The sequence below is a fragment of the Saccopteryx leptura genome, chromosome 1 (assembly GCF_036850995.1).
Source record: "Saccopteryx leptura isolate mSacLep1 chromosome 1, mSacLep1_pri_phased_curated, whole genome shotgun sequence".
NCBI lineage: Eukaryota > Metazoa > Chordata > Mammalia > Chiroptera > Emballonuridae > Saccopteryx > Saccopteryx leptura.
This window is the reverse complement of record NC_089503.1, coordinates 242,768,004-243,011,796: the sequence shown is the minus strand read 5'-3', so window position 1 is coordinate 243,011,796 and position 243,793 is coordinate 242,768,004. Positions and strand designations below refer to the sequence as shown.

The 243,793-nt window shown below is 45.3% G+C and overlaps 4 protein-coding genes and 2 pseudogenes across 4 annotated transcripts; 4 read left to right on the top strand and 2 right to left on the bottom strand.

The window, feature by feature from the left end:
* Nucleotides 1–841: 841 nt before the first annotated feature.
* Nucleotides 842–80,593, top strand: EPHX2 (epoxide hydrolase 2). The gene is made up of 19 exons (XM_066341691.1): nucleotides 842–1,036; nucleotides 21,882–21,966; nucleotides 27,158–27,317; nucleotides 28,502–28,692; nucleotides 31,283–31,405; nucleotides 33,878–33,952; nucleotides 37,703–37,798; nucleotides 38,753–38,831; nucleotides 41,852–41,886; nucleotides 43,552–43,578; nucleotides 44,529–44,614; nucleotides 46,607–46,718; nucleotides 68,859–68,930; nucleotides 71,662–71,695; nucleotides 73,493–73,595; nucleotides 75,423–75,492; nucleotides 78,294–78,374; nucleotides 79,931–79,989; nucleotides 80,132–80,593. The coding sequence occupies exons 1-19, from the start codon at nucleotides 936–938 to the stop codon at nucleotides 80,208–80,210; spliced, it is 1,668 nt and encodes a 555-aa protein (XP_066197788.1). The 5' UTR covers nucleotides 842–935; the 3' UTR covers nucleotides 80,211–80,593.
* Nucleotides 80,594–90,540: 9,947 nt separating this feature from the next.
* LOC136388243 (L-gulonolactone oxidase-like) lies at nucleotides 90,541–108,039 on the top strand. The gene is given in 10 exon segments (XM_066360190.1): nucleotides 90,541–90,799; nucleotides 92,717–92,802; nucleotides 94,844–94,969; nucleotides 96,468–96,562; nucleotides 100,049–100,080; nucleotides 101,167–101,228; nucleotides 104,534–104,574; nucleotides 104,576–104,697; nucleotides 104,791–104,810; nucleotides 107,971–108,039. Coding segments are annotated over 10 exon segments (912 nt in total).
* A 15,051-nt stretch (nucleotides 108,040–123,090) lies between these two features.
* CLU (clusterin) lies at nucleotides 123,091–137,930 on the bottom strand. The gene is made up of 9 exons (XM_066388595.1): nucleotides 137,786–137,930; nucleotides 134,060–134,188; nucleotides 132,683–132,831; nucleotides 130,367–130,537; nucleotides 128,461–128,872; nucleotides 127,325–127,429; nucleotides 124,470–124,699; nucleotides 123,585–123,757; nucleotides 123,091–123,342 (listed from the first exon to the last, which is right to left on the bottom strand). Exons 2-9 carry the CDS (start codon nucleotides 134,151–134,153, stop codon nucleotides 123,333–123,335), a joined length of 1,344 nt encoding a protein of 447 aa, XP_066244692.1. The 5' UTR covers nucleotides 134,154–134,188; nucleotides 137,786–137,930; the 3' UTR covers nucleotides 123,091–123,332.
* A 1-nt stretch (nucleotide 137,931) lies between these two features.
* LOC136388242 (MKI67 FHA domain-interacting nucleolar phosphoprotein-like) lies at nucleotides 137,932–149,076 on the top strand (annotated as a pseudogene).
* Nucleotides 149,077–165,172: 16,096 nt separating this feature from the next.
* On the top strand, nucleotides 165,173–203,765 carry SCARA3 (scavenger receptor class A member 3). Its single transcript, XM_066388583.1, has 6 exons — nucleotides 165,173–165,621; nucleotides 181,357–181,452; nucleotides 182,692–182,811; nucleotides 185,892–185,990; nucleotides 186,968–188,011; nucleotides 201,971–203,765. Exons 1-6 carry the CDS (start codon nucleotides 165,615–165,617, stop codon nucleotides 202,420–202,422), a joined length of 1,818 nt encoding a protein of 605 aa, XP_066244680.1. The 5' UTR covers nucleotides 165,173–165,614; the 3' UTR covers nucleotides 202,423–203,765.
* On the bottom strand, nucleotides 189,213–192,871 carry LOC136389753 (uncharacterized; annotated as a pseudogene).
* Nucleotides 203,766–243,793: the final 40,028 nt, after the last annotated feature.

The following is a 243,793-nucleotide window of genomic DNA, read 5'->3' as shown; positions in this document are numbered from 1 at the left end:
GGGGCCCTGGCTCTTCTTCAAGCCTCCTTTTTCTCTAGACCTGCCCAGATTGGTGAAACTCTGGCAAGTTCGCATTAATTGGTCAGGATGTTCTGCAGCCTGCTACTGCCTCTTTAAGGAGCTACTGTGGGAGCATGGGGGTATTCTAGACTTTAATTTTGGGCGACAAAAGGGGTTTCGGCCCTGGCCGGTTGGCTCAGTGGTAGAGCGTTGGCCTGGCGTGCAGGAGTCCCGGGTTCGATTCCCAGCCAGGGCACAAAGGAGAAGCGCCCATCTGCTTCTCCACCCCTCCCCCTCACCTTCCTCTCTGTCTCTCTCTTCCCCTTCCGCAGCCAGGGCTCCATTGGAGCAAAGTTGGCCCAGGCACTGAGGATGGCTCTGTGGCCTCTGCCTCAGGTGCTAGAATGGCTCTGGTTGCAACAGAGCGACGCCCCAGATGGGCAGAGCATCGTCCCCTGGTGGGCATGCCGGGTGGATCCCGGTGGGGCGCATGCGGGAGTCTGTCTGACTGCCTCCCCGTTTCCAACTTCAGAAAAATACAAAAAAAAAAAAAGGAGTTTCAGCCACAGGTGCGATTCTAGCCCCGGGTCAGTTCAGATGCCAGGAAGCGGTGGAAATGGAGTCCTTGTGGGTGCGGGTACACCAAAGGACCCAGGAGAGATCATAACAGCGAAGTGGGGCAAGGGTAGCCAGGTGTCGAGGAGGAGACTGAGGAGGCCGGACTAAGTCAGGAGAGGGGGCGGGGCTCACACGAAGGCCAAGGAGGCGTGACCAATCCCAGGGCAGGGAGCAGGGCGCAGAGGACGCCGGGGCGGGGCGGGGCGGGGCGGGGTCAGGGACCGGCCGTGCTGGATCAGGGAGCACCCGGTGGCCCGCAGCTCCAGTCCAGCCTCGGAGCGCTCGCTACTCCTTGAGAGACGAATGCTCAGGCCGCCATGGCGCTGGGTGCGGTCGTGTTTGACCTGGACGGGGTCCTGGCGGTGCCATCGATCGCCGGCATCTTCGGCCACACGGAGAAGGAGTTGGCACTGCCGAGGTAAGGGACCAGGCGCGGGTGGGTCGGTGCCGTAGACGGGATTCCTGCCTAGAAGTTGCCTTTCGCGACTTCCAGTCCTGTTTTCAGATCGCTGTAGTTTGAGAGCCCTGAGAAAGGTTAAAGCAATCAATAACCGGGCCCTAAGACACCAGTGTGTGTAAGTAGATACAGTATCTTTCTAAATGTTCAGTAATTAAACCTCTCCAAGAACTACAAAGTTGCCTTATCTATATAAGGAAAGCTTTTCCTCAAGTGAGAGGAATTATTCCCGAGCTAGCTGCTACCCACCTCGCTCTGTGTGATAGAATGAATCTTAAGGACGGCTCTGAGATTTCGAAAGAGAAAAGTTCTGTGCTTTGCAGATTTGCTCACTAAAACAGCCGACAAGACAAATAGCTTCAAAACCTAATCATTGGGAAATGATAAACCAACACATACCGCCACTAAACATGACTTTCAGGATAAGATTTCAGGGACTTCCAAAAACTGTGTTATATACAGTGTGTCCATAAAGTCATGGTGCACTTTTGACTGGTCACAGGAAAGCAACAAAAGACGATAAAAAAGTGAAATCTGCACCAAATAAAAGGAAAACTCTCCCAGTTTCATACCTATTCAGTGCAGTTTGATGTGGGCTCATGCACAGATTTTTTAGGGCTCCTTAGGTAGCTATCCCGTACAGCCTCTACAGACTTGTCACTGACTGATGGCCTACCAGATCGGGGTTTCTCCACCAAACTGCCGGTTTCCTTCAACTGCTTATCCCACCGAGTAAAGTTATTCCTATGTGGTGGTGCTTCGTTATAAACGCGCCGGTATTCACGTTGCACTTTGGTCACGGATTCGAATTTAGCGAGCCACAGAACACACTGAACTTTCCTCTGTACCATCCACATCTCAACTGGCATGGCCGTGGGCTGTTCCACTGTATACACGGTGTTACGTCATCATCTGCGCGTGCGCACATGCTGCCACATCATCCTACAGAAACTGGGAGGGTTTTCCTTTTATTTGGTGCAGATTTCACATTTCTGTCGTCTTTTGTTGCTTTCCTGTGACCGGTCAAAAGTGCACCGTGACTTTATGAACACACTGTATAATATGTGGAAAGAATAGACCCACCAGAATGTAAAACTATTTATACAATGTGGTTTCAACCATGGAGAAACATGTCTGGAAAAATATCCCCAAATATCCCTGGGATTTTAATCCCAGGTGGGATTATGAATGATTTCCTTCATTTTTCTACTTTTTTGTATTTCCCAGTTTTTCTACTTATGAATATATATTATGCCTACATCAGAAGGAAGGAAAGCATATTTATTTTAAAAGTTAAAAAATAAAGTAAGAAGGAAAGAAAGACCATTTTGGCAACATCCAAAGAAGAGCAAATTCTAAACTGCTGGCAAGAATAAGAAGCAGGGCAGAAACTTTGAGAGTTTGCCCCATCTCTGGAATTGTAGAATTCTTGAGATTCCAAAAGCCAATAGAGCTTTTTGACCTGCTATACCTATAAAGATTTATAAAAGGCTGGTGTCTGCAAGCACACCAAGCCAAAAGGGAACTGAAATTCTAGAACAACCTTCACTTTAACAGATGTGGAAACAGGCTTAGCGTGGGGGTGAAGTGGATTACACAATAGCCATGGGCTACAGAACCAATTTTTATGCCTCCCAGTTGAGGATTCTTTCCTCTCTGATCATTGTGACTTACCATATCCCTTGGCCATTCTGGGAAAAACGTTAATCTCTTGAAGGTGATTAAATGCACCAACAAAGAATATATCAATGGTAAATTCATTTCAATATATCAACATCAATAGTAAACATATTAATAGTTCTTTGTTGTCTAAACAAAAGTAAGATGACTATAAAGTCCAAATCAGAATAATTACATCCCAGGTGATTACCACTTGAGAGAAGTATTGAGAATGGAAAGCTACCCCTGATCTAGTCTTGTCTATTCGGGTCATTTGCCCAAGAGAGAAACTGAAGAAGAACTAGTTAGCTTATTTCCTGAAGCCATAGTGTTTTAACGAGAGTGTTGTTTTATTTCTTTTTTGACTCATAAGTTTAATTTTTAAAAAAGACATAAAAAGAGAGTAAGCATTGAGGCATATTTGTTCCTGTGACCTTATTGATATGCAGTGAACATGATTTGTGAAGATATAAGTCACAAGTATACAATTTACAAAGGTGTGGAATTTAAAAGAGAACTAGTCTCTAAATCAGACCCAGATTAAAAATCTCAGTTCTGATACCTACCATTGGGTGACTTTGCTTACCCTGTGTTAGTCTTGGTCAACTCATCTAAGACCCTAGTCTTCACATTAAAATAAGAAAATTCCTTTCCCCTAGACATTTTTGTGAGGGTTAAGTTAGATAACATGCAAGGTGGATGGGCAGCTGTGTTCCTGATACATTTCTTTATTTACAAAAGTCTCATCCGTATGCAAAGTAGTGGTTGGAGATCTTCTATTTATCTAGTGTGGCACTGACTCACTGCTTCTGGTCATGGTTAGGATTGTTTTCAGCAGCCAACACACACACACACACACACACACACCAGGTCATAGCAAAACTAGCTGACTCTAGGAGATCAAAACCTGTGACCTTGACTTTCTTGGCGTATGGAATCTGTGAAGTAACCAGGAGGGCATTAAGTCAGAAGATGAGTCAAGAGGACCTATTTCAACATGCTTGGCAACTGATATGAAAGCCCAGACATCCATAGATAGCCCAAGTTCAAGATGAAGACAGTGCCATAAGAGGCACAAAGTTCTTAGTTGCTTCAAGGAAGGGAGAGATCAGGTCTCATCAGGAGAAACAAGAAAGCCTTAATGGAAGCAGACCCTGAGAAGATTGATGGGAGAGTGATAGGGTAGAGATGTGAAGGGAGAACTTTCTAAGTGAAAGAACAGCATGAGCAAAGGCTGGAGGTGACAATCATGGAATGTGCTAGTCTGGCTGGAGGAGGGGAGTCATGAGAGAGAAGTAAGGAAGTTGGCTGGGCCTGCATTGAAATGTAACCTGAAAGTCAGGCTAAGCATGTAGCCTAACTTTGATAGTCAGTGCTGAGGGGTTTTGAGATGAGGTAGAAAGGGAGTAAAATAATTGGTGTTCAAGGTCAAGTGAGGTGATTGTTGGGGTAATTGATGGGTCAAGTGCATTGGTAAGAAGAAAGAAGCTGCCATTCACAGTAAGATCTGAGAGTTTGACAGCTTGGAGGTGGAGTAGTGTAGACTGATGAGGAGGCCTGATGGAGGTTGGAATTAAGGCAAACAAGACCTTGAACTAGGAGTTTTCAAGGTCATTGGCATAGAAGACAAAGAACCTAGACTGGAGGCCCAGAGGAGGACAAAGGAAGACTGTGAGCCTGGTCCTAAAGCCATGAAGGGAGGAGGAGATGAAGGTTCCGGACATCTGTGAATACCTGCCTTTCAAGGTGATGGGACATTTCAGATCAGAAGGGGTTGGCATGAAATATTCAAAGTGATGAATAGCAAGGACCTACAACCAAGACTACTTGACCTATCAAGGCTATCATTTAAAATTGGAGAAACAAAGAGCTTCCCAAACAAGAAAAAGCTAAAGGAGTTCATTATCACAAAGCCAGCATTACAAGAAATGTTAAAGTGCTTTCTCTAAGAAAAAGAAGGGGGAATAATAATAATAAAAAAAACACTGGAGGAACACAGTTAAAAGAAAAAAATGGCAATAAATACATATCTATCAATAATTACTTGAAATGTAAATGGTTTAAGTGCTCCAATCAAAAGACATAGGGTAGCTGAATGGATAGAAAGTAAGACCTATATATATGCTGTCTATAAAAGACCCACCTCAGAATGAAAGAGACACAGACTAAAAAGTAAAGGGGTGGAAAAAGATATTTCATGCAAATGGAAATAAAAACAAAAGCTGAGGGAGCAATACTTACATCTGACAAAATAGACTTACAAAGGCTATAGTAAGAGACAAGAATACTACATAATGGTAAAGGGAGCAATCCAACAACAGAAGATAGCCCTGGTAAACATTTAAGCACCCAATGTAGGAGCACCTAAATATGTAAAGCAAATTTTGATGGACATAAAGGGAGATATTGATAGCAATACAGTCATAGTAGGGGATTTTAACACCCCATTATCAGTGGTAGTCAACCTGGTCCCTACCGCCCACTAGTGGGCGTACCAGCTTTCATAATGGGCGATAGCAGAGCAACCAAAGTATAAATAAAAAGATAGACTTAACTATAGTAAGTTGTTTTATAAAGATTTATTCTGCCAAACTTAGTGAAAATCCAACATAAAGTACTTGGTAAGTAATTATTATTATATGCTCTAACTTGCTATAACTGCTTTATATATTTTATAAAGTAAAGTTATTTCCCTACTTTATAAATCACCTTTACTGTGGAACTGGTGGGCGGTTAGAAAATTTTACTACTAACAGAGATACAAAAGTGGGCGGTAGGTATAGAAAGGTTGACTACCCCTGAATTTTCTAGACAGAAAATCAATAAGGAAACGGCATTCTTAAATGACAGATCAGATCATCTGGATTTAATTAATATCTTTAGAACATTTCACCCCCAAACAGCAGCATATACATTTTTTTCAAGTGCACAAGGAATATTTTCTAGGATAGGCCACATATTAATTCATAAAAAAAACAAGTCTCAATAAATTTAAGAAGATTGAAATTATATCAAGCATCTTCTCTGACCATAATGGTATAAAATTAGAAATCAATCACAAGAAGAAAAATAAAACACTTAAAGACATGGAGGCTAAACAACATGTTACTCAACAGTGAAGGGGTTCACAATGAGATCAAGGAACAAATCAAAAGATACCTTGAAATAAATGAAAATGAAACATAACAACCTCAAATTTATGGGACACAGCGAAAACAGTCCTAAGAGAGAAATTTATAGCATTACAGGCCTACCTTTCTTTATTTTATTTTATTTATTAGTTTTATTCCCAGAGTAAAGTCTTTTTTAATAATTTTTATTAATTTTAATTTATTGTGTTTACTTGGATTCAAGTGTCTCACTGAATATAACTCCCTCCCCCCTCCTCTGTGTCCCTTTTTATACCCCTTTTGCCCCCTTTCTCTAACTCCCTCCTTCCTCAGTCTAGGATTTCCTGTCCTGTTATCTATATCTCTGTGTTATGTATGTATAATTTCACTAATCCCTTTACCTTCTCTGATCCCATCCCCTCATCCCTCTTCCCTCTGACTGCTGTCCCTGTGATTCTTGTGACCCAGCCTCTGCTTCTATTCCGTTCCTCAGTTCACTTTGTTCATTAGATTCCACATATAAGTGAGACCATATGATATTTGTCTTTCTCTGCCTGGTTTATTTCACTTAGCATAATAATCCCAGATCCATCCATGCTGTCGCAAAAGGTAAGATTTCCTTCTTTTTCATGGCCACATAGTATTCCATTGTGTATATGTACCACAGCTTTTTAATCCGCCCGTCCACTGATGGACACTTGGGCTGTTTCCAGATCTTGTAACAATGCTTCCATAAACATGGGGGTGCATTTCTTCTTTTCAAATAGTGCTATGGTGTTCTTGGGGTATATTCCTAAAAGTGGGATAGCTGGGTCAAAAGGCAGTTTCATTTTTAATATTTTGAGGAAACCCCAGTTCTTTACAGTGGCTGCACAAGTCTGCATTCCCACCAGCAGTGCAGGAGGGTTCCCTTTTCTCCACACCCTGGCCAGCACTTATTGTGTGTTGTTTTGTTAATGAGCGCCATTCTGACAGGTGTGAGGTGGTATCTCATTGTGGTTTGAATTTGCATTTCTCTGATGATTAGTGACGTTGAACATTTTTTCATATTCCTATTGGCCATCTGTATGTCCTCTTTGGAAAAGTGTCTCTTCAGTTCTTTTGCCCATTTTTTTTTTCATTTTTTTTCTGAAGTTGGAAACAGGGAGAGACAGTCAGACAGACTCCTGCATGCGCCCGACTGGGATCCACCCGGCACGCCCACCATGGGGCGACTCTCTGCCCACCAGGGGGCGATGGTCTGCCCATCCTGGGCGTCGCCATGTTGCGACCAGAGCCACTCTAGCGCCTGAGGCAGAGGCCACAGAGCCATCCCCAGTGCCCGGGCCATCTTTGCTCCAATGGAGCCTTGGCTGCGGGAGGGGAAGAGAGAGACAGAGAGGAAAGCGCAGCGGAGGGGTGGAGAAGCAAATGAGCGCTTCTCCTGTGTGCCCTGGCAGGGAATCGAACCCGGGTCCTCCGCACGCTAGGCCGATGCTCTACCGCTGAGCCAACCGGCCAGGGCTCTTTGCCCATTTTTAAATTGTTTACCTTCCTGGTGTTGAGTTTAGAAGTTCTGTATAAATTTTGGTTATTAACCTCTTATCAGACGTATTGTCAAATATGTTCTCTCATTGAGTGGGTTGTCTTTTTATTTTGTTCATGATGTCTTTTGTTGTGCAAAAGCTTTTTAGTTTGATTTAGTCCCATTTGTTCATCCTGTCCTTTATTTCACTTGCTTGTGGAGATAAATCAGCAAAAATATTGCTATGAGAGATATCGGAGAGTTTACTGCCTATATTTTCTTCCAAGATGTTTATGGTTTTGCAACTTACATTTAAGTCTTATATCCATTTTGAGTTTATTAATGTGAATGTTGTAAGTTTTGTAGTCTAGTTTCATTCTTTTGCATGTACCTGTCCAATTTTCTCAACACCATTTATTAAAAAGACTGTCTTTACTTCATTGTATACTCTTACCTTCTTGTCAAATATCAATTGTCCATAAAGGTGTGGGTTTATTTTTGGGTTCTCTGTTCTGTTCCACTGATCTGTATGCCTGTTCTTATGCCAGTACTAAGTTGTTTTGAGTACAATGGCCTTGTAGTATAACTTGATACCAGGAAGTGTGATTCCTCCCACTTTATTCTTCCTTTTCAAGATTGCTGAGGCTATTTGTGTTCTTTTTTGGTTCCATATAAATTTTTGGAATATTTGTTTTATATCTCTGAAGTATGCCATTGGTATTTTAATAGGAATTGCATTGAATTTATAGATTGCTTTGGGTAATATAGACATTTTAATGATATTTATCCTTCCTATCCATGAACACGGTATATGCTTCCACTTGTTTGTATCTTCCTTGATTTCTTTTATCAATGTTTTATAATTTTCTGAGTACAAGTCTTTCACCTTCTTGGTTAAATTTACTCCTAGGTACTTTATTTTTTGAGGTTGCCATAGTGCAGAGAATTATTTCTTTAATTTCTCTTTCAGACAGTTTATTGTTGGTGTATAAAAATGCCACTGATTTCTGAATATTAATTTTATATCCTGCCACCTTGTCGAATTCATTTATTAGGTCTAGTAGTTTTGTTTTGTTTTTTTACTGAGACTTTAGGGTTTTCTATGTACAGTATCATATCATCTGCAAATAATGATAGTTTTACTTCTTCTTTTCCAATTTGGTTGCCTTTTATTTCCTCTTCTTCTCTGATTACTGTGGCTAGGACTTCAAGAACTATTTTGAATACGAGTGGTGAAAGGGGGCACCCCTGCCTTGTTCCTGATCTTAAGGGGATTGCTTTTAACTTTTGCCCATTGAGTATGATGTTGTCTGTGGGTTTGTCACAGATGGCCTTTATTATGTTGAGGTATGTTCCCTGTATTCCCACTTTGCTGAAAGTTTTGATCATAAATGGGTGCTGGATTTTATCAAATGCTTTTTCTGCATCTATTGATGTTATCATGTGATTTTTATCCTTCCCTTTGTTTATGTAATGAATCACATTGATTGATTTACGAATATTGTATCATCCTTGCATCCCCAGAATAAATCCCATTTGATCATGGTGTATGATTTTTTTCATGTATTGTGAGATCCAGTTTGCTAATGTTTTGTTGCAAATTTTAGCATCTAAATTCATCAGGGATATTGGCCTATAGTTTTCTTTCTTTGTAGTGTCTTTTCCTGGTTTTGGAATGAGGATAATACTCGCCTCATAAAAGGAGCTTGGAAGTTTTCTTTCCTCTTGAATTTTTTGAAGTAGTTTGAGCAGGGGTCCCCAAACATTTTATACAGGGGGCCAGTTCACTGTCTCTCAGACCATTGGAGGGCCAGACTATAAAAAAAAAAAAAGAGAAAATCCCTATGCATACTGCACATATCATATTTTAAAGTAAAAAAAACAAAATGAGAACAAATACAATATTTAAAATAAAGAACAAGTAAATTTAAATCAACAAACTGACCAGTATTTCAATGTGAACTATGGGCCTGCTTTTGGCTAATGAGATGGTCAATGTCCGGTTCCATATTTGTCACTGCTAGCCGTAACAAGTGATATGACGTGCTTCCGAAGCCATGATGCATGCATCCCGCGTCACTGGAAGTAGTACTGTACGTGAGTGATGCCGCGCTTTGCGGCGCCGCCACATACAGTACTCCAGAGCACAGGATGCATCCTGTGCTTCTCTCACTGACCACCAATGAAAGAGGTGCCCCTTCCGGAAGTGTGGCGGAGGCCAGATAAACGGCCTCAGGGGACTGCATGCAGCCCGCGGGCCATAGTTTGGGGACCCCTGAGCTTGAGGATGGGTGTTAGTTCTTCTTTGAATATTTGGTAAAATTCGCCTGTAAAGCCATCTGGTCCAAGACTTATTTGCTGGGAGTTTTTTGTTAACTGTTTCAAATTCACTTGTTATAATCGGTCTGTTTAGGTTTTCTGATTCTTCCAGATTGATTTTTAAAAGATTATATGTTTCTAGGAATTTATCCATTTCACCCAGATGGTCCAATTTTTTGGCATACAGATGTTCATAGTATTTTCTTACAATCCTTTGTATTTCTGCAGTATCAGTTGTTACTTCTCCACTTTCATTTCTAATTTTATTTATTTGAGTCTCTCTCTTTTTCTTAATGAGTCTGGTTAAAGGTTCATCAATCTTGTTTACCTTTTTAAAGAACCAGCTCTTGGTTTTATTAATCTTCTGTATTGTTTTTTAGCCTCTATGTCAGGGGTAGTCAACCTTTTTATACCTACTGCCGACTTTTGTATCTCTGTTAGTAGTAAAATTTTCTAACTGCCCACCAGTTCCACAGTAATGGTGATTTATAAAGTAGGGAAGTAACTTTACTTTATAAAATTTATAAAGCAGAGTTACAGCAAATTAAAGCATATAATAATAATTACTTACCAAGTATTTTATGTTGGATTTTTGCTAAGTTTGGCAGAATAAATCTTTATAAAACAACTTGCTATAGTTAAATCTATCTTTTTATTTATACTTTGGTTGCTCCGCTACCACCCACCATGAAAACTGGAACACCTACTAGTGGGCGGTAGGGACCAGGTTGACTACCACTGCTCTATGTCATTTATTTTTGCTCTGATCTTTATTATTTCCTTACTTCTACTTCCTCTGGGTTTTATTTGTTGTTCTTTTCTAGTTCTTTTGGATGCAGGGTTAAGTTGTTTATTTGAGCTTTTTCTTGCTTCATAAGGTATGCCTTTAATGCTATAAACTTCCCTCTCAGGACTGCATTTGCTGTGTCTCATAAATTTTGAGTTGTTGTATGTTCACTTTCATTTGTTTCAAGGAAAATTTTTATTTCTTCCTTGATCTCATTGTTAACCCATTTGTTATTTAATAACATGCTATTTAGCCTCCAAGTGGTTGACCATTTTTCAGTTTTTCAATTGTAGTTGATTTCTAGTTTAATGCCATCATGATCAGAGAAGATGCTTGATATGATTTCAATTTATTGAGACTCGTTTTGTGTCCTAACATGTGGTCTATCCTTGAGAATGTACCATGAGCATTGAAAAGAATGTATATTCTTCTGCTTTGGGCTGAAAGGTTCTTAAGATATCTATTAAATGCAGATGATCTAGTATAGGGGTTTCCAAACTTTTTACACAGGGGGCCAGTTCACTGTCCCTCAGAGCATTGGAGGGCCACCACATACAGTGCTCCTCTCACTGACCACCGATGAAAGAGGTGCCCCTTCCAGAAATGCAGCGGGGGCCAGATAAATGGCCTCAGGGGGCCGCATGTGCCCCGTGGGCTGTAGTTTGGGGATGCCTGATCTAGTGTGTCCTTTAACTCTGCTGTTTCTTTGTTAATTTTCTGTCTGGAGGATTTATCCATTGATGTTAGTGGGTTATTAAAATCCCCTACTATTATAGTATTGCTGTTGATCTCGGCCTTTATGTCCATCAAAATCTGCTTTATATATTTATGTGCTCCTATATTAGGTGCATAGATATTTACAATGGTTATATCCTCCTGTTGGATTGCTCCCTTTATCATAATGTAGTGTCCTTCTTTATCCCTTACTATAGCCTTTGTTTTAAAATCTATTTTGTCAGATATAAGTACTGCTACCCCAGCTTTTTTTTTCATTTCCATTTGTGTGAAATACTTTTTTCCATTCCTTCACTTTCAGTCTATGTGTATTTTTTGTTCTGAAGTGGGTCTCTTATAGACAGCATATGTATGGGTCCTGTTTTCTTATCCACACAGCTACCCTATGTCTTTTGATTGCAGCATTTAATCCATTTACATTTAAGGTTATTATTGATATGTAGTTGTTTATTGCCATTTTATTCTTTAAGTCTACAATCTTCTTTTTCTCAATTTTCTTTTCTTTTTCCTTTGCTCTTTTTACAGCAGGCATCTTAACACTTCTTGCAATGCTGGTTTGGTTGTAATGAATCCCTTGAGGTTTTTTTTTTTGTCTGGGAAGCTTTTTATTTCTCCTTCAATTTTAAATGATAGCCTTGCTGGATAAAAGAGTCTTGGTTGTAGGTTCTTGCTTTGCATCACTTTGAATATTTCTTGCCATTCCCTTCTGGCCTCAAGTGTTTCTGTTCAGAAGTTGGATGTCATCCTCTGTAGGTAATTAACTGCTTTTCTCTTGCAGCTTTTAGTATTTTTTCTTTGTCTCTTAACTTTGGTACTTTATGATGTGTCTTGGTGTAGATCTCTTTGGGTTCTTCTTTAATGGGATTCTCTGTGCTTCTTGAACTTGTGTGAGTTTTTCCTTCATCAGTTTAGGGAAGTTTTCAGCTATGATTTCTTCAAACAGGTTCTCTATTTCTTATTCATTCTTTTCTCCTTCAGGAACCCCTATGATGTGATGTTGTGTCTCTTCATGTTGTCACAGAGCTCTCTTAGAGTTTCCTCAGACTTTTTGAGCCTCTTTTCTTTTTGCTGCTCTGCTTCCATGATTTTTTTTATCTTGTCCTCTAAATTGCTGATTTGATCCTCTGCTTCATCTAGCCTGCTGTTAATTCCTTCTAGTGCAGCCTTCATTTCTGATATTGTATTTGTCATTTCTGACTGATTCTTTTTTATGATTTTAATGTCCTTTTTGATGCTTGTTATCTCTTTATTTATGTGCTTATTGTGTCCATCCATTGTTGCTCTAAGATCCTTGAGCATCCTAAAAATCATTACTTTAAACTCTGCATTTGGTAGTTTGGTTACTTCCATCTCATTCAGATCTTTTTCTGGGGATTTCTCTTGTTGATTCATTTGAGTTGCATTTCTCTGTCTGCCCATTTTGTCTGTGTATTAGGTAGCACTGTCTAACTTTGAAGTTTTTGTGTGGTTTTTATGAATAAGATGGGCTAGTGTCCTCCAGGCCACTTGTTTTCCCTTTTCTAGGAATGCTTGTTGAGGGTACTATTTTCCCTCTTGTTGATTGTGAGTATTAGATGCAGTTGGTCCTTTCATGGGTACGGTTATCCCTTCAGGCTGGCTGGCTATAAGGATCAACCTTGATCATGTGTATTACACACTGTGCAATGTCTGTCCTGTTGGGCGTATTTATTCTCCACAGTGTCTGGTGCCTGCTAGACTCCACCTTTGGGTGTGCTTCTTGTGTAGGTAGTTGAGTCTAGGGTTGGTGCTGTCTGCTACCCACTACCAGTAGTGTTGGCTCTAGTTCTTCTTGGGTTGGTGTCAGCTGTTGTTTGTAACCCACTGTGGGCTACCAGTCTGCAGCTACTATACTTTTCACAGTTTGTGTCTGTGTTTTCTGTGCCTGGGTACTGTGGGAGGGGCCATCCTGTGTATAAGGATCAACTTCCTCCTGCTTAGAGATGACAGCAGCTCCATAAAAGCCCCAAGCTCTATAAGATTTGTCTCCACTTTTCAGCTCTCCTCCTCCTCTTGCAGCTGCCTGGTCTTCCCACAGAGTCTTCTGTAGTAAGACTGTAGTGTGGGCTCAGACAGGCCTCACCCAACCAACCCATCTACAGGTTGCAAGCTTGGTGGGTTAGGAAGCTGAGGTTGTGAATACTTCAGGAGTCTCTTGGTCAGGAGCTTAGTATGGGGAATGTGGCTTCTACTCCAGAGCTTGATCCCTCAGCCACTGCTGGTTACTCAAATTTTATTTCTCCCCAACAAGATGAGCAGCAGGTTCAGACCGAGTGTGGCTGACAGTTCCTTCTGCAGAAGTTCTTTCAGCTGGTGAGACCCTGGTCTCAGAGAGGAAGACTGAGAGAGTACTCTCCTGGGGCTGACCGTGCCTCTCTTGAAGGTGGCTAAGCCCCTTGACCAGATCCAACAATAGACTCACAGGGACCACGCTTTAAATGTCCATGCTCCAGACCTCTCTCCCTCCCCCCTGTGGAATCTGGCCTAGAAAGACAGAATATCCAGCACCCAGGCCAGCTGACTGTGAAGCTCCGCCCTGTCTAATGCACATGATCCACTATGCCGGTGCCGATCACAGGGAGTGTAACTTGCCTTAGCTGGGCCAGGTGTGAGGCGCTTATTTTTAGGATACCACTCTAGCACGGGTTGTTAGGTCCTGAACCGATGCTTTCTGCAGCTGGCCCCTGGATGTGCCAGCCCTGGGCCTCCCTAGCAGGAATCCAGCACAGACCAGTGGGAGACACTGCCCGTGACTGGCTCTCAGCAACCTTCTTGGAGCTACAAGCAATTCAGAGTTTGTGGATGCCTCTGCCGGGCCCAAGTATAAATGGAAATACCAAGCTGCACTCCTAGGCTGGCTTTTACCCACACTGGACCTGGGGGACGGTGTTCTCAAACAGCCAAGTTTCCCTGAGTCCCTCCCCTGCAGCCTCTGTTTTCTGGCTGAATGTGGGGCTCAGCTGCTGAAAAAAAACCCTGTTAAGTCTAGAGCCTGCGACAATTCAGGGATTAGAAAGGGTGGTGAGTGTGGCTCTGCCCTGCAGCCCCAGGTGTCAGTCTATCCTGGCTTTTTTCACAGATCTCAGTAGGGTGTGGCCCCAGGAGTCCAGTGGGTGTGGCCTCAGACCCAGAGGTGTGGTCTACCTGCTCTCGGGACAGTTTCAACTCTGTCTCCCCTGAGATGGAAGCACCAGTCATAGACTTGGGAGAGTGTGATGGGGAGCTGTGGGCTCAACACCAGAAAACAGAGTCACTGACGTGTTCCCGTCCCCCCCTTCCTGGCCTCTCAAAACGACGTGTTGCCATGACTGGGGTAGGAGAGGCTCCCGAGGGTGGAACAGCTGCTTTTCCCCAGGCTGATGCCACTCAGAGGAGATTGCTCCACCCAAGGAAGATGGTGACTGCAGTACTGGAGAATGATTCAGCACAGGGGTTCTGGTGGCCATCCCCCGCAGTGTCTCACCCTGGGCCTCCAACTTGACTCTCCCCTCACGCAACTCCAGTCCTCTCAGCTCTTCCCTGCTAGAGCCCTGGGGAAGTGGCTGTGAATGAGGTTTTCTGCGTGGGCCCTTTAAGATGGAGTCCGCGTCTAAGAGCTCTGTCTCTTTCTCGCAGACAGAAACCCGGCTCTTTTCACAGCCAAATGCTGTCTGGGTGCCTCTTCTAGGCTCTGGGGCTCTAGGCTGGGGCTCTGGGCCTGGGGCTGAGCACCCACACCTCTCAGGGCGATCCTCCCCTCAGTGCGAGTCCCTCCAGACCCTCAGCTACCACTCGCTCCTGGGAGTAGAGCCGCTCTTTCTGCGTCTCGGTGTGGCTTCTTCAGTGATCCTTGGTTATAGACTCCTCTTAGTTTAGTCCAAAGTTGTTGTTTTTTTAAAAGATGATTGTTCTTAAATTAAGTTATAATCCAATTTGGTCCTGGGAGGTGTCAGCTGGAATGTCTGCCTGCTCTGTAGCTATCTTTGTTTTTCCAGGCCTACCTTTAGAAACAAGAAAAATCTCAAATAAACAATCTAAACTTACACTTAGCGAAACTTTAAAAGATAAACAAAGCCTGAAGTGAGTAGAAGGAAGGAAATAATAAAAAGCGAGCAGAAATAAACAAAATAGAGAATAAAAAATGCAAAAGGTCAATGAAACCAAGAGCTGGTTCTTTGAAAAGATAAACAAGATTGACAAACCTTTAACCAAATTAGTCAAGAAAAAAAAAGAATAAATAAATCTGTGAATAAATAAAATAGAAATGAAAGAAAAGAAGTAACATCAGACACCAAAGAAATACAAAGGACTGTTAGAAAACATTACAAACAACTGTATATCAGCAAATTAGACAATCTGGATGAAGTAGATACATTCCTAGAAACATACAATCTTCCAAAATGTATTAGGAAGAATCAGAGAATCTGAGTAGACAATTTACAGCCAGTAATTGAAACAGTAATCCAAAACTCCCAACAAACAAAAGTCTTGGATAGCTTCACTAGTGAATTTTACCAAACATTCAAAGAAGTAACACCTATCTTTCTCAAACTGTTCCAAAAAATTCAGTAGGAAGGAAGACTCCCAAGCTCATTTTATAAGATCAGCATTATCTTATTCCAAAACCAGATAAGGACACTACACAGAAAGAAAATAATAGGCCAGTATCCCTGATGAACATAGAGGCTAAAATCCTTAACAATATTAGCAAACTAAATCCAGCAATACATTACAAAGCAATACATACACCATGATCAAGTAGGATTAATTCCGGAGGTGCAAGATTGGTACATCTGCAAATCAATAAACGTGATACACCACATAAACAAAATGAAGGATAAGAATCACATGATCATATAAAAATCCAGCACCTATTTATGTTAAAAAATCTCAGCTAAGGAATTGGGGGTACATACCTCAGTGTAATAAAGGCCATATATGAGAAACCCACAGAAGAGGAGATTGCTGATTACCCAGAACGGACCAGAGAGATGCATCGTCTTCCAGTGTCATAGAGTAGAAGGTGGGAAAGGGTAATCTCAATGTGGTCGTGCAGAGTGAGAGTTAGGTTGCTAGAGAGGGTGGTTACCTCAGCAACTGCGGCTGACATGATTTGGAGAAGCCAGGATAGTTACTGGAGATCCAGATTTGATATGTGTGCTTCATTTAATACTACTTCCTCACCCAGCTTCATTGTGGAGGGTGTGCCCGCTGACACGAGACTGAACAGGAGGGATGGTGAAAGTGTCAATTTCTTAAGTCTCTCAGAGAAAGACAAACACCAGATGATTTCACTTAGATGTGGAATCTAAAGAACAATATAATGGACAAAACAAAATTGAAACAGACTTATAGATACAGAAAACAGACTGATGGTTGCCAGAGGGGAGGGTGGTTGGGGGACTGGGCGAAAAAGGTGAAGGGTTTAAGAAGTACCAATTGGTGGTTACAAAATAGTTACAAAGATGCAAAGTATAGCACAGGGCATATAGTCAATAATATTGTAATAACTCTGTATGGTGCCATGTGGGTACTGGAAATATCGGGGTGGGGAGTACTTTGTGAAGTGTATGATTGTTTGTTCAATGTGCTGTACACTTGAAACTAATACAAAATAATAGTGATTGGAAACAGTAATCGAAAAAATTTTGAGCCCTGGCTGGATGGTTCGGTTGGTTAGAACATCTTCTTGCAGGTTTGATACAGGAACAGCTTGATGTTCTTCTCTCTCTCTCTCCCGTCCTCTCTCACTGAAATAAAAAAATTAAAAAAAATGTTTTGAAAAACATGTCAATTTCTTTCAAGGCTGTATACTTTAGAATCTGAGGTGCTTTCTATATGCAAAGCTTAGTAATTTTTTTTTTTTTATGAGTAGAAGAAGCACATAATCAGCCAATACATAAAGAGTATTTGAGAACTAGAACTTCTTGTTTGCATCCTGGGAACTACAGTGTGTCCATAAAGTCATGGTGCACTTTTGACCAGTCACAAGAAAGCAACAAAAGACGATAGAAATGTGAAATCTGCACCAAATAAAAGGAAAGCCCTCCCAGTTTCGGTAGGATGTGTGGCAGCATGTGCGCATGTGCAGATGATGATGTAACACCGTGTATACAGCGGAGCAGCCCACGGCCATGCCAGTCGAGATGTGGACGGTACAGAGGAAAGTTCAGTGTGTTCTGTGGCTCGCTAAATTCGAATCCGTGACGAAACTGCAACGTGAATATCGGCGCATTTATAACAAAGCGCCACCACATAGGAATAACATTACTCGGTGGGATAAGCAGTTGAAGGAAACTGGCAGTTTGGTGGAGAAACCCCGTTCTGGTAGGCCATCAGTCAGTGACGAGTCTGTAGAGGCTATAAGGGATAGCTACCTAAGGAGCCCTAAAAAATCTGTGCATGAGCCCATATTGAACCGCACTGAATAGGTATGAAACTGGGAGAGTTTTCCTTTTATTTGGTGCAGATTTCACATTTCTGTCGTCTTTTGTTGCTTTCCTGTGACTGGTCAAAAGTGCACCATGACTTTACGGACACACTGTATTTCAGGAAATATGTGTTGAATGCTTCCAAGAGCTTCTGGGAAGTTTCTGGACTTGCAGTTGCTTTTTTGCACTTCTGGGCTTTTCTGTACATTTTGAAACATCTTTCCTTTTTTTTTTTTTTATTTTGCATATGGGTTTTAATTACACAACTAAGACACAAATGTATTTTTACTATGAAAATACTCAAATGAACAGAATTATGTAAAGAAGAAAATATAAGTTCCTCTTAACTTCTCCCTGATCCTCTCTCATCCCACTCATAATCCTGTTTGCTATGTATTTTATTTATCCAAACAATGTTTATTTGGTTTTTTTTCATAATTTCATGGCAGCAAAACCTGGCCTGACTTCATTTGTCCATAAAATCTGATCTGATCTCATTTGGTAGCGAATCTGATTTGAGCACACATGAGGCCATTTATCACCATTGTGTGTCCTGCTACTAAAAATAGTCACTCATTTCACTATAGAAACATTGATGAGTTTGATGATGAGGGCTGCCCCAGACCTTTCCAGAGTTAATATATGGTATATCCCCCAATTTACCTTTATAATCTGAAAAATTCTGACTTTTGAAAACTCATCTGGTTCTGAGGTGTTAGATAGGAGATTGTCAACCTGCCACTTGCTTATATAAATTTGCCAACACCTTTCTGCATAGATTGGTGGATGATCAATAAATTTATTTGTTTTTAGTTTAGAGAGTAAGGTGGGGGGGAGGAGAAACATTGATTTGTTCTTCCACCTACTATGCATTCCTTGGCGGATTCTCGTGTGTGCCCTGACCGGGGGCTGAGGAAGGGGAACAGCGTGTCATCATCTCTGGGGAAGCCAGTGACTGCTTCTGTGAATCAGATCCAAGAAATAAGTCTGGTAATTGTGTGGTGATTTTTCTCAAAAACATCCCATTCCTACTGTGCAATGGCAAAAAAGCCTTTTCCATGGTGTACAAGTTAACTCCAAAGTGGCGGAACTGGACAGGTTTGAATAGGGAAGCCAGTTTCAAGATGAGCTGTACCAAATGGCCGATGAAAGAAGCAAGTCAAGAATATTTGTCAGTGGAACTTTTATTGGAGGTGCAGCTGCCACTCATAGGCTTCAGCATGAAGGGAAATAGCTTTCATTCATTCATCAGTGTTATTTTCTAAAAAAGCAACAAGAACTTTAGTGATAGTAAAATGTCAGTTATTAATGCCTTTTGAATGTTTGAGGATGTTTAAATATGTGTATTATCTTCCTGAAAAAGTTGTAAAAATAATTAACAATAAATCACTCTAGATACCTCAAAAAAAGGACAATAGGATCATTGTACATGTATTGTTATAGATCTTAATTTTTATTTTTTTCACTTAACTTACTTGATTTTAATTATTTTACCTCACTTTTATTTCAACATCTGTCAGACTATTCTATGTGTTCATATATACCTACCTTTCATTTTTTAACCATTCCATAGTATTCTACAACACGGAAGTACCATAATTTATTTAAACATTTTCCCTGTGAGTGGACATTTAGTTATTTCTAAGCTCTCACTGTTATAAACAGCATCACTCCAATATTTCTGTTGGGTAGTTTTCTGAAAATAGAGGTGACAGTTTAAAGTGTTTTTACATTTAAAATATTGATAGATACTGCCAGACTACTCCAAAAAAGCTGTACTTGTCCTGACCATGCATGGGAAGGCCAGTCCTGGATCACCCCTGCAGTGGAGATGACCCTTTTAGACTTTGCCATTTAAATCGGTGAAACATGTCTTTTTTTCTTTTTCTTTCTTTCATATATATATATATATATATATATATATATATATATATATATGGTTGTTGTTGTTTTTACAGAGACAGAGAGTCAGAGAGAGGGACAGATAGGGTCAGACAGACAGGAAGGGAGAGAAATGAGAAGCATCAACTCTTTGTTGTTCATTGATTGCTTTCTCATATGTGCCTTGACCAGGGCGGGGGCTACAGCAGAGCGAGTGACCCCTTGCTCAAACCAATGACCTTGAGCTCAAGCCAGCGACCATGAGGTCATGTCTGTGATCCCACGCTCAAGCCGGCAGCCCCACGATGAAGCTGGTGAACCCGCACTCAAGCCAGATGAGCCTGTGCTCAAACCAGCAACCTTGAGGTTTCAAATTTGGATCCTCGGTGTCCCAGGTGATAACTTGGGAAAGATTAAAGAACAACAAAACCATTTGGTTAGTAAGAGCAATAAGGTAGCTGACCAAAGGTATCTGGCATTGAGAGTAAAGGTTTTAACCAGCGTGAATTACAAACACAGACGGGATGCAGTGGCCTGATGGATTATTTCTATCCTTTGTTCCACCACTTCTGAAGTCTTAGAAGAGATTTTATGTATTTGGCTATGCAGGACATCAGTATCTTGACAATAAAATATATTGAACAAATTAGAATGACAGTAAACAACACAGCTTGGAATCCAGACCTGGAAACAGTTCTGAGCTCAGTTGGGAGCTAACTGAAAATGTCAGAAAATTTAAATCCTAACTAGGAAGTGGCACTGGAAGAAAATTGAAATGCCCCTTGAGGTATTGGGCAAGAAGTTTGGTTGCCAGACAACTTGGGAACAGGCATTTATTTATTCAGGTGTGCAGGAAGTGTTGCCTGTGGCACAGATTCCCCCTTGGGCTGCAAGACAATCAAGCAATCCTCTTGTCAAGGACTGCTAAGGAATCTAGAGATCTTTACTGAGCTCTGGTGGCTCTAGTGGCAGAAGGGGCCATTCTGTTAACTGTCGTAGTTGATTTCACATCATTACGTCTAATTCAGCAGTGCCAAGGCCAGCCCATGACTACAGTTCTACAGAAGTCGTTCCCGTATTAGTCTCAAAATTTTATTTACCACCATTGTGGAATGACCAAACTTGAGCTACATCTGAGAAGCGTTCAAAGGAATGGGACTGAAGGAAGTCAGGAGCTATAACTGAAAACCTTATGTGCTTTCTACTAAGGGCATTTAAAAATTATACAATTGGGTTCTTTTTGCTACACGTAACAGTGTTAGAGAAAAACCATTTACTTCTACATAAGTATCAGAATCATTTGCAGATTGACAGAGACATAATAATTGGTTTGCCTTGTAACTAGCCATTTGTGAAATTGTAATGGTTAACAGAACAAAATCTTTATGATCATAGTACAATTGTGTAGCAAATTATACCAATTAAATAAACAGCTTAAATTTATAAGGGTAAATGTCCACTTCCCCCAAGTTTTTCAGCTCAGTTTTAACTAGATTTCACCTAAATGTTACTCCATTAGAAGAGAAACTTTACATATCCCTACCATTCTAATACATCATCATACTTTCAGGCATAGCAGGAAGTGTTGGCAGGGCACAAATTCTCCCTTGGATGGTAAGCACATCAAGCAATCCTCTTGTCAATACTGTACTGTCAGAGGTGGAGAGAGAATAGTTCAATTTCTCTATCATTTTTACCCATTGTCTTGAATCTGATAGTTTCATTGCTGTGTTTAGGCTAAGGTAGGTGCTCTAAAGGATCCAGTGAGTTGAATATCTAGGTTCCAGAATATTGCTGGTATTGTTTAATAAACCTCTTTGCTAGAAAGCCATGTCTCTGGTTGAAACATTTCCTGGTTCAACAATTGAGAAGTTAAGACCAGCTACTGAAGTCAGATTGTTCCCAGATAAGTTTGACCTTTTCTATCAAATTAAAATTTCTTAGTGAGTAGGAACAGGTGTCATTTCTTGCCTGTATCCTCAAACACCCACTGAAGAACTGTGGGCATGAGTACCATTTGGTGGATGGTATCTGGAAAGATTTTCTTCCTACCTCAAAGGAAACTCCAGTCCATTACATGGCGTACTTTGACTCCAATAACACAATTTATAGAATCATTAACCTTTAAAATTACATTAAATGGTAACCATGCTAATAGATATTTAAAACAGCCTTATTTTCTCTGACATCACTTAAAATTTTTAAACATTGGCATGAAGTGGAAGGAACTTACAAAAGGAAGTAATCTTCCAAGATACCGAATTCTGTTCTGTCCATGGCAGAATGCCTTCTAATAGCAGTCTGTCCACAGATATAAATAGTATCTGTCCCCATAGCCACTGTGATGAAGTCGTTGGAACGTTCATGGCATTGTGTCTTCCAGAGGCTTTCTGAATGAAGCTTTGATAAAAGGAGACCCAGTTGGTTCCATGGTTCGTCTCATGAAGGGAGAGATCACATTTTCCCAGGTAAGGGGACACCATATACATTCTGTGCCTACACACCCATCTCCCACACTGACCATAGCTCTCTGAGGGCAGAGCCATGTCTGCTTTACCCATGTACCCCTTGTGGCATTTAACTCACAGGATGGCTGGAGGCCTGGAGACACATAGAGAGAGACATGGTATGTTGTCTTTTGGGGCCAAGCAGAGGGACATACCCCAATGACTAGGAAATTTCCAAACCTTTGAAGATCTATGCCAGGGAGTTACAATAGCCAGAGTAGCTTTTTTTTTTTTTAATTTAAATTATAAAATACACATACCATAAAATTTACCAACTTGAGAAAAAAAAATTACCAACTTGATTATTTCTAAGTATACAATTTAGAATTTAGTGGTGTTAAGTACCTTCATAATGCACACCATCAATCTCGAGAACCCTTTTCATCTTGTAAAACTGAAATTTATGCCTGTTAAATAACTTCCTGTTCACCTGCCCCTACCCCGTAACCACTGTTGAACTTTCTGTCTCTATGTATTTAGCTGCTCTAGGTGCCTTATGTAAGTAGAATCATACAATAGTTGTCTTTGCATAACCCGCTTATTTCATTTAGTGTAATGTCTTCAGAGTTCATCTATGGTGTAGCATGTGACAGGATGTCTTTCCTTGGAAGAGAGAAATGATACTATGATAGAGGCTACTTGGGTTCCATTGTCTTTTAATATATACACCACATTTGGTATATTCATTCATCTGTGATGGACACTTGGGCTGCTTCCACCTTTTGGTTATTGTGAATAAAGCTGCTATGAGCATGGGTGTAAACATCTGTTTGACACCTTGCTTTCAATTCTTCTGTGTGTATATACTGAGATGAAGCTGCTGGATCAAATGGCAGTTCTATTTTTAGTTTTTTGAGGAGCCACTATACTTTTTATATTCCCCCCTGCAGTGCATAAGGGTTCTAATTTTTTTTATCTCTTTGCCCACTTACGTTATTTTCTGTTTGTTTCTTATAGTAGTCATCATTGGAATAGCTGTTCTCAGACAGGGCCACTGGAGAGGGGTGTTAATTAATAATTATACAATGCGTGGACTTTGGGATCAGAGATCAGGATTTGAACCATAGTTCTCACTAACAGACTGTGTGACCTCAGCAACTTGCTTAACTTCTCAAAGTTTTGGTTTTGCCATCTATAAAATAAGAGTGCTAATACTATTCATTTTGTAGGTTGTTACAAAGATTGAAAAGTGCTTAGCACAGTGCCTGACGCATAGTAAGTGCTGAAAAATTATTACTGTTGTTACTGCAACCTCAATTATTTTTTAACAGAGTAATCAGGATTGAAAATCATTTGAATTCTTTTAAACTAGCACCTCAAGGAAAAAAAGGCTACTGAGAATCTACTCTATAATACACAGATAAAACCATCTATATTTTAAAAAGTTTCTTTGTAAATTACAGCCACCTATAGGTCAGCCAGAGAACTTGGGGTCTACCCTAATAGGAAGCAAGAGCTTACCGTTTCTGAGCAGGCAAGTGTGGTCTTAGTGTGGGGAGTATAATGAATCACAGTCACTTTAACCCCCCTCCCCCCCACACACACATTGTGGCAACTGGTGAATGAAAACTGGAATGATATTGTTAAGAATAAATGCTACTAAACGTGACTCAGTAAAAAAGCTGCAGTAATATTGTTGGAAGGTAAGGAAAGAAGGAAGTACTGTACATTTTCAACGAACATAGGAATTAGTAGAGGGAATTCCTAGTAATTGCTATGGAAATCCTATACCCATTCAGACTTCTTTAGCCTCTATGAAACTTGAATGAGTTAGAGGGAGAGGTCTGAAAGACCAAACTATACTGTGATAAAGGTTACTTAGGTTCCATTGGGCTTTTAAAAAGTGATACCTCAGTAATTAATTCACCTTTTAACTTTTATGTATATGGTACAAATAAAAAGTACACACAGGCCCTGGCCGGTTGGCTCAGCGGTAGAGCGTCGGCCTAGCGTGCGGAGGACCCGGGTTCGATTCCCGGCCAGGGCACACAGGAGAAGCGCCCATTTGCTTCTCCACCCCTCCGCCGCGCTTTCCTCTCTGTCTCTCTCTTCCCCTCCCGCAGCCAAGGCTCCATTGGAGCAAGGATGGCCCGGGCGCTGGGGATGGCTCCTCGGCCTCTGCCCCAGGCGCTAGAGTGGCTCTGGTCGCAATATGGCGACGCCCAGGATGGGCAGAGCATCGCCCCCTGGTGGGCAGAGCGCCGCCCCATGGTGGGCGTGCCGGGTGGATCCCGGTCGGGCGCATGCGGGAGTCTGTCTGACTGTCTCTCCCTGTTTCCAGCTTCAGAAAAATGAAAAAAAAAAAAAAAAAAAAAAAAAAAAAAAGTACACACAGTGTATAGCTTGATGAATTTTCACAAGCTGAATACACCCATGTCACCAGCACCCTGATCAAGAAATAAAGTGTTATCAGTACTATAGGCCCCCCACTTAGGCCTCCTCTGCACACTAGCCCTCCCAGACTCTAACCTTATAGATCACTCTGCCTATTTTGTACTCCATATAAATGGAATCACGCAGATACACTCTTTTGTAGCTGGCTTCTCTCCCCCTCCCCATTAGATTCATGAGAATCTTAGATGTTATTATGTAAAGTTATAGGTCATTTTATTCTTTTTGCTGTAGAATATTTCACTATATGCATATACTTCAATCTCTTTATCCATTCTGCTTTTTTTGTTCACCTTAAATGAGATGAAAAAGTATTGGAAGATTTTGAGTAGCAAAGTGATGTTATATGATATATATATATATATATATATATATATATGGTCTACCGGAAAGTTCTGTCCGTTTTTGGAATAAAACAAAACACAAATTTTTCTTACCGTCAATAAACTTTATTAAATAATATAATTGCCATTATTATTAATGATTTCTTGCCAGTGTGAGGGCAATTTGTATATCCCATTTTTGAAAAATGTTTTATCTTTTGATGCGAAAAATTGAATCAGTGCTTGTTTGATATCTTCTTCATTTTTGAATTTTTTGCCCTTCAAAAAATTTTGTAAGGACAAAAACAAGTGATAGCTGGTATTATTCCTTCACCAAACACTTTCAATAAATTTCTACATGCTTCTGTAGCATTTCTTCCTTGTTGAAATTCATAAAAATTACAGTGGCGTAAATGAACTTTATCAGTAGCCATGAGTAGTACACTATCGCTTCACACATAAGACTAACGTGAATCAACTTTGTTTTAGTTAATTTGCTACATCAGTATGTATACATTAAGTGATAAAAATAGAGAGGCACACATGCGCCAAATAAACGTGCTTATGTGTCGAAACTTGTGATAGAAACGGACAGAACTTTCCAGTAGACCATATATATATATATGAAGAGAGAGAGAGAGGAAAGGAGAAAGAGAGAAGCATCAACTCATTGTTCCACTTAGTTGTGCCATTGATTGCTTCTCATATTTGCCCTGAGCTGGGCTCAAACCGACAACCTTAGGATTGAGTTGGCAACCTCAGGATCAAGCCAGCGACCTCAGCACTCTGGGACAGTGCTCTATCCACTGCACCACTTAACCAAGGCCTGACTTATATTTTTAAACCTCACTCTGGTTGCTCTGTGAATAGACCAAGAGGGCAAGGATCATTGTACAGAGAATTCTTAAGAAAGCTTTTGGAGAATCCAGGAGAGAGATGATGCCAGCTTGAACTAAAGTAATATTGGTAGAAGAGGTAAAAAGTGATCCAATTCTGAGAGTATTTTGATGGTAGATCCAATAGGTTTTTCTGATGAACTGAGTGAGCAGCATGAGAGGGAAGTTAAGGATGACTCAGGTTTTTGACCAGAGCATACTGGCAGCATGGGTTACTCTTAAATGGGAGAGGGATGGTGGCTGTGGGGGTTGGGAGATCAGGCACTTGATCTGGATATGTTAGTCTGAAATATTTATTGATATTTAAATAGAGTGTGGAATAGACAGCTGGATGTACAAACCCAGAGTTCAAGGAAGAGGTCCGGGTTAAATAAATATATATATTTTTGACAGCAGGTAGATGGTATTTTTAACACCATTTGACTCAATATGCACATGGAGAAAGGGAGTGTGAATGGAGGAGAGAAGGGGCTGGAGTCCTGGGTACTCTGATGTTAAAGGTCAGATTGGTGAGGAAGACCAGCAATCAGAGATAAAGAATGCATCTCCATTGTAGGAGGAAAGTCAGGAGGGTCCCGAAAGCCAAGAGGTCACCCAGTTTTAGATGAAGGGTGTGTGATCAACCGCCAAATGCAGCTGGTAGGTAAAGTAAAATGAATACTGGCAGTGCTTGCTAGATGCAGCAACACAACGAGGAGATCAATGGTAACCTTGACGAGAGAAATCTCTGGAATGTGAAGGTGAAAGCTAGATTAGAGTATGTTCAAGAAAGAATGGGAGGAAAGGGTTTGGAAACTCTATATAGTATAGCTCTGGAGGCTAGTAGCCCAAGGTCAGGGTGTCCCCAGGGCCGGTTTCTCCTGAGGCCTCCCTCCTTGGCTTGTAGGCCGTCTTCTCCCCCACGTCCCCACAGTCCTTCTGTGTGTGTCTGTTTCCTAATCTCCTTTTTTTTTTTTTAAGATTTTTTAAAAATTTATTCATTATAGAGAGGGGAGAGAGAGTGAGAGAGAGAGAGAGAGAAGGGGGGAGGAGCAGGAAGCATCAACTCCCATATGTGCCTTGACCAGGCAAGCCCAGGGTTTTGAACCGGCAACCTCAGCGTTTCCAGGTTGACGCTTTATCCACTGCGCCACCACAGGTCAGGCCTAATCTCCTATTTTTTAAGGACACCAGTCAAATTAGGGCCAAACTATGACCTCATTTTACCCTAATCCCCTCTTTAAAGAACCTATCTCCAGTGACAGTCACATTCTGAGGTCCTGGGGGTTAGGACTTCAAGAAGAGTTGGGGCAGGGGGCACAATTCAGCCCATAAGAGGAGCATTTGAATATTTTCTAGTGTGGAATTGTCAGGCATAGTGCTGTTATGAACGTTTTTGTATTTGTTTTAGTGAACATATGTAGACATTTCCACTGGGTGTCTGTCTGGGAGTCAAATTGCTGGATCACAGGGAATGCATGTATTCGGATATAGTAAATGCTGCCAAAAGCTTTTCCAAGTGGTTGCATCGATTGACAGTCCCTCAACAATTTACTTTCCCAGTGGGTGCTGCTTGCAGAAGAAGACTGCAGGAAACACTCCAAGGACACTGGAATCCCTCTCCCTGAGGATTTTTCTGTAAATCAAATCTTTGGCAAGGCGTTAACAGCAAGGAAGATCAACCACCCCATGTTTCAGGCAGCTCTCGCTCTCAGAAAGAAGGGTAAGGACCCAATACTGACCATTTCCCAACTCAACCACATGAGAAACCCTGGCAGGATCAGGTCAGAATACATCTAAATGTGTTTTGAGATCACAAATATTCAGGGCCTTGATGCAAGCTGTTCTTAAAACATAGCCTCAAAGTAAGTTATACCAAATGGCAGAAAGCTGCACTATCAGAATGGCTGGGACAATGAAAGAATTTTATTTCATAAAGCGATTTATGCCAGCGATTTACGCCAGTGAGCAAAATTCTCTCCAGTTGACCCAACTTCTTGTTACAGTGATTTCAAAATAAAGCATTTTAAGCAACTGTGATTTTCTCAACCTCTGGTTGTCACAGTGATGAGCTATGAGTTGGCTGACCTAAATTTAGATGGTACCAAGTGGTGTCATGTCTATGACACAAGATCACATATCATGTTAGTTCACTAGTCATTTATTTAGTGTCAGAGCTCGGCTCTTCCTCGCAAGTGTGTTTGAAATCATTGCACCCACTTATCAGTAGACTTACCTGACTATGGCTAAGCCATCTCATGTCCATATTTCTAACTCATATCATGTGGAGAGTGTCATACCATTGACTCAGCTGTGTCTCGTTCCCAGTATCTCCTGGTTCTTGCCCTCTCTGGTTAGAGAGAGAAAGCCCGAGGGTACTGCTGTCTCTAGTTACATTTCTCCAGTTTTGAAGTGGGAATGCAGCTTCTGGAGGCCAGAGCAGGTGTTTTGAAATGCATCTGCGGTAACACAGAGTGGAAGGGGTGCTGGAGTGGCAGTCCGGAGACAGGGGTCTGGGCCCTGCTTGGCTCTGCTCGTCATTTGTCTGAGCTTCTGGATTGCTCATTGGTAAAAGTGGGATGGTAAGCTCTGACCTGCCCAGCCCAAATGTGGTGAGGATCAAACGAGCTGACAACTATCACAACCTCATGCTCTATGATTGAAAGAAATGAAGGGATGTAGCATCTCCAACTGGGCTTCTGAAAGCCTTGAATGCACACAGTTGGCTCACTCAGGTCTCTGTGTCAGGAGGTGCTTAAGAGTGAAAATGATTCCTTTCCAGCTTGTCAATTTAGGTAGTCAAACATCAGGAGGTTGAAGTACATGAACAGACCCCCATGAGGCCCTCCCAGAGCTCCTCAGGGCAAAGCTCTGTAGCTGGTCATTCACTGGTGACTTCTTGCTCAGGATTTACGACCTGCATCCTCACCAACAACTGGCTGGATGACAGCACCCAGAGAAGCAGCCTGGCCCAGCTGATGTGTGAACTGAGGCCGTGCTTTGACTTCCTGATAGAGTCATGTCAGATCGGAATGAGCAAGCCCGATCCTCAGATCTACAAGTATCTGCTGGACACCGTGAAGGCCAGCCCCAATGAGGTACATAGTAGATGCTTCCTTTCAGTGGAGCAGAATGTTCTAGAGATAGTGCCATCAAGCAGAATTGAGGAGGAGTGAGCAGGTGGGAGATATCTGGGGCCTGGCAGGACAGTTCTAGGTCCAGTGGCAGGTTCTACTTCTCTCAGGCCAGGACTTCTAAAGGACTTTACCGATCTGTAAAGCCAGATGCCACTGCTGTGGCCATGTAGGTTCTCATTGGATTTGAGCAGCCAGTAAAGGAACTGTGGAGCCAGAAATGGCGGGCCATTCCATTTATTAAAGTCTTGTAATGGTGGAGGAGCAAACAGGCAGGGAAGACTGCTTCCCTTTCTCCCAGGGCTCCCAAGCTCCTCAGCACAGGACCCCACCAGCCTCAGCACTCCCCAGCCAAACAGGCCAGGCCGAAATCAGGACTCCCCAGCTCCTCAGCTCTCTCTCTCTCTCTGCACACCTCAGCAAAACAGGTTGGGGGCAAAAACTCCTTCTCCAGCAAACAATCGCCTCTCCCAAGCAGGAAGGCAATCAGCAATTTGCAATCTGCAACCCTGAGGGCAAGCACCCCAGCCTTCCATAGACTATGCACACATGGCGTGCTGCCCCAGTACAAGCGAGCAAACCTAAAAAACACTTATTACAAACTTGTTTGCCTAACACCATCCTCTCTAGAAAGTTCTACCAGAAGTGGGCATCTGACCCCTCTCTGTGGCTCTATAGACCTGGATCTAAATAGGTATTGTTGAAAGCTTATAGACCAGCTGCCTTAGTTTACCTGTAAAAACACATCAACCTGAGAGATTTTTTTCCAGGACCACAAGGCTAGTCAGGGTCATCCCACCAAAGGGTGAGCACGAATGGGCTCCAATATTGCAGCAGTCCACTAAATACCCCTGTGCCCCTAAGTCCTGTCTTCATGCTATCTCTAGATGACTCATTGTGTTACCCTACTCTAATCTTCAAATAGACAGTTGGGCCAGGCTTAAATTCCTTTCCCTGATGTTTCTTGATGGCCCTACCTCTCCCACACCTGATCAAGGGAAATCCTGAGCTCACCGCTGGGGATCCTCACCAGGCTCAGTGACACTAGGACCAGTGGTGGGATTCAGCCAGTTCGCACCAGTTCAGCAGAACTGATACCTAATTTTTTGTTGAGTCCAGTGAACCGGTTGTTAAAACGGCACCTGTAATCTGAGTTCTCTCTCAGGTGGGCATCTGGGCAGCCACCCAATGTGGAAATCACAAATTTGTATTCCTTACTCTTTTTTTAACGTTCATCTGCACAACAGCATATTTTAAGCACCCATAGTAATAATGTTCATTCCGTCCATCAGTAAAAAAAGTTGCAAGTGAGGACACCAATCAAGAAACAATATGGGAATATCTTAAATAACAGTTTTATTGTTTTTTGTCAGGTATTATTTAATATTTTTCATTAATATTTTAAAACTTTCTTATAACATAATCTAGTTTTGTGTACCCTTTTTATTCTTATGTAAGTATTAAATGCATGAAATAATAAACTATCTTTTGATATATTGTTTTTTTCTATTTAACACAGTCATTTGGGCAGAGAACCAGTTGTTAAATTATTTGAATCCCACCACTGGAGAGGACCCGACCTTTCTCCTCTAAACTTTGCTCCTGCTCTCCTCAGTCCCTGGGTTAAGCATTATATCAGCACTCTACATGTTAGTTTGCATATAAATGTCTTTTCATTTAGGGCTTTTGAGTTGAATGAGCTGCTTTAGAAGTCTAGGCCTGCCCTAATCCAAGATTATACATAAATGCACCCGTGCTTTCTTCTATAACTCTAAGCACTGTTTTCCCCTTTATTATTATTATTTTTTTCTTTTTCCAAATGAGAGAAGGAGAAATAGAGAGACAAACTCCCGCGTGTGCCCAGACCAGGATCCACCTGGCAAACCCTGTCTGGGGCTGATGCTCTGCCCATTACAGGCCATGCTCACAACCAAGCTATTTTTAACACATGAAGCAGAGGCTTCATGGAGCCATTCTCAGTGCCCTGGGCTGATGTGCTTGAACCAATCAAGCCATGGCTGCAGGAGGGGAAGAGAGAGAGAGAGAAAGAGAAGCAAGAGGGAGAGGGGTGAAGAAGCAGATGGGCACTTCTCCTCTGTGCCCTGACCGGGAATCAAACTCAGGATATCCACATGCCAGGCTGACACTCTACCACTGAACCAACCAGCCAAGGCCTGTGTTTTCTTATCTGCTTTTATTACAGTTCTTTTCTAGACATATATTTTGCCGATTCATATGTGTTGGATTTTCTAAATGAGTTAATAATATCATCCTGATAATTTCCATTCTTTAATCTCACAGTTTCAGAATTCAGGCTGAAACCAGGAGGTGTATGTGGGAACACGTATATCTGTGTGTTTACATGATGCTTATGTAATTAAATGTTTTTAATTTTAAGAGTAAACAGTTACATGGAGAGAAAAATTATCCTTAATCTCATCATCATAAAATAGCCACTATTCACATTTTAATGTGTTTCTTTCTGGCATTGACCCTCTTGCATGAGGTTTGTTTTGATTGAAGTGATGCTAGTGTTGGTGCCATTTGGCTTCAGGTTGTTTTCTTGGATGACATGGGGGTTAATCTGAAGCCAGCTCGTGAGTTAGGAATGGTCACTATCCTCGTTCGCGACAACGACACGGCCCTGCAAGAACTGGAGAAAGTAACCAGGACACAGGTAACTGCCCATCTGTGCTGGGTTGGGTATCCTGATGCTCACCTGTGTTTCCATGCTCAAATCAAAACAAATAAGAGGAGAACCCGGTGTTCAGTCAGTTCATTGCTCCAGGTGTGCTTCCCAGGCAGAGACCTCGTGGGTGGGAGTTCATTGCCCATGGCCATCATCGTGATGCCCTTGAAGAACATCTTGTTTCTTTCTCTGCAGTCAGTGCACAGAGAACTGATGCTCTCTCTGAGACTAAGAACCTACAGTAGTCAGGAGAACCAAGCCAAGAGTGGGGATTTCAGAGCCACCCAGTTTCGCTGTTTGGAGTGAATAGAGAATTTAATTGTCAGGTCTGGCTCTGTGCAGGTAGGGAGCACGGCTGCACCTTGTGTGCCTGGTCATGCCACTGGCACTCAGGTGTTCGGTTCCTCCTGGTTCATACCTTTATGCCAGTCTGAAGGAAGGCTTTTAAGTAAAACCTGTCCCTCACATTAAGGATGCAATGTCCTTAAGGATCCTCCTGGTAGCTGCCTAGGAGTTAACCTGCTCTGCCAAAGCTGAGGCACCTTTTGTTCAGCTTACCTGAGATCAGCAATCTCTCACTAAGTCCAGGAGTGACAGTTACACAAACCTCCTGCATAATGCTGTGCTTTGCTTAGGGTTATCACTGTAATGGGAGAGGAGGGAGGAGGGAGCCCATACACTTGATTGAGCTAGATGGACTTCAAGGGCATCACAACAATTTTCTCAGAAAGAATTGTATCATTTCCTAGGGTTGCCATAAAGTAACACAGACTAGGTGTCTGAGACAACAGCCTCGCTAGGAGGCTAAAAGTCCAAGATTTAGGTGTTGGCAGGGTTGTTTTTTTCTGAGGCATTTTCCCTGGGCTTGTGGATGGCTACCCTCTTGCTATGTCTTCACACGGTCTTCCCCTGTATGTGTCCTACTCTCCTCTACTTACAAAGCCCTCCCTCTGTGTCCTCATCTGAGGACACCAATGCAGACTCTTAAAAGGAGGTGGATTCCACAGTGTGTGTCCCCCATTTTAGAGGTCAGAGTCCTGGCTGGCTGTGGAGAACTAGTCTTCCTTGAGTTGCACCTTTGGGACTAAAAATGAGAAGTTCAGCGATAGGAGTCACTAACATGAATATGTTCGCTTATGCGTGCTCAGCATCCTGTCCTTTGTCCTCTCTGTCTCAAGAAAACTGACACCAATAAGTTACAGAAGCCCTTGAAGCATGCTTTATTCAGGAATTTTCCCATTTTCTTCGATGTTGTAAAAAAATATGTTCTCTGAGCCCCTGGGACTCGAGAATAGATGGCAGCCTGCAGGCAGGAGACCTGAATTGTATCCTCTCCCCCAAAATCCATTTGCTAAAACTCGAACCCCCAAGACCTCAGAATGTGACTGTGTTTGTAGATGGTACCTTTAGAGAGGTAAAATGAGGTCATTTGGGTGAGCCCTAACTCAGTATGACTGTTGTCCTTATAAGGAGAGGAAATTAGGACACAGACATGGGAAGTCCATGTGAGGACAGAGCAAGCAGGTAGCTATCTAAAAGCCAAGGAGAGAGGCCTCAAGGGGAATCACCCTGCCAACACCTTGGTCTAGGATTTCCAGCTTTCAGAATAATGAGAAAATAAATTTCTGTTGATTCAGAAATTCAGTTTATGGCACATTGTTGTGGCAGCTCTCGCAGACCAGCGAAGACACGGAGACTTTGATTTGGTCCAACCACGCCATGGCAGCATGTGGCTCGCTGCCGGGGGAGCCCTGTGTTCCTGGCGGTGTTCAACAAGAGCCTGGGTGTGGACACTGTAGGAGCTGCCGTAGAGAAGAATTATATTAACCGAAGTCTGGAATCTCAGTGTTTTAGAGCAAGTGGTGTTTGTTTCTTGCTTACGTGAAGCAGTTAGTGGCAGCCAGGGGCTTTGCTTTGCACAGCCATTCAAGGGCTCAGTTGATGGAGGACCCACTATCTTCCACCTCTGGTTCCTGAGGTCACACCAGGCACTCGGCTAGAAATAGGGAGAAGAGACTGTGGAAGAGCAGGTTGGGATTTTCATGGGTCAGGCTGACAGGCCGTGCTCTTCGGTCTGCATTTCACTGGTCGGAGCCTCCGTAGAACTGAAAGGAAGGCAAAGAAATGAAGCCCAGCAGTGTTCTAATCAAATAGAACCAGTCTGTATTCTCTTGCTTTGGTGTTTGCTAAATTGGCCAATCGTGGTGCATTTCTCATCACTCTGAATCTCAGTGTTCAGAGCTATATAGTGAGATGGTGCTACCGCAGGAGAGGATGATGAGTTGGTCAGCCGCTGATAGGACTCGGGAAGCCACACAGAGGTGATTTGTGAGCTTGCTTCTGGGGCCAGCACTTCGCAGGTTTAGAAACTCACTCTGAGAACTTCTCATGGAAGGAAGCTGCAGGTGCCTCTGTCACTGCGTATCAGTGTCTCTCTCACTGTGTATCTTCTATTTGCAGCTTCTCCAAATGTCAGACCCTCTCCCAACCCCATGCCATCCAAGTGATGTGAGCCATGGGTACGTGCCAATAAAGGTAAGTGAGCACGCTCTCTCGGTCAGCTGAGTACTATCTCACCAGGTCACCTAAAATGACTCACAGAGACATTTGTTAACTGTCAAGGGTAGTTGAATAGCCACTGCTTATAGGCCTGTTATACTTCCCACAAGTATCATTTCTCAGAAATCAACAAGATGTACGGGAGGGGTGTGGTTGGGGGAAGGGTATAAAGAGGGACAAATATAAGGTGACAGAAAATGATTTGCCATTAGGTGATGGAGATACAACGTAATTGACTGGAGTCAAATGATGGAGTGATGTTTGCCTGAAATCTACACTTATTGATCAATATCACCCTTTTAAAATTAATTTTCTAAATTAAAAAAAATCAACAGAAGACATGGATCATGCGTTGGATATGCAAAACAGTGTGATGGGAATTGTCATATTCCCAGGAAACAAAATGCTACATGAGGTCTTGAGTAGCCCAAGGGTACCAGCCTGCATTCGTGTCTGGCCTGTGTTCTAGGGAGAGTGTTTGTTCATCTAACTAGTATTTATCAAGCACTTCCTCTATGTCAGTGTAGTGAACTGTAAGACAGCCATGCCCTCAGGCTGTGTCAAAGATAAAGAGGGAAATGGTCATTAAAATGCCCAGTGGTTGAGGCTATGGCAGGGCCAAGGCTGTGTGCAAAGGGGCCCCGGCTCCTGACCTGGTCAGGACATAGAGCAGGACTTCAGAATATTTTCACAGATTCACTTTGGAATCTTTTTCCATTTGTCATTCACCCCATTTAAATGGGAAGGGAGCTCAAGCTAGGTCAGCTTACCAGCAAGGCAAGGCCCAATAGTCACTTTGAAGCCAGATAGAATCAGATAAAATCAGTCTGAATCCTAGCTCTGTCACTTACTAAATTTGCCAATTTACATACATTTCTTTTCATTCTGAATCCCAGTGTTGACAGCTTTATAACAAGATGATGACAATATAGTTGACCCTTGAACAACACTAATGTTGGGGCGCCAATCCTTGCACAATAGAAAATCCACATACAGGGGATCCTCGGGCTACGACACAGTTCTGTTCCTATGACAGTGACATAACCTGAATTTGGGTGTAAGTCGAAACACACCCTACCCTAACACACATGAAACACTTGAGCTTTTAACAGCCCACAATGGCGTAGGTAAGCGTACTGGGGGACGCCTACTCCCTCACTCATATGCCACGTTACTGCATATCCTTCCGCCATGCTCAACCAAACTAGCCTGCTCACGTAGTCCGTAAGTATGATGCTAACAGTGTAAGACAAAACACTCACGTCTCAATTTTTTTATGATTTTATGGGAGTAAGCATCGTATATCAAGACTGTCGTAACCTGAGGACCCCCCTTTATAACTTTTGACCCCGCCAAAACTTGACTACAGCTGGCCCTTTGCATCTACAGATTCCTAGTTGCAGATGGAAAAAGCTGACCCTTGAACTGTACAGGTTTGTACTTCGCTTATATGCACATTTCAGATCTGTGTGGTGCAAAGGTCTTCAGTGTCCTTATAAGAATTCATTGAAATACGGCATGTAGACCACACAGACTTAGTAGCTGACAGTTCCATGCTCCGTAAACAGTAGCCGACGAAGAGGAGAGCTGGCCTGACCTGTGAGGTCTGGAGACCCTGGGGAGACCTGCTGCCCTGGAAGATAACCCTGCAGATACCTATTGAGCATTTGTTCTTAGCTGGGCACAGAGAGAAATATGGAGATGAATGGAAGGTCTTTTAAGATCTGAGGGATTTTATGGTCTTCTGAGAAACATTCAAAGCCCTTGTGGTTACATCAAAGGATGAGATCCATGTCAGAGAGCAGTGCCCCCGAGCACTCTGAACAGGCTCTGAGGGTGAGGGTGCAGGCAGCAACCGTCAGTGCCGGTGGTGGGGCTCAGCTGATGTAAAGTGGGCATCAAAGAATGAGTGGGCATTGGAGCATAAAACAGTGGAACTGGAAGCTATGGGTCAGCGTAAGTGCAGCCCCTCCTATAACCATGGGTAGTCCTAAAGGGGGTGAGCATTTCGTAAGGTCCCTTCAGACCTCATCTCTATACTGATGAAGAGTGAGGAGCTCTGCCTGGGGCTGACGTCTAGGCTGTAACCCATAGGCAGGGTTGTTCTTGTCATCCTCTTGATGCCTGCATATCCAGACAGTTTCAATAGCTTCCTCATTTGATCTTGAAGGGGGGTGGTCAGAACTGCTTTACCACCACCACCCCCCCCGCCTCCACCTCAAATTCAGGAGCTGGGGCAGTGACCTCTGGGGAACCCCAGTTGAGCCCAGGCTTGGGACGTGCTGTTGTATTCATCTCCACTGGATGCTCAGGCAACCCAAACAGGGTGTAAGGGATCTTTTCCATTTTCTGGCCTTAATGGCAATTTTATTAATATATCATTTAAAGGATGGGAAAGCACAAGCATTTGCTGAGCTACTCACCTGAGTCAAATATGAAGCAGCAGGATGAGCCTTAGTTAGGGTCCATTTAGAACAGAGGTGATAAGGATCATCTGATTGGACATCAGCACTATATAACATTTTTTCAGTATAAGGAGTATGGAATTAAAAGTTAAATTCCCTCCCTTTACCAAGTGCTAAGGGGAAGACTGTGGAACATATTCTGATAAAAAGATTGTAGTCCATGAAAGGGTTCATGAAAGGTCAGCCTAATGTTTTCTTGGACAAAATGGCTTGTTGGGAATCATGATCCAAACTTCTAGTCTGGGACACCAGCTTGGAGAGGTCTGAGATGCAGCTAATCAGAATTGTCCATGTTAATTTCTATAATGTGAAGCTTATTTTTCTCATTCGTTTTCATTAGAAAGCTGGATATATGTATGTTTGGGGAATAGACTATATTTTGACTACATATTGCTTTGTTGGTTTGCTTAGCCCCCACCATAATAGTCAGAGGAGGCTTAGGGCTGTCACAAATAACCCCCGTTTTCACTGGTTCAATGCCAAGTCTGTTTCTTGTACAACACAGTCCAGTGTGGGTGAGAAGTGGGCTCTATCCACGTAGTCATTAAAGCAGACAGTCTCCTTCTTTCTACTGGTTCCACCTTCCTCAAGGCCCAATCCATTCAGGTGCAATCAGGAAAAGAGAGGGAGGACCAAGCCGCCATGCCCAGATGCTGCATGCGTTTCTTCTGCTCATATGCCATTGACCAGGACTTGGTCACTGGCCACGCCCACTGCAAAGAAGTCGGGGGAGATCTGGTAAATGCCACCATGTATCAGGGAGAGGAACACAGATACTGAGCCCTACTAGCCTCTGCTATACCCGTTAGCCCGGAAAGTACTAGAAGTGTAGTAAACTTGAAAAAATTTTAAATTCAAGAGATAGCCAGTTTTTAATCATGGTATTCTGCATGTTAACATGAATATTATGTTCTGAACAACACCACTCCCAAGTTTTAAATATTGAAAATATGACAGATCCTACCAGAAACTAAGGGTCCTTTAAGGCGGAGGTAAAGTTATTTTGTTTTTGTTTTTCCCCAACATTATAATCTTTTCAAGTTTCTTATACAAATTATAGTGAAAGCCACTTGTTCTTATTGAACAGTTTAGCCAGTTGTCTCTTTTCAGACATCTTCTAGCATTGGGGTCTTAGGCTGAAAAATCTGGGTCATAAAGGATCTGAAAATTACACTAAAATAGCCCGGACAGTCTGCAGAGGGGGCCTGGCTCCGCCCAGCCTGGTGCGTGGCCACGCTCTGCTCACCTCTCTCTTCTACAGCCGGGGGTGCGTCTGCATTTTGTGGAGCTGGGATCCGGCCCAGCCGTGTGCCTCTGCCATGGATTTCCTGAGAGCTGGTTCTCTTGGAGGTACCAGGTAAGGAAAACTGATGGAGGTACGCCCCAGTCCAGGTGAGGCAAGGAGAAAGTCTAGATGATGTGCCCCAGCCTGAATGTCACCGAGAAGCGGAAACTTTAGTGGACCATCGTCTCCAAAGTATGGCCATGATACCTCGTAAATGTTGGGGCTGGAGATTACTCTAGGCCTTAGAGCTGTGCTAGCCCATGTGCCACCTTTGCAGATTAAAAAAAAAGAAAAGCAGACTTCTTTAAAACACTCTGCCACTTGCTGGAAGTTTTTGTAACGATTATAGAAATCTGCAAGGTCTTTGTTGGGAAAGGTGCTCTTTTTTTTCTTTTTTTTTTTGTATTTTTCCGAAGCTGGAAACGGGGAGAGACAGTCAGACAGACTCCCGCATGCGCCCGACCGGGATCCACCTGGCACGCCCACCAGGGGGCGACGCTCTGCCCACCAGGGGCCGATGCTCTGCCCCTCCGGGGCGTCGCTCTGCCGCGACCAGAGCCACTCTAGCGCCTGGGGCAGAGGCCAAGGAGCCATCCCCAGCGCCCGGGCCATCTTTGCTCCAATGGAGCCTTGGCTGCGGGAGGGGAAGAGAGAGACAGAGAGGAAAGCGCGGCAGAGGGGTGGAGAAGCAGATGGGCTTTCTCCTGTGTGCCCTGGCCGGGAATCGAACCCGGGACCCCTTGCACGCCAGGCCGACGCTCTACCACTGAGCCAACCGGCCAGGGCCTTGGGAAAGGTGCTCTTTTAGATGCGGTATTAGATGCAGTGCACAAACCCTACCACTGTCCATGGTTGTCCTATCCAGGTGGGCTCGTTCCAGCCCTATGGGGAAGGTACCAGGTCATGTCATGTGGTACTTAGGATTGAGCCATTTATAAAAATGGGGGATAGAGGAAGCAAAGAGGGAGTGTCAGCCAAACATTTATAAGACCACATTGGAGTGTACCTGAATTGTTTGTTTTCTAGATCCCAGCTCTGGCCCAGGCGGGCTTCCGGGTACTAGCTTTGGATATGAAAGGCTATGGAGACTCATCCGCTCCTCCTGGTGGGTTAGCTGGCTTATAGCTGTCCTCTGTTAGTCATGCCTTCTGATTGAGCTCTCCCACTGCACTGTCTTCCCCTGGAGCCAGGTCAGAGCAAGCAGTTCTTCAAGGGGGTCTGACATTGCACCTCCACTTTCCTGCAATGTCCTCTGCACAGTTTGGGTCTCAGATGTCTGCTTATACTCTGAATGAATACAGGAAGTCCAATGAATGGACTGTGCCCTGAGGATGTCTCCTGGTGATTGGTGGGGATGTAGAGTGTAGGATGTACGATTCAGCTCAGAACATTTTTTAACCTGCAGAACTGAAACTCTGTACCCAGTAAGCAATAACTTTTCATTCCTCCTTCCCCAGCCCCTTGCAACCACCTTTCTGCTTTCTGTCTCCATGAATTTGACTACACTAGGGACCTCACATAAGTGGATCAAACAGTATTTATCCTTTTGTGACTGGCTTATTTCACTTAGCATAATGTCTTCAAAGTTCATTCATGTTGCACCATTATTGCCTTATTTTTAAAGACTAAGTAATATTCCATTGAATGGATATACCATATTTGTTTATCTGATCATCCATCAATGGACACTTGGGTTACCAGCACCTGTTGAGTATTTTGACTAATGCTACTAGCAACATGAATATCAGTTTGAGTCTCTCTTTTCAGTTTTTTGGGTTATATATACCCAGAAGTCAAGTTGCTAGATTATATGGTAGTTTATAGGGCAGATTCTTTACCCAGCATCTATGGATCCCAGTGGGAGTCTTTCTAAGGATGGGTATCAGGGGGCCTGTGCACCTCTGAGAACACATGTGGATTTATGAGCATTTTTTATTGTTTTGATCAGTTTCTGAAGGGTCCTCATCCCAAAACTTTAGAATCTCAGGTATGGAGTCAGAAACGTGAAGCAGCCACCCGGTATGCAGCAGAACTCCTGGTCCTCCCCAGTGTCAGCGACGTTGTTGGCAGTGTTGGCTTAGCGAACCAACTCAGATGCCCAGTGAGCCAGCCCAGCTGCTCAGCACCCCTTTTCAGAGTTGCTTCCCCTATAGTCATTCACAGAAAACCTGTTGTGTTGAGTTTAAAGCCAGCTGTCATAGACTGAGGTTCTTTCTTGGTCACTCAGGTGGCTACCAGCCAGGCCTCTCAGCTTGTCAAAGCAGGGGAGTGCCGCTATAATTAGTCCCTAAATGTTACAGTGTTGTTTCAACAGCTGCTTACAATGCTGAATGTTGCAGAAACATTTTAGACAAAAGGACAGCCTTCAACCCACATATCCAGGAAAGGCATCTAAGGTTTTAAAATTTTTATTAAAATGTCTGTTTTTAGTCATCTATAGCGCAATCTTCCCTGAATCCATGAGGCATAACTTAGTAATATAATTTATCATTCTAACTAGAACACTATTAAAAGTCAAAACAGACACCATTAATAATAGTGGACATAAACTGAAACTGGGACTTATAGTCATACCCTGATTATAACTCTTTTTATTAAAAACATCCTCATAATTTACGTATTACCTATTGTTGGAGATTTTGTATAATATGAATTCTAAAGCCAAGCATAATGATTTTGAATACATACACATCCAGTTCAGATCATTTGTGTATACATTTCACATCATTTGTTAATAAATTTTAAGTAACAGTTTTTTCCCTAAAATTGTAAAGCCCTTGTCCCATTGTTTTCTAGTTTCCCTCATTGCTTCGGAGACATCCCATGCATTCTCATCCGTAAGCCTTTCTATATGACCATTTGTTTTTGCTTCTTTGCCCTTGACACTTTAGAAACTCTTTTTCATCTATTATATTCTAAAATTTTATGAATTGTGCTATTATATACATCTTTTTTCATCTACTTTACTGGATACATTATCTTTCCATTCTTGGAAAATTTTCTTGAATTTTTCTTCAGGTCCCCCTCCCCCTTTTTTCTTTCTGGAATTGCTATTATTGTTAAAATATTCATACTACTCAAAACGATCTACAGATTCAATGCAATCTCTATCAGAATCCCAGTAGCTTTTTTTTTTTTTTTACAGAAAAGGGAAACACAATTCTACAATGCATATGGATCCACAAAAGACCAATAGTCAAATTAATTTTGAGAAAGAACAAAGCTGGAGGACTCATACATCCTGGTTTCAAAATATATTACAAAGCTACATTAATCATAACTATGGTACTGGCATAAAGACAGATATACTGACCAATGAAACAGAATATAGAGCCCAGAAATAAATCTGCATATAAGTCAGCTGATATTCAACAAGGGTGCCAAAAACACACAATAGGGAAAGGATAGTCTCACCAACAATAGTGTTGGGAAAGCTAGATACACACATACAAAAGAATGAAATTGGACCTTTATCTTACAAAAAAAATCAACTCAAAACAGATCAAAGACTTAAATGTAAGACTTGAAACTGTAACTCCTAGAAGAAAATATAGGGGAAAAGATTCATGACGTTGTTCTTGGTAATGATTTCACAGACATGACACCAAAAGCACAGGCAGCAAAAACAAGTGGACTACATCAATCCAAGAGTTTAATAAGTTTTTTTTTTTGACAAAAGACTTCTTTTAGTTTGCTGATAATTTTTAATCATGCAAATTAAATACATTTTATTTTTTTATTTTTATTTTTTTAATTATTTAGTTTTGTATTTTTCTGAAGCTGGAAACGGGGAGGCAGTCAGACAGACTCCCGTATGCGCCCAACCGGGATCCACCCGGCACGCCCACCAGGGGGCGATGCTCTGCCCATCTGGGGCATTGCTCTGTTGCATCCAGAGCCATTCTAGTGCCTGAGGCAGAGGCCATGGAGCCATCCCCAGCGCCCGGGCCATCTTTGCTCCAATGAAGCCTTGGTTGCGGGAGGGGAAGAGAGAGACAGAGAGGAAGGAGAGGAGGAGGGGTGGAGAAGCAGATGGGCGCTTCTCCTGTGTGCCCTGGCCGGGAATCGAACCCAAGACTTCCGCACGCAAGGCCGACACTAAATACATTTTATTTTTAATTGCAGAAATAGAAGAATATTCCTCTGAAGTGTTATGTAAGGTAAGAAGACTCCTTGGGTAACATCTGTTACATCTTTTCCATCTTGGTATTTTACTGATATAAGACAAAAGTGTGGGTGTTCATTTAAAGCGTAGGAAAGCATCATTTTACAGCATTTAGGTATAAATTCTTACTGGAAGTTGAGATGACATTTCAAATGATAGGCAACATTTGGTGGAAGAGGCAACCGGAGTCATGGGGAAGTAAAGTAATTGCCTAAGCTCAACAGGTAGTAGAGCCAGGTCTGAACCCTACAATAGCTTCCACATCTCTGCTCTTATCCACTCCACCATATTGTCTTTCCATCCTGGGAATTTTAAAAAATTACTATCTTTTGGTAGAGTTGCTGGTGGCCAGACCCAAGGCTTTGTGTATGGATTGGTGACTATAATGGCATTCTTATTCTAAGATAGGCATAAGCACCATCAGGGAGGGTGGCCTTATGTCAGAGCTTGCACGGGGAGGATGGGGCAATGGTGAGGATAGCCTGTGACCCAAACCTCCTAAGAACAAAAGCAAAGGCTGGAGGGGCCAAGGGGAAGAAACAGAAAACTTGCTAATTACACTAAAATTACAAAAAGCTACTATCTCAGTCACAGCTCTATCTGGAGCTTCCCCCCACCCCACCCCAATCCAGCCCCATACGCAGCCGTTGCATCTCATAAGGGGAGTGTAGGCAAAAGCTTGGTTTCCAGTTAGGGTTGTTTTTTCTTCTCAGTTTCCAAGTCTTTGCCTCTTCCACTCTGAGAGGGTGCTGGAAAGGGAAGGAAGGTAACTGAAAAGCTGGTGAAATGATCAAGCGCTGTGTCAGTCTGCTTGGGCTGCCATAACAAAGTACCATCCTGAATGGCTAAGGCAACAGAAATTTATTCTCTTGCTACTCTGGAGGATAGAAACCTGAGATCAAGGTATCAGCATGGTTTTATCTGAGGCTTCTAGACGAAGCTTAAAGACAGCCTTCTCACCACATCTTCACGTGGTTTTTCCTCTGTATGTGTCTGTATCCAAATCTCTTCTCGTAAGGACACCAGTCATATTGGATTAGGGTCCACCTTGATGGCCTCATTTTAACTTTATCACCTCTTTAATGACCCTATCTTCAAATATAGTCACATTTGGAGGTACTGAGGGTTAGGGTTTCAACTTACGAATTTTAGGGAGACAAAATTTAGTTCATAACAAAGGTAGACACAGTAGTTCTAATGTTGGATACAATTTCTGGATTTTTTTGTTTGTTTGTTTGTTTTGTATTTTTCTGAAGCTGGAAACGGGGAGAGACAGTCAGACAGACTCCCGCATGCGCCCGACCGGGATCCACCCGGCACGCCCACCAGGGGCGACGCTCTGCCCACCAGGGTGTGATGCTCTGCCCCTCCGGGGCGTCGCTCTGCCACGACCAGAGCCACTCTAGCTCCTGGGGCAGAGGCCAAGGAGCCATCCCCAGCACGCGGACCATCTTTGCTCCAATGGAGCCTTGGCTGCGGGAGGGGAAGAGAGAGACAGAGAGGAAGGAGGGGAGGGGGGAGGAGAAGCAAATGGGCGCTTCTCCTATGTGCCCTGGCCGGGAATCGAACCCGGGTCCCCCGCACACCAGGCCGACGCTCTACCACTGAGCCAACCGGCCAGGGCCAATTTCTGATTTTTTATGTGTGTTTTCTTTCTTAGGACATGGTAACATTCCTGGATAAGTTGGTAAGTAATAATTTGGAACTGATCTCTTTGGAGAATTCTGTTTGGGTCCGGGCAATTAAAGACAAGAGGTAAGGCTTTCAAGGTGTCAGCTGTTGGAGCCTCCAGGCAGCAGCAAGGACAGGGAAAGGCACACTTTGGGACAATGGGAGGCAGGGTGGTTGACCAGAAGGAATTACAAAGACAGAGATGGCAAAGAGTTTGGAGGACAGGGTAGAGAAGAGCTTGTTTTGTTTTTGTTTCATGAAGAGCATCTTCCAGGGAATACAATACCTTCTGTTGGCTTCAGTCAGGAAGTTTGGGAAACTATCGTATAGGCTAATATTTTACAACTATTTGAAACGTACATTTCAAAAAGTTTTTAAAACACCTAAAATTGAATGCCTTCATTTGACATTATTTGAAATGTCCAACTCAAAACCAACCAACAGCGGTGATGTGTGAACGTGCTTTTGCAGAGCCCACGTACTATTCCTGTGATTACCACTCAGTGACACCTCGCCCCCACCCTCAGTTAGGACCCGGTGCAGAGTGAAGACGCTGTCAGTGGAGGGGTAGCTGAGGGAGCGCCTCAAAGCAGTGGACTTACCACTTGTTAAGTGGATGTGAGAGTCAAGGGGAGAATCTGATAGAAGGAGTTTCAGTACAACAGCTAAGCACAGTGCCAGGCACTAGTAAATGAGGCAAAAATGCCATGGTCCCTGACCTGTGCAGATACTCAGTCCCATAGAGTTGGCAATGAAACTTTTGAGTATTCCGGGGACATCTAAGAGAACATAGCTCAGTGTGGTCACCCCAGTCCTGATGCTATAATGACCTTATACTGCATGGTCAGCGGAGTCTCTAGGAAGTGAATGAAGGGTTGGGCCTATGGAGAGCACAAGGCACTAGGCTCTCAGCACCTCACCCCAGAAACCTGCCTACATTCATCTCCCATCTTTATCCTTTGCTAGGGCATCCCTCAAGCGGTGTTCATTGGCCACGACTGGGGAGGCATGCTGGTGTGGAACATGGCTCTCTTCTACCCTGAGAGAGTGAGGTAATTAGGCAGCAAGCAATAAGGATTTGGGTACAACTGAGACTGAACTCCTATTAGAACCCTTCTTTTTGGTCTTGAACCCCAGAAAACTTCTGAAAACAAATAGGTTACCTGGGAAGATACCACCTTAGCTCCTTAGTGCCCATTGACACATTATCAAGGAGGGCTAATGTCTTAGGAAGTGGGGCCTGTCCCAGTTACTGGCAGTAGTAGGACAAAAACTTCAGGGACAGAGTATTCAGTGGACATGCAGGAAAATGCTGGTAGACTTTGAAGGGAGTGGAGAAGGCAGGCAGTAGGCTGTTAAAATGATAGAATTAAGCACCAGGAGAGATTTTAGTCCTGGTTAGGGAGTGAGAAAATGTGGCTTCCAGTTTTCCCTGAACTGGCTGTGTGACAAATCATTCCACTCATTAGACCTTGGTTTCATCAAGCACAAAGTGGTAATGGTAATTCCTACCTGACTATACAACCGGCAGGATGCTGTGCAGATGTCCTGTTGGAATGATCTTTAGTGACCATCCTTAAGTCATTCATAATTACTCTTAGAATGGCATTTCTGGGCACCGGCAGGAGCTTTCCGGTGATGGGTGTTAAACATGGAGAGTCAGGTGTTCTTCTGCAGCCACACTCCATTGGAGCTGGCAACCAGAGTGAAAACTTGTCTGACCTTCCATTTCAGCCTAGGGTCTTAGCAAATTAAATAACCATTATCTTTAGCAGCCATCTGTACTTCCCTATCCAAGCCAGTTACTCTTTATACGGTTAAGTTTCTAAGAATGGAAACATTGGAGACGTTGGTTCAGTGCAGCCCCACCTCAAATGGTAGAATGGTATCAAAGACTAAGAAGAATCAAACATTTTATAAAATATTATTACAATGTGTTCCACACTCTTGTTTTTTCTGACCTCTTTAGCTTCTCTCTCTGTCCTCTCTCTCATTCAAAGACAAAATAAAAGCTCAGTTCTTAATAATTGGATTCACCAAAATGTTACTCCACCTCCTGGATTAGATGCCAAGCTCAGATTTCTGTCAGGTCTTCCATAATGCCCAAATCCAGAACACTTTTATCCCCCCGAATGCCCCTGGTATTCTGTGCTATTCTTATGGCTTCTATCACAGTCTGTCTCACAATAAAGTCATGGTGTTATTTGTCCAGCCTTTATTATTAAATTATAAAAAGCTCCTTGAGTATAGATTTTATATTTTCTCTCCCCTAGTATATAACATGGAATTAAACTCAACACAGAAAAGACACAGTGAGTGGGGGGAGGGAAAAAATGAATGCTAATAAAAACTAGGCAGAAGTTGTGATGTCCACGTATTCTGATTAAGGTTAATATATGGCATATAGTGTGTGTGTGGTCTCTGTCTTCATCTAAGGCAAGTGAGTAATATGGCAGTTTAATGGGGGGAGGGGGAGACAGTGGGCCGGAAGTCAAGAAATCTGAGTGCTAATCCCTTTCTCACACACACTGCTAGTGTGAGAGCTTGTGTGTATCACTTTCCTGCTTGAGCTTTGGTTTGACATGTAAGACCCTTTCTTGTTCTTTTTTTTTTTTTGTATTTTTCTGAAGCTGGAAACGGGGAGAGACAGTCAGACAGACTCCCGCATGCGCCCGACCGGGATCCACCCAGCACGCCCACCAGGGGCGATGCTATGCCCCTCCGGGGCGTCGCTCTGCCGCTCTGCCGAGACCAGAGCCACTCTAGCGCCTGGGGCAGAGGCCAAGGAGCCATCCCCAGCGCCCAGGCCATCTTTGCTCCAATGGAGCCTTGGCTGCGGGAGGGGAAGAGAGAGACAGAGAGAAAGGGGGGGGGGGTGGAGAAGCAAATGGGTGCTTCTCCTATGTGCCCTGGCCAGGAATTGAACCCGGGTCCCCCGCACGCCAGGCCAACACTCTACCGCTGAGCCAACCAGCCAGGGCCCCTTTCTTGTTCTTACAGACTGTCTTATGGGGTCTATGTCTCACTGCCTCTTCTTTTGATAGGGCAGTGGCAAGTTTGAACACTCCCTTCATGCCGGCAAACCCCAATGTGCCCCTGATGGAGATAATCAAAGCCAATCCTGTTTGGGATTACCAGCTCTATTTCCAAGAACCGGTAAGTCTGGGGCACTGAGAGCAATGATCCTAGCAAGGTATTGTTCTTCTTTCTCCTTTGTTTCTACTTTTCCCCATTGGCTTGATGTATCTTTGTCTCCTTTAATTTTCTGTAGCATTGGTTAGAAGTGATTTTAAAAATGGGCTTAGGCGAAACTGACTCTGGAGCTCAGCTGGTCCTTCCCAGGTGATGACGCATTTCTGCATGTGTGTACTTGGGGTAGGGAGGGGAACGGGAGTGGGGGAAACGGCCGCCAGCTTCTCCTGATTCTTCAAAACTGTAGAATTGGGGGCTGAGTGCTAGTTTGGAACTGTCCTCTCTTAGTTCTCTGACTGAGAGGGTGGTAGAACCCACCTCTTGTTGGCGACAGCTCCTGCCTCTTGCCAGGGACCTGGTATCACGACTTCTTGAGGAGTAAGTTTGTGATTACAGGGAGCAGCAGAGCTGAAAGCCCTGCACTGGTCCATACTGTGCTTGGGAGATGTGGGCGAGGGCATTTCTAGGTGTCACCCCATGTGTCACACATCCCAAGATGCCCCTTTGAGCTCGGGTGACATGTGTGATGGAGTGTGACTGCCCTGTTTCACTGGGATTCCCTGAGAGCACCATCGTGAGTCAGCATCCTCTGGCCTGCCCCCCACCCTGCAGCTGACCTCATCTATTTGTGGGCTACTGCTCAGTCATTTGTGGACACTGGACTCCAGTGTCCAGCTACACCTGAGTAATTCCAGAAAGGATCAAAGAAGTTTCCTTAAAACTGTAAAGAGAGAAGAGGGTGTCGGTTAATAAACAGAGAGCACAGGAGTGTGTCCTCACATCCCTCCCACGGCTCTTGCCCTTCCGATGCTCGAAGTTGGCCTATTTCCAGTGAGGGTCACAGCCACCCCAGTTTTAATTTGACAAGTAACTTTTTTCTAAGAACGACTTTAATTGATAAGATGGAGCCTTGAAAGAGGAAGTTTTTCATTTGAGCCATAACCTGACTCTTTCAAAAAGACGCCAGAAGCCTCCATTGATATCATGAAAAGATGCTTGACATATCACATCCTCTGTTGAAGCCAGGGCCCTTCCGAACCACAGCCCAAAGTGTGGGAAGAGCAAGCTTCCTTTGGCTTGAATTGAATCAAAATGCCTTTAATTCATTTGAAGTAGTCTTGATCTTGAAGGATGGCTATGATTAGATGGTGTATTAGTCAGATGGCCCCCTTCTTGTTGGGTTCTCATGTGGTATATCCTCTGTGTGTGTGTGTGTCTGTGTCCAGATTTTCTCTTCTTATAAGGACACCTGTCATAGTGGATTCGGGTCTACCCAAAAGGCTTCATTTTAATTACCTCTTTAAAGATCTTATCTCCTAATACCATTACACCCTGAGCTACTAGGGGTTAGGACTTCACAGGAATTTCGAAGAGACAGAATTCATCCCATAACAGATGGGTAAATTAGGCAAAAAAGGACAGTGTCCCTTGTGAAAGAAACAGGAGGATAACAGGAGGGTGACAGGGAGGGTGAAGGGTGAGGAGTGTGAGAAACTGATGTGTTTGGAGTGAGATCTGGGTGAGTGGGGCTGGAAGGAGGTGGGTACCCTTGTGCAGAGCCTGGAAAGTAGGCCCCACTTTGTGGTCGATGCCAGCAGTGGTGGAGATGCACAGTAGGTTCACCACCCCATCGTAGGTGGCCCCAAGAGAATTCCGTCAGCTGGACTAGAAATCGGAAGCCCAGTCTGAGATGAGGTGTTCCGCTGTCACCCTTCCCAGCTGTGTGCTTCAGCCAGGCACAGCTCACAGCAGAGAAGTGTCTGGTGAGGGGGAGAGAGATGAAGTGGTGGTTCTCGGTTCCTGAGTGATGGCTCAGTGGGCTTTGGGAATTGAGAAAGGCACAGTCCCAGACTAAATTAGGAAACTGGTGTCTGGGTCCCTCTCACCTCTGATCTAACCCATTTTCAACTTCTGGTTCTGTTTGGCCTTCACAATCCCACTGTTCAACCCCCTCCCACTGTTCTCTGTGTGCCCAGAGCTCGCTTCCCAGAGGACTCAGCCCAGGGGTCAGGAACCTATGGCTTGTGAGCCATATGTGGCTCTTTTGATGGCTGTATCTGGCTCGCAGACAAATATTTAATTTAAAAAAATGTTAAAAATATAAAACATTCTCATGTATTACAATCCATTCATTTCCTACCACTCATGTTCATGGTTGCGGTTGGCTGGAGCCAATCACAGCTGTCCTCCAGGACAATACCGAATTTTTATTGGATAATGCATATGTACACCAGTTGTTGTATGGCTCTCATGGAATTACATTTTAAAATATATGGCTTTCATGGCTCTCTCAGCCAAAGATGTTCCTGACCCCTGACCCAGCCCCACAGGTTTCTTCCATCACCTTGAATGCCTCCTTCATCTCAGTCACTTCTCACCCTCCTGACTTCTTCCCCAACCAGCCCCCATGCCCTGTGCATAGGGTTCAACAGACCATCGACACTCAGGCCCCAACTGTTGGGTGCCCCGTGTGGAGAATCCAAAGAGAGAGGTAGGGTGTGGGTTCTGTGCCCACTGCTTTCTCTACAATCTCGTTTCCTTTTTCTCTTTTAAATCCTTTTGAATTGAATATTCACAGAAAGACTCCTATCTGCTGTAAAACAAAGATGCCTTGTACTGTTTGTGAGGGATTGGGCATTACAGATATTTTTAAGTGTCAGAAATGTTTTGACTGGTGTTACTTGTGAAGAATTAATATTCATTATTTCATCTAACAAATATACTGATCACAAAAATTAGGGAATATTTTGCCTGACCAGGTGATGGCTCAGTGCATAGAGCATCGGACTGGGATGTGGAGGACCCAGGTTCGAGACCCCAAGGTCGCCAGCTTGAGCGTGGGCTCATCTGGTTTGAGCAAGGTTCACCAGCTTGAGCCCAAGGTTGCTGACTCGAGCAAGGGGTCACTCGGTCTGTTGTAGCCCCCCGGTCAAGGCACATATGAGAAATCAATCAATGAACAACTAAGGAGCCGCAACGAAGAATTGATGTTTCTCATCTCTCTCCCTTCCTGCCTGTCTGTCCCTATCTGTCCCTCTCTCTGACTCTCTCTGTCTCTGTTACACACACACATACACACACACACACATACACACACACACACAAAATTAGGGAATATTTCAAAATGAATATGAAGCAATTAAAAAAGGAAGCATTTTTTTATTAAACAAGAACATCAGAAAAGCAAACGACAAGTCAAAGAACGTTGTTTGATTATGCAAATGAGATGCAAATCCAACTTTTATTTCATTGGTGAAAATGCACTATACAAAAGGCTGAAAGTACTGGAGTATCTGCATGCTCCCTGATCCCCTACTTTTGTGAGCAGAGGTGTACAGCTTCTATTATGCGCCAGTTTCAGGAGGGATCTAGAGATGAGTAACAACCTCTGAGGGTTTACGCAGTCCCCGGGAGGACAGGCAGTAACGAATACCTGGAGAACGAGGCAGCATAAAGGACAAATGGAGGCGCAGCCTACTCTGGGAGCCCATAATAAAACACAGTTAATTTTTTACCAAAAGAGAGCATTTGCACTGGACCCGAGAAGAGGAGTAAGATTTGGATGGGTGGATATGAGAGAGGACATTCCAGCCTGAGGGACGAAGGGCTGAAGTTGCATACAGAACTCCTGTAACCATGGATACACATCACGGGAGATGGGAGAGAGTTTCTAACAAAATTGTCAGAGATCCTTAAGGTGATTTTGGAAAGTCTGGAACATCTTGAAATCACCCACAGAAATTAATATATGCATAACTTTTTCCAGGGAAAGAGTCCCTAACTTTCATCAGAACCTTACTAACTCAGTAAAGGCTAAGAGCTGCTGGACGGGATGGGCCTGGTGCTTCAGGTGAGGGGCGCGGAGCGGCAGCCCCGACATCACCGGGGAGCTTGCAGGAAATCCCTGTGATCTACCCACAAGAGCCTGCACTTGAACGACATGCTCATTAACTGCTTGAGGAAGTCCTCCCAGCGTTGACAGCTTGTGTTCTGTAACTCGCAGTCTGTTCTCCAGTCCAGTGATCCTCACACGTCATCAGAATGCAGGGCTAGTTAAAACCCAGATTGCTAGACCCCAGCCCCAGAGTCCTGATACAGTAGTTTAGTTGGGGCCAAAGGATTCACATTTCCAACAAGCCCGTGGGTGATGCTGACTCCTCTGGTCCTGGAACCACATCTCTAGAACCATTACTGTAGCCCCAAGAGAGGGGCTAATCTAGCCCTTTTCCAGGCGGTGGTGTGCTGATGGCCCCATCCTCCTCAGTACATGAGAGACCTCTGGGCTGGTTCAGTGAAGGATTGCTGGAGTGGATCACAGGGCCCTTGGCTGTCTCGCTCATGTAGGGACCCTTGATTGCAGTGATTCCCAGACCTTCTGGTCCAGGCTCCCCCTATACTCTTAAAAAGTATTAAGGACTTTGAAGAGTTTTAGTAAATGTGGATTATATCTCTATCTGTTGCTATTTACCCTACTAATTATACATTTAAAATAATAATTCATTTTAAAAATAACATGTCCATATTAATGTAAACATTTTTATTTTTAAACAAAATTTTGTTATCCTTAAAAAATTTAGTGAAGGCCCTGGCCGGTTGGCTCAGTGGTAGAGCGTCGGCCTGGCGTGCAGGGTCCCGGGTTCGACTCCCGGCCAGGGCACACAGGAGAAGCGCCCATCTGCTTCTCCACCCCTCCCCCTCTCCTTCCTCTCTGTCTCTCTCTTCCCCTCCCACAGTGAGGCTCCATTGGAGCAAAGATGGCCCGGGCGCTGAGGATGGCTCCTTGGCCTCTGCCCCGGGCGCTAGAGTGGCTCTGGTAGCAACAGAGCGAGGCCCCGGAGGGGCAGAGCATTGCCCCCTGGTGGGCAGAGCGTCACCCCCTGATGGGCGTGCTGGGTGGATCCCGGTCGGGTGCATGCGGGAGTCTGTCTGACTGTGTCTCCCCGTTTCCAGCTTCAGAAAAATACCAAAAAAAAAATAAAAAAATTAGTGAATAAGTAGCATTGTTCTACATTTCTCAAATTCCTTTTATGTCTGGCTGAATAGCAACTGCTGGTTCTCTTAGCTGCCTCTGCATTCAGTCTGTGGATGGCACAGGTGGAACCTCTGGGAAATTACACGGGTGCTTATGAGAGCGTGCGAGTGAAAAGGAGCCATGACATGTTAGTATTACCATGGAATGATCTCTCGTGGGTCCCCCAAAAGGACCGCAGGGCTCCCTACGCTTTTTCCAGACTACACTTTGAGAAATATTGCTTTTTTAAAGTTGTATTAATGTAATTACAGGAAATAGAAAAATGGAAGTAGTAGCTTCATATTATGTTTTGATCAAACTTCATTTCGAGTATCAATGAGATTTAACTCATTAAAATTCTTCTTCTTTGGCCCTGGCCGGTTGGCTCAGTGGTAAAGCATCAGCCTGGTGTGCAGGAGTCCCGGGTTCGATTCCCGGCCAGGGCACACAGGAGAAGCGCCCATCTGCTTCTCTACCCCTCCCCCTCTCCTTCCTCTCTCTCTCTTCCCCTCCTGCAGCCAAGGCTCCATTGGAGCAAAGTTGGCCCGGGCACTGAGGATGGCTCTATGGCCTCTGCCTCAGGTGCTAGAATGGCTCTGGATGCAACAGAGTGATGCCCCAGATGGGCAGAACATCGCCCCCTGGTGGGCATGCCGGGTGGATCCCGGTCGAGCGCATGCGGGAGTCTGTCTGACTGCCTCCCCATTTCCAACTTCAGAAAAATACCCCCCCCCAAAATATTCTTCTTTATTATTTTTAAATTTTTAAAATATCCATAACAAAAATTTACCATTTGAACCATTTTAAGTGCATAGTTCAGTGGCATTTAGCACAGCCACATTGCTGTGTAACCACCACCTCCATCCGTCCCCAGAAGTCTTTTCATCTAGAAGAACTAAAATGCTGTCACTCCCCCCCCCCCCAGGTCCTGGCAACCCCCATTCTGTTTCTTGTCCCAATGAATTTGACTTCTCTGAGTGAAATCATACAGTATATTTCCTTTTGTGTCTGGCCTATTTCACTTAGCATCATGACCTCAGGGTTCACGCATGTTGCAGCACATGTCAGAATTTCCTTCCTCTTTAAGACTAAATTACGACCTACTCTATGTGCAGATGATGTTTTGTTTCTTCATTCACCCATCGATGGACAATTGGGTTGCAACTACTGCTTTTGTTGAGTGCCACATGCCAATTAGTTCTGCTCACAACAGCACTGTGGCATGTCTCCCGTCTTCCAGCTGAGCAAGCAGAGACTTTGACAGGCTCACTAACTGGCCTGATACTAGGGACACGACTGGGTCAGCATCTTGGCCTTGTCTTCTTTGATTTCAAAGCCCACGTGCCTTCCTTTGTGCCATGCTGGGAGGGAGCTTGACTTTATTGTGTCTTATACAATACATCCTAGCAGGGAGGGGAGGAGCAGCCCTAGCGAGACAAAATTTTTGGTTTCAAAGGTTAATACAGTCATTGTGAAAAAATCAATGCCTCTATTGTTCTATTATTGCAGCTGAATTTAAAATCTGCAAGAAGAGTTTAGTGGTGGTTTTGTTCCTAAGAACAGAGCCTCTTGGCAGGGAAATCTTAGAAATTCAAATTAGTGATCTGGCCGCTGAAAAAAACCCAGGAGCCCTGCCGGGGTGGTCAGGATAGGTACAGAGCTGGGTCTTAAGGAGAGACCATTCACCTGGGTTCTGCCAGCATGTCTGTTGCCTACTCAGTAACAAGGCAAGTCCCTTCCTCTCTCTGGCCCTCGGTTTCCTTGTCTAAAAAAAGGATGGTCTTATTGGGTGGTTTTCAAACAGGTTATAGCTGCAAATGTAAGCCGAATTCAGACCAATAAGTAAAACATAACATGTTCAGCAACTCTTTGCTTCAGGGATGGGAGTTGGTAGCCAGCCCTTCCTTCCTGACTCTCTCCTCCCAACCAAGTCCCCACTGCTCTCCATCCTGGGAGAGCCATATGTGAGGGTTCAAGGTCATTTGGGACTCATTTGGCCTAAGGAAGGCTCCAGTCTGTGGAGGTGCATCCCTCCCTCCCACCTCTTGGTCCTGTTTGCTGAGCACTGCAAGATGTGCTTAAACCAGCTCCAACTTTAAATCCAGCTCCCCCCTTGCCCTGGCCATTTGGCTCAGTGGTAGAGCATCGGCCTGGCGTGAAGGAGTCTTAGGTTCGATTCCCGGCCAGGGCACACAGGAGAAGCGCCCATCTGCTTCTCCACCCCTCCTCCTCTCCTTCCTCTCTGTCTCTCTCTTCCCCTCCTGCAGCCAAGGCTCCATTGGAGCAAAGTTGTCCTGGGCGCTGAGGATGGCTCTGTGGCCTCTGCCTCAGGCACTAGAATGGCTCTGGTTGCAACAGAGCAATGCCCCGGATGGGCAGAGCATCGCCCTCTGGTGGGCATGCCAGGTGGATCCTGGTCGGGCACAAGCGGGAGTCTGTCTGACTGCCTACTTGTTTCCAACTTCAGAAAAATACAAAAAAAAAAAAAAAAATCCAGCTCCCCCCTCCCCCAGCTCTTTGAACTTTTAGCCCATGTGTTCACTGTCTTGTCCTGAGAATCTGCCAAGTCTGGTGGAAACTGATATTAAAAGGTGTGTTTTGTTTTGTTTTTTTGCTTCTCGGAGAAGGGATAATAAGATAGCGTATGTATTAGTAAGAAAGGGAAGACGAGGAGGCAGCTCTAGGCAGCAAAGACAATCAGCTGCGTAATTTCAGCAGGACCTGTTCCATTTTTTAAATCTTAATGATTCTTCATGTTTCGCTTAGCCTGAGGATATGGCATAGCCCCCTTGCCTTTGTCTAGTATGTCCTGTTAACCCTGCCCTCTTCCACCTCTCAACACCGTTTTACCTTTACTTCTTCTTAGCAATATGTATGTATTGTTATTTACAGGGTAGGGAGTGGTACACTCCTGTGTGTGTGTGTGTGTGTGTGTGTGTGTGTGTGTGTGTGTGTATGCACCCATGCGTCTGGAGCCATATAACAAGATACAGGCAGATTTCAAGCACCAAAACCAACTTTTAAGTATTTAACCAGCTCAGAAACTAGAGAATGGAGAGAAAACATAGGGAAAGGCAATTTTATTTATTTATTTATTTATTTATTTATTTATTTTTAAATAACACTTTATTCTTTTATTTCATATATTTTGTTATGCATTGGTAAAGTATACATACATGTGTTTTTCTTAATTAAAAACATGTCCTTTTTTATAATTAGAATGGTTTGGGGATATTTCACCGGGCTAAAATGGATTAAATCTATTAATATTTCAGTTATTTTAAATGGGAGAAATTTGTTTGTTTGTTTTTTTAATCATTTTATTTTTAATGGGGCGACATCAATAAATCAGGATACATATATTCAAAGATAACAACTCCAGGTTATCTTGTCGTTCACTTATGTTGCATATCCATCACCCAAAGTCAGATTGTCCTCTGTCACCTTCTATCTAGTTTTCTTTGTGTTCCTCCCCCTTTCCATCTCCCTCTCCCCCCTCCCCCCGTAACCACCACACTCTTATCAATGTCTCTTAGTTTCACTTTTATGTCCCACCTACATATGGAATAATGCAGTTCCTGGTTTTTTCTGATTTACTTATTTCACTTTGTATAATGTTATCAAGATCCCACCATTTTGCTGTAAATGATCCGATGTCATCATTTCTTATGTCTGAGTAGTATTCCATAGTGTATATGTGCCACATCTTCTTTATCCAGTCATCTATTGATGGGCTTTTTGGTTGTTTCCATGTCCTGGCCACTGTGAACAATGCTGCAATGAACATGGGGCTGCATGTGTCTTTATGTATCAATGTTTCTGAGTTTTGGGGTATATACCCAGTAAAGGGATTGCTGGGTCATAAGGTAATTCTATTTTCAGTTTTTTGAGGAACCACCATACTTTCTTCCATAATGGTTGTACTACTTTACATTCCCACCAACAATGTATGAGGGTTCCTTTTTCTCCACAGCCTCTCCAACATTTGCTATTACCTGTCTTGTTAATAATAGCTAATCTAACAGGTATGAGGTGGTATCTCATTGCAGTTTTGATTTGCATTTCTCTAATAACTAAAGAAGATGAGCATCTTTTCATATATCTGTTGGCTATTTGTATTTCTTCCTGGGAGAAGTATCTATTCATGTCCTCTTCCCATTTTTTTATTGGATTGTTTATTTGTTTGTTGTTGAGTTTTACGAGTTCTTTGTATATTTTGGATATTAGGCCCTTATCTGAGCTGTTGTTTGAAAATATCATTTCCCATTTAGTTGGCTGTCTGTTTATTTTGTTATCAGTTTCTCTTGCTGAGCAAAAACTTCTTAGTCTGATGTAGTCCCATTCACTTCTCTTGCCTTTGGAGTCAAATTCATAAAATGCTCTTTAAAACCCAGGTCCATGAGTTGAGTACCTATGTCTTCTTCTATGTACTTAATTGTTTCAGGTCTTATGTTTAGATCTTTGATCCATTTTGAGTTAATTTTAGTACAGGGGGACAGACTGTAGTCCAGTTTCATTCTTTTGCATGTGGCTTTCCAGTTTTCCCAGCACCATTTATTGAAGAGGCTTTCTTTTCTCCATTGTGTGTTGTTGGCCCCTTTATCAAAAATTATTTGACTATATATATGTGGTTTTATCTCTGGGTTTTCTATTCTGTTCCATTGGTCTGAGTGTCTATTTTTCTGCCAATACCATGCTGTTTTGATTGTCGTGGCCCTATAATATAGTTTGAAGTCAGGTGTTGTAATGCCCCCAGCTTCATTCTTTTTCTTTAGGATTGCTTTGGCTATTCGGGGTTTTTTATAGTTCCATATAAATCTGATGATTTTTTGCTCCATTTCTTTAAAAAATGTCATTGGAATTTTGATGGGAATTGCATTAAATTTGTATATTGCTTTGGGTAATATGGCCATCTTGATTATATTTATTCTTTCTAACCAAGAACAAGGTATATTCTTCCATCTCATTATATCTTTTTCAATTTCCCTTAACAATGGTTTATAGTTTTCATTATATAAGTCCTTTACATTCTTTGTTATGTTTATTCCTAAGTATTTTATTTTTTTTGTTGCAATCGTGAAGGGGATTATTCTTTTGAGTTCGTTCTCAAATGTTTCATTGTTGGCATATAGAAACGCTATTGACTTCTGTATGTTAATTTTGTATCCTGCGACCTTACTGTATTGGCTTATTGTTTCTAGTAGGCTTTTTGTGGATTCTTTGGGGTTTTTGATGTATAAGATCATATCTTCTGCAAAAAGTGATACCTTTACTTCTTCTTTTCCGATATGGATGCCTTTTATTTCTTTGTCTTGTCTGATTGCTCTGGCTAGAACCTCTAGTACCACATTAAATAAGAGTGGAGAGAGTGGACAACCCTGTCTTGTTCCTGATTTAAGGGGGAAAGCCTTCAGTTTAGTGCCATTTAATATGATGCTGGCTGATGGTTTATCATATATGGCCTTTATCATGTTGAGATATTTTCCTTCTATACCCATTTTGTTGAGAGTCTTAAACATAAAATTGTGTTGTATTTTATCGAAAGCCTTTTCTGCGTCTATTGATAAGATCATGTGGTTTTTGTTCTTTGTTTTGTTGATATGGTGTATTACGTTAACTGTTTTACGTATGTTGAACCATCCTTGAGATTCTGGGATGAATCCCACTTGATCATGATGTATTATCTTTTTAATATGTTGTTATATTCAATTTGCTAGTATTTTGTTTAGTATTTTAGCATATGTATTCATTAGAGATATTGGTCTGTAGCAGGGGTCGTCAAACTTTTTATAAAAACCACCCACTTTTGCAGTGCTGGTAGACCTGGTCCCTACTGCCCACTAGTGGACGTTCCCGCTTTCATGATGGGCCAATCACGGCGCTGTTTGGTTGCACGGTAGGGACCAGGTTGACCAGCACTGCAAAAGTGGGCGGTTTTTATAAAAAGTTTGACAACCCCTGGCTGTAGTTTTCTTTTTTTGTGCCATCCTTGCCTGGTTTTGGTATGAGGGTTATGTTGGCCTCATAAAATGTGTTTGGAAGTATTGCTTCTTCTTCAATTTTTTGGAAGACTTTCAGTAGAATAGGAACCAAGTCTTCTTTGAATGTTTGATAAAATTCGCTGGTATAGCCGTCAGGGCCTGGACTTTTATTTTTGGGGAGGTTTTTAATGGTTTTTTCTATTTCTTCTCTACTAATAGGTCTGTTTAGGCTTTCTGCTTCTTCTTGACTCAGTCTAGGAAGGTTGTATTGTTCTAGGTATTTATCCATGGGAAAGGCAATTTTAAATAGTAGTGGAGAGAGAAGGTTTCACCTGGCTGAAGGGCACCTGGATGTCCACAAGTGATCTTTCTTCCTCACAGTGTTGATTTCCAATTCCTCTGACACCCTATCCCTTAGGCAGCAGGGATAGCTGGTGACTTGTTACAGCCTTTATTTTGTAGGTAATTTACGCTTGCTACCTAAAAAAAAGTACTAAGTTGTGTAAACTAAAATGTCACCTGCCCCCTTCATTCATTGAGAGCTAGCTACTAGGAATAGTTTGGTATTTCCCATTTTTAAAGAATATGCTTTTAAGTAAGTGTGTGTACATGAGTGTATAAATAATTTTTTTAAACACTTTTAAAAAATGTTTTATTTATTGATTTTTGAGAGGAGGAGAGAGAGCAAGGTGGTGGTCAGAGGGGGGCTGGGAGGAACAGGAAGCATCAACTCGTAGTTGCTTGTGGTGCCTGGGCAAACCTGGGGCCTCAAACTGTGACCTCAGCATTTCAGATCAACACCATATCCATTGTGCTACCACAGGTCAGGCTTAAAAGTTTTATTTATTAATTTTTTTTTTTTTTTTTTTTTAGAGAGAGAGGAAAAGAGAAGCATCAAATTTTGTTGTTTCATTTATCTATTCATTGATTGATTCCTGTATAGGCTCTGACCAGAGAATTGAACCTACAACCTTGGTATATTGGGATGATGATGCTCTACCCCAGGGGCAGTCAACCTTTTTATACCTACCGCCCACTTTTGTATCTCTGTTAGTAGTAAAATTTTCTAACTGCCCACCGGTTCCACAGTAATGGTGATTTATAAAGTAGGGAAGTAACTTTACTTTATAAAATTTATAAAGCAGAGTTACAGCAAGTTAAAGCATATAATAATAATTACTTACCAAGTACTTTATGTCGGATTTTCGCTAAGTTTGGCAGAATAAATCTTTATAAAACAATTTACTATAGTTAAATCTATCTTTTTATTTATACTTTGGTTGCTCCGCTACCACCCACCATGAAAGCTGGAACGCCCACTAGTGAGCGGTAGGGACCAGGTTGACTACCACTGCTCTAACCAATTGAGCTACCTGGTCAGGGCTATCATGCATTTTTATTTTTAAGTGAGAGGAGGAGAGATAGTGAGACAGACTCCCACATGTGCCCTGACTGGGATTCACTTGGCAACCCCTGTTTGGGGCCAATGCTCAAATCAAATGAGCTATCCTCAGAACTTGAAGCTGATGCTTGGAGCAACCGAGCTGTCTTCAGTGGACAGAGGCACCTGACATCTAGGCAGAAAGAGAAAACTATTTACTACTCTCGGCAGCTGGGCCAGGCAGGCAGGAGAGAGATGAGGCCTCAGTGCCTGGGCCAAGGTTTGAACCCATGGAGCTACTGGCAGTGGGAAAGGAAAAGGGAGAGAAGGGGGGAAGGGGAGGGGGAGAAGCAGATGGTTGCTTCTCATGTGTACCCTGACCGGGAATCGAACCCAGGACATTCATATGCTAGGTCAATGCTCTACCCATTGAGCAAACCAGCCAGGGTTCATAAATTTCAATATAAATTGAACATTCTACTTTTTTATTTAAAAGATCTTAGTTTTTCCTGTCAGCACATATAGATTTACCTCATTTCTTTTAGTGATGCTTGATGCTTCATAACAAAGATAGCTCATGATTTATTTAACCAGTCCTCATTGAGGGACATGATTTTGATGGTTTTTCACAGCTGAATAATAGATTTGAAGAGCAAGCACCACCACGAGCTACCTTACACACCAGTCTTTATCATGGTTTTTGTTTTTGTGTCATCCCTGGAAGAAACCCTTGGCATTTCATTTTTGTTTTCTTAAATGGGTAGTGTTATGTTATAGTGAAAAGAACCAGCTACCATGGGATTTAAAGTCTGGGGTTCTCATTTCCAATCTGGCCACTTATAATCCATCTTCAAACAAGGTCACATTTCAACCTGAGTGTCTTCACCCTCAACATGGCCTTCCCAACTCAGGGCCATTGTGACTCACGGAAGAGTCCGCACGGGGACCGGTGTCAGTGCTGCAGGTCTTCACGTGGCCCCGCCGAGCCTGGCCTCCTCTCTCTCCTGCCTGCCTGGCCCCGCTGCCGAGAGCAGTAAATAGTTTTCTCTTTCTGCCTAGATGTCAGGTGCCTCTGTCCACCGGCATCCTCAACTCCAGGGGCAACCACCCCAGCTGTATGTCCTGGCTTGTTTTGAGATAACTGCCCCAGAGTTTCAGAGGAATTCAAGTAATTGTCAAGGTATCCACAACGTGAGGCAGAGCTGCTGGCCGCAACCCCTGATTAGGGGGATGCGCCCAGTGGTGGGATTCAAATAATTTAACAACCAGTTCTCTGCCCTAATGACCATTTTAAGTATAAAAAAAGATATACTGAAAGGTAGTTTATTATTTTATGTATTTAATACTTAAATAAGAACAGTAAAAGAGGTGCACAACACTAGATTATAAGAATGAGTTTTAAAATATTAATGAAAAAACATTAAATAATACCTGACAAAAGGAGATGTTTTCTCTGAACATATGTACCCTGATTTATCAATGTTACCCCATCAAAATTAATTTAAAAAAAAACCTGACAAAAAAAAATACAACTTGTCACCCCCTGGTTGTTTGGCACTTTTTCTGTTTATGTTATATGTTTGTTTACTGAAGTAACAAGCACAAAGGAATTAAAATGTAGTATTTCATCAAAGGCATAGTGAGTTTTATGAAATGAATAAATAAATATTACAAGCATAATTCCATCAAATTTTTTTCACCTATGGATGGAATGAATATTACCAAGGGTGCTTAGAATATGCTGTTGCACAGATGAACATTAAAAAAGAGTAAGGAATGTAAATTTGTGATTTCCACATTGGGCAGCTGCCCACGTGCCTGGACTACCTTAGAGAGAACCCTGATTACAAATGCCATTTTAATAACCGGTTCACTGAACTCAACAAAAAATTATATATTGGTTGTGCCAAACCAGTGCAAACCTGCTTAATCCCACCACTGGACACGCCCATCTTCCCTCTGAGCCAGTGTCTGTGGTCTTAGCTGTAGAGGCATGAAAGTGGCCTGAGCTCACGCTTTGTGGGAGCTGCCATTTGATTTAAGCGGCTGTCTCCACTGGCTTAGCCATGGAACAATAGACTCAATTAAGGGCATCTTCATCTTGGAAAGAACAAAGGGGAGATTAAAGAGAAGGTCCACTGGGGTGGTGAAGAGGGAGGATGTCTCTGAGGATGTCTGAGTTGGAAATGGCGGCCAGCTATGGCCTCGCAGCTGTCGGAACCTCCCAGGCAAATGAGACGGTTGAGACCGCCACCCCTGCCAGCACTCAGGTAGAAAGTCTAAACAAACGTGGTCTTTATTGTACCTACTTTTCTGGGGCTCCACTGACAGTGACTTGGAAATGTGATGGGGAGTAAAATGAGGGGAGGCGTAAAGAGATGTCTGAGTGTTTGGATCCTGGGATCCTGGGAGCCTCTCCCGCCCAGCCCACCCATGGGTCAGCACACATATCGTCCTGCTGCTCTGTGGGCCCCATGAAACCCAGAGGTTAACCGTTTTGTTTTTCTTACCTACCCCTCAAATCAAGAAACTTTTTTTTTGTTTTTTGTGTTTTTTTTTTTGTATTTTTCTGAAGCTAGAAATGGGGAGAGACAGTCAGACAGACTCCCGCATGCGCCTGACCGGGATCCACCCGGCACGCCCACCAGGGGGCGATGCTCTGCCCCTCCGGGGCGTCGCTCTGCCGCGACCAGAGCCACTCCAGCGCCTGGGGCAGAGGCCAAGGAGCCATCCCAAGCACCGGGGCCATCTTTGCTCCAATGGAGCCTCGGCTGTGGGAAGGGAAGAGAGAGACAGAGAGGAAGGAGAGGGGGAGGGGTGGAGAAGCAAATGGGCGCTTCTCCTGTGTGCCCTGGCCGGGAATCGAACCCGGGACTTCTGCACGCCAGGCCGACGCTCTACCACTGAGCCAACCGGCCAGGGCAAGAAACTTTTTGAGGTAGTGGAGTAGTTTCCTAAGGCTGCCGTAACAAATGACCATAAACTTGGTAGCTTAAAACAACAGAAGTTTATTCTCTCACAGTTCTGGAGGCCAGCAATCCAAAACCAAGTGTTAGCAGGCTGGTTCCTTCTGGGGGCGCTGAGGGAGAATTTGTTCCATGCCTCTCTCCTAGCTTCTGTTGGTTTCCGAAAACCCTTGGTATTCCTTGACTTGGAGGTCCATTCCTCATCTTGAGATCCTGATTTAATTATATCCACCAATACCCTATTTTCAAATAAGGTTACATTCATAGGTACTGGGCATTTGTTCTTGGAATCACTATTCAAACCACTAGGGCAGTGGTTCTCAAAGTGTGTGCCAGGGTGCACTGGTGCGTCCTAGAAGATTTCCAGGTATGCCCTATGGTATTCCAGAGAAATATGTGCCTGTTGGGGACCAAAAAACCCCCAGGGTTTTTGGAGTTTAGATTTGGGGGGGAATAGAGGTGTGGGGAATTGGCTGTAAGCTGACAGTCTGCCCAACCCCTCACCTCACTTGCCTGATTAGGTTGCAAAAGGCTGTTAAGCTGTGGTGCTGGATTGTTTACACTACCCCCATGGGTCCCTGGAAAGACTGGAGGCAAGTTTCTTCTATCCTTTGTTTGGTGTAAAGTTAAGATGATATGTATGGTGGGAGTTTTCTGTACTCAACACAATTAAGAGTAAAAAGAGAGGAATTCTTCAATGTATTGACAAGGAAATGAGAGTTTGCCTTTCAAATATATGCCCAAACACTGAAGAAATCGCTAGGATACATCAAGCTTATGTTTCTCATAAACACAAGAATGAAAAAACTTAACATATTTGTGCCGGATCTGCCAAATTTACTAAATCTTACTAAGAATGTATCTATATATATAAAAAGATAACTTTTTAGTTTTTTTTATTTTTTGATCCTTTTTTTTACAAATTCTAAAAAGCATAACTCAAAAAATGTAACATAAAAATGTTTTTTAATGTCAGAATAAATTTAATTTTGTCATATTTATTTCATTTAATTACCATAAAAGCACACTTGGACTTTATATATTTTCTTTAATATTTGACTTAATTATTATAACATATTTCTCAGAAATTTGTATATAGTGCGCCTATAGTTATTTGTAGGATTTTAAATGTGCCCCACTTCAAAAAATTTGAGAACCACTGCACCAGGGTGAGGTATGATGATGCTGAGGTATGCATAAAAAATGTATTTCATCAAACACTACATTTTAATATTATTTATTTATTTATTCATTTTAGAGAGGAGAGAGAGAGAGAGAGAGAAAGGAGGAGCAGGAAGCATCAACTCCCACATGTGCCTTGACCAGGCAAGCCCAGGGTTTTGAATTGGCGACCTCAGTATTTCCAGGTCAACACTTTATCCACTGCGCCACCACAGGTCAGGCAAACACTACATTTTATTTATTGGTTTAAATTTTTTTTTTAATTTTAGAGAGAGAAAAAGAGAGAGGAAACATTGATTTGTTGTCCCACTTATTCATGCATTTATTGGTTGATTCTTGTATGTGCCCTGACCAGGGATCGAACCTGCAACCTTGGTGTATTGGGATGATACTAACTGACTGAGCTACCTGGCCAGGGCCTTGTTTATTGGTTTTAAAGTTAATTGTAATGATCAAACTGAGGAGTGTGACATGATATCCAGATGGATATGTGTATCAGATAGTGGAAAGATGTCTCAGGAGTAAGGGCAAACCTAGAGATACTGATCTATAAGCCATGGAAACCAAGGAGGAAAGAATTAGAACAGGGGTAGTCAACCTTTTTATACCTACCGCCCACTTTTGTATCTCTGCTAGTAGTAAAATTTTCTAACTGCCCACCAGTTCCACAGTAATGGTGATTTATAAAGTAGGGAAGTAACTTTACTTTATAAAATTTATAAAGCAGAGTTACAGCAAGTTAAAGCATATAATAATAATTACTTACCAAGTACTTTATGTCGGATTTTCACTAAGTTTGGCAGAATAAATCTTTATAAAACAACTTACTATAGTTAAATCTATCTTTTTATTTATACTTTGGTTGTTCCGCTACTGCCCACCATGAAAACTGGAACGCCCACTAGTGGACGGTAGGGACCAGGTTGACTACCACTAAATTAGAAGTTCCCTTCTTACTTTGAGTGTCTGTGAATTTAAGTTTAAAATAAAGAAGAGGGGGAGAGAAATAGGTCTGGTTAGTAAGAAAGGCCGAGAGATTCTGGTGAATTTTCCTAAACTTGGTTTCTTTTTTATTTATTTTTTTATTTTTCTGAAGTGAGAAGCAGGGAGGCAGAGAGACAGACTCCTGCATACACCCAACTGGGATCCACCCAGCATGCCACCAGGGGGCGATACCCTGCCCATCTGGGGTGTTGCTCTGCTGCAACTGGAGCCATTTTAGCCCCTGAGGCCGAGGCCATGGAGCCATCCTCAGCGCCCGGGCCAACTTTGCTCCAATGGAGCCTTGGCTGTGGAAGGGGAAGAGAGAGATAGAGAGAAAGGAGAGGGGAAGGGTGGAGAAACAGATGGACACTTCTCCTGTGTGCCCTGGCTGGGAATCAAACCCGAGACTTCCACAGGCCAGGCTGATGCTCTACCACTTAGCCAACCGGCCAGGGCCCATTCTTGGTTTTTTATTCTTTAAGTCATGCACACCATTTCTAAGTAGACTATTAGGAAATCTTTATTCTCAAACAACCTCACAGTACTCTGAGACAAAACTCCAGGATTCATAAAATTCCAAAGACTTTTTTTCTAGGAATTTCTTTTAGAATCTAGAACTTGCTTCAGTTTGCCTGCCCCAGGTGATAGCTTTTGGGTAATAGTAGATCAGATGCTTTCATTTGACTTTGTTCTGTAGATTAGTGCAAGGTTTTTCAGCTGCTGTTCTGTGGACCAATCTGCCACAAATTCATGTGGGCCCCACATCCTGATGTTGTATGAAGGTTATAGACCCAATGATCTTAGTTGAATTGGCTTATGCTCAGGGTGATTTCTGCCTTAGCAGTCCCTGAAATAATTCTATTTTCACACAGTCCCCAAGTGTAAAAGGTTGGAAACTCCTGGGTTAGTGCTTGGCTCTGCCTCAAGCTGGAGGTTAGTTACCTTGTTTGGTGGATATGAGCTTACAGTAGAGGGCAGGACTAGAAAAGCCACAACTCATGTGGCCATTTAGAAGATACTCCCTCCTAAGTCTTTATCTCATATTCCTTCCCCTTTTTCCTCTTTTGTTCTCTCTCTCCTCCCCATCCTTCTAGCCTTTGTTTGGGCACCTACAATTACCATGCTATGGCAATGGGAATAAAAATATGAAGAAAATATAGTGAGATATCCCTAAGAAATTCACAGGCTGGTGAGGGGGCCAGAATCCAAAGTAGGCAATTCTGACACAATTCGATAACTTTAAAGATCGAGATAATAATTCTGATGATGATAACGATAACCATTTACTGGCACCCCTCCTATATGTCAGGAATTGTAAGAAAATAAAACTCCCCATTTCATAGATGAGGAAACTGAGGCTCTGGAAGATTAAATTGCCCAGTTAATAACTTAGTACTGGGGCTTGAAACCGTGTTTGTTGGATTCCCAAGTCCATTGTTTAAGTCTGATGATTGGGAGCGCAAAGGGAGGAGCTCCAACCAGGTGGGCAGACAGGAACCTTTACATTGATCTGTAGGACTTAAACATAGGGCAGCACCTCGTATAAATTATGGCTGTCAGATGGCATTAGCAGGGCACACAACTAGAATACAAACATTATTAGAGCCTCCCCTGTCTGGCCCTGACCAGTGTTCTCATTTTCCCTGACGCCCTGATGTACTTCCATGTGGGTGCACAGACTTACAGTATTTCCCTTTTAGCTCCCATTGATTTTCTATTGACCCATTTGGTCTCTGTTTGCTCTTTTAAGGACCATTTGAGGGCCAAAGCCCTGTCCAGACCTCTGGGCCTGCGCAGATGCCTCCACACTCTGAGATACATCCTTGAGCTCATGAACAGCAGTGGTTTCTGGGTTGGGGGCAGCTCTCAAAAAATAAGAGCGATGACATGCTGGGCAGATCAGCGGTGGGGTGAGGGGTTGGCTTACATTGATCACTGTCCTCCCAGAGCTATTTCTTGCCTCAGCATTCATCACGCAGCAGAGGGCCATGATCGATTCTCCATCATAATTGAATCTTACAGTTGTGAGGGGATTGTAATTAATGCACCAACATTACTTTCCTCAGAAAATCTTGAACTGTGGTTCCAGCACTGTCTGATGACAGATGTTTCCTTTGCTGTGGTGCTGGCATCTCGTAGATCCAGAGCTCTTGTGATTTGCAGTGTGCAGAACAAATAAGATGCGGTGGAGAAGGGCTTCTTCCAGGGTGTGGGATGGAGGGCCACTGGTCACTAGAACGCTTTCTCTGCCTGGCTTCTAGGACCCTCCTCTCTGGGAACATTGCCAGGAGGAGAGGAACAAACATTTGGTCTACCTCTAGTCTGCCCGGGATCAGTCACAGAGAATCCTGGGAATAAGATGAGTGGATGCTTCCCTGCTGTCTGGGTGCTCCAAGGAGGGCACAGTAAAGGCTCTGTGGGAGCCAAGAGTAGTATTTTATTGTGCTGGGGGATGGCAGAACTTCATGGAGAAGGCAGTGTTTGGGGAAGGTGTTGAAGGTTTCTTGAAGCCAAACTGAGGGATATAGGTCCTCTTGGTGGAAGTTACAGTATATTAAATCAGGGAGGTGGGAGAGCAGGGGTCCCCTTCAGAAAACACTGTGCAGTTCAATTCAGTTGTTACCTGGGTGAGCAGTTGGAAAAGAAGAGGAAAGAATAGATTGGCACTTTGCTATAGACTGAATGTTTCTGCCACTGCCCCCACCCTGCAAATTCGTATCTTAAAATCCTAACCTCTGATGTGATGTTAATAGGAAGTAGGCCCTTTGGAAGATGATTGGCTCTTGAGGGTGGAGCCCTCATAAATGGATGTAGTGCCCTTATAAGAAAGACTCCAGATAGCCCCCTGCCCCTTCCACCATGTGAGGACACATTGTGAGGACACATGAGAAGATGCCGTCTATGGACCAGGAAGCGGGCTCTCACCATGAATCTGCTGGTGCCCTGACCTCGCACATCCCAGCCTCCAGACTGGGAGAAACAAATGTCTGTGTTGATAAGCCACACGATTTGTGGTTCTGTAATAGCAGCTGGAGTGGTCTAAGGCAATGGTCCCCAACCTTTTTTGGGCCATGGACTGGTTTAATGTCAGAAAATATTTTCACGGACAGGCCTTTAGGGTGGGACGGATAAATGTATCACGTGACCGAGACAAGTATCAAGAGTGAGTCTTAGACGGATGTAACAGGGAATCTGGTCATTTTTTAAAAATAAAACATTGTTCAGACTTAAATATAAATAAAACGGAAATAATGTAAGTTATTTATTCTTTCTCTGCGGACCGGTACCAAATGGCTCACGGACCGGTACTGGTCTGTGGCCCGGGGATTGGGGACCACTGGTCTAAGACACACTGTCACACTCTTACTCAGTTTCTTTCCATAACACTGGTCCCCTCAGGCACTGTGCTGAGGAAACCTCTTTATTTCTGAGCAGTTGCCCCTGGTGAACCCATGCCTCAGGGACAGCTGACTTTCTTGATACTGATTCTATAACAGCTTTCTGCTCCAAGGGTTTTCAATTCCTAGAAAAGATAGATTGGATTAAAATTTCCCTTTTATGTCCTAAAAATCATGGAACCAGGAGTCCTGAGCACCAGTAGATTAGAATCCCCTGATGGAGCCCAAAGCCTCTTGCCACCTGCCTCCCTGTTCTTGTGTCTGGAAATGCTCCAGGATGGGGAATTTAGGAAGGGAAGAGGGTGGGAGATGAATCCAGACCCTTCGTTTCCAGTGAGAATCTCTTTCCCAGCCCCCGGAGTGTACGTCCCAGTGCCTCGGATGATCTGCTGCAGTCCACATCCAGCCACCGCCCCCACCCTCAGGACCTCTGTTTTGTATGTTAGCATCTCTTAGACCAGTTTTCCTGGAAGTTGCCAGAGAACCATGTGTAGATGAGGCACTTAAATGTAATGAGGCTCCCGTGAGGCAAAAGTCCTGGGAATTTACTAGCACAAGGGATGTGTGTCTCATAAAAATTGCTTCTCATATGTGCCTTGACTGGGCAAGCCCAGGGTTTTGATATGGTGACCTTAGCATTCCAGGTTGACACTTTATCCACTGCACCACCACAGGTCAGGGGGATGTGTGTCTCTTTAACAAGGAAACCTTGCTGCCTTGTCCTTGGGAGACAATCCATGGGCAATGTGATGGTCTGTAATAATTTAGGTGCCAATCGAAGGAGATGGTTTTGAAGTTTCCACAGCAAAATGAGATGCCAAGGCTCCATTGGAGCAAAGTTGGCCCAGACACTGAGGACGGCTCCATGGCCTCTGCCTCAAGTGCTAGAATGGCTCCAGTTGTAATGGAACAACACCCCAGATGGGCAGAAACATTGCCCCCTAGTGGGCTTGCCGGTGGATCCTGGTGGGGCACATGCGGGAGTCTGTCTCTCTGCCTCCCTGCTTCACACTTCAGAAAAATACACACACACAAAAAATGTGTTTCAGTATGAAAATGACCACGCCACGAATACACTTTTAATGAAATTTGGGTCAGATGGGACAGCAGTTGGGGGCTTCTTGCTCTCAGTCAGATCGGGGAGGAGATGGCGTCCAAGATTTTGGCAGAGTCTGTCATTTTGTTCTCTCTGTTGTTTCAGGGAGTGGCCGAGGCTGAACTGGAAGAGAACCTGAATCGGACTTTCAAAAGCTTTTTCAAAGCAAGTGATGAGGTGAGGAGCACAGGGTGGGAGGGTGGGAGGGCAGCTGGGTGGCAGGGAGGGGGAGCTACGGAGGGCAGAGTTCTCTGGATGGGGGAGGGGACTGGAGTGCCTGGGAAGGAGCAAGCTGGCCCTCTTTTCTCTTGTAGTCAGGGTGATTGGCATCCTCCCTCCGCTGGTCACGTTAGTGGGGAAGGTTCACATCCTCACTGCCACACTCCAGTACGGTTTTGAAACTAAAATCAAAGGATGATTATAATAGTGACAGCTGAGAAATGATAGCATTTTTACCTTACCAATTTAGCATGCATCAAAGTCTGAAATTAATTTATAATTATTTGTTATATATTTGCTATATATTATAATTTGTTATATATTATATACTAATTTATAACTACTTGTTATAATCCCTTTAAGGGAATGGGGGAGGGCTGGCACAGGAATAGGTTAAGGGCTGAAGTGTGGTAAGAAGAGAATGAGGTTCCAAGGACTCTGAGAAGTCAAGTGGGAAAGCTAAAAGCTGTTCCATTCATAATTTCAGGTTATCTCTAACCCTTTTCTTGAACAACCAGACTTGCTTATAATGGTTTACCTCTGTAACCCACACCCACCCTCCTGTCTTAGGTGTTAGTAGTCACTGTCATTACTGTTGTTTTCACATGATGGTGCCTGCTTAGACTTTCCTGTGTTTGCCACTTTCTCTGCTGATCACTTCTAGCATCTCACTCTTTGCTATATTGAGTTCAATTGCTTTCTGTCTAAAGGATTTCCTTTGTAATTTTCTCAAGAGTCTGTTAGTAGTAAACTCATAAATTTTTTTGGCTTGAAAATGTCTTTTTTAAATGTTAATTTTATTGATTTTAGAGAGAGAGGAAAGGAGAGAGAGAGGCGGAAACATCGATCTGTTCCTGTATGTGCCCGGCCAGGGAATCAAACTGGCAACCTCTGCGTTTCAGGATAATGCTCTATCCAACCAAGTTATCTGGCCAAGGCTGAAAATGTCTTTATTTTGCTTTCAATCTTGAAGAATAGTTTGAGTATGGAATTCTAGGCTGACAATGTTTTTTCTTATAAAGGTTCCTGTCATTGCATGAGAAATCAGCCTCACATCTACCCTCTTATTGGTCCTTTACTGGTGTCTAATCTGCAGTTTAACCCATCTTTGAAGTTAAAAAAAATTTTTCAGTGAACATTATTTTCTTTGTAATTGAATTTATTGAGATGGCACTGGTTAACAAAATTATACAGGTTTCAGATGCACAATTCTACAACACATCTTCTGTACCCTGTATTGTGTGTTCACTATTCCAAGTCAAGTCTCCACCCATCACCATTTATTCCTCCATAACCTCCTCCCCCTCCAACCTTCACCCTGGTAATCACTACATTGTTGTCCATGAGTTTTCTCTTTTTCTTTTTTTGGTCTTTTTTTTTTTTTCTTCTCAATCCCTCCAAGCCCCCTCTCCCAGCCAATGAACATGTTTTTAATTTATGAAAGTTGTATTTGATTCTTTTTCTGATCTCTTGTTCTGTAATAATTGTTTTTCAGTTTTTTCTTTTACATCTTTCATCATTTTAAGTATAGTCATTTTTCATTCTCTCCCCTCTCTGTCTTGCAAGTTCTATTATTTGATACTATTTGATGTTTGCTGTCTCTCTCTCTCTCTTTTTTTTTTTTACAAGGACAGAGAGGCAGTCAGAGGGATAGATAGGGACAGACAGACAGGAACAAAGAGAGATGAGAAGCTTCAATCATCAGTTTTTTGTTGTGGCACTTTAGTTGTTCATTGATTGCTTTCTCATATGTGCCTTGACTGTGGGGCTACAGCAGACCCAGTAACCTCTTGCTGGAGCCAGCGACCTTGGGTCCAAGCTGGTGAGCTTTTTGTTCAAGCCAGATGAGCCCGCACTCAAGTTGGTGACCTCAGGGTCTTGAACCTGGGTCTTCCACATCTCAATCCACTGCGCCACCACCCGGTCGGTCAGGCTTTGCTATCTCTTGCAATGGGATTTGGGGTGTGTACATGTGAGAGAGAGAGAGAGAAGAGGGGGAGTTTTGTAATTTTGGTTTGTGAGCTCATCTTCAGCAGCACTGAAGCTGCAGCAGACTGCTCCAGCTGGGTTTGAGGAAAGGGGCCCTCTTGTGTTTTAGCACTTGCTGCTTTTGTCAGGCATTCTTATGGTTTTACCAGCTCATTCTCACTTTGCATCTTGGGGGTCTCCAGATCATATAGATGGTGTAAATTCAAACCCAAGCACTTGTGAAAGCAGGCTTGTAGCTATGACTTTCTTGGTGAACGTTTTTTGGTTTCTTTTTAGTACTGAACTGAATGGACCAACTGCTTTGACATCTCTCTGTCATGATGGGTGGGTGTTTCTAGTCCACCCTTTCACTGAGGACTACACGTTTCCTGGATTTACTGGAGAGGTCTGAGGAGGATCTTATCTTTAACTGCCCATCCTCCATAGGCTTAGGGTCTCATCTCTTGTTCCCATTCGTTGCTATAGTCAAGTTCTTACATCGCCAAGGCCTGCAAGCACTCGGATGACAAACTTGGCCCTGAGCTTCCATTGTTAGCTCCTTCTACTTTGACCCCTGACCTTCCTTTCTTGGGAGTTTAGCATATTTGTAATAGTCTGATGGCACTTGCCAGTCTCTGTGGTGACAGGGTTTCAGATGACCTGTTCCAGCATATTTCCTTTACTTTCCCCATGGCATAATTTCTAACTTTTCTCCCTACAGGTTTCTCTCACCACGAAGAAGGTCCGTGAAATGGGTAAGAGATATTCTTCAGAGGGAAGGGAGACAGGAGGGCCAGGCAAGAACCAGCTGAGCATTAATCACTTAATGTGTCTGTCCATCTGACTGCGATGGGCAGGAACAGCCACCTGTCAGCTCTGAACTAGGGCTTGCTTTGTATAGGCTCCCCGCACTTGTATAACACTCACCCTAGCCCTGAGTTGACCACAAGGACTCGGGTCCCCTTTCCTTCAGGGACCTTTGGATTTAAGATCGTAAGCAGTAAGAGCTTGGAGGAGTCTTAGAGCCCTCCACTGATGAGGACTGAGACCCAAGATAGGAACTGACACCTGCATCCCTTCCTGGTCCGGGGAGAGGTAGGCTAGACCCCAAACCAGGTCTCCTCCGTCCTAGTCCACTGTCCCCTCTTCCATCCGTGTCCTGATCATTTTCAGTTCTGTCACATGAAGACCACCCTTGTTCTCCCTCCTGGGTTGGATACAAGTGAGGTGACAGAGCCGAGAGGAGACCAGAGTTCATCCTGGGGCCCCTAGACCCAGCACTGTACCCACAGACCTCACTTTTGCCCCAACACTCTGGCCTTCCCATGATTCACTTGTATTTTTATTAATAGTGATGACACTTCAACTTGTTTGAGCACCTACTGTGTGCATTAAATACTGACCTAGCCCTCTTTAGATACATTATTTATAATCCCCATGACACCCCCAAAATCCCCTTATTATCTGTATTCTGCAGATAAGGAAAATAGGGCACAGAGTTAAGGAATTTGTCCAAGTGGCCAGGTTGGGGTTAGAGTCCTCCGGCCCCAAAGGCCATACTCCTCTCACTGGTCAAGATCACCTCTCTCTTTCCTCTCTCGCCTCCTCCCTCTGTTCCTTTTCTCATTCACTCAGTCACTCTGCAGTCCTGCCTTCCACAGATGTCTTGAGCTCGCACGTGGGAGGCAGGGACAGCTATGCAAACACATGAAGCAGAGTCAGGGAGCCCACGGGGAGGTAGACAGCAGGCAATAGTGCAGGGGGGGCAGGCGGGTCTCTCACCCCGGCCCCGAGACAGCCCAGAGGCACCCTGACCACATAACCCTGTGATATGGCTCACAACATGGCATTACCCAGCTTTTGTACAAAGCTTCCAGAGCCTGAAACTGGGGAGCCAGCTCTGTACCAGTCCCAGCATTCACAGCCCTTGGAGCTGTCCCCTGTGAAATGGCAGCGGTCCCTGGGCTAGCAGTCATCAGCACGAGCTTGCCCTCCATGGGACTGGGGCCTGCCGGGACACAGTGCGCACCCCTGAAAACCGCCCTGAGGACACTGCGGGAAGGTCTGTGAGCGTGTAAAAGGCAGTGCCTGTGCCCTCTCCTGGATTTCCTTCCGGGCACAGGATAGTCGGAGCTCACCCTTGTAAGAATCCCAGTATCTGAGCTATCGGAGGAGGGCTGTAATTCATTAAGCTATGTAGACAAGGTTTCGTGTAGGGAAAGGGAGACCTGGAGGGCTGGCAGGGCTGGAAGACAGGCGAAGACAGGTGTCATCCTGGCACTGAGTTATAAATTTGAAGGAGTGTGGGGGGGGGGGGGGTAGTGAGTCCTAGAGTTTGTATTGGAAGTTGAGACCTGTGTGTGTGATACCATTGGGTTCTAGAATGACAGACAGCACAGACTTGGGGCTTGAGAGGAGATGGGTTTATTATGGATAAGAGAGAATGAATGAATGAGAGGCAATTAGGAGCTTAACCTCAGTTGAGAAGGCCAGTATTCACTGCTGGATGCCTGGCCCAGGGCATGGGGTTGGAAACAAGTGGCTTTTTGCAGGAGGACTCTTGGTGACAATGCCGAAAGAGCCCAGCCTCAGCAGGATCATGACCGAGGAGGACCTCCAGTTCTACGTGCAGCAGTTCAAGAAGTCTGGTTTCAGGTAAACAGCATGGTGCCCAGAACACAGAAGAGAGGTGGTCAGCAAAGAGGGGCTGTGTGCTCTCAAGGTGCAGGAAAAGGCCCAGCTTCCCTTCTCCACAGCCCCTGGGAATGCCTGTCCTGCTTCTGCTTGAATGCCTCCAGTGTTGGGAGGCTCACCATCTAGCTCACAATGCTCTGCCTACTCTAGTTTGGGATAGCTCCCCTCGCTCTGCTTTGTTTATGGGCCCCCTTAGAGCAGCTGTTTTTAACCCTTTTTCAGTCATGACCCCCATGAGAATCAAATAACAGCTCTGATTTTTTTTTCTTCAGAAAAGCACAGAAACTCAAAAATTGCATAAATTTTCAGGGAGATTGTAGATCTCTCTCTCTCTCTCTCTCTCTCTCTCTCTCTCTTTCTCCCTCTCCTTCTCCCTCTCCCTCTTCCTCTCCCTCTTCCTCTTCCTCTCCCTCTCCCTCTCTCATATAACAGCGTTTTTTAGCTCTAGCTCATGCAGCATAGACTCCACCCTCAAAGTGTGCAGTTCTGTGGTTTTTAGCCTGTTCACGAAGCAGTGCCATCATCACCATGTTGCATTTAGGACGTGTTCATTGCCCCAGAAAGAAAGCCCATTCCCTTCAGCAGTCAGCCCTCTCCCCGTACCCTCGACCCCCTAGTCCTAGGCAATCATCGTCTGCTTTTGTCCCCATGGATGTGCCTCTTCTGGGTATTTCACGTAAGTGAAATGCAATCTGTGGTCCTTTGTGCCTGGCTCCTCTCACTCAGCTGACGTTCTTAGGGCTCCCCTACGGAGCTAGTGTCAATGCTTCATTCTCTTTTCTCAGATCATTTTTATGCTACAGTTCAGGCCCCAGTGTGGAAACACAAAGAATTGCTCCTGCCTAGCCCTTCAATATTTAAATATTGCGAAGCTTTGGAGCTCATGGTTTCTTCAAGGATGCGGCAGTTCACCACATTTTTATCCTTCTGTCCCTTATGCCTCTCTCTTTGCACCTCCGTCCTTCACTCAAACCCGAGGACACAGAAAGAGCCAAGCACGGGCACTGCCCTGGTCAGCCCAGCCCTGGAAGTCCACGGCACTACAGCCTTGGCTGTGAGCTAGCCCTCAGTGTCTCCTACACCACCACATCCTACAACTCTTCCTTAAGCATTTTTTTTTTTTTTAGTGGAAACAATTTAAGAGTCTCAGATTTGGAGGCAGATTTGATCTGGAAAGAACAAATAGAGATACTCTGGTCTCACCTCTTTTTCGGAAGGGAAAATTAAAAGTCTCAAAAGGACCCGTGGCTTGTCCTAGGTAATCCCAGGGCCTAGAGTCACTGGGGGACCTTGAGGACCAAGGGCACCAACCCTGACCAGACCTGAGAACTGGAGAGTGTTCTAGGTCCAGTCCTCGAGCCACCCTTACCTGTCCTGCAGGTGACACCTTTGCACCACCTCCCCTGTCCCATTTGGAGGAGGCACCTTTGTGCCACCCCTTGATGTCTCTTTTCAGTGGTTTTCTAGGGCGGAGGAGTGGCCTCTGGTTGGTGAGGGCGCTTGAGCAAGCTCCTCACCCTTTTATGCGACAGCCGTGGGACACAGTGGAGAGCCCTGTGGGGCTGGCTTTCGTGTAAGAGCCCTGCCCACGAAGGCTGTGTGCTCACTAGGCCTTGCTCGTTGAAGCCGGCAGCTGTGCTGAGCAGCAGATGTGCCCCCTGGGCTCCTGCAGAGACTGTGCTCTGCCTGGGAAGACTGGCTCCGTACAGAGCTGCTTCTTGGTTGTGCCTACAGCGTAGTTCATTGATTGAAACCTTTCCTATTTTTATTCCTTGATCTGCCCCCCAGGGGTCCCCTAAACTGGTATCGAAACATAGACAGGAACTGGAAGTGGGGCTGCAAAGGCGCTGGACGGCAGGTGAGTGCTGGTTTAGCGTTGCTCCCCACCCGTCCCTCTCCTCCCCCTTCCCATTGACCAACTGATAGGCCCTTGGGTCAGAGCTGGAGGCGGACATACTGACCTGCCCGCTTCCTCCTTTCTGTCCTTTTCCTCTGGGCTTCTGGAAGTGTTTCCACTCAGGGTTTCCCCTTACTACCTCTTCTGCCGATGCTTCTCTTGGAATGTGGAAGGTGGTTTTAGGGCGGAGCCAGAGTCGGTCCAGGTGACTACAGCATCAGTCTGGAGGGCCCAGGGCTCCTGCTGGTGCCCCAGCTCAGGGCAGCAGGGGCACTGACTCCAGGGTGACTCCCAAATGTGACCAAGATCTGGTTCACAGAAGGAACAGGGGTATTCTCAGAGAGATGGGCCTGAGCCTCTGGCTTTATCACATGCCCATCACTCTGAATCTGTTTCCACCTTTGTCAAGCAGAAGATGGTTTCCAATTTTGGGGTCTGCAATGGGAGTAATGAAGTCCCTAGTTTACATTCAAAATGTTCAAAACCTAAGGGAATTTCATTTTCTCAGTTCTGAGCCTGCTCAGGAGCCCTGGTTATCTCACCAACTCGCTGGAATGTGATCATCTGCTTTGTGTCAGGCACTGTGCTAGACCATGGAGACACCAGGCAATAAAACAGATGCGATCCTGACCTCATTGACTAGGTCTGGAGGCAGTACAGCCTAGAAAATAGTGGTTAAGGGTGGTGGTGGGGGAAAGGGGACCAAATACATAGTGATGAAAGATGGTTTAGCTTTGGGTAACGTCACCCCGATACATTTAATTTTTAAAAAAGTGGACAGCAATTCAGCTTGGGATCTGACCCCTTTGTGACCTTGAGCAAGACACTTAACTACTCTGCTTTCGTTGCTGCTTCTGTGATATGGAAATGACAAGAATAGTACCTGCCTATGGTGCTGTGTAGGGATAATATGGGCTAATGCACATGAAATGTTTAGAACAGTGCCTAGCACTTAGTAGTAGCTCAGTTAATGCTCATTTTTCTTATCATCACTCTTATTCATGATTAGCAAAAATTACAAAACTGCAGTTTGAAGGGCAAAATTTCTCAAAGCATGGAAGGATGTAATGACAAAGTCTTTGGGAAGGTGGACCCCGATGGGGCTGAGGCTGAGAACCCCCTTCTTCTGCAGTTACCTTTCAGATCTTCCTCCCTGGTCCTCACCACCAGTTTACTTATACCTGGAGCAGTCTAGAGTTTACACACCCACAGCAGCCTCAGGGGGAGGGTCCGCAGCGAAAGCGCTTTTGAATGTCCCCTGGCTCTTCCTCCTTTGGAGGAGGGGGTGAAGTGAGGAACACATGGTTTTGCATGTAGGTAAAAAAAACTGGTGCAGATTCCTTAATCAGGGACAAATTGAAGCAGTTTGAAAATTATAATGGTAGAGTGAGAACAAAGAATAAATGGAAGCTTTTGTGACCTTTCCATAACTCATTTGTTAGTAGATAAAATGGAAGTCATTTTTGCTGCCTTAAATGTCACATTGAGAACAGTTGTGGCTGACCCATTCGCTCCCTAGAGGCTTGGCTGCCCTTTTTAAGCATTCATTTAATTCAAAGAAAAGGAATATTGATCTCCCTTCAAGGGCATCTTTCTTCCTTTCTGGTGCCATCAGTCAGGTTCCAACAATATGAGCTATAGCGAGTGGGGCAGGCCGTGCATTCCTACTTATTCACACACATGCACACAAGCCTGTGTCGGTAACTACACGGCTAAGTTCATCTGTATTAGAAAAACCCAGTCTTTTCCTCCTTTGTTTTCACACAAAACACTTTACTTCTGGCACTTCTGGGCATAAAATGTGTGAGTGTTTTCCCCCCACCAAGCAATTCTCTGCAATATCAACTGGGGTCCTACAATCGAACTTGAGTCTAACACTACCTACCTGAAGGGAGCATCAGATCCCGTACCTTAAGGACTCAGTCCTGCAAGACTTCCTCTCACGCACTCACATCAGGCAAGTCTAGTTGTCACCCGTGCTTCGGACCAGCCAGCTAAAGATCTGAGGTCCCTTCTTGGGTTCAATCAATATTTGCTCGATTGGCTTACAGAACTCAGGGAAACTCTTCCTTACACTTACCAGCTTAGTAAAGGATGGCATGAAGGACACAGATAACCAGCCATGTGGAGAAACCCACACAGCGAGATCTGGGAGGGTCCGAATGCAGGAGCCCCATACTGTTCAGAGTTTTATGGAGTTTCCTCTCATAGGCAAGATCACTCAGTAAGTCCATCTCTGTGCTCGAGAAGTGGGGGGGTGAACTGAAATTTCAAGCTTCTAACCATGTTGTGGTCTTTCTGGTGACCAGCCCCCACCCAGGAAACACCCAGAGTTGCCTCCTTAGAACAAAAGATGCTCCTAGTGTTCTTATCACTTAGGAATTTACAAGGGTTTTAGGAGCCACGTATCAGGGACAGGGTCAAAGACAAATATTAGGTACTCCTAGAGTTCTTGTCACTTAGGAATTTCCAGGGGTTTCAGCAGCTCTGCGCCAGGACCCAGAGGCATATACAGTATATATATTTCACATCACTATTCTAGACCTCCAGTGAGAGTGTTGCCACCTTCGTACAAAGCATGCCAGAAACAAAGCTAGGGCCACAGTAGTGCTGGCGGGGGTCTTTGGGGGGAGTTTGTGGTGGAGGAACCCATACAGCATGTCTCCTCGCCCCAGGGGAGGGAAGACCTAAGTTTGGAGGGTGCAAGAAGGGGACATATTTTCCCTCTCCGGCTGCACCTACTTCCTGTCACCCCACTGCAGATCCTGATTCCGGCCCTGATGGTAACTGCAGGGAAGGACCGTGTGCTTACTCCTGAGATGACCAAGCATATGGACGACTGGGTAAGGATGGCGCCGCATGGGGGCCATCGGGGCTTTCTGGGAGAGGGCAGGTGTCCCAGAGGAATGACAGCCACTGAGGACAGAGTGGGGTATTCGACTGAACCACTTATTTGACAAGGGGCTTCATCAGTATCATCACTAACACCTCTTGGGAGGGACAGTCATGATTGATGCTTCCTTTTCCTTGAATGAAGTCTTTCATTCATTCACTCACTCATTCATTCATTCATTCATTCATTTCATGGGCTTTTACTGTACACTTAAATGTGTTGGGACTGTGCTAGATGCTGAGAGGGTAAGATGAGTAAGATACAGACCCTGCCCTCTAGGAGCTCACTGTCCTGCAGTTAATCCCACACTCAACGCAGACAGGCGGAGCGAGGACACAGCGAGGAGACAGGATGTTAAGAGGCAGGAGCATGCATGCTTGCACACGGCAGGAGCTCAATGAGGCCGGAAGATCTTGCTGAGCGCTCTGGGCCAGGTTGAGCTGTGTGGGTCCACAGGCATGTGAGCCACTGAAGGAGAGGGATGGGCTCAAATCCAGGATTAGAAGCTCACTCTGTTCAAAGTATGGAGGTTGGTAGTGATTTGGGAGCCCTGCAGGTGGTGTCACTGTGGGCTAGCTACCTGCTGAGAGTGGCCCATCTGCACTTGGTGTGGCTTTGTCAGCATCGTCAGGCACAATGGGGAGGGTGTGTTTGGAATGCTGCCAACATGCCCTGTGGGTTCCGGTTCCAGCCAAGCAAGATGCTGCAGAAGGTCGTGAGCCCTGGGCCTCATCTCCCTGGTCCTAACCCTTGAAGGTTGCTATAGAAATTCAGCTTCTTCATCTGGTTCTTTCCAGGCCCTGGACACTGACTGCTAACCTCACTGAGGTTTATTTGGCTTGGAAGTGGCAGCTCCTGGCTCCATGAGGGAAAGGGCATTTTTCCCCCCAGCCTTGTCCACATTCTGTCATGGTTTGAGGCTGTGTCAGGAAGAACCTTCATAGCCCAAGCTGCTACACTGCTGCTCCCTCTTGGTCCTTGGTGCTTGTTGCTTTGACCTATGGTAGGAGTTTAGGTTCCAGAAGAGAAACCAAACAGCCCTGCCTACAGACCACCAGTGAGACGGCCTGAGAAGGGGATGCCGCCACGCTTGTGTGGTGAGAGCCAAACAGCAGCCAAGCATTTTCCAGGCAGTGAACAGGCTGAGACCTAATGATTCTGAAGGGAGACAGTTGTAATGAGTGGAAGTCAGCCCAGAATTAGAATCTCAGCTCAGCTACTCTGTGTGGCCTTGGGCAGGTTACCTAAACTCTCTGAGCTTTCCTGTTGCCCCACAGGATTATGGGAAAGGTTAAATAAGGTAATGCATGTAGAGCACCTAATACATAGTAGTTGCTCAATAAATGGTCATTTCTTTCCTAAATAATGCAGTTTTTTAGGGGGAGGGGGTGGCCTGAGGGGAGCAGGGAGGAAGGTACCTCCTCACAGGGGTCTCCATTGCACTAACCTGAAGCCAGACCCACTTGCATTGTACCATTTACTTTTCTGGGTGGTGTTTCCTTCCAGATCCCCCATCTGAAAAGGGGACACATTGAGGACTGTGGACACTGGATACAGATGGAGAAGTAAGGAGATGAGGGTCCCTTGGTGGGGGACATTATAACTTCCTGTTCACCTTCAGTGAACAGGCCTTCCTGGGTTAGTCATTCAGGTAGTGTTAGGCAAATGTTTCAAATATGTGTGAATTGCCTTTCATCTCCTTCCCAGGCCCACCGAGTTGAATCAGATACTCATTCAGTGGCTGGAAACTGATGCCAGGGATCCGCCAGTGGCCTCGAAGCTTTAGGGTTTGACGTGTGCCAGCCCCCAGCAGGTGCTCCAGCCCCTTCCTCTGCTGGGCTGCTGCTCTCAGCACCAAGACGCGGCCTGGCCCGCCTCTCCCAGCACCAGCAGCCTTATTCTGAAAGGTGGCTTTCTTTCAATGAAGCAAGTCAAATTTGACATAATTTTAGATATGGGAAAAATCATATGCAATTCATTCTCTGGATATAAACGCATCACTTTATCTCTAAGGATGATTGTTCTTTTTCTGTGTGTGTGTGTGTGGGGGGGGGAATCTATGTGGTGAACTAATCAATTCATAGTTTTGCAGCGAAACCAGCAGTTAATTTTGAGACATTTCCACAGAGACTGGAACTCTTTTGTTCAATAAAGCTAAAACAACTGTGATTCCGCTGTTTGTGTACTTGGGAGGAAGGAAGAGTAGTTGTTCTGAGAACTTCCCTCTAGTGTCACACAGAGCCATGTCCCCCTGATTTTGTTTCCTGGCGTTGCTCAGTCACCCTGTTTCAAGTCCATATCACCTCCTGCCCAGGGTCCGGCCGCAGCAGCCTCCTGACTCCCGCACAGGGTCTAATCTGAACATCGCAGGCCGTGATGCCCCTCAAAAGCCCATGCACTGCCTGCCCCCCCCCAGCCTGACCCCGTCACTCCCTGATTCCTAACCGCCCTCCAGCATCCCCAGTCCCTAGTCCTGTCACAGCAGCTGGTTCTCCTCAACCTCCGCCCTCCGCCTGAGCTAACAGGTCCTTTTGCCTGTGGGGTACTGCCTGCCATCTCCTCTACCAAGTCCCCAGGCGGGGTCATGTGCCCTTTCTCCCTGCCCCCTCCCCCCAGCATGATGTGCTCCTAGACAGATGCATACCTCCCAGGATGCACTTTCTGCAGGGAGAGCTTGGGAAGGTCAGCTCTCTCCGCTGAATTATGGATTGTAATGAGTATAAATTAACCAGGCAAAAAGGATATGTGTGTCTGTGTGTATAGAAAGCAAGGGGAAGGTCAGAAGTGTTTGCAGCTGTTGAGTACCCTGTGTACCTGGAGCCTTACATACACTATCTCTATCCCACCCATTTAACAGATGGCAAAATTAGGTCCGGATAACTTACCCAAGGTCACTTGGCTCATTAGCGGCAGAGCCTAGATTCAGATACACGGTTCCAAAGGCTGAGCTCCTTTTATCAAAACTTTGTAAGTCTGGAGTCGGATTATGTAGATCAGGCTCTTGGTCTGCCATTCACCATTGCATGATCTCCAGAAAGGTTGCCTGTGCCTCAGTTTCCTCACCTATAAAAAGGGGATAGTAATTGTACCGAACTCATAGGTGGTTGTATTAAATTAGGTACTGTATGCAGGGCCCTAGAATGGTACTGGGCACAGAGGAAGTGCTACAGAAGTATTAGCTGTAAGATCTCTAGTTTCTCTTAGGACAAGGCTTATGAGGGCTTTAAATTTCTAGCCACCCCACCATCATCTTGGAAAATTAAAGTGCTCTTTTATTTTTATTTATTTTTTAATTTACTAACAGAGAGAAAGAGATTGGTTTGTTGTTCCACTTAGTTGTGCATTCATTGGTTGATTCTTGTATGTTCCCTGACCAGGCATTAAACCTGCAACCTTGGCCTGTTGGGATGACACTAACCAGCTGAGCTACCCGGCCAGGGCCTATAGTATTCATTTAAAAGGCAAATATGTGACCTGGGAAATGACTACCCAAGCCAAATAACATTATTTTACTTTATATATATATATATGTCCAGGCTCTTTTGTAAGGAGCAGTTGGGGGAGAGGAAAGAAGAAATTTAGAACATCCTTCACCAGAAGAAGCACAAATAAGTGAACCTGTTTGCCCTCATTATCTCAGTTTCTAATATTGTACTGGCAATCTTTTTTTGGAGAAATGTCTATTGAAGTTCCTAGCCCACTTTTAAATCAGGTTGTTTGTTCTTTGGTTGTTGAGTTATAGGGCTTCTTTATATATTGTGGATATTAATCTCTGAGAAGATATATGATTTGAAAATATTGCCTCCATCAGTTTTTCTGAATTCAGATGGAAAAAGAGCTGTGAGCGGCCTGGCATATTTGGACAGTGCTGTTGGGGAGGGAGAAACTTTCTTCAACTCTCCAGGCTCTTTCAGCTGGTCTAATAATCAAATAGACAGGAGACAGATTAGCAGGGGAAAACGATCAAATTCAGTACATGCACATGTATGGGAACCCCGCAAACATGAGAGCATCAGAGACCCCACGTACATGAGAGGTTTCAAGACAGGGAGGGAAACTGGGTCTGTCAGACATCCTGAGCTAATGATCACTTTGGGGCTTCAGAGGGGAAGAAGGTCATTGAAGGACAATTAGAAGAGCAAATGTCTGGCCCTGGCCGGTTTGCTCAGTGGTAGAGAATTGGCCCAGTCTGTGGATGTCCCAGGTTTGATTCCTGGCCAGGGCACACAGGAGAAGCAACCATCTGCTTCTCCACTCCTCCCCCTCCCCATTTTCTCTCTCTCTCTCTCTCTCTCTCTCTCTCTCTCTCTTCCTGTCCCACAGCCATGGCTCATTTGGTTAGAGTGCATTGGCCCTGGGTGCTGAGGATGGCTCTGTGAACCTCCGCCTCAAGTGCTAAAAATAAAATAACTCGGTTGCAAGCATAGCCCCAGACAGGGGTTGCCAGTTGGGTCCTGATTGGGGCATATGCAGGAGTCTGTCTCTCTGTCTCCCCTCCTCTCAATTGGAAAATAGAAGAAAAAGAAGAAAAGAGCAGATGTCCAGTAATTAGAGGCTTGCTCTGCCATATAGATAAAACATTAGCCCAGATAATCTCTTATTCTGGGCGAGGCCCTAATTAAAATCCTTCTAGGTCATTAAGAGGGTAGGGACAGAAGCTTCTCTTGAGCCTCAGGTCTCTGTTGGCTTTAGCTCAAAACAATTTGCACACCACAGAAGCACAGCTTTGTGTGACTTGTTCTGAACTCCCACAATGCCATCCCACTTCGTGTCATGTGTTGAGTGAACTTTATGCCCTACATCATATTTTAAAGAGAATGAGCTGGCTAAGGTGGGACAAGAAAGCAAGATTTGCAGATCAGAAATCGTTAAACACTCTTCCAAATATTCCCCATGTGTCAAAGAAATGAGTTGAGTTACCGTGTACAGATGGTACATGAAGAAGCTCATTCTCATTGATTCACAAGTACAGGAAAGGAAGAGATTTTTTTTAAAAGCTTCAGTGACCATCCAAATGGTAACATTAATTTCTCTTGCCAACAACTGTGTGAAAAAAGGTTACGACTCAGCAATTATTGAACGAGCTGAGTCCTTCAGACAAGAAGAAATAAGCAATAAACCATCGACCTCAACCACGGGATGGTGGCAACACAGATTGAATTAACTAATACACACTGTTTTTGCTGATTTGTACTTTTCTTTTTTTGTAATTTTATTTTCTTCAATAAAGGCAGTTTATAAAATTGATGTGACTGGCGTGGGGTGGGGGAGGAAGCGTTCCATCCTAAGGTTCAGGGTAAAGAAAGAAAACCGGGTGTGTGACTTCAGGCTCAGAAATCTCGGCAGAGGCGGCAAGGGGGCCCTTCCCAGGCCTGCCCAGGCCCCTGCAACTGGCTTCAATAATGTCCCAGGGCAGAGTGCATTCACCAAAAGTGCGTTTACTTGTCGTTGAAAGAGCCATTCCTGGATGGACCAGGACAATCTTTGCCTGAGGTTGTAGGGACAGGGCTTGAGCATGAGTGGAAAATAATGACACCAGATTGTCCTTTGTAGCATGCACCGGGTACAATAACAGACATCAGAGACTTTCAGGAATATAAATGTTTCTTTATTGGCCAGTTTAACCTGCGCAGGGGCGAATTCCCAGGTGCCCGGAGACACCTTACTCACAAGGAGCTACAAACGGGAATCGCGCCTGGCGCTTACAGCTAGTTCCTTATATATCCTAAGTAAGCAAGCATAATACAGAAGCAGATGTGGCGGTTACCTATTCGCTAAGGGGGCTGCACATAGCATAGCAACAGGGGCTGGGTCTAGCTCACTGGCGAATTCCAAACATAAACTTCTGATAAGGGTCTTTAACCAATGGAATGCAAACGTTTGTCTTTCTTTGTTCTCAGCCTCACAGGGTCCCTATCTGTCTCTGCTTTTTGAACGACCTTGGGCATGGTATTCCTAACAGAACAGGAGCAGGACCTGCCTGTAACCCTTAAGTTCCCTGTTCCATTAGTGCCCTGCCTATATCCTATTATTTTAGATATTCTGATCTTCTCTTGGTCCTTACATCCTTCAGCACTTTCCTCCCCTCCCTGCCATGGGCCTCTCTGTCCCCTGGGCTTGAGGCTCTCCCACCTGTTGGCCACAGCCCCTGGACCCCCTTCCAGGGCTTCAGGACAGTGGTTGTAAAGAAGGGACCATAGCTAGCCTGAGAGGTGCTTCCTCCATCCCTCAGCCCCAAGGCCTCCCCTGAAGCCCTGCCTTTCCCACACAGAATGTCTGAAGCTCTATAGGGAGGTTGGAGCTCTCTCCCCTGGGACAATGGAGCTGGTGGCCATGGAGTGCCCAGGCCCTGCCTCCTCCATCAGGCACGGCCCAAGGGAAACAGGCACAGAAGCAAGTTGCCCAGCCTTGTTCTTCTCTGTCACAAAGGCCTGGGTGCAGACCCCAGCCCCAGGGGCTCACAGACATGGTGTATTAGTCAGCTGGGATGCCCCGACAAAGTGCCGTGGATGGGGCCGGGGGAGAGGTTTCAACAACAGAGATTTATTTTATCAGGGTTCTGGAGGCTGGAAGTCCAGTATCAAGATGTTGGCATGGTCGGTTTCGTCTGAAACCTCTCCTTGGCAGATGGATGACTCTCTTCCCCAGTTTCTCACATAGCCTTCCCTCTGTGTGTGCCTCGTCCTAACCTCTTCTTAGGACACCAGTCATTACTGGATTAGACTCAATCCCAATGCCCCATTTTAACTTAATTACCTCTTTAAAGGCCCTATTGCCAATATAGTCACATTCTGAGAAATTTGGGGGGGACCCAATTCAGCCCATAACATAGCTCTTTCCATAAAGTCGGCTCTGTTCTGTGGTCCGGAGCTCCACAGATCCCTCACCTGTCTCTGAGATCCCCCTGTCTGTGACAGCTGTCTCTGAACAATCCTGTCCGCTGGCCAGGGTTCCCTGTGGGGAGCTCACAACCCCTTCACCTCACTGAAAATATATTTGCATTGAGGGGTGCATTTCTGTGTGCATGCGAACACATGCGCACTTGGCTGCTCAGTGGAAATCCTGGTTTGGGGACACAGGTGTGACTTTGACCCCTTCCTCTGCCACCTTGTTCCAAGACTTCCCGTGCACACCTCTGACCCCAGCTCCACAACTCCAGCCTGGCCTTTCTTCCTCCAAAGCTCCAGAGCTGTTGCTCAGGTTCCCACTGGACACCAGTCTTGAGTTGGAGAGATCTGATAAGCCAAGATGCCTAGTGAATTATTCATTTGTTTGTTGCATAAAATGTGCTTCGGGCATGGGCTCTGTGCCAGGCAATGAGCTAAGGGATGGTGGGGCCGGCAATAGTGTTCTGAGGATCTGCCAGTGAGCTCCCACCTGGGGCAGATGCGAGAGCCTGCTCCCACTTCAAGCTCTGTGTTCCTGCACTCCTGACACATCTCTCTAACCCAGGGGTCTCAAACTCACGGCCCGCCGAACAATTTTGTGCGGCCTGCAGACTAATCCACGAAGTTCAAAATATTTTGGATAAAATTAAGTAAGCCTAGGGGCCTACTTGTATTTTTCATTTCTCTAGCATCCTAGCTAGATATTAGCTTAGTTAACAGCAGTTGTGATGCGAACTACAGTTTCTGGTCGTTTTGTGACACTGAGTAAACTGCATGTACGATTGTGCTTGTTGTACTGATTTTTTTTTGTTTTCAACTGCAGTGAGAAAAGTGTTGCGTAACAGTTGCCTTTTGTAGACCTAGTGCGGCCTGCCAAATGGCTATGATCTTGCTCTGCGGCCCACATGCTGAGTTGAGTTTGAGACCCCTGCTCTAACCTTTATATTGACCCAGAGAATCAGGCCAAAGTGACCCCACCTTGTTGAGGAGGAAACTGTGGTGTGGACAGAAACAGGGGTTCTATAGAAAGTAACCTCTCCCTGACCAGGTGGCTCAATGGATAGAACATTGTCTTGGCACGCCAAGGTCACAGGCTCCATCCATCCCTGGTCAAGGCACATTCAAGGAGAAACCAATGAGTGTACAACTAAAACGGAACAACTAAGCGGAGCAACGAGTTGATGCTTCTCTCTCACACTTTCTCCCCTCTTTTCTCTCAACTCAATAAAAAACATTTTTAAAAAAAGATAAAGAAAGGGCCTGACCTGTAGTGGTGCAATGGATAAAGCGTCGACCTGGAAATGCTGAGGTTGCCGGTTCGAATCCCTGGGCTTGCCCTGTCAAGGCACATATGGGAGTTGATGCTTCCAGCTCCTCCCCCCTTCTCTCTCTCCTTGCTCTCTCTCCTGTCTCTCTCCTCTCTAAAATGAATAAATAAAATTAAAAAAAATTTTAAAAACAACAACAACAACAAAAAAACCTTATAAAAAAAAAGATAAAGAAAGAAAGTAACCTCACAGGGTGATCTGATTATAAATTCCTACCTGGGCAGGTCATGGAGGATAGTCATGCCCCAGGCATATAACTTCTTCAGTAAAAGGTTTATCTTTGCCTGAAGTCAGTCCTGTTCATTGTTTCTGTGCATCTAGGTTAACACACCTTTGAAATAACCACCCTCAGGAGAGCACATCACCTTGTTAACTATCCTGTAATCCAATTCCCACCTTGCTTCTCCCCTCATCCCCCCCCCCTCCTTATATTCCTTCCTTAATTTCAAATGCATTTTAAAAAACCTGCAAAACTGTTATTCTTGGGAGCATTTGAAACTTGTGCCCCGGAATATGTCATCAGTTTGGCTCAAATAAACTCATAAAAATTCTCTACAGACCTGAATGTTTCTTACGTCGAAAGGTTCACACACTGAGTCAGCAAAGTGTGCTGAGGAGCCCGGTCCCTCTGCCCTACAGCCTGGGAAAGGGAAGACCTCAGCTAGAAGGCCTCGCTGGGCCGAGAGTCCCTTGTCCCCTGTGCTACAGCTGCCCGCAGCCTGCTCTGTCTTCCTACAGTGATGGGCAGCTTGGTGTTGTGGGGGAGGGAAAATAATTTTCCTTTTACCCCCCTAAATTCTTCTGGCTGGACTCAAATTCAAATTGACATGAGTCAGATTAGCAGGAGAAAATGACATTTACATACAAATCAACCAACAACATCAACAACAAAATGTACCAAAAAAGATTTACACATTTATTACATATATGTATACATACAGGGGTTCCATAAAAATATGGGTCCTGAGCAGTGGTGGGATTCAGCCGGTTTGCCCTGCTTCGGTAGAACTGATAACTTAATTTTTTGTTGAGTTCAGTGAACCGGTTATTAAAATGGCACTTGTAATCAGGGTTCTCTCTAAGGGGGGCGCCTGGGTAGCCACCCAATGTGGAAATCACAAATTTACATTCCTTACTCTTTTTTAACGTTCATCTGCACAACATTGTATTCTAAGCACCCATAGTAATGTTCATTCCATGTCCATAGGTGAAAAAAGCAATTAACAGAACTATGCTTATAATAGTTATTTATTAATTTCATAAAACTCATTAGACTTTTGATGAAATACTACATTTTAATTCCCTCACGTTACTTCAGGAAACAAACATATAATGCAAAGAGAAGAAAGTGCCAAACAACCAGGGGGTGACAAGCTGTACTGTTTTTTGTCAGGTATTATTTAATATTTTTTCATTAATATTTTAAAACTCTTTCTTATAACATAATCTAGTTCTGTGTACCTCTTTTATTGTTATTTAAGTATTAAATGCATGAAATAATAAACTACCTTTCGGTAGATCGTTTTTTTATACTTAAAACGGTCATTAGGGCAGAAAACCGATTGTTAAATTATTTGATCCCACCACTGGCCCCGAGGACACATTGGATGGACAGTCAAGGCTTATATGCCATCTTGAGCTGTTGCAGTAATATAAGGTTATAGTAATAAATATATAGAAATATAGAAAAATATGGAAGATATATCAAAGTAATTAAGACATAATATTAAAATCAATTAAGAAAATTAAATAAAGTTATGCCATCTGGACAGGAATTAGTCTAGTGTGTGCAGATGTGATAAACAGACTCTGACTTTTGAGAAGGGCCCAGGTAGTGTGTATGTGAAGTTATAAGAAGTAGTTTTGATGTCATAACTCTGTAAGTTACCATAAACAAGAAGCTTCCTTAGGAACACCTTAAAAGTGGCTTGATGTAACATTTCAGCAGATTAACATAAAAAGGGCTCCCTGCGAGGAACTCCCTGAAAAGGTGGTTTGAGGTGATAATTCTGTAGATTGACACCTGTTAGAAAGCCTTGGCCAGAAAAGGTACTAAAGCTAAGCCCCCCCTCCTCCCGCTGCTGAGGTAGTCGCCCAGACTCCAACATTGACGTGGACTGTCACCGCACCACTCTGACCAAAAACAGCTGAGAGGAGCACACCAACCGGGCCCCCTTAAGCTGTCCCCAGGCCCGCCGAAAGACTTGTGAGTAATAAACTGCCTGTGTGGTTCTTGCAACTAATTTGTGTGTCGGCCGTGTCTTTCCTCCGGTAGCAGTTGGTCTCAGCACTGATAAGTAGCATCTCCATAGCTGCCTCAAGAGTAGTCTCAAAGAGGCTGCCAGCCCTGCTGATAAGCAGGAGTGTCCCACTGTGTGGGGGAAGTTGAATGGGGGACGCCTGATTGACGTAGAACTTGGGCTCTACTGGGACGTGAGCTAAGAAGTAGGGGGTGACAGCAGAGAGGTTTGGAACTTGGACCTGAACAGGCAGGAAGGCGATTCACGTGGAGATAGGAAAGCAAATGTTTAGTAAATAAATGTTTGCTGCTCCGTCTTTAACATTGGGGCACAGAGAGGACTTTGACCAAACGGGCCTTGCTAGGTCCACCTGTCTGTCACCCCCAGTGCATGTTAAACCACAGACATCCAGGATGACAGCTCCCTTCCAGGAGCAGGTCCTCTACCTAAATTATTTCAGGCAGTTAGGGAGAAAGTCAAAGGTTTTTCCTGAGTCTTCCTTCTCTAAAAAATAGCCAGCTTAGCAGTACTGAATACAAGTAGAGCCAGGAAATTACTTAAGACAATCTTGGTTGTGTGTGCATTTCTGAACATACTTCAAAATAAATAAATAACCGGCTTATCAGCCCTGGCCTGGTAGCTCAGTGTATTTGAGTGTCGTCCTGATACACCAAGGTTGCAGATTCGATCCCAGGTCAGGCCCTTATAAGAATCAACCAATAAACGCGTGAATATGTGGAACAACAAATCAATGTTTTGCTTTCCCTTCCTCTCTCTCTAAAATCAACAAATAAATTCAAAAAAAAATTTTTTTAAACCAGCTTAAAATACTGTAACAAAAGGCATATTTTGGGGAGACAAATTTTGCTCTCATGCGTGAACTAACACATGGACACAGATTTCAGCCATGCACCAAGGGAGACCTGACATGAAGAGCCCACAGGCCCCCACGTCACAGCTTCTCCTGACCTGTGGTATTTGGGATCTAGTTTCAAGGTGGAGGGGTCCTGTGGTTTCAGGTGCCTGAAGTTGGAATCAGCTGAGGCAGTTCCTAGCAACAGAGCAGCCACCCTTTGAAATCTAGGCTTCTAGCTTGCCACTGAGAGCAGCCCTGGGGCAGGGGCTCGGCCTGAGCTGCTGTTTGTCTGGGTGGAGCCTGCCCTAACTAACACTGCTCGCCCACCCTTGATGGGCCCCAGGGCCCCTTGAGCAGCAGCTATGGAGTCTGCCATGAGTACTGAGGTCGCTGTGCGGCTGGCTCAGCCCCTCAGCTGTGCCTCTGCACCCCACTGCCCAGGGCTCTGTTCCCAGAGGAAGCCAGAGTCAGGCGAGGCCACCAACCCCCTGCTGGAGCCATGGTAGGGCCGCACAGACCAGCTGGTCAGCCCGGCTGGACCCGTGAGTGGGGTGTGGGAGGGCAAAATTAGGTTGAGTCTGTGGCCAAGGAAAGCCACAGGGACCTTTTTGAATTGGACTTGAGGCTCCAAAGAGGTCTAGAGTGTTGGCGAAGGCCTTGGTTTTGGACTCCATTGTCCACACTTGGTTGCTGTGTGAGCTCAAGGAAGTTACTTTACCTCTCTGAGCCTCAGTTTCTGCTCCTGAAAATGGAAGTCGTATTACCTATTGTGTGGCATCCTTGTAAGATCTACATAAGATATGGTATGGAGGACCCCAGTACAGTGCTCATCACACAGCCAGTGTCCAACAAGTGGGAGTCTTACCCCCAGGACCTCTGCTGGGGCCTAGAGGCCAGAAGGCTGCAGAGGAATCTCCCAGATGTGCTCTTTTTATTCGGGAGAAGCCTGGTGGGAAAGCTGAAGGCCACTTTCAAGTCTTTGGTCCACCAGGCCAGCTCATGCAGCCTTTTTCCCGACCACCTCATTCCGCCAGAGGACACCTTCTACTGGGTCCCTTGGAGAGGTGCCGTGCCGGGGTCCAGCCCCGGGGGGAATCCAGGGGTCCCACAGGAAGAGACGGCGTTGGCGAATCGAGTGAGAGAGCCGAATTCTTTATTTTCTCTTTATTCTCTCGTTAGCATTTACTGCCAGGCATCTCTGCCAAATGCTGGTCTAGCTCTCTTTTTATACACACACACTAAGTTACAATCACATGGTATTTTGAATACATTGATTAATCATTGTTTTTGTTTCACTATGGTTACATATTTCCAGATAACAGTTAATTCATATCTATAAGCTATAAATCAGGTGGTAAGTCATTCAAAGTACAGTTATACAATAGCAATAACAATATTGGTACAAACTTCTAAAAGATTAGTACTAATTAATAACTCTACTTTACTGTTGTGAGTCAAGGGCGCAGAGAGAGATTAACAGACGAAATCATCAAGGACTAGCAAAGGACCACTGCTTGCTCAGGCAAATGGCCTTGAGTTCATGCAGTGTCCTAATTTTTTTCACAAGACTACAAAAAGCTTGTTTACTGAGAAATTGGCATAACATCAAGAGTAACTTTTGCTTAAAGATACATAGAGTGCACCTGCAAGATAGCTTAGTAGCAACATAATATCAGAAGGCATTAATTGCTATTGCTTCTATGGATCCCACCGCTTTCCTCTCCTTATCTGAAGGGAAAACCTAGGAAAGTACAAAAATCTCATGAGAATGTTTCACTGAGAAAAGCCCAGCAACTGCCTTCAGTCACAAAACAATTCTCTTAGCAAAACATTCTTTTCTTGTTGGCTATGTTCCCATCCAAGGCCATGCAATGGGTTATTCCACTACACCTTACCTAAGATTTTATTGTCTAGTCAAATTTTATTTATTTACTATATTCATACACTAGTTAAGTTCTAACTTTATTCTTCTCAGAGTGTTCCACCACCTGCAGGTCAGGTATGCAAGAAGAAAGGAAAGTTTCTCTACTCTACCACATGAAAAGGCTAGGGAGGTAAAGTGATGAATTAAGTGAAGGCTGAAAGGTGCTCTGTGTATAGTTACTGTTTCCTGCCTATTCATAAGTCAGAATCTATTCTTTCTAACATGATTAATAAGAAGAAATTCTCCTACAAACTTAACCCTTTACTAGGGATATCATAGCCAGCCTCTTATGTTTATGAGCCCCGTTCAAGGGGTTTACAGGCTTTTCTGTGGAACTCACACCCTCTGTCTCATTTCCAAAGAAATTACTACAAATCTACAGGGAAAGCACGGTACTATTATCCCTGTGCCATAAATAATAGCACACCCCCAGAAAAGGGGGGATATGAGGCCAGACTAATTCAAAAGATCAAAGGGGGAAGTATCGTTGTGCCTTTCCTTTGCGGTGACTTTGTCAACCCGCAGCCATTGGTCTTCACTGTGGTGACTTTGTCAACCAGCAGCCATTGATCTTCTCTGCTGTGACTTTGTCAATCAGCAGTTTTTGATCTTCTTCTGCTGTGACCTTGTCAGCCAGCAGTTGTGGGTCTTCTCCTGCTGTGACCTTGTCAGCAAGCAGTTGTGGATCTTCTCCTGCTGTGACCTTGTCAGCCAGCAGTTGTTGATCGGCTCCTGACAGAGCCAGACTGGTGCAGGAGACACAAGTCCTGCTTTTTCAGGCTTCACTCTGACCTCATCCCCTTTTTTAAAGAATGGGTAAAATCTGCTGGAGGACCTGCCCACTTGACCTTAAGGGACCGAGGGGGATGATAGCAGGAAACCTGCATATCCCTGTTTCACATTCCCGGTGGCCCTGAGAGGTGGTGATGGCAGAGCAGGAGCCCAGCTTAGCTCCCGGCCCCAGACTCTCATCCCTACAATGGCAGGACAGTGGGATGGAGGTCAGGGCAGCCCATGGCCACACATTCGTGGTGGCCCAGCTTTTCTACTATCACAGGTTCATTTGTTACAAACTGGGCAAGGACCTATTGCTGCTTCCCAGAGATGTGCTATCAGCCCACATCCATGGAGGAGGTCAGAGAGGTGAGTACCCATCTCAGCCGTGTACCTGCTGGCCCAGCCCATCTGGGTCCTGTAGACCAGGCCCTGCCCCCAGGCTAAGCCCCCCACCCGCTCCCCCTGGCACCGCTGGCCAGCTGAGGGCTCCACGCAGTCGGGACCAGGGCTCCCGGGCCGTGCCTCCCTGCTCCAGCTGCCCTCACCAGCCGTTACAGCTTCCCGAGCTCTTCTCCAAGTGCAGACTCACACACAACTCCTCCGTGGCGTGTCTCACAGGCGTTACACACTGATAGGCTCAAAACTACATTTTTCAATTTTTTTTCCCTTACCAGTGGTCGGCAAACTCACTAGTCAACAGAGCCAAATATCAGCAGTACAACGATTGAAATTTCTTTTGAGAGCCAAATTTTTTAAACTTAAACTATATAGGTAGGTATATTCCTTATCGAGGTAGCGCCCGCACATGGTATTTGTGGAAGAGCCACACTCAAGGGGCCAAAGAGTCGCATGTGGCTCACGAGCCGTGGTTTGCCGACCACTGCCTTAGACTTGTTCTATGGCCATTTTCCATCTTCTCCAACACCATAAAGGGCACCCAGTTGCTCAGACTGGACACCAGGAAGTAGGTCACCATTCCTTCTTTACTTTTATTTAATGTCAGCAAATCCAGCCCCAGAACTTTCCAAAACCCACCTCCTCCTCTCCAGCACTGTCGCCACTCTCCAGGCCCAGGCCACCAACCCTTCCCCTGTCCCATGACCTGTGACAGCCTAGTCCCTGGCCTCCTCGCTTCCCTCAAATGTGCTTTCCGCCCTCAGCAAAACTAACTTTCTTAAAATCTAAGTTGGACTGGGCTTCCCTGCTGAAAGCCCCCCGTTGCTGTGGAATAAAACCCCAACTCCTGACTCCCAAGGGTGTGCGTCACTTATTAATATAAGTATCAGAGCCAGGATTCAAGCAGGGAGTGTCTAAGTTCAAAGCCCCCAGCTCTCATGCGGGAAAAGCTACATAAGATGCTCATTGAGCTGGGCTGCAGAGGATGAATAGGAGTTCGCCAGCGAGCAGGGGAAGGGCAGTGTGAGCACGGGGAAGTGAAGACCCCAGAGAGTCACCAGATGTGGCTGCAGGGAGGACGAGCTTGGCGGAGGGCAGAAGAGGAAGGCGGAGAGGGCAGCGTGGCTGTGAAGAGGTCATAGGGCCCGGACTTTTGGGGCACGGGACTTCGGTCTGAGCTGTGGGAAGAAGTTGGTAGTGCGCTGATAGCGCTGGACACGAAGGCCATTCCTGAGCTGTGCTGGCCTCTGCATGGTGAATTACTAACAGGACGGGATGACTGCAGGCTGATGTTTCCCTGGAGGGCTTGTAGGACCGGGTGAAAATAAAAACAGGTGTGTGGTCAAGGGAGCTTGCTGAAGACGGTGTTAAACAGATTTCTTTATTGTAGAAGCTCCAGCTTTAACCCTGTAAATGTATGTGCAGTTGCTGATGGATCCCCTTGTGGTATAAATCGTAAATCATAAGACTAGTGTTTCATGGACCAGTGACAAGGTTTGAGCAGGGTGCAAGGGAGTGGATTCATTTAAGTGACATTGTGCATTCATTCATTCATTTATTTATTTATCCAACGATCGTTAGAGGCTGCCTACTCATGCCGGGCCTGGAGTAGACATGGGAGGTACAGAGTCAAATAAAGCCGCAGTCCCTGTCCTGGAGCCTTTGTTCCAGCCAGGGAGATAGCGGAGCAGGCCGAAGGAGAAGCCCGGGCGTGATCCCGAAGGCACTGGGGCGCCTTGAGAGGCCTGTGCTGGAGAACGTGGGCAGGTTTCCCTGCAGAAAAGCGTCCAGCAGGAAGAACGCATGGGAGCCCCACTTAGGATGTCATCAACCTGCTCACTTCCTGGACCTTCTCTTTGGCTCTCTTTCTTGGAGTGGCCAGCACAGCAGCCTCTGGCCAGGCAGAGGCCATGGAGGCCTGGGGGTGCATGGCCTGAGTGCCTGCCCCCTGCAGGCTCAGTGTCGTGGAGAAAAGCCTGAGGTGGGGCTGACTCGGGCATTGCCTTGACAGGTGCTGGCCCTGGCAGCGCAGCAGAACATGCAGGTGAAGGTGGTGGGCGGTGGCCACTCGCCCTCTGACCTTGCCTGAACCAATGGCTTCATGATCCACGTGCACAAGGTGAGCTGGGTCCTCCAGGTACTCACAGGCCTCTCTTGCCCACCTCTGCAGGCCACCAGCCTCAGCCTCCATCCCAAACCCCAGATGGACACTCCTTAGCTTTTCTTCTTGGGCCTGCTCCCTTTCCTGCCCCTGAGTCCCTAAGTGACACCCCAGTTCCAGACCTGCAGGTGACCACCCCTCCCTAGAGTCCTCCCTGGGCTTGTTCAGGCCTCTTGTCAGGTCTGGACACCCCCTTGTGGCCATGAAGAGGATGGCCACCCCCCCCCTCCTGCCAGAGCCTCCTCTCTAAAATAAGAATGTCAAGTCAGACCCCAAAGAAGACTCTGACAGATCCAAAAGGACTTGCACTTGGTTGGTTTTACATGTGGGGAAACTGAACATCATAGGGGCTGGTTGACCTGTTTAAGTCACACAGCCTATTAGCAACAGCTGGGTGCAGACTCAAGAGAACCACACCAGCCCTGTGCTGAGATACTGTCCACGCAATTCAACCAGCCCTCTGAGCACCCCCGGAACCTGCCAGGGAGTCCAAGAGCTGGACAGGAGTGCCACATGTTAGCACATTAACAGGACTCCTATTCTTACCTGACAGACCCAGCTTTCCTGAGCTGCAATTTTTGCCAGAGAACTTCTGCTCTCCCCTGCCCTGGTACAGAGGGTCTGGGTTTCTCTACTATTTCCTTCTTTGCTCAGACTGCCAGTTTCCACCTCATAGAAAACGTTCCAGTCAAGATATCAGTCACGGCAGTAATTAACTCTGATTGCTAATTAGTGAGCATGGACTCCAGCAATTGATTTCGCTGAGCTCTGTTCTCAGGGTCATGGAATGAGCTTGTTCTTTGGAGTCACACAGATGTGGATTCTCATGTCAGTCCCCCACTGATGTTTGCGTGACCTTGAGCGAGTGGCTGTAAGTCTCCAAGCTTCAGTCTCCCCCTGTGAAATGAAGAGAGATTGTTCCCCTCTCCCGGGGCTGCCACGAGAACCCAGGACGTAGCACCCTTCTTACCTGTGGCAGGAACTTATTAGACATCACTTCTCCTCGTCCTCCCTGTCCAGTTCTCCTCTTTGCCTCACTCCTTTCAGGGTGAGTGTAAGCGGAGAATTTGTACTCTATCCAGCGAAGTCAAGCCCCTGCAGAAATAGACCTGCCTTAGTTGGTGACCCTACATGATTGTACAAGGAATCTCACCTTCCTGGTCTGGGTGGGCTGGGGGGAGGGCAGTAGTGGCAGTTAGGAGACCTGAACGCTAGTCCCAGCTCTGCCAATGACCTTGGGCAAATCCCTTCTCTTCCCTGCTCCTTGTTTCCTTCCCCTGTGAACAGAAGGGGTTACACAGAATGTTCCCAAAGCCCCAGCTCTGCCCATAGCCCCTTCAGGTGCTTGCAGTGGGAGGCAGGTCCAGCTACCACAGGCCGGGACAGACATGCTCATTTTCACAGAGAGCCTGGCCATAACTGGGGCTGGGCGGTAGCCCCCTCATGGAAGCCTGTGCTGGTTGGTCTCTTGCAGGTAAACGTGGGGAAGAAGCAGGTGACTGTGGAGGCTAGCATCCTCCTGGCTGACCTGCATCCGCAGCTGGATAAGCATGGCCTGGCCTTGTCCGAGTAAGAGCCACCTCCTCCGTGCCTGGATGGGCCGATGCTGACCCTCTGTGCCTGGATGGTGCTGACAGCACCCCCTGCCCTGGCCTCAACCAGGCACTCAGGGTCTGGCAGGAGCCAAGGAAGAGCACTTCCCAGGATGCACTCCCTCTGTGGACCCCTGGTTCCCCCATAGGGTACCTGTCTCCCCATCCCCATGGCTTCAGGGACTTTTATGTGAGAATAGAAAGAAACAAACCAGAGGTGAGGTAAGCATTAAATAACAACCTTGTACAGGGGTGGAAAACCATGGATTAAGTATTTCTTAAAGCTTACAATAAACAACCACATGGACCCCAACTGAAGGATATGCAAAATAAGCACTCAGAGGAATGGAAGAGCCTATTGATTGAGCACAGGGCGTCCTATCTGTGGCTTCACTTGTCTCTGTCCAATATAGTGTCTGATTGCTCAGGTTTCAAATCAGTGGGTTTCCATGGAAATAGTCAAACACAGCCAAAGGAGTGAATGTCTAACTGTGGGATTTCAACCATTAGAAATATATGACAAAGGTGTTTTGGATATGGGGGTAACAATCTTTTTGCAGCTAGAAATTGTTCCCAGGTAAGCCTGAGGTTGGTCTTCAAGTGTGGGTGATTCATTCACCCCAGTGTTCTTATTGCAGGCCCTGGACATTACTACACCTTTTCACTCTGGAAATGCTTCTGTTCCTGCTTCTCCAAGGAACATTGATACCCAACCATTTATGGGTGTCTACCATGCACAGGCCTTGTTCTGGCCCAGGAAAGGCAAAGATGAATAAAACCCAGACCCCAGTCTCAAGGAGCTCCCACCAAGGTGGATGGGCACACAAAGTGGCAAGCAAAATGCACGAAAATAGGTTCAATGTCGGAGAAGTGTCCAAGGCACTGTGGGGCTCCAAGGGGGCCAGGTGCAGCCTTGGCAGGCAGGGGACTCTGTGAGGGGATGGGAATCAGGCGGGCTCCCTGCAGGAGGGACCCCTGCGTTGAGTCCTAAAAGATAACTAGGTATGAACCAGAACAGAGAGAGAAGCACAGGAGAGGGAAGGGGTATGGGGCGTGCAGGGGCCTATAAGCAGGTAGGGGAGAGAGTCTGTGACCACTGGCAGCAGCAGGAGAGGTGTTCTATTAGTTACTAGTATTAGCTTCTGCATCCTGGAGCATCTCTGTGCCCTGTTCGTGTTGTCTCTGTCCTCCCTGGGGACTCAGTCCTCCTCAAGGGACTGCCTGCACAGGGCTCATCTGCCATTCCGAGGGAGTTAGGCTCTCCCATCCTGTTTTCCCAGGGGTCACCAGCTCTACAGCCTTAAGGGGTGCTGTGGGGATGTAGGAAGGGGTGGGAGGCTGTAGGGAAGCATAGAGTTATCAGGCCGCACGCTGAGTGCCTGATGCACTGTCTCATGTCATTGTCACACCAACCCTGTGAGGAAAGAATATGACCCCCATTGCCGGATGCTGACGCTGGGGTCTGAGGCAGAGGGGCTTACCAAAGTCACCCCACTGAAAACTCTGGAGGGCTCATGTGTGGTGAGCCAGAGGAAGCAGGGCAGTAGCCTGGTGATGACTCAGCTCCAGAAGCAGATGGTCTGGGTATGAATCCTACCTGTATCTCATCCTAGCTTTTGTCAAGCTACTTGGCCCTCCTGGGCCTCAGAGTTTTCATCTGGTAAATGGGTCTATAAAATAGGGGTGCTCAGAGGACTGGATGACTTAGAGATGGCCCACATAGGAAATGCTCCATAAAGGTTAGCTCTTGTTCATTTTCCGAGCCCTGTCAATACCTTACTTCACAGCTCATGGAGGGGATGTTTCCCCTTGTCTCCTTACCTCCACTTTCTCATGGACCAAAGTCTATTCCTTCCTTTCTGGGCCATTCTCCCTGAGGGCCTCTCTCTACCCAATTTATTTCTTTGAACGTCGTCACAGGCGTGCTTCTCTATTATCCTTTCATCTTAGTAAAGTTCTTGGGGAAGAGCAGGCAGATTGCCGTGGGATCTGCCACCCCCTTTGTGGCACCCGGGTTGTCCTCAGATTTTCACTATTACAGGTAATTCTGGGAAGAGCACCTTTGTGTGTATGCCTTTCCACAGGCCAGGATGTTTCCCTAGGCAGGACATCTATGAATCTCTTTTAATATTGCAGTCTTTCCAGAAAGAGCAAGCTCACCGAGTAGTCCAAGGAATGGGGACAGAGACAACAGCAGAGCAGCAACACAGGGTGGGGGGGAGAGCTAGGGAGGGCTGGAAAAGCTTTTTAAAAATTATTATTATTACTTTTTAGAGAGAGAGGAAGGGAAACAGAAAGAGAGAGAAACATTGATCTGTTGTTCCACTTATTCATGCTGTCATTGGCTGACTCTTATATGTGCCCTGAATGGGGATTGAACCTGCAACCATGGCATGTCAGGACGATGCTCTCTAACCAACTGAGCTATCTGGCCAGGGCTAGAAAGGCTTTGTTCTTTTGTCATCATCTTCCTGTCCTGCCAGGATGGCCCCCAGGAAAGTCTCATCATCTCTGCAGGAAAGTACGAGGCCAGGCTTCTAATCATCGTCAACTCGCTGTGAAAGCAGAGCAGAGCTGCTGGTGTCCTCCAGCCTGTGTCTTTGGGGGCCATCTGCCCCAGGGTCCCTTGGGCTGTGCTGATGGTCAGGGTCCAATGAAATACCTGCCCCCTCCATGCAAAGCCCATTTCTTGAGTGTGATGCTATTGTGTATCATGTAAGGCTCAGATCACCTTGGACCTTCCATAAATGTTGGCTTCCTTCTCCTTTAAGCTAGGGCCGAGACGTCTCAGAGAACGCTCCTAAGAAGTGGGCCTTTCATACTCCTGACCTGCTCTTTTTCCTTGACTCTGAGATCAGGGCATGTCTTTCTCTGGAGGGCTGCTGGGTACTGTCCCCATTAGGAATCTGGTCCTCATGTACATATAGAATCTTCTGCTTGTTCCGGGGCCTGGAATACTGGGCTGTGGGAGGCCGAGGAGCCCTGAGGGCCTCTGAGCAGGGGGCAACTTGGTCTCCTCCTCCTTCCTCAAGGCTCAGGGAGGCTCCTGCCTCTTCATACCTGACTGGGACCTCTCTGTGTGCCATTTAAAACAGGTTGCCCCCAGGTCTTCCCAGGTTTGATAGGCTAGGTCTAAAGAAATCTTTGCAGGAGCTTTGAGGCTGTGGGTTGGTGGAGAAGAGACTGTTGGCAGATGGAGGGCAGAGGAAAAGAGGGTTCTAGGCTGTGGAAAGACCAGCTTATCTGAGAGGCCACTGAGGTGAGGAAACTGAGGCTCAGAAAGGAAGAGAGACGGCCGTCAGACCAGCTGTCATGGTATGTCTGGAGTGTCTACCATGCACCCAGGCAGAGCAAATCTGCTCTTCCGCTCTGAGAGGCCTCACACCACAGCCCAAGGGTTCATTGTCCTGGACACGCCTAGCCAGTCCCGTGTGTCCCTCTCACTCCCTCTCGCTGAGCCCAGCCTGGGACCCGTGTCCGACGGGGGTGCAACTGGTGCAGTGCTGGGACTCAGCCGGTTCACACTGCTTCAGCAGAACCGATATCTAATTTTTTTGTTGATTTCGGTGAACCAGTGGTTAAAATGGCACTTGTAATCAGTGTTCTCTCTAAGGTGGGCATCACAAATGTACATTCTGTACTCATTTTTAATGTTCATCTAGGCCCTGGCCAGTTGGCTCAGTGGTAGAGCGTCGGCCTGGCGTGTAGGAGTCCCGGGTTTGATTCCCGGCCAGGGCACACAGGAGAAGCACCCATCTGCTTCTCCACCCCTCCCCCTCTCCTTCCTCTCTGTCCCTCTCTTCCCCTCCCGCAGCCAAGGCTCCATTGGAGCAAAGTTGGCCCGGACGCTGAGGACGGCTCTATAGCCTCTGCCTCAGGCACTAGAATGGCTCTTGTTGCAACAGAGCAACGCCCCAGATGGGCAGAGCATCACCCCCTGGTGGGCACACCGGGTGGATCCCGGTCGGGCGCATGCGAGAGTCTGTCTGACTGCCTCCCCATTTCCAACTTCAGAAAAATACAAAAAATAAAAAATAATAATGTTCATCTGTGCAACAGCGCATTCTAAGCACCCATAGTAATGTTCATTTCGTCCATAGGTGAAGAGAATTGCAAGTGAGGACACGAATCAAGAAGCAACATAGGCCTGCCTTGTGGTGGCGCAGTGGATAAAAGGACGACCTGGCATGCTGAGGTTGCTGGTTCGAGGCCCCGGGCTTGCCCGGTCAAGGCACATGTGAAAAGCAACTATAAGATGCTCCCCTGCCTTTTTCTCTCTCCTCTCTCTAAATATCAATAAGTAAAATCTTTGGAAAAAAAAAAAAAGGAGAAGCAATATGGAAATATCTTAAATAACAGTTTTATTGTTTTTTGTCAGTTATTATTTAATATTTTTTCATTAATATTTTAAAACTCATAATAATCTAGTTTTGTGTACCTCTTTTATCATTCTTATTTAAGTATTAAATGTATGAAATAATAAACTACCTTTTGGTGTATCTCTTTTCATACTTAAAATGGTCATTAGGGCAGAGAAGTGGTTGTTAAATTCTTTGAGTGACTGTGAATCCCACCACTGAGCTGGTGTCATTGGGTGCAGGATACACGACACAGGGATCAAGCATGGTACCCTGGCGCCTCAGGTGAGACCACTCGCTTCTGTGCACTCTGCTGACTGCTCGGGAGTGGGGGCCGCTTAGAGCGCTTCTTCTCTGCAGCTCCTGGGAAATCACAGGGCTCACGGACACGTCTGCTCAGCTGTGTGGGCCTCGTAACTCCCCAGGTCTCTCCCTCTGATAGATACCTGGCCGTGCCTTCCAGAAACATCACCTCCTTCTCTAAGCCTCCTCTGTCCCTGACAGACCCAAGTGACAGGGGCCCTTGTGGAGATTGGTGCACCTCTGCCTCTCAGGGACCTCCTGGCCACCCCGTGGAAAAGGGCAAGGTGGGCAAGGGGTTCTATCCCCATTGTACCGGGGGCCAGGCAGGGCAAGGGGTCTTTCCAGGGTAGCTAGTCAGGCAGGGGCCAGGACAGAAGCTACAGCTCCTTGCGGGGAAGCCCAGTGCCTGTGGGCCTGGGATCCACACCTGACCTTCATCGAAAAGCATGTTTGAAACTCCCTGGGAATCCAGTTTAGGGAGCTAGTTATAGTTATAAGCACAGATTTTGGACTTAGACCTGAGTTCAAAACCTGCCTCCAACATATACTGGGTATGAGCATGTAGGTAGGTTGTCTAACTTCTCTGTACATTCCTGTTTTCATCTGGAATGTGGAGGATGCTCTTCAACCCACAAGGAGTTGATGAGACAGCATACGTTAAACATATGGCCACCCAGTAACGGTCCATGAAGCCTGTGTCAGAAGCTGCCTTTTGGAGCGCAAACTCCTTTAACTTTCAGTGTTAGGGGGGCCTTCCTGGTTCCACCGCTATTGCCTATGACCTGGGGCAAGTCTCCTTCCCTCCGGCTACCTTAGTTTGCTCCCCTGTAAAATGGGGGTGTTCATGACAACCAGGCACGTGGGGTACTTAGAAGAGTGTGCACAGTTAGTGCTCCATAGATGTTCTTAACAGATTTGGGGTGTAAGACAATGCCCTCCCCAGAGCTCACACCCTGTGCTGTCAAGTTGCAGCATTGTTGGGGGTTGGCTCACACCGATCAGTGTGTCCCCCGCTCTCTGGTATACAGCCCTCCTCTGTGTACCATTCTAGGAAGACAGACAATGGAGCAAACACAATGAATTCTGGGAGCTGGGTCTCCTGCAGTCCAGTCTCAGGGAGCAAAAGGAAACAGGCCAGAAGCAATTTCCAAGGGGCTTGTTTTGCTTTCTCAAACGCCATGCAGGAAACCTAACTCACAGTCACCGTGCCTGGAACCTCGGCTCGCTTTCTCACCAGCGCTGGGCACTCATGCTGGCTGCTCTGTCCTTCCCTCTTTCTGCCACATCAGCCTCAGACAGTCACCAGGCAAGAGGGGGCCAGCTGAGGGACAGAGTGGGTGGGGTAGGGAAAAAACTGAGGGTCCCATGTTAATCAGTGCCCCCTCACTGTAGATAAGAACAGTCGCAGCTGAAGCATGATCGATTTTGTGGGGCCTGATCCCCAGGTGCTTAGAGCCCCAGATGGACACATCATTACCCCCACCCCCAGAGCTGGCTTCACTGCCCAAGAAAGTTCAGGAGTAACCAGGGGTGAAGGACAACACAAAAGTCACCACCCCTTCTCCCTCAAGATTTAGCCACCGTCCCAGTCCACTATCTAAGGCTGATACCACACTGATTGCCTCAGTTTCTCGAAATAATCAGCAGGGTATGGAAATAATTCTGAGTGGCCACAAATCAAAATGCACACAAGATTTACTGGCGCTTCTCTTAGGAAGCCCATCTGGGCAGGACTGGCCTTTGGACAGCAGTGGGAGACCCCCATGGGTGTATTTTATACACCAAGGCAGAGAGCAAGGGGCAGGGACCAATATCTTCATTTTATTTTAAAATTTTCATTTATTCATTGCTTTTAGAGAAAGGAAAAGAGAGAGAAACATCTATTTGTGGTTACACTTACTTATGCATTTAATGACTGACTCTTGTATGTGCCCTGACTGGCGATCAAACCCACAACCTTGGCGTATCGGGATGATGTTCTGACCAACTGGGTTATCTGGGTAAGAAGGGAGGGTGCGGACTGATATCTTTAATATCCACTGTATACCAGGCACTTAGCTGGATGCTTCACACATGCTCTTTGAGAAAGTTTATTGTCCTCATTTTACCATTGAGGAAAACAGAGAGGTTAAATAGCATGCCCAAGGTCACACAGTCAACAAATCAGTGCCTAGCCTTTATTCATTGCAGGATCCTGCTGAAGTTTTTCACTGGCCACCTGTCATTCACTGCTCTGTATCTTATATAAAATCTGGTTTTTATAAAAATTATTTTGACACCCTGACTCCCACAGAGTGCCATCATGTCCCATTTCTGCTAATATCTCTCCTCTGGTCTCGGTCACTATGGATCAGAATTAGTTCAGCTTTATCTGTCTCTCACCCTGAGCACCCAGCCAGCAACTACACATGTCAAAAGCAATTTCCATCCACATTAGCAGGTGGCAGAGTGTGGAGAAGTATTTAAACAGGCAATAAGAAAGGATTCCTCTGGATGTGGTGCTGAGGGGAAAGATGCCAGTGCTAATCCTCTGTTTCCAACGAACGTCCTACTCTTTGCAGAAACCCAGAGGTTTCTGGTTGGGTGTGGCCAAGCAGGAGAATCTGGTTCCTGAGGTAGGTGGGTCCTCAATGGCAGGATGGACTCAGCTTGGCAGAGATGGTGCCCAGGAGGAACAACAGGCAGAAAAAGGCTGCAGGGGACCCTGGTCCTCGGGCTGTGTTGGGACAGCAGAGCTAGTCCAATCCCAGATGCTCACACCCCCTCCCTCTGCCTTCCCAACGCACTCCACCCGGGACCTCTCTCTCCTTGGAGCCCAGTCTCATCTGAGATCCCCTCCAGGTAAGGGAGAGGCTCATTGTACCGCTGTGTCCTGATGTGGTGCTGAGGGGAAAGATGCCAGTGCTAATCCTCTTATTTCCTGAGGATATGTGTCCTGACTGTGAGCCCACAGGATGAGCAAGGCAGCCAAGGGAGGACCAGCCACTGGGTGTCGTGGGACCTCATGTGATGGATGGTCCCCTTCCCTGCTGGGGGTTGATGACGGCCAGACATAGCCTTTCTTTCCCCTTTCTCCCTTTCTACACCTCCCAAGACTGAGACTCCCCTCAGGCTGTGACTGTAGAGCCAGCTGGGAAAGTCCGCTTTGGCCAGATGACAGTGATCTTCCGGGAACAGGTGATACTTGGCCTTGCTTCCAAGGACAAACAGGAAAGTGAGGGTTTTGCCCAAAGTGTACGGGAAATGTTCCCTGGGATTCTGAAGTGTGGCTGTTCTCCCACTGCCAGGTGGTGGCGCCAACCCTGCTGAAGGCCAACGGGACCGTTCTGATGCTCTGCGTCAGGCAGCGCAGAGGTGTTCCGGACTGCGCAGGCGCACCTGGGCTGCCTGGGAGTCGTCCTCACCACCACCCTGCAGTGTGTGCCCTAGTTCCACCCTGAGAGAGGGACTGGTCCCCTGCTTGCCACTACTCAGCCTCAGAAAATGAATGGAGGATGTTGACAAGTGGGCCATGCTCCACTGACAGCCCCCTGTGGCTCTGTAGGCCCCCTGAATGGGGGAGTGGTTTGACCTCACCAGCCCCTCCTTGGCCCGAGGAATACTGTGGCCAGAACCCCCTTCCTGAGCAGATCTTTGATGCTCAGAATAATTGAGGGGGCTAGGGGGAGGATAGAGGTATAGGCAAGAAAGGAGGCTGGGTAGAGACTTGCCATGAGAGGTATGATGCTAGCGTGAGCTGACTGCTCCCCAGAAGGCACTGACCCTCAGCTGCGCTGAGCCACAGGATATATCCAGGGTTTCCTTTACAATGGTTTCTTCACAGCAAGGTGGGTGGACTAACTTTTAAGCTTGTTATGTGCCTAAGGATTTGGATCTAGATGATGGTGGGGGGAGGCAGAAAAACTGGCTTCTGGTTGATAACAGTGTTTTTGGAATGAATAAAAACCTGTTGGATGGATGGATGGATGGATGGGTGGGTGGATGGATGGGTGGATGGGTAGCATGCAGCTGGTCTGAAATGTCTGGCAGGCCTGGATCTATCCCTGGTAATCACTAAGCTATAGGACTCGAATTTATGATTCCAAGTTCCTTGAGGTTTGAGCTCCTCCCTCAAACCTCATCATTCAGTGTGAGCAGACCCTCTGTACAGACAAAGTTGGCAGTGATGTGAGCACTACTGAGCCAATATGCTTAAGGTGGGATTTGGGATCAAATTTTCTGGGCCTTCAACACTGGCTCTGCCACTTCTAAGCTGTGACCTTGAGCCAGTCACTTAACCTTGCTGAAAATTAGTTTCTTTATCTAAAAAGGGAGTTAATAATGTCTGCCTTAAAGTATTGAATCTGAGGATTAAATTATATGTCCGCCATGACACCCGGTCAGTGATAAATGGAAAATATTACTACCTAGAGCCTGGTCTAAAATCCTTACCATTAGAATTTCTAATGTATTAAACCACACAGCAAAGGCCTGAAATCCAGGGGCACCTCCTCAGAGGTACTGTGCTTGGTGGAAACTTGCCCCAGAACCCCCAGTCGGAGGCTGTGGGGTGACTCCGCAGCTCTAAGGGTTCGTCACTGACTTCTAGAGGACCAATGCTGAGCCTGTGGGGCCATTCTGGCGAACGAGTTGCCTGATGCTGCAGCCAAGAAAGTGGGGTAAGTTCAGGACGAGGACATTTCATGGAGTTGTCTGGCAGTGATGAGGTAGGGCTAAGGCAGGGAGTCCCGTAAGTGGGGGCCGGTCCACGTGACTGTCTTGGGCCTGCCTCCAGCAGCCACACTCCCCAGACCGGAGCTAAGGGGATGATCTAGGTGCCCTATTGGCTCTAAGCAGGGTTCAACAAGCTTTCTACATTCGGCCTGGGGCCGGGCGTGTTGACTGAGGCCTGCGTGGGCTTGGCATCAGAGATTAATATGGACAAGGGCTAGCCCCTAGGACCATGAATAATGTTATGAGCATCCACTGTCAAGATTGACTTTCCTTCAGCCCTCATGCCTCTGGTGTTCTTGGCCTTTTCCTTCTCAACTTCATGGAGGGGTGACCACTCCATCTGGCCGTGCAGCAGGATGCGGCAGGGACCCCCACTGAAGCACAACCCAGGCATCTTTCTCAGGCACGTGCTGGGAAGCCCAGGCGCCCACCTCTTGTCTTCAGCAGACCCTGGATGGTCGTTTCTCTCCCCTCGGCAGCTCCACTATCCACCCTTTCTACCCTGCAGCGTTCTCCTGCTCCTGCACTGGCTGCAGTCAAGATAACAGATCCTCCAAATTCCCTCATCCCTGCTGCCTCTGAACCAAGCACACCAGCCCTCCTTGGCTAAAGGGTTGTAACAGACAGGGAAGGACAGAAATGCAGGCAGTGGGAGACCACAAAGAGAGAACGTCCATCTTGGTCCCCACTCCAAAGTTAAGCGTAGATGCTGACATGACTAATGAGAACTAGAAGGGTAGCCAACCTTTCCTGGGTCTCGAAACACAGTATGTAGTCCAGATGGCCCAGTCAGGAGCTAAAGAAATTGTTTATGACAACCATCCAAACAGGGCCTTGCAGAGACGGCTTCAACCAGAGTCAGCCATGGGAGGAGGTTCGGAAGACAGTGAGGTAGAGTGGGCATAGTTCGGAGAGGTGTCCACGGGATGAAATACAGAGCCAAGTTCACTTCCTTGGGGCACAAGTTCAAGAGAGATTTAGGATGAAAAACGATCAGGATGTGAGGTGAGGGAGTCAGAAGAAGGAGTCTGGAATGGTGGGGCCACCACCGGGGTGGAGAATCCAGGAAGCGGAACAGGGGCAAGGAGCAAGATGATCCATTCAATATGGAAACTTGACTTTGAAGTGACTCATGTGGAAGTGTCAGGGGGTCACTGGCCTTGTAGGTCCTTGGGAGGGAGGCTAGGATGGAGATGCAGATAGTTGGGCTGTATCAGTCAGCTGGGGCTGCAGTAACATGCAGTAACAAATACTGCCAACTAGATTGCATGAACCCTGAGGTCTTTCTCAGCTCTGACATTCTGTAAGACAGAGCAGTGCTTGGTGCATAGCTGTACCCATTGTTAATGTATATCTATGAATGCATTCTTGCTACCATGGCAGGGTTGAGTAGTTGCAACAGAGACCATATTGCTCCAATATTATCTGGATGTGGGTGATAATGAGCTATATTAGAACAGGACTCTCCCATTCATTTTATTAAAAACCTATGATGTTTCAGGCATCATGGGATTAAGAGATGACGATGATGATGACAATGATGACAGCATAAGAGTATTAGTAGTAGCAGTAGCAGCTTATATCTAGACTGTGTTGACCATGTTCCCGACAGCATTTTAAGCACTTTCTTGTCATTAGTGCATTTAATCTTCATAACAATCCTGACACGGATACTGTTATTGGTCCCATTTTATAGATGAAGAAATTGAGGCATGAAGATGTTGGTTAATTTGCCTAAACTCCCATAGCTAGGAATAGTTCAAGCCAGGACAACTGAGAAATTATTTCTATTCTCTAAGCTACTCAGTTAAGTCAACATTGAAGTACCATTTTAATGTCCAGCATATTTTAAAACACATTCCATGCCATTTGGCAATGTTAGGACAATTTTAAGTATTTCCTTTTGATCAGGAGAAACCGAGGCTCACCCCAGGCACCGACTTCTAGGACCGCCCCGCCCCTTCATCTTGTAACCAATGCAATCTTTCCTCCTTCCTTCGGCGTGGGTCAGGTTCTTGACAACCTGGGCAGCCACCTGAAGAAATCAGCGTACTTCCACTTCTTCTGGTTTCCACAGTGAGAACGTCAGCATCACCTCAGGACCATGGTAGCCGCCGGCCTCATCCCCACCCTTATACACACACAGCTCACAGACCGCATGCCCTTCCGGGCGCTGGCACTTGTTATCCCCCGATGTCAGTGAGGCACGAGGTGTGAGGAGGAAAGCAAGGTGAGTGTCACTGAGCATGAGGAGAGAATCAGGAAAGACCAGAGGGTGGAAGAAAAAAGGAAGGTGGGTCCCAGGAGGGTCCAATGTGTCCGCAGGTCCAACATGTCCAACAGGCAGCCTAGATGTGGAGAAGGGGAGCTGAGGACAGAAGTGTGGATGGGACAGGATGGTATAAAACAGAAACCTGGACAGCTGGGCTAGACCCCAGAAACTACCCAATACATTGACCTTCCCTCCAACACCCCTGTCTCTCCCACCCCCAACTATGCGGATGAAGAAACAGATAGTTCTGTCTGTCTCCCTATGTCCTTATCAAAAGCTGCTTCTCAGCAGAAGAAAACAAAGCCATCACTTAGGATGGGACTAGTCAGGCAAAGACCATCACATCACTTCGTGTAAGGGGCTATCATGGGTTCATAAAGGGTGATAGCTGGACATCTAGCTCATGGGGTCTGAAGGGGAGGGACAAAGGCACATCTTTGCTTTATGCAAAACACACGTGCGTGTGCGCGCACACACACACACACATAGATACATAAGCATAAAATGAGAGGGAGTAGGGCATGGGAATTAGTGGTGTCACCAAGAAGTGAAGCTTTCAGTTGTCCCGGCGGGTGAGTCACCTCTTCACCACCCTATTCCTATGCACAGAGCCACTCCTGGGACACATCTCTCTCTGAGGAAATGCACAGGTCAGGGGGCAGCTCAGCTCTGGCCCAGAGCAGATAAAGTCTGCTCCTCAGTCCCCCACCTCTTTAGCCAAGTGGTATTGGGACTATGCCATTGGATACTAGTCCTGGAGATTCTGCTGTGGACCAGGTCAGAATGGAAGGGACCTTTTCCAGCGTCTGCCCTGTGCTTTTGAGGACGTGGTCCACCCCCTGTCTTTATTCACGCAAACTGGTAATGTCTCCTGGGTTAGAGGCTTTCAACCCTGCCTACACATTCAAATGACCTAGGAAGCTGTTGTAAAAATACTAAGGTCAGGTCCCACTCTCCGACCCACGGGTGCTTTCCAGGTTTTCCCCAGCCTGAAGTCTGTGCGCATGCTCAGGCCCCACGTCTACCACTGCATGTGTAACTCACTGAGTGATGGGGCCTTGAGTGGTGGCTCTGGACCCAGCCGAGACGTAAAATGCCAACACTTAATAACTAAAAGCATTTCATACATACAGAATAATATAGGCAACATATATAAAGCATAAAGAATAATGTGATAAGCACCATGTACTCACCACCAGCTTAAGAAACAAACCAACACCAGTATAATTGGAGTCCTCCTTGTGGAACTCCCAGATCACAGCACCTTCCCCAAGAAGCAGCCACCACCTTGACCTTCATGCTAATCTTTCTCTTGCTTTTATTCATACTATCATTTTATGAATCCCCAAGTAGTAAAATTTGTAGTTCAGCTTTGATAGTGATGTGTATCCAGGTTGATATGGAGAGCTCTACTGATTTGTTTTTCACTGTATTGCCTTATCACAATGCATTTATCCATACTTTTGCTCGTGGATATTTGGCTTGTTTCCAGGATTCTTTGCCATTACAATGTTGCTGGGAGCATTCTAGAACATTGCTCCTGGTGCTTTCTTTGTCTTGAGTATATACACACAGTGGAGTTCCTGGATCATCAAGTATACACATCTTCAGCTTTACCAGATCAAATTGTTTTCCAAGCCCTGGCCGGTTGGCTCAGCGGTAGAGCGTCGGCCTAGCGTGCGGAGGACCCGGGTTCGATTCCCGGCCAGGGCACACAGGAGAAGCGCCCATTTGCTTCTCCACCCCTCCGCCGCGCTTTCCTCTCTGTCTCTCTCTTCCCCTCCCGCAGCCAAGGCTCCATTGGAGCAAAGATGGCCCGGGTGCTGGGGATGGCTCCTCGGCCTCTGCCCCAGGCGCTAGAGTGGCTCTGGTCGCAATATGGCGACGCCCAGGATGGGCAGAGCATCGCCCCCTGGTGGGCAGAGCGCCGCCCCATGGTGGGCGTGCCGGGTGGATCCCGGTCGGGCGCATGCGGGAGTCTGTCTGACTGTCTCTCCCTGTTTCCAGCTTCAGAAAAATGAAAAAAAAAAAAAAAAAAAATTGTTTTCCAAAGTTGTTATACCGAGTTAACTCCCCAAGCACTGGGAGATTCCCGTGCGCCACAAGTTGGCCGAAACTGGACTTGTCAGTCTTTCAAATTCCATGTGATATAGATGAAATGGCCTCATAATAGTTTTTTATTCTTATTTTCCTGATTATCAACAAATCGCACAGCTTTTTAGCTTATTGATCTTTCCCATTTCTCTTCTGTGAAGTACCAATATACATAGATATTTTGCCCTTTAAAAAATATTTTTTACTGTTTCGTAGGGTTTTATTGACATGTATTGTGAACACTAATCCTTGTTGTTTATATGGGTTACAACATCTTCTCCCTGTTTGTGTCTTGTCTTTCACTTTTATGGTGTTTTGTGGCGTGTAGATGTGCTTCATTTTGATATAGTCAAACTTACCCATCTGTTGTTTGACCTTTGGGAATTTTGTGTCTTATTAAGAAATTCTTCCCTACGGAAGGTCATAAAAACCCACCAAAGGAAGCACTGACGACAGAAACTGGGGAGCTGGCCGGTGTTCGTGTCAGTTCTGGGTGTGGCTAAGGCCTTGGCCACCCTAGGTCCGGACCCAGGAACCTGGGAAGAGTCGGCCCCTTCCTAGGGGCATCAGGCCCCTGCCAGGGTAGGAGAGTGACAGATGGCATCAGAGGGGCCCTACATTTAGGAGCAGAAACCAAACTAGGAAGAGGACTGTCTGTCTGGAAGGTGTACGGAAAGTGAGATGCAAGACGTCTGAGTTCGGGCAGGGAAGGCGAGGGGCAGTGAGCGAGCCCAGCCTGCAGGCCATCACTCTGTCGGAGTGTGGACCGGGGTGAGGGGGAAGGAGTTCGGGCAGGGAGGGCGAGGGGCAGTGAGCGAGCCCAGCCTGCAGCCCATCACTCTGTCGGAGTGTGGACCGGGGGTGAGGGGGAAACGCCCCGCCAGGCTCTCTCTCCAGCCCTCCTCACAGTGGCTCGGCAGCTCTATGCAACTCCGTCTGCGGAGCGCGAGCCCAGTGAGCATTCATAGAAATTGGGTTCTAAATCATCACTGCCACATCCCAGGCGGGGTCTTCAGCCTCTGAGCTTGGCCCCTGTGGCTCCACCTTAGTGGCTTCTGGTAACTGCATCCATCTAGCCTCATCTCTGCAGTGTTGGGCCACCAGCTGAGCTGTGTGCCTGCAGGTGCAGGAGTAAAAAGTAAATAATGATTGGGTAATTGGTGGCTGAGTGGCTGCTTCACAACAAGAGTCGCTGTACCCCTGGGAGGGCAGGAACCCTGTCTGTTATATCACATTTAATCCTCAGTGCCTGGCACCTAGAAGAGGCTTACCTAGGGGATATTTGTGGAGGAACTGCCAGACGAAAAGCTGGTCCCTATTCTTTAGGAGTTCAGTAGAGGTCAGCTCTAGGGGTAATGGTGGTGGCCACAGCTGACCAGGATGGAGAGGCAAGCTACCTATCAGGAACAGGTCCCTGGATGGCGATCCAAGCTCAGCTCTTATCATTAGAACAGCTGTATGTCCCAGGGCTCAGCTCTTATGATTAGAACAGCTGTATGTCCCAGGGCCAGAGGAAGCCCCACCAGCCCAGCCAGTCTGCCTTCTCAGACACTGGAGAGCATCTGCCTTGGAGGAGCCGTGTCTGCTGCCCGACCTGCCCCTGCAGCATTTCTCCATAGCTGAGCCCCAGGAAACTCAGGTGCTTGAGACCCTAGAAGGAGCATGAGCTATGGATTCAAGTGGACCTGGACTCTGATCCTTGCCCCTTCATTCACCTGCTGTGTGACTCTGGGTAAATCACTCAGCCTCTCTGACCTGTGCCACACGGGTAGGAACAATTGGGTTATTGGGGGAATTCAGTGTCAGGTCCCCAGGAAGGGTGGCTGTTCACTAGACATCACTTCCTTGCCTTTTCACAAAGGCACATGAAGCTTCCTTGTGACCCGTCTACATGGCAGAACACAAGGCCCTGGACCACTGGTGTTATCTATAACCCCACACAAGGTGCTCTGAGCAGCTGGGAAGGATTTACGGCAGACAGCGAGGTGCCAGGCATGGGGCGAGGGATAGGCCTGTGGGAAGGGAAGGTGGCCGCTGAGCCTCTGGGCAGAGACCACTTGCAGCGGGGAAGGCGGTAAATCCAGAGAAGGAGGCCCAGCTCTGCAGTGGGGTTCCAGGCCCAGAGACCTAAAGCAGCCAGCCCATGGGCACTTTAAAGAGATTAAGCAAACCCTAGAGCCAGACTGAGCCTTACCAGACGTCTTGAGCAACTCCCGGAGAGGCAGGAGCTGCAGCTGGCAGAAACCAAGGTCACGAGCGGGATAACCAGACAGCCCTCTGCCAGCTGCCCTACAAAGGACTTGTGCCTGTTTGGGCCCCTGGTCACACATTCGAGCCCGACCCTCTTGGGGGCTGCCTTTCAGCTTCTCTGTTCATAGCCTTTAGCACAAGGCTCTCAGCCCTTAAAGTGCAGAGTAAGACACACATTCAAGGATGCAGCCTTGACTGGTTGACCTCCTGGATGAAGGATTTCATCTCCTGTCTCTGTGTCTTGAGTGGATGTCAGGTAGTGGGAAAGCGTGGACTTTGGGGTCTCAGGCAGCCCCGCTGGAGTCTGCACCATAGGGACCCGATCCACCCAGTGCAGAGACAGACCTCTTCCCCAGGGCCCTCTGCTGCAGAACCTACGGCTGCTCCGACCCACAGCCATAGGCCTGGTTCTGGTAGGGCACCCCCTCTCTGACCTACTTCATTCTCACAGCAACCCATGCGAGAAAGAGCACCCGAATCCCCACTTACAGCTTCATGCAGCGCCCCCTTTCACGAGCCTCCAATCGCCACACACCACATTCTGTTTCCCCAGGAGGTAGGAAGCCCTAAAACGTTATGTTTGCCAAGGAGCTGAGGGATTCCGTCATTCACAGGGTCCTCCTGCTACTGGCAGCGTCCTACCTCCAACCTCTTAGAAGGGGCACTACTGGTATGTGTTTGGGTACAGAAGTCATGCGTACTGTGCTCTGCTTTCTTGAGGGTCTTTCAAGTGCTCAGGTGAGTGCCCCCGCCTGGGGACTGCCCTTCCCAGATGGGATAACCTGTCCATCTGACATCCTGTAACTTCACCTGCAATGTGTCTATGTCAGGGGATGGTAGGAAAATGTGATTCTTTGCCTTTTTTTAAAAAATAAAGGTCAAGACTTATTCACTCTCTGCTCCGTCTTCTTCATCTCTGAGGTAATCCTCTGGGACTCACTGATTCCCTGGCTTCCCTCTGTGGGTAACAGGTCTGGACTTGCTTCATAAATGCTCTTCATATTCCTTTTGCACACATTTCAATTCACCTCTAACCCACTACCTATTCTTTCATGGAGTATCCACTGAACATCTACCAGGTGTGCTTTGGGGGAACTAAATAAGCTTAAAACAGGTTCTTGGCCTCAAGAAATTTATATTTATATTTTAATCCTATAGCTCATAAGAAGTTAAATCCAGAATATGTAAAGAACTCCTAGAACTCAACAACAAAACAAACAAAAAATGGTCAAAGAAATTGAATAGATATTTCTCCAAAGAAGATATACAAATCGTCAATAAGCACATGAAAAGTGCTCAACATCCCTAATCATTAGGAAAATGCAAAGGAAACCACAATGAGATACCACCTCATACACATTAGAATAACTATTATCAAAGAGAAAGAGAGAATAATGCATTGTTAAGGATGTGGAGAAATTCAAATCCTTGCTCTCTGCTGGTGGGATTGCAATAAAATGGAGCAGCCATTGATTACTACATGATCCAGCAACCCCACATCTGGGCACTCGCCCAGAAAAACCAAAATCAGGGACTCAGAGAGACATTCGCACACTCATGTTTCTAGCAGCATTATTGACAATAGCCAAAAGGTAGAAGCAACCCAAACATCAACTGGCAGATGATTGGAGAAAGAAGATGCAGCATATTCATACAATGAAATATTCTTCAGTCCCAGAAAGAAAAGAAATTCCAACACATTCTACAACCTTGAGGATCTTATACTAAGTGGAATAAGCCAGTTACAAAAAGATATCTATTGTGTGAGTCCACATCTATGAAGTAGCTACAGTAATCAAATTCATAGAGACAGAACGTAGAATGGGCATTGCCAGGGGCTGGGGGAGGGAAAATGGGGAGTTGGTGTTTAATGGGGACAGAGTTTCAATTTGGGATGATGGAAAAGCTCTGGAGATGGATGGTGGTGATGGTTACACAACTATAGAACGTACTTAATGCCACTGAACAGTACACTGAAAAATGGTTAAAATGGTAAATTTTATGTTATATATTATTTTACTCCAACAAAAACAAAGAAATGTATATTCTAGTTTAGGAAAACAAGACTGGCATGCACAAGACTTTGAACAGATACCAGAGAGAATATGATGAGTGTCGGGGAAGTTGCACAGCGTGAAGCTGTGGCTGGATACTGGCCAGAACTTCCCCAGAGGGGCTGGCTCAGCCAGCAGACACAAGTCCGTGGCCGTGAGGGCGAGAACTGGCCTTTCAGCAGAACCAGCTATGTCGTTTGCAGGGCCCAGTGTGAAACAGGAATTTCAAGAAGGGACAGCGCAGCATTAAATTAAGTACAGTGTCCCTATGAATACTGCTCAGGTCATGTCCCCACAAAAGCAGCCCTGCTCACCACCACCAGGTATGACTGTTAGTCTCATGTGTTAACTTACTAGACTGTAACACTGAGTTATTTCATCAAACACTAACCTAGGTGCTGCTTGTGGGTACTTCGTAGGTGTGGTTAACATCTACAATCCGTTGACTTTAAGGAAAGGGAATTACCCTCGATAATGTAAGTGGGTCTTATGCGATCAGTTGACAGGCCTTAAAAACAAAAATTAAGGCTTCTGGTAAAAAAACAAATTCTCCCTCAAAAGCTCCTGACCGAGTTCCCTGTTCTGGGGCTGCCCAACCGATTTCAGGCTTGGGAAATCAGGTGAGCCGATACCTAATACGCATCTATGCATTGCTTCCGTTTCTCTGGAAGACCCTCACTGATACATAAAGAGACGGTCTGGTAATGCTAATACAAAGTTGAGCATAGCAAGCTAAACCCTGAGGCTTTGGAAATGATGCAGTCCAAATCACTCTCATGTTCTACAGATGAGGAAAGCAAGGCTCAGAGAGGTGAAGAAACTTGTCCAGCATCACACAGCAAGTTAGGAAAAGCAGTGCCTTCAAATTTTTCAACCAAAGAATGTCTCACAGCCTCGTAATTTTGATAACTTGACTTTAACTGTTAAAATCTATGATTTTTGTGTGTGACAGAGACAGACAGACAGAGAGACAGATAGGGACAGTTAGGAACAGACAGACAGGAAGAGAGAGAAATGAGAAGCATTATTTCTTCGTTGTAGCTCCTTAGTTGTTCATTGATTGCTTTCTCATATGTGCCTTGATGGGGGCAGGGGGAGCTACAACAGAGCGAGTGACCCCTTGCTCAAGCCAGTGACCTTGGGCTCAAGCCAGTGGCCTTGGGCTTCAAGCCAACAACCTTGGAGCTCAAGCCAGTGACTATGGGGTCATGTCTATGATCCCATACTGAAGCCAGAGACCCCACGCTCAAACTGGTGAGCCCACACTCAAGCCAGCGACCTCAGGGTTTCGAACTTGGATCCTCTGCATCCCAGTCCAGTGCTCTATCCACTGCGCCACTGCCTGATCAGGATAAAATCTATGATTTTTGAGTCCTATTCCATTATGTAACTGTGTTTTAAACTTTTAAGCAGTGTTTTCTTTTCCAAATCTTTAAATGACATTTCTGCTCTAGGAAGGAGTGGCAAGCTTGTTCTGTGGCCTTCTGTCATCTCGCATATACCCCAGTGGGAGAAGTACAGACATTAAGGGACATACCACAATGGTTTAAATCTGAAACCTTAAAGTTTAGTAAAACTTTAAGTCCTGGAACGTTAAGCCAAAAGGATGTTCTAGAAATAGACTCTCTAATTACCAGAGAGTCCAGATACCCTTTCTGGTTCAGGCTTTTGATGAATATAATTTACTCTTCCTTTGATATGGAGTCTTTTGATGCATGAAGGTCACCGTTTCCAAAAAATACTCATTGCAGGATCCTTTTGATATTGAGCGGTGTGTACTGAGCCTATAGGGACCACTTTTTCTCTCCTTCCTCACTTCCTTCTTTCTACTTCTGCTCCAGGTTCCCACTGGCTGGCGTCCCCTCTCTCCTAATTGTCTGAGCCTCAGGTAGGATAAGCCAGCTCTGCCCCCTGTGCAAACAGTCCCCTCATCTCAGGAGACTTGGAGTCAGGTGTTCTAAGACTAAACCTCTACCAGTGTACAGTAGCATCTAAAAAGAAATAGGACAGGAGGAGGAGGAAGGGTGTCACCCTGGGCCAGTGCGAAACTTATCAGAATACATCACTGGGGCTGTCGTGCCATGAGTGGCTCTCACAGTTGAATTTGGGGTGAGAGATTACAAGCCAAAAGGAGACATGCAAATGTCACCAAGTAGAGAAGGTGAATTGTGGGCAAGTTCTCCCCTCGGGCAGATCCCTGGCCCCTGCACTCCACAGGTGCTAGCAGAAAGGGAGGGGTCTGGGGGTGCTTTGAGGGTCCCAAGAGGAATGCACCACCCCTCAGAAAGCCTTCCAAAACGCAAGGATGTGGGACATTTAAAGGCCCAAGACAGATGCCCGCTCACTCTACCTGTAGTTGTCTCTGCATAGGGATATCCCTAAATTGTCCCAGTCAGCCTGGCCACTTGCATGGGCTGGGCCCAGAGGATAGATAAAGGGAGGCGAATAGCTGGAGCTGACAGGAGTGAGGGCACCGCACAGGACAACTCTGGTCCTTCTCTAGAGGTCAGTATCCCTGGTCAGCCCCAGAACTCAAGGCGCCCCCTGGTGGCAGCTGTGCAGACCCAGCTGAGGTACGCAGGAAGTAACAGCAGCCTCCCTTGTGTGTGGCCTGCTAGTCCCAAATCACAAAGTGGCTAAGAATGGCACAGGAAGGGAGCAGACCCCGAGGGAGGCACGGGGTGGGGTGGGGGTGGCTGACAGGGAAGGGTCTCTAGGCCACAATACGTTTCAGATTAGAAGGCATTGGCCCTGGCCGGTTGGCTCAGCGGTAGAGCGTCGGCCTGGCGTGCGGCGGACCCGGGTTCGATTCCCGGCCAAGGGTGCATAGGAGAAGCGTCCATTTGCTTCTCCACCCCCCCCCCCCCCTCCTTCCTCTCTGTCTCTCTCTTCCCCTCCTGCAGCCAAGGCTCCATTGGAGCAAAGATGGCCCGGGAGCTGGGGATGGCTCCTTGGCCTCTGCCCCAGGCGCTAGAGTGGCTCTGGTCTCGGCAGAGCGACGCCCCGGAGGGGCAGAGCCTCGCCCATGGTGGGCGTGCCGGGTGGATCCCAGTCGGGCTCATGCGGGAGTCTGACTGTCTCTCCTCGTTTCCAGCTTCAGGAAAAAAAAAAAAAAAAAAGGCATGTGTCTGGTGCCCTGCAAAAAGGATCCTACCTATATGTTAGGTCTCCAGTTAGCAAACTGAAGCCAATGGCAGGAGCTACTGTATTCCAAAGACGGAAGACAGTAAACTGGGAAAATAGCTGTGAGGACCCTAATCCCAAGGGTCCTTGAGGGACCTATGCACAAAAGGGGAAAAATACAAGGCTGTGTCTGAACAAATTTGCACTAAATACATAAACCCGGCTGATCTTGGTTTACACTGGCTTATTCCCCATGTGGCAGGGCTTCACAGAGGTCAAGAAAGGCATTTTCCAGAAAATTCCAAAACAGAATTACCACGATTTCAGTTTGCTTTCATTTTGACATCCACAAAAGAATGCCCTTTCACAGAATCAGATGATGTTATGCTGTGCTCCAGATATTATTTTAAAGGCTAATTAATAACCTTGCACACTCCGGGTAGGTGAACAGGTTTGAATTTGGAGAATGAACATCTTTTGATGCTGTCAGTGCAGCTCTGTGATTTTGTGTAAATGAACACGAGCCGGCTGAAGACAGCTGCCGGTCATCAGGGAGCTCTCTGTGGAGGCGGGCAGGCAAGAGGAGCTGGACAAACTCCACTATTGCCCGCCCCACACTGAGCAGTGGTGTCATAAGCTAGGAGGGTTATGACTGAGGGGTTGAGACTATCTCAGAGATAAACAGAGAGTTTATTATTATTAACCTTTCACGTGGCCTGGCATTTACTGTAATCATATTGACTGATTTGGTAATCATCAGTTCTATTCATAAACCCGGCAGACCCAAGAACTTTTTAAGTTGTTTTTAGAATATTTAATACTTCCTGGGTTTGCCACACTATTCTGTTATTGCAGCTAGAATATACCAGCAAATGCTGGGTCTAGATAAGATACTGAGATAGGAAGCTCTGGACACATAAAAGGTGGCATTGAGGGCCCCATGGAGCCCGGAATCAGACCTGGGGTCAATCCCAACTTTGCCACTCACCAGCTGCAAGCCCGAATGGTCCCTATTATTTTTACAGCTACACTCCCAATTTCTCTCCCCTATATAGTTCATGTCTAAACTTTAAGCTTGGCTTTGAATAAGAGTTACCGGAATCTGTTTATTGTGGAGTTTCAACTCCTTTGGAGGCACAAACTGGAAACCAGTTTAGTCATTCTGACCGCTGTTCTCATCACTTGATAACATCTTAAGAAGATTGTTTAATGCCTCAAAAAGGTCACAGTCAGTCAACAAACAGCTCACTTTGGAACTTCCATCTCATATCCAAACACAGCTCTTCCCCTTCCCCATCGGAGGAGGAGGAGGAGGAGGAGGGATGGAGGAAGTGAGTGGCAGGACTCTCCCCCTCCCTCCCCCTCCCATTCGGAGTCCCCCAGGGCAGAGTAGGAAAGGGGCCTGGGCCAGTCAATAATGGTGTCTTTGGACAGGCCTTGAACTTCACTCGGGCACCTTCAGAGAGTGGCATCTGGGTCCTCCTTAGGCCCTTCCGTCAGTCTGAGTCTCCAGCGCCCTCTGGCTGGGACAAAGGAGCTGTTATATGGTGAGCATTTTCTTTTCTTTTTTGAATTGAGACCACTTGAATGTGTTATACTTATAACCACAAATAATAAAATGCATAGCTTTTTAACATTTTTTACGTTAAGCTCGTCCACTTAAACATTTTACCTAACCAGGTAACACACATTTATTCCTTACACAGAAGGATTCAGGTGTTTTTAAATTTCATATTTTTAAAGTTTTACTTAGAAAGTCCTCTTTTCAAGTATATATGTGACTGTTTTACTGAAAACTAATGTTTACATTGAAGTATTTTACAATATATGTGCCTAAATTAGGGCTCCAAGGTAAAAGCTGATTTTTATTTATTTACTTTTATATGTATTGACTGATTTTAGGGAAAGAAGAAGGGAGAGGGAAAGAGACAAAAACATCAACCTGTTTCTGTCTGTGCCCTGACTGGGGATCAAACCAGCAACCTCTGTGCATCAGGACAATGCTCTAACCAACTGAGCTATCTGGCCAGGGCAGACAAAAGCTGATTTTTAGAGGATAATGATCCCTACTCAGCAAATACTACATTTGTCTGTTTGTTTACTTGATCGTTTTGTCCTGAGCAGCCCTCTCTCTTCCTCCTTATTTTTTTTTAATTTTACTTTTCAATTATAGTTTACATTCAATATTATTTTGTTTTTGTTTTTGTTTTTTTGACAGAGACAGAGAGAGAAACAGAGAGGGACAGATAGGGACAGACAGGAAGGGAGAGAAATGAGAAGCATCAATCATCAGTTTTTCGTTGCGACACCTTAGTTGTTCATTGATTGCTTTCTCATATGTGCCTTGACCAAGGGATGGGGGGCTACAGCAGAGGGGGGGCCTACAGCAGAGCGAGTGACCCCTTGCTCAAGCCAGCGACCTTGGGCTTCAAGCCAGCAATCTTTGGGCTCAAGCCAGTGACCATGGGGTCACGTCTATGATCTCATGCTCAAACTAGTGACCCCGTGCTCAAGCTGGTGAGCGCGTGCTCAGGCCAGATAAGCCTGCACTCAAGTCAGAGACCTCAGGGTTTTGAACCTGGGTTTTCTGCGTCCCAGTCCGACGCTCTATCCACTGCGCCACCGCCTGGTCAGGCTCAATATTATTGTGTATTAGTTTCAGGTGTACAGCCCAATGGTTAGGCAATCACATTCTTTACAAAGTGTCCCCCCCCCCAGATATTTCCAGTCCCCACCTGGCACCATACGCAGCTGTAATATTATTGACTATATTCCCTGTGTACACCCCAAGATGACTGTGAGCATTTTCCTTCAACCCTGTCAGTTTGCCTCTGTGATCATGGTTTAACCCCAGGGGAGATGCTATCAAAAGCCTCTTGGAGGCCCTTTAAGAGAGTCGAGTCTGAGGCCAATGGCCCTTCCATGGCCCCCAACGCCACCACTCGGCGGCGAGTTCTGCTCTGCACACACACGCACAGCGTCCTGGCCCCACCAGTTCTCCCATTGCTGCTACTTCACACCGAAGGGCAGGCAACCAGAGGTTCTTCTCATAGGAATTAGGTTTAGGTATTTTCCCATCCAGTCCTTCCTGGTTACACGACACTTCTCTAATCAAGGCTGCTCCTGGAAGCCTCTGGAACTTGGGATAAACAACCCCTGGAGGGCATTTGTGGAACCTAAATGGATTACAGGAAGAAATTGGCCCAGGTGCTACTACTGCTGCTGGCTACAGTTACACCAGCTGTACACTGCACAACTCTGGGGGCATTCCACCCTTTAGTCATCAGAGATTCTCTCTTATTACAATTTTCTGGCAGAGGCCAGTCAAGTGTCAACACAGGGGCTCACAGCAGGTCGATGCCACCGAGGCTGATGCAAGTCCACTCTTCTCGGAACATCAAGGCCTGTTTCCCCTCTGCCACAAGACTCCTGGAAACCAAGGGTTCATGATCCAGCCACCCTGCCAGAATTACCAATATCTTGTTCCCATATCTTGATGACCTCATGTCTTGCCTCAGTCTGTCTACTGCTTTAGGCTGGAACTTCCATCAGATTTGAAGGACATCCAAAGACCCCCAAACCAGGCCACTGTGCAAAGGGGGGAGAGGAGGCTCTGTCTCTCCAGGTGCTAGTCTAGAATAGTTTAAGGAGTTTCATAAAAAGAAGCAACAAATAGATATATAATGACTGGCAGAATCTAGCAACATCACAATGGAAAACAGAAAATAATTTTTGAAACATGATGTGTGACATTAATGTAGTATATAATTTACAATTGCGGTTATTTTATCTAATGCTTTCTGAACCCATAGCCCTAGTTTATGAGTATCATGAAGTAAATCATACTAACTTTACTCTGAATTTTACTGATATAAATATTAAACTACTAGCTTCTTTGGACATAGGTTAAAGTTTAGAGTTTGTTGCTTGTGTGGCACAGGTATTTTTATTTTATTTTATTTATTCATTTTAGAGAGAATAGAGAGAGAGAGGAGAGAAAGACAGAGAGAGAGAGAAGGGGGGGAGGAGCTGGAAGCATCAACTCCCATATGTGCCTTAACCAGGCAAGCCCAGGGTTTCGAACCGGCGACCTCAGCATTTCCAGGTTGACGCTTTATCCACTGCGCCACCACAGGTCAGGCGGCAGAGGTATTTATAACTTAAAAGAGAGAGACAAGGGATAGTGAACTAAAATTATTATAGCTATTAATTTACATGTAGTCTTTGCTACAAAACTGAGATGCAAGCATACATTTTTGTTGTTGTTGTTGTTGTTTTGAGCAGAGTTCTATAATTAAGGAATACAGTTAATCCTTGAATGAGATGGGGGTTAGGAACACCAACCCTCCACCAAAGGCTTGATGATTTAATTTTGAGGTAAACTCCATGGTTAGTCAGGGCCACCTGCTGGCTGCATAGGGTACTGCAGCTCAGCCACGTTTCAGACAGTGGTGAATTCATCACCAGGAAAAACCCTAGTAGAGGAGAAATTCCTGTGGTTGAGGGGGAAGAGTCAAAGGTTGTATGGGCTGACAAACAATGCCACAGTCAAGAAGGTGGCACAGGGATTCCAAGCTCATAGAACTAAAACAAAAACTGCTTCATTTTGTTTTTTAAGGGACTACAGCAGGGGTTCCCAAACTTTTTACACAGGGGGCCAGTTCACTGTCCCTCAGACTGTTGGAGGGCCGGACTATAAAAAAAACTATGAACAAATCCCTATGCACACTGCACATATCTTATTTTAAAGTAAAAATACAAAATGGGAACAAATACAATATTTAAAATAAAGAACAAGTAAATTTAAATCAACAAACTGACCAGTATTTCAATGGGAACTATGCTCCTCTCACTAATCACCAATGAAAGAGGTGCCCCTTCCGGAAGTGTGGCGGGGGCCAGATAAATGGCCTCAGGGGGCTGCATGCGGCCCACAGGCCGTAGTTTGTGCACTACAGTTTCCATAAGGAAAAATACCAATTATGTATTAAAATACTAGGTATGTGTTATTATTACCCCTTTCTCACGCTAATTTTCAATGTATTCCTTCAGCAGATTCCCCTCACCCATTCAGAATATGTCAAGTTTTATCATGAGAAGGAAAAGGTTCACTTTTCAGAAAAATATTTTAGTTGGTTATCAGAATACATCTCTCATCCTAAAAGAAAGAATCCTTGAACTGGATCAACCTGATCATCACACTCCTTTTATTCTCAACTATCTGATACCTCCATGTCAGGTTAGCCACTCCTTTCCTTTTCCACTTCTTCCTTTTATTTTCTATGACCAAAAGGAAGGTGTATGGGAGGTAGAGAAACCCAGCAGGAAAGGAGAACACTCCAGAGCACACGGGCAGCTTTATTGAGTTAGTGACATGCAAGGGAAGTTCATCTCATGATCAGCAAGGGCAAGCAATAGCGGGCGGGAGCCGGCGGGCGCAGGCGCTGGGGAGGGTCAGGAGGGCCTCGAGGCCAGGGCCCAGCCACCTGGTGACATGCAGAGCTCTCTCTGGGGTCTGTGGTTCATCTCAGGACAGCTGGATTCAGACACCCACAGACTTGGAAAAGCGACATTCACATTTCACTCCTCCCTGAAAAAAGAAGTGGGAAGGCGGAAGAAGGTGAGGGCACTACATTGGATCAGAGACGGCAACCGACAGGCATTCTTATCAACCAGGAAGGAACCGCCTGGGAAGGAAGACGGAAAGTCCCAGTGCTCTCCTGGCTCCATCTGGGCTCTGCCGTCATTTGCAGCCTGGGAACTCAGCCCTTTCACCAGCTCCCAGGGACCTGCTGGGCCCAGAAGGGCCGCAGCAGAGGCCTGGATACTCACGAGTACTTCCGGCGATACTCCTGCAGGGCTTTCTCTGCCACGGTCTCCATAAATTTAGGGTCGTTCCTGGAGACTTCTGGGACAGTCACGGTGATGGGGTCGGAATCAAAGAGCTTCAGAACCACCTTAGTGAAGCCGGAGGGGACGCTGGAGTCGGAAGAGCGGGAAGCCACCTGGGAAGAAAGGGGAGAGAAAGGCGGCCACACTGGACTCATTTTGCAACAGAAGGCCGGCTTACATTTGGACCATTGACCCCTTTGCTTTTTACTAATCTCGACATGGGTACAACTCGCTGAAAGGAAATGCCCTCATTCAGAGACACTTGGTGGGTGTAAATGTCACCGCAAATGACCAGCTCAGGGGGAGCCCCACAGAGTGCAAAATGGTTTCCAAGCCACCATGTTTTCTTTGGGAAGCCACTGGCCTGGCTGTGGTAGAACAGGAGTCAGGGAAAGAACATAAGAAGGTTCCCAGGGCTAGAGGGAGGCTTTTATCATTGGTAGAGAAGGGCGCGCCAACCATGAGCTCTCCCACTCGGCCCAGGGCAGCAAGGCAGCTGCGTGGAAAGAGCTCAGGGTCACAGTCAGGCAGACCAGTTCCGATGCCCAGGCGAGTCACCTATCAGTTATCTGACCTTGAGCAAGCTTTTGAACCTCTCTCTCTCTCTCTCCTCAACTGTAAAATGGAGTCATAACATTGGAACCCTGCGTGGTGAGGCTTCCACACAATGATGTATGCAAAGGCCTTCTGTTTCCTGCCATAGGACAAATGCTCAATGAAAAGCATAAGTGTCCCTTTTATTATCATCATCCCATTTTACCCCCAGGGAGGGTCACATTGTCTCCAGGCCACACCCTGGGCCCCCAGCTTTAGGACAAGACTCACCGTGGTGACCTGGAGAGCATACTGGTCTTCGCCTTGAGTGAGATTAGCCAGCTGGGACACCCAGTTGAACTGCTCGTTCAGCTGCTTGAGCAGAGCGGAGGTGTTGAACATCTTCTGCTGGTAGGACCGGAGCAGCTCCTCGTACTCCCTGCTGAACCTCTCCGCCAGCTGGAGGGAACTGTTCAGCTCCTGCCGCAGCAGGTTCTGGGCGGGGTTGCTGGCCGAACAGTCTGCCCCGAGACGCGAAAACACAGAAGGCGGTCATGTGAAGGGGAAGTCGAGAAAGGAAGAAACACGAATGGAAATCGTGTTTGAACAGCGCTGGGGCTGGTCCCCCAAACTGTCATCCGTCGTGATGAAATAAAGAGCTCAACCCAGACCGTAACTCAACACATGGCTTCACTCTGGAAAACAGGGTCAGCTGAACTGAATGAACAGTGTGTTAGGGACATCGCTGGAGGCTGTGGCGAGCAGCGCCGACCACACTCCGAGAAGCACAGCTCTCAGCTCTCAGTGTCTGTGTGCTCAGACCTCGTGCCACTCCGGCTGGCCTCGTTCCTCCAGGAATCACTTCCAGAGAGGGGGCAACGTTACTGTAGCTACTGTCTGAGTGGCACCCGCTACATACCAGACAGACAGCACATAAGTGCTTTGGATATCCATTGTCTATAATAATCAGATGTATTCTAGAACTACCAATAGTGAATTTTTTTTTCACCAGTGATGAAATTGAGGCCCACAAAAGTCAATCACTTGCTTGAAGTGATAAACTACTTGTGGAACCAGGATTGAACCTAGGGCTCTAACTCCTGGACTTAGGCTCTTCCTATTCAGATTCTGTGTGTCTGGAAACTTCCCCATGCTTGTCTTTTGGGCATAGCTGTAGAGCTGGAAATTCTGGCCCCAAGATTCATTCAGCAGAAGAGCTGGCCAGTCTCTCGGATCACAAAGCACAGCAGTCTGGTGGCTGGGGGTCCTGGTTTCCCACTGACCATCATGGCTGCTCACCAAGCTCACCAGGAGGGCAGGGAAGATAGTGTTCATGCCTTTTGGTTCCTGAACACCCACTGTGGATTGTCAGATTGATAAGAGCTGGCAACTACCCAGACTCTCTAAAAACTACTGTTTTTTTTCTCTCCCTAAATTTCTCAAAATATTCCAAGGAGAGCACATCAAAACCAAGCAAGTCAGGGGAAAGACAGTCTTTTCACACTAAAGAATGGCCATCATTTCTATTGAATGATTATATGTAATCAGTTACATCAAATGATTGTATTACATGTAATCATTGGTATTGCAATAAAATAAATGTTAGGGGGGGCAAGAAATAGAATTACTGACAAGAAGCCAGGTTGGCAAAGATAATGAATAGCTTTAACTCTTTTATAGTACTAAGAAATAATTAGAAAAGTCATTGAGACTAAGTCTAGAGAGGGGGGCAGTTACTGCCCTCAAGGGATATATGACAGGGTCTGAAAACACTTTCAGTTATCACACTCAGGAAGGAGGTAGCTATTGGCATCTAGTGGGTAGAGGCCAGCGATACTGCCAAACATCCCACATGGCACACAAGACAAAGGATGATCTGGTCCAAAACGTCAATAGTGAGGAAACAGAAATTCTAGTCTGGTGTTCCTGGGCAGTGTCTGCTTATATGGTCACAAGAACCTTAAATAAGAGGTAATAAGTGTTCCTCAACATAGAAAAAAAGGTGGCTGTTTAGGTAAGCTGTGACCAGTGACCATTAAGATCAGTGCCAGGGGTGCCAATCTGAGCCTAGGCAACTGTATGTCTTTTCTTCTGGCCTCAACATGACTAACTTTCTTGATGTGAGGTACTGTGTCATTTATGCTATTCTAATGATGATATTTTATGGGAACAGCCCATGAGGCTTGGCTGGGTACTCATCACTTTTTCGTTCATCAGCCTCCTATACCACTTGTATTTATTTTGCAGTGGCTTCTAAAATTACAGGAATGAGGCTAGAATATTTAACCAGACTCTGAAGACCTGCCTTGGCAAATCCAAATGTATTAAATAAGAGCAAAGCCACAATATTGATCCTTTATATATGAGGGAAATAACTCTTTTAAAGCACACATTATTTTGGGTCAGGAAGTATTCTAGATGATTTTAGAGCTGAATCTCAAAGTAGGAAGAAACTAGCCAATGTCCAGATCCAATAAAACTGAGGGAAATTATTTCCTTTGCCTCAGGGACCAACCAACCAAACACAATGTTGCAGGGAAGCTAAGGGACCACCATTAGTGACCCAGGTGTGCTGGAGACAGAACACAAAGCCCTGGTTAAGGACACATCCCAAACACCTAACTCTCCCACATGGGTGTCCTGTAATCTTGAGAAGTCACTTAACATTTCTTTGACTGCGTTTCTATTTCTGTAAGATAGGGACATTAATTGTACCCAATCCAGGGTCATCCTGAGGAAATAACTGTTTGCAAAGCATTTAGAACAGTGCCTGGCACATGGTACATGTCTGCTAACTGGAAAACATACTATTTAAAATGTCATCATCTGCAGAAAAAAAAATGAGGATGTCTATTTTTGGCCCTGGGAAAAGATCATTGAAAATCAAAAATGATTGCTTTTTAAAAAAGTAGAGCAGCCCCTCCCATGACTTCCTGTTGGGCATGTGCTGGATGACTTGATAAGCACTTTATATACTATTTCCCAACTTCAGGGACACCTCTGCATCCTAACCCTTGTCTACAGATAAGGGGCCCAGGCCATGGGAGGTAAAGAACTTCCCCCAGGGCCACAGCTAGAAAGCAGCAAGGCTAACCCATAAAGGCAGCCCCACTGAGGTGCCAGGGACCCAGGTCTCCCGGACTCACCCACTGACAAGATCTCCTGGCACTTGGCACACTGGTCCTTCATCCTCAGGCACCCTGTAGAGTTGTGGCGGATCTCTTTGCACACTGAGCGGTTATTGTTGTCGCCTGGAGACACACAGGAAGAGGGAGTCAGGCTGAGGGGCCATACAGAGCAATAGAGTGACAGGCCATCCCGATCTCCCTGACCCCTTCCACACTGCTGTCTGGCCCTTCAAGATGGTGCTGCAGGCAGAGCAGGTTGGAATTGGCCTGAAGACACAGGTCTCTGGTCAGAGGTCCCTGAGGAAGGACCAGAAGGTAGTTCTTAGGGTTTCCCCAGCTGGGTATGGTCACCCACCCACCATTTCCACCTGATAAACCCTCTCCAGCCTCCACATTCCTCAAACTATCTGCACATCTCTTTGGCACCAAAACCCATTTTGCTCTGCATTTTACCTGACCTATTACTCCCCCCGTGGCCTGTCAGCAAGCCCCTGGAAGGCAGGAGTGGGATTCTCCTTACAGCTTCCTTAGAACACAGGGCTCCCTCGATATGGATATGCAGTAGATGCTGGTTCAATTCAACAACCTCCTCTATTTTCAATGTATTTGAAGCCAAACTCTGGTGCCAGTCCAACTATACCATTTAGGAGATGGTGTTGGCCAAGTGATGTCTACTGGTTCCATGAAGAAAATCACTTCTGAAAGTATTGGCTTTTCACGTCCATATTAGACTTCATTCATTCAAAATATATTCATTGTGTGCCCATTCTCTACGAGGCCCTAAGTTACAGCCATGAACAGCTTTCTTAAGATTATATGTGTCCATGGCATCCAGAAAAATCCACCTGAGCTTCCAAGAGAAAAGGATCAAGAAGGAGGAGTCAATGTGATGCCCACCAGTTGCTGGAAGGGGCACAGTCCCACAGGGCTGGATTGGACCAGGTCCCACTATACCAGCTGCAAAAACTTGGACGTGCTCCTCTGTCTCTGTCACTATGTCCTTAAATGGGGTTAGCACCACCCTCACAGCATTGCTGGAGGGAAGTCAAGACGACACATGCCAAGCCCTACAGTAGTTCTTAGCACCTTATGGGTTTCTCAATAAATCATTAGTTCCCATCCCTTCTTAGGGAAGAATGAGACACCTTTCTGACCTGCTGTGAAGTCCTCCATTGGGAACTGGAAGGCAGGGCTTTGGAAGTGGACATCCATGGCCTGTTGAGCCTGGTGTATCATGTCAAAGAAGGGCTGGAACATGTCCTGGAAGTTCCGGGGTTCAAACATGGGGAAAGACATTACATTTCGGACAATGCGGGTCTTGGGATGGAAGAAGAAAGGCCTCCTCGGGGACGAGACTAAGGGCGAAAAGTGGAAGGGATCCAGGGGCTCCCGGGCGAAGAGTCTGTTCTGGAAAAGTTCGTCCATAATTCTGGACGCCTGGCTGAATCTGTCTTCCATGGTGTCCAGTATGTGGGTCTGCTGCCGGTCATTCTCCAGCAGGGAGTCGATGCGGTCACCGTTCATCCAGAAGTAGAAGGGAGAGCTCTGGTTCAGGAACTCCTCCAGCTGTGACAGGCAGAGTGGGGAACAGTTGGGAGACGCTCACTAGAGTCCCAACCTCCTGCACCTCCTGCTGAGATGGGCCCGGCCCAGCTCTACATGCACTTGGGTCTCCTCAGAGTCTCACCGCATGTGACTGAAGACCCCACTAGGACTGGCTCTCTGCTTCCTGAACTGTTAGGCCAGTGCCCTTCCATTCAACTCATCCCAACAGAGAAGAGTTTAGAAAAACCTGTGAGGCTGTGAGAGTCACAAGGCCCATCACTTGAGATTAGTCTGCTTCTGCTGTCTTCTTTAGCCACCAGTGATACCCACCTCTGCTTGGCCAAAGACCAATTGCTATGTCTTCAGTGAGTAGCAAAATTCATGAATCCCAACTTCCCAACTATCGAGGCCCACAGGGAAGGATGGCATGAACATTAATGTACTATAAATTCTTAATTCCTCCTTCTTAGGTGGACACAGGGCTCAGCCATACCATGAAGCAGTTTATGTATTCCAGTGAATAACTGCTGGATTAGAGTCTTCTAAGAGATGGCAAATAACCAGCGCAGCTGCTTTTCATGACTCTCTGTTTCTGCACTCACAGCAGACATTACCAACTGATAGTGGCATTCTGGGCCCAAATGCAGCCGGAACTAAACAACTGCATCTATGAAGTGAAACTGGGATACTGTGATTTCTAATAAGAAATATATATTTGGCCTTTGACCCTTGCTAACAAAAAGTTCTTAAAAACCCTTGGAATCTCCTGTGCCGAGAATAAAGGTGTTTTTATGTTAATGAGGTGACTTTTGGAAAACACTTAAGGATAAAGGAGGCTGGCTGCTATGGAGGTCAACCCTGGTTCAAGGGGTTGGAACTTCCTGGCCCACAGCCCGATTTCAGGAGGGGGGGGAGGAGCTAGAGGTTAAATCAATCTCCAATGGCCAATGATGTCATCAATCATGCTTATGTTAATGAAGCCTCCATAAAACCCAAGAGGACAAGGTTCAGAGAGTTTGTGGGCTTGTTGAACACTTGGAGCTTTGGAGAGAGTGTTGCACCTGGCGAAGAGTATAGAAGCTACCTGTCCCTTTCCCACACTTTTCCCCTCTTCCATTTGGCTGATCCTTTCATTATAAACCTGTAATTTAATAAGTAAAATGTTCCTCCCTGAGTTCCATCAGCTACTCTAGCAAATTAATTAAGGAGGGGGGATTGCAACCTCCAATCTATAGCCCAACAGTCAGATGCGCAGGTGACAACCTGGACTTGCGATTACCATCTGAAGGGGGCGGGGGAGCAGCTCTGTGGAACTGAGCCCCTCGCCTGCAGGATCTGACGCTGTCTCAGGTAGACAGTGTCGTAACTGAGTTGAATTGTAGGACACCCAGCTGATGTCGGAGAACTCCCACACGTCGGAACTGGGTGCAGAACAACAGAAGTATATTGCATTCGGTTCTCCTCATTCTCCTCTCAGAGCCTAGGCTGCACAGAGGCAGCGCTTCCCCTTCTCACCTGGTGGCCAACCATCCCCGAGCCACTTCTGCAGACACGCGCGTAGAACTTCATGCAGGTCTGTTTCAGGCAGGGCTTACACTCCTCCCAGAGAGTCATCATAGTCTCATTGCACACCCCTTCAGATGCCTTCAGCTTCGTTTCAGTATCTCTGGTATCACTTAGGGCATCCTGCAGCAGGACACGAAGCAGGTTAGCCGCACAGAAATCACAGCTTCACCTTCCCCAGCACGCAGTGGAACGGGCTCTCCACCCCCGGGCAGACCTTTGCACATCTGGCCACACAAAGTGCCAATTCCCACTCCGCTCTGGCTCATTCGTTCCCTCTTTGGCCTATGTGGAATTCCCTGCCCACCAGCTTTAAACATCCTTTCATCTTCAAGACCCAGCTGTTCCTTAGCCCCCCTCAGCCACTAGACGCCCTGAGAACAGCTCCTTCTCTGACACTGCACCTAGAGTCTCTACCCCAGAATTTACCTCCCACTTCTACCTCACTTCCTACGCTCAAGTTCTGGTGTTTAAATGTCATCTTCCAAAGCTTCTGGAGGCTCCTTGAATCTTACCTTTCTACTGGAACTATGGTCCCCGGCATGCCACAGGAATAGGCAAGCTTCCAAGTGAAAGTCACAACCACCACCCAGACTCTCTAACACGCCCATGTCACCTGACTCAATCATTCTTTAAGAATCTATGCCAAGGAATTCCTGTGATAAAAGACAAATCCTTATGCCTAAAAGCATTTGTTCCCATATGTATTTATGGCAAATATATATATATATATATATATATATATATATATATATATATATTAGAATTAATTCAGATACTCCAAACTAGAGGACAAGTTAAGCGAATTGTGGTACATACAAAGGGTAGATAAGTACATCATTATAGGAGATGTTTATAATAAGTTTTAATATTAGAGTAATCATTTTTTATATTAAAAATTCATGATTTTGTCAAAAAGCATAGAGAAAAAAAATAGAAAGAAATCAAATGTTAACAGTGAATTGTCCTTAAGTATAAGAATTACAGAAAAACTTTTCCACCTCTACTTTCCTCTGTTAAAATCTTGATGAATGAGTGTATTACTCTTCAAAGAAGAATTAATTAGATCATGAAATCACCATAAAGATCTGACCATGAGGAGTTCAAGTTATGTGATCTTCACCCTGCTCTCTGTCCCCTGCTCCGTGCTGAGAACAGCCACCACACCTCCTACTGAGCCAGTTCAGAAGCGTCAGCTACGCTGGTCACTCCTTTCTTTCAAGTTCACATATTCCTCAGCTAAGAAGTAAATGGAGTCGTTTTCCAAACTTGATAAACTTTACTATGAAATCCAGATGGTCAAATATCAAACTCCAACATTAACCATAAAATTCGGGAACACGACTTGCCCCTCCCTCATGAGCTATTTGGGGATTCTCATAGACTAGTGGGAACTAATACTGATGCTGAGACAGAACATAAAGTTTCTAAGAGTTAGAGCTGCAGCCAGGCCAGCAGCTCCTTAAGTAGCTTCCATTAAATTGTGCTAAAAGCTATCAGGAAAAGTAAAAAAGAATTCCCTGGTCAATTTGATTTGGAAAACACCAGTTTAAGTGAAGTTACAAAGGTTTCCTCACTGCAGAACCTCTCAGAGCCTTTAAATGCTTTTGCTATGCATTGTGGATCATGAATATGGGGGCCCCCTCTTCACACCTCCTTCATTAGGGGTAGGGTGGCAACAGAAGTCGGTTTTTAGGATACTCTTAAGAAGACTACCAATTTTAAAAATAAATCGTTCACTGAATTATAGTGTTTTCATTTTGTTGAATCATCAAGCACAGATTAGAGTCACTATGTTCACTATTGGACTTAGATGTCTCCTTATGAAGTAGCCCAGAACTCTAGAAAGACATGGGCAATACGATGAGTGCTTGCTTAATCCCAAACGTATCGCACCTCCCAGATAAGCTTTCGGAAGGTAGGATGCCATTCCCTTCCTACACAGTGACAGACGCTCTTCAAAGTCTACCTTGGAGCTTGTCCATAGTCAGGGTTTGAAAAAATCTATTGAAGTGAATGTGGATATTGGGCCCTGAGCCAGGCCTTTAACAAAGGCAGATCCAAGTTCTCACCCTTTGAAGCTTTCAAAAGCAAATAACCCCTCCCTATTTCTTAACTACAGTCCCACTGTCAGGTGACAGCCCTGGAAAGACAGAGAGGGTCAACACAGCAACCTAGCAGAACACCCCACAAGGAGCCAGGACCCCCCCCCCCCCGCCCCTCCAGCAGAGAGGCAGAGGTGGGCATGGTGACCCAGCTCTCCCTTACCTCTTTCTTCTTCTTGGCTTCCTCCAAGCTGACGAGCAGTGATTTGCGCTCATCGTTTGTATGTTCTATTAGGCTCTTTATCTGTTTCACACCCTTGAAAGCATTTTTCACTTCCTTATTGATGTACTTACTCCCCTCAGTGGACATTTCTGCAAGAGGAGGGCAGGGAAGTAGAACACAGTGAGAGGAAGAGATGGCGCTGGCGATAGAACCCTGGACCTAGCTGTGATGGTCAGAAAGGCAGTGGGTCCGGAGACTGTCAAGGCTGTAAACTTCTGGCTGGCAGCCTTCGGACCCTGGCTTTGCCCTGACATTGGTTCCCATCACCGGGTTCACTATGGACCTAGAGTTTGAGAATCGACTGTACTGGCTGTTCAGAAATGCTCGCCATTGGAGCCGGCGCACCCCAGAGTGGGGGTGGTGGCACTACACCCCTACAGACTGGACGCAGCGCCTACCCAGCTGCAGAAGAACATTTTCAAGGGGAAAAAAAAATATCTTCGAAGAGTAACTACTTAACCATTAAAATAAGAATATTCTATTTTGGATACAAGTCTTTCTAGAATTCAGTTTAACCAAATATCTGAACTTCTCTCCAATTCGCAGTGACAGAGACACAAAGGTGAATTTCTAGCACTCTTCCTCAAGGGGGCTGTGACAAGACATAACAACACGTGACCAATGCCACGAGCTGGACCTCGCATGCATTTCCTTTAACACTCCGGGCACCATCCCGGTTTGTTTCCAGGCACAAACCGGGGAAAAAGCAGCACAGTGAGATCAAGACGTTTGCCCAGGGTTACACGGCACGCGGGTGGCAGGGCCAGACTCATACTGGGTCTGATCTCAAAGCTGGGGGTCTTCACTACTACCCAGAGGATTGGTCAGCTGGTAGGGCAAGAGTCAGGGGAGGGGAGGATGGATTTTAAGAAAGGCCTGGCGAAGACGGGACCACCAGCCGGGCTCTGAAGGATGATGAGCCTCATATTGAATAGTCTTTTTCCTTCCCTATGGTTTTCGGGGTGAGAAGGTGCGGATGCATGTACCTATGGAAGCTCAAAAAGGGGAGCTCCACAAAGGCTCAAATGGTCCAGACTTCAGGGGCCGTCATGGAGGAGGTGTGGGCACTGGGCTGCACAGACCAGAAAGGGAACCAACGAATGAGACCCAGCAGCCAGAGAAGGCTTCTGATACACCTGCAGGTGCTTGGAAGCCGGCCTGACCACAAAGAGCCTAGGCCCGCGGTGGCCGGGAAGGAGAGGCTCAGAGAAGGGCACAGCAGGCAAACACAATTTCATGCACAGATAAAATGGCCTTTAACCTTTGGGGCCCTGACAGGGAGGAGGTATGTGCAGAGGGGCGTGGTGGTCTACTTACCCTGGAGCTCTCTATCTGAGACTGCCGGGTCGCCCAGCACCTGCCCACTCTCCCAGGTCATCAGCAGCCCCACCAACAGCAGTAGAGTCTTCATCTTGCCTCCTCCAACTCTGGAATTTTAGCACGCTTCTGTTTGTAGAGAGCAAGACACTGTCATGGTAACAGCTAGACAGCCTGCTGGTTTCCGGCCCAGCCTGCAGCAGCTTCCCAGGAGCCCTGCAGAGTCCTTGCCATTAGCTAGGGGGTCTCAGCTGACATCACTGCATTTTTATCCCCAGGAAAGTTGGGAGAAAATATCAGACTTGACAATGGACACTTTCAAAAGAAAAGGGAGGCACTGGGTACAGGGAGGAACCACAGGACCTGCTACAAAAGAAACGAGAGTTCTGGAATAAGAACCCTGGGCTCAGGTCCAAGCTTTCCTCCTCCCCCTCCCCCTCCTCTTCCTCCATAATAGCTAAATATGCCCGAGCAAGGTGCACACACTTTCCGCATCCAGACAGGCGTCTATCTGATCATACTGGTCCACATCAAAAAACCCCTGAAAACATCTCTCTTGGATCACTCATCTGGCCCTCTCCAGTCCCTGCACCAAGTGGGGACTGTATCCCAGACCTCAAACTCCCCACCTCCCAGGAGAATCACTAATCCTGCCCACAGCAGGCATTGCACAGCACTTCTCCCAACAAGCCTCAGCACCACTTAAAACTAGTTTCAAGAGTCTGCAGCACCGACAGACAGACAACCCTTTGGTGGGCACAAGAAAAAAAATCCACTTGTCACCCCTAGTGTGAGACTTGTACCAGGATGCATAGATAAAGGGTAAAAATAAAGAGTAGATCCAGGAAGGAAAGACAATCGTCTTCAGGAAATAGAGAGGGAGGGGCAAAGTCAAAGGGTTAACACTGGGACAAAGGGGCACTTGGGCCCTGTTGCCTCCCCAGGAGCAGTCCCTCTGGGAGGACATGTGCCTCTGCTTTGCTGGGTCCCTTTCACATGGTCTATTCCCTCTAAATCCACAGCAGGGTGCCCTGCCAAGGTGTTCCTGCCACCACTCTGGGCTGGCTGCCCTGAGCCTGGGGACAGCCGGGTCTTACACAATAGACCCTTTCCCAGAAGCCGAAGTTGTTGCATAAAACAGAAGCCCCTCCCCTATAATCTGTCCCTCATTCCAAAATGATTATCTGAACTCGCCCATTTCTCATAACAGAACAGGAAGGCGGGGTACCCCCTTCTTGAAGTTCTGTACCTCCAAAAACTGCTCTCAGCTCAGCAGGCCCATCTGGAGACTCAGTAGAACATTAATAAGGCAAACCCTTCGTGAAAGTAATTAGTAAGGCAGCAGGGCTGTGGTTCCAGAACCAGCTGCACAAAGTGCATTTAGAGCAGGGAAGAGAGGACCAGTGCCTTCCCCAAAGACGGGTGGGAGGCTGAGCCAGGGCACTATTTCAGGCCCCCCAGAAGGTCCCGGTCTATCAAGTTCTGCCCTAGCTATTCACTGAGGCCTGAAACGCCTCAAGCAGGGACACAGCCTTGGTCACACCAGAGAAAGTCAGCGAGATATACACCATTCCAGGTGAGGTCCCTGGTAGCAATGACTTCTGAGAAATCCAGAAGACAAGGTATTGGGCCCTAAAGAAAGGGGAGAGAGGCCAGCCAAAGGCAAGAGCATTGGATGAGGAGTCCAGAGACCCAGCAGACAGTACAGGGTCTCCCAGCAGAAGCCTGGGGTTCACAGGGAGACATCGACCTCAGAGTCAGGAAGGAGATCAGTCTTCTGCTCAATCCCTTCACTCCAGAAGGGATGCCGACCCCAGAGACAGGATGGGGCTCCCCATGGCCCGCAGCAAGCACATGGCAACCCCAGAATGAGAATCCAGCTCTCCCAACCCCCTAGTCCAGTGTTCTTTCCTTGACACCAAGCCCCTTAAGTCTCTGAGTCTCAGTTTCTTCATCTATAAAATGGACCTGGCATAGATCTCAGAGATGTGAAGGTGTTTTGTAAACACAGGGTCTTATAGAATCACTGTGAATTCTGATTACTTCACTATTTGACATAGGACCAAGTGTGATCATTGGCAGTATCCCTCAGGGAAGTGGGCGCAGGTGGCAGATTTGGAGAGGGGCAGAGGAACAAAAGCAGGCACATCGGGGCCACCCCTGGTCCTTTCTTGACTGTGTGGCTTTGCCTTAGTGAAATGACCTGCTACTTTAAAGTTCCTCTGACTCACCAGGGGCAAGGGGGTCTTGTTATAATGCTGACCCTGATTCAGAATCTGCATTCCTAACGAGCTCACAGGTGACACTGATACCGTTAGTCCCAGGACAGCACTAGAACAGCGGCGGCACGGCTACCTGCCTTTTTGTACTCACGTGCCTCCCCTCTCATCTCCTGGCCTAGGCGCCTGGCTGGCAACTGCTCTGATTAGATGAGCCATGCCAAGGCCCTCCTTTCCCCACCATCACCAGGCAGCCTTCTCCCCCAGGAGGCCTTAAACCACACAGAGGGAGCCTGGGGAAGACACGGGGACCTAAGCAAAGCAGTCACACAGCTTATAAACTGCAGGGATTGAAGCCCAAGGCCCAAGCTTCTACCTACTTCCTCCCCAAATGTAAAAAAACAAACCAAAAAGAAAAATAAGAAAATAATGCACCAGTAATTCACACCATCCTGAGACAAGTATTACCACTGTGGTATAGCTCCTTCTATTTGCTATGCATTTGTTTACAGATTCTTTACATTCACTAAAGCAAATATTCTTTAAAAGCACAATTTTGTGATGATCTAATAATATAGACCATTTCCTGATATACTCTATTTTGCTATCCTACAAAACTAGACATTTAAATAGTAATTTCCCACTATTATAATGAACACTGCTACGAGCATCCTTTTATAGTATCTGTTCTTACTCTTAAATTCCTAACCTTCCTCTTTTAAAAATAATAATAATCAGTTGCTTTTTCTTTTCATTAGGTCCAGAAATTCTAGAAGGTTCTAATCTCATTTCTGACACCTATTTGCTGTTTATCCTTGGAGAAGGTCCTAAACCGCTCCAGGCCTCAGATTATCATCTATAAAACCAGACGGTTGAATCAGACGTCTGACATCTGAGGGAGGTTGTGTGACTTTCCTCTTATGTACCCTGATGCATTAGGAAGCAGAAAGAGTAGGATTTAAGTGGTTGCAACATACACTTAAATCAAACCATCATTCTTATCAACACACTACCCAGAGAACAAGAAAATCCTGAAGCAAACAGGATGACTCAGGCATGTAAACTGACAACCACCACCGGAGATGGTGCCTTTACAAGGAAGATGCTGCAGAAAGACCCTAGTGCAGGCGTACTCTCCCACTCATTCATTAGCCTGGACCTCCGGCAATAGACACCAGTTCTCCAACTCTCAGTTTACCCCATCTTTGCGAAAAGAGAATCATTACACCTGTGCCATTTACCCACAGAATTATGGTTGCAGCTGATGAGCTGAGTCCTAGCCTGTGCACCGCCCCCACCAATTTGGTCCTCTGCTCCGGTGCCTGGTGATGGGGCTCTGGCCACCTATCTTCCCAGGCTCCCTCCCATCTATCCACAGCGCAGTTCTGACGGCTCTAGGACTACTAGCGGTTGTCCTTCCCTCTCCTGCTTGCCAACCCGCCAACCCCCCAGCCCATCGGTCCTGGTGAGGCTCTGCGCAGGCATAGGAATGGTAGGAACCTCTCACCGGTCAGTGGTGCCCGTGCGCTCCTCCTGGCGACGCGGCGTAGTGAGCACCGTGCTGCGCACGTATTTATAGCGCTCTGCCTTGTATACACCCCCTTTGGGGCTGGCTGCAAACCTGCCTGACTCACGCCCAAAGAATGCTGGGGAATGCACCGGGAGCTTTCTGGAAGCCGCGCGGGAGGGGTCACGGTGGTGCCGGAATTCGGTGCAGCGCTGGCGAGGGGCGCGGGGAGGCGCAGCGGCACCGCGAGAAGCCACACCGTCTCCAAGGGAGACGAGCCCTGGGGTGCACGGGGCACAGGCACCGCTCCTCCGGTTCGGAGCTGAAGGACGGCGCCCCACGAGGGACGAGCCTGAGTTCCCGTGCACAGCTGCGTAGCCCTCTCATCAGGGTTCGAGGGGTCCACTGTGTTTCTGGCCGGTCCCAGTCCAAATTAAACCTCAGCCTATTGAGCATACGCCACTCCTCTGGTTTCATTGAAGTAGAAACGTAGAAAAATAATGAGAGTGGGATGGGGAGGGGTATTGTGCTAAAGAAGAAAACATGAAGTTTGAAATACTAACTTTCCGAACCATCCCCGTGACCTGCTGGCCAAGAGGAGCCAGAAATATGTTTATTAGAATGAACATAGCATTCATTCCCGGAATCAGGCCTTCCTGTCTCGTTGATTCCTGGACGTTAAGCAAATACTGTCCCATCCCCTTGGGCCCCAGGCAAGCAGTGCGGCTGCATGGGCCGTGCAGCCCCACACTGGGTTTGACGCACTATTGCAGCCTTGACATTCTTAACAATTCTTGAACAAGGGGCCCCACATTTTCGTTTTGCACGGAACCTAGAAAATGACACTATCATTTCTGTTTCCAAAGGGGCTCACTTGTCCCCAACTACCCCGAGTTTCTTCTGCTGCCAGGAGGAAGCTTTGTTCTGGACTCCCTTTGTCCAGGGGATTGAATGTGACCAAGGAATGGGAGCCATCACAGCACCCCCCCCTGGCAAGGAGAGGTCCAACCCAGAAGCCCATCAGGTATAGCTACGTCTTGGAGAAGAAGCAGACTACCCACTGTGGATTGCCAGGATGTTTGAATGCCAGGAGCAAGGTCAAGGGGCTGAAGGATGGCTCTCTCACTGGGGGAAGATGGGTGGGCTGGGCAGGTGTAGGCAGCCTAGTTTGGGTGGCCTACTTGAAAACCATGTGAGAGCAAAGGGTTTAGAGAAGAACTGTATGTCAGGGATTGATTTCCTGTTTCTTACCTTCAAGGTACAGCTTGAGGGCCCAGGCCCTGGTTGCCCAAAGTCCAGGGGCAACTAGGTCCCCACCCTTCTTCAGGAGGGAGCCTAAAGAAAGCTTCTAGGCTTGTGAAGTATAAACGAACCTGGGCTGGGTGTTCAGAGGGACCGGGTGACCTTGGACCAATCACTTTGTCCTCTGGGTTTTTGTTTCTTCCTCTGGACAATGAAGAATCTGCTTTATATCATCTCTAAGGGCCTCCCTTCAGCCTACCAGGAGATGAAGTTAAGTGTGAGAAGATCATCAGCCCAGAAGAAAAGAAAAATCCAGTGAAAATTTGGAGCAGTATTTCTTCCTGGGGGCTTTATTTTCCTTTTAAAAAAAAATCTAATTATCAGTAACAGCTACATTTTCTGTGGACACTGCCTCCTCCTTATTTTATCAATGCCTGAGGTCAGAAGAATTGTTTTTGAGCACGCTCCTTGTAACTTTTCTGTTCTCTGGCTCCCCCAGCATCTGGCATAGGAGGCATAAATCTGTGATAACTGTGTTTTAAAAAATCAAACTTTGGAGGAGAGGCAGGAAGATCTGCCTTAGTCAGCCGAAGGAAGGGAAGGGAGGAGAGCAAGGAGAGACGAGGAGAAAATAACATGATTCACAGTCAAGACTGTGGTCTGCAGGGAATGATGACTTGATTACTCCCGCTACTAAGCAAACAAGGCTCAGAAGATTTAATTTTAAAGGGAGAAGTGCAAATTTTGTAAGTACCATAAATGCATCGCTGGATTATGACTATTCTAAGTAAACCATAGACGTCAGTTGGTTCGGCCCTCATATGATACTTAATTCCTAACCCCCCACCCCACCCCTGTCATTGCTTGCCCTTTGGCCTTCTGGACCTTGCCTCTCCTGAAGCCTTGGGCTCAGCCCTGGGCCTGCCCATACCAGAGGGGACTGACCACAGCGCAGAGCAGGACCACCGGTCCCTTGCCCAAACCCTCTAGATCAGCTCTTAGCTGCTGAATCACTTGGCTGATTCATCACAATTTATCATCTTGGTGATGCTGCTTTTGAATCGTTCTTCTCCCACGTGCACTTAGGCAGTCAGGTTTGAGTTTTTAGCTTAATTTATTTTCTCAGGGGGTGAAATGGGGAAACATCAGGCAGGAGAGAGGGGGAGAGTAAAGAGCTTTATGTTATTAGTCTCCTTATGCTTGGCCCACCACCTCTTCCCTACTCTAATATACCCTTGTTATGTGTCTCCACGCCTACTGGTGTCGGGCTCAGGGCCACCAGCATGACAGCTTAACCATCGCTAATATAGCTGGAAGAAGCTAGAAATGAATAAGACCGGTACTCTGTGGCCTGTAATTAAGAATCACTCTCTAGGCTCTTATTATTTAATGGGTGTATTCTGTCAATTATGGGTCATGAAAAAAATTATGGATAATAAAATTATATACAATAAAATCAGCCCCAGCTGATGCAGAGGAATCCCAAGTGTTTTATGGGGGGACCTCCCTAAATCCACAAACATTCACATCATCAGTTGTGTTTCCCTTATCTTCCCAGCTCGGATCTTTTTGGGAAAAGAGGGGAAGTTGGCCTCTCCTGAGTTGCTTATCATAGACCTGTATGGAGAAAAATATGACTTAAACCAGAGGTAGTCAACCTTTTTATACCTACCACCCACTTTTGTATCTCTGTTAGTAGTAAAATTTTCTAATCACCCACCTGTTCCACAGTAATGGTGATTTATAAAGTAGGGAAGTAACTTTATAAAATTTATAAAGCAGAGTTACAGCAAGTTAAAGCATATAATAATAATTACCAAGTACATTATGTCAGATTTTCGCTGTTTGGCAGAATAAATCTTTATAAAACAACTTACTATAGTTAAATCTATCTTTTTATTTATACTTTGGTTGCTCCACTACTGCCCATGTCCCACCATGAAAGCTGGAACGCCCACTAGTGGGCGGTAGGGACCAGGTTGACTACCACTGACTTAAACTATCTTCACTATTAATCATGCTATTAACTGGCTATGTGGTCTGTATTGCACCCCTGGGTTGGTCAGCTCTAACCTTTTGCTCCAATTCATAGATTAATAGGCATTTTCATTAAAAATATTTTTTATTGATTGATTTTATTAAGAGAAGATGGGAGAGCAAGAGAGACAGAAACATCGATCTGTTCCTGTCTGTGCCCTGACTGGGGATCAAACCAGCAACCTCTGTGCTTCAGGACAACACTAACTAACCGAGTGATCTGGCCAAGGTTAATGGGCATTTTTAAAAATTGGCCCCTAGAATCTGTCTCAGATCAAATCTACTTTTTCCACAACCATTTGGAATGCAACTAATTATTTAGATCAAGGTTCTCAATGAAATTGCCTGAAAAGAGCTTTTTTAATTTTAATTTTTTAAGTGAGAGGCAGGGAGATAAACTCTTGCATGCGACCCGACCAGGATCCACGCAGCAACCCACCAACCTTAAAAGTTACTAATGCCTGAGCCCCATCTCCAGACGTTATGATTGACTTAATCTGGGGTGCAGCCAAATAGAGCATCAGACTTTTTCAGCTCTCCAGGTAATTTTATTTTATTTTTTATTTTTTATTTTTTCAATTAATATTAATGTGCAGCCAGAGTTGAGAACCATTGCTTTCCAGTTGATTCATTGTTGGCTTAAAGTTTGCCCATTCGATCCTCAATGCATCTCCTAGGTCCCTTTTAAAAGTATGTGGTATTCTTTTTATTTTAGAGAAGAGAAAATTGGAGGTCAAGGGAGTCTTAGTTAGCAGGTTATTGCTTACACTGAGCTGAAATCTGCTCCTTCAAACATCTGAAAACAAACACTTTCCATCTCAACTTAAATGTATTTCTTTTCACGGGTCCTCTGCCCTCTCCTTGTAGAGTAAGGCTGGCGATGACCTCAAGCCTGCCCCTCAGCTTCTCCATTTTGTCTTGTCTCTCTTGCTTAGCTTTAGAAACAAACACAAGGCTCCAGCCTGGACTGGCCAGGTGAGAGGGTGGCGAGACACTTTACTACGTGTGATTTGATGAGAAAATTCCCGAGCCCTCCCCCACCACCCCCTCAGGCACTGTCGACTTCATTTTACATTGTTACAGCACACTGTGCTTCCCAAATTGATTTACCTTGGCCTTGGGGCAGGCTATGGTGTGCTGAGAGTACACAGAGACACAGGAAGCAACCGGCTGCAGTTTCACTCAAAGATTTAGGGAGAAAAGTTAATATTTAATGAGGAATCAATCTTCCTTCTCTCTTTCTCTCTTTCCTCTTTCATCTGTCTTTTTTTTTTTTTTTTTTTTTTTTTTTTTTTTTTTTTTTGCATCCTCTCTAAATCTCATGCTTCTAAAGTAATGGGTATCTATTTATACATACATTTATATTTAGAACATGTGTATATAATATGTATGTACACAATATATATTACTTATATGAACCTACAGGAGATCTTGCCTTTTTTTTTCTTTTTAAAAAGAAACATAGGCCTGACCTGTGGTGGCGCAGTAGATAAAAGTGTCGACCTGGAAATGCTGAGGTTGCCGGTTCGAAACCCTGGGCTTGCCTGGTCAAGGCACATATGGGAGTTGATGCTTCCAGCTCCTCCCCACCTTCTCTCTCTGTCTCTCTCTCTCTCTCCCTTTCTCTCTCCTCTCTAAAATGAATAAATAAAATTAAAAAAAAAAAAGAAACATAAAATCATATTATACATATTGCTTTGCAATTTGTTCTTTTCCATTTAATAAAAGATTATGAATATCCCTCCCAGTCAATGCATGGTTCTAACCCACACTTTTTAGTAGCTACATATTTTATTCAGCCATTCCCTTATTACAGCTTTTCTGTCACTGTACACTGGCCATAATAAACAGCTGTCTGCATGTATCCTAGTATGTTGGTGCCTTTATTGGTATAAAGTAGAGTCTCAAATCTCAAGTGAGATTGCTGGATATTGTTGTCCTTTTGAATTTTTGCCAATCTAGTGGGTAAAATGATATTTTGCTGCCTTCTTAATCTCTTCCCTGATTACTGTTTTCAATGATTCGTTTTTACATTCTTCTTATTGTGTATTGATTTGATGTGATTTCAAATCCACTTATTTGTGATATAGGGGAAGTTGTTTTGATCTATCTGTGACTTAAGTGAAGTAGTTTACTGAGGAGGTTGTGTCAGGATATTGTCATGACATTTGTTGTCATTGATAAGCATTCTATAACCCAAATGATGGCCACGCTGCTGGGGCTTATCTATAGGAACACGTGGAGAAGCAGCTATGGCAAGAGGACATTTAGACTTTAAATATCAAGAGTTTGTGAGATCTCCCTGAGAGTATTCAGTCTGGGCAAGGCTATGCTTTGCTGATCTAAATATATAGTTCTCCAAAGACTTCTGGGGCATTAACTGCTGTCTGGATAAAAGAGACTCTTACCAGCAGTGGTGAAAACCATGCAGTAGACCCACAGCTTGTCTGTCAAAACTGAAACCCTTTGTTGCTTAGTAGGTGTTCTAGCAACAGGGGACTTTTACTTTTGTGCTCACAGCTGAAGGGCAGCTCTCGGTTGGCTAAGCCATCTCTCCCAAGTACCATCTCATATAAAGGCACACCTCAACTAAATTCAGACTTCATCTCCCCTTGCCTGGAAATATGTATAGTGTGATTAATCTGTCATTGCTCTGGAATATGTTATTTCTTTATTGGCTTATTAAGAGACATTTTCCTGTATGCTTTTGGCTTGTGAAATTATTATAATTCCTGTGTGAAGTTATGTTAAACTATTGACAAAGATCACCTCAGTCTCTGAGCATAATTTTGCCCCCCCAAAACACCTCTTCTGTGATCTGCCTATTCATGTTGTTTGCTTGTTTTATTGTTATTCGTCTTTTTTTAATCAATTTATAGGAGCATTTTAAATAAATAGAGTAACCCTATGTGTGTTGCAAATGTTTTTACCAAGCTAGCATGTGTCTTGCTTTTTTAACCAGGAAGGCTTTAAAATTTTTATATGTAGTGAAATTTGTTTAGCTTTCCTTTATAGTTTCTAGGTCTCCTGTCTTGTTTAAGTTTGCTTCCTTTGTAAGTAAAACATGAACAGTTATTCTCCTAATTTTCCTTCACTTTTCTGTTGTGTTTACTTTACTTTTATATTTAGATAATCCAAATGGAGTGTGTGTGTGTGATGAGTGTGTGTGCGTGCATGCGTGCACACAAGTCCTCACATGTGTGAGTTTGTGAAGGAGGGATGTGAAGCAAGGATCTACCTCAGTGCTGGGATTCAAATAATTTAACAACCGGTTCTCTTCCCTAATGACCGTTTTATGTATAAAAAAAACCATACCAAAAGGTAGTTTATTGTTTCATGCATTTAATACTTAAATAAGAACAATAAAAGAGGTACACAAAACTAGATTATGTTATAAGAAAGAGTTTTAAAATATTAATTAAAAAATATTCAATCATATCTGACAAAAAACAATAAAACTGCCTGACCAGGTGGTGGCGCAGTGGATAGAGCATCGGGCTGGGATGCAGAGGACCCAAGTTCGAGACACCGAGGTTGCCAGCTTGAGCATGGGCTCATCTGGTTTGAGCAAAAAGTTCACCAGCTTGGACCCAAGGTCGCTGGCTCGAGCAAGGGATTACTCGGTCTGCTGAAGGCCCACAGTCAAGGCGCATATGAGAAAGCAATCAATGAACAACTAAGGTGTTGCAACAAAAAAACCGATGATTGATGCTTCTCATCTCTTTTCGTTTTTGTCTGTCTGTCCCTATCTATCCCTCTCTCTGACTGTCTCTCTGTCTCTGTAAAAACAACAACAACAACAATAAAACTGTTATTTAAGATATTTCCATATTGCTTCTTGACTGGCGTACTCACTTGCGATTTTCTTCACTTTTATCCAAGAATCATAGGTTGTGTGATTTATTCTTAACCATCTGTAGTATTTCATCAAAGTTATAATGAGTTTTATGAAATGAATAAATAAATATTATAAGTGTAGTTCCATCAAATTATTTTCATCTATGGACAGATGAACATTACTATAGGTGCTTAGAATATGCTGTTGTGCAGATGAATGTTAAAAAAGAGTAAGAAATGTAAATTTGCAATTTCCACCTTAGAGAGAACCCTGATTACAAGTGGCATTTTAACAACCAGTTCGCCAAACTCAGCAAAAAATTAGGTATCAGTTCTGTCAAACTGGTGCGAATTGGCTGAATCACACCACTGATCTACCTTCATTACTTCCAGATATATAGTCAATTATGTCAGCATAATTTATCAATTAGACCATCCTATTCATGCTGACCTGAAATGCCAGTTTATTATCTATGAAGTTTCCCAAGTAAACTTGGATCTGTTTCAAGACTTTCTAGTTTATTCCTCTGATTTATATCTTTGCTCATGTGTAACAATATTTTCATTATCTAGCTTTAAAACAATATTTAATTTTGAGAAGGTAGTCACTCTCACTCTCACTTGTCCTTTGCAAGTTTTTTTTTTACTATGAAAGGACATTAATTCTTCCTTATGAAATTTAAGTTAATTTTGTCAAGTTGAAAAAAAATTGTAATTATAGTTGCACTAAATGCACATATTCGTTTTGGAAGAATTCACATTTTTTATATTCCTTCTTGTCTAGAAATAATTTAAACTATTACTGTATTTTTCACTTCATAAGACGCACTTTATTTCCCAAAAAAGTGGAGGGGAAAATACCCGTGCATCTTATGGAGCGAAAAATACAGTATTTTATTAAATATTTTAACACACCATTTGGTTCAGATTTTTTTTTTTCTCACTTTTATCCTTAAAACCCTAGGTGTGTCTTATGGTCAGGTGTGTCTTATGGAGTGAAAAATACAGTATTTTTATTTCTAAATAAATTTTTCTTTTATTGAAGTAAGTTCTGCATATAATTTTAAAATATCAAATAATCAAATTGATTAATAAATCAAATTGTACAAAAAGTTCCAACACCGCAGTCCTCTACCACGTGCTTCACCATTTCTCTACCCTGCCACTTCCCCCTTCCCCAATCCAGTAAATATTAGTTTTATATTAAAACAAATACTGTTTCTTTATGACATAGCATGCAACTTTTACATCATTTTTTTAGACAAAAGAGTTCCACTTTGGAGGAGCTGCAGGCTCGGAATTTCCGAGATTGCCGCGTGGAGCACTTGACTTGGATGCTTTCTGCATCGCAGTCTCTGCAGGCCCAGCCAAGCCACGCCTGGGCCTGTCCCTGAACCTGCAGAAGAAGGCCAAGTTTCCCAAGGAGGTGGCTCAGGTTTGGCAGCACGCAAGTAAGCAACAAAAGCAAGAAAAAAGAAAAACTTACTCATAATTTATGTGGGCCACCTACTTCCAGCTCTTTACAAAACCCAGATCCAAACATATTTCTTCCAGTTTGGCATTGTTATGAGCTTCAGACTGTCCAGAAGTAAAAGAAAAAAAAGAAAGGAAAAAAGGAAAGGAAGGAAGGAAGGAAGGAAGGAAGGAAGGAAGGAAGGAAGGAAGGAAGGAAGGAAGGAAGGAAGGAAGAAAGAAAGAAAGAAAGAAAGAAAGAAAGAAAGAAAGAAAGAAGAAGAAGAAGAAGAAAGAAAGAAAGAAAGAAAAAGAAAGAAAAGAAAAAAGAAAGAAAATAAGAAAGAAGGAGAAGAAAGAAAGAAAGAAAGAAAGAAAGAAAGAAAGAAAGAAAGAAAGAAAGAAAGAAAGAAAGAAAGAAAGAAAGAGAAACTAGAAATAGCAAAGGCTATGGCTTCGTGGAGTTTGAATCTGAAGATGTTGCCAAGACAGTTGCTGAAACAATGAACAACTACCTTTTTGATGAAAGATGCTTGAAGTGTCATTTTGTGCCGCCCAAGAAAATACATGAGGAGCTTTTCAAAGAGGGGTGTTCTGTATTCCATTTAAGAAGACAGCATGTCCATCAGTGAAAGGGTATAATCAGAACCAGACACTTTTTCTAAAGCTGTGAATGGAGGAGCAATTCAAAAAGAAAGAAAAATTACTCAGGAAGAGATTAGCTAAGAAAGGAATTGATTATAATTTTCCTTCATTGATTTTACATAAAAAGGAGAAAAACAATGCTTCAAACACTGATCTTCGGAAATCCATAAATAGCCAGACTTTACCTAAGAAGAAGAAGAAAATGGCTTTCATCACTCCTAACCAGTGGTGGGATTCAGTCAGTTTGCACCGGTTCAGTAGAAGCAATACCTAATTTTTGGATGAGTTCAGTGAACTGGTTGTTAAAATGGCACTTGTAATCAGGGTTCTCTCTAAGGTAGTCGAGGCACCTGGGCAGCTGCCCAATGTGGAAATCACAAATTTACATTCCTTACTCTTTTTTAACATTCATCTGCACAACAGAGTATTCTAAGCACCCGTAGTAATGTTCATTCCATGTCCATAGGTGAAAAAAATTGCAAGTGAGGACGCCAATCAATCAGAAAGCAATATGGCCTGGCACAGTGTGGTAGCGTAGTGCATAGAGCTCTGTACCTGGAATGCTGAAGTCTCTGGTTCAAAACCCTGAGCTTGGCCCTGGCCAGTTGGCTCAGTGGTAGAGCATCGGCCTGGCGTGCAGGAGTCCTGGATTCGATTCCCAGCCAGGGCACACAGGAGAAGCACCCATCTGCTTCTCCACCCTCCCCCTCTCCTTCCTCTCTGTCTCTCTCTTCCCTTCCCACAGCCAAGGTTCCTTTGGAGCAAAGTTGGCCCGAGCGCTGAGGATGGCTCCATGGTCTCTGCCTCAAGCACTAGAATGGCTCTGGTCGCAACAGAGCAATGCCCCAGATGGGCAGAGCATTGCCCCCTGGTGGGCGTGCCAGGTGGATCCCGGTCGGGTGCATGCAGGAGTCTGTCTGACTGCCTCCCCGTTTCCAACTTCAGAAAAATAAAAATAAAAAATAAAAAAAACAAACAAACCCTGAGCTTGCCAGGTCAAGGCACATATGACAAGCAAACAATGAGCAGCTAGAGTGAAGCAACTACTTCTCATTCTCTGCCCCCACCCCATCCCTGTAAAATCAATAAATAAAAAATCTTTTTTAAAAAAGAAGCAAAACAGAAATACCTTAAATAACAGTTTTATTGTTTTTTGTCAGGAATGATTGAATATTTTTTCATTAATATTTTAAAACTCTACTGTGGGGCCATGAAAAAGAAGGAAATATTACTTTTTGCGACAACATGGATGGACCTGGAAACTATTATGTTAAGTGAAATAAGCCAAGCAGAGAAAGAAAAATATCATATGACCTCACTCATTTGAGGAATCGACAAACGATGTGAACTGAGGAATGGAATAGACAGAAGCGGGATCAAAGGATCCAGAGGGAAAGCGGACAGAGAGAAAGGGGATGATGGGATGAGAGGATGGGGCGAGAGCAGAAAAGCAAATCCTGGAGGGAAGCAGGGAGGGCGTTTCAGGGAGGGGTCAAGGAGGATGTACTGAGGAACACGGGAGGGGGGAAGATGTATTCGAGGGGACACTAGAATCTATGTAAACACAATAAATTAAAATAAATTTCATATTTAAAAAAGAAGGCAATAGCAAAAACAATTTAAAAGACAAATAAATCTACATAACTCTTGTAAAACATATTTTAGAACTCTTTCTTATAACATAATCTAGTTTTGTGTACCTCTTTTATTGTTCTTATTTAAGTATTTAAATGCATGAAATAATAAAATATCTTTTGGTATGGTGTTTTTTTATACTCAAAACGGTCAATAGAAAAAAAACAAACCAAAAAAAAAAAAATCGGTCATTAGGGCAGAGAACTGGTTGTTACCAGTAAATAAATTGAATCCCACCATTGCTCCAAATGCTCCTGAGAAGTCTATGGATAGCCAGGGCCTCGTGACATTTTTGGAGAAGCAAAAACCTGAAGTGACTGAAATGAATGATGATTAAGATAACCATTTTCAAACAGCCTTTATCTGGCATAAAAGAAGACGCAGAAGAGACTAAAACACCTACACTTCAAGGGGAAAAAAAGATAAGAAAAAGCAATCAGTGATAATTGAATATATTATGTATAATATTTGTGGAAAATGTAATTTTATTATGAGGGCTGATCTTTCTTTTGGTATTTAACTAGATGCAGTGGAATGCAACTGTGTACAAGATCATCAGAAGAAACTCTGCTGGTTCAAGTCAATAAGGAAAGGAGTCAGTAATTCTGGCTTGCCTGCCCTTGCTGAAATAGAGGCTTGCACGCTATCTTGCAGTAGCCAGGTGCAGGCTGCCTCTTTGTTCCAGGTCCTGCTAGTTTTCTTTACAGATTTCATAGCTGTTTTTAGTGACTCTACCTAGTTACAAGGGTCACCATTAACTGCAGGTTTAGGTTCTAAACTGCAGTGTTGGTGGTTACCATCAAATAAAAAAAACAAAACCTTGCTAGACTGTCTATATATTTCTCTGTGTTAGGCTGTGCACATTTAACCCATAAGGGTACTTTGGACTTCAACATCAAATGGTTGACACTGGAAGTTAAATCATGGAGAGTGAGAAGGCAATTCAAGTAATAATACAGGTTCATGTATGTGTATATGATCATTTTACTAATGTTAAGTTAGTTTTTGGTAGGCTAGCATGGATTCCTCACTACCATTTTGTGTCAGTGTCATCATTGTGGAATTGTATTTCACAGTTCAAACAGTAACAAGCAACTAAACTTTTTAAACATTTTTTTCACAATTTAAATAAATAAATAAATGGAAAGACTTCAGGGTTTTTTTTGCTACTTCTGTCATTATGACAGTGGAAAAATGAGAGAAATCCTGACCAAACATATTATTCTGAGAGTTTTCAGATTATAGTTCAAACATGTCTCCTTTTATTCAGCTTTGTACTCCTATTCTCTAAGACAGGGGTCGGGAACCTATAGCTCGCGAGCCAGATGTGGCTCTTTTGATGTCTACATCTGGCTCGCAGACAAATCTTTAATAAAAAAAATAATAATGTTAATAATATAAAACATTTTCATGTATTACAATCCATTCATTTCCTACCGCTCATGTTCATGGTTGCGGTTGGCTGGAGCCAATCACAGCTGCCCTTCGGGACAACACCAAATTTTTATTGGATAATATGTAACGTGCATGGGTTGTTGTATGGCTCTCACGGAATTACATTTTAAAATATGTGGTGTTCATGGCTCTCTCAGCCAAAAAGGTTCCCGACCCCTGCTCTAAGATATAGTCTAATAGGTGCTTAATAATTACTTGATAAATTACCTGAATTAATTTTTCAATTACTATAATCTAAGAGCACACCTTATATTTGATTTGTGTAAAAACTATAATGTCCATGAGGCTAGGGAACATATCCCCAGCACAAGCACAGCTCTTGGCTACATATTTGTTTAATAAATGAATGAAAGTTATGCATAGCCCAATATCAACTGGATCTTTCTCTCTGAATTACTAAGCTTCATTCTTTGTAACTGATGGTGAATCCAAATATAGGGTTTAAATTTATTTCTTTGGAATTTGATCTTATAAATGCATGGTATACATCTGTCCGGATTGTTCCGAATTTTGTACTTCCAGTTTTGAATGAGAAACAAAATCTTGAAAAGAAACAAGTATGGCTTCTGGGTATCTGTTCAGAATATAGATAGAAATGTCCATTAGGGCCCTTCTTATCAATTTAAAATCCCAACCTCTTGAAGGCCTGCTAAAAAAATTTCTATGTACCAAATTTGTTTGGAGAATATCTTCCTCAAAAGCACTCATGCCCCTTCAGCTCTGGTCTTTTTACTTTAATACATATACTTGCTGGCCACCTGGACACAGGGATTTTCCAGTCCTATTTGCAGTCCTCTAAGTTGTGGGATTCCTGCAGGGAGAACTTCTCATTGTCCAGGGGATGATTTGGCTAAAAGAGTCTCGCCTTCCTGCAATCATCAAGGCTCCTTCTTTTTTCATCTACATCCAGCCCCAAATAAAATCAACCACTTTCTTCCTGAATATGTAACTCATTCAGAGGAACAATCTAAGTGGTCCTCAGATTTTTTGAAGTCGGGGTGCATTTAAAATCTTACAATTAATTGTAGGTGCACTATTTACAAATTCCTGAGAAATATGTTATAATAATTAAGTCAAATATCAAAGAAAAAATATAAAGTCCAAGAGTGCTTTTATGGTAATTAAACAAAATAAATATGACAAAATTAAATTTATTCTGACATTAAAAAACATTTTTATGTTACATTTTTTGAGTTATGCTTTTTAGAATTTGTAAATAAGAGGGGTTAAAAAATAAAAAAGACAAAAAAGTTATCTTTTTATTTATTTTATTTTATTTTTATTTTTTAAAATTTATTGTGTTTACATAGATTCTAGAGTTGCCCTGAATGCATTCCCCTCTCCCAGGTATTCTCCTCAACAACTCCCTTGCCCCCATCCCCATAGCACCCTCCCCCCTTCCCTTCAGCTTTATCCCATCCTATCATCCCCTTTCCCTCTGTCCTCTTTTCCTCTGGTCCCTTTGATCTCTCCTCTGTCTCAATTCCGTTCTTCAGTTCACATTGTTCATTGGATTCCTCAAATGAATGAGGTCATATGATATTTTTCTCTTTCTGCCTGGCTTATTTCACTTAACATAATGGTTTCCAGGTCCATCCATGTTGTCGCAAAAGGTAAGATTTCCTTCTTTTCCATAACCCCATAGTATTCCATTGTATATATGTACCATTGCTTTTTTTTTTTTTTTTTAACTTTTTATACCATTGCTTTTTAATCCACTCGTCCACTGATGGACACTTGGGCTGTTTCCAAATCTTCGCTATTGGGAACAATGCTGCCATAAACATGGGGGTGAATTTCTCCTTTTGAAACAGTGCTATGGCATTCTTGGGATATATTTCAAAAAGTGGGATGGCTGGGTCAAAAGGCAGTTCGATTTTTAATTTTTTGAGGAATCTCCATACTGTTTTCCACAGTGGCTGCACCAGTCTGCATTCCCACCAGCAGTGCGGGAGTGTTCCCTTTTCTCCACATCCTCGCCAGCACTTATTCTGTGTTGTTTTGTTGATGAGCGCCATTCTGACTGGTGTGAGGTGATATCTCATTGTGGTTTTAATTTGCATTTCTCTAATGAATAGTGATGTTCAGCATTTTTTTATATGCCTATTGGCCATCTGTATGTTCTCTTTGGAGAAGTGTCTATTCATTTCTTTTGCCTATTTTTTGATTGGATTGTTTATCTTTCTGGTGTTGAGTTTTACAAGTTCTTTATAAATTTTGGTTATTAATTTCTTATCAGATATATTGTCGAATATGTTCTCCCATTGTGTGGTTTGTCTTTTTATTCTGTTCATATTGTCTTCTGCTGTGCAAAAGCTTTTTAGTTTGATATAGTCCCATTTGTTTATTCTGCCTTTTATTTCACTTGCCCATGGAGATAAGTCAGCAAATATATCGCTGCGAGAGATGTCAGAGAGTTTACTGCCTATGTTTTATTCTAAGATGCTTATGGTTTCATGGCTTCCATTTAAGTCTTTTATCCATTTTGAGTTTATCTTTGTGAATGGTGTAAGTTGGCGGTCTAGTTTCATTTTTTTGCAGGTAGCTGTCCAATTTTCCCAACACCATTTGTTAAAGAGACTGTCTTTACTCCATTGTATGCTCTTACCTCCTTTGTCAAATATCAATTGTCCATAAAGGTGTGGGTTTATTTCTGGGTTCTCTGTTCTGTTCCATTGATCTATATGTCTGTTTGTATGCCAGTACCAAGCTGTTCTGAGTACAATGACCTTATAATATAACTTGATATCAGGAAGTGTGATACCTCCCACTTTATTCTTCCTTTTCAAGATTGCTAAGGCTATTCATGTTCTTTCTTGGTTCTATATAAATTTTTGGAATATGTGTTCTATATCTTTGATGTATGTCATTGGTATTTTAATTGGTATTGCATTGAATTTATAAATTGCTTTGGGTAATATAACATTTTTTTACTTTTTTAAAAAATTCATTTTAGAGAGGAGAGAGACAGAGAAGGAGAGAGAGAGGAGAGAGAGAGAGAGAGAAGGTGGGGAGGAGCTGGAAGCATCAACTCCCATATGTGCCTTGACCAGGCAAGCCCAGGGTTTCGAACCGGTGACCTCAGCATTTCCAGGTCGACGCTTTATCCACTGCGCCACCACAGGTCAGGCAATATAGACATTTTAATGATGTTTATTCTTCCTATCCTTGAACACGGTATATGATTCCACTTGTTTGTATCTTCCTTGATTTCATCAATGTTTTATAATTTTCCGAGTACAAGTCTTTAATCTCCTTGGTTAAATTTACTCCTAGGTACTTTATTTTTTTGGTTGCAATAGTAAAGAGGATTGTTTCCTTAATTTCTCTTTCTGATAGTTCATTGTTGGTGTATAAAATGCCTCTGATTTCTGTGTATTAATTTTATATCCTGCCACCTTGCTGAATTTATCAGGTCCAGTAGTTTTTTGACTGAGACTTTAGGGTTTTCTATATACAATATCATATCATTTGCAAATAATTGATAGTTTTACTTCTTCTTTTCCAATTTGGATGCCTTTTATTTCTTCTTCTTGTCTGATTACTGTGGCTAGGACTTCCAGAACTATGTTGAATAAGAGTGGTGAAAGGGGGCACCCCTGCCTTGCTCCTGATCTTAAGGGGATTGTTTTTAATTTTTGCCCATTGAGTATGATGTTGGCTGTGGGTTTGTCATAGATGGCCTTTATCATGTTGAGGTATATTCCCTGAATTCCCACTTTGCTGAGAGTTTTGTTCATGAATGGGTGCTAGATTTTATCAAATGCTTTTTCTGCATCTATTGAAATTATCATGTGGTTTTTCTCCTTCCTTTTGTTTATGTAATGAATCACATTGATTGATTTGCGAATATTGTACCAGCCTTTCCTCCCCAGAATAAGTCCCACTTGATCATGGTGTATGATTTTTTTTCATATATTGCTAGATCCAGTTTGCTAATATTTTGTTGCATATTTTAGCATCTGAATTCATCAGGGATATAGACCTATAATTTTCTTTTTTTGTGTTGTCTTTGCCTGGTTTTGGAATCAGAATTATGCTCGCCTCATATAAGGAGCTTGGAAGTCTTCCTTCCTCTTGAATTTTTTGAAATAGCTTGAGAATAATAGGAGTTAGTTCTTCTTTGAATATTTGGTAGAATTCGCCTGTGAAGCTATCAGGCCCAGGGCTTTTGTTTGTTGGGAGTTTTTTGATAACTGTTTCAACCTCATTTGTTGTAATTGGTCTGTTTAGGTTTTCTGATTCTTCCAGATTGATTTTTAAAAGATCATATGTTTCAAGGAATTTGTCCATTTCATCTAAGTTGTCTAATTTGTTGGCATACAGTTTTTCATAGTATTTTCTTACAATCCTCTGTATTTCTGTTGTGTCAGTTGTTATATCTCTACTCTCATTTCTAATTTTATTTATTTGAATCCTCTCTCTTTTTTCTTGATGAGTTTGGTTAAAGGTTCATCGATCTTGATTACCTTTTCAAAGAACCAGCTCCTGGTTTCATTGATCCTCTGTATTGTTTTTTTAGCCTCTATATCATTTACTTTTTCTCTGATCTTTATTATTTCCTTCCCCTCATACTACCGCTGGCTTATACTTGCTGGGTCTTTTTGCCTAGTTGGTCTTTTAGATTGCAAGGGTTTAATAGTTATTTGAGCTTTTCTTAGCTTCTAAGATATGCCTGTAATGCTAATGAACTTTGCCTCTCAGTACTTGGCTTTTGCTGTGTGTCTCATAAATTTTGAGTTGATGTATGCTCATTATCATTCGTTGCTTCCTCTAGGATTTTTTTTTATTTCTTCGTTAGAATCTCAATTTGTTGGGTTAAGCGCTATTTGGGTATTTTAATAACATGATATTTAGTATCCAAGTGTTTGAGTATTTTTCAATTTTTCTGTTGTGGTTGACTTCTAGTTTCATGCTATCATGATCAGAGAAAATGCTTGATATGATTTCAATCTTCTTAAATTTGTTGAGACCACTTTTGTGCCCTAACATGTGGTCTGTCCTAGAGAATGTACCATTAGCACTTGAAAAGAATGTATAGTATAGTCTGCTGCTTTAGGGTGAAAGGTTCTGAAGATATCTATTAAATCAAGTTGATCTAGTGTGTTCTTTAAGTCTGCTTTTTTTTGGTTAACTTTCTATCTTGAGGATCTATCTAATGATGTTAGTGGGGTATTGAAATCCCCTACTATTATAGTAGGGGATTGCTGTTGATCTCACCCTTTATATCCATCAAAGTCTGCTTTATATATTTAGGTACTTCTATATTAGGTGCATAGATATTTATAATGGTTATATCTTTCTGTTGGATTGCTCCCTTTATTATTATGTAGTGACCTTCTTTATCTGTTACCATAGCCTTTGTTTTAAAGTTCATTTTGTCTGATATAAGAATTGCTACTCCAGCTTTTTTTTCATTTCTATTTGCATGAAATATTTTTTCCACCTTTTTACCTTCAGTCTATATGCATCTTTTGTTTTGAGGCGTGTCTCTTGTAGACAGCATATGTATGGGTCCTGTTTTCTTATCCACAGAGCTACCCTATGTCTTTTGACTGGATCATTTAATCCATTTACATTTAAGGTTATTATTGATATGTAGTTGTTTATTGCCATTTTATTCTTTAAAGCTATAATCCTCTTTTACCGTATTTTTCCCCATTTGATCTGTTTACAATAGGCCCCTTAACATTTCTTGCAGCATTAATTTGGTTGTAATGAATTCCTTGAGTTTTTTTTTTTTTTTTTTTGGTCTGGGAAGCTTTTTATTTCTCTCTTCAATTTTAAATGATAGCCTTGCTGGATAAAGTAGTCTTGGTTGTAGGCTCTTGTCCTGCATTACTTTGAATATTTCTTGCCATTCCCATCTGGCCTCAAGTGATTCTGTTGGGAAGTCCTCTAACTCGCTGATTTGATCCTCAGCTTCATCCATCCTGCTTTTAATTCCTTCCATTGTGGTCTTCATTTCTGATATTGTATTTGTCCTTTCTGACTAATTCTTTTTTATTATTTCAATGTCTTTTTTTATACTTGATATCTCTTTATTTAGGTGTTTGTTATGTCCATCTATTGTTATTTTAAGATCTTTGAGCATCCTAATAATCATTATTTTAAACTCTGCATCCGGTAATTTGGTTATATCTGATTCATTCAAGTCCTTTTCTGGGAATTTCTCTTAATTCATTTGGGTTGCATTTCTCTGCCTTCCCATTTTTTCTGTGTGTAAGAAGGATGTGGCCACTGGAGTCCAGTGGGTGTGGCCTCTGTGTTCCCTACATGTGGTCTGTCTGCAGGCCTACCACCCCCTCTGCCCCTCCCTCTGGTGTTTGGGTATGGGTGTTTCCAGGGCCAGCCCACTGTGGCAGTTGCTGCGCTGCGGCAATTGCTGCAGTTTCTGCCTCTCCTCCACAGGAGGGGCTATGTTCACATGCCCAGGTCTACAAGCCTCCACCCCACCCCCACGGGTGGGGCTGTGCACAGCACCTATGCTCAGCTGCTGGTCTCTGCCTGTTCCCTGGCTTCCCCCCACCCTGCGGGCAGAGCTGCACTCAGGTGCTGGGCCACAAGCCCTGGCTCTGCAGGCCGAACGGGCTGTGTGCCCGCACTTTGCTGTGGGTCTCCGCAGTTTCCCAGCTTTTGCCTTTTCCCTGAGGGCAGGATTGCAGGTGGGACCGCTCTTGCTCATCCGGCCCGCAGCCAGGTCGGACCACTTTCATGTGTCCCTTCCACCCCCACCGGGTGAGACTGAGCTCACACCGGGCCTCAGTTGTGGCGGGCCGGCTTCCACCCCCGCCAATGGGACCTCGTTTCTATGTCCCGCCCCTGCCCGCCCTCGGCAGTGTGGGTGGGGGTGCTGCAGGTCAGATCCTAACACTCCATACTGTAGTCCTGAAGGCTCCCTCCTTCTAAGTGACTCTGCTCTGAATGCCATGGGAGAGCTTGTTTGGCTCGTGTCCAGCTTCCCTTTGCTGGTATTGCTGGTTCCAGGGGAAATATTCACTTCAGATTTGGGGGGTAACTCAGCCCAGGGCTTAGGGTGGCTGTCCCTCAAAGTGTTTCTCCCTGTGCCTCCTAGGTCACACTCTCTTCCTGCTACTCCGGTCCTCTCCTCTCTCCCGTCCCCTGGAGCCCCCGGTGGGTGGTTGTGAAAGAGGTTTTCTGTGCAGTCCCTTTAAGAAGAATCCTGGGTCTGAGAAATCTGTCTCTTTCTCACAAACAGTATCCTGATTTGTTTTGCAGCTAAATATTGTCCATATGCTTCTTTTAGGCTCTGGGGCTGTAGGCTAGGGCTTTGTTGCTGGGACTCAGGACCCTCCCCTCTCTGCTAAACTCACTTCCTGCCACGTGAATCCCTCCAGGCTGCCATTTGCTCCGGGGATCTGGGCAGCCCCCTCTGCGTTTCTGCTTTTCCTACCAGTCTCAGTGTGGCTTCTTCAGTGTTCCAAAGAGTCCTCTTAGCTTAGTCCAAAGTTGGTTTTTCCAGATGATGGTTCTTAAAATTAAGTTGTAATCCACTTTGGTTCTGGGAAATGGAAGTTGATATGTCTGCCTACTCCATTGCCATCTTGCCGCCCCCAAAAGTTATCTTTTTATATATAGATAGATACATTCTTAATAAGATTTAGTAAATTTGGCACATCCTGGTGCGGATATGTTAAGTTTTTTCATTCTTGTGTTTATGAGAAACGTGAGCTTGATGTGTCCTAGTGATTTCTTCAATGTTTGGGCATATATTTGAAAGGCAAACTCTTATTTCCTTGTCAATACATTGAAGAATTTCTTTCTTTTTACTCTTAATAGTGTTGAGGGTAGAAAATCCTAATTCACATAAATAGGATGTTGAAAATTCTAGTAAAATGTTCAAAGCTTTTTTAGATATTGCCATATATTCTTCTTTTATAGAAATCCAAAAGACTTCAAGAGACAATTCCTTATGTTTAATCATCAATCCACAATCAGTGGATATAGCTGCCAGTTCTTCTTCTGTTACTGTTAAACCAAAATCACTTGAAGCTTCCATGAATGGGTTTCTAATCCAATCGTATTGTTCAGTGTTAAGTGATGGAAAATGCTATAAATTAAATTTTTCCCATCAGCCTTCAAGTCCTATTTATTTACACTTAACTTTTGCTCACTTCCAGAATCAGATTCTTCAATATCACGCTTCTTTTTGAGAAATCTATCCATGTTATTTGGGTGTGTTTATTTTAAAATAATATAATGATATGTTAATAATAAATATAATAATGATGTGTTAACAAAAAGAGCAATATTTCCATGATGAAATTGTATAATAAAGTGACTATATTTATTTTTATATCTAGGGACATGCTGCAAAGCAGCACAGCTAGTAATTCCAGGTCCCAAGTAGGAATGGTGAAGAATTAAGAAAATACGTGGAGTTAAGAAAATACAGAGTCAAGAGCACCCTATAATTGCTGCTGGCAAGAAAAAGTGCACCCCAAAACCGCATCTTGCTTTATTTATAGGGCAAAGTGAGGCCATTAGCAAATCTTAACTTTACACCAAACAAAGGATAAAGAAACTTACCTCCAGTCTTTCTGAGGAACATGGGAGTTAGTGTAAACCAGGGGTCCCCAAACTACGGCCCGCGGGCCACATGTGGTCCCCTGAGGCCATTTATCCGGCTCCCACTGCACTTCTGGAAGGGGCACCTCTTTCATTGGTGGCCAGTGAGAGGAGCATAGTTCCCATTGAAATACTGGTCAGTTTGTTGATTTAAATTTACTTGTTCTTTATTTTAAATATTGTATTTGTTCCCGTTTTGTTTTTTTACTTTAAAATAAGATATGTGCAGTGTGCATAGGGATTTGTTCATAGTTTTTTTTTATAGTACGGCCCTCCAACAGTCTGAGGGACAGTGAACTGGCTCCCTGTGTAAAAAGTTTGGGGACCCCTGGTGTAAACAATCCAGCACCACAGCTTAGCAGCCTTTGCAACCTAATCAGGCAAGCGAGGTGGGGGGTTGGGCAGACTGTCAGCTTACAGCCAATTCCCCACACCTCTGTCCCCCAAAAATCTAAACTCCAAAACTCCTGTTGGTTTTTTGGTCCCCAACAGGCACATATTTCTCTAGAATACCATAGGGTGCACCTGGAAATCTTCTAGGGCACACACTTTGAGAACCACTGATCTAAGTAGTTTGTCTTTGCCAAGACGTCGTTATATTAATCAAGAAGAATTGTACTGCTTTTCTCAGAACTTCACCCTTACGGAGTACATAAAATAAGCTAATTTTGTTATTTGACAATATGAAGCCCCCCCCCCTTTAATGATTCCTCAGGCTAGACATCATATTATATAACATCACCCATGGTAAAGAGTGGTATGCAATGCACCTCTTGGCCATTGGTATGCTAGTCACCCCCTTAACCACAATTTTGCTTTTATGGTTTTAGTTACCTGTGGTCAACCAGGATCCAAAAATATTAAATGAAAAATTTTAGAAATAAACAATTCATAAGTTTTTTATTGCACTTTGTTCTGAGTAGCATATTCACACTATACATATAGTACAATAAGATAATTAGAGCAAGTGAGAGAGACAGAGTCCACATTCACATAACTTATTACAGTATATTGTTATAATTGTCATATTTTATTAGTTACTGTTGTTTATCTCTCACTGTGCCTAATTTATCAACTAAACTTTACAAACGTAGCATATATAAAGTTCAGAACTATCCATGTTTTTAGGCATCCACTTGGGGGTCTTGGAACGTATTCCCCACAGAGCAGGGCAAACTACTGACTAAAAATTCCAATATTAGTACAGCTAAAGTGAGGTGAGAATCTATAGGCCTAGGAGAAGCTTCAGATGAATTTCTGGGAGGAAGCAATAAAAGATAGGAAACTTAAGAATTGTGAAAATGTTACATAATTCAGAGAATGAGCAAAAAAAACTCTGCCAACTTAGCACTTCTCTGGACAAACTTCTTCAATTGAGAATGTTGATGGATTCTTTCCCAGGGAATTCTGTTATTTATATATTTTAAATGGACGCCAATAGGAAAATGGGATTTAGATTTTTCTTTATAGCCAACTTTGCTGGAAAGTGCTTTGAAATACCCTAGATTGGCAATCTGAGTCCTTTCAAAACTATTTTACTCCTGTGCAGTGTTGATGATAGAGTGGTGAGCATAGCTGCCTTCCAAAATATTTTGCTCTTTCACTTGCAAAAAGGGGAAGCACTGACATTCACAAGGCTGTAACACTGCATTGGGTTTGAATCCATGGCATCAGAGAGCTTATTGAGGGAGAGAGACAAAAAACCCTTGCAAAGGTCTGGGTTGGAGAGGGGGTTGTTAATGAATGGTAGGGCTCACCAGTGTCCCTGTTTCCCCCTTTCCTCATGGTTACACAGCTAAAGGATATTTCCCAGCCCCCTTGCCTTTGGTTGGGGCCGTGTGGCACTCTTCTGGCCCAGACAGTGTGGCTGATTGTCATCATATGCTGCTTCGAGGCCTGTCCCAGGATAATCTTCAACCTGCAATCCTCCAGTCTCTCTTCCTTTTCTACAACAAACCTAGAGGCTACTTACTGAAGATGGCGGCATCATAGGGGGGAAGAACCTGGATCCCTGAGTCAACATTTGTAAGAAAACACCCAGTCTGCAGTGGATTGTGATTTGAATGAGAAATAAACTATTATTATATTGTCTTGAGAATCTTGCACTTATTTATTAGAGTTAGTGCTACTTACTCTAACTATGGTAGAAATTATTTTCTTGAAATGGGATGCTACTGTAATGAAAACATAAATATATGACATGAGCTTAGCATGTGGGTAGCAGGATGTGAGAAACCTGAAAATCTTTATACTTCAGGGCCCTTTACGTTGTCTGAGGGGATCTCAAAATTTCCACAGACAGAAAGCTTCTTTGTCATTCATTTTTTTCTTTTCTGAATGAGCGTGTTGATTGTCAAATCTGACCTAGGCTCCTCCATTTGAGACTGGAATTCCTTCCAAACCTGATGGAAAACAGAATCACAGGGAGAACCCTGTAGCCTTGGACATGGACCTTGATCCATTCTCTCTTTCATTTTGCAACAACTTTAAGACATATGTGGAAGATGGTGGTGATAGAAGATGGAAGAGCCCTGGTTCCCCAAGTCACCATTTGGAAGAGAACTGCCCAACCCACATTTGACTGTCATGTGAATGGGAAATAAACTTTTGTTGTGTTAAGATACTGGGATGTGTAGGAGTTGTTGCCACATTAGCGTGTGTTACTTTCATGAATTAATATAAAGGTAGGAGATACCTATATTTATAAAATATACCAAATAGGAGAAGCTGTTTGAGAAAAAGAAGCCAAAGAAGTTTTAGAGAAACAGAAGCACATAATATCTCATAAACCAGAGAAGAGGCTCAAGAAGGAGCTGCCAACGGTGTTTGTGATGGTTAATTTTGTGTGTCAACTTGGCTAGTCCATGGTACCCAGGTATTTGGTCAACCATTATTCTAGATGTTTTAGATGTAAAGGTATGTTTTAGATGAGATTAACATTTGAATCAATAGATTCTGAGTCAAGCAGATTAGCCTCTGTCCTATGGTGGGCCTTGTCCAATCAGTCAAAAACCTTAACAGAAAAAAAAGGCTGACCTCCCCAGAGAAAGAAAGAATTGTGCAGGTAGACTGGCTTTGTGCTTTAGCTGCAGTACCAGCACTTCCCTGAATATGGAGCCCACTGGTTATTGCTTCTGTTTCTCTGTAGAAACCTGACTGATACACTGTGAAATTTATAAAATGGTTGAAGACAATACAAATTTTGAAAAGGCTATCATAATTGGCAACTAGAATGAAGGGAGTGATTTCACTGAGCACTGAGGGCTGGAGCTACATTCTAAGAAGGAAAATGGAAGTACTCTCCCAATACTGGAGAGGAGCATGGCGGTGGGGAGAAGTGTGAAAGGCAGAGGTGGGAGCATTGAGCTTTAGGAGAAAAGGAGATTTTTATTGATTGATTTTTAGAGAGAAGAGAGAAAGAGGGGGAGGATCAGGAAGCATCAACTCAGAATTGCTCCTTGTATGTGCCTTGACCCGGCAAGCCTGGGTCCTCAAGCCAGCAACCACAGTGCTCCAGGTCGACACCTTTCCACTGCGCCACCACAGGTCAGGAGGAAGATGGTTGTTTGTTTGTTTGCCTGAAAAGATAAAGTCTGGGGTGCTCCCTGGGAGGTTTTATTCTGAGCAAATTACAGCATGTCTCAAAAACTCAGGTGGGAGTTTCTCCCTTCATTAGTACATAGAAGGTTCCACCAATAGTGATTTTGTTTTTTCTTCCTAACTGACCTCTGCTCTTTAGCTATTTCTTTTGACTTTCAATGTAAGTCTGGCATATGTACCTCAATCAACAGCCCCCACCCACCCCCACTCCAGCTCAAGTTAAGAACTGTATTAAGCTGTTCCCCCTGCCCCATCCTACCCAACTCCACCCTGTCTGGTGCTGTCTGTTTCTCTGCATTGTAGGCCCAGCTGAGCTACATCCAAATAGTCCCATAATTTGGTCCTTCGGGGAGAGTGGGTCCAGTTTATCTTGGGTCCATCTCTCTGGTTATTGGTAGAAATTGCAGCTGAAAACTTTTACGCAAAGGCTGGTGTAATCTCTAGAAAGTCCTGTCTCCTCCCTTCTTGATCTGGGATGTGTGCTCTTGATCTGTGATGATCCTTTATGCTCCTCCTCTGGCTTCTTCCCTCTCTGAACTATTCTGGTGCTTTGGCTCCTGGTGTCTGCCAACTTGGCTCCAGCTCTTTGCAGCCAATCCACAGTTCTGGGTCCCCTCTCCCCAGAGACCTTTTGGAACTGGAGTTCATTCTCTGAACCTCTGCAGGGCTGGGTCCAGCTCTGCTTATCCAGGGCCCATCTACAACCAGACATTGATTCTTCATTCTTTGCTGATTCATCTGCATTATCATAGCAGCAGCACAAGGTACATATACTGCCCAATCCCAAAGGGGAAGGGGGATGGAAGAGGGTTAGACCCTTTTTTAACCAAACATCTTGGATGGGCCACTAAAGAAAGCTTGGAGAAAACCAAAGACTTTGTGTTTGTTCTTTCTGTGAACAAACTTTTGAGTGCCTTCTATGAGAAGCAGTGTGGTGTACTGTGGCTAAGCCCACAGGTGCTGGGTTTAGCCTGCCTGGGTTCAAAATCCCAAGATCTCCACTCACTAGCATATTATTTATCTTCCCCATACCTCAGTTTCCTCCTCTGAAAAATGAGAACTGCAATAGTGTTTATCTCATAGGGCTGCTGTGAGGGTTATTAAGTTTATATACAGGTAACAGCCTAGGTAAAGATTCCTTTGCTATGAATATCTCCTTGGTGTTTACAAAGCAGTTCTTCTGATCCATGCCCAGAGCCCTTTTAGAACTGGAGTTCATCCTCTGAACCTCTTCAGGTTGGGGTCCAGCTCTGCTCATCCAGGGCCCATCTACAACCAGACACTGGCATCTTTCATCTCTTTGCTGATGCATCTGCACTATCATAGCAACACCTCAAATCCTGGGAGGCTCACATGGCAGATTCAGAATCCAGGGCTCCAGGAGTACATCATGACTACAAGGTAGGCAACATAAGAATCATCCAAACCTGTAGAGGATTTTTATGAGTTTATCTGAGCCAAACCAATAATTGCTGGGAAGTAAGATCTCAAATGCTCCAGTGAATGACGGTTTGCAGTTTCCTTAACACATTTGGAATGAAGGCAGGAAGGAAGGAGGGTTATATGAAGGTGGGAAGAAATAAGGCAGAGGTTAGATTATAAGAGTTTACAAGCTTATGTGCTCTCTTGAGGGTGGTTATGCTTCTAAGGGGTCTGAAAAAGAAGCATTTCGAAGGTGTAGATGCACAGAAATAATGAAAAGGGCTTGCATAAAGCAAAGATATGCCTTTTCCTAGGGCAGCTACATATCTGAGGCATGACTACCCACCATGGCCTGCCCATTTAGGAACTTATGATCAGGTCAATGTGTGAGATCACTTTTGGTCAGTTTTATTACAGTGTTCATTTTTTGTCCACATCTCTGAACCTCAGTTTCCTCAAATGGTAGCACGGTTCCTTGCTCCTTCTCTCAAGGTTGTCTTGAGGTTCTGTTGAGATAATGGTAAGAAAGCACTTTGTGAACCGCAACTTTTCATTTGCCAAAGTAAAGGAGGTTAAGGATAGCTGAACATCACCCTTTCTGATTGGGTGGAGAAAGTTTCTCTGCCTCACTGGCCTCACCTACTTTACTCCAAATGCCAAATGAGGGGTGGGCATGGAGGTGTGGGGGTGTGGGGAAAAGCTCTGACTGTAGAAATCGGAAGATACCAGGCAGGGTTGTCCCCACTCTGTGGTCCCTTCTCTCACCCACTGAACCATGGCGTTCACACACTTCAGCACCATTACTTGTTTAACTTCGCTTTCTCCACCAGATGCTTCTCATGGAGACAGTGCTGTGAAGTGTTCCTCACATGCCTAGAGTTTGGGGCAGAGTTTGGTACATGGTAGGTAGGTGCGTAGTAAATTAAATGTTTGTCCCTCCAATGAAGAATGGCATGTGAAGATCTCAGAAGAGTGTCTGTGACAAGAGTCACAACTCTGCTTGAGGTCAGTTTCCCCTAGATGTCAGAGGTCACTCCAGCAACAAAATCACAGAATTTGGTGGTCCCGGGGGAACCAGTTCTATCATGTATAAAACCAAGGTTTGCAGACATGAAGTCACTCACCGAGGGGTGGCGGAGATAGAATGACCAACTGTCAGGTCTGTCCAGAACTGAGGGGTTTTCTAAGAATGCGGGGCTTTCAGCGCTAACACAGGGACGGTCCCAGGCAAACCGGAGCGGTGAGGGCTGGGACTGGAACCTAGGGATCCTTCTTGTTCCCAGTGCCTTTACCCCTTACACGGGTGAGAAAAGTGTCCAGGGCGAAACTCCAGCCGCCCCGCCCCTCTCCCCCCACCTCGCCTCGGCCCCCAGGGGTCTCCCACAGGCAAACCGCGGCACTGGAAGCGGCTGCTCCGCGCGCTCCCCTCGCGCAGCCGCGGCGGGGGAGGGCGGGGAGGGAGGGCGGCAGGCGGGTTCGAGGTCCTGCGCCCGGGCGGGGGCGCGGGCGTAGGGACCCGCGGCGGCACAAAGAGGCCTGGCCGCGGCAGTTTTGAAAATACCAAGGAAGTTGATCTGGGCCAGGGCCCAAGAAGTGACGAAGAGGGAGGGAGCGAGGGCGGGAGCGCGGGGATCGGCGGCCGCAGAGCTCGCCGGCCTCCAGCGAGGAGCGCGCGGGCGGCGGGCAGCGGGATGGGCGGCGGGCTCGGCGCCCCTAGGCTGCGACCCCGCGGACCCTCCTCTCGGCGCGCCGCCTCCGCAGTCCCGCGCTCCAGTGCAACTCCGACGCCCAGCCTGGCTCCTGCGGGCGGCGCGTAGGGCGGCGATCGGGTATCCCTCGAGGAGCCGCCGGCTTCACCCCGGTCAACTCGAGCCGCCCGCAGCGAGGCCCTCCCGAGGCCCCGGCACAAGGGACCATGAAAGGTAAGCCCCGCGTGCTCGAGTTCCCAGGCGAGACCCTGCGGGACCACCCTACCCAGGCGGGGCTGAGGATAGGACTCCCCAGGGCAGGAGTTCGGGGGTCTTCTCCCTGCCCCTTCGACCGACCCTTGCGGAGGGTGTTGGGAGGACGGCGCGGAGCCCTGAAGTCCAGAGGAAGGGGAGAGAAGAAGGAACATGGAGAAAGTTCATACAGCCCTGTCCTGTCATTGCTCTAACCCTAAAAAGAAAAAAAAGGATTTTAAATAACAGAGAAGTTTCTAATAATCTCTTTAACTGGTCAGCAAGCACAGAAAGATGTCACCAGCACAACTTTCTAGCAGTGCAACTCTCCACTCAGGGGACCCATCTCAGAGGCTCCTGCAGAACCCCGCCCCCACCCTAGCCTTCTGCCCAGCGCCAGGCCAGGGATTCTCCTCCAGGGACTTCAGCCTCATCTCAGGAGAGCCCTGCCCTTCCCAACCTCTGAATCCTTCCTGACCTGCCTGCCCTCTCATCTCCTGGGAACAGAGCAGCTGAAGAAAACCAGTGGTCCAGGCCTGAGCTGTCCCTAGGACAGTGGGTCATCAGATGACGGCCTTTGCAGCCAGTTCCTGGGATGGAAACAAGTACTAGACTTGGTCCCAGGTGCTCCTCCCTGGGCCTGGCTTTCTTGGGGCCTGGGCAAGAGCAGGCTTGGTCTTCAGGCTAATTTTCAGCCTGAGGGAGAGGCAGGCTGTGAGGGGGAACCATGGGTGGGTATCTGTGCCATCTCCCTGTGCTTCCCATTAATCCTCCCATGGCACTCACTTCTCACTTAGAAGTGAGAACCTCACCACCTCTTTGGCTTACTGAATGTTGACACCAAAAAGGACCTTTGAGGTCACCCGCAGGGCTTGAGACTGAGAGTAGTGGTGCTGAAGAAGTGACTCCTTTTGTCTCTTTTACATATAAAGGTCTGAGGGTTACTCTGATTGAATAAAGACTTTTTAGTTGAGGAAACTAAGGCCCAAACAGATAGGACCAGTTTCACGAGTTTGCAACCTGTGCATTCCCACAGGGCCATGCGCTTGGAAGGCCTTGCACTAGGTTAATGCTCTGCTGTCGCTGTCTTGAAAAAAAATTTTTTAATTCTTATATATATATTTTTGAAATTCTTAATTTTTTAAAATAAGAGACCCCTGCACTTTAATTTTACACTGGGCCCCCCAAATTAGGTTGCTAGTCCTATGGACAAGAGAAAAGGACTTGCTTAAGATTTCCAGCTAGTCAAGGGAGTACAGCCCAGGGCTCCTGACTTCCAGGCCAGAATGCTTCCTCCCGTGGCCTCTGGCCCTTCTATCCTTCCTGAGGGCCTCACCTTGTCTTGGACTGTCTGGGATGAGGCAAGCAAGTTATAATCAAACCCAGGAAGCTCGAGTGGCAGCAGCGAGGAGCCTCACCCAGGAAGTTTCTGCTCTGGGCTACAGCATCTAGGCAGCCATATCCTCCCTAGTCAGCCGGCGGGGGCAGGTCATTACCCAGAAGCCTCTGGAAAGGTCTTAGACCACATCTCACCACAGGCCCGAAGCCCACGCGGCTCTCAGCCTCAATGATGCTGCACATTCTCAGAGTGGTTTGGCTCCACCAGCCATCCAGAGAAGCACTGTGAAACAAAACCCAGTGCGGAAAGCACAGGGAGGGCCTAAGTCCTCCAAAATGGAGGAGACACCCCGCTCCAAGGAAGAGGTAGTCAGGAGCACACGAAACGTCTTTCTGAAACTTGATGAGGCGATTCTTCTCCTCCAAATGGAGGGGGAAAGAGCTGGTGTGACAGTGTTTAGAGGAGGCTCCTGAGGAGGACTAGCAGAAATGTGTCATCATGTTATCAGGTCTCAGGGTCCTCCTGGCCTGCTGGCCTGGAGGCTGGGAGACCGAGAAAGAAGGCCAAGGCCTGCCCTTACCTCCTTTTCTTGTTTCAGCCGACAGCCTCACCACCACGTGGGGCTTGCGTCCTGGCCTGTGAGGCCTCAGGCCAGCTCTCATGTATTTCCCGTCTCCGTGCTCTCCCGTAACATGTGGGGAACCCAGGCCGCAGAGCCTCTGGGGAGGGTGAGTGGTGATGCCCAGCGCACCTCCCTGCAGGGTCTCCCCTCGTTCTCCCCAGGAGCCAGGAATTGCCGGCACCTCTGCCTGAGATGGAAAAGGCAGAACAGACAGCAAATATTTGGCCTTTGGGATCTGTGGAGTGTGAAACATCAAGACTTTTTTCCCCCACATGGAAAAAGTAAAGTGCCCAGCAGAGCAGGGCAGCCCCTTCCAGGGCAACCCTTCCTGGAGAGGGAGCTGGCTTCAGATGTTTCTCCAAAGGCCCCGCCAATCTGAGAATTACATCTGTTGACAAAGATTCACCATCCCCACTCAAAGCAAAACACTGTGATGTTATGTTTTGTGGGGGAGAGGGATGTTGGCGGGGACAGTACTTTAACAAGAAAACACATTCTCTGAGGAGCGCTGCCACCAGTGGCCAGGCGCCAGGGCCAGCTCTGCCAGCCAAGCTGTTTCCACCCCGAGGCCCCTCCTGCCTGCCCGCCAGCCGCCAGCCGGGCCTCCCAGGCAGTCGCATCTTTGATGCAAGCTGGCCCCTGGCCCCAGGTGCAGCCCCTTTCACACCTGAGGGCCACACAGCTGTCTCCTACTAGACCCACTTGGAGCTTCCCACTGGCCTGTCTGAGCCCTTAGGAGCCACCTGTGGGATTCTTTCCAGCTCCAATGAGGGTCCCATCATGGGAGGCCTCCCAGCAATATGAGCCCCACCCCCATCCCTAGCCCTGTAGGCCAAGTGTTCCCCTCTCTGGGTCCTGGTCTCCTGGATGTCCCTGAGGCTGTCCTGCTCTGATGCAAGTGATTCGGGCCAGCAGCTCTGGGCGTTGGGAAGCGGAAGTGACTTGGTGGAGAGCTGGTTGGAAGCAGGCCTGCTGCACTGGCCACTCTTTGCCCCTGGGAGACTTGTCCTCAGCTGCCACAGACAAGGCAGAGACACACCCTGCTATTCCCCAAGTGTGGGAGGAACAGCCCCTCCCCAAAAGAATCAGAGAGCAGTGCCCACTCCCTGTGGGCAAAGGGCAGGCAGGAGGAGGAGGGGGCTGCAGAGTACAGCAGTGCGATCCCAGGAAACTCCACCTCCCACAGCTGGGTGAGGGGAGATTATAGCCACTCATGAGCAGGCAGACTGGGTCCACATGGGAAGCCTGACCTCCATCCCCAGACCTCGGGGTGCTAGAACAAACAGAGCTGATGTGGCAAAGGTGAGGAGACCCACTAAATCAGTGGTCCCCAACCTTTTTTGGGCCACGGACCGGTTTAATGTCAGAAAATATATTCACAAGACCAGCCTTTAGGGTGGGACGGATAAATGTATCACGTGACTGAGACAAGCGTCAAGAGTGAGTCTTAGACGGATGTAACAGAGGGAATCTGGTCATTTTTTAAAAATAAAACATCGTTCAGACTTAAATATAAATAAAATGGAAATAATGTAAGTTATTTATTCTTTCTCTGCGGACCGGTACCGGTCCGCGGCCCGGGGGTTGGGGTCCACTGCACTAAATGACCCAAATCAGGGAGGTGGTAGGGTCTGAGATGTTGGGATCAGCTTCAAACACTCTCTCTCTCTCTCTCTCTCTCACACACACACACACACACACACACACACACACACACACACACACACGTCACCTTGTCACCAGCTGGGGTGACTTTAATAACTGAAGACTTATATTCCACAGCTGATTTTGGAGAGGAATAAGAATTCTTTTCCTCAGTAGATGTTGGTGGATAGCTTGGCCGTTTACATGAAGGACAGGCAGCTGTGCTGGGTGTTAGAATTGGCACGTATAGCAGCACGACAGACTGCCAGTCATTTTAGCAAGTGTGTGTGTGTGTGTGTGTATGTGTCGTGAGCACTGAAGCCCAAGGCTAGGCCTACCTCTGTTATAAACTAGCTTTATAACTATATAACCATGATGAAGTCATTGATACTTCCTATCCCTCAGTCTCCTCATCTGCAAGTAGACTGGATGATGATCTTTGAGGTTCTTTCCAGCACTAACTTTCTACTGGATTGTTTTTCCTTCACACACACACACACACACACACACACACACACACACACACACAAAATAGAACTGTAACGCCTACAGGCAGTGGTGGGATTCAAATAATTTAACAACCAGTTCTCTGCCCTAATGACCGTTTTAAGTATAAGAAAACAATATATGGAAGGTAGTTTATTATTTCATGCATTTAATACTTAAATAAGAATAATAAAAGAGATACACAATATGCTGTCGCACAGATGAAGGTTAGAGAGTAAGGAATGTAAATTTGTGATTTCCACATTGGGCAGCTGCCCAGGTACCCACCTCAGGGAGAACCCTGATTACAAGTGCCGTTTTAACAACAGGTTTGCTGAACTCAACAAAAAATTAGGTATCAGTTTTACCAAACTGGTGCGAAGCAGCTGAATCCCACCACTGCCTACAGAGTAGTATCAGAATGTGACTTTCATGAGCATGGGGTCCCTGTCTGCCTCTTTCCAGTCTCACTCACACACTGTACCTGGCACATAGATGGTGTCCACTATATTCGTTCAGTGAGTACATTTGAGTCCCCCACCGGGCTGGAATCCTTAAAGGCAAGTATCACACCATGGCATCCCCCGAACCTAATGTAGGTTTTCAGTGGAGATTTATGCTTCTGTTTAACAAACATTTATTGACCAACTGATAAATGCCAGGGCTTGTATATCCACATATGTCTAATGTCCAAGAAAGATGCAAAGAAGATCTCAGACCCTGCTGTTTCTGTCAAGGAGCTTACCCTTTGCTAAGACACTTAAGATCTATGCCCAGATCATTGAAAAAAGACTGAGAGTAGGAAGTGTCCTAAGAGCGGTCCCAGGAGGCAGTTTAGCTGGTATTGGTTCTTTTCCTGTCTCTTCTCCTTTGCTGCTCCTCTTGTGATGAGTCTGTGGTTTCAGCCATAGACTCCTTGGTTCTTACTAGGCATCCACTTTTTTCCTTTTATTTTCTTTTTTATTGAAAGAGAGAGAGAAGGACAGACAGGAAGGGAGAGAGATGAGAAGCATCAGCTTATAGTTGCAGCACCTTAGTTGTTCACTAATTGCTTTTCTCATATGTGCCTTGACCAGGGGGCTCCAGCCAAGTCACTGCCCCTTGCTTAAGCCAGTGACCTTTGGGCTCAAGCCAGTGACCATGGGGTCATGTCTATGATCCCACACATCCCATGCTCAAGTCAGATGAGCCCATGCTCAAGCCGGCAACCTCATGGTTTCAAACCTCGGTCCTCCGCATTCCAGGCCAACGCTATCCAATGCACCACCACCTGGTCAGGCTGGGCCTCTATTCTTTGAACAGCCTTTCCAAGTTTCATAGATTTGACCTGGGAATAGGTTGATGTTACCGGAGGTACCTCTCTGAGCTCCAGGCTCCTCTTTCCAACAGTGTCCTGAACATCTCCAGATGCAGCCCTGCAGACACTTCCTTTGAGGCTCAGAGGAGATGCCTTTATAGCTCCCTGAACCCAAGCTAAAATAGTGGCTATTTTGGATGTTGTCCCACCCTTTTCAGTCAGCAAACATGTACTGAGTACCTGCTTTGGGGGAGGAGGCATGCAAGTTTAAAGGGAAACAAGGATGATTCCTTCCTCAGGCAGAGACTAGACATGCCCCCTTAAGAAAACAAGATAATCAAGGGAGATGCTGCAAAAGAAAAATGAGTGGTATGTATAGTAGATTCAACAGGAATCACCTGAGATAAAGAGAGCGTTTCAAGTTGGGGTAGTTCAGGAAAACATGAGGGGGGAGTTGAAGGTTGGCGATATTTGGATCTGGTTATTCAAGGGATAGTCAGTAAAGATAGGACACAGTGTTGGTGAAAGCCGGTCATTGGTAATATATTTAGGTGTGATGGGTAAAAATTTGTCTGGAGTTGAGAGTTGGTTGAGAGACACAGGGAATCACAAGAGCAGGAGGCCTTGAGTGCTGTACTAAGGACTTCCAACTGTGTGCTGTTGACATTGGAGAGGATTTGAACGGGCTTGTCAGGAGATGGCTTGGTTGCTACTTCTCCCTCGAGACGTTGGGAAATCTCTGCTTTTAGAGAATGAGAGGAAGAAAACGCTTGTGAAGGAGCCAAGAAGAGTGGTCAGGGACTCCAGCAGAGACGTATGATGGTAATGTTGAAATCGAGAGGAGAAAGTTCCAAGAAAGAGGGCAACAGTGTCAAAAAGTTGACTGATACTCAACAGAGCTTGCACAGGATCATCTCACCCAAGAAAGCCAGGCTGCACAGGCTGGGAAGGGGGTGGAGAGCACTGAAGCAAAGGCGCGGGGAGGCCTCGTGTCAGAGAAGTCTCTGGAAAAGGGAACTGAATAATTAAAGTAAGAGGCAAGGCCAGGCATGACGGGTTCTTCAGGGCGGCATTGTCCAGTGCTCACTGGAAGGCAGAGGGGAAGGGAAGGGAGAAATGGGGGTGGGGTGGAGGAGAAGGCAGGAGTGGGTGACCTCAGCCGTGGAAGGAAGAAGGGCTCTCCTGAGAAAAGGCTATGGAGTCCCGAGAAAAGGCTATGGAAATAGACTTGCTGCATTACCAGTTGCATTTAATCTTTATGATACATACTCATGAAAACTTTTGAAAAATTCAGAGAGGAAAAAATAGCAGCATCCACATGGACCCTTAGCCCTCAGAGGTTATTGACAAGATCTGGCTTGTGCTTTCTTCCAGAAGTCCTTCTCTGTATATTTGCACACAGATTGTTTTCACATAGGTAAGATTATACTATCCGTTTGTGTTTATAAGTTTTTTTTTTTTGTTGTTGTTTTTTGGGGTTTTTTTTTATTTTTCTGAAGCTGGAAACGGAGAGAGACAGTCAGACAGACTCCCGCATGCGCCCCACCGGGATCCACCCGGCACGCCCACCAGGGGCGACGCTCTGCCCACCAGGGGGCAATGCTCTGCCCCTCTGGGGCGTCGCTCTGCCATGACCAGAGCCACTCTAGCGCCTGGGGCAGAGGCCGAGGAGCCATCCCCAGCGCCCGGGCCATCTTTGCTCGAATGGAGCCTCAGCTGCGGGAGGGGAAGAGAGAGACAGAGAAGAAGGAGGGGGGGGGGTTGGAGAAGCAAATGGGCACTTCTCCTATGTGCCCTGGCCGGGAATTGAACCCGTGTCCCCCACACGCCAGGCCGACGCTCTACCGCTGAGCCAACCGGCCAGGGCCTGTGTTTATAAGTTTAATAGTAGAACATATATATTCTTCCTGGGCAATAATTAGAGAGCTGTGTTATCTTTTCAATGGCTGCATTATATTCCATAGTACAAATTTACAATAATTTATTTAACCAATCCCTTATCAATGGGCATTTGAGTTATCCACTTTTTCCCTCAGATTTATGGGAGCCTCTAGCGATCATCTTGACACACTCATTTTAGCCTAGTTGAATGTGTATCCACTGAGGGGAAGACTTCTTAGAAGGGGGATTGTGCATCACAAGGCAATGCCCACTTGAAGTGTGGAAATGAGGGCCTCGTTGTGCTCCAAACGCACAGAGGCCCGTTCCCACACACCTTCTCCTATAGTGGGTTTGCAGCAAAACAGCTGGAGGGAGTTAGGGGAAGATGAAGATCTTAAACCAAATGGGTTTGTTCTTTTCTAAAAGGGAGGAGGTGAGCTCATCTTTGGAGAATGGGGTGGGCTAAGAAGAGGAGGAATAGGGAGGGAGGATCCAGATGGCAGCACTTGGCTGGGGGCGGGGGACCCACACCGATCTCTGACATGCTTTCATCTGGCTGGGCTTTCCCAGCTCAGAGCAGAGCAAACAGGCCGAGCAGGGAAGGGCACAGGGGCAGGAGAGTACGCTGAAGGCTCCAGGGAGCTGCCGCTGATACCGGGGGCTCGCCCAGAGCCCGGATGAAGTGCGGGGTGTAAAGGTTTAGTGCAGCAGGGATTAGGAGGAGACATCAGAAGAGGTATAAGAAAGGAGTTGATCATGCAGATAGAATAGCTGTAAACTTTAGGCTCCAGAGGGTGGTCAGGCTGAGCTATGGCCCCTGAGATGAGACCTATAGATTCCAGGTCATGGGGCCCTGAGGTCCAGAGGTCCAGTGGGCTCTCAACATAATGTTGATGGTGGGAGACAAGATGAAGAACTGATCCAGTCCAGGTGAGATCCTTATCCAGAACAGTGTTCCCCGACGTCAGTGTACCTCTGAGCACCATTTCCATGGGCTTTCATAGTTCACTTTTTTTCAAGAATGGCAGGAAGTTCTATTGTCAAATTAATTTGAGAAACATTGAATCAATCAGATTGAAACAGGCGTCTTCTTTTTTTTTTTTTTTTTTTTTTTTTTTTGAGGGACTAAAAAAGTTTTGGTGGATTGCTGTGAGTGTCTCAGATGGTGAAAGGAGATGCAGCATTTTCTAGACTTACTCGGTCAAAGGGTTCTTTTTCACCAAGAGTAGTTTGAATCCAGTGTTCTATAGGACATGTTTTAGAAAATGGATTTGCTCAAAGTTGGAAATTGGTCCTGAAAGTGACAGGCTTGGGGAAGAAAGGGAGACAAAGAAGACCAGTCCTGATGAAAACGATGTTACTACCACTGATCGGGTATTCACTATGGGCCAGATACTGCTTGTATACCACATTATTGAATTTTCCCAGCACCTGTAAAGTAGATGGTATTTCCACTATTTTTGTACATAAAACTCAGAGAAGGGAAGGAAAGCCCCCATGTGAGAGATAGCATGGACCCCAAGTGGGGTTTGAAGGCCAAGAGGTGACAACAGACATCAGGATCTGTCCCATCCCACTGGACTTGTGGGGTTTAGGGGGGCCGAGGAGCTGCTCTCTGCACAGAGGAAGCCAGTGTGTAATGTGGAGGGGCAGAGTTGGGGTCTTTTGTACTGGTGACTGGACTGGGTTCTCTTCCGACGAGCAGTCATGCCGCCCCTTGAAAGGGTATTTAGAAAAGGAGTGGCCACTTAGAGTTTTCCCAAGGACCAGAGATTGCTACTAGCAGCTACCAGGCCAGGATCCCACGTGTCAGTGCAGTGTGGGAAAATCCTGTCTCGTGAAGAATTGTGCCACCCAAAGGCCACGAGTACCCCAGTTAGAAGCACTGAGGGCAAGAAAAGGGAGGAGAGTCATTTAGGATAAAGAGGGCTTGGGAAGAAGGGGGAATTTGCCCACAAGCTCTGTGATCCCGGGAGCGCAGTGGAAGGCAGACAGTGGCAGGCTGTGGGCCGGCCTGGCTTCAGACAGAGGTGGCAGGGGGAGGGGAAGAGCCTGTCCCTGAGCACTGAGTGTGGATTTTAGGAATGAAGGGGCAGAAAAGACGTGGGATTCCAGGGGTGCAGATCGTGAGCATTCGGGCAGGAGGACCTGAAAGGGAAGGACCAGGTTCACTAGAGCTGCGTCAGACAGACTGATTCCTGTCCGAATATAGGCACATCCACAGAGGAAGCCTCTGGGGAGGGGGTAAGAGCAGGAGGCTTCTAATGAAAACAATTTTGCAACCTTAATTATAGCATTCTCCAACCTTAGGCTATAGCTAGTCTGCAATTTTAAATATAGCATTGGCTCTTGAGAAGACTCTCAAATCTTTATTTTTACTGACCCAATTGGCTGTTTTGAAAACCCACTCTGTGAACTTTGTAGAAGAGATAATCATCAAAATGTGTTCCTTGAATTTCCCAAAGAAAGACCTTTTATTCTATTCCTCGAATCTCTCCCCCTTGCTGACTCTGATGGAAGATTGCAAAAAGGTTAACGAGTGAATGAACTCCACATTTTTTGGTCAACCAAAAGAAAGCTGGGGTCGGCAACCGCAGTGGAGTTAGCGGTTGGTTACCAGGTCTGGGCTACTTTCCGCCTCCAGAAGGAGAAGGGAACCAAGCTGAACCCTGCCGACTCAGCAGTCGTGCCTCGCGGTGTGCCAACACATGCACCTTCCATCGAATCTTCCACGTGGCTCTGTGGGAGCAGAGGCTTAAAAAAAAAAAAAAGGAGTACCTCTTGTGGCTGTCCCAGTGTTTGAGTTGGCTATTATGACCTTAGGTATGAGAGGAACAGAGGCTCTTTCAAACCTCCAAGGTTGCAATTGCTTTACGAGTCTGAGCTTACAACACTGGCTTCAACACTGACTTTTTAAAAAACGACACCGTCTGTAATTGCAGTAGAGATTGCTAGGTGAAGAGTGGGCCCTGGCTGTCTTGGCTAGGTAAGTCGTGGGCCTGGCTTCTTTAGTACCGGGTCCAGGATGCTCTCTCATGACAGTCCCCATCTCTTGGGGCCTCTGGAATAGGGGAAGCAGAAGCTGGCTATGGAGACTCAGATATTTGCTACCCAGAGCAGCATGCTGTCCCAAGCTTGTCCTCCCGTTGTCCCAAGAAAGGGACTTTCTTCCCCAAAGTCCAGGCATTACCACATCTTCTCCAGTGTCCTTTCCTAAACTCACCCCCTCCTGTCACAATAGCCTTTAAGCAGGATGAGCCAAGTGAAAAAAAGCAAGAAAGAGAGAGAGAAGGCAACAGAGGAAATTTAGCCTCTTTTCGGACACCCGTGGCCTACAATATGGTGGCTTCTCCAATTATTTCAGACACCTGGCTACCCATCATTTTTGATACTCGGGTGCTTCTCAGTTCTCAACATGTCAGAAGTCCTCAGTTATCCATGGGTCATGTATGTGTGACAGAGGGAAAGACCAGGGCCTTATTTTGGAGGGCCATAAAAATGCCAGGGTTTTTTTAAAGGTAATTAAGTGGGAGACTAAAGGGAAAAAAACCCTCCCCCCAAAAAACCACAAGAGAGGCTTTTGAGCTTTAGGAGAGGAATATGATAGCCCTGTTCCAGTTCTGAGAGAGGGAGGGAAATGCTGTTCCCCCATTCACTCCTTTTCAGTTGAAACATTGGGCCTATGTGTGTTCATTTTAAATCTCTACCACTTTAAGCCTTTGCCTCTTCAATGCACCAACACTCCCTTACCACGGAGAACTCTAACAGTAAGCCATATTTAAACCACATTTCCAGTCATCCATCTTTATTTTTGAATAAAAATGAGCCCCTAATTAAAAGAGCAGAAGTTAATAATTAAGTATTATGCAGGGCTTCTCAAAGGGTCAGTGAACCCATCTGTTTTGAACACCCACTCTGTGATTGGCCCTGTGCTGAGGGAAGATTTCCTGACCTCAAGGAGATGACGAATTGCTGGGAGGCCAGACATGGAAACAGATGGCAGGCCTGGTTGCAAAGACTTTGCCCAGCCCTGTAGCCTGTCTGAGCTGCGTGTATGCAATTCTGCAAGCACTCTGTATGTCTGTTTGCATCTTGCCTCAGATTCCGGGACATTTACGAACCACCAACTAGCTGGCAGGTCCCTGAACCTCTCTGAGCCTTTGTAACATGACAGATGGGTGCTGTGACTTACAATTCCCACTCCCATTTACATAAGAAACATCCAAACCTGCAGGGATGTTTTTATTGGTTTATTTGAACCAAACTGATGACAGTTGCGGGGAAACAAAATCTCAACAGTTTGAGAAAATTCTCCAGTGAATGTTAGTTTTACAGCTTATTTTATACACTAAAGTCAAAGGAAGAAGCTTAAGGGTTTATAGGAAAATCACTGGTGGTGGATTTAGAAAGCAAAGTGAGGAAATCTCAGATTGGATAAAGAGAGACGCATACTTCTTTTGCATTGGTGGGCACAGGATGGTTAACAATGAACATTCACAACACAAGGAGATGGTGTGTGGGGAACAAGGTAACAGTGAGGGGCCTATGGTCTCCTCTCTGGTGTAGTGGTGCCCTGATTACTCTGACATCCCAAGTGTGTATTATTGTAGATGCAAACGGACAACAGACAGGCTCAATGAAGGCAAAGATTGTTGAGGAAGCTATAGGCCTAGGATGTGCTACCGGCCATGACTTGCTTTTAGTTAAGAATGTTTATGTTCAGACCATCCTGTGTGATTGCTTTTGGTCTCTAAGTGTGTCAGGTTTAGTATGTGGCCCCTTTCTTGTCCACACTACCTATCTCTGAAAACACTTCCGAAAGCTGGGACACCCAACACTAAATCAGATCAGCCCAGAAGGCCTGGGAGACTGAGAGGAGGGGGAACATTCTTTTCCTGACTCTGTCAAGCCTGCTTGGCCCAGTGCAAGGAAGGAGTTCAGATTCCTGTCTAATCAATCATCTTCCCATCAATCACTCTGTGTCCTCAAGCCAACCTTTTCTTAATTCTTTATGTCTGTTTCTTCCTCCATCCTCCGACTGGAACAATCTTGGGATAATGTGAATATAATGAGCCCATGCTTGCAAAGGGCTTGGCTTATAAAAGCCTCACAAATGCTTTGGATTGTGTTCTCATTACAATGAGCACGGCATAAGTGGAGAGTTGCTATAGCATTCCAGACACAGGTAAGTCAGGGGTCCCCAAGATTCAAGGCTCAGCCCTGGTGAACAGGAAGTCCAAAGGATTAGAAAGAGAAGAGAGCTCTGGGGGTTGGGGAGGCCGTGAGTTATGGACCAAGATGTCAGCTGAGGGAATAGGGCCAAATCCTTGCGAAGCCCTCATCCAGAGAGGGCTGAGATCCTTGCTGGCAGCTGCCACTTCCCTTCCCATGGGCTGCTCCACACAGTGCCGGAAGGGGGTCTTGATTACTTCCCACTTGCTAATGATTGCCAACTTGAGGGGCTCTCAAAGAGAGAGCAAAGTTATGACAAAGCTGTGTGCCTTTCAGGGGGGTGTTTGCTGAAGGGCCATGTCAGCCTTGCTTGATTTAAGTCTTCCCAGATTCCCTGCAAAAGCTGTAAACAGTGAAGTGATGAAATGAGCCCTGGAGCCAGAACAGGGAGGAGGCCTAGTCCCAAGGGAGGGCAGAGAAGCACCATCAAGGCGTGGGGAGAAATGAGGAACACGACAGGAAGGCCTGGAAGGATTTCTGCTCCAATAAGTGGAAGGGATACCTCCCTGAGGGGGCCCGTGATGGCGGTAAATCCGACAGCACGCAACATCATCTGGGGTGAGAGGGCCTAAGGTTGGAGTGAGACAGAGCACAGAAGGCACCAACGAGTCCTATAGGCCCCGCCCGAGGCATGGTAATCATGGTAACCTCCCAGGCAAAGTTATCCCGTAAACTGTTGGCAGATTGATAATAGAATAGCAGCGCAAGACACAAAGCAGGGCCGAAATGGTTGATTTCTCAGAATACATACACTATACAGGGATCAGTCACGCCCACCATGTCAGCCTTTCTTCTGCCTTTGTACACACCATACTCCAAAGTATACATGCACATGTATACATGCACACACATAAGAACATACTAACTCTATCAGAGGCTACCTGGAGTCTGTTACTGTAAAAAAGGAAAACTCAGCCAGGATTCAGGAGGTTTTGCCACTAGCTGGCTATGTGACCATAGCCAGATATTAAAAGTTAACCCTCTCCCCCAGGTCAGCTTCCTTACCGGTAAAATTGGGTGAATCATTTCTCACTCTGCCTATCAGGCTAGTTGTCGGGGTCAAAAGGGATAATGGATGTGAGCCCAGGACTCCATCCTCCCTCCAGTTAACTCAGAATCTCTGGGGGCAAAGCACTGACCTTGGTCTCAAGCTCCCCAACGATCCATATACAGGTATAGACCTACTTCCGGAAAGCATAATACACATCATTTTTAGATTTATTCTAAATTATGTTTGTTGGGCATTTCTCTGTGTCGATGACTGTGTTGGGGGCTTAGGAAAGAGTAGACAAGACAGACACGCTTCCCCAACCTCAGATTTTAAACACTGGGGAAGAGAGCTGTTTGGATAAGTAATAAAAGGAGTCTTGCATTCTAAAGGATAAATGCAGCACTTGGAAATACATTCAACAAAAGACTGACTTCAGTCCAGGAGCTCCCAGAATACTGCTGAGGGAGCGACATATAAGCTGTGACCTGGAGACAAAACCAAGGGCATTCCCGAGGATGGTGGTGGCATCGTGAATTTCGGGTCACCCACAGCTCCTTCCCTCCGGAGCCTACTCGGGGCTGCCTTCACTTACTGAGGGTCCCTTGCCTACTTTGCCTCTTGGCTTCAGCTTTGATTACAATGGTCGCAACATGTGGGAAATGAGGTCACAGATGCTACTCCAGTTACTTCCTGGTCCTTGTCAGGGCCCCTGAGGCTCCATCACAACCTCAGTCATGGGCCCAACCCCCTGCATGTCTACCCAGTTTCTTAGCACTTGTAGAACCTTTGTTCACCAGTTTGTGGAAGTGGTAGGTATGATAGCAGAGATTTCTGAGTTCAAATCTTGGCTTCACCCCATACTCTGGGTGTTGTTAAGCAACATTCTTAACATCTCTGAACCTTTGTCTTTTTGGCCCTAAAAGTGATACTTTAGACTAGGGGTAGTCAACTTTTTTATACCTACTGCCCACTTTTGTATCTCTGTTAGCAGTAAAATTTTCTAACCGCCCACCAGTTCCACAGTAATGGTGATTTATAAAGTAGGGAAGTAACTTTATAAAATTTATAAAGCAGAGTTACAGCAAGTTAAAGCATATAATAATAATTACTTACCAAGTACTTTATGTCAGATTTTCGCTAAGTTTGGCAGAATAAATCATTATAAAACAACTTAGTATAGTTAAATCTATTGTTTTATTTATACTTTGGTTGCTCCACTACTGCCCACCATGAAAGCTGGAATGCCCACTAGTGGGCGGTAGGGACCAGGTTGACTACCACTGCTTTAGACTATAAAGCTTATAGCGTTGTTGTGAATGCCTTGAGACAAGACCCAGCCCTTTGCAGCATTAAAAAGCGGAACAAAGGAAAGCCAAACTTGGAGCTTCTACTTCTAGCGTTACTAGCTTAAAATGTCCTGAGACTATGAAACTTAGGTACTAGATAAACTTTAGGCAAACTGCCAAATGCATAGCTAAATTTGAAAGGAAACAGAGGAAATCCCCAAAGACCAAGCTAAGAAAAAAAATAAAATTAGGAGGTGAAACAAGATGGGTCAACAACTAGAGAAGCTGGATGCCAGGAACCTCGAGTCTTGGGTGCAGGAGGAGTCTAGGCTGAGAATGGCACGAGGAGAGGAGGGCAGCTGGACTGACAACCCCAGCACAAAGCCCCCACCCTAGAAGGCACTGCCTCCGGTCCCGCCACACTGCATGACTGGTCAGCACCTCTGCTTATGGCGGGAGATTCTGAGTCTCAGGTCAGCTAGTCTGCTCCTTGGAAAAACAGGAGCGAGGGCCAGAGGCTAGGGGTGGGAGGAGGATACACCTGCTTCAGTCACGTGTGTCCAGGAGTGGAAGGACACTGGGTCAAGCAACTGGCTCTTACTTCTTTTTACTTCACCTGAAGAGGAATGAACAAGGCACATATAGAATAGGCAGCTGAACTGGCCTGTATGTCTTTTCCAGCTTGTGGGAGATCATGGAGTCTTTATCCAGGCCTGTTGGGATACCCTAGTTCCTCAGCCACTTGATTCTTTTCTTTGTCCTTGTTTTCTCTGCTTACCATCAGGTCACCTGGAGCTCAAGTGGGCTGACTTGGACCCAGGGGCAGGAGGAGGTGGGCTCAGAATGTGGGGACTGTTAATGAATGGGGCAGCTGGAGAGTGGTGGGTGTGGCTCGGGGGCCCATCTGACAGCATCTGATGGCACTTGGCTTCCTCACAGTGAGGTCGGCCGGCGGCGACGGGGATGCGTTGTGTGTTTCAGAAGAGGAGCTGGCTGGTGACGAGGACATGCCGTCCTTCCCGTGCACACAGAAAGGTAAGGGCTCTGGGTGCTGCCCTCTGGTCTGTTCTCTGTGCCGGGGGTCCCTCCTTGCTCCCATCCTCAGGCTGGTCACATGGTGCCAGAATCCTGGCTGTCTTTCCCCCATCTGCTTCCTGAGGGGTAAAAAGGCATGGTCCTGGGTTATGTGGTATGGATGAAGTCAGAGTTTGACACAGTGCCATCTGTCTCCAGGGCTCCTGGCGAGACCTGTCAGGGACCTCTGCCCTCTCCCCCAGGGCCTGTCTTTCACCTGGCCTCGAATTGTCCCCTTCACTGTATCCCATGCCACCCTAGTAGCATATCCTTCTTCAGGCCCACAGGAGCCAGCGTGGCATTTGGTTCCTCTGAGCCAGTACTTGGAGTCGGGCTTCTTGGTGGGTTTCAGGAGAGATTGGAGCAGCTCTTCTCGTCCTTGGCTGCATGCACCTTGTAACCACCCAGCGATGCCTGAGACCAGCCCTCAGGGATGCTGATGGCTTTTGGTCTGGAGTGTGAACAGGGCATCAAGATTTTCAAACGTTCCTGGCACTCCTAATGTGCAGCTGAAATGGCACTAACCCCAGAGATGTCACAGATGGGAATATCACTGCCTTCTCACTGGGCATTCACCATCTGCCAGAGTAGCCAGGAATACCTGGTTCTCTCCTTCTTCTGTACCAGGGACCTCCTGGTGGACTGGAACAATTCATTTGGTTTCCATAAGAATTGCTGTGAAGTTTGGGGACTCGTGATCAATCCTCTGGTTTGCCTGGGACTAAGAGGGTTACCCAGGGTTTGTGACTTTCAATCTTGGTAAACCATCCTGGGCAACCCCTTACTGAGGAGTTCCTGTGACATGAGCCTTCAGTGCTGAAACCAGGAAAGTCCTAGGCAAACCGGGACGAGTTGGTCACACAGCAGTGAAACGTTTGCTGGCTGCCCCGTGCTGTGGGTCACCAGTGAGGGCAATGTATCGGGAAGATGTGTTTGCTCACAGCCCAGGCTGAACGACGATGCCATAGAACGATGGTAGCGATGAGTATACTTTGAAGACCCTGACTCCGGTCTCTTCTGTTCCTGAAAGCTCCAGGGCCTAGAGGAAAGGCAGTGAGATGCGTAAAGAATGAGGATCTAGAATGTGAAATGCGATGAGACAGGCCAGAGCGGGAACATGGAACTGGCTTTCAGCTGCAGCATCACCCGCTGTTCTAAGCCGCCATCCTCCTTCTCTTCCCCGCCCCCCCCCCCCCACAGGCCGGCTGGGGCCCCACTGTAGCCGCTGCCAGAAGAACTTGTCTTTGCACACATCCGTGCGAATTCTTTACCTCTTCCTGGCCCTGCTCCTGGTGGCCGTGGTCGTGCTGGCCTCTCTGGGTGAGTACAGACTCACAGCAGCGTCCGGCAGACCTGGGGCTCTCCCCCAAGCCTGCGTCCTCCCCGGGCTTCAGGGCTTGTCTGGTCAGGCGTCCAGCACCGGAACTCCCGCACAGACAAGCACAGAGCTATGCGGCAGGGCCCAGAGCCAGTATCTTCCTGGCCGGGGAATCTCAATGCCTGATTCAAACGGCAAAGACTGGCTCCTGATTTCTGGTCCACAGTTGGCTGTGCGCCTTGGGCAAGGCCCTTCGCCTCTCAGGACCTCTGTTTTCCTAGGGATGAAATGAGAGGCTGGGACGAGATCAGCGATTCTCAGTTTTAACTCCATGTTAGAATCACCCTGGGAGCTTTAAAAAAATATTGCTGGCGGGGCCCTGAATAATGGAATTCATTCCTATCTTTAAGCTTTCCGGATGATTCTGTGGTACGGGCAGGGTTGAGGTCACTAGATCGGACAATTTCTAAGCCCCTTCTGGGGTCTCTGAGAATGTTTCTCAGGGTGAGGTGAGGTGGGATGCCTACCTGAGTCGGGGTCACCTCAGTGTTTGTTCAAGTGCAGATTCCTGAGTGTCACCCAGACTTGCTGAGTCAGAGCCATGCAGGTAAAAGCCCAGGGAGCTGAAGCTTGGTGCTTCTCTTAGACACTGTAGTTCATGTGAGTGGTAGCTGACCCAGGCGACGGCCTACAGCTAGATTCAGGTTAACTTCTGCCTTCTGGATGCTAAACAGTTCATGGTAAACTGATGAAAACAAATTTGATGACTTCTCACTGTAATCACATTCCATTCCTAGCTTCAGATTTTTAAAAATCCAGGCTTCTTTACTAAAGGAAGCAGTCAGTTTGCTTGCCCTAATGGCCTAGACATCAGAGACAAGACAGGGACTAGGTTGAGACAAAAGAGGGGTGGAGGGTACCTCACTCTAGGTGTTAACCCTGCACTTGTCCATCTGATCCTTAAGAGGGTACCTGGTTCTGGCCCTGGTTAGAGATATAGTAAATCATCAATTAACATCAACAATAGGTTTTTGGAAGCTGTGACTTTAAGGAAAGTGACATATACTGAAACCAGTTTTACCATAGACTAATTGATATAAATAAGAGTTAAGTTCCTATATTACATTTCTGGTCACAGAAATATCGCCAAACTTCTAAATAAAGACCCAAAATACTTCTAATATTGAACATTAAAATAAATATGATCTATCTGTACATTTAAGAAAGATGAATAAGAATAACTAAGAATATTTTCCAACCTGCCGATTCCAGTTTGGGGTGGCGGGTGGCCCAAGCCTACCCCAGCGGCTCGGGGTACAAGGAGGGAACCCACCCTGGACAGGACCCCCCTCCATCCCAGGCGCATCACACACATGCACGGTAACTCAGAGCGCCCAGGTTCTCTCACCGAATCACTGCTACTAATTAAATCTTGGCATCTCTGACCTATACAATGTTAATTAGAGCCCAATTTTGATTCCAGAATTTTTGGAATCATAGCATTTTGGAGCTGATAAGAACCTTAGAAGTCATTTAGCTTCAGACTGTCTTTGTAGGGATGATCCAATTGAACTCCAGAAAGATTAATTGTCTTGCCTGAAGTCACCCAACACATTTGAGGCAAATTGAAACTAGAAGTCGAATTCTTCAACTCTCTTGCTGACGCTGACTTCATCCCCCAACATTTGACCTTCATAGGATCTGTGGGAAATCACTTGTTCACCCTCCATCCCATCTGTGCCCTTCTCTCACTGTGTGTCCAGCCAGGCATGTGATGAAGAAAGCCAGGGGTCCTGATGCTGCCCAGGCACTCTAGCCTCTGGCCAGCACTGACTCCTTAGGAGGTACGAGGCTGCCATACAGGGTAACCTGGGATAACTCTTCCCAGAGGGTGACTTGGCGACATGTATCAAGGGCTGCAAAAATATTAACACCCTCTGACTCATTCATTCTAATTCTAGCAATTTATCCTAAGAGATAAACCATGTACACACAACCATCATATCCAGGGATTATTTTTAGGATCAAGAATTACTCTGATCTACATATTGAGTTTCATTTGTAGGCTCAGAAGGGGAGGTGCCCTAAATGTCCCCAATATTATGGAAGTTTTATATCATTGTTGAATCATTTTTATAGAGTATGTTAACAGACATTAAAAGTAATGATTTTTAAATGATTTAAACATCAATGGGAAAATTTCCATGATATGATATTAATAAAGGAAAGTGAAATAGAAGAGGTATTTGGAACATCCCAATTTTCTGTTGTTTTTCTAAAAATGTATCTATTTATTTAGCTGTAGAATGGTTGTGGGGATAAATAAGATTGTAGTTATGGCTCAGTGACAGGAGTAAGAATATTGCTTTTCTTTTTATATTTTTTTCCCGATTTTTCCCTATTCTATCCTGTGGTCAGGCCCTAGTTCTGAAATCTGGGGAGAAAAGATGTTATACATATCTATCTATGTCTAGAGGTAGACATAGTCACATAGGTTTTTTTGTTTAGTTTAGTTTGTTTTTTGGGGTTTTTTTTACAGATACAGAGAGTCAGAGAGAGGGACAAACAGACAGGAAGGGAGAGAGATGAGAAACATCAATTCTTTATTGCGGCACCTTAGTTGTTAAATGATTGCTTTCTCATATGGGCCTTGATGGGGAGGTGGGGGAGGTGGCTACAGCAGAGCGAGTGACCCTTTTCTCAAGCCAGTGACTTGGGCTCAAGCCAGTGACCAGGGGGTCATGTCTATGATCTCTTGCTCAAGCCAGCGACCCTGCACTCAAGCGGCGAGCCCCTGCTCAAGCTGGATGAGGCTGCACTCAAGCTGGTGACCTCTGGATTTCGAACCTGTATCCTCCACATCCCAGTCCAATGCTCTATCCACTGCGCCACCGCCTGGTCAGGCTAGATATGTATTTTTTTAAGAGATGTGTGACAAACTCATAAGAAGAATTTTCTGTCTGCACCTTTGGGAAGCCCTGTAGAAGAAGGCTGGATGGTTCTGGTTGCAGAAAAGCTGATAAAAATGCCTTTCTCTGATCCAACACCCTGCCCCAATTTCTCATCTGTATTTGCCCTACAGTTTTCAGGAAAGTAGACTCTCTCTCAGAAGACATCTCCCTGGCCCAGGCCACGTATGACAAGAAGCTTATGTCTGTGCAGGAAAATCTCCAGGGGCTAGGTAAGTGTCCAGTGTCCAGCTGTGCTAATGGCTATGTTGAAAGACTGATATTAATTGAGGTAGGGTGAGGGTCCCCTCCCCATGCTATGTGTCCTCCATGGCGTGGTACCTGGACAGGGCAGCCTCCACCAGCCTAGGCTTAAAGGAGGAAGGACAGCATGGCTCCTTGCTCCCTGTCTGCTGCAGAGCCACCCATTGAAGGAGGGCTGCTATCCTGGGGCTGGAGGTTGTGTGTGCAGAGCCAGAGCCTATGGGTGGGAAAGGAAACCAAAGATGGTTCATTCCCCCAATGTCCTCATGTGTCTGAAATTATTTTTAAGACCTTCCAAAGCCTCCTGATAAGTCCTTTCCTCATCACTGCTTTAAATTGTGCACGTTGCATGATGCTCTTTATCTCCTGCTTTAACAAAGGACATTCTCATGTTGACAGTGATCCAGAAAAAGAAATAATAGAAGGGGTTGGAGGTGGTCTGCTGTCACGGAAAGAGAAAGTCCTGTTCTGGCCCATCTCAATGAATGACATTTGTCCAGTCACCCCTTTGGGCCTCATTTCTTATCAGTCACGGGGGGGGGGGAGGGGGAATCCTTGCACCATCTCCTCTGTAAGTGCATTGTGAGAGGATCAAATAAGATAACTTATAAAAATATATGGAGAAATTTTAAAGTCAAATGTAAATGAGAGGAGGTTCTTGGCAACCTCAGAAAAGTTAGGAAGGTATATTCTCGAGATTTGATGGCAAGACAGAGAAAATATTCTAATCCTACATCTCAGGTTCTAGCAAAGACATTTGATAAAAATAAGATTTCACAGAGATGACAAGGCTCTTCCAAAATAAGATTTCATAGCAGGACTTAGGAAAGGAAGGGGAATGAGAAAGTCACTTGCTAATTATTATGCTCTGAAATATTTTGCTTCAAGAAGCAACCTTTTTCCTATGATCTTTCAACAACTAAAATGTTATCTCTTTCTCTTAAAGATGTAAAAGCTCCGAACAACTGCTCTTTCTGCCATGAGGCTGGGCAACTGGGGCAAGAGATCAGAAAAATGCAGGAAGAGCTGGAGGGAATTCAGAAGATGCTTCTGGCTCAGGAGGTCCAGCTGGACCAGACCTCTCAGACTCATGAACTGCTCTCCACCACCAGCAGTCAAATCTCCCAGGAGATGGGCAATTGTTCCTTCTCCATCCACCAGGTCAACCAATCTTTGGGGCTCTTCCTGACTCAGGTGAGAGGCTGGCAGGCCACCACAGCTGGCCTGGACCTCTCTCTGAAGGACCTCACCCAGGACTGCTATGACGTCAGGGCTGCAGTGCACCAGATCAACTTCACCGTGGGGCAGACTTCAGAGTGGATCCATGGGATCCGCCGGAAGACAGACGAGGAAACCCTGACCCTCCAGAAGATTGTCACCGACTGGCAGAACTATACCCGGCTCTTTAGCAGCCTGCGCACCACCTCGGCCAAGACCGGAGAAGCAGTCAAGAACATCCAGGCCACACTGGGGGCCTCATCACAGCGCATCAGCCAGAATGCCGAGAGCATGCATGACCTGGTGATGCAGGTCATGGGCTTACAGCTGCAGCTGGATAACATCTCGTCCTTCCTGGACGACCATGAAGAGAACATGCACGACCTGCAGTACCACACCCGCTATGCCCAGAACCGCACGGTGGAGAGGTTCGAGACATTGGAAGGACGCATGGCCTCTCATGAGATCGAGATTGGCACCATCTTCACCAACATCAACGCCACCGACAGCCACGTGCACAGCATGCTCAAGTACCTGGACGACGTGCGGCTGTCCTGCACGCTGGGCTTCCACACTCACGCCGAGGAGCTCTACTACCTGAACAAGTCCGTCTCCCTCATGCTGGGCACCACGGACCTGCTCCGGGAGCGCTTCAGCCTGCTCAGCGCCCGCCTGGACTTCAACGTCCGCAACCTGTCCATGATCGTGGAGGAGATGAAGGCCGTGGACACGCAACATGGAGAAATCCTTCGCAATGTCACCATTCTACGAGGTGAGAGTGAGATATGGGCCAGGCTGCTACAAAGCTCCCAGGGGGCCTTGGACATCTTGCTGGACCCAGAGGTACCTACTTTCAGGCAGAAATCCTAGTGGGCTAATATAACCCTGTAGCAAATGCGTAGGGCAGCTGGCAGTTTTAACGCACTCGTGAACCTCTTTTGTAAAGATGTTGTGGCTCCTAACGTTGCCTGTCGTACACATCTGGATTTTTAGATGTGTTTGTTTGTTTGTTTGTTTGTTTGTTTATTTTTTAGATGTGGATTTGTTTAATTGCTCCACAGAAAGACATAGGCAGACATCGTCCTTTGGAAATTCTGTCTCCTCTTGTTTTTTTCCTTCTCACTCTCTCACCTGCCCATTAGATGCCCATCACTACGATGTTATCTTCTCCTGTCTCACTCTTGCTCAGTCAGGTTCTCCATAGGAACATAACCAATAGGAGAAAAAGAGAGAGAGAAAGAGAGAGGTTATAAGGAATTGGCTCATATGATTATGGTGGCTGGTAAGTCCAAAATCTGTACCGCTGACATCTCAGGTCATAGCCAAAGACTGGGAGCTGCTGGAAGACCATTAGGTCAGGCAGGAGAATTCTCTTATTTGGGAGAGAGTCGGCCTTTTGTTCTATTCAGACCTTCAACTGATTAGATGAAGCCCACCCACATTGAGAGGGCAATCTACTTTACTCAGTATTTATTTAAGTGTTAATCTCATCCATAACTACACCTACAGACATATCCAGAATAGTGTTTGATCAAATATCTGGCTACCAAGTGGTCCAGTCAAGTTGACACATAAAATTAACCATCACAAATCTACCCCTTTTCAACTTGACACTCACAGATATCTCCTTAAATCATACTTAATCCCCAAATGAAGATAATGACAAGGTCATAATTTCACCTAATGTACATGATGTAACTGTCCTCTGTACAACCAAAAACACAGTAACCTCTTCCCCAAAAGAGGAGGCAGAGTCCTTCAATGATGTTGACTCTTGTCCTTGATATCTCATAACTTAAATACTATGACATAAAGTTTACAATACTTAAATACTGTGAATTAAAATCAGTACATTTTATATTTTATGTTACATGATAAAGGGGTAAGAGAGGAAAGAAACAAAGATATAAATGTTTATATATACTAATAACACAATAAGGAGGAAATACTCTTAATAACTATAGTCTTTATTTCTATAACTGGCCACATGGGCATAGCTGATACTTGTAACTATCTTCTTCCACTATCCTTTCCATAGTCCCTTTGCCCCCAGCAAGCAACTCTGCTGGTCACCATTCTTTACTTGGCAGGGTGATCCAAACCTTCATTGTTGAAGGCCCATTAGTAGTCCTGCCTGGATTGGGTTGTAGTTTTCCATTGACTTTAATCACAGGTCATACTAAGTGATCGCCTATATTCCAGACATACCCTTCCATTGTGGAGTAGTAGTCCAGTTTCTCTGTGGTAGTCGGGATCAGTCACCCAGTCAGCATCATAGCTTCTTCACCTGTTAAGATGGAGGCATGAGGAGCCCACAGTCTCTGGGAAGCTATCTTAACTTCCTGTTCAATGGAATCATTGTTGTGTCTACTGGCAGAAACATTCTTCCCTTTGGAATTAAGATCTCTAAGCCAACAGAGCATAAGATTGTGGGAACAAGAAGCAAAACTTTTGCTAGTGGGTCACTAAGGGTAACAGTGAGTGGCACACTTCCATTTCCCCCCTGAACGCTGGACCTGTGAATCCTGGCTATCAAAGAAACAGCACTACATATTAGACACTGACTCAGAGCATACGTAGCCCTGAGGGTGTTTGACCCCTGACTGGTACTGGAACAGTCTTCAAAGGCCATCCCACCCTTCCAGCAAGCCAGCTACTTCAAGGTGGTAGGAAACATGGTAACACCGATTAATCCTGTGATCACAGGCCCATTGTCACACTGTAGTCACTGTGAAGTGAGTTCCTTGGTCAGAAGCAATGCTGTGTGGAATACCATGCACATGGATGCATTCTGGAAGCACATGGTGGTAGTTTTGGCAGAAGCATTGCATGCAGGAAGGCATGTCCATATCCAGAGTGAGTGTCTCTTCCCATAAGAAAAAAGCACTGTCTGTTCCATGAGGAAAGTGGTCCAAGGTAACCTACCTGCCACCAGGCAGCTGGCTGATTCCCCTGGGGAACGATGCCACATGAGGGATTTGCTGTTGGTCTTTTCTGTTGACAGGTTGGGCTCCCAGCAGTGGCTCTAACCAGGTCAGCCTTTGTGCATGTTGCTAAAACCATGAATAACTTCCAACACAGTCACCATGGCCCCGGGGTTCATGAGCCCACTGGATGACAAGGGGCTGGGGAAAGAGGCTGACTGGCTTCCACAGATAGGCCCTCCTATCCACTTGACTATTAAAAATCCTCCTCTGCTGAGGTCACCCTTTGGTAAGTGTTCACATAGGACACAAGTCTGCACATGGTTTACCCATGCAGAGAGAACTATTCACATACTTCTTCTCCAACAATTTTGTCACACAATTGTAGTCACAGTGTGACTACAGTGTGACACTAATTTTCTAATTGTCTTCTTTCCAAGTCCCTAAACATCCAGCCAAATCATTGGCCACAGCTTATGAATTGGTACACAATAAATTCTCATTTAATGTTGTCAACAGGTTCTTGGAAACTGTGACTAAAAATGAAACAATATAAAACAAACCCAATTTTACCATAAGTTAGTTGATATAAACAAAGTTAGGTTCTCACAGCATATTTCTGGTTACAAAAACATCACCAAACTAACAAACAGAGACCCAAAACACTTCTAATATTAAACATTGAAAGAAATGCAAGCTATACATACACTGGGAAAGATGAATAAAAACAAATGAGAAAATAATTTTCCAACCTGCTTATTCCAGTTCAGGGTCTCAGGTGCTGGAGCCTCTCCCAGAAGCTGAGGGTGCAAGGTAGCACCCCACCCTGGACAGGACACCCTTCCATAGCAGGGCCAGTCACGCATCCACACTCCCCCAGACTGGGACAATGTAGAAATGCCAATCACCTAATGTGCACATCCTCAGGGTGCGGGAGGAAACCGGAGCCTCTGAAGGGAATCCCTGAAAACATGAGCAGAACGTACAAACTCCACACTGTGGCCTTGGCTGGGAATTGACCTTTTGTTTTTCTCATCAACGTTATAACGAAATGACATTGAATGAAACGACATGATTTGAAGACCTGTCTGATTATTCCTCCTTCCAAGCAAACAGAACAGCCAAGTACACGGTCTGAAGTTCCGCCCACTGGGAGGATGGCCTTTCATCACTGTCCTTCAGGGATGTCCCAGAGAGGGGCTGCGGTGCTGCAGCTGTCCACCTTCAGCGGAGGCCCACATGTTGTGCAGAACCCGGACCTAGTCTCTTCCCCTATTTACTGATTGATCATAGGGCACTCCCCATGAAGCCATAGAGGAAGGCAGTGTCACAGGAATAGGGGCCATAGGCATTTGGGCCACTTCTTTCTTGGGTCTTCAGGGCCTGCTCAGGCCTAATCACCTATATTCCTTGTCTATTTGATGATGGAGTGCGGCTCTACATGCCCAGCCGTATGGAGTGGGGGGTCAGAGGACACTCGGTTCACAATGGTCAGCTCAGGTTGCATGGTAACTTGCTGGCCCATGGCTACGCTTTCATTCTCTCCTCAGGCCCAATAGCAGGCCAAGAACTATTTTCATAAGGGGAGCAGTTAACTGCAGAGGGTAGCGAGGCTGTGGCCCCCAATCCTAAGGGCCTGCTGAGCCATTTACTTGTGCGGACCCTCCAAAGGCTCCAGACAGTGTCCCTGTTGTCACTGCCACTTCTGGCACCGTTGGACCTGCTGGATCAGATGACTCAAGTGACAGAGCTGTTTGTATGACAGCCTGAACCTGCTGCAGAGCCCTCTCAAAACCAGCAGCTTTTTGGGTCACTCAGTAAATGGGCCAGGAGTAGCACACTCAGATGAGGAATATGTTGCCTCCAAAACCCAAACAGTCCCACCAGGTGTGGTGCCTCCTTTTGGTTGTAGGAGGGACCAGATATGACATGTATCCTTCACCTTTTTTTTTTTTGTATTTTTTCTGAAGTTGGAAACGGGGAGGCAGTCAGATAGACTCCCGCATGCGCCACCCGGCATGCCCACCAGGGGGCAATGCTCTGCCCATCTGGGGCGTGCTCTGCCGCAACCAGAGCCATTCTAGCGCCTGAGGCAGAGGCCATGGAGTTATCCTCAGCGCCAGGGCCAGCTTTGCTCCAATAGAGCCTTGGCTGCAGGAGGGGAAGAGAGAGACAGAGAGGAAGGAGAGGGGAAGGGTGGAGAAGCAGATGGGCGCTTCTCCTGTGTGCCCTGGCCGGGAATCGAACCCGGGACTGCTGCACGCCAGGCTGATGCTCTACCACTGAGCCAGCCGGCCAGGGCCTGTATTCTTCACCTTTGAAGGGATACCTGAACATGCCCCATCCACAGGAACCCTAGAAATTTCACCAATGTGGAAGGACCCTAAAATTTGTCAGACTTGTTTCCCACCCTGTGACACACAGATGTCTTACAAATAGGGCTGTATCAGAGTGAGCTATCTGCCTGCTCACTAGGTGCAATCAGCACAATGTTCTCAGTAGCCCAGTGAGGTATCCTGTGGAAGGGGAAGGGACCCTGTTATCAAGATCTCTGAAAACTAAATTCTGACACCAGCCTGGAGAGTTGATAGATGCCCAAGGGAGAACAGTGAAGCTGTAATGCTGGCCTTACCTGCAGAAAGCACACGCTTCTGGTGGGCCTTCTGTACAGGGATGGACCCAAAGGCATTTGTTAAATGTATTTGCATACCACGGAATGTATTAATTTTCTCAACAATGAAGCCACATCTGGAGTCACTGCCTGGTTAAGTTTACATAATCCTCTTCTCACTCCTCTGCCGACCAGGTAGGAGATATGGATGGGGATGTGGTGAGAATCCTGTAAATCCTGATGGTGGCACTAATCTCTGCAGTCCTTCCAGGAACGTGGTATTGCTTTGCTTCACTTTTTTCCTAATATCCCTCTCTCCTCAGGCCTGGGGACCAATGTGGGGGGCTGCCAGCTGCTCGGTATGTCTGTTCTTTTTTCTTTTTTTTTCAGTATGTCTATTCTAATTCTACATTCCAGACCCGAGGAAATAACTATTCACTAGGCTCACGTGAGATGGACTTGAGTTAAAACTCCGTTGATCACCTGGCTTTCATGAGCACCTGTGCAGGTGCTCGTTGGTGACATTGGGTCTCCTAGGGTCAGTGTCAGTTCAGACCCTGTGTCCAGTAGTCCTCAAAGGTCTGATTGTTTCCTTTTCTCCAGTGCAGGTACCCAATGAAAGGGCCTAGGTCCTTTTGGAGAAGGCTGGGACAAAGCTTAACAGTATAAATATTTGATAGTGTGCTGGAGTCCCTTATCAAGTGGACCCAGTCTTCCTTTCATTCAAGGGGCGTTGGGTCTGTAAACTGGCTCAAGTCTGGGGACTGATTGAGGGGCCATGATCCTTGTTTTAATGATTCAGATTAGACTTTATTCACTTGACCTAGAACTTTTTTGCTTACACAGAGTAAATAAGAATTTAGTAGGCTTCCTTTCCATTTTAGTTCTAGGAACACCATGCTCAGCGAACTAACAGCCTAGCACATCCGACTAGTCTGATTGCTGCTGTGACTGTCCAGTCAGTAACCACACCCACCGTGCCTCTGGTGGTTGAGTGCTGCTAGTTGGCCGCTGCCTCCTTGGAATGGGATCCACTCACACACACACCCCCGTTCAGGTTTCCGAATTCAGTGACTGCAGTTCCTCCTGAGAGGTGTGGCCTGCAGAGGAGAGCAATCACAGAGCTCTCTCCTAGGGTGCTGGGCGCCCCTCACAAACTTATTTCACACAGCCGTGGTGAAAGGCACGTCTTCTGGGTGACTGGTCTGAAATGACAAATCCACCCCAACATTTCAATCTCCCTAAGTCTTTGAATCTCTTCCTCTACGTTAAACCGAAGCTGGTCCAGCACTTCTAACCCATTCTCTGTGGGTCTCCTTTTGGCCCATGTTTCAGCCAACCAGCCAACCACCCTGTTAGAGCCTTCCCTTCCTGACTCCCCAAGATACAACTCTGGAGGCATGTCATCTTCCCTCTGTGTGTCAGTCTTTGTGTCCAAATTAACCCTTTTTATAGGAACACCAGGCATACTGGATTAGGGCCACCTTAATGATTGCATTAAAACATGATTACCTCCAAAGACCCTATTTCCAAGTACTGGGGGTTAGTACTTCAGCATTTGAATTTTGAGGGGACACAATTCAACCCTTGATCATTATTGGGTTGTGTTTTTTTCCATTCTAGTCCTTCACAGCAATAATGCCAACAGGTTTTTCTCTGGAAAAGGATCCCAAAGACTGCTAATCAGGGTTTCTTTTCACAAAGAACTTGTATAGATATACCCAGATTCCCTGGACCATCCCCCATAAAGTCTGCGTCTTTGTGGGAAGAATGTTGAATCTAAAAATATAGCAGCTCTTGTTTGGCTCTAGAGAACAGAATAGTTAGCCACAGAGATCTGGTAGTTCCAGAACATATAGTTGACATTTGGGGGGACAATATCTGGGCCCAGTTATCCAGGGAGCTCCAGGGACCCCCACTATCCCAGGCAGCTCTGTACTCTCCACAGAGCTCAGACTTAGAACTTACCTCTCTGATTCTCTGGTACTCTTTAGCCATTTCGTCTCAAACGTATGTTGCCTTCATTTTGTATCATTGAGCATTTCTACTGCCACTAAGGGTCATTTTCTCTTTCATCAAAATTGGTGGTTTGGGGGCTCATGGGAGAGTAGATTTTGTTTGCCTGTTGTCCTATTTTTGTAGCAAAGCCAGTTTCTGAGTATTTCCTTGGTAACAGAAATCTTCCTACACTATTCTCCTAAAATGCCAGTTTCTGAGTATTTCCTTGGTAACGGAAATCTTTTCACAGTATTCTTCTAAGAAGCCTATCTGTGTGGCCTCTAGAATACAGTGTTCCAATCAAGGCATTAGTGGATAGTTCCTTTGGTTCATCCTCTAGTAATTTGTATCTTTGTTGCAATTGAAATATAAAGCTTCCTCAGGACAAAGCACATTCACACACTTTTTTTCATTTTAACTTCCCAGCAACTTTGTACAGTGGCCAAGATGTTACAGGAAGGTGACCTGACATAAGAAAAGGTTAAGAAATGAGCTCAAGGGCACACTGTAATTAAAATCCTGACCCCTTGCCATGGCTCTGAGATGCACATACCTAGTGCCCAGCCAGAAGAGGAGGCACTGAGAGCATGAGCATACAAATATCAACAAGGCGTTTCTGCTCAGTCCTTCCTGTTAGGTAGGTGTAGGGTGGGGGCAGAGAGGGGAGGAGAAGGAGGAGATGAGAGACCAAAAGTGTTGGCAGGGGAACTGTTTGAGAACCTTATTCTAAATATAACCTAACCATAGTCACAGGAAATTATACTTGCTGGTGTGCTAATAACAAGCAGTGTTCTTGCCAAAGGACCTCATCTTAGCTGGAGAATAAGGTGGGATATCTGTGTGAGCTACATCTGATTCTTAGTTCAACCTCTGCTTATAGTTTTTTATTGGCCAACATTCCTCTTGGTTGTTAAATCACCACATGAAAAATGTCTCATATCAGAAAGAAAATTTTAGGGACAAAATGTACATGCTTTCCTACAGGAACTTGTCGTTCACTTATTGATGCATAGATAGGTGCTGACAGGCACTGATGTTGGAACTGGCAATGAAGTCTCCCTCTGGCTGCAGCTGAGCTGCTCTCTAGACTAAGGAGAGCAAGGACAGCAATGGCCACAGCCAATGTGGGAGGTGCCAAGTGCTGATGGCCAGGCTGGGACTCTTGAACTGCATGGGAAAGAAGCCTGGCTTCTGACTTGCTCTGGGTCCTTAGGAAAATCACTTAACCTTTCGGAGCCTCTGTTTTTTTTATTTGTTTGGTTGATTTGTTTTTTGTTTTTTTAATCTGTAGCTGAAGGGATAAGACCAGCTGTTCTCAAAGACTTCTTTTAGCTCTGTGATTAATTCTGAATCTCCATTTGCTCAACAGAAAGCCTGTGGTATTTCTATTGTGTTTGTGCCTCTCAGAAGATTTCTCTCTTCCTACTCTGTAGGATGATTTCTGTGTCTATGCTAGATAGTGTTTATGGGAATTGGAGACGGGAAACCGTCTATCATTGCTTATTAGCTGAATGACCTTGGACAAAGTTCTTGGCTACTTTCCAGTCAGGTTCCTCATCCACAAATAAAACACCTGCCCTTGCCTGACCTGTGGTGGTGCAGTGAATTAAACGTTGACTTGGAACACTGAGGTCACTGGTTCGAAAGCCTGGGTTTGCCCAGTCAAGGCACATATGGGAGTTGATGCTTCCTGCTCCTCCCTCCTTCCTCTCTCTCTGTCTCTCTCTAAAATGAATAAAGTCTTAAAAAAAAAACAAAAAACCTGCCCTACCTGTAGTTGTGAGTATCAGTGTGAATAAGTTTTTGTAAACTATAAAAGGTGTCTTAATGGAAGGGATCATTCTGAATCCAGTTTGCTTGATGGTGGGCTCCTTGTCTTACTCATGAAGCACCCAGCAGAGTGCCTAGCCCTTGGAAGGCACTCAGTAAACGTTTGCTCCTTGAATGCATAAATGAAAGCGTGACCAAAGGGTCGAAGCTGAGGATGGGCAGGAAAGGGAGGTAGAGAGGAAGTAAATATTCAGTCTTGTTCCATGAGCACCACCCTCCATTCTTCTCCCACATCCAAAGGGTTCAAGAGTTTACATGTTAAAAAGGGAAATGTGGAGAATGTCGCATTATTTTGTTGTTTAGGGCAGAGGGGGCACCTGGGGAGGTGGCAGTAAGGAAAATGCCTGCAGTGATGATTCCTTGCTGCTGAACAGCAAAAAAAGTGATTGATGAGAAGGACCAGGCAAGCTTCCATCCTGCAGGAGACCTCGCCATGACAGGTGGCTGATTTCTGATACCTGGTCCTCTCAGTCCCTGCCACTGTGCCGGCCTTGAACTACCATCTCATCAGCGCCACAAGACTGAATACATGAAGCTGAATGTTCTGCTCAGCTGCTCTGCCCTGAGGTCCTTATAGCAAATGCACCCAGTTTCCTTTTCTCCTGACTTGTGACTGTGAACTTGAGCAGCCCTGAACTCTCACCCCACTGAAGCTGCTGAAAACCCTACTCAGCTTCTCAGCCTGACAGCTGTGGTCTTCTATTCGGCTTCTTGGCCTCTCTGCCCAAACCCATTACTAATCAACAAATGTCACGCTTAGTTCAACGAGTCTCCTTTCTCCCTGAGATTTTTGGCCCTTGAATTCTCTCCAACGCCTTCAGAAAACTGGGTTGGTATTTTATCTAATGATGCTGGTTGTACTTGGTGAGAGTTCAGCCTGTTACAAACTAGTCCGTTGTAGATAGAAGTGGAAGTCCATTAGTATTTTCTTCATTGCTCCTTGAGTGACAAAAGCCAGGATAGAGAGTTGCAGACCTACGCCGATACTCTCATTGAACAGAGGGAAGCCTGAAGTCCAGAGAGGGACAGAGCTTCACCCAGCCCCCAGTGTGTCAGTACCAGGGCTGAGACTCAAACCCAAATCCCCAAAGCTCCAGGCCAGTGTGCCTTCCATGGCACCAGGCCAGTTCACCAAGAGGCACCCCTTCTGTCTCTCTGTCCTTCTACCCTTATAGGCTGGCTTGTTCCTTTGGAGGATGGACTTGGGGCGCCCCTGCCCTTGCAGCACCCACCGCTGGCTGGCAGTGTTGGTGCCCTGAAAGTCTTGGTACTTCTGCTCATCGCCCTCCCCCTCCCTGTTCCCAGTGCAGACCAGGAGCCGACCACCTACTTGTCCCAGACATTCAGTCAGTTGTGGCTCTGCCCTAATGGGCCAGGATGGCCTAATTACAGCCTCTGGCTTCCTGAGTGATTACGGGCCTCCCCAGGACTCCCGAGTCCTCAGTTCCCTGCTCCCAACACCACACTGCAGCTGCTGCCGCCCACAATGCCTCCTGTGCCTGAAACGTGCCCCACTGCTCAGAGTAGCACGTAGTGCTCCCGTCCTGTCCCCTGATACACTATAGATACCAAGATCCTATTCCTGGCGATGTCAGGGGCACCCTGTCCTGGACAGTGCCTCGGTCAGTCTCCGTCCTGTGCTCACCACTAAACTGAGGTTGTTGACTTCCTCCCTGGCCAGACCCAGGTCCTGACAGCTCTCCACTCTCTGACCGCATGAGTCATGGCTGGCCCGGGAGGACAGGCAGGAGCTTGGCTCACCTGAAGAAGACAGGCCTTCTGGTTACCCCTTCCCTGCTCTGTGGGCAGCACCAGGAGAGGAGGCCCTGGCAGAGGGAGGGCAGGGATAGGGACAGGGCCAGGAGCCCAGCCACCATGTGATGAGCCGCACGGGCAGCAGGGTGGGGATGAAGGAGCACAGGTTTCAGAGCTTCTCGGGCCTGGGTTTGAACCCTGTCCCTGCCCCTCAGTGGGTGGTGATCTTGGGCAAGTTGCCCCTCTATGCTCCATGGCTTCTCCTCCATACAATGAGACCATGGTCTCAGTGTGCAGTGCTGGGGACAGAGTAGAGACTCTGTGGACAAATGTTCACTTCTTTCATCAGTCTTCCCTTCTCCGAGAGCAGGCAGGTCACAGAGAGTTCAGAGGCTGAGTCGGGGCTGAATACTGCGGGGCAACCATAGGGGCAGCGACATGGTGCAGGCTCCATCCACCGCCCGTGACACAGGCAGCAGTGAAGGCCACAGTCTGCAACACGGGCACCCAGCAATGGCCCTGGATGAGGCCACCCTGCTTGATGTGCTCAAGGCTATTTACTGCCTGGGAACCCTGTCTGGGTTCTCAGAGGTGAGGTCAGTGGGGGTATAGAGAAGGAGGTAACCCCTTCCTTGTCATCCTCCTGCTACTCATCACTCGTGCTGGGGACTGCAGCCTCTGGGAAAATGAGGTGGAGGTGTGGCCTGGGCTTCTCCACAAACTGTAACCCAGGGCATGTGGGCACCCAGCCTTCCCCATCTAGGGGCTACACTGAGAGCTTCCCCAGGAAGAGGACTGGGGGAGCAGGTGAGTCAGAGGGGGAGAGAGAGCTCTCTGCTGTTGGCATAGAAACCCTTAGAAATCCTTGCATCCAGCTCCAGGGGCCAGGGAGGAGAGAGCACCCACCAAAGATGGTCGCATGGGAAGAAATAGTTGAGAGTGAGGAGGCTCTAGCTGGACCTGGGGGCCACGCAGGGCAGGGTTTCCTGGTCGAGATGAAACTGCTCTGGCTTTTCCTGAGTCGAGACTAGGGATGGGGATTGTGAGCCATTCATCCAGGGGACGAGAATGGAAGCCACAGAGTGATGGTAAGAGGAGAGAGTGAAGAAGCAGGGATCTGGGGGCAAGCCCGAGGAGCCCAAAGAATCAGGCTGAGTCCCGGGCCAGGTGGCTCAGTTAGTTAAGCATCATCCCAATATGCCAAGGTTGTGGGTTTGATTCCCGGTCAGGGTACATACAAGAATCAACCAGTGAATGCAAAACAACAAATTGATCTCTCTTTCCTCACCTCCTTTCTCTCTCTCTGTTTCTCTTTCTCTTTCTCTCTCTCTCCCCCCCCCCTCCCCCTCTCTCCAATCAATTTAAAAAAGGAAACAAAACAAAAAAAAGCAGGCCAAGAAGCAAGGATGGTCATGGAGCCATGGAGGCCATGAGGAACTGTTGAATGCAACTCTCAATTTTTTTGAATGAGCAAGGACTTGCCCAGTGTCCGTCCGTGGCCTGACTCTCATCCATCTTCACAGCCTCAGGGTTGCACCTCCTCTGAATGGCTCTGCTTTTTCCATCCTCAGCTGGCCTAGGTGCCAGGAGCAGAGTTGGGGTGAGACAGGGTGGTGGCTTTGCCAGTTCCCAGCTTGTCCTGCCAGGCAGGGAAAAGACCCTGCTCGGGCACCTCCCTGTGCCCATGTTCTCTTGTCTGGCTGTTTTGTTGGGGCGGGGGGGGGGGGGATCGCTGTGGAGCAAAGGGCAAGTTCTATCTCAAGCTGCCCCCAAGACAGGGCCATGCCCACCCTACCCCCAGCCTGATAGTGGAGTCCCTGCTGGTGCTGCTGGCAGGCCACGTGAGCCGAGCCCACGCAGGGTCACATCCCCACGGTGTGCAAGCAGTGGGCGTGGCCGGCAGTGGCAGGAACTGTTGGAAGGTTTTTATTGGCCCTCATGGGGCTGACTCTGTCTGGGTTCCCGTTTCCAGTTTAGATGGCAATAGAGGACAGTATTCACAGACACTCTGTCCCATTTAGACACACTCTTGGAAGGAGACAGAGAGGAACAGCAGGGGTGGGGAGCATGCGGGAGGGTGGGGTGGCAGCAGGTAGCATCGGCCAAGGAAGGAGCCCTGACACAGACCTGGACCACAGCCACTGGGCAGGCTCCCAACTCCCAGCAGGCAGGACCCCTTCTCTCTGAGAAGTCACCTGGGTTTTGGTTTCCACTCAGGGACCTCTGGGTATATCACTTCCCCTCTCTGGGCTTTGGTTGCCTCCTCTGTGAAATGAAGGAATTGGACTGGCTCCTACCCAGCTCAAACATGCTAGAATTTTCTTGCCAAGAGGATGATGTAACAGCAGAGTTCTCAGACAGAGCTGACTGTGGCACAGGACTTCATCCCCCGGGCCAGCCCCGAGGCTCTCTCTTCCCACCACTTCTATGCCCACACTGCTGAAGAAAGCCACACCTTCTTCACTGTGCCCTGGCCCCCTGGGGGCTAAAGCTCTTCTCCACAGCTGCTATCCAAGCGAGGCCAGATGGTTGTCTGTCCTCTGTGCTCCCAAGCATTCTGATGTGCCTTGGGCAGAGTGATGGCTACACTCTGCTTTGTGTCCTCAGTCAGCACAGCTCTGAGAGGTGATGACTTGCAGGCCTATGCAGCCAGAAGGATTTTCAGGTCGTCTGAGCCCTGGCTTGGGCACTAGACTGGGCTCCTTAAGGAAGGGGTATATCTTCACGTTGGCTTCTCCCCTAGGCCCTAGGCAGATGGAATAGGTGTCCACAGCTGTTTGGTGAATCGCCCTCTTCAAGTGTATACTGAGTTGCCCCCTGCCATGTGCCAGGCTCCTGGCCCAGGGTGGAAGATGTAAGCCATGGCCCTCACCATCGTCCTGGGACCCCACAGTCCAGCAGAGTCCACCAGATAGGCTCCAAGGCTGTATTCTCTGACCTGAGACTTCTCCTTCTACATGCCAACTAAAAGATTCAGAAAGCAGTAGCCCCAATAGCTCAGAGAAGAGACTGGAGTGATCAGTGTGTGCTTCCTGGAGGAGCAGCCCCTGTTCTGGGTGGTTGCTGGGCCCACTCACACTGGGAGGCATCTGCTTCTTATGCCTCACTGTCTTGGTCTTCTCCTCCATAACACCTGACTTCATTCCTGGTCTCAGATGCCTAGCAGGTCATTAGCACAGCCTGGGGTGGGGAGTGGGGCGTGGCAGGGTGAGCATAGCAAACAAAGACCATGAGGAGTTGTAGAAGGCCAGGCCAGACTCTGGAGCAGGACAGACAATCCTGGACAGGCTTGGCCATTTCCCAGAGCTGTCCAGCTATCCCCAACTTGAGTGCATGTGTAGAACTATGGACAGCCCTGAAGTCTGAACAGTAAGTGCCCACCATGCACCGGGCCTCATGCTGGATACTTACACGTGTTATCTCAGAATCATGAATATTCTCATTCCTACTTCACAGATGGTTAAGCCAACTTACAGAAGGCAAGTCACAGGCCTGAACTCCCCAAACCTGCAGTTGGCAGACCTGGGCTTTGCATCTGTCGAGCCCTCGTGCATCGACTCCATGAGACCTATCCCTTGTGGACTGACTTCTCCCCTCTTCTCTCTAACCCTAGGTGCCCCCGGCCCTCCAGGACCAAGAGGACTCAAAGGAGATGTGGGCATGAAAGGACCTGTTGGTGGCAGAGGACCAAAAGGAGACCCTGGCAGCTTGGGCCCCCCGGGACCCCAGGGTCCTCAGGGGCAACCTGGGGAAATTGGACCCGTAGGAGAAAGGGGGCCAGTTGGCCTGCGAGGTTTCCCAGGCCTCAAAGGCTCAAAAGGCAGTTTTGGAACTGGAGGCCCAAGAGGACAGCCAGGCCCCAAAGGGGATGTGGGGCCCCCAGGACCAGAGGGGCCCCCAGGGTCTCCAGGGCCCTCAGGGCCTCAGGGAAAACCAGGGATTGCTGGGAAGACAGGTTTGCCCGGTCAGCGGGGAGCTGTGGGGCCTAAGGGTGAGCCAGGGATCCAGGGTCCCCCTGGTCTTCCTGGGCCCCCAGGCCCACCAGGAAGCCAGATCCGCTACTGAGGAGGGTGCCCAGTCCCAGACACTGCCACATAAAATGCCAGGACAGAGGCTCAGGGCAGGGTGAGTCCCCAGAAAGCCTCCCATACAGACAATTGTGCTCCTTGGATCCCAAAGGGGGCTGCCCCCAGGCTTCCCCACACCTTTGGGCTCCCCAGTAGTTCCTGTACCATGGAAAGCAGCCCTCACAGACACGCACGCACACATGCATCTCCCTGCTGGCCAGGGAGCCAGCTGGGTTTCCCTGGCTGGGCAGGAGGAGAGGGCAGAAGACCTGCCTCTCCTGTGACTGAGCCAGCCAGGGAGGCGGCTACCTCGGGAGAAAGGTCTTGAATCTGTCTCTGAATTGCGACCAACTTCATTCCCTCCAGCATCCTCACACCTACCCCAGCCAGGAGTTTCCTGGCTTCCCAGTGGCTAAAAAGACCCAGGTAAACCTTTATAGGAGATATGGCACAAATCCTAGGGACAAGGTGGATTTGGCAACTAGCAGACCCTCCCTGTAACCACAGGAGCAGAGTCCTAGGGCCCACCCCGTGTGGCACAGGACAGAGAAATCCACCACTCCCTCATCTTGGGCCCTGTGCACCGTGCCTCCCGGAGCTCGGCAGTTGTTTCCCACAACTCCAGAAAAGTCCTTGCTTCATCCTCACCCCCACCTGACAGGGGCTTTCCAGAAGAAATCTAAACAGGAGTGCGGGGACCCTCTCCAGGCACTGGAGCGGCGCCCCGCACTCGGGAGATGGAGGCCAAGGCTGTGATCACTGGGCTGCCTAGAAAGCCGTCCCCCTTGCTGTTCATCCTAGGGTGCGCCCCTGTGTGGTGGCTGCGGGAGGACCAACCCCGAGTAACAGGGCAGCTCTCCTCCATGCAGCTCTCCTGCCCACAGAGGCCCACTGACCTCACCCCACCGTGACCCAGAAGGGCCCATGGCCCCGTCTGTATGATGAGTAGCACAACTGAACCAGGAGGGAAGGGCCGGAGCATCAGCAGAGGCTCATTTGGACATCACCCCTCGCCCACCCCCAACTTTCTGCACACCGGGCAGAAAGGAGCGAGGGGAAATTCCCCCAGCAGGGAGAAGGCCGCCCATTGGCTCCCTCGCTGCGAAGTGGCCCCGCCTTTGTATTCCAGCAGAGCCAACCACTCCTGAGGTGGGGCACGGAGCCGTCTCCTTCCCAAACCGCTCTCCCCTTTCCAATACCCTTGATGCCACCTTCCTTCTTGTAATAGATGTGCAACTGGTTTGCACTCCTGCCCATCTCCACTACCATGTAATTCTCCTGTCTACATATGATATCATGCAACATAGTGTTACTGACTCAGTAAAGAGCTGTTTCCAAGAAGGAGATGTCTTCTGATCCTTTCTGCCCAACTGCAGGCACGATGCCTTCAGGGTTCTGCCTCAGGCGGCATTTGAAGGGGTGAAGGTGAACCAGTGGACAAAGGGTCCCCTAGGTGTTCAGTCCCACTGTGGAGTCTGGGTCTAAACACCTGGCCCCTCACTCTGCTGGGAGGTCACAGTGGTCCCATTGGGACCAGGGACCAAAAGTATCTGAGGGAATTACCCGTGAAGAGCAGGAACCCAGTGGCGAGCAAGGTCGACTTTATTAATCGGGCAGCAGGGTCCTAGAGCAATGTGGGTAAAATGAGACTGAGAAATAAGACAGGCCCAGGCCCCTGCGAGACACCTCCTGCTTCCCCTTTTTATCTCTAAGTCAAGGAGCTAAAACAGAAGAGGAGATCAGGCCAGACCTGCCCTGAAGGGTCTGGCTCTCCGGGGTGCACAGGAAACAAAGGACAGGTGGGTCCCCTGTGAATCAGCTGGCTGCTCCAGGAAGCAGGGGTGTGTGGGGAGCTCTGTCCCTAGGAGTCAGCTTTTAAGGCATATGTCTTAGTGTGTTGGGGCTGCTCTAACAGAATACCATAGACTGGGGGCTTACAAACAAGTTTATTTCTCACAGGTCTGGAAGCTGGGCAGTCCAAGACCAAGGTATCATGGTTCAGTGGCGAGAGCCCGCTTCCTGGTTCAGAGGCCTCCATCTTTTGGCTTTGTCCTCACATGGCAAAAGGGTCACGGGAGCTCTCTGGGGTCTCTTATAAAGGCACTAATCCAATTCATAAGAGTTTATTCTCATGACCTAATCACATTCCAAAGTCAACACCTCCTAACATTGGGGGTTAGACTTTAACATACAAATTTTGGGGGGACAGTCTATGGCAGCACAAAACTTTATTCACTAGCAAAACATGGCCTAATGCAAGCCATATGCCAGAATTGCTTTAGTGGGGAGGAGTATGCATTAATCAGGGCTCTCCAGAGAAACGGAACCAGTAGTACACATGGTGACAGACTGAGAAGTCCCATGATCTGCCATCTGCAAGCTAAGATCAAAGAGAGGCAAAGGCTTAAATTCTAGCCCAAGGGCAAGAGAAGATTCATGTCACAGCTCATGTAGTCAGGCAGAGAGATAGAATTCCTCCCTCCTCACTTTTTTGTTCTAGTCAGTCCCTCAACAGATTGGATGATAACCACCAGCATTGGTGGAGGGGCGATTTTTACTCAGTCCACTTATTCAAATGCTAATTTCTTCCAGAAACACCATCAGACACACTTGGAAATAGTGTTTAACCAGATATCTGGGCATCCCGTGGCCCAGTCAAGTTGGTACGTAAAATGAACCTTCACAGGGTTCTTTGTAGGGGAAGCGAACAGTAAAGTGGAAGAATGGGAACAACCCTAATTGGGGCCACCGCACAAGGCCCTCATCTTTTCCTCAACCACCCATGGTGTGGGCTCCCTCCTTCTCACAAACACCTGAGTGTGCTGGGCACTGAGGTGGGTGAAGAAGGCCTTGTCCTAAGGGGGCTTGTCTCTAGTAGGGGAGAGAAACACACAGTAGAAGATAGCTCTCCACCTTGAGCAGGGTGTGGGGCATGTCAAGGGCTGGAGCGGAAGGGACCCCTGAGGTCACACCTGGCAGGTGAGGCTGAGCAGGCAGGGGAGGTGTTACTCAGATAGTGGCATTGAGATGATGGACCACGAAGGAGGCAGGGAGGACGAACCAGTGAAGTCATTTCAAAGTCTGGGTCCCCAAGGAGACCTCCAGGAAACTCTAGCTACTCATTGTCCAGGGTGGGGTGGAGGCCATGCCCAGTGGGGGCACTGTTGGGAGGGCCAGCATAAGCTCACATCCTGGAAAACTGGGCCTGGCAAGTGGGGGCAGGAAAAGCCCAAGCAGCAGGGTAAGAAATGTCCCAGAGCCTGACCAGGCGGTGGCGCAGTGGATAGAGTATCAGGCTGGGACGCGAAGGACCCAGGTTCAAGACCCCAAGGTTGCCAGCTGGAGTGCAAGCTCATCGGGTTTGAGCAAGGCTCACCAGCTTGAGCCCAAGGTCGCTGGCTTGAGCAAGGGGTCATTTGGTCTGCTGTAGCCCCCCAGTCAAGGCACATATGAGAAATTAATGAACAACTAAGGAACTGCAACGAAGAATTGATGTTTCTCATCTCTCTCCCTTCCTGTCTGTCTGTCCCTATCTGTCCCTCTCTCTGACTCTCTCTGTCTCTGCCACACACACACACACACACACACACACACACACACACACACACAAGAAAAATGTCCCAGAGTCAAAATGCAGAGAAGTTAGATCTGGGAGCAATTCCAAAGGATGAGTGGGGGCCAAAATGAAAGTCAAGGCCACAAGGATCAAAAACTGATGCAATTCAAGAACATCAAAGCAAAGACATTTAGAAGAACTCTTGGGTCCTGGATAATTTCCACCAACACATCCTTGGTCATGTGATTTGGGGGATCAGCTTGATTCAAAGGCACAGGGTGGAGACAGACACCTTGAACCCACCCATACAGTCATCCCTACCCCAAATCCCAGGCCTCTTGTTTCCTTGATCACAGAATGTTTCCTTGATCACAGAAGTCCTCTCAAGCAAGGAAACAGTAGGAGGCATTCATGCTAAGGGGGTAGGAACTGCAGTATAGGTAAGCCTCAGGGTTACTAGACATGGAAAGCTGCCGGTGTCTCAAGCTTCTGTCTTTACTTCAGAGAAATGACCAGTCTGTCATCTGTCCTCTCTCGATGGCTTCAGTCGCTCCTCTCTGCTACTCTTTGCCTCCTATCTCTGCTTATGTTTGCACAAGGTGCAGCATATCGGGGTGCTGCTCCCCACCGAAGGACTCAGCACTACAGTTTCTAATCCCCAACCCTAAGAGAGCAATCTGATTGCTAACCCTCAAGTCAGAGGTCAACCACTGAGACAGGGGGCTGTGACCACAGAGGGAGGGGCAGAGGCAGAGGAAGAGGGGTCATGTGGTAACAGAGACACAAGAGCAAGAGGAACATGAACAAAGCTGGACATGAAATCTGCCATTGGTGATACAGGACTAGGAGCATAATAACATCAACAACAATAATAACAAAAACAAGTTACTATGCAACAGAATTCCATTCTAAGTACTTCACATACATTAACTCATTTAATCCTCTCTACAGTTTGTAATGTACCTATATATCTACATATCTCTATATATCCATGTCTATCTATCTATATCTATAACTATATATATCTATAGATATATATATCTATAGATATATATATGTACTATCATTATTCCTCCTTTACAAATAGGGAAACGGAGATTTGGAAAGGTGAATTAATTTCCCACAGTCACATAATGACATTTTTAGACACATTTTGATTGAAATTTAGCCTCATGTGAGTTAACCTCTCTGTATTTCTGTTCCTCCCCTGTGAAGTGGAAATTATAATTAAACCTACCCCGTGAGGTTGCTGAGGGGGCAGTAAGATGACTCTTTTGTCCAGCTGCCCAGTGTATTAGTTAGTTCTGGCCGTCATAACAAAATACCACAGACTGGGAGGCTCAAACAACAGAAACGTACTTTCTCAGAGTTCTGGAGGCTAGAAGTTCAAGATCAAGGTCCCAGCTCGTCCTGGCTTGCCGATGGCTGCCTTCTTGCTCTGTGCCCACATCGTTGAGGGAGAAAGAGTTGTGAAAGTGGGGGGAAGAGAGAGAAAGAGAGAGTTCTCTTCCTCTCTTTCTTTTTTTAGAAGGCCACAGTCCTATTGGATTAGGGCTCTACCCTTATGACGTCATTTAACCTTAATCACCTCCTAAGACCCCATCCCCAGGTAGTCACACTGGGGATTAGTGCTTCAACATATGGATTTTGTCCGTGGTACCTGACAGCGGTTGCCATTCCATAAATATCAGGCATTATCATGAGGGTCCTCATTACCCAGATCCAGAGCTTCTTGAACCACAAGGGTGCCAGTTTCCTCTGCAGAGGAGTGGCCAGCACTGGCTGCCCCGCCCTCTCCCACATTCCCTTCCTGGTTAGAGCGAGGACTGAGCTGGAGAACCATCAGGTGCAAACACTTGAGTTTTCAAGTGAGAAACTAAAGTCTGAGAACAGCCAAGGGGCTTACTGCCCATTCAGACTAGAACTTGGGTCTCTTGGTTCCGGGTCAATGCAATTCCTCATGTCTCTGGTTCTGCCACCATTCCAATGTTCAGGCCATTTTGCTGCTGGGTAGGAACATTGAGCAGGTCCTGCTGCACGTTCCCCAAATGGTACCCACACCCCGATCCCTCTGTCCCACCTCATCAAATAGCCCACAGAACTAATGTGACCCTTCGAGTACCTGGGCCATTGTAAGTGCTGCTGATAATCCCAAGAGCTGACCATGAGGGTTGGTGGGACCGCCATTCAGAACCATAAAGCTTGTAGCAAACACTAGGAGTCAATATGTTGTTTGTGCTTGAACTTGAACTTGAACTTGAAGAACATGGATCCAATCACATCAGAGTGAGGAGACCGGGTGGGCTCCACAGGGTCCCTCTGTGGACATCGACCCAGGCTGGTCATGCTTCCTCCCTGCTGGGCCCTTCATTCGTTGTAGGACCGTAGGCCCAGCACTGCCTGGCTCTGACCTTCAGTTTCTTTATCAGGAAACAGACAGCGGCCCGATCTTAACTCCTTTTGGGAGTCACATGGAATGTGCCAGATTCCCCTGTTCTGCAATTCTAACCAAGTGCTCTTCCTCCTGCCTGCCTTGGTGACTTTCCTGGAACTTGCCAGGGCCAAGGCGATAAAGCCTGACCCCGGACTGTGAGGTGACAGCTCACAGGATGGCAGTTACTGGATTAGAACCATGGACTTTGCTGCTGGGGTGTTTTAATCCCAAGCAGATCTGCAGGGCCATGAGGGAGCTCCTGGGCCTCCTTCTAAGGAGACCAAGAGGGCTTCCTGGAGGCCACAGCCCTGAGCTCAGGTACATTTGTGAGCACCCCTAAAAACCCCAGGCCTCCCACCCTTCTTCCCCAGCAGTCTCACTGCCCCTCAGGCTGGGGTGGGACAGTGAGCTGGGCCAAACCTCCAGGCCTTCCTCCAGCTCCTCTTCCCTGTAAGGGTCTGAGCTGGCACCATCTGCCGTGCCAGCCCTGGACACACCTGTCAAAACAGAGCCATGGGAGCGGAGAGTGAGGAGCTGACAAACATGGTCTGAGCACGCTGTACTTTACAGCAGGGTTGGGCTTGGCTGGGCTGACAAGGGGCGGCCCGGGCTCACACTGACCGGCCCCTGGAGACTGCTTGCCCCCAGAAGCACAGGTCATTTGTTTTCCTTGCCTTCACCTGTCCAGTCCTTTTGTTTTCTTTTCAACACATGGACGTGTAAGGCTCTGTGTTTGATGTGGTAGGAGGCCTGCGGAGCTCAGAGTAGTGTTCTCAGCAGGGGATAACCACCTAGGAGCCCATAAAATGCAGACCATGGGCCTCCACCCCAGACCAGCTGCTTCAGAGCCACATAGATGGGGTGGAGTAGGGGAGGCGGGGGAGAATTGCCCCAGGAATTCTGAGTTCCCATATAAAATGTGAGAACCACAGGTGTAAGAGATAAAGAAAGGAAAATATTATTCTTTTGGATCCATATATATGATCTTGTTTGATCCTAACAAGCTAAATGTATTTTCTGAGACAACAAGGCTCAGAAAAGTAAAGTAATTCATTCAAGGCCACATAGATGTTATGTGGATTTGAACTCTGGATTTATGGAAGCCACCTACCCTAAACTACTTACAGAATGGTAGGACCGGAAATTCAACGGGCCTGTGTTTTGTGCTGAAGAAAGCCAAGAATCGCAGAAAGGGACTTGCTCAAGGTCCCAGGGTAGGCCAGTGACAAAGCTATGACAAGACCCCAAACCTCAGAGCTGCCAGGCATCCGCCCCCATCCTGCTGCCTTGTCACTAGGCAGTCACAAGGGATTAGCAAGAGCACTGCTGGAATTAGAGACAGAAGCATGTTCCCTACTGTGGCAGGTGGAGGCTTAGAGAAGGAAGCCAGATGCCAGCCAGATGCCAGGTCCCTAACCTCCCTGTGACCTTTTCCTTAGACCCAAGATCTCCAAAATGGGTAAGGAACAAACTATTGCATATTAAACCGCCTTCTTAATACCATATGATCTCACTCATATGTGGAATCTAATGAATAAATTAAACTGACAAAATAGAAACAGACATGGTTACATGGAACAGACTGAGAGCTGGCAGAGGAGAGGGAGTTGGGAGGCTGGATAACAAAAGGTGAAGGAATTAAGCAAAAATGAAAAAAAGAACATAAATATACATAACACATAGACACAGACAACAGGGTGGTGACAACTGGGGGAAAGAGGGGTGGGGGTACGTGGAGGTGGAAAAAGGGGGGAGGGGGACAATAGACACTTTGCTTGGGGTACCATACACATGATGCACTGTGCAGGATGATATTTTATCGAGTTGCACACCTGAACCTGTACCCCGATAAACTCAATTAAAAAATAAATACAAAAATATAAATAAATAAAACATCTTGTTATGGTGTTTCATCCATTTAGGTTACAGTTTGTTTTCACATAATCAGATCTGATATGAAGTCAGCCAAACAGTTTGGAATGACTAAGAATATAATTTGAAAATGAATTTGTATTTACTATCTTTAATGATAAACACCACCCTAAGTGCAATTATGCCCTAAGATATTAGCCAATAATAGAAATATGGAAAATAATTTATAAATAAATTCATTTACATATGTTAGGAGATAAAAAATAGTCCAAACATTTTTGCTAATGGGGGTGTGTGATCACAATATTTGAATACCATTGTCCTAAGCCAAATGTTGCTTCCGGCGTTCTCCCTTGATGTAAAGCACAACTCCCTCGTATAGAAAGGAAGAATCTTCACATGATGATTTTACCCAGATCAGAAATCTGATGGTTCCTTCTTCTTTTGAGCCCCCAGAACCTATTCATACTCCAAATGCTTGACTCTTCCCCTGTCTATGTTTAAAACTGGGAACTTGAGCCCTGGCCAGGTAGATCAATTGGTTAGAGTGCTGTCCTGATAAGGCAAGGTTGTGGGCTCAATCCCCAGTCAGGGCACAGGCAGGAATCAACCAGTGAATGCACAGATAAGTGGAACAATAAATCAATGTTTCCCTATCTCTAAAATCAATTTTAAAAAATGTTAAAAGAAGAAAATTGGGAACACTTGCTTCCCATCATCCATCATGGTCCTTATTTCAGCATCATAGGGCTCCTTTCTTGTAGACATGGAAGGAAACAGTTAATAACTTCATAAGCAGCGTGCAGAGCCCACTGAATTTGTTCACTCATTCAACACCCAGTTGTTGAGGTGTGCTAGCAGCCACAGACTGTGTTCAGTACAGGATGGGTGAGCTCCAGAGTCATTCAGCTTTCTGCCCAGGAACACGTTTCAAATCACCTCACAGAGAGGTGGGTCCCAAATAGACAGCACTGGTCTCACTGTTGGAAACAGAAGGGGTCGGAGTTTGGGGCTGCCAAGGCAGCTGCAATTAGACACCGGACAGGGTACTGGGCAGGAGGGAGCTGTACAGAGAAGGAGCTCCAGAAACCTGCGCAAGAGCTGTAGCTAAAAAGCAAATACAGGAGATAAAATGAAATACTAAACATACTCCATTTATCTAAAAATAGATAGTAAAGAAGAGTACAGGAACACACAAAAAAAGGACAAGTAAAAAAAACAAAATAAATTAATTATATAATTATAGTAAATGTACCATATTTCCCCATGTATAAGATACACCCTTTTTTGGAAAAATTTGGGGTCTAAAAACTGGATGTGTCTTATACAATGGTTTTAGGTTTTTTAACTTGCATTTCCCACTTTTTCGTGCTTGTATTTGTGCTCATTGTTGAAGACAGTGATTCGTTATCAGATACAGATGAGGACAAGCTGATGGATAGGAGTTTTGACAGGGATGAGGAATTGTATGAATTTTATGATGAATAAAACTTGAGTTCAATAACTTTATGTATTACATTTTTTTCAAATTTTGGGCCCTAAAATTAAGGTGTCTTATACATGGGAGCCTCTTATACCTGGGGAAATATGATAAGTGAACTAAACACTTCAGTTAAAAGGCAGAGATATGGAAGCAACCCAAGTGCCCATCAATAGATGAGTGCATAAAAAAGTTGTGGTACAGAGTACTCAGCTATAAAATAGAATGAAATCTTACCATCTGCAACAGTGTGGATGGACCTGGAGGGTACTATGCTAAGTGAAATAAGTCAGACAGAGAAAGACGACTACCATATGATTTCACTTACATGTGGAATCTAAAGAACAAAATAGAAACAGACTCATATATACAGAGAACAGAATGATGGTTGCCAGAGGGAAGAGGGTTTGGGGGACTGGGTGAAAAAGGTCAAGAGATTAAGAACTACAAATGATCATTACAAAATAGTCACAGGGATGTAAAGTATAGGGAACATAGTGAATAATATTACAATGACTATGTATGGCATCAGATGGGGATCACTTTGTAAAGTATGTGATTGTCTAACCACTATGCTATATGCCTGAAACTAAAACAAAATAATGTTGAATGTAAACTGTTATTGAAAAAAAAAATTAAAGGCAGAGAATGTTAAACTAGATAAAAAAGAAGACTTAATAAACTGTTTGAAAGAGAACACACGACCTGTGGTGGCGCAGTGGATAAAGCGTTGACCTGGAAATGCTGAGGTCGCCTGTTCAAAACCCTGGGCTTGCCTGGTCAAGGCACATATGGGAGTTGATGCTTCCTGCTCCTCCCCCCTTCTCTCCTCCTCTCTCTCTCTCTCTCTCTCTGTCTCTCCTCTCTAAAAAAAAAAATGAATAAATAAAAAATAAAAATTTAAAAAAAATTAAAAAAAAAAGATTGCTTTAAAAAAAAAAGAAAGAGAACACACTTTAAATATAAATAACAATAAGCAAATTTTAAAAATTTTTATTAAATTTATTGGGGTGACATTGGTTAAAAAGATAAGCAAAATTTTAAAAAATGTAATGAATGTACCTTAAATACTAATCATAAGAAGGCTGGGCTGACTATGTAAGTATCAGACAAAGCAGACTCCAGGACAAGGACAATTACCCAAAATAAAAGACACAGGCCCTGGCCGGTTGGCTCAGCGGTAGAGCGTCGGCCTAGCGTGCGGAGGACCCGGGTTCGATTCCCGGCCAGGGCACATAGGAGAAGCGCCCATTTGCTTCTCCACCCCTCTGCCGCGCTTTCCTCTCTGCCTCTCTCTTCCCCTCCCGCAGCCAAGGCTCCATTGGAGCAAAGATGGCCCGGGCGCTGGGGATGGCTCTGTGGCCTCTGCCTCAGGCGCTAGAGTGGCTCTGGTCGCAACATGGCGACACCCAGGATGGGTAGAGCATCGCCCCCTGGTGGGCAGAGCGTCGCCCCTGGTGGGCGTGCCGGGTGGATCCCGGTCGGGCGCATGCGGGAGTCTGTCTGACTGTCTCTCCCTGTTTCCAGCTTCAGAAAAAAAAAAAAAAAAAAAAAAAAAAAAAAAAAAAAAAAGACACATTTGTTTTTTGTGTTTAAAGCAGCAATTCATTGAGAAAATTTAAAAATCCTAAATGTGTAAAAACCTTGTAACAGATTTTTAAAATACCTGAAGCAGTAACTGACAGAATTCAAGAAAAAAAAAATATAAATATTCAATTGTAAGTGAAAGTTTAACATTACTCTTTAGTAAATGGTAGAACAAGTAGACAAAAAATCAATACAGCTATAGAAGATCTGAACTGAGTCAATTTACTTGCTATAACTGACATTTATAGAACACTAGAACCATCAACTTCAGAACATAATTATTTTCAAGGGCAAAAGCAGTATTTATTAAAATAGATCATATACTAGGCTTTATGTATCAATACATTTCAAAAGATGGAAACGATAAAGACAATATTTTCTCTCCACAATAAAATTAAGCTGGAAACCAATAACAGAAAAATATATATAAAATACACAAGTTCTTACACATTTTTTTTAAAAAACCACACTTCTAAATAACTATTGGTCAAAGAAAAAAATCATAAGAAAACTTAGAAAATATTTTGAATTGGCATTATAAACACAACATACAAAACTTTGTTGGATGCAGATAAAGCAGTGCTTAGAAGGAAATTTTAGAGCCTTAAATGACTATATAAGAAAAGAAGAAAGATTTTAAATCACTGATTTATGTTTTATCTTTAGAAGCTAGAAAAATAAAAGAAAATTTAAACACAGAATAAGTTCAAAGAAGGAAACAAAGATTAAAGTCAAAGTTGACAAAATAGGAAACAGACAAAAATAAGAAAAATTAACATAGCCAAAAGCTCATTATTTGAAAATATAAATAAAATTGATAGTCCCTTAGCTAAACTGATTAAGAAAAACAAAGGGAGAAGAAAAAAATTAACTATATTAGGAATAGAAGAGGGGACTGCACTATGAATGCTACAGAGAGTGAAGCATACTAAAAGAATATTGTGAACAAAGTTATACCATCAAATTCAATAATCTAGATGAAATAAAAAATAATTTGTGAAAGACAATAATTACAGAAACTAAAACAAAATAATTGAAAATCTCCTTAGACCTATACAAATTTTTTAAATTGAATTTATAATTTAAATTTTTTCCCTAAAGAAAACTCCCGCCCTGGCTGGTTGGCTCAGCGGTAGAGCGTCGGCCTGGTGTGCGGGGGACCCGGGTTCAATTCCCGGCCAGGGCACACAGGAGAAGCGCCCATTTGCTTCTCCACCCCCACCCCCTCCTTCCTCTCTGTCTCTCTCTTCCCCTCCTGCAGCCAAGGCTCCATTGGAGCAAAGATGGCCCGGGCGCTGGGGATGGCTCCTTGGCCTCTGCCCCAGGTGCTAGAGTGGCTCTGGTCGCCGCAGAGCGACGCCCCAGAGGGGCAGAGCATCGCCCCCTGGTGGGCAGAGCTTTGCCCCTGGTGGGCGTGCCAGGTGGATCCCGGTCGGGCGCATGCGGGAGTCTGTCTGACTATCTCTCCCTGTTTCCAGCTTCAGAAAAATACAAAAAATAATAATAATAATAAAAATAAAAAATGAAAATATTATTAACAAATTGTATTAGTCAATCAAATCTATCCATATAAGAAAATAATTCATTATGAATAAGTGGGGTTTATCATAGTAATACAAGGTTAGTTTAACATTTTGAAAGTCAATTAATATAGTTCATCATAGATTACAGGAGAAAAAGCACTGGATCTTCTCAATAAATGCAAAAGAAAAAGAAAAGATTGTTGAAATTCAACAACATAATTCAACAACATTTACTAATTAAAACCCTCAACAGACTAAGAATAAAAGAAAATTTCAAACTTGGATAAAGTTGTCTTATGAAAATCCTTCAGCTAACATTATACTTAAAGGTGAAGACCAAATATGTTTGCTCTAAAATCAGAGACAAGGCAAGGGTGTTGGTTTCTCACTTGCTTCCCACATTGTACTAGAGATCCTAGCCAGTGAAATAAGGCAAGCAAAGCAAATGTAATGATTGGAAAAGAAATAAAAGGGTCTCTATTGACAAACAAAACAATTGTAAATGCAGAAATTCTTAAAGAACCTAAAAAAAAACAACCCATTACTTTTACTAATAAACAAACTTATCAAGGTCACAGGGTATAAAAGCAATATATAAAAATCAGTGGTATCTTTATAGATTAGCTACAAAATGAAATTCAAGAACTATCACTTATACTAGTATCAAAAAACATAAAATACTTGAGAATAACTAAAAAATTTTGTGTTAAACCTCTACATAGAAAATGTTATTAAATTTTAAAAGATCAGAATAAATGAAGAGATACACATATTCATTAGTTTTTTTAAAACACTTAAAAAATTTTTTAATTATAGGACATATTCATGGATTGAAAGGCTCACTATTGTACATTCTCTGCAAATTGATCTATAGTTAGTGCAATCCCAAAGTTTCTGCATGGTTTTCTCATAGAAATTGAGAAGTGATGAGGCAGAAGTGGGGAGGAGAGAGTACTCCAAAGTGCGAAGCCGGCTAATAAGGACAGTTGATATAGAAAGAACCTGGCAGTAATTGCTCCTGTCCTGTACTTTATGGATTTGCCCATGATTGTGCAACCAGCTGTTTTCTTGTGAAACTGTGGTTGACTCAGAAACACACCACTTGATATTTATTATTCCTCCTTCCTAGCCTCACTTTCCATTTTACTCTTCCTCCCTCAATAATAAATTAGAACTTTAATGTGAACAACAACAACAAAAAAAAAGGTGCTGGAACAATTGGATATCAGTATGGGAAAAAATATCTCTTGACACCTGTTTTTATACTAAAAACAAAAAGTAATTCAAGATAGGTAAATACAAAAGCTAAAATTACAGAGCTTAGAGACTAAAACACAACAAAATATCATTATGACCTTGGAATAGCAAAGATTTTGTGGCTAAAACAAGAAGAGCATTAACTATGATAGAAAAAAATTGTTAAACTAGATTTCATAAAATTCAAATCTGCACATTAAAACATTTGGTTAAGTAAATGAGGTATGTTACACAATTGGGAGAAAATATTTGACAAATAATTTATAAATAGAATATATAACTATCCCTTGCAACTCAGTAATAAGAATATAAACAACCCACAAAAATGATGAAATGCTTCAACAGACACATCACAAAAGACAGTGCATGAGAAGATGGTCAACGTCATCAGCTATCAGGGAAATACAAACTAAAACCACAGTGAGGTATCACTACACACCTATTAGGACAGCTAAAATTAAAAAGACCGACCATGCTGGGTGTTGGTGAGGATGTAAAGCAACTGGAAGGAACCCTCACATGTCGCTGGAAACACAGTTTGGTAGTTTCTTAAGAAGTTCAACATGTGCCTTTCAGGTGGTTCAGCCATTTCACTTCTAGGAATTTATCCAAGAGAAATAAAAACCAATATATCAAAAAATATATATCCAAAAAGAATTTGTGCAATAATATTCTTACAAGATTTATTTATAATAGACAAAAAGTAAAAACAAACCAAATGTTCATCATCAGGAGAATGAATAAGCAAATCGTGGTACATCCATACAAGAGACTACCACTCAGCAAAGAAAGGAAAATGTTAATGCTAGACACAAAAGTATGAGTGAATCTTAAAATAATTACGCTGAGTGAAAGAAGCCATACCAAATGAACATTACATAGTATATGATTCTATTTATATGAAATTCTAGAACAGGCAAAACAAATCACAAGTGCTAGAAATATATCTGATTAGTGGTTACCTGGAGCACAAGTGGGGTGTAATTGACTGTAAAAAGCCACAAGAGAATTTCCTGAGGTGATGGAAATGTTTTATATTGTGATTAGAGATGGTGGTATATACAGGCATATACATTTGTCAAAAATCACCAAATTATACTTTTAAAATGTGTGTATTTTATTGTATGTAAATTATACCTCAGTAAAATTGATTTTAAAAAAAACATCTAGGAAACCCCACATTTTACTCACTAGAATAATTAAAACAAAAAAAAAGACTTAAAATGCTCAGAGTTAGTGAGGATAATCCTGGTGGGAATGTAAAATGGTAGAACCTCTCTGGAAAGCCTTTGGGCAATTTCTCATAAAAGTAAATATGTACCTACCTCATGACTCAGCTTCCATTCCTAGGTATTTACCTGAGAGAAATAAAAACATATTACACAAAAAGATTTGTGTAAAAACATTCATAACAGTTTTCATCATCATAATCACCCAAAACTGGAAACAACACAAATATCCATCAGCAGAGGAAGGGATAAATAAATTGTGGTATTTTCATGCAATGAAATATAAACTCCTCAAAAAGAAGGAGACGGGCAAGGAGAAAGGGAGGGGGAGAGGAGAGGATGATGAGAAGAGGAAGAATGAGAACAACAACAAAACCTAGAGACAACAACAGAGAAAACACTCAAAAACATGCTGAAGAAAAGCTAGATACAAAAGAGTACACAGAGAACTGACTGAACAGCTTGGTTGGTTAGAGCTTCACTCCGAAGTATTAGAGGTTGCCAGTTCAGTCTCAGGTCAGGGCACATACAGGAACAGACCAATGTTCCTGTCTCTCTCTCTTCCTTCCTCTCACTCTAAAATCAATCAATAAATTTAAAAAAGAAAAGAGTGCACGGCACATATAGTATGATTCCATTTCTATTAAATTTTAGAGAAGGCAAAGCTACTCTACCATGTTCAAGCTCAGAATCATTGCTGCCTCAGGTTGTGCAGGGGAAGAGGCAGGATTGATGGAAAGAGCATAAGACATGTTTTGCCATCATGGAAATGGTCTATGTATTGATAGATGTGTGGATGTGTGACTTATACAGATGTATGCTTTTGATAGCACCCATCAAACTATTTTACATTTACTAAATGTAAAATCAATAAATTTTTTAAAACCATAAAAAATAGAAATTCATTTCTAAATACTCATGAGTCTAAAGAGAAATTATGGCCCTGGCTGGTTGGCTCAGTGGTAGAGTGTCAGCCTGGTGTGCAGGAGTCCCGGGTTCAATTCCCGGCCAGGGCACACAGGAGAAGTGCCCATCTGCTTCTCCACCCCTCCCCCTCTCCTTCCTCTCTGTCTCTCCCTTTCTTTCCCGCAGCCAAGGCTCCATTGGAGCAAAGTTGGCCTGGGCACTGAGGATGGCTCTGTGGCCTCTGCCTCAGGCACTAGAATGGCTCTGGTTGCAACAGAGCAATGCCCCAGATGGGCAGAGCATCGCCCCCTGGTGGGTGTGCCAGGTGGATCCCAGTCGGGCGCATGCGGGAGTCTGTCTGACTGCCTCCCCGTTTCCAACTTCAGAAAATAAATAAATAAATAAATAAATAAATAAATAAATAAATAAATAAAAAGAAATTATAATAAAAATTAGGTTCAAATAAATATAGAAAACACTTTAAAGCTATTTTATAAGGAAAAGACTAAATCTCAAAAGTTGAGGCATGTACCCAAGGCAGAACTTGGAGAGGAAACACAAAGGCTAAAATTAATGAGCTAAGTGCCCAACTTTAAAAGTTTGAAGAAGTGCACCATGTAAAGGAAGCAGAAAGAAGAAAATAATAAAGGGCAGAAATTAATAAAATGGAAAACAGAGGTTTTGAATAGAGAGGATCAAGAAAGCCAAAAGTTGATTCTTTTAAAAGACAAATAAAATCAATTAAACTGTAGGCAACATTAATCATGAAAAATGAAAGAAGGCAAAAATAAAGAATATTAGAAATGAAAAAGATGAACTTAAGAAGAAATGTTATGAACATTTGATGGCAATAAATTTGTAAACTTAGATGGAATAAACAAACTCATAGGAAAATGTAACTAATCAAAACTGACTCAAGAAATAGAAAAGATGAATATTCTAAAACCATTAATGAAACTTAATCAGTGGTTTAAAATATTCCCACAAAGAAAATACCAGGTCCATACACAAAGAGTTATAGGCAAATTCTACCGAAACATTAAAAAAAGATACAATTTCAATCTAACACACTCTTCCAAAGAACGAAGAAAACAAGGAGTATTCCCCAACTTATTCTATGAGGACAGAAACCCTTTATACCAAAACCAGAAAAGAAAATAGGTAAATAGATCCAAAGAAAAAAAGAGCATTTAGTAAAGCATCTATTCATGCCTTTTAAAAAATCTTATCAAACTGAGAATAAAGGGGAACTTTTAAACATAAAATATAGTATCTACCAAAAAAATTCACAGCAAACATCCTTAATAAAGGTGAAAAACTGAAATTATTCCCTTAAAGAGAACCAGACATTACATACCTCCTGATATGACGCAATAGAAGGTAAACAGCCACCACCTATGTAGACTTGCCAAAAAAAAAAAAGAAAATTGACCCTAAGTGTAATCAAGTCTTTAGATCTATCTTTCAGTTTACACTATCTTCCAGTTTACGTACAATAGCTCCAAAGAAAGAAATATGTTAACACCATCTCATGACCTTGAGATGTTGGCCAAACCCAGAATGACTCAGTGTTTTCAACAAATAAATACCACAGGGAAAGTAAAGAGTAGAGGAAATATTATAGATTAAAAGAGACTTACATTCCACTTCTGGGTATGAGAAAAAACAAAAACTTGAAGGGATATCTGCAACCCTCCCTGTTCATTGCAGCATTATTTATTATAGCCAAGAAATGGGAATAATCTAAGTGTTCATCGTGGATGAATGGATAAAGAATATATGCATGTACAGTGGTCTGTTGTCTATCGCGGGGATTAGGTCCCAGAAACCCCCGCTATAGGCAAAAATCTGCAAAGTAGCGACCTTATATTTATTTTATTATTTATATATATCTTAAGGGTTTATAAAGCCCCACACTCTTATAAACCTTTCCCACACTGTTACTAACCTTTCCCATACTCTTATAAACCCTTCCTATGCTTATTTTACCACAAAAAAATAATTAAAATAATAAGTATATAAAAATACCTACATACCGCAAAATCCCATGAAAAACCTGTGGAACAAAATTAGATATATACAATTTTAAAATTCACGATACAGTGAGACCACAAAAAGTGAACCGCGATATAGCGAGGGGCGACTGTACACATACAATGAAATATTACTCAACCATAAGAAAGAATAAACTCAACATTTGTGACAGCATGAATGGACCTTGAAGGCATTATGTAAGTGAAATGATTCAGGCAGAAAGAAAAAAATACCATACGATCTCATGTATATGTAGAATTTTTTTTAAAAAAATGCTCGTATATACAGAGTGGTGGTTGGCAGAGACGGGTGGGGGATGGGCAAAATAGGTGAAGGGAGTCAAAAGGTACAAACTTCCAATTATAAAATAAATGTCATGAGGTTGTAAAGTATAGCATAGTAACTATAGTTAATTAATACTGTATTGCATATTTGAAAGTGGCTAAGCAAGCAATCTTAAAAGTTTTCATCACAAGAAAAAAAACCTAGGCATGGTGATATATGCTAACCAGACTTATAGTGGTGATAATTTCACAATATTTACAAATATTAAATTATTCTGTTGTACACCTAAAACTAATAAAATGCTGTATGTCAATTATACATAAATTTTAAAAAGAGAAACGAAAGTATCTTTGAGTAAAAGCTTATGGTGATATAGCCACTTAAGTGATATAGCAACCAAATGCAATGTGTGGACTTTTCGATTGTAATTCAAACAAACCAAGCTATAAAAACATTTTTGGAGGAACTCTTAGAAATTTAAAAACAGATATGTTATAAGACCATATTAAGAAATTATGAAGTGTGATAATGTATCTCCAGGCCTAAATCTTGCCTGTCTTGCAAACACAGCTCAGATGCTATCAACCGCAGTTAGCTGTTCTTGGTTTACCAAGCATCCACTCCCTTGTCTTCATGTAACAACACCCCTATCTCCCTTTGTGTAAATACCTGTAATCACTTCATGTTGTTCAAATGGAAATGACCTCACCACCCAAACTTCCCCAGAGGTGAGCCAGTGACTCAGTTCTGACCAGTGAGAATGCCATTGCTCTGGCCACACTAACCATGAAAATGGGCATGTTACCCAGGCAGGATCAATTAGCCAAAAAGTGTCGCCTCCAGAATTTTGCTGGAAATAATAGAAAGGAGGCACTTTCTCTTTATGGGGTAACCAAGTCAGGAGACTGAAAACCTGGAGTGGCTATGACCACTTGCCTAAAAATGAGGCAAGACCCTATCTAAGAAAGAAGCCACAATAAGAAAGCAGACGCAGAGCCTGATGACAATATTATAGTCCCCGAATATAGCCACACTTTCTCCCCTCAAGCCAGTCTCCCTTCCATGTTCCAGTACATTAATTAATAAAATATCTTGAGAGAGAGGGAGGAAAGGAAGGAAGAGTGAAAGAGAGAGACAGAAAGAGACAGAGAGTATGCATCCTCTTTAGGAACAAGAACAAGGGTGTTTGCCTAAAACTAATACATTTTATGTCAACTGTAGTTGAAAAAAAAAATTTTTTTAATGCTAAAAAAAGAATAAGGGTGTCTATTGCTATCACCACTTACAGTTAACACTGAATTGGACAGCCTGTACATTTCAATAAAGTAAGAAAAAGAAATAAATGGTAAAAGACATAGGAGTTGACGTCTAGTAATAAAAGGTAAAAGGCACATGGTGTCTGAGATATTTTTGCCTCTTATTTTCTACAGTGATGAGCTAACTCAGTCAACACCCTTTATTTTGCCATTTGCTTTTCACCATGAACTTAACAAGATTACAAGCCTGTCAGTCAGAAGGTTCGTATCCTCTCCCTCCCACACCCCAGGAACTTGGAGGAGGTTTTCTTTGGCCCCTTCTCTTCCCTCCTGAAGAGGAAACTGAAGAACAGGGCTGCAGGCTGGCGGGCACAGATACAGCATGTGCCTGGTGTCTAGATTTGGATCTCAGCTCCAGCCAGCTGTGTGACTTCCTGAGCCTCACTTTCCATGTCTATAAAGTGAGGATAATAAAAGCTCTCCACAGGGTTGTTGGATTTAGGAGACATACTGGGAGTAAGGTTCACAGCAGTTCCCAGCACACTCTGATCTTGCTGCTGCTGCTCCTAATTGATTCTCTTTAGAGCAACCAGAGTCTGGGCCATTCCATGCCAAAAACACTTCCAGCAGCTTCCCATCACATACAGCAGGGGTCGGGAACCTATGGCTCACGAGCCAGAGGTGGCTCTTTTGATGGCTGCATCTGGCTTGCAGACAAATCTTTAATAAAAATAATAATAACATTAAAAATATAGAACATTCTCATGTATTACAATCCATTCATTTCCTACCGCTCATGTTCATGGTTGCGGCTGGCTGGAGCCAATCACAGCTGTCCTCCGGAACAACACCAAATTTTTATTGCATAATGCGTAACGTACATGGGTTGTGTACATGGGTTGTTGTATGGCTCGTGGAATTATGTTTTAAAATATGTGGTGTTTATGGCTCTCTCAGCCAAAAAGGTTCCCAACCCCTGACATACAGAATAAAATCCAAACCCTTTAACAAGGCTCATGAGGCTCTGCCTGCTCTAGACCCTGCAGATTTGTCTAACCTGGCCCTCTGCCCCTCACTCACTCCCCCAGTCACAGGGGCCCTGACCTTCCTCCAACAGGCCAGCAGGTTCCATTCTCAGGGTATAAGCTCTTGTGGATTTCATTGCCTGGAACCCTATTCTCTGTGACCTTCATCTGGCTGACTCTCCTGATCCTTCAGAACTCCACTCAAATGTCACCTCTTCTGGGGGGCCTCCCCTGATCAACTCTTCAAAAGTAGGGGGAGAAATTAATAGTATGGGGATGGGTGAGCTGCAGAGAGGGAGCACTTCACACTGACCGCTCGCACTGTATTAATCTGCATAAAGATGTGCCCTTGCACCAGACAGTTGAGTCCTGGACTGCAGGCTCTGTGTTTCATACGTTCATCTCTGCTTCTCCAGAATTGAGTGCTCAATTCAGTGGGGGGATTCAAATAATTTAACAACCAGTTCTCTGCCCTAATGACCGTTTTAAGTATAAGACACCAACATACCTAAAGGCAGTTTATTATTTCATGTATTTAATACTTAAATAAAAACAATAAAAGAGGTACACAAAACTAGATCATGTTATAAGAGTTTTAGATATTAATGAAAAATATTAAATAATACCTGACAAAAAAAACAATAAAACTGTTATTTAAGATATTTCCATATTGCTTCTTGATTGGCGTCCTCGCTTGCAATTTTCTTTGCTTTTATCCAAGCATCATCGGCTGTGTGATTTATCCTTAACCATCTTTTCACTGTAAGAGTAGGATCCCATTCCTTTACCTATGGACGAATGAACATTACCACGGACGCTTAGAATACAGGATTGTGCAGATGAAGATTAAAAAATAGCAAGGAGGCCTGACCTGTGGTGGCGCAGTGGATAAAGCTTCGACCTGGAAATGCTGAGGTCGCCGGTTCGAAACCCTGGGCTTGCCTGGTCAAGGCACATATGGGAGTTGATGCTTCCAGCTCCTCCCCCCTTCTCTCTCTCTGTCTCTCCTCTCTCTCTCTCTCTCTCTCTCTCTCTCTGTCTCTCCCTCTCCTCTCTAAAAAATGAATAAATAAAAAAAAATTAAAAAAAATAGCAAGGAATGTAAATTTGTGATTTCCACATTGGGCGGCTGCGCAGGCGCCCACCTTAGAAAGAAGCCTGATTGCAAGTGCCATTTTAACAACCTGTTTGCCGAACTCAACAAAAAATTAGGTATGGGTTCTACCAAACAGGTGCGAACAGGCTGGATCCCACCACTGGCTCAATCCATGTGAGCTGAAACGGACCGGTGCAGCCCTCAGTTGGTGGCTCCAGGGCAGCCAGGCCCCAGTCACCTGTCTGACCGATTGGGTCAGTTGTTATTAAGCTATTGTCTCTCAGGTCCAAACTCTGCACTCCTCTCTATACCTGCTTTATGACACTGGCCTCAGTTCTCTTGCCCGCCTGGCTCCCTGTTCGGCTCTGCCCAGAGGGGGCACTAAAGGAAGACTGCAAGACTGGAGGAGAAGGCTCACCCCTCCTGTCTGCTTCCTGAGAACCTCTGTTTCTTGTGGTCATCACCCCAACCTCCCTTCTTAACCAGTACCAGCAAATGACGCCAGTTCTAAGTTTGTTCAGCACAGAAACAGCCTTCTTGCCTCCCCTTCTCCCGTTGGAAACACCAGCACCGGTTGCCTGAGACCCTAGTATCAGCTGAGCCAAGCCCCCCTCCTCAGACGTTTGAGTTTTAGCTTCATGGGCCCTCTTTAAAGTTTCTGAGTTGTTTTTTTTGTTGTGGTTGTTGTTGTCGTTTTTTGAGATTTTATTTGTTGATTTTAGAAAGGCAGGAAGAGGGAGGGACGGGAAGCACCAGCTCACAGTTGCTTCTTGTGTGTGCCTTGACCCGGCAAGCCCTGGGTCTCGAACCAGCAACCTCAGCATTCCAGATCGAGGCCTTATTGACTGCGCCACCACAGGTCAGGCTCTGAGTCTTAATAATTCAGTCTTGACCCTTTCTTTTACCAGCTGCTACCTGCAGTGATTAGTTCCATGGTGCCTTAGGGTTCTCGCCTTCCCTTTTCTCTAATGAACAACTTTACACTAGTCAATGCTTCTTTGTATTATATTCTCTCTATTGAATAACTGGTGTGATTTTTGTTCCCGAGTGGACCCTGAAGAAATAGCAAACCAGGAAGTAAGGTCTCAGCCAAGAGAACTGGAGGACACTCAAGTTAGGCAACAAAGAGAAGCCAGGAACTGCTAGGAATCTGGTTGGTTTCTTGAGGTGTCAGGTAGGAGAAAACTTGAGCCTGGGATAAAGCTGGAAGATAAATAAAACTTCAAGAAAGTTTTATTTGTTCCAAACTATTTATTAAATGCCTCCTATACTTTAGGCATTCTAACTAAAAGTGCTGGACAGAAATGAATTCTGTGCCCAGTCATTATACATGTAGTTAGTGACCTGTGAATGGTTTGTACTCTAAAAGTATTTTCACTTACAGGAAGGAGTCATGATACCAGTCATGATTATGATCGGGAAGAAAGGATGATAGGAATAAAAAGGAGCCAAGATAAAGAGGAAAAACTGCCAAAGTCCTTGATCGTGGCCACTCCCCCCCATACTTCTTTTAAAAAAAAAAGATAAAGGGAAGACAATTACTGTAGCAAACCACTTCTCCCTCACCTATGCATTTTGTTAAGTATTCTTTGCCTACTAATACTTCTCCCTAGCCTGGTTGGGTGGTGGGTGCAAGGCCGGGGTTGGGAGAGAGCAAAGTTTCAGAGCTTCACAGACCCAGAGTGAAGACCGTAATATGTGTGATTAGCTGCTGGGAATATGGCTAGAGGAGCATTCCGGAAGGACATTAACTTGGTGTTTTTTAGACTTGCTTCAGAGGAGAAATCTATGAATTTCAATTATTAAAAGATTAGAGAGGGCCACAAAGTGGACTTTTGGGGTCCTGACAATATTCTATTTCTTGACCTGGTGAATGTATTGGCTTTACAATTATTTTTGTCTTTTTTTTTTTTTTTTTTTTTTTTGAGAAAGAGAGAGAGAGAAAGAGGGAAGCAACAACTCTATGTTCTACTCAGTTGTGACACTGATTGCATCTGACAAGGACTCTAGGCGGCCACCTTGGTGCTCCAGGATGATGTTCTATCCACTGTGCCACTGGCCAGGACACTAGAATTATTTTTAAACTAGTATTTTTTTTTTTGTATTTTTCCAAAGTTAGAAGTGGGAAGGCAGTCAGACAGACTTCCGCATGCACCTGACTGGGATCCACCGGCACGCCCACCAGGGGGCGATGCTCTGCCCATCTGGGGCATTGCTCCATTGCGACCAGATGGAGCCATTCTAGTGCCTGAGGCGGAGGCCATGGAGCCATCCTCAGCGCCTGGGCCAACTTTGCTCCAATGGAGCCTTGGCTGTAGGAGGGGAAGAGAGATAGAGAGAAAGGAGAGGGGGAGGGGTGGAGAAGCAGATGGGCGCTTCTCCTGTGTGCCCTGGCCGGAAATCGAATCCAGGACTTCCACACGCTGGGCCGACACTCTACCACTGAGTCAACCAGCCAGGGCTCTAAACTAGAACTATTTTAAAAACAAAGTACATATATGTTTTCATACTTTTCTGAATGTAAGATATATAGTTCACAATTTTTTAAAGGTGGGAGAACCCTGTGGTTAAAGGGCTCTCCAAAGCAATCCAAGGCACCCTCTTTGGGCCTGGAATTCCATGGGAAATGCTCTCAAAACACTAGTGATCAAACTGGTCAATCAGAACGGCCTGAAGATCAGAAGCAGCCCCTAAAAGGAGTGTGTCCAAGCAGCCCTAGAGGGTCCTGAGAGAAAAATTTGGTAAATCAGTCTGGAAGTATCCAGCTAGGGGAGGGGGGGGTACTCTCTGGGTTCAGGGGTCTACAGACCTCCCAGGTTTTGTTTTGTGGGGTTTTTTTTTGTATTTTTCTGAAGCTGGAAACGGGGAGAGACAGTCAGACAGACTCCCGCATGCGCCCGACCGGGATCCACCCGGCACGCCCACCAGGGGCGATGCTCTGCCCACCAGGGGGCGATGCTCTGCCCCTGGGGGGCGTCGCTCTGCCGCGACCAGAGCCACTCTAGCGCCTGGGGCAGAGGCCAAGGAGCCATCCCCAGCGCCCGGGCCATCTTTGCTCCAATGGAGCCTTGGCTGCGGGAGGGGAAGAGAGAGACCGAGAGGAAGGAGGGGGGCGGGGGTGGAGAAGCAAATGGGTGCTTCTCCTATGTGCCCTGGCTGGGAATCGAACCCGGGTCCCCCACACGCCAGGCCCACGCTCTACCGCTGAGCCAACCAGCCAGGGCCCCTCCCAGGTTTTAACCAAAGTGCTGACTTGGGGTGGGGGGCAGTGGGAACAGCTTTGGTGTCCTTGGAATCTGGGAGACCCAGTGGGAAAGGGCTTTGAGCCAGCCTGGGGGTGGAAGCTCCTGAGGAACGAGGAAGCGAAACAGGAGCCGCTGATCAAAAGCGGGATTACTGTGTGGCGGTTCCAAGCTAAACCGAGTCACCTAACGTGCTGTTAATAATGCACTGAGCCATGTCGTGTTTGTATCTCATGATCTTCCCACACCACAGAGGAAGGACTCAGGTGGGTAGAGTAGGCTTCCCAAGGTGCTGTCTTTGGAAATAAAAGTCCTCTTGTGCTCAGATGTGGGTGTGTGGGCACTGAGAGAACACCTGATTGATCTACAATCTTGGGAACCCTGTGTTTGGGGGTGGTTGGCCAGGTCATCTCAGAGCCCTAGGGCATGGCAGAATAACCTGGTGGGATGGGAGCAGGCCCAGGTGTCCTCTCTCAGCTCCATTCAAGCTGAGCCAGACCCAGCAGCCAACTTGGACCAGAAAGTAAAATAAGGTTATTTATCATGAAGGATACATACATACTTCTAGAGATCAAACAGCTCTATCCTTTATCCAGAGAGATGCAACCTTTGCCTGTGTTAGGGTACCTGGCAGACTAATCAGAAGTTGCCCAGTTCATTTGGAATTGCCAGCACCTTGCTGAGCTTGACTTTCTTGGACAAAACATAGGAATTACTTAATTCCGTACTTCACAGCATTGTCAGAAGAACCAGACAAATAACACCTGTATGTTATTTCTGCTTTGTTTCCTCCCATCAGTCAGAGAGTTCACAGGACAGGTCCACCCACTCACAAATGAGCAGCCATCATGCATTTCAAGAAGGCAGACATTCTCCATATTTTAAAACAACATATCCCTTGACTCTGTGGCTCCACTCTTATGTTCTCTCTCTCTCTCTCTCTCTCTCTCTCTCTCTCTCTCTCTCTCTCTCTCTCTCACACACACACACACACACACACACACACAAAATGACATATAATCAAGGATGTCTATTGTCCAGTATATAATAGCAAACAATTGGAAATTAACCTGAATTCCTGTTAATAGGGAACTAATTACATTATGATACATCTATATGAAGGAAAATTATGTGGTTGTTAAAAGTAATAAGGTCTCACCTGACCTATGGTGGTGCAGTGGATAACGCATCGACCTGGAAATGCTGAGGTCGCCGGTTCGAAACCCTGGGCTTGCTGGTCAAGGCACATATGGGAGTTGATGCTTCCAGCTCCTCCCCCCTTCTCCTTCTCTCTGTCTCTCTCTCTCTCCTTCTCTCTCTCCTCTCTAAAAATGAATAAAGAAAAAAAGAAAAAGAAAAAGTAATAAGGTCTCTATGATGAGAAATCATTTCCAAAATATCCTGTAAAACTTAAAATTTGTAAAAAGCGAGGTGCAAAAGAGAATGTAGTGTGCTATCACTTGTGTGAAAACCATAAATATACACATAGCTGCTTTTAAATGCTAAGAATATCTTTGGGAGGCTCCATAAAAGCTTGGTAAGTGGCCTCTGGAAAGGGGAACTGGGCAACAGACGGAGGAGGCAGGCCTGATTTTTCCTGTATATTCTTTTGCCTCATTGGGCTCTTATGAATGTTTTAAACAATTATTTTTATTATAACATTTTTAAAAAGTAAAGAAATTGGGCTGCCTTTCCAAGCAGGAAGTATTTACACTTGTTCCAGACTGGGGAGAGTTTGGCCAATCATTATATTCATCCAAGACTACAGCTTCCTGGAGAGCACATTTTAAATCCCCCAGTTCAGTCTCTCTCTTGGCCAAAGTGGCAGAATCTCTGAGATTCTTTCTTCCCTTTACTTCTTTTTTCTTTTTCAAACTTTCTGACACCATCCCTTCTTCTTACACTTGTCATGACATCATGCTTCATTTCAGTATATTTTCATAACATGCTAACATTTCCAACTAGATCACTTGTTTCATCCTGATTATAAGTGATGTTGGTACCCCCTGCTGAGACCAGGGGAGGCTGATTGCACTCACCCAGTTCCCGTTTCTCCACATGTGACTGACTTCTGGGAAGGCTCTGGTATGCTTCATTAATCCTGCCCACTGTGGATTCCTGTAAATTTCAGTGCCCAACGACCCTTTTATCCCCTTAGGGTTCTATTCCTCCTCCTAGATCTTGGGCCCATCTTCTTGAGAGTCCTGATTCCCTTTCTGCAATTTTCAATTCCTTAAACCTTTGATCCCCCGGCTAAGTTCTCCCACCCTTCTCACTCTTCTGTGCCTAATCACAAACCCTCCCAGATCACTCAGGTCCCAGATGGGAGACTATACTCTAGGACCCTATGATCTGATAATTTTCATCAAAGCAATGCCAGACCATGGTTCCACTGCCCATATATCTTCTCTCCTTTAGTCCAAACCCACGAGTCCGGGGACTATGTGCCCTTTGATTACATTTCTTAACAGATACCTTTCTGGGGAGAGAGCATCGTCTAGTAAAAAGAGTCCATCCACCTTTGAACCAGAGAGATGTTGGTTTGAGTCACTGCTGTGTTGTTTACCAGTTGTGCCTTGGGCAAGTTACTTTCACCTCACTGAGCCCCAGCTTTCCTTCTAAAAACTAAGTGTAAGGCTCCTTACACCATAGAGCAGTAATGAGGATTAAATGACATTTGAATGGAAAGGGTGTATATTAGTGTCAGTGCTTAGTCAATGCAGTTCTCTCCCTCCCCTTCGATGTTCTCCACTTTGCCATCAGATTCCACAGAAACTATGTCACACTCTCGCCAACATAAGCAGAAGCACCGCTCGTCAGGCATATATATGTAAATCAATTTGTGGATGTTAGTCGTATGTAATAGATACCAATATGTAAATATATTATACATATAAATTGATTTCCTCTAAGGTATACAGATCATACTCATATGCCCCAAGAAACAAGAAATTATTTTTGACTAGGAAAAAGACAGAGATTAAGAATGTATTTTAAAAATAAAAAGGACTCAGCAGATAGTTGAGGAAATGAACAGCTCAGAAGGAGAAGGTGAGGGAACGTGTGGGATTAAAAAGTAAGTGGAGCTCTGATCAGTAAGAAGCTTACCTCTGTGGTAGTTTGGTAATCACAGGTTACTTACGATTTAATTTGTAAATTTGACCCCTCCAGGGCTACAGGAGACATGGAGGAGGCATGGAAACTGGCCTGTTGGGAGTGACTCATTTATACACTATCAAGTGATTTTCCTCAAAGGCACCAAAAAATTTCAGTAAGGAGAGAAGAGTCTTTTTTTTTTCCATATGGAAAAAATTAACCTTGATATTACCTCGCATTATACACAAGAATTAAAAATTCAATTTTTGTAATCAATATAGAACTATTTTTTCTTTTTTTCTTTTTTTTTTTACCAAAGGGGTGATACTTGTAGTATGATATTTAGTTTACAAGTATCTGGGGGGTGGAGGGGATTTTCTAGATATTTTATTTTTATTGATTTCTATTTTATTTTCACTGTAATCAGAAAACATATTATGTAAGATTCCAATCTATTAAAACTTACTGAGACAGTTTTTGATCCAAGGTATATTCTATTTTGATGGCCTATATTTCCTCGAAAGAAATGTTTCTTACGCTGTTATTTGGTGCAGTGTTTGATAATTATCAGTTAAAGTTGCTCCATATCTTCTGTACACTTACTGACCTGTTTTTAGTCTTTTTATTATGTCAATTACTAAAAGAAAGGTGTTAAAATACCCACCTATGACTGTGAGTTTGTCTGTTTATTTCATTGATTCTGTAATTTTTGCTTCATAACTCTGAAGTTCTGTTATTAAGTTTATACAAATATAATAGTTATGTCTTTTTGGTAAGTTACTTCGCTTTTATTCTGACACATTCTTCTTTTTCTCTTGTGATGTCTTGAAATCTATGTTATCTGTTGTTAATATAGCACACCAGCTTTCATAGGCATGCTATTGCCATGAAAACTTCTTTTGCCATCCTATCACTTTCAGCTTATCCTTGTATTTAAAGTCCATCTTACGTAGACAGTACCTGGTTAAGTCTTTTTTAAAAATCTAGCCTGACAATCTCTGAATTTCAATTAAGAGTATTTAGTCCTTCATCATTTAACGTAAAGATTAGTATGTTAGGGTGTAAGTCTACTATCTTGTATTTGTTTTCCATCTTTCCTTCTGTTTTCTATTCTTCTATTGTTCCTTTCCTGTCTTCTCATGGTTAATTTAAAAAATTTAATATTCTATTTTAATTTTTTCTAATGGCTTCTTAGCAATACATAATTTAGTGCTTGCTCTAAGGTTAATACTATGCATTTTAACTTATTTCCACTCCACATTTCCTATTTCACACTTGACATTCCTATATCATATATCCCACTTCACTGATATAATAAACTTACAACAGCAACATTCCATGTACATACTTCCCCTTGTCTAACATGCTATTATTATTTTTTTTTTTTTGCATTTTTTTTTTCTGAAGCTGGAAACAGGGAGAGACAGTCAGACAGACTCCCGCATGCGCCTGACCGGGATCCACCCGGCACGCCCACCAGGGGCGAAGCTCTGCCCACCAGGGGGCGATGCTCTGCCCATCCTAGGCGTCACCATAACATGCTATTATTATCTCTTCCTAATACATTATAAGTACACACATTATAAATGCCCTACTACCTTATTATTTTTCTTAGATGTCTCTTAAGAAAATTCAGAGAAGATAAAAATCCCATAAATTTTAATACTTGTCCACTCATTTACCATTTCTGCTGCTCTTCATTCCTTCCCATGAATCCACATTTTAATCTGATAGTTCCTGTTAGCATGAATAATAACTTTTAGTAGGTTTTTTTGTTTTGTTTTTGTTTTTGCAAGAGAGAGAGAGACAGACATACAGACAGATAGACAGGAAGGGAGAGAGATGAGAAGCATCAACTTATAGTTGTGCCACTTCAGTTGTTCATTGAGTGTTTCTCATACATGCCTTGACCCTCAGGAGCTCTGCCAGGTCAATGACCCCTTGCTCAAGACAGTGATCTTGGGCTTAAGCCAGTGACCCTGGGATCATGCTGATGATCCCATGCTCAAGCTAGCAATCTCATACTCAAGCCGGTGACCCTGTGCTCAAACTGACAGTCTGTGCTCAAGCTGGATGAGCCCACACTCAAGCTAGTGACCTCAAGGTTTTGAACCTGGGTCCTCAGCATCCCAGGTCGATGCTCTATCCACTGTGCCACCACCAGTCAGGCCTTTAGCAGGTCTTATAATGCAGATATTCTGGCTCCAAATTTTATGAATTTTAATTTTAAAAAAGGATTTTACTTATTGATTTACAGAGAGAAAAGAGAGGAAGTGAGCAAGAAGTGTAAACTTATAGTTGCTTCACTTTAGTTGTTCATTGATTGCTTGTCATATGTGCCTTGACCAGGCAAGCCCAGGGTTTTGAACCAGCGACCTCAGCATTCCAGGTCAATACTCTATTCACTGTGCTGCTTCTACATGCCAGGCATATGAATTTTCATTTTTCTGAAAATATCTTTGCTTTTCCCTCATTTAAAAATAATATTTGTACTGGATATAAAATTCTGTTGACAGATTTCATTCCATTGTCTTATCTCTATTGCTTCTGATAAGAAGTCAGAGATATTTCATGTTATTATTCTTCTGTTTGTAATGTGTCTTATTCTTTGGGTGTTTTCAAATGTTTCTCTTTATCTTTGGTTTAGGGCAGTTTGACTAGTAAGTGCATAGGTGTGGTTTCATTTGTATTTATCTTCAGTTTCTCTTCTTGCTCTCCAATTTCATGAATATTGTTGGACTATTTGGTATTTTTCCATATGCCCCTGAGGGTCTGTTCATTTTTCTGCTGTATCTTTCTCTTTATTCTTCAGTTTGGACCATTTCTATTGATTTGATTTCAAGTTATTGACATTTTATTTTCCACTGCCAATGTGCTGCTAATTCCATCCAGTAAATATTTTATATCAGTTTATTGTAATTTAAAATTTTCCATTTGTTCTTTTTATAGCTTCTACTTCTTCTTTGAGATTCTGTTTTGTCATTCATTTGAGCATATTTTCTTTTAGTTCTTTGAATATATTTATCTAATATCAACCGCAGACCTAAACATAAGAAGTAAATCTATAAAACTTTTAAAAGGATACATAAGAGATAATTCATGACCTTGTACAAAAGTCAAAAGCCATAAGAGAAAAATCTTGATAAACTGGACTTTATCAAAATTAAAACTCTCTGTTCTTCAAAATATACCTTTAAGAAAATAAAAAGGCAAATCACAAACTAAGAGAAAATATTTGTAATACATATATCAGACAAAGGATGTACTCTCAAGATATATAAAAAACTCTTAAAAGTCAATTTTAAAAAGGACAAACAGCCCAATTTTAAAATGAGAAAAGACTTGAACAGTCATTTTTCAAAAGAAAATATATGGGATACCAACCCAAGAAGACCTAGAAATAACACAACTGAAAATTGGAGGCAGACAACACTAAGCCTAGACTCAACCAACTCTACAAACAAAACACCCAAACACAGACAATGAGAAGACAAAAAAGTGCAATCCAAATGAAACCACAAGAGAAACCTTCAGGAGATGAACTGACTGATATGGAAATAATCAAACTTCCAGATGCAGAGTTTAAAATAATGATTGTAAGGATGCTTAGGGATCTTAGAACAACAATGGATGGTCATTATGAACACCTAAATAAAGAAATAGCAAGTATAAAAAAGAATCAGTCAGAGATGACAAATACAATATCAGAAATAAAGACCACAATGGAAAGAATTAAAAACAGGATAGATAGAGCTGAGGATCAAATCAGCTAGTTGAAGGACAACTGGAATGAAGGCATGAAAGCAGAGAAGAAAAAAGAAAAGAGACTCAAAAAGTCTGAGGAAACTCTTAGAGAGCTCTGTGACAACATGAAGAGAACTAACATCTGCATCATAGGGGTTCCTGAAGAAGAAGAAAAAGAACAAGGGATAGAGACTTTGTTCAATCATATCATAGCTGAAAACTTCCCTAAATTAATGCAGGAGAAGCTCTCACAAGTTCAAGAAGCACAGAGGACTCCGTTAAAGAGAAACCCAAAGAAACCTATACCAAGACACATCATAATTAAAATACCAAAGCTTAGCGATAAAGAGAAAATATTAAAAGCTGCAAGAGAAAAAAAAGCTATCACCTACAAAGGAGCCCCCATAAGGATGACATCCGACTTCTCAACAGAAACACTTGAGGCCAGAAGGGAATGGCAAGAAATATTCAAAGCAATGCAGAACAAGAACCTACAACCAAGACTACTTTATCCAGCAAGGCTATCATTTAAAATTGAAGGAGAAATAAAAAGCTTCCCAGACACCTTGATAACATTATACGGAGTGAAATAAGTAAATCAGAAAAAACTATAAGAACTATATGAATCCATACATAGATGGTACATAAAAATGAGACTTAGAGACATGAACAAGAATGTGATGGCAACAGGGGTGGGGGGTGGGGGGAGGGGGGAGGGGGGAGAGGGCAAGGAAGGAGAGAGGGGGTGGGGGAGGGGAGGGGCACAAAGAAAACCAGATAGAAGATGACAGAAGACAATTTGACTTTGGGGGAGGGGTATACAGCACAATCAAATGTCAAAATAATCTGGAGATGTTTTCTCTCAACATAAGTACCCTGATTTATCAATGTCACTGCATTAAATTTAATAAAGAAAAAAAAGAAAGAAAATATATGAATGACATGTAAGTAAATGATAGGTATTCAACTTCATTTATCACCAGATCTGCAAATCAAACTATGGGAGATCACAATAATGGCTAAAATGTTAAAAATGAACCATACTAAATGTTGACGGGCATGTAAAGCAACCCGAACTGTTATACATTGATAGTAGGGTTGTAGAATGGTACAACCACTTTGGAAAAGTGAGGCAATTTCCTATCAATTTGAATATATACTTAACCCAGCAGTTCTACTTCTCAGTATTTACCCCCGAGAAATGAAAACATGTATCCACACAAAGACCTGCATAGAATATTTATAACAGCATATGGTAACATTCCTACCATTGGATTTTCATACTAGCAGGAGAAACCCAAACGGGAAACAACTCAGATGATCAGAAACAGGTAAATGGATAAACAAATTGTGGTTATAGCCATACTCTGAATTTAAAAAAGGAACAAACTACTGATAATACACAATATCTTTGGTGAACCTCAAAAACATTGTGCTGAGCAAAGGAAGTTAGACTTTAAAGAACACAGATTGCATAAGTCTACTTATACGATGTTCTAGAACAGGTAAAACTAATCTATAGTTACAGAAACCAAGTAAGTGGTTACATGGGATGGAATGGTTAGAATGGGATTGAATACCAAGGAGCCCTAGGGGTGTTTGGGGGGAGTGACATAAATATTCTGATTGGTGTCATAGTTACATGAGTATATATGCATTTGTCAAAATTCATTGAACTGTACATTGAAGTATGTACATTGTATTATACATAACTTATACCTCAATACAGTTGGTTTTTTTAAAAATCCCACCCATAGTTCCCCATTGCTCACAAGTGTCAGCATGGTGAAGTTTCCCAGCTCCCCTGCCAAGAGCTAGTCTTTGCCTCCACGAAGTTCCACACTTTGTATACCCTCTGTGAGACAACTCATCACATGCTATTTATGATGCACCTGTCACTGTTTCCAGATCATGAGCTGCAGGAGGTCTAGGTGTGACTAACAGTCCAGGTTCTCAGTACCAAGACTGGGAGAGTCCCAGGCAAACTGGGGTTATCGGTCACCTTATCTGGGACCTTGGATTTAGTTATCATATCAGGTACATGGTGTATGCTAAGTAAATGTTTACTGAAAGCTGACAATACGTGGGCTAGTAGGGATCTCAAGGTTGTTCTACCTTGGTGTCTTCATGCAAACTGAGGCCCAGGGAGGTGGAGCCAGAGGTAAGGGCAGATCCAGGCCCAGGTCCAGGCTGTTGTGTCCGGCTCTTAGCTCATGGCTCCAGCCTCTCAGCCATGCTCTTGGGTGTTCTGGAAAGCAGATAAACAAGCCCTATTTAAGTTTTATGTATCAGCCAACGTCTCCCAGAACCTCATCTACAGGAAGCTCCCCTCCCTGCTGCCTGGCCTGCCATTTCCCCGGCTCCACTGAAGTCATCTGACCCAGAGTGGCCTGCAGTTTCCCTTCTCCCCCCACCTTCCAAACCCGTTCCCCAGCCCCGGGCTGCCTGGGATTCGGGCTGACCTTTCAGGGAGCAGTTTGCTCGGAAAGTGACTTTATGTAAACAAAAACAGCCTTCAGGTTTTCCAGAGGCCCTTGTTTTCCCTCTCAGGTCCCTGGTAGAAAAATAACCAGTGGGAGGGAAGAGAGAGTGACAGAGGGAGTGACCCTGCCTCCCCAGACCTTGGGCCTCTGTCCTCTCAGACCCGTCCCTCAGGGCCTCCTTTGTCAGAACTCCGTTCTCCTCCGTGGGGAGAGGGGGTGGAGGGAGGCCGGGGGTATTAAAACAATGCCACTGTGTCTGGCGGCAGGAGCTGGATGCTTGACCTGATTAGGCTCAGCGAGCCTGGAGAGAGCCGAGCAAAGGCGGCTGGAGAAACTGTTTTCCATCCCTGCCCAGTGGACTTTTCTTCCCTGTGTTTCTGCCGAGGCCTCTTCATGGGTAGAAAGGGCCATATGGTCTTATTGCCACAGGGTCAGGACGGTCCCTGTCCTCTCAGCCTGGACGAACACTGTGACCTGCCGTTCCTCATCCTCTCGCCTTCCCTTCCCACCAGCCAGCTCCCAAGCAGAGGGTGTTTATCACACTCACAGCTCTCCCTCCTCGGGGCCCTGCCCAGCCTGAAGTTGGGCCTGGGAGTCCAGCTGGCACCCACATGAAAGCCCTTCCTGCTGAGAACCCACATGGAACCGAAAGCTGCCCACACCACAGCCCTGGCCCAGGGTCCCTGAACACGGGGCCATGGAAACTTGGCCCCAGTCCTCCGGAGGAAAAAACAGGCCCGAGCCACACAGGAGAAGAGCCTCCCTTGCGCCCCGCCAAACTGGGTACATCAGTGGAGAACGGAGCCATGCCCAGGAACACTTAGCACCCTATTGTGCAGCACCTGCGCCTGGCACAGGACGTGCAGAACGTGGGAAAAGTGCTTGGGGCAGCACTTTGTGTTTGTTAGTACAGGTGGAGGGAGAACAGGAGCAATTTCCAATGTGTTGGCAGAAAAGTGAAAGCTGAGAAGGCAGGGGTGAGGCGGGAGGGGACGTGGGGGGGGTGCTCAGCTGGGCCAAGAATCCAAGTCTGACTCTTAAAATGGTGGCAAAAGGCAACAGGCTGGGGCGTCCTTGAGAGAAAAACCCCTTGTCTCCCGACTTGGGTGTGGCCACCCAGACACAGAGGGGCCTGTTCCCGCGCAATGCAGGTGCAGCCCGGGGAAACTGAGACCCAGGCTGCGGCTGGGGTGGTGGGGGCTGGGGGCGGGAGGGGCTGTGATTTGCTCAAGGTGGAGTTTCCGCTACAAACCCAGGACTTCTGACTTCCAAAGAGTCTCCTAGGAGATTTTGAAGGGGTTATTCTTCTAGAGAAATCTGGGAGAGCACGTACCAAAGTGTGGACAATGTGACTGGGGGAGACTTTAATTTTTTTCTTTCTTGTTTGTTTCTTCACCTGAATGTTCTAAAAAAGTTTTTTTTAAGAGCAAAAATTACTTGTGAAAAACATTTAAGGGGACTTTTTTATTATTATTAAATGGCACAGTACACATAGTATAGCACTACACATAGCATTTAGCAAAATGAGGGGCTGCCATATAATAATAGATAAATAAGTGTTAGATATTATCAGCTTACGGTGAGAAGATGGGAGGAAGCAGGAGGAAAGGAAAAAGGAGAGAAAGGAACTCCGAAAAGAGGAAGGAATCGGAGCAAAAAAGAAAAGGGGAGAAAGAGGAAAGGCAGAAAGAGTAGCTCACACATGAGGAGTTGATCCTCTCCTCGGGAGTCCCTGGGGCTCCGTGGGGACCTCTCAAAGAGCAAGGCCCACCTGAGGGACAGCGAGAGGAATATTGGTCAGTGCCCTCTAGCTTCGCTTAGGGTCAATATTACAGATCCCGGCTGGGCTGGACTAGAGGGGAGCTTCCCGAACTAGCAGTGGTTCCAGCTGTGAGGACAGTTAAAAGCATTTACAGAGTGCTGGCATGGGGTTTGTTCCATGTTTGGGAGACTCTCTGTCCCTCTCTCTCTCTCTCTCTGTCACACACACAGAGCCAGAAGACACTGGGCCAGCCCCCTTCAGAAGCACCATTCTGGCTTTGAAATGAGCCTCTTCTTGTCCCTGTCCTGAGGAGGACGAGATGGAGGTGGGAGAGAGGTGACTTTGCTGCCAGGGCCCACAGAGTAATCAAACCATCTTTGGTGACATCATATTTTCTGAGTGGATGTTTGCTTCAAAAACTGCAAAATAATCTGAACTTTCAGCCCTGGCTTCTCCCCAGAGGGCAGCGTCCTCTGGATGTGACCAAAACGGAACTCACACCTCAGCTCATTAAGGGAGCCATTAGTGAGGGCACCAACCAGCTGCCTCGCTCACACTTCCCTCTCACCTCCCCCCACAGAAATCATCAGTCTGAGTTTCTCTGGGTGCCGAGGGCAAAAAAAAAAAATGAGTGCTAAGGGGATCTGGGGAAAGGAGGGAGAGGCCTGGTACTGGGCTGACCCCGACGTGCCTCCCTCCTTCATATGGGCACTTGCCTGGCAGCTACCCACTGTAGGGCCTCGGCAGACCCAGGCTGGAACAGCTGGACATCAGTGCTGACCATACAACTACCCAGAAAGCCCTGGAAACGTAATCCCCGAGGACACCAAAGCCAACATCTCTGAGCCAGAGGCCAGGATGCAGGAAAGACAACGCAGCTCAAGAGACAAGGTACCCATCATCCAACAGGGACTCCTGGGCTTTGGAGCCAGAGGGGTATCAGTGCAGATCCCGGCTGTGTGACCTTGGATAATTTGCTTGGACTCTCCCAACTTCACTTTCTTGATCTCAACATTGGAATCCAACCATTTATTCCCATGTTCATTCGTTCAACACATATTTACTGAGTGCCTACTAGAAGCCAGGCACTGTGCTTATCACTGGGGACACACTAGTAATCCAACTATTGTCTCTGCTCCGGATGAGCTTGTAGCTTAGTGAGGACAAGTGATGCTACTATACAGATATATACAGGAACCAGAAAAACCTTCCTGAAAAAAATGACACCTGAGCTGAGCCTGGCAGGATAAGTAGTGTCTTAAAATCAAAAAGGAAAACCAAAAGCAACACGTACATAGGTCTGGTGGTAAGAGAGAGCACAGATTCATGGAGGAACAGAAATAGGTCACTACAGCAGGAGATGGCGCACGTGCAGTGGGCAGAAGACCAGGAACGGCAGAGGATGAACTGGACAGCGGAGACCTGACTGCTCATGCTTGACTTTAGACTTTATCCTAAGCCTAGACTTTAATGAAGGCTTTCAGCAGGGGAACAAGAGGATCAGATTTGGGAGGCTCCAGGGTGCAGAAGAGAAATACACAACAGGGCAAAGAGACTGTCAGAAGAAGGCTATTCGATTGAATTGAGCAAGAGACAAGGGGGGGATCTGACTGTGGAGGTGAAGCGAAGGCAGAAAGGAGACGGCAGGTCGGTAGGAGAGGTGATTGAGAGGAAGAACCAGTGGAACCTGGAAGTGGAGTGGATGTTGTAGAAAAAGAGGATGCTTCAGTGATGGAAGGAGTAGTAGCTATTTTAGCACTGATGGGGAGAAATGGGCTAGTTGAGAATGGTGTCTCTGAGAAAAGAACAGGGCTACACCATAGACCCCTGGAAAGGCCTAGAACAGCGGTTCTCAACCTGTGGGTCGCGAAAATCGAAAATCCGATGGCTTTAGGCGGCCCTTGTGTTTTGGTCGTTCGACCCCCGCCGGGGTCGCGACCCACAGGTTGAGAACCGCTGGCCTAGAAAGTGAAGGCACCAGGTAGGGGGGAGGGGGAAGGCAGGGATGGGAGGGAAATGAGGACACAGATGAGAAACCTGTCTACCTTTAGAATGCCAGCAGCCAGGCACTTACTTCTTAGGCAAGAGACAGGATTTATTCTTAGGAGAACAGCAGAGATTATGGACTTGGGGGCTCCAGGCACTAAATAGTGAGGGTGAGATTCAGGGTTGAAAAGCAGATGTCAGTTGAAAGTCTGACTATGGAGCAGGCAGGCCTCTAGTCCCTCTAGTCCCTTCGTCTTTTACCTTACCTGCTGATGGGCATCCTTCCCTCTGTAGGAAAATAGGGTTCTTTCATGAAAATGAATAGTCTCCAAGGAAAAATCTTCCAGATACTAATTTTTAGGGGGTTTCTTCCAAAGAAATAGCAGTCTCATCTCAGTCACCCTAAAGTGACAAGCAACACAGAGATTCCAATCAAATTTTGTAGTTTCTCATTCTTAAATATGAGGAGACAACACATAGCTCTTATGTTCACAGAAACCAGAGAGGCCATAACATAAGGACAAGGTGCTATGAAAAAGGAACAATCATTTAACAGGAAAGAGTTCTTAGAAACTAGTAACTAAAATAAAACATTCACTAGGAGGTTAGAAGATAAGATTGAGGACATTTCCTAGAAAATAGAACATAGAAATATAAAACAAGAGAGAAAAAAGAAGAAAATTAGGGGATCAATCCAAGAGATTCCACAACTGACTAATAGAAATTCCAGAAAGAGAGAAAATGGGAAAAAAAAAAAATAAATAAAATAAATTATGGCCTGACCAGGCGGTGGTGCAGTGTATAGAGCATCAGACTGGGACACGGAAGACCAAGGTTCGAGACCCCCGGGGTCGCCAGCTTGAGCCCAAGGTTGCTGACTCGAGCAAGGGGTCACTCAGTCTGCTGAAGGCCCGCAGTCAAGGCACATATGAGAAAGCAATCAATGAACAACTACTAGCAGGCGTCCCCAAACTACGGCCCGCAGGCCGCATGCAGCCCCCTGAGGCCATTTATCCGGCCCCCCACTGCACTTCCGGAAGGGCCACCTCTTTCATTGGTGGTCAGTGAGAGGAGCACTGTATGTGGTGGCCTTCTAACGGTCTGAGGGACAGTGAACTGGCCCTCTGTGTAAAAAGTTTGGGGACCCTGTATAGGTGTCGCAACGAAAAACCAATGATTGATGCTTCTCATCTCTCTCCATTCCTGTCTGTCTGTCCCTGTCTATCCCTCTCTCTCTCTCTCTCTCTTTCTCTCTGTCCCTGTAAAAAAAAAAAGAAACAAAAGAAAAGAAAGAAATTATGAAACAAATAATATAAGAAATATTCCCAGAACTAAAGAGTACATATCATTGGTTTAAAAGAATCTGCCAAGGGATTGAAACAAAGAATTTTAAAAGATCTAAACCCAGGAGCTTCAGCCTGACCTGTGGTGGCACAGTAGATAAAGCGTCGACCTGGAAATGCTGAGGTCGCTGGTTCGAAACCCTGGGCTTGCCTGGTCAAGGCACATATGGGAGTTGATGCCTCCAGCTCCTCCCCCTTCTCTCTCTCTGTCTCTCTCTCTCCTCTCTAAAAAAAGAATAAATAAATTTAAAAAATAAAAATAAAATAAAATAAAATAAAATAAATAAACCCAGGAGCTTGATCCTAAAATATCAGGACACCAAGCAAAAAACAAAAAAGCTTCCAGAGGCAGAACAAAGGAAAAAATTACACATAAAGGAATGAGAATGCCGTTAGACTTCTCCAGAGCAAATGTATCTTAAAATTATGACAAAGTTATTTTCAGTCTACATTTCTGTGCCGAGTTAATCTACCAATCATGTGTGAAAGCAGAAGAGAAATGTTTTCCAAATATACAAAGGTTCAAAAAAAATTTTTTTAATTGACTGATTTTAGAGAGAAAGGAAAGCAGAGAGTTTTGTTGTTCCATTTATTTATGCATTCACTAGTTAATTCTTGTATGTGCCCTCTCCAGGGATCAAACCCACAACTTTGCCGTATCAGGACGATGCTCCAACTGAGCTACCCAGCCAGGGTAAAGATTCATAAAATTTAATTTCCATCCACACTGCCTTATGAAACTAAGGGAACATAGATGCCAGCAAAACAAAAACGTAAACCCAGATGCAAAAAGTCTTAGATTCCAGGAAATGGGGTTGCCACTCAGAGGGATGGTAAAGAAGTCTCAGAGGACGTTCATAGAGCAGATCGAGGGAGGGACCTCTCCAGACGAGAGAAGAATGTAGGATTCTGAAAAGGAGCTCTCTAGAAAAAACATAGACTTGATAACATAAATGCTATGGTAGATTATATGATAGAGCTTCTGGAAAGAAATATGGAAAATTATGCAACTAAAAAGTAATTAATAACTCCAGGGGAAAAAAAAAACTGTGCAGGAAAGAGAACACAATCATAATGTGCTAGTTGACTCTGCCATAACAAACAAGATTTATAGTCCTGATGATGTAAACCCTGGTTACTGACATACAATAAAAACAGTGATTCAACTATATTGAAAGGATCTGGGAGACAACAGGTGGGGGAGATATAAGCAAACTCAATCTCTCATATACCATATCTCCCCATGTATAAGATAAACCTTTTTTCAAAAAATTTGGGGTCTAACAACTAGGTGTATCTTATACAGTGGTTGTAAATTTTTTTACTTGCATTTCCTACTTTTTTGTGCTTGTTTTTGCGCTCGTTGTTGAAGACAGTGATTCATCATGAGACACAGATGAGGACAAGCTAATGGATGGGAGTTTTGACAGTGATGAGGAGTTGTATGAATTTTATGATGAATAAAACTTGAGTTCAATAACTTTACTTAATACACTTTATTTTTTAAATTTCGGGCCCCCAAATTAAAGTGTGTCTTATATATGGGAGCATCTTATACACGGGGAAATACAGCACTATCGTAACAGATGTCAAGATATGTCATATCAAAAAGAAGCAGTATAAGCATGTTATTTTTATACTACAGGGATAGCTACCAAAAGAAACAGGTGAAAGTGGTTGTCTGAGTGACAGATAGGGGGACAGTTTTGGAATATGGGGAGAAAACAGATAGACTATTTTTTTTTTTTGTATTTTTTTGAAGCTGGAAACAGGGAGAGACAATCAGACAGACTCCCGCATGCGCCCGACCGGCATCCACCCGGCACGCCCACCAGGGGCGACGCTCTGCCCACCAGGGGGTGATGCTCTGCCCTTCCAGGGCCTCGCTCTGCCGCGACCAGAGCCACTCTAGCGCCTGGGGCAGAGGCCAAGGAGCCATCCCCAGCGCCCGGGCCATCTTTGCTCCAATGGAGCCTTGGCTGCAGGAGGGGAAGAGAGAGACAGAGAGGAAGGAGGGGGTGGGGGTGGAGAAGCAAATGGGCGCTTCTCCTATGTGCCCTGGCCGGGAATCGAACCTGGGTCCCCGCACGCCAGGCCGACGCTCTACTGCTGAGCCAACCGGCCAGGGACAACAGATAGACTATTTTTCATCACAGGCTTTTCAAACTACATC

Excerpts from the sequence above, each read along its gene's own strand:
- EPHX2 (XM_066341691.1), top strand. The coding sequence starts at position 936 with ATGGCGCTGGGTGCGGTCGTGTTTGACCTGGACGGGGTCCTGGCGGTG. Across the intron at positions 28,693-31,282 it reads TGAAGGCCAGCCCCAATGAG|GTTGTTTTCTTGGATGACAT; the intron begins GTACATAGTAGA and ends ATTTGGCTTCAG. Across the intron at positions 78,375-79,930 it reads CCAAGCATATGGACGACTGG|ATCCCCCATCTGAAAAGGGG; the intron begins GTAAGGATGGCG and ends GTTTCCTTCCAG.
- CLU (XM_066388595.1), bottom strand. The coding sequence starts at position 134,153 with ATGAAGACTCTACTGCTGTTGGTGGGGCTGCTGATGACCTGGGAGAGT. Across the intron at positions 127,430-128,460 it reads AATGGAGGACTTCACAGCAG|GCGACAACAATAACCGCTCA; the intron begins GTCAGAAAGGTG and ends GTGTGTCTCCAG. Across the intron at positions 123,758-124,469 it reads ATGCTCTCCAGGTCACCACG|GTGGCTTCCCGCTCTTCCGA; the intron begins GTGAGTCTTGTC and ends CTTTCTTCCCAG.
- SCARA3 (XM_066388583.1), top strand. Across the intron at positions 181,453-182,691 it reads CTTCCCGTGCACACAGAAAG|GCCGGCTGGGGCCCCACTGT; the intron begins GTAAGGGCTCTG and ends CCCCCCCCACAG. Across the intron at positions 188,012-201,970 it reads CAATGTCACCATTCTACGAG|GTGCCCCCGGCCCTCCAGGA; the intron begins GTGAGAGTGAGA and ends CTCTAACCCTAG.